Source organism: Lissotriton vulgaris, chromosome 2_1, assembly GCF_964263255.1.
Source record: "Lissotriton vulgaris chromosome 2_1, aLisVul1.2, whole genome shotgun sequence".
Classification (NCBI taxonomy): Eukaryota; Metazoa; Chordata; class Amphibia; order Caudata; family Salamandridae; genus Lissotriton; species Lissotriton vulgaris.
Window position 1 is genome coordinate 686274199 of NC_141687.1, and position 287369 is coordinate 686561567.

Below are 287369 nucleotides of genomic sequence, written 5' to 3' on the forward strand. Positions count from 1 at the left end.
TTTTAAAATGATGGTCCTACCCCGTTTGTTATACATTCTACAGAATATCACCCTTCATCTCCCAGGGAGTTGGTTCCGAGAAATAGACAGTGCCCTTACCCGGTCTTTGTGGGGTGGCGGGAGGTCACGATTGTCTCTGGTGCAGTGCTGCATACCTCCCTAAGATGGAGGTAAACAATCTTCACATTTACTACCTGGCCACGAAGCTCATTGTGATTCATGACTGGTTCGCGGGCGACTGGTCCGACCCGGCGTACCGGGTGGAACTCCAGTCAATGGATTTCCCACCGCTCCAAGCCTACCTTTTGGGACACCCGTGCCACAAGCCCTCCCCCCCATCACCCAAACGGTACTTATGGCCTGGCGGACGGCCTTACGCCACACGAAATGGGACCGGAAGCTCATCAGGCAGACGCCTCTGTGGAGTGGTGTTTGGCTGGAGGAGGTCTTGTCACTCCGAGACTTCCGCTGATGGGACCACATCGGGATTTTGTTGCTGGGAGATGTCTGGCGAGGGGACTACATTAGATTGTTTGCAGAATTACAACACCGCCACACCCTCCACTCCTCCCAATTTTACAAATATTTACAGCTAAGGCATGCCCTCCAAACATGCATTCCATCTCCCACCTCCCTCCTGGAATGGCCCTGCATCCCTGGACCTGATGCGTGCCCGCTGGGATGGATGGCTGGGCCCCCTAGAGGAAGTGGACTGGAAGGAGGCCCTTATGGCTCTTAAGACACTGAAGACCTCCTCCAAGCTGCGTCTAGTCCAACTTTACTACCTCCACACGGCATACCTCACCCCAGCGCGCCTATACAGCGCCCGTACTCGGCCATCCCCATCCTGCGCGCGATGCAACCACGCTCCTGCGGACTTCTACCACATGACATGGCAATGCCCCGCTCTTGCACCATTATGGGCGGCAGGGGTAGCGCTAGAGCTTACACAGACCTTGGGATGGGAGGTTCTCCATGACCCCTACGCCTCATCCTGAGTTTGTTAGAGGGTCTCTATGGTGTTCGTACAGATAAGCGCATCCTCGGAACGGCAGTGGCGGTGGCAAAATGCGATATAGCGGCGCTTTGGTCTCAGGCCAAGCCACCTACTATGCGGACATGGAGACAAGGAGTGGATTGGTGCGGAACTCAGCAGGAACCACTCTTTGAGGCCTGGGGCCGTCCCAAGCTTTTTGGTAAGATATGGGGCAAGTGGTTCAACTTGGTGCCCTGAGGGGCGCAAATGCGTCTTGTATAAGATTGTTTACATGCAAGTGCTTTATTCATTCCCAAAGTGTAGTACGAGTATCAGTCGTCCTTCTTCCCAATGTAATTTATCTCTACGTCGTGTCTGATTGTGCTGCCATTATTTTTTGTGATTTGTTCTCAAAAACACTAATAAACTTGAATATCCCAAAAAAACCTTATGTGGACAAAAAGTTACAGGGGCCTAAGTGCAAACTACCACAAATAAACAAAATAAAGCTGAGCAAGGGGGTGCGGGAAAGGCCCGAGCAGCAAAGGCATTAAAATACAAATGCTACAATCTGTACATAGTGCTTCACGCTAGACTTATAAGTGCTTTAAAAAAAAATTCAAATGATCAAATGAATGGCAGTCTAGTTTATTAAATTAGCACCGTTGATTAAAACGAATGCAATAAAATGTCATCATAGCGCTGTTACAACGTTAAAAAGCATAAACAAAGCAAACCATCAATATTTAAATTGATGCACATATTAGTGACTAAGCAGTATTGTGGTTACTATTGTAATCTTGTAACTGGTTTCCAAAACCAAGGATAAAATAGTTTGGTACAGAGACGCTATGGCAAAGTGCAAATATAGTTGGTGATGAGTTTTTGGGGAGAGGAGGGGAAATGATAGGGTGCGGACAGAAGAGGGTGAAAGCAGACTGTCCAGGAGTCTCACATATTTTCCAGACCATGCAAGCACTTGAATATCTGGGGAAGTAAAGCAGAGAGCAGATGCCTCCCAATATGTACTGATGCCCCCTTTTAAATATAAGGGTTTTAAAATAAGTCTTCTGGCAGCGTCAAGGGCGGGATAACAAAAAAGAAGATGCAACCATGATTCAGACATGTAGTTGCATAGTTTGAAAGCCCCCTCCTTAGGTTTTTGGAGCAAATAGGTTGAAGGCAGTGGAGCGCAAAAGTAGGAGTACACAATTTATCAACAAATAGCATATTAATTGTACTTTGCTGGATTCATCTTTCTCATTGTTATAAGTATTGTGATATATATGTAGGTATAAATATATGTATAAAACATTTTGGTATTCTAACAAAAAATACTACATTGTCAAAATCTAAAAATTCTTCAGAAACCAAAGAATTGGTGAAAACAAAAATGTTCTTTTACCGTATGCATATGCTACATACGAAAATATATTCACAATTATTGTCTTCTAATTCTCTTGACCTTTCTGCAGCTTTTGACACTGTCAATCACAACACTCTCCTCATCACTCTTCAACAGAGAATGGGCTTGGAGGGCACTGTGCTTAAATGGTTTGCTTCCTTCCTCTCTGATAGATGCCAAATGATCAAAATAGCCAACAGTCTATCATCTCCTTTGGCTTTAGGTCAAGGTGTTCCTCAAGGCTCTATACTTGCACCCACACTGTTCAATCTCTATTTAGAACCACTGGGAGATCTCCTAAGCAAATCCGGGGTCCACTATCATCTCTACGCAGACGACACTGAAATCTACCACAAGGTTGCCTCCACTCACGTTCTCTCCGTCCTAAGCTCTACTCTGGACTCCATTCAAAACTGGATGTGAACACATCAACTGATTCTGAATACCCCCAAAACTGAATTCCCCCTCCTCTCCTCCCCACTCTCTTCTCCCCCGGTTCAATCATGGATGGATCAGATGAATCTACTTAACAATACACTCATCATTGTCGACAGCGCAAATCCCTGGGTGTCATACTTGACAAAAACTCAATCTAATCTCCCACATCAACTCCATTGCAAAGTCTGCTCGATACCAACTGCGCTTTCTTTGAGGAATTTGTCGCTTATTCACGGAGCAAGACCTCAAAACCCTGGTCGAGTCGCTGGTCCGCTCCAGACTGGACTACTGCAATTCTCTTCTCACTGGCCTCCCCAAATCCCACCTGTCCCCCCTTAAATCTGTTCTCCATTCAGCAGCTCGCTTCATTTATGGGGCCAAAAGAAGCGACCACATCACTCTCATGCTATCCACCCTCTGCTGGCTTCCCATCGAGGGATGATCTATCTACAAGACAGCCTGTATCACACACAAAGCCTTGAACTCCTCCTCTCCTCGCTAGCTGGCGAATAAACTGAAACTCTCTGGAGGCTCTAGACCATCATGTAATGTAGAAAATGTACTGCTTGATCCTCCCATTTTCAAAGAAGGAAAGATCGATGGCCCAATCCTTTTCAGGCAACGCAGTGAGAATCTGGAACTCACTTCCGCCGCAGCTTCGGACCACCACCTCCCCCCAGGCCTTCAAAACTGCCCTCAAAGTTCTCCTCCTTCAAAGACACTTCCAAATGTAATTCACACCCTCTATATTATCTGAAGGAAGACCCTCCATTATAGAGAATCCTTTTCTCCATGACATTGGAAGTGCCTTCCCAGTGTGTTCTTGTGGTTGGAGTGTCTGCCATTCATTGCAGTATTATCCTTCTTACCTGTGTTTGGTACTCTTTTTTAACAAGCATACGTCACTTTTCTCTTGTAACACAGTTTGCTACCTCATACATTTTGTTTGCTTTAGATACTTGCACAAGTGCCACCATTGCCTACGTAACGTTTGTTCTTGTGTTTGCCATATATTGCAGTATTATACCAAAACTTGTACTTAGTACGCTTTTGTAACCAGCACACGTCACTTTTTCCTCATGTAATGCACCTTTTGCTTCCTCTTGTATTTTGTTTGCTCACAATTGTCACTTTTGCCTCATGAAACTTAACGTCTGCTTTTGTAATTTGTTCACTCTAATGTTCTCCTCATGTATCAGATCTGTTCCTTTTGTGAAGCCCTCTGACACCTTCGGGTAAAGTCCCCGCTATAAAAAAAAAAACGCATAAAATAAATAAATTAATAAATATATGCCAACTTTACACATGCCATAAGAGGCATGGACATAGGACCAGGCAAAAAAAAGCAGCTTATAGCTGTATTTGTGAGCCCCGTAGGGGGAGACCAAAACTACAGGAGCGGAGCTAGTTAGCTTAATGCTGTAATTGTAATCTCCCCTCTGACAGGGGGAGATCAAACCGATGGGGAAGAGGAGACAGTTAGCTTCGAGCTGTATGTTTAATCTCCCCTCTGACGTAGGGGCAGATCAAACCGACGGGGGAGATCATCTAGTTAGAACACCGGTGATTTAGTGAGTTTTGAATTTTGACTCGTTAGTGCTGGGCTTGGCGCGCTCCTGAGATGCGGCTGGCGGTGTGGTATTTTTTCCCCAGTTGGCCATTGAGGATTGAGGTTTTGGCTACAGAAGTGCCATACTGAAGAGCGGCAGGAGGTAGAGCCGGACGACAACTGACCAGCAAATAACTGCCTCTTTCATCGTTTCTCTGTTTCATCACTTCTACCTGTTTCTTTTGGAGCAGCTGGCAGCTCCTCTCTCACGGCAACATCTTTACCTCAAATTTGGAGATTTTGGAGGATTCTTCAGGCTTCCTAGGTATGTGAGCCCACTACTGATTTATCATCAGGTTAGAGAGAGCAGCAGCAGATCATATTTCTTGGTTTCTGGTTCTCCCTTTTCTTTTTCAAGACTTTCTAGACCAGACCGGACCACCGCCACCGAGAGAGTATGGGGGTGGCTAGCTGGATAGGGGAGTGGACGTGGAGCCGGCCTAGCTAGGCCTAGGTGCGGCTTGCGTCCCTCCTTTTAGACAATTCTCACCCATGTGTTTTGTAAAAAGTCATGAAAAGAATCTCCCGGGATAGTACTGTTAAACCCCGATTATTAGCCAATTCCACACAGGCTGCAAAAAATCGTAATAGGATCTCATCTACAAAGGAGATGGATTCCGGGCTGCTAAGTGGGATATCTAAAGGTGTCTCTCCTAAAGAGGATCTGTTCTTTAGGACATCTATTGAGCAGGAGGCTCGCAACCCAGCTGCGCCTTGGAGTTCAACATCTGCCAAAGGCTCCCTCGATGGTAACACTCCACGTGCAGCAAACCAGGTCTCCTCCTCAAGACTAGAAGCTAGTGCATTGGTACCGGATGTAATACACCTTCAACGAAATTGCTCCCAGAAGAGATGCAACAGGGAACTTATTCATTATTTGCAGGTATTGGCATGAAAATCCATCCAAAACAGCCAACCCTACAGTATGGAAGCAAGGCCTCAATTCTGACAACCATGAGGCATGCTTCTCGGGGGAAGAGTCGACAGTTGAGCCACCCGGTACTTCCCTACACACTACTGCTATCGAAGTTCCAGGTGAAACTCCATCTGTGGAGATTCCCTTAAGTCCAGTGATTGTTCAATCTAAGACTATGGAAACTCCGGGAGCATCGGAGGCTATGTCACATGCTCTACTACAGCAGATATTGACAGAACTTCCAAATATGCAACTCTCACAGGTGGAAGCACAAAAATTGATTCTCAGCTGGGTTCGATACACTCCAATATCCAGGGACTTGCATCACGTATTACGGACACAGAACAACGGGTGTCAGATCTCGAAGACAAATTGCCTGAACAGACAAGTCATGTGCAAAAATTGCAATCTGAACTCATCAGCCTCAAAATCAAAGTGGACGATGCACAAAATCTATCACGAAGATGTAATCTTCGCTTTATAGGAGTTCCAGAGGGCAGTGAGAATGGCCAAACTGTAGTGGAAGTTGTTTCTGAACTTATCTCTAAATATATGTGTCCTGAAATTGGAACTCAGGGAACTGATCTCACTATCACTAGAGCCCATTGTGTCCCAGCTGTCCAGTATCCCAATGCTAAATATCCAAGAACTATTATTGCTAATTTTGGCAGCTTCAGAATTAGGGATAAGATTCTGGTGCGTGCCATCCAAGACAAAGGATTTCAGACCTCTGATAACTTTTCATTTAAAGTCTTTTCAGATATGTCTCCCTTCTCGGCATGGAGGAGTAAAGAGTTTCAAGGCATGATTAGCTCCTTCAGCAGCTAGGGGCCCCAGCGGGTATAATCCAACAATCTAAACTGTTGTCACAATTTATAGCTATTCACGACTAGATTTGCCACTGCTGCCAAAGGCATCTTTTATTGCGTCTACCTCCTGAATTTGGTTCCAGCTGAAAGCCTGGCACATTCAAAGCCACAAACTCCCCTTTCACACACCACAGATTTACACCTAGGAAAGAGCGTATTTTGCACAGGTTTTCTTAATTTTCTTGTATAAACGGTTGCCCATTTATTTTCTCATGCTTTCACATTTCCTCTCAAAATTTTCCCATCTTTGTACAATCTTTTTTGAAAATGATGTCTTATTACATTGTTTTCATATTTTTACTATATTATCTTGGGCTGGCCTTTAAGGGTTTTTTTTTTTTCAAATATTGTTGTTTTGTTATACAATTACATATTTTCTATATGTATTGCCTTGCTGATCTGGCCTAACTGCTAAACGTGTGGTAAGTAACCGATGCGGAATTCCAGTTATCTCTGGGGACTGGATTGTGGGACTTGGGCAGAAAGGCATTTTCACAAAACAGCTCTGTTCAACGTCGAAAATGATGAACTACCCCTAACCACCTCCATCACACCTGATGCATCAAATCTAAAAATAATCTTACTCTTTGACCCTCCCTTCATTACCACAGCAACATCCTTTATCTTGGCATCCATTATTTTCTCAAAACCCAACTAAAATGTACATGTGGGGCTTTCGCCTTTGCCCTGATTACAATACTTAAATGTAACTCAGCAGTCCAACATGGAATATATGTTTACAACCTGAACCTCAATGGTTAAGCAAAAGGATTATAACATGAAAGAGAGTAACCCACACACCTATCCCCCCTTACTGAAGCCTCCACTAGATCATTACAGCTGTCACAGTGCAACGCCACCCCCTTATGTATAATGCCACATCGAGCCAAATATTATTCATCTTCTAACAAATAAACAGCCCACCGCTGTCTAAGTAAGGCCAAGTTAAAACCCAAAAGAGGCAGATACATCAGTGAATGACTTCAACACACAAGTGGTATAGGGGAGCTGTAGAGAAAGTAATTTAACCAGCTGCGGTAATAGTTTATCAGTACAATGGCATACTTACTTCCGGTTCTAGGCAAAACCTGAAAAACATCATAAAATAAGCCACAAAAAGCTTTCACCAATAGCATTGCCTGTAAACATCCCAGGTCCAAGATGCTTACCCTTTCCTTCCCCCTTGAAACCTTATTTAGCTATGCAAGGAGACTCTGCAGCATGCAGTCAAGAAACACATGACCAACTGAACTTGCTAAATTTCACTTGAAGAAAATCCAAGTTTGCAAAACCTGCTCTGGAACAGCTACTGAGTTTTCGCTGAGGTGCCTGGTGGCCTTCATCAAGGTAATCTCTGATGTTTGTCAGCCCCGATTGTATTCCTCAAAAAACCCTGACTAGAAACAGACAATCATTCAGGGGGGAGTGCTGCTCCATGCAATCTTGCAGTTGCCTGGCGAGTTCTCTCTAGGATTCTGCTTGGATATAGCAGGTTATGAAAATGGTTGGTAGTTAAACAGCAAATGTCGAGTACATGTAGGTTTTAATAAGGAGGAAGGGTAATTATTGTGTTGCTCAAAGAATTAGAAACAATTCTCCTAAAAATAGAGTTGTTAATCATGCTCATAACATCATACGTGGTAGATGGGAGAACTTGCTTCATGAATGTAGCTCGACATGGTTCCACTAGAAGTTGGACACTGGATTTGTGGCTAAGTTGCAAAGTGAGACTGAAGGACAAAAATGACAAAGGAAGATGTTGTGAATAAAAGATTAGGAAGATGATTGTATTGAGCTGCAAGTGATACACTAACAGTCATTCAATATCTGAGAAAGAAAGGAGACCATCAGATCTTCAAAATGTTTCTTGGAGAGGTCTTCAGCACTTTTAGTATGGACAAATATTGAAGTGAAATTTGTATGTGTAGGGTCACTTTTTATTAGTCGATAATGTGGACATTTTATGCATGCTTTATTGCGTTATGGTATACCCACCTCATGATATTGTAGATGATCAAAGAAGGACGTATTTTGCTTTTCTGAGTCCCACATTTTCTTTTCAATTCAGCCAGATCACTCTTTTATCACTTGTCATTCACTTTGATCTTAGGTGTTTGGTTTTTGAGCAGGTGGAGTGTTTATTGGAAACAGATTCTAAGCATTATAACAGAATATGAAATATATGAGCTTTAGAAAAGGGGCAGTTAAGCCCAACAAAAGACCTGTGACAGCTGGTAATAGTAATTTGGAGCATGTTGATGTCTTTGAATATTTGGGCATCCATCTGACCTCTACAATAAATTGGGCCCCATATATAGAAAAGGTGAAGATGCAACTAATACATCAGACTGCAAATATTACCAAAATACACAGGACAACATTATCAAGGCAGCTCTCACCCGCCCTGGAAATCTATAACTTAAAAGTACTAGGGGGTGTCTTCTATGGGGCAGAACAGTGGGCAAAATGTATAATAAACTGTTTGTCAGAAATAGAAAATCGTTTCATTAGATCCCTGGTAGATCTACTTGCTAGCACCTCTCTTGTGCCTCTGTATCTGGATCTTGCACCAAGGTAGTTGGCACACAAAGTTTTCTACAAACTCCTGATGTTCTGGCACAGGCTATGGACTGTGGACGAACTCCTGCCATATCGGGGGCTCCTCTCCGAGCTACTAAAGTCACCATCAATTATTTCGATTCCCTGGTTCAGAGCATTAAAAGAGCAATTGGGGAGGCTTGGGATGGATGGGTACTGGTCTGACCCAGACAGCATGGTAAATGTATCCAGACTAAAGCTGAAGGAAAGCTTTTGGGAAGCAATACTAATACAAGCACCAGCAAAAGCAGAGGGCCGCTTGTCTATCGAATGTTGTAAATTTAAATACGTCCCTTGTTTTGAGGACACAATGGATGAAATTGTCCTCACTGTGGCCCGGAAACAATTTTTCCAGTTCCGGGATAATACCCTTCCTACAAAAATCTTTTGTAAAAAATGGAGCAAGGATGTTGTAAGTGAAGATTTAGGCCCTGCTTGTAATGTAAGACCTGAATCTATCGTGTACCTCTTATTCTTTTGCCCTAATTATAAATCTCTTAGGGAAAATGGATAATACCACTCTGTATATTAGTGGGTCCTGGTCACTATTTAGATGTATTACGAACTTTAAGCACGGACACACGTAGAGTTGTGGTTTTTGACTTGTCCAGATATTGGCGTGCACTGTGGATAAAACAAGCAAAATGCATTTTGTGATGGGTCCCTACTTGATCAAAAACTGATATGTATTGTAAATTAATTGCACTGAAAGCACCTTATGATAGATCCTTGTATAAACTTTCTGTGTTTTTAGACAAAATTTTTTTATAGATTATTTGCTCTTATGTCTCTCCATCTCTATTTCACTTGATTATTTCTTTTTTATTGTATTTGTCTGTACTGTTTACTTGTATGATCTTTTATGATCAAAATAAAGTGATGATGCAATGTATGTTCTTTTATTTTCCACAGCTTTCCCAACATATTTTATGTTTAGACCTCAAGCTATTTATTAAGGAATTAAGCCATTATCTCACGCAGGGTCACAGCTCATACTAAGATATTGATCTCTATTTCCCTATCCCTGCCAGTTGAATTACCTAGATCCTTTTCATAGTTTTAAGGGCTTGGCATGTGGGAAGTATTTCTTTTTTTAGTAAGGCTATAATGCACTCAAGTTGAGCAGTTGTGTGAAAATTGTACATATTTTAAAACACTGCCTCACTAACTTGGCCCACACATGTATTTACATACTGCCCATGAGATGGGGATTGTAGTCAAAAACAAAGTTGTGCCATTAAATAATTTATTTCAGTGGTTTGTCAAGTGCTGATAGTCTTCCCCAAAAATTGTAAACCGCTGAGATGTTAATAAAGATAAATAGAAAAAGCAAAAATAGTTAAGAAGGTAATATCAGGGCATTGGTGTCAAGTCAGATGAGATAAGAACTCTACTCAACATTCTCTGAATAATGCAGGTGTAAGGCCTATAAATCTTATTGTGGTCTTCTCCCAAACATGTTGCCACTCCCCCTCCTGATTTCTGAATTTAGTTTTTGTTGGCTCTAGTACTCTGTGCACTATACCACTGCTACCCAGTGCTAAAGTGCTTGTGCTCACTTCTTCAAACATGGTAAAATTGGCTTACATCTGATTGGCATATTTAATTTACTTATAAGTCCATAGTAAAGTGGTATCTCATATACCTAGGGCCGGTAAATTAATTGCTGCTAGTGGGCCTGCAGCACTTAATGTGCTACCCACTTCAGTAGCCTCCTAATACATGGTCTGCAATTGTAGCCTGTGTGCAGTTTTGAACTGCCGATTCAACTTGGCAAACAAGCCTTTTGCCATACCCAAAACTCCCTTTATATTACATATGTCTCCCCTAGGGTAGACCCTAAGCAGCCAATAGGGCAGGTTGCATTTTATTTAAAAACATGGACATATATGTTTCAGTTTTACATGTCCTGGTGATGAAAAACTCACAAATTAGTTTTTCACTACTGTGAGGCCTACCTCTCCCATAGAATAACACTGGGTTACCTTATTACATTTATTATGTAATAACCTTTGTTTGGGAGCAGGTAGAAATATTATGTTTGGTGTCAAAGGAACCGTAACTTAAAATCCTCTGCAATGGCGGAGTCAGATTTAAGTCACAATTCTGAAAATGACACTTTTAGAAACTTGACTTTTTTTTGTCCGAATAGTTTGGCTCTTGCAGCTAAGGTTCAGGGTCACATGACTAGGTGTAGTTGGCCTTCATGTATTCCTTACAGGCAGCCACACACTAGGGGGGCTGAGTGTTGGCAGAATAGACCATCCTGGCAGGAGGAGAAGGCGGAGCTGTCAACACACCCGTACTTTTAGTTCAAAGCAGCTGCTATAGCACACAAACAAAACTTCACACTAGCCTTTTGTGCCCCAGTCCCAGTGTAGCCTGAGCAGGGAGGCAGGAAATTCCAATGCCATCTGTGGGGGTAAAACTCTAGAATGTTCTTCCACTTCCAAGCTGGTACCAGGTATAACATTGGGACCCTTATAACCATTCTTAAGTTCACTTTTGGACCTGCGGGGGACTCTCAGAGACTGCCCTAATGCCTGTGGCCTGCTATGTACTTCAGAGAACTACCCTGCTGCACCAAGAGGAATGTCCTGCTGCCTGAAGCCTGCCCTGTTCTCTCAGAGAACTACCCTGTTGCTTGGGACCTGACTTTCAGCTTGAACCCAGGACTTCCAGATTGACTCCAAGGGCTAGTTGGCTGGCCTTCTGATCAGAGCCTCAGGGATTGAAAAGACGCCAACCATCTTGAATTCACACCTAGACCCAGCCTGAGTGAGTCCTCCCCTTCAAGTTGTGCCCTTCCAATCGTGGACCACTGGAAGTAGTGCTAAAGGTGTCCATACAGCCCAAATCCAAAACTTGGGACTTCAGAAATGTTCAGCCACAAAGTGCCCTGAGAACCGAGAGGAGACCAGGACCTACCTGCTTGCTAGTCAACTTGACTTTGCGGTAGGTCCTGCTACGTTCTTCTTCACAGCATCAAATACTGCTCAGTGGCTCCTCACAAAAAGAGTATCCAGCCCGCGAAGCCATAAAGAGAGCTGAATATGATTACCAATTGCATATTTATTTGAAATACACTTTCTTTCATGCTCAAGAGATTCCTTCTGGTGCTTACATTGTTCTACCTGCTTGCTGGTCAACCTGACTTTGCGGTAGGTCCTGCTACGTTCTTCTCCACAGCATCAAATACTGCTCAGCGGCTCCTCACAAAAAGAGTATCCAGCCCGCGAAGCCATAAAGAGAGCTGAATATGATTACCAATTGCATATTTATTTGAAATACACTTTCTTTCATGCTCAAGAGATTCCCTCTGGTGCTTCCATTGTTGCTAATTCTACAGACACTGCTATTGACTCTTCTACAACCTTAATTTCTGTGCCTCATTCTGCTACAGTTATAGAACTAAGCACTGGTATAAGTCCTGTTTTGGTTCATAAATATAAGTTTTGGTTCATGGAAATAGGGTCCAGATCTAATCCAGAGCCACATTCCAATTCCAATGCAAACGACTCACTCATTATAGTCTTAAAAAGCTATCCCTAGACCTGTCCGAGCCAGAGAATCTTAGACCCATATTTCTATTACCATTCTTCACTAAAATTGCAGTAAAACATGTCAATCAGCAGTTGACGAGATATATCGAGGAGGAGTTTCTGCAGGAGACTCAGTATGGATTCAGAGCACATTACAGTACTGAATCCACACTTTTGTTGGCTTCAGAGTCTTTGAAACTCATTGCCAATCAGGACAAGACAAATGCCTTGGTAATGTTAGATCAGAGTGCGGCCTTTAACACCATGTCCCATGGGCTTCTATTGGAACAGCTGTGGCAATACAGTGGTAGGGGCAGGGCCCTTGAGTGGTTGGTGGATTTTCTTGAGTATCACACCTTTCAGGTGCTTCAGCAGCCATGCACTTCTGAGATCCTCCCTCTGCAGCAGGGAGTGCCACAAGGCTCTACCCTTAGTCCGACCTTATTCAACATATATGTGCGCCCCTTGCTGATCTGGTGAGGCCGCATGGCATTAAGATAGTGTCATATGATGATGACACTCAGCTAATCATCACACTTTTGCAGGAGGAATGCACTGCAGTGGCTTGTTCTAAATTATGTGTGCTGGACTTAGCCGAATGGATGAATCTCATTTACCAGAGACTTAACACTGAAAGTGGGGAAACAACCCTCAATCTGGTCCTCTGCCTGGTTGCCAGACGATTCAGGCCCAACACCTACTCTAAAACTGAGAGTTGAAAATCTTGGATTATTGTTTGACTGTAACCTGTCCTTTGATAACCAGATAATTACTGTTGCCAGGGCTTGTTTTGGAATCCTAAAAATGCTCTGTAAGGTCCTGGGGCTTCTTCAAGAAAGACAGTAGTCCAGTCTCTCTTGGTGTCTAGGCTGGATTATTGTAAAGTACTCTGACTTGGGGATACCCAGGGCAGGTTGAGAATGCTCCATAGGGTGCAAAATGCTGCTGCACGGATGCTCCTGAACGTCTCCTGATACTCTCTCAGCTTGTTATAAGCTCTACTGGCTCACTACCAAGGAAAGAGTCTTCTTAAAAGCAATTTGTTTTTGTCACAAAATTCAAAATCTGAAAGGTTCTCTCTGTTTATTTTTCCTATTAAATTCTACCGTCAATACAGATGTCTTAGATCCTCGGGCACAGCACTGAGTATGGTCCCTAAGGTAAATAGATCACGTTTGGGACGTAGCTCTTTCAGCTACCTAGCCGCCAAACACTTGAATTCACTCCCTCCCATCTTGAAAATGGAGTGCTCAGAAGTCACTTTCTGGAAAAAACTCAAGACCTGGTTTTTCAGACACATTTTAGTGAACACTGCACCGTGTTGTGGGACTCGTGTGGCCTCTTCGAATCTTAGCACAGGGACTCTCCGAATGGAGTCACCAGACACTATATACATTTTTTAACATATTATAGACACCCAACTAGAAGAGACAGATGAAACATACTCTCATATGAAAAACCTTGGCTCTTGCAAAGGATGACAGTACTTTTGATCCTGTGTTTCAAAAACCCATGGTTCTTAGTATCATGCTGTTCGATGCTGTACATAAATAAACTGAGATACAAGTACTTCCTGTCCATGACCATAGGTTTTGCACTGACTATAGTATAACCTGTTCCTACTAATGTACTCCCAGTCCTTAACATTGACCTTGTTACTGTTGAAGATGTGCATATAAATCATTCTGCTGTAATCCTGGGACCTGCTTATTCTGCTACAGAAGAAAGTTCTGTTCATGCCACAGAGATTATTTTTTCTAACACCCAATCTTTGAGTGATTTCATGCCTGTACTTTCAAAAGTCTCTGCTCATCACACTGGCAGACTGGAAGATCATATGAACTATGTGCCGGCTCCACAACTGAATCTGTTTTAGAAATCTGCAAAGTCCATAGAAGAGACGAGACTACTGTTCAGATAAACCTGTTGTTGAATCCTTTTGCTTTACTACGTATTTTTAAAGCCTTATGCCTGATTATGTTGTTGCTGCACCATCTTAAAGTACTTTCACAGTTTGATGGATATTGTTCTGCTTTTGGTCGAGATAAGACCCTTGCGGGGGTACAGTATTGCAGTGACCCTTCGTTTATGGTGGAACTCACCGACTTCATCAGCGACCAATACTCGCAAAGTGGCAATCACACCTTTGTGGGTGACTTCAATTTCCACTGGGGCTTACCGCAAGACTCTTCTGCGAACTCGCTGGCCACCTTCCTCTCTGCAGACGATCTTATCCAACACTGCACAGAATCAACACACTCTATGGGTTCAATCCTGGGCCTTGTTATTTCTAAAGCAGGCATGCTTTCTATCACTACCCCAATTTATGCAGACTGGTCTGACCACCTCCTCATCCCTTTCTCTCTTCACCTATCACACTCTTGGCCAACCTAAGAGGGCTACCTCCTGGTTCCGTGATTTTAAAAATATTGATGTCGGTCCCCTCTGTGAATCAGCTTTGTTATCACTTCAAAGGCTAGACCTGAACCTAGATTTTGATGAACTCAACTCCCAATGCCTCACAGTCCTTGCAGTTGAAATCAATAACGTCGCTCCAATTAAAAGCAAAAAGATAAGGCCCACTCCCTCAGCTCCTTGGTTCAACAAATCCTTCTATGAAGAAAGGAAGCAGCTAAGATTCCTGGAGAAACAATGGAGGCAAGTGCCCTCCACTGATAACTTGGCCACGCTTCGTTCAGCAAGATCCAAGTACCACAAGCACATCTTCCTTGGGAATGCGTCGCACTTCAAAACCCTCCTTGACTCAGCCAAAAATAGACCCAAAAAACTATTCGATCTCATCAAGATTCCTAACTGCTCTCCCCCAACCTCCAAGTTGGAGGATTCGACAAAGAAAGCAGCGGATTTCGCTATATTCTTCGACGAAAAAGTGAATTCCCTTGTGGATCAGGTCGCCCATCCTACCCCTCCAGAGGAGGGCAAATCCTTAGCCATTTGGCAGAACTTTTACCCCATCTCTGAAGATGCCCTTCTCAATTGCATCCTCGAAACAAAGCCCTCCAACCATTCTCTGGACCCCATCCCCAGTGCCATTGACTTCTATACCCATTCCCTTTCCTATTGGACCACTCTGGTCAACCTCTCCCTCTTTCAAGGCTCCCTTCCTGTCTCCTTCAAAACTGAGCAGGTCACGCCTCTGCTTAAAAACCCACTGCTGATGCGAATGACCTCAACAACTTCCGCCCCATCACTAACCTACCCTTTCTTGCGAAGATCACAGAAAGATGTGTAGCGAAACAACTCTCTCGTCATATCAAGGACAATGATCTTCTTGACAATTGTCAGTCCCGCTTCATCCAAAACTGCAGCACTGAAACAGCCCTACTGCAAGTGGTTGATGACGCGCTGAGTATACTCGTTTGGGGGGGGTCCTGTCTTCTAATTCTCCTTGACCTTTCTGCAGCCTTTGACACTGCCAATCACAACACTCTCCTCAACACTCTGCAACAGAGAAGGGGCATGGAGGGCACTATGCTTAAATTGTTTGCTTCCTTTCTCTCTGATAGATCCCAAATGATTAAAATAGCGAACAGTCTTTCATCTCCTTTGGCGGTAGGTCAAGGTGTTCCTCAAGGCTCTATACTTGCACCCACATTGTTCAATCTCTATTTAGAACCACTGGGAAATCTCCTAAGTAAATCCGGGATCCACTATCATCTCTATGCAGATGACACTCAAATCTACCTCAAGGTTGCCTCCACTCACGATCTCGCCATCCTAAGCTCTACTCTCGACTCCATTCAAAACTGGATGTCAACTCATCAACTGATTCTGAATCCCTCCAAAACTGAATTCCTGCTCTCCTCCTCACTTTCTCCTCCCCCGGTTTAATCATGGATGGATCAGATGAATCTACTTAACAATAAACCCATCATTGTCGACAGAGCAAAATCCCTTGATGTCATACTCGACAAAAAACGTAATCTAATCTCCCACATCAATTCCATTGCAAAGTCTGCTCGATACCAACTGCGCCTTCTTTGGGGAATTTGCCGCTTTTTCCCTGAGCAAGACCTTAAAACCCTGGTGCAATCGCTAGTCCTCTCCAGACTGGACTACTGCAATTCTCTTCTTACTGGCCTCCCCAAATCCCACCTGTCCCCCCTTAAATCTGTTCTCCATTCAGCAGCTCGTTTCATTTATGGGGCCAAAAGAAGCGACCACATCACACCAATGTTATCCACCCTCCACTGGCTTCCAATCGAGGCACACCTCCTCTCCTCGCTACCTGGCAAATAAATTGGAGGCTCTAGACCATCTCGTAATGCGGAAAATGTACTACTGGAACCTCCCACTTTCAAGAAGGAAAGATCGATGGCCCAATCCTTTTCAGGCAACTTAGTGAGAATCTGGAACTCTCTTCCGCCTCAGCTCCGGACCACCACCTCCTCCCAGGCCTTCAAAACGGACCTCAAAGTTCTCCTCCTCCAAATTTAATTCACGCCCTCTCTATTATCTGAAGGAAGACCTCCCATTACTGAAAATTCTATTCTCCATGACTATGGAAGTGCCTTCCCAGTGTGTTCTTATGGTTGGAGTGTTTGCCATTTATTGCAGTATTATCCTTGTACCTATGTTTGGTACTCTTTTGTAACATGCATACACCACTTTTCTCTTGTGACACATTGTTTGCTACATCTCACATTTTGTTTGCTTTTGATACTTGCACAAGTGCCACCATTGCCTACGTAACATTTGTTCTTGTGCTTGAGTGTCTGCCATACATTGCAGTATTATACCTCTAATTGTACTTTTTTTTTCTCTTGTAACCTGCACACATGTCACTTTTCCTCATGTAATGCACCGTATGCTACCTCATGTATTTTGTTTGCTCACAATTGTCACTTTTGCCTCATGTAACTTAGCGTTTGCTTTTGTAATTTGTTCACTTGTAATTTTCTCCTCATGTATCATTACTGTTCCGATTGTGAAGCGCTCTGACGCCTTCGAGTAAAGTCTGCGCTATATAAAAACGCATAAATAAATAATAAATAAATAGTGTCAGGGTCCTCCTACCCTGCCATTGGGTGGCACTACTTGAAGAACGTCTGTGAGCCTGCTTCCTTTTTTAACACTAATTTGGAACCTGTACTGTACTTTATTGTTCATTCACAGACTTTACAAATACTCTTCGAAATCAGATCCAGTCCAGGATTTACTTATCAACTCCTAATGCATTAAGATACATGTAGGTCTTATTAGAGTCCGAGAGCTTGAAAGAAGCTTTTTGGTGAATCCTATTATATTTCGAACTCTGTGTTAGCACATCCAACATGCCCAGGTACTTACTTGTATGCCTGCCATGTTCCAAAACAAGATCCAATCCATGTTCTACTCCAGAGTTTCGTCCTCCCAACGAGTTGCTTACTCAAACCTCTATGCACTCCATCAGGCAGAGAGCTGGATGCGGGACTTGAACTGCATACCTGCACTGTACTGAAACTAGCTCACACTGTTCTGTGTTCCAATCCCCCTGTATGGGTGTGAGCTGGAAGGAGGGATTTAAGACTGGCTTTTACATTCAGAATTCGTGCTTGAACTGCCATTACTAGGGCCTCCTGCTTTCTACTCTAGTTGCATGCATTTGTGAGTCGTTGAGAGCCTGAGGCAAATCCTGTTTCTTGGTACTTGCATTTTGCAGTGTTCTCATTTCCTATGGCTGCCACATGTGGCATTGTGCATTGTGTTTCTTCCGTGTTTAACTCTTTCCCCTTGTTTCTTGTTTTCCTTTCTACCCTGTTATCTGTGTTTTCCCTGTTCGGCTTCTGACCATAAAATTGCTGAGTTGGCAGCATTTCCATTTGTTTTCTTATTATGATTTACTGTTCTGACTTTGTTCGGAATTCCTGTGTTTAGTCCATGTATCAGCGGAGCATTGTGTCTTCCAGTGCCTACTGGGTACCTTCTTGAATTTCATGTTCTGAATACTTGTTTAACTTTCCCTATCCCAAAAGGGTATTACTTGTCCCAGTGCCTGCTGAGTACAGCCTGTTATTGATCCCAGATTTCCTCTCCTTGACTTCTGAAACCCTGATCATAATTCCTTGCCCTCGTTTTCTTCTTATGTTCTTGCTTTCTATTTTATTCCCTGAGCTAGCACCAGTGTTGTGTGTCTTTGGACTCAGTTTCTTGTTCCCTTGCATTGTTTCCTGCTCTTGATCTCCTGTATTCTGGTTATCCTTTTCACTCTTATTTTCTGTTTCATTCAAAATTTGGCCTGCTATCTATGGCAATCCATATACATTTACAGAGTGACCTCTGGCTTAGTCTCTGTCCTGCTTAGGAAAGGAAAAGACGAGTACCCAGAACCTTTAGAGTCTTACCTCTATGTGTTGCTGTCAGTCTCGGTCCACCTTGCACTGCATTCAACAGTCTCCATTAACAGCAGGCTGCATTATGACTTAGCCGTATGACTGTTTTTCAGAGCAATCGGTTACTGGCAATCCAATAGTGTTTCCTTAAGCTATCAAGAGACCAATTGTGATATACCAGTATATCCATCACTTTGATTAAACCTTGTTGTTGTCTGTCTCCCATATCACTCCTTGTAGGAAAGTAAATAGGAAAGTGTCTCTTTTTGTAAGATCACCCCATAAGGTTTCAACCAATACTGCTGTTTTTTTTACTCTGAAGTGTACTGGGACCTGCTGATCAGGCCCAAGTGCATGTGCGCTGACCCCTCAAAGTATGTGCACAGTTGGATAAAACCTAATTGGCAATTTATCTTACCTATAAGACCCTAGTATATAGCACAAGAGGTACACAGGCTAAATGTCATTAGTGGACTGCAACACCGAATTTTGCCTACACGACATTGACAAGATGAAAACGTGACTTCAGGCCTACCAAAGCAGCCTAGTCTGGTTGCTCCCAAACTACCAACTCGGCATGGGACAATAAACATTCTCACCTTTAGGGAAGGCCTTGGTAGCCCATAAGGTAGGGTGATAGATAAAAAAAAAATGGCCATTTTCTTCTTGTGTTTAGCATGCCCTGACAGTGAAAGCACAAAATTATGGATTTCACTGAAGTAAGGCTGGTAGCTCGATTGGCTAACATGGAATTACACTAACCACCACTCTAAGTTCTAACTTCCATTTGGGACTACCTACAATAGTACTCCAAAGTATCAAAATAATTATTATATTAAACTCATCTGACTGCTGAGATCAGATTTAAGACAACTTTTAAATCTGCCACCACCTTCATCCTGGTCAGCCGCCCTCGCAGGAGATTGATTCCCGCAGGGTCGCGCTGTTTGGCCGCCATATTGGGTGAGGACGCTGAGGAGGCGAGCGGTGCAGCGCTCGGCCACTCACGACCTCAGCCCATAAAAGACATCGGGTTGCCTCCACGACTGGTTGGAAGCCACGAGACGGTCAGTGGGACCTAGCCACTTGCCGGACTTGTATTGGACGCGCTTTTACTCGCGCTGCCTTTCGCGCTATTCGCGCATGTTTAACTCTTTATTTTAAAAAACCACTTTTAATTGCGCCGCCAGCCAACTAACCCCCTTTTTGTTGTGCAGGTTCTGCCACCACCTTCATCCTGGTCAGTCGCCCTCGCAGGAGATTGATTCCCGCAGGGTCGCGCTGTTTGGCCGCCATATTGGGTGAGGACACTGAGGAGGCGAGCGGTGCAGCGCTCGGCCACTCACGACCTCAGCCCATAAAATGGCGCCTCCCTACAGGGAGCGCAGCGGACGGGCGCAGCGGGCACGCCGTCAGCGCGCCGAAGTCGCGCCTAAGTCCAGCCCATCTGCGCCCAGGGGCCAGTAATGCTGCAACTCCTGTATCTTACTCGCCTTCCGCCCTTAGGTGCTTACATGCCTCCGCCAGTCCTCTCTCCCCCAACACCTGGACTCGCATTACATCTCTTGGCATTGCAGGCATTCCAACCCCTAACCTTGCGCCGATACCATCACTTATCGCTCCGGCTCCTATCGAGTCGTCCATTCGGGTCCTATACCTAAATACCCGCTCAATGGTTAAGCACCAAGTCGACATCCTACATCTACTCATGTCTGAAAGTCCCGATGTCTTATTGCTATCAGAGACTTGGCTTACCGACGACTCTCTCCCAGACATCTTGGCCACGCTACCCCCCGACTATTTTTTGCTGAACACCAACCGATCAGGGGGTCGCATTGGGGGAGGGGTGGCGGCGGTAATCCGTAAGGATCTTAAGATCATTGCCTCTGCGGCCATGACCCTACCGGAAGTAGATACCCTGGTTCTTAGCCTGGGGACTGAGGTAGGTACAGTCACTCTCGTGCTACTATACCGTCCCCCCCACTCCATGCCATCTTTCCCTTCATCCTTTATCGACCAGCTGACCAATATTGCTACCTGCTCCCCCCGTATTGTCATCATCGGTGACTTTAATTACTGGTTCCAGCACGAGGACGCCGGCCCACATGCCTCCGAACTGTTCGAGGGTCTCTCGAGCCTGAATTTCATCCAACTAGTCAGGTCTGCCACCCATAAGGGTGGCCATATCCTCGACCATATTTGGACTCATGGAGTCACGTCCTCTTGCCCACTTATAACACCTTGTGTGTGGTCAGACCACTGTCTGATCGACACCACATTCTCGGCGGCTGGCCAGATTAAGGTCCCCCCACGGGAGGGTGGCATGGCTCGCAAGTGGAAGGCTGTCGATCCCTCTAAACTATTGGCTCATCTGTCCCAAACGTATCCCATGCCACCCAACGACACAGGTACCGACGAGCTTTGTGGGCTTGTGGCAGACTGGCTCACCACAGCCAGTGACATTTTTGCCCCCCCCACTAAGTTTCCCCAATCCCGGCACAGTTATTCCCACAAATGGTTTACCCCCCACTTAAAAGCTCTCCATTTAGAACTTCGCCAGTTTGAGCGCAAGTGGAGGAGGGACTACTGCTCTTCAAGCAGAGATGCCTATGTGGCTGCACGCAATAGGTATAAACTCGCCATCTTGGCTGCCAAAAAAATCTATGCCTCAGGCAAAATTTTATCTGCCCCCTGCCAGTCTAAGGAAATCTTTAAGGTGCTTAATGAATTCACTTCCGACCCCAGGACGCTCCCTACTCAGGCCCCCACACAGGAAGCATGTAATACCCTTAGCACCTTTTTTATCAAAAAAATCGTATTAATTAAGGACACCATCCCCGTCACGTCTCCTGGCGCTGGATCTGTTTCCCTTCCTCACAACACTTCTTCTTTCACACAATTTCCCCTTCTAGACTCTACATCTCTGGCCACTCTTGCTACCCGCATCAAGTCGGGATCTCCAGATGACTGTTGCCCCCCCTCCATACTCCGGGACATCTGCCACTCTCTACCCGACTGCATTCTCCCCCTGCTAAACTCCTCTCTTTCTTCCGGTATGGTGCCGGGCTCCTTCAAGGAGGCCGTGCTGGTGCCCCTCCTGAAGAAGCCGGGGGCCGACCCAGCTGTCCCGGCAAACTACCGCCCTATCTCTCTCTTACCTTTTTTCTCAAAAATCCTGGAAGCCCACGTCACCACCTGTCTCTCACAGTTTATCGAGAGTTCCAACTTTCTCGAGGCCAACCAGGCAGGCTTCAGACCCGGCCACTCTACGGAGACAGTGATCTTGGCCGTGCTGGTCGCCCTGAGAGACGGTGTTGACAAGGCTGTTCCCCAGGCCCTGGTATTACTAGATCTGTCAGCCGCCTTCGACACGGTGGACCACAACATCCTTCTCCACCGTGTCGAACAGGCTGGCATCCAGGGCCTGGGTCAGATCTTTTCTGACCGGCAGGTCTCAGACCCTCAGCCTGGGGGCCTTCGGGGCTCCTAGAGAGCACTCGCTCTGCGGGGTCCCCCAGGGTTCCTCTCTGTCCCCTCTTCTTTTCAATCTTTATCTTCGTCCCCTTCTTTTTTCTTTGAGGCAGTGGGACGTCACCGTGTTTAATTATGCGGACGACCTGCAACTCATCTTCTCTCTCAACTCCCCCTCTGCTATCCCCAACTTTCAGGCAGTTATGTCCCACATTCTCCAGTGGATGGGCCACAATCAGTTAAAGCTGAACCCCGGAAAGACGGAGCTCCTCCTTCCCGGTAGGAGCGCCACCTTCTGGGGGCCTCAATTCTGGCCGGCGGATCTGGGCCCCTCTCCCACTCCCGTAGCCTCGGTGAAGAGCCTGGGGGTCACTATCGATTCCGCCTTATCCCTAGGGCCGCAGGTAGGGACCGTGGTCTCGTCCTGTATCTACCAACTGCGCAGGATCAGGAAAGTGGCATACCTCTTTACACCCGATGCCCTCCTGCAGGTTATCATGGCCCTCGTCCTCTCCCGCCTAGATTTTTCTAACTCGATCTACCATGGTCTGCCCAAAACATCGACGGCTAGACTGCAAGTGGTTCAAAATCAGGCGGCGAGATTGGCCTTGGGGATTCCGAAGTGGCAATCCGCCAGTCCCCTTCTTGTCAAACTCCACTGGCTCCTGTCATCTCTAGGGCAGCCTTCAAGATCGGCTGCCTTATTTTTAAGTCATTAGCTGGCCCCTGTCCTGTTTTCATAAAATCCCTCATCAGACCCTATTGCCCATCCCGCAACCTGAGATCCTCTCACCTCCATTTCTTGACTGTTCCTTCCTACAAGCTTTGTAGATCTGGAGGCCGGAGATTTGCTTACCTGGCCCCCAAGCTTTGGAATTCTTTCCCCCTCTCTCTCAAAACTTCTAACTCTCTGACCCTTTTCCGTAAGTCTTTAAAAACTTGGCTCTTTCCCCAATCTGGTTAGTCTTTCTGTCCCCTCTACTTCCAACCAGCGCCAGGAAACCCATGGTGTCAGTGCGTTCTACAAGCACCCCTTACAATACGATACGATACAAAAAGGTGATTTAGAAAGTCACCACTTTGTTGCCCAAACCGCTGGTGCCCTTTTTGCTGTCTATCTACAACAGTTGTCACCTGAGACAACAGGCTGCTCGCAGGTGTGCAGCACATCCACTAGCAGAGGACAAAGAGAACTGCTGGTGGGAGGAGGTATGACCTCCAACAGCAGGATGGCTACCGGGCGGTGGCCAGAGATGGCCCAGCTTCAAAGAGGTTTCCACATTAGTGAATGCTACACGTTTCCTTTTTTTGTTCCTGTGGTGCAGGTTAGATTCTGGCATCACCTTGTGCTCCTGTGATGAAAGCTCCAGCTTTTTGCAAATCCTTTACTAGTTCCCCATTGAACTTGAGGCTTTTTCCTTCACAATTGTTGGATCCAGTGTCCAACCCCTCAGTGGATGCTGTGGGATGTGCAGGTTTTAATTTTTTTATTTATATAGTTTTATAGAGCGCGAAGCAGACCCAAGCTAGGGTATCAGAGCGCTTTACATAAGGCGTACGGTAAACACATTAAAAGGGGAACATTGCATACAAAGAAACATAATCTGAAAGTAACAAGGAGTAGCAGCATTGAGAAAACTTGTTCTGAGCAGTAAAAGACCATTCAAGTAATTCAAGTTTGTGTAGGTCTTCACTTCCCGGTCAGGTAACCCGAGAGTAGAGGTAGTTAGGGAGTTGTAGATCTGGTGTTGTGGTTGTGCGGATTTATGCATGGAGTCAGTTGTTTGTCCCCCTTTTCCCTGGGGTGCTGGGTGGACTTTGCACCATTCTATGTGTTGCATTTTGGGCTTAGGGATTATGCAGTTTGCACCCAGTCTCTGACTCTGAACAGCGAGCTCATTTGGTCTTTTCTCCCCCCTTTGTTCATGGATGTACGGGTTGATGCCACATGTGCCCTGCTGGGCTTATATGTCACTTGTTTTGCATGAATTTCAGGGCAGCCTTGTGCTTGTGGCTAATTTTTTGCCTGCCATCTGCAATCTTTCCCCCTCTTTTACCACTTCCCCCCTTTTCATGTTTCTTGGAGGTGTTTCTGAGAACTGTCCGGTGTGTTTCTGGTATGCCTGAGAATACGATGAGACTGCTCTGTGTACCTTTGATTAGGGTTCTCGATGTTTTTACAAAAAAATGTTTTTTTAACGTATGGTGGATGCGGAGCATGGTCCTCCAGCTGTGCACTCTTCTGTCATTTGCCTTTTGTGATGAGGGGCTTTGAACTTCTGTTCTGTATCATCTATCCCCCAATCCCCTTTTTCTTTGGTGGGAAGGTAGTTGGTGCCGGTGGGCTGTCCGGTGTGTGCTGTTGTATGTTGGGCTCGGGTTGAGCCTGATATGGATATGTCACATGTCTGCACTGTTGGATATATTTGTTTTATGTCTCCTTTGTACCCAAGTTTAACATGCACATTGGTTCCTCAGGGGACGCTAAAAAGCCTTTGCTTCCTAGGCTAAAGAAATACAACCAGTCTTAAGGAGCGACCGAGTCCAGCGCTGATGCATATCGAAACAATTTAGCTTACATACTTGACAGCGAATCGGTATGTGTGGTAAATGTCCTCTCCACTGCTCTCCTTGGATAGACTGTACTATGACATCATAGAATGCCTGGGTGTCCCTCTGGCTCTCAGTGGCTCTCTATAACTTACTTGGCAGTTGGTCATCTGAGGCTGAGCTGCTAACAGCTGGCTCCTGGTGGGGTTCTACTTATCTACTCCTGTACTTTATTATCTTGGAAAGAACTTACTAATAAAGAATCCTACATACACAGTGGACTGTGCATCTTTGTTTACTACAGTTTGGCGACATTTTGAAGTGGATTAACTACGCGTGCAGTTAAGATTAAGGAACCTAGCAACTACAAGCTAAAGAACCCAAAGCATCAAGAATTGTGGAAAAAATCGATTTTATACCAAGATGGTAATGCCCAGCTGACCCCACCAGTGTCGTGTTCTACCTAGACAGCCTACACCCTGGGCGTGTGTCTTTACTTTGGTCTATATTTGTGTGTGAACAGCCTGCAACCTGCGTTTGTTTGTCAAGAAGCTAACTGCTGTGAAGGAACAAACTGTTTTCTGCTGTCATCTGGACTGCTTCCAGCCACAAAAGCGTCGGAGCCCCAGCTGGCCTGATCACCCTGCTGCCTCTCTACGTCTTTTGAACCTTCACAGTCTTCTTCTCCCTCTACAACCACTGCGTCACTCTTACACTGTGGGCGCGTTTTCTCTCGCCTTCTCAACTGCCAACATCGATGGTTCATCAAGTAAGTCAGGTTTCCCCTGCTCTCCTTGCGACTGTTACAAACTTTAACATGTCGCTCTGGGTGTGTATTCACTCTTGTCTTTCTGGAAACCGGTCTGTGTTTTACCGGTGAGTTGGGAACATTTGTGTTTGTTTTTGTGCACTCATGACATTGTGCTAGTAATGGCAGTTGAACCGCCGCAGTTTTAAATAAATCTCTAACCCTTGTGCGCACACATCCTTCACGCTCTCAACCTTACCGGTCTCGTTGTGCCGGCATCTTTCCTCTGTGACGTTTGTGCTGTTACTGCTATGCAACGTCCGTCAGCACGCCTTTGCTGCTGTGAACCATCCGGCATGAACGTGACGGCGTGCCGCCATTTTGATTGGATTCTCTGCGCAAGTCTGGGAGCGTATACAAGTGCGTTTGGTGTAATCTTCACTTCTTGTCAAACCGGTCCGCTTCATCGCTGCCAGTCAAATAGCTTTTTCGAGCTGGAAACATTCTGTACTGCAAACGAAAGTCCAGTTATGTGTCTCAATGAAGTATGGATGTTTAACAAGGATTACGTGACTTTTCAGTCGCATCGTTTTTTTCATCAAATGAACACTGCAAGGTTTCGGCTTTTCACAAGTCTTATCTACTTCGCGTTGAACATTCGATGCTTGTCACTTCCTGGTGCAGTCTATGAGGATCCCGGGTGAGAAATCGCTCACCGGAGCTGATTTTATCTGTTATTTACGCTTGTATCTCTTACCTTGCTGCATACTTTGAGGTTGAGTTGAGTCGAGTCTTTTAGTTTGTCTTTGTCTGTAATGCCTTCTTTCTTTTGTTTTGTGTATACCGTGTATGGGCATCCATTGAAAGGAAGTTTGAGATGAACTTTACTGATGCCTGTTTGACCTCGTTTGTCAGTTAGGTGTGGGGGCACTCAGTGTTTGTTGTTGACTCTTGTGTGGGCGCTTTGTGTAACAGTTCTTTGAAGTAGTCAATGCCCATGTTTGTGTCCTAGGGTCATGTAGAATCTTATGGTGTACTCTTTCTAGGGGATGTTGTTGTTTTGAGTTCCAAGGGTGTGTATTTTTAGTTGTGCTCTTATTGGGTGTGGTTGTGTATTTGTGGGTAGTCAACGCCCCATTTTACTTCCCTGGTTTACTATCCTGCGGTGTTTGGGGAAGTTGTGTATTAGGTAGGTGGTGTATTTGTGGGTAGTCAATGCCCATTTCCCAAGTTTACTACCCTGCGGTGTACCCTACTTAGGGGAAGTTGTGTTTTAGGTAGGTGGTGTATTTGTGGGTAGTCAATGCCCATTTCCCAGGTTTTCTACCCTGCGGTGTACCCTACTTAGGGGAAGTTGTGTTTTAGGTAGGTGGTGTATTTGTGGGTGGTCAATGCCCATTTCCCAGGTTCACTACCCTGTGGTTTACCCTACTTAGGGGAAGTTGTGTTTTTGGTAGGTGGTGTATTTGTGGGTAGTCAATGTCCACTTCCAAGATTCACTACCCTGCGGTGTACCCTACTTAGGGGAAGTTGTGTATTAGGTAGGTGATGTGTTTGTGGGTAGTCAGTGCCCAGTTCCCAGGTTTACTACCCTGCGGGGAAGTTGTTCTTTTGTGGGTAGTCAATGCCCCGTTCCACTTCCTTGGTTAGCTATACTCTGTGGTAGTACCCTACTTTGAGGTGGTTGTGATTTTAAAGGGTTAGTACCCTGTGTTTTTCTTTTGGGTGTAGATTGTTAAACATCTTTTATTTTTGACACTCTGCTTCTATCTAAGTCTACCTGCCTGAGATTCGTGGCCAAGGGTTTCATTTCGGTGCGACTTTGTATGAAGTTTTACCATTTTCTTCACTGTCACCTTGTTTTGTAAAGGGTTTGTGTCTACGCTTGCCTTTGTTTATCAGGGTGTTTACTCCCTTTTGTGAGCATAACCACCTTTCTTTGCTACTTTGGTTCTCTTCCATTTTGAACCATGCTTTTACTCTAAGGGAAGGGGATGTGGCATATAGTAGCATTTAGTTGTTTTTGTTTATTTATAATCTAGCATGTTTTTGTATCTGTTCATGCTAATGTTATCTCATACAGTACTCGTTGCCTTTAAAGTACTTTGCCGAATTGTTTCTTATTTTGTTCTTTCTCCTTAAGGGAAGAGGATGTGTGGTAAATGTCCTCTCCACTGCTCTCCTTGGATAGACTGTACTATGACATCATAGAATGCCTGGGTGTCCCTCTGGCTCTCAGTGGCTCTCTATAACTTACTTGGCAGTTGGTCATCTGAGGCTGAGCTGCTAACAGCTGGCTCCTGGTGGGGTTCTACTTATCTACTCCTGTACTTTAATATCTTGGAAAGAACTTACTAATAAAGAATCCTACATACACAGTGGACTGTGCATCTTTGTTTACTACAGTATGCTTATTATGTTTTATTCAGAATTGATGCACTACACCTGTATCACTAAAGAAGAGGTGTCTCTCCTATTTAATTCCTGATGAAGACTCTGTTTTATTTTGAGATTGTGGGGTCGAAATTTCAACATACATATTGCTGACTTTAATCAATATTTGCTATAGGTTGAACACTGAGTTCAGGGCTCCCCATGTTATGAATGTAAGCATTTCCAAGTCATTTGTTTTTGTGTATTTATCACTGCACACTTTTGCTCACCATTGTCACACCATCCACTAACACTGTGCTGTTTACAAGGAGCACCCACTTTGATACAGTAAATGTTTGTTGATGCATTCTTACTACACGTAAATGTTTATATCCCATGGCTGCACAGGCATGTGCATGTAAACATATGGGTATTCCTTAAACAGCTGGCCCCTTTCTATCTGCCAAGGCAGCTTGTATTTCTTCAGCCTAGGAAACAAAGGCTTATTAGTTTCCCCTGAGGGAATCATTTTTTAAGTTAAACTATATTCACCCAGATTCCCAGGGACACTAGGTTGGCCCATGTGTTGCTCCTTTGTACCTAAGGCAGATGCCCCCCAGTTCCCTCCTCGGATGTCAGGTTGCTGCTTTTAAGAAAGACCTTTGTGTGTAGCCTGGAGTTGGGCTATTCCCTGTGCTAGCTGCTGTGTGATTGTGTCCTACTTTGCACCAGGACAGTGATTTGCCTTCTGGTAGGGTCTGCACTCCCCCACTGGTAGACTTGGGTATTGTTTTCTTGGTCTTCCCCATGTGGTTTCCTATTGGGGATGGATCACTTCACTACTGGTATAAAAGGGGGTTGTGCTTTTCTGCTTGAGCTTCTCTGTAACCGTCACTGTTTTTTATGCGTGATGAGAATGCACTCACCACAGGAGACCAAGAAGATACAGTAAATCTCAACCAAAGCATGATATATGTGTCTGTCTAGAGCTCTGCTGAACCAACCCATGGGGAGAGAGGTAGCAGGGCTGGTTCTTGCGTCTTGTCTCCCTTCTCTAATGTTTCTTTCTATCTTCCTTCTTCTCTCATTGTTTGTAGATAAAAGCTGGGAACCTGAGGTTGCAGTAGCCCGAGTTGGCATGATCTTGCTAATTTCTTCTTGCCATCACATGTCTCTCACTCTTTTTTTGTCTTTTCATTCTTTTGGTGGGGAGTGGGTTTGGCTATGGGTTTTGAGGCATTGTACCATGTTGACCCATCTACTGCTCCTAAGGTGTGCTGAGGCCAGAGCCTTGTTGCCTACGGTGGTAGGCCTGCCCTTCCAACTGGGGTCGTAGCTTGGTTTTGCTCTATGGTATGGCTTCCCAACCAGAGTTTGCCCTGCTGGTCCAAAGTTGCTTTCTCCATGTGGGGGCCTTTGGTGGTTCTTTGGGTATCAACGGTCCTGTCTGCCTGACAATGTTTGAGTTGTTGAGTCTGTGTGTGCTTGGTGCACCATTTCTCCTAAAGCCTGTTTGTGTCCCTTCTCCATGTTGACATGAATAATGCTGTAAAATGCCCCATTGTTCATGGCAGGCTCTGGGCTTGGTCTGCCCCCGGCACGGTCTGCTGAAGCATGCTCTCTGCTAAGGATTTTTGCTCACTTTACACCTTGCTTCCCTGAATTTACCCTTACATTATTGGTGTTGGGGTATAGACACATGCTCCCCCTTATGGATACAGGGCAGGAGCGGTACCTGCTAGATGCATGGCTCGGACTGATTGGTTCCAATGGGCTTGTTTTCTGGGGGTCCTCTACTTGATTGGCCTTGATGGTACTCCAATGTGGGTAGATAGGCCTTGGTGCGTGGAGTATAAGTCACCATCTTGGATTATCTTTCATGACTTTTGAATTACTGCTTTTGTGTTATGGTGTGCTTTTTCCCTGTGCCATGTATTTTCCTTAAGTGCTTAGGTCCTGCTTGAGGTCTTCTATTATTCTGTTAATTTTTATTGCCTTTTGGATGACTGCTGAAATACCTAGCACAAGATTGTATGCTCTTCTTGTCTGATATTTGGTGCTGTGTGTTGCCTGTTTGTAGCTCTCCACTTGCTCTCAGCATGGTATTTGGGGTTGGGTTTTTTTGAGGCCTTGGCGTCCAGTCCAGAGTTACTGCCTAGTCTTCTCATTTGCCACTCCTGAGCTTAACGTCAACCTGCCCTCAGCATGGGATTCGCTGATGACCTCTCTCCTATGCTCTCTTTATTACATAAGCTGGTGTGTACCTGCTCTGTTACTTGGCACGGGAAGTTAGGGTGATACTTATTTATACTGATTTCTGGTGGTGTTCTCTGGCTCTCTGTCCCCAAGTCACGGACATTGAGTGATGGTTTTCTTGTCTAGTAGGCGGGTTGGCCGTGTCATTTAGAGATGTACTGTTCTTCTGGGTTTCTTACTTCCTCTTTTGAGTGAGGACGTTGATATTTGTGGTTGAATACCTTGGTAATCAATTATTGCCAGTCAAACCAGCTTTGGTGTATCCTGATGACGTAAGGGCTAGACTGAACAAGTGATGAAGAGGTAATACTATGATTATTTACTGGTCATTGCATTCTAATGTTTATCCCTCTACTCATTCCCAAAAACTCTCCTGCCTACCCTACAGTTTAAATGTCCCCTTACTCAAGCTACAGTGCCAAGTGCTTGGAAGCAGAGAGTGGTTAAAACTCTGCTCAACCCTTTGAGCATGGACAACCCAAGTAATTTCCATCTTATTTCTTTATTACAATACAAATTACAAGAACGACTAGTCCTTAATCATCAACTGTTGAAGACAACGGATTGTTTGATTTACTTGACGCATGATTTAGACTTGACCAAATTATCAAGGTTGTTGTGCTACAGTCCTGGGTCATCTTTGCGAATTGGTGGGCTACAGTGGAGTCGGGCCCAGGCCCGGACTGGCCGTTGCAGGCACCGGCAATCCCCCGGTGCACCGTAAGGGTGGGGGTCGGTTTTGGGCCCTGGGGGCCGTTTTTGGTACAGTACTAGAAACAACAACGAGCTGGCTCTAATCAGTAAGGCTGAGCACATGAAACAAAATACCAAAAGGAGATGCCAAAACTGATGTGATAATTTCAAACACTAAATGACATCCAAACAAGAAATTAAATTCAAAATTGGGAAATGCTACTTAATAGCTATTTATTCAGCTCAATTGAAAAAATACAACTTATGAGTCATTTCATTCAAAATATTACGGATGCATATAAAAAACTTAGACACAGCACAATAGAATTACAAACACACCTTCAGTACTCAGACATATCACAGTCATTCAACTCACATACACACATTCATACAAAAAACTCCTCACAATCTGGAAGGGCAAGTATCCCAGTGTGGGGAGTAAAGGGGACTGCTTTCTATTCAACACGAAATTTACAAAACAAATTCTAAAAGGTAGTACACTCCAATTGATTCAAGACAGTAACAACTATCAAAATTTTTTTGTAAAGGTTGTGTACAAGAAGTAATTACAAGTGCAGTAAAGGTCAACACTTTAATGACAAGAGCAGACCATAGGACAAAGGCCTACGCGTTTCGAATCCCTGTGAATCAAGAGGGATTCTCCTCAGGGCCAATAATGTTCTGAAACAGAAAAAACAAAACCTATATGTAAAGACTTTAAAGGAAAAAAGAATGCTGACGAGCACTAAGCCACCACCAAAACACCCAGCTTACCCTCATAGATTGTGGAAAGGAGAGGCTGGTGCAGTGTAGCGAAATCCTAAGGGGTTAGGAGAAAAGAAAAACAGGAGGAATTTGTATTCAGTGTGCGTGGGACATCATAGTCTAGGCTGAATCATTCTCGGCAAATAGGGATTAATTTACCTGCCAATGAAGGCACAAAGTCCACAGAAAAGAGAAGGACCGGACGATTGCAGGCAAAGGACAGAATACCTGGAAGCGGAAAATCTCATTCAGTGCTCAAACTATGATGGAGCGTATGAAAACAATGCAAGTTATACACCGGTTACCGAAGATCTTACCAGGGATTCCCGGTATCCGCTTCTACTTCGGGAAGCTGGTAAGTTGATCGAAAGGCTAAACAATTAGCCTTTGGCGGAGCTAGAATCAAAGGAATAGGATGATAAATTGCTAAGCAGCTCACACTTTTCGTTTGAGCAATAAGGTAACGGTATGTTTAAAAGCTTACCGAGGTCGGACGGAGTCCGGTTAGCGTTTGTTGGAGCACTGCTCCCTCGGGCATGCGCAGTCGGTGTACGCTCCCTGGCTGTCGACAGTGAACGGCCTTGGTCGGGGTCTAAATCTACACTGGAATAAAAAAATAATAAGGAATTTAGCGGGCAGCTAGGGCTTCTCGGCTGTGCATGGTAATATCAGCGATGTTAAATAGCTTACTGAAATTGAGCGAAATCTGTCCGTGTCATCGGTCGGCGTTCTAGGATCACTACTCTCTCGAGCATGCGCGGGAGGAGTCTGCTGCCCAAAGGTGTGGAAACGAGCCGCTTAAAAACAGTTTGAAGGCAAAGGGGACACGCCCCTAGGAGGAGAAGAGTTCCAAGGTCCGGACCAAAGGTGACTGGGGCATGAGAAGACGTGCAAGGTGTCTCAGTCTGTGAAAGGTCACACAGTGCAATCCATGTATATAAAAAAGACTGAGGGATCATAAATCAAAGAAGTGTAATTTGATCAACTCCTTGTTTGAATATAGAGAACGAAAATGCTTGGGGAAATTTAGAGTTTGTAGATTTCAGACAATTCATTAAGACCTGTGACGGCCGTGTCAAACTTCACGATGAGGAGTGCCTCCCTTTTAGATAATTTGGAATCCCAATCTCCTCCACGTGGATCGCGTTCCACTTTTGAGATGACGGTCCATTTCAAATCTCTAATCTGATGGTTCAGTCTAGTCCAATGGTTTACCAATGGTGCTGTCTCGACTTTGTTCTTTATTCTAGACTTATGTTGGGAGATTCTCTGACGGATCTCCTGATTTGTCTTCCCAATATATAGGAGTCCACATGGGCAAAAGATCCCATAGATCACATACTTAGACTTGCAGTTACTGAATGTATCGTGCTTCCACGAGATGCCTTTGTGTTGAAACAGTGCGTCTTCTATTGTGGTATCACAACAAAGGCATGTGCCACATTTGTGGTGTCCAATGATGGGGGTTAAGCCCATCATCTGTCGTAACGATGGTTGCGTTTCTCTTGCAGTTGTTGCTCTCACAACATAGTTAGCGATGCTGTTTTCCTTTTTGAATGCAAAAAGGGGAGGCTGGTTCAGACTTGTGTCCAAGTGTTTAACCAAATGCCAGTTTTGTCCTATAATTTTTTTCAATTTGTTGGCATTTGGACAATAGGTTGTCACACATACTTGGCGTTTTAACTGGGTCTTGTTCCGTCGCTCTAGGAGAGTTTCTCTTCCTCGAACGCCGACCGATGACACGGACAGATTTCGCTCAATTTCGGTAAGCTATTTAACATCGCTGATATTACCATGCACAGCCGAGAAGCCCTAGCTGCCCGCTAAATTCCTTATTATTTTTTTATTCCAGTGTAGATTTAGACCCCGACCAAGGCCGTTCACTGTCGACAGCCAGGGAGCGTACACCGACTGCGCATGCCCGAGGGAGCAGTGCTCCAACAAACGCTAACCGGACTCCGTCCGACCTCGGTAAGCTTTTAAACATACCGTTACCTTATTGCTCAAACGAAAAGTGTGAGCTGCTTAGCAATTTATCATCCAATTCCTTTGATTCCAGCGCCGCCAAAGGCTAATTGTTTAGCCTTTCGATCAACTTACCAGCTTCCCCAAGTAGACGCGGATACCGGGAATCCCTGGTAAGATCTTCGCTGACCGGTGTATAACTTGCATTGTTTTCATACGCTCCATCATAGTTTGAGCACTGAATGAGATTTTCCGCTTTCAGGTATTCTGTCCTTTGCCTGCAATCGTCCGGTCCTTCTCTTTTCTGTGGACTTTGTGCCTTCATTGGCAGGTAAATTAATCCCTATTTGCCGAGAATAATTCAGCCTAGACTATGATGTCCCACGCACACTGAATACAAATTTCTCCCGTTTTTCTTTTCTCCTAACCCCTTAGGATTTCTCTACACTGCACCAGCCTCTCCTTTCCACAATCTATGAGGGTAAGCTGGGTGTTTTGTTGGTGGCTTAGTGCTCGTCAGCATTCTTTTTTCCTTTAAAGTCTTTACATATAGGTTTTGTTTTTTCTGTTTCAGAACATTATTGGCCCTGAGGAGAATCCCTCTTGATTCACAAGGATTCGAAACGCGTAGGCCTTTGTCCTATGGTCTGCTCTGGTCATTAAAGTGTTGACATGTACTGCACTTGTAATTACTTCTAGTACACAACCTTTACAACATTTTTTTGATAGTTGTTACTGTCTTGAATCAATTGGAGATTACTATCTTTTAAGAATTTGTTTTGTAAATTTCGTGTTGAATAGAAAGCCCCCTTTACTCCCCACACTGGGATACTTGCCCTTCCAGATTGTGAGGAGTTTTTTGTATGAATGTGTGTATGTGAGTTAAATGACTGTGATATGTCTGAGTACTGAAGGTGTGTTTGTAATTCTATTGTGCTGTGTCTAAGTTTTTTTATATGCATCCGTAATATTTTGAATGAAATGACTCATAAGTAGTATTTTTTCAATTGAGCTGAATAAATAGCTATTAAGTAGCATTTCCCAATTTTGAATTTAATTTCTTCTTTGGATGTTATTTAGTGTTTGAAATTATCACATCAGTTTTGGCATCTCCTTTTGTTATTTTGTTTTTGTTACAGGGCCGTTTTTGCAGCATAGCTGCAAAATCGGCCCTGCAACAATATCGGCCGAAAACCGGCCCACCAAAGAGCTCGGTCGCACCCCCAGGGGGCCGGCTGAGTACTTTGCCAGGGCCGGTTTTGGTTCTCAGTCCGGCCCTGGTCGGGCCCCGATACTTTTAGATCTGTTAGGATTGAACATCAACACCATTGAACACAACATATTCATTACAATTCTTGGAGAACTGTGGTGTCCAAAAGGAATTATACACTCTCACTACTTTTAAAACACTTGCACATGTATCCACTTGCAAAAATAAACAGGATATGATTCTACATATATGCTAATGACATAAGACGATTTCACTGCCTTTTGCAAATAAAAAAAAAACGACTTTGTTACAACCACCAGAACTTGAATAACTGTCTTGCAGTCACCTATTTGTGGATGTCTGCCATTTTTAAGCTCACCCCTTTCAAACATCTCACACCCTCACTAGTGGAACATCTCCTGGCCAGCAGTTGTGAGTCTGCACTCCAATCATGCACACAGTGCGAAATTTGGGGATTTCTTTAGAATCCTCTCTCTCTGTGAACATTGAGTTATTCAAAGAGCCCAGTAACTGTTTTCCTCAGCTCAAGGTTTTGAAAATAATTCTTCCTTTCCTCATTTCCCGTAGTCCAGCTTCAGTGGTGAATGCTCTAATGTAGTCAAGACTGGACTACACAAAATCCAGCCAAGATGGTCTAACGGATCTATTGAGTCCAAATGTAGCTGCCCATGTAATTTCACCCTGATCCTTCTGCAGACATATTATGCTGCTTCTCAATTCCCACCATTGTTTACCTGTTGATAAAAGAGTACATTTTGAGAGTATGACTAAATTGCACAAGGCTGTCAATCAGAAAACACTAGACTTTCTAGCTTCTAAATTTTACCAAGTATAGTCCTATCAGAAATCTATGCTCTGTTGACCACTTCCTACTATACTTTCACTGTCACTACTAAGTCACAGTCTGTCCATAATGGCGGCAAGACCTTTTTCAATGCACCACCCAAGTTTTGGAATGCCATGCATGAATAAGTATGCTCAGAAACTCAACTGTTCTTTTTTTAGAAGAATTAGTATGTATACCGTGGTGCTTTTTCCAATATGGTTAATTAGGTTGTGTTAATTCTCCCACACTGTTTTTCTGCATACGTTCACTCTAGAAATAAAGGTAATATAAAATACACTGCTGTGTGTCTGCTGTCAATCACAATCTGTTGGGTTGCTTTGGTAAGTGAATCTAAATACATGCTCCTTTTATGTGCACACCAAGGGGAGAGGTTTGAACTGTTTTCATTTGGGTAGCCAGCAGGGTATCGGTCGTTATGATGGTCGAAAAAGAATCATTTTAATGATATTACTGATGTGTAATGGAAGCAAACTAACTAAAACTAACCATAACCTTTTACTGATGTTTTCCAAGAGTCGTGTAATTTCACTAGTCATACCGGCAGTGGAAATGACACCACATATCCTTTAACCATCAATTATATTACACAGAAAAGGCCTGATGTGAACTTTGACCTAGATAAGGGGCTGTGGAAGGCAGAAAAATCAAAGTTTCAGGCTTTTCAATTCTACACACCCAGGATGTGGAACAACATCCTGTGCGCTTCAGTACTGCCGAAATACTGCATTTAATAAGCAAAGAAGATAGCTTCGAATGACAAGAAAGACAGATAAAGGGATCGTAACATTTCGCCCACCGGATGGGCCCAAAGGATAGCTCAGGTAGCCCGGAGAGCGGAGTTTTGCCACGATTATACTAAGGGGAAAGAAGGACGCGAAGCGGATCCAAAATGGCGCTACCCGGAAAAGCGAAATCGGAATTAAGTCAGACGCAGAAAGGAGGTACCCAGAGATACAGACAGACCCGGAACAGAGACAGAGCTGGAGTAAGCGGATCAACAAGGAGAGAGGGCATTTGCGGGAGTCAGAACGAGAGACACCCGGCAAACCAAGGCACGGTGCGAGTGAAACCTGAAAAATAGCGAGCCCCCCGAAGAGCAAGGTATCGAGCGCCGCAACTAACGAAGGGAAGAGGGCGCTTTTGTGGGAGAACCAGGGTGGAGCGAGGGACACCCGGTAAGAAGCCGGCATAGAGGAAGGCAGCGAGGAAGAGAGGCGTGGCGGGGCGTGGAGACGAGGCAAAGCAGATCCAAAATGGCGCCCACCTTAGAGAAATATTGCAAGTCCGCTGAAGCAAGGTACTAAACACTTCAACTAGAAAAGAGAGGACGTCCCTGCAGAGAAAGAAAGACAGAGACCCCCGGCAAGAAACCGAGGCAACGAGTAAGCGAAGCGAGGTTCGGAGAGGGCGTGAAGTGGGTTCAAAACGGATCCAAAATGCCGCTTCCCTGAGTAAGAAGAAAAATAACCCCCCCGCAGAACAAGGTACAGAGCGCTGCGTTTTTCTTAGACACCAACCAGCAAACAGAAAGAGAGAGGCAGCTTGGGAAAAGGAAAAAAATGAGACAGAGCTGGGACGGAGCGGGGTGCAGCAGAGGGAAGCCGGCAAAAAACGGAGGCAAGGGAGAAGGCAGCGGAGAAAGCAGGTGTGGTGCAGGAGAAATTGAAACTCGGAGGGAGGTCTCACACCTCAGCACCCGCTGATCCACCGCACTGGCCCAGCGGCTTACAGGGAGCGGTACAATCAACAGAGCCCTCTCCAGCAGAGTCAGCGTCCAAAAAGGCAACGTAGAGACAGAAAGTGGTTGATAAGCATTTGAGAAACGAAAGTGAAACTGATAAACTCCAAAATGGTGCAAGCCCGGATTAGCAATCAGCCTTAAACACCAACCCTCCTTGAGTGAAACGAAGAGACCAAGGAGCACGAGGGAGAGAGAGAGAGGAAGAACGGGAGAACAGAACACAAAATCAAAAAAGAGCCTCCAAAGTCCAGCAAGCGAGTATAGTGCGCAGCAATCAGCAATATTTTTTTGGGTGGCTTACCAACAATAAGAAAGCGAACAAGGCAGGCAGAGAGATAGGAGTGAGACGCTAACAAATTGGAACGCCAGGCAGACTGCTATGACTCTACTGCCTGCCGCACATCGCCAGCGCCAGCGGAAAGCGACGATGGATCATAAGACTGCTGGATACAGCGGGAAACATGGCAGAAAGGAAATCCAGACTGCAGGCGCAGCTACAGAAGAAAAACAAGGGCGAACCTCTAACATCTGATTCACCTATAAAGCATAAGCCGGACATAAACGCCACGCTAGACACCATCCTAAAGAAACTGGCAGAGGTGCACAACCTCGCGAAATCCACTAAACACCCCACCGAGTCCATCCAACTTGAGCTAGCCACCGTCAGAGCTGACCTGAACTCAGTAAATACCAGGCCCGCAGCAGTAGAGCAACGCATCAGCGACACAGAAGATGACACCCAACGCACCAAGAAAGAAATGACTGGCCTAAGCTCAATAACAGACTCTTTGCAAAGGCAAACAGCAGAACTGGAAGACAAGAGCCACAGAGGGAACATACAGATACTAGGTATCCCAGAAGGTGCAGAAGATGAGGCGGGGTCTTGTGCGAAATTCCTAGAAGATCTCATCCCGAAGATCACAAACCTAAGATTTGAACGCCAATTTGAAATAGATAAGGCCTTCAGAGTCCCAGCCTCAAAACAACTGCCGACAAAATTCACCAGACCAATCATCTGCTAGCCGCTGATAGCTCAGCATGCGGAAGAGATTTTTGTTGTTGTTGTAAAACTTTATTTCGGCCGATTAGGCCATAAAAGTGCATAATAAACATTTCCTGGATATGTACACAATTTATACAATAAAACATTATCATAGTATATACATGATTAAGAAAGATGACACATGGTGCACAACACAGATCTCTAAAGAGAGAAGATGACTTGAACAAACATTAAAGTGCACTATGCAATAATAAAAAATTAATTAAAAAAAATCAGCAGACAGGGTATCACAAGTTAATCCTGCCCTACGCAAATGTTAAAAGACTTCTTCTAATATTCCACATAGCATTTAAAAACCGTGATACTGCGAATACAATTGGAGGTTCAGTATCGTATTTTAAAACTCTAATGCCCACATGCATCAAAGTCAATTGCATTCGCAAACGGTACGAATCGCAATTTTTGGCCGTTTGCGAATGCAATTGACTAATTTGGAATGCCTCATGCATTTCGCAATTTTAGGAATCGCAACCATGTTGCGAATTCTAAAATTGCGATTGCATTTAAGAAATCGCAATTTCAGATTACTAAAATGCAATGCATGATCATTTTGAACTTCATGCTAATTTACCGAAAACTTTCAAATATGCACAAATTGCATTTTTTTTTTAAAATGCCTTGGGGCATGTGTGTGTGTAAACTGCATTTAAAGTTACATTTCAGGGGTGCAGGGAGGGGTTCTTTGGACCCCCCCTGCACCCTTGAAATTGCATTCACATTTTGCGAATCGCAATTTCAAATTCGCAAAATGTGAATGCTTTCCCATTCATTCCTATGGGCCTTTTGGCCCATAGTAATCAATGGGAAAGGTTTTCCTTAATTGCGATTCGCAAATTGTGAATCGCAATTAAGGAAAAATACCGAATCCCAAAAATAAATGCGAATTATTCATGCATTGCAGTTTGCGATTTCTAAATTGCGATTCCTTAATTTTCGCAATTTAGGAATCGCAAACGGGTGCAATGATGCATGTGGCCGTAAATGCCTCGGCACAGCGGGTAAACCCTAAATTTTTACATAATTGGATTACCCAGCGTTTGCGGGGTAGCGCGTATGCCGGGCAAAAAAATAGAACGTGCAACTCTGATTCAACCATTGATTTGCAGCTAGGACACACACTCGAATTCTCCGGTGCCTATGAACTGGTATACTCTGCCAGAGGTAAGTTTCCCCATCTAAATTGCGCGTACACTTCCTCGCCACAGGTGGCTGGATTACGTCCAGAAAGGATTCCTTTATGTACGTCTCCTTTACTTCTAAAAACAACCTGGTCAACCTGCCCTCTTTAGAGCTCTCCTGTAAAAGCAGCAGATTAGATTGCCAATATTGTTTCACAAGATCCGCCCTGGATATCGTGGGGCAGAATGACCCAGGAGCTAGCCAATGGTCCGGTAGCCCGATCCTGATGGCAAGGCTTCTAATGTGGGCCAACCATAAAGTTTTGCTGTGCTTAAGTCTGGGGAGGAGCTCTTTCAGCTCTTCTTTAAACACACTCAACTCTGGAGTTACCCATAGCCTCCTCCAAAATGTCAGGGGCCGAAGGGCGATCTCTTGATCAATTGGCTTCATGCCCAAGTCCATGCGGAGGGGCACCAGTGGGGTGCTACGTGGTAAACCAATGAGCTGTCTCATGAAGTTATTTTCTATCTTCATAAGTTCTATGGTGGAACTATGCCCCCAGAGCTCTGCCCCATACATAGTAGCCCCTCTAGCTTGAGCCTTATATATCTCTACCACAAGGGCAGCTGGCTTGAAGGTTAGATCTGAGCATTTTCATTATCCCCCCTGATGTCTGGGTTAGCCTAATCCGTGCTTTGGTAATCTGTGGCCCAGACCCGAATTGTTCGGACAATGTTATGCCCAGATAGTCAAATATCCTTATTTTATCAAGGGGAATACCGTTTAGTGAGGGGTTTGGGCGCATGCTCTTTGGGGGGGTTAAAAACCATAGATTTTGTCTTGGGAAGGGATTTTTAACTACGCCAGAAAGAACAACCAGATCATCTGGAAAGGGCAAAAAATCATACTGACGCAAGACTATTCCAAGTCGACAGTAGACATCAGGAAAGGCTTCCTCGCCCAACTCCAGACACTCAAAAGCAGACAAATCCTATTCACCTTCGTAGCACCAACAAAGTTCAAAAGTAACGGACAGGGGAAAAACCCTTTTCTTCACTGACCCACAAGACCTACACCAGTACCTGAAGGGCCGCCAACCACACAGATGGAATTGTCAACGCATGGAACCGCCAAAAGAGGCCCCTCTCCGGACCCCACGAGTGAATAAATGGCAAGGAAACTGACCGTCGTCGGCGAAGATAACTCTTAAAAAAAATGCTACCTCAAGAAGATGACCCCAAAAGACCAGCTCTACCTCTCAGAATGGAGAAAAACCTTTCAAACCTTACCTACACTATCTACCTCAAGTGAAAATCGACTTCGTCAAATACGCTATCCCAAACATCCAATATTCTTTTTATACTTTTTGACCGTTTTTTAAACGTCTTAATGTATCCAAGACTACAGTTTCATATTTTCGTGGCTACATGCCGCAACGCACACTGGCGAATACTGCTATGCGGCACGAGCCGATACAAAGCTAATATCAGGGGAAAGTTTACTGTTTACATTGTTTACGAATGAAATTGGCTCCGGAAGGTGTAATGGCGATCCTACTGTCGCACTCTCCAGATCCTGGATGCGGGGTGGAGGGAGGGAGGGGTGGGGAGGGCAGGGGGGTTGGGGGGGTAAAGGGGGAGATGGGAGGGGGAGGCACCAAAAACAGGAGGGGGGAATGGGGAAATAGTACTCTTTTCTAATCTTACTTTCGCACTATCTACACTTCACTTATTCAATCTACACCACCGCAGTATACAGCTACTGTTTCAGTCTCGAATTGTAACAAATTCGCCAATGAGAGTCGGGCATAGAGAGCAATACCCGCACCACATAGATAATGGCTAACAACACCCCCGTCGCGCTAGCGACCGATCTCAAAATAACCTCTCTAAACGTCAAAGGCCTGAACCACCCCATTAAGCGCAGGAAAATACTCGATTACCTGGCCAAATCCAAGAGCGATATAGTCCTGCTACAGGAAACTAAATTAGACGAGGAGAGCTACAAACTAGTTAAAGCGAAATGGATTACCCACTCTGTCTGCTCCCCAGCCATTCGGAAAAAAGGGGGTGTCATGACGCTCATCTCCAAGAACTCAAAACTCACGATTAACTCACACACACATGACAGCAGAGGCAGGATATTGATAACTAACATCTCAAGAGGGAATGATCAAATCTATGTAGCGAATCTCTATGGCGCTAACTCAGACGACCTCCAATTCTGGGAGGAAGTGGCTATCACCCTTGACAAAATCATGCATAATGAACTACTGATAGTTGCAGGAGATATCAACATGCCCCCTAGACCCACTGTTAGACAGACAATCCCACTGCTACTACCACCCCAACAGCTCCCACAAGGCACTCCTCAACATATGCACCAGATTCAACCTCGGAGATACATGGCGACTCACACACCCAACCCTGAGAGACTATACTCTTTACTCTAACCCACACAAATCACACACAAGAATAGACTACATCCTAATATCAGGGACACACATGCACATGATAGAAGAAGCACTAATAGAGCCAAGGCTAGTATCAGACCACTCAGCCATTAGCCTTAAACTAACTGACCAACACAACGAGGCAAGAGCACGTAGATGGACAAGAAATCACTAACGCCCTCATCAAATACATTGCCACAAATGACAATGAGGAGGTTAGCACAGATACACTATGGGACGCCATGAAAGCCACTATCAGAGGAAAACGAATCAGCATTTCTGCCAGGATCAGAAAGAAGGCAAATCTAAGACTGACAGAGCTAGAGGCTGAAATCAAAAGACTAGAACTGGAATTCATATGGGACAATCAGGCAGACCACACCCTCCACCGTTTAACGTCTACCAGATATGAATACAACAAAATCATTAGCGAAAGAGCCGGCCTCTAGTTCAACAGAGGCAAGGCCCTGAATCTATGCGAAGCTAACAAAGCAGGAAAGCTGCTCGCCTTATATCTGAAATACAAAAGCAATCAGAGGGCAGTCACGTCAATCACCGACACTGATAACAAGACACACACCAAACACAGAGACATTCTCAGAATATTCAGGCAATTCTATTCAGACCTGTACAAAAACGAGAAAAAACTAGACAAAGACACGTGCAAGAAATACCTAGATAAATTAGAGCTACCAAAGCTAGACGACGCAGACAGCTCAACACTAGGGGCTGAATTCTTCACAGCAGAGATAGGAAAGCCAGTCAAGTCCCTAAAAAGAACAAAGCCCCTGGCCCAGACGGGTTCACAGGAGACTTTTTCATGTCCTTCCTTCCGCAACTCGCACCGCTCATGAAAAAAGTGTTCGACCACCAGCGCACACAGAGAAATTACCAGCAACCATGACGGGGGCGACCATAACAGTTATCCCAAAAGAGGACAAAGACCATTGACTACACAAAAACTACAGACCAATCTCTCTGATCAACGTAGACTGCAAGATCTACGCAATGATCCTAGCCGCAAGATTAAAGAAGATACTACCCAAACTAATAAGTAACACCCAAGTGGGGTACATGAAAGGCAGAATGGCAAGCGAAAACACACGCCTTCTATGCCATATACTCCAACACGCCTCAAAGAGCCCCGCCCAAGCCTTCGCCATAGCGCTTGATGCTGAAAAAGCCTTTGACAAAGTTTCCTGGGCCTTCCTAGAACAATGCCTCGTAAACTTCAACCTAGGGAAAGATTGCATAAGAAAGATAATGGCCCTGTATCAAACACCCACGGCATGCGTCACAATAAACGGTGGGCTATCAGAACCACTGACCCTCGAACAAGGGACGAGACAGGGCTGCCCACTCTCACCCTTTTCCTACTAGTCTTAGGGCCCCTAATCCAAAGTATCAAAATAAATGAACATATTCGAGGTATATGCATAGGTGACACCTCATAAAAATAGCAGCCTACGCCGATGATATACTAATAATGACAGAAGAACCAAAAACGTCAATAGAAGCCCTCATGTCCTCTATTAACGAATATGCCACCCTTGCGGGATACAATTTGAACAATGACAATCCTGAATGCTTACCGCTAAACATCCACTGCAACAGAGGAGCTATAGGATCATCGGGAATCAAGTGGCAGACGGGTTATGTCAGATACCTTGGTATCCACTTCGATAACGACCTGCTGGCCACCCTTAGACACAATGAGAAACTAGTGCTAGACAAGATAAAGAAGCAACTGGATGCATGGTCCCCCAAATTCATGTCCTGGTGGGGACGAATAGAAACTTTAAAAATGATGATCACCCCATTAGTAAATCACCTTGCAAGCCTGCTCCCAATATTCCTCTCAGAAGACTTCCACCTAAAACTAAATAAAATGTGCTCCAGTTTCCTGTGGCGTGGAAAAAAGCCAGAATAATTATGAAGAAACTGAGAAGACCAAAAAACCAAGGGGGCATCAACCTGGCAGACTTTAAGACCTTCCAAATTGCTTTCCTAGCCAGGCAAGGCACACACTGGATAGAGCAAGCGAAGGAGTACACACCAACCTGGGTGCAACTGGAGAGAGCAATACTAAATAACCTCAATCCACTTGCCCTTCTCACAGCCCCCACACACCCACTCGCAAGCAACCCGATATTGAAAAACACCAGGATAGCACTGCTGAAATTAGACAGCAAACTGGAGGTAGGCATCAAGGGCTCAAAGGCTCAATCCCTATGGTCGAATGGCGCCATTAAATACAAGGGCAAAAAGCTCTATTTCCAAAACTGGATAATGAAAGGCATTTCACACCCATATCCACTCGAGGCCAACTCCACACCACTAACGTTTAACAACCTTAAGTCGTCCCATCAACTACAAGACCCGGACCTGTACAAGTTCTTAAAGATCAAAACAGCCCTCACGAAGTCCAAAATATCAGACTCGAAGCCCTCCATATTCCAATACGTCACAAACATAAACAGACTAGGACACCAGCTCTCCCACATATACAAAACTCCCACAAAAAAAAATAACACCAATGAAAAGATAGAGAAATACTGGAACTCAAACATACATCCTCCACTAGAGGACAAGGAGTGGGACAAGCTATGGGCATCAGCCACGCAAACCAAAATCACCCCTGTACTTGCGCAGACCAAGCTGTGGCTCCTACATAATTTACATAGATACATGCATGCAAACTTCTGAATGATGAGTAGGCAGACTGGCTACACAACAGGTAGTGTTGGAAAGCAGTTGTCTTAAAGCAACTACATAGATTAAGTGATTTCAGACTATAAACAAGCATTTGCAATGCAATCGGTCTCACCTTATATGTATTTAGCTATTCAGCACATTAGCCTGGGTGCTGAAACATCTACTGTTCTTTAACATGGAGGGAAAGTAGAGAAGTGTGGCTCAATGGTTAGAGCGGCAGACCCTGATGCAGAAGTCTGGCCCGGGACCAGGGTTCAATTCCCGCCTCGGTGGGTCTTGGGCTCAATTTCCTCGGACCTGATAGTTCTCGCCTCGGTGCCTATTTTAATCATGAGTCCCACTCTGCAACTCTGGGCAATAGCTTGCTTAATCTCCACAAGGGCCCCAACAACGCTAGGATGCCTGGCTACATCTTGGGCGTGCCCAGGAGTGGGCACTTCACAGAGAAAGGCCAGGAAGGGTTCCTCAGCGGTATTCGTACAAGCGCCGAGAGTCCTCCGGGTAGTCGTGCGCTATACAAGTACCTCTACATTTACATTTACATTAACAAAGTAAGCACCAAACTGCATGGCACGCCAGATAGGGGAACACATGGAGAGAAATATTGTCATTCAGCAGGAAAAGGTATAGTCCAAAGCGATAATGGGCTTGATAATATGTCCTTGTGAATTCCCATAGCAGCCCAGGTTCTGGTGTTAACCTGGGCTGCTATGAGAATTTACAAAAGCATATTATCAAGCCCATTATCGCCGCTTTAGCAGCAGTTTCCTGCCGATAAAGCAGTGATAATTTTATCGCCTGTTCTTGATAATATGCCCCTCTGAGATTACCTTTGACCATGTACAATGCACCACTGCTTTTTGGCTAGATTCATGCAATAGAAATGCCATTTACATAGATACATGCATGCAAACTTCTGATTGATGAGTAGGCAGACTGGCTACACAACAGGTAGTGTTGCAAAGCAGTTGTCTTCAAGCAACTACATAGATTAAGTAATTGCAGACTATAAACAAGCATTTGCAATGCAATCGGTCTCACTTTTGGGACCTTAGCATTTAGCTTTTCAGCACATTAGCCTGGGTGCTGAAACATTTACTGTTCTTTAACATGGAGGGAAAGTAAGCACCAAACTGCATGGCATGCCAGATATGGGAACACATGGAGAGAAATATTGTCATTCAGCAGGAAAAGGTATGGTCCAAAGCTCTGTTTTTAATATAAAAGCAGGGCCTTCGGTGGTCATATCACTGAAAAAAACAAGATTTGAAAAAACTATTATTGTCTACGGGTGCTCGTGGAAGACAATTTCTATGGACTGGAATCTAGAGAATGCTAAAGTGATTCTGATATTTCAGTGACCTCTGCTGGTCGTTTTCTATCAAGAAAGTTAAAGAGAGGCAGTTGCCAGAAAAATAAAACAAAAGAAAGTCCCTCAGCAGAAAGCAATTCTGATATTTTACTGACTTCTGCTAGCAAGACAGTTAAATAGAGGCAGTTGAACAGAAAAAAAAGCCCCTAAGCGGAAGCAGACAAGTCCTAAGGCTGATCTCCAGAGCCCACAAAGTACATACACATATAGGTATATACTAATATGCAAGAGGTCTCGAATGCTCGATATCTAATGATATTTGGTGCTTGCAAATGTGGCTGCTAGGGTTGTTGTTGCATCCTCTATGCTGCTGATATTCGCACCTTTAAGATCAAACATTTCTAAGAACCCCTGCATCAGAGATTCGGGTGCTTCAGAGAAGACAACCTCACAGGAAATCAGACACACAAATGTTGTGGCACAGTGGGTGAGGACATCCATGTGGGGTCAGCAGTAATTGAATGTGAGCACCATGTTTCCCTTTGTTGCTCCAATGTCTGTCTTTAACCCGTTACGTGCTAATGACAAGCTCAGCTCGTCATAAAGGCACGGTTGACCTGCACTCATGACGAGCTGAGCTAGTCACGGCCGTTGGAACGTTCGTACGCGGGGATAATTTCCCCGCTGTGATGAGCGTTCGAAAAATGGGTGTGGCCGTGACGAGCTCAGCTCGTCATGAGTGCAGCTCCGCTGTGCCTCATGACGAGCTGAGCTTGTCACCAGCACGGTGGCGCAGCGCACCTCCTCCCCACACAGGTGAAAAACCTCGCAGGGAAGGGGTTAATCTACTTATATAGCTTATTGAAGTTATTTTTAAGTGTACTATTGGAGGATTACCACATTCATTGTAAACGATTTCTCCAGAGTCAAAGCAGTGCTACTTTCAGTGAAGTGATGGTGGGGATCACACGTCACGTGCTACTCCCAACCTTGACATCATCATAGCTGGGGAAAGGATATGTGAAGAACCTTCTGTCTCCGCTATCATTCCCGTTATCAGAGCCTGGCTGAGCAGAGAGTGCAGAACGAAAAGGACATAATATCAACAAGTAGCGAAAGATGACTGCATGGAATTAGCGTTCATGATGTCGACCAAGTTAAATCTTGGGGGGCTTTAAACGAATACATTACCTGTATCACAATGCAAAGTATGTTTTACATTTCTTCATTAATATTCACAAATGTAATATTCAGATTATGTTCTTATTTTCAGAATATGCTTAGCAAAGACGAAATGCTAAATAACTATCGGTTTTTATCAAACACATACGAAGACTGGAGATAAACATTACACATGATGGAGAACTCACCTTTAATACCTCAAACATGTCTCCAAATCAGAGACATTGACACAGCAGGAAGCTTTTGGTGGTCTGGAGACAAAGTACATGGAAACGATAAAATATCAATGTATCTCTATTGACATTTTACAATGGTAAATGCTCGGTGCTCTCTTTGGCAGATGCAAACAAGTTGCGTACGCAAAGCTATGCGAAATGGTGAGGAATGCCAAAGAAAAAGAAAGCATGTGTTGTGCCACTGGACACTACGATATTTTATATTATGTAGATGTTTTGACAAGATTATAGCTGTACATGGCTAAATGAAAATTATTGTACATTTTACTTTTATCAAACAACTGCAGTGATCAAAAATACTTTTCGATATTGCAAAATGCCAATTAATGGTAATATTTTAATTGTTTACTGCCGGTGCAAAAAGTATAACCAGTGAGACTGCTCAAATGTGTTTCTCTTATCCTTTGTTCAAAAGGCCAGACAGATTAGGCGCAAGAGCAGAGAAATGACGCCAAACTCATCCAGTGAAAGCATCACACAAAAGCATGGAGCATGAGAATAACAACCGTTAACAGGCTGTTAACAACTCCTCGACGTCAAGCACTAGATAAGGCTTACCAACAAAGTCTGGTAGGAGTTCAAAGAGCGGTATTTATGCGCTCAGCTGGATTCTAACCAGTGACTACCAGACAATAGCCTCTCAAGGGCGTATGATGTCAACATATTCAATACATACAAAAGGTGATCAGTCTGCCGACACCTTGAACAACTTTCTGGTGTAGTTTCTCCAACTAGTGCCTGAAGATGGATTGCAAGGCTATTCCATCTTATGCAGATAACACAGATGCCGCTAAAACGCTGCATTTTAAAATGTTCAATGAGCAGTATATAAATGATCACTTCCACCTTAGGACAATAAGTCAATCACTGTAGATGCATTTGACTATGTCAATTAAAAAAATCTGAGATTCTAATAAATCGGTTCTGTGCTCTGTTGACATACCTAATGGGCAGCGCTTGTATCTATAAAATATCCCTTTGAATATAGGGTCTAGTAATGCCAGCAGGTTCTTATTCAATACTAGGTTGATGCACCATGGAAAACTTGATGGAAATCTGTGTCCTCTGCCCACATGTCCTTTCTGTCAAATCTAAGTTGTAGAACAGGAGTTTGTTTACTTGTCGCTGAGCAGGTACCTGGTGGCCATCTTTCTTTAATTATAGTCAGACTTAGTAACAGAACACATTATCATCTGTTTGACAAAATCAGAATACACTTGATACGCTTCTTAGGGTGTGCTTGAACTTATTTGCGACTATGGCATATGTTGCTGACTCAAGGCGGGTGTGAAGAATAATTTTGAAGGCATTCTGTAAATATAGCCTTCAACTTTATTTTAAATATGACCACATTGGTTTGTTCTACCTATTTGTTAAACACCATACACTTTCAAAATTGACAGTTAAGTTAATTAATTTCCCACTATTTATGATGCTCCTGGATAGGAAATTAATTAAGCATGTGAAATGAATTCAACAAATATTGTTTGAGATTTAATGTGGTCTTTAATTTTAACACTAGAGAAAAATATATGTGTTGCAAAAAAAAAGTATGTTTTCGATTTAGTCTCATACCAAAACTACGATAGAAAGCGGACAGCATGTGTTGCTATTTATACAAACAGCACAAAAGAGATGGACTGAGTGCTTAAATTAATTTTATGCAATGGTGATCACTCCAGACCCCATTCCAGTTAATCATTTTCATTATGTCTGTGGGAACAGCCCAATGCAAACTGCTTGGCCCTGTCCAATATGAACAGGAACAAACGCAACCCACAAAATTAAGGAGCACAATATATAGCAATATGCTAGACTTATTATCAGGCATGATTACTGTTGCAACTCGTAGTATCTTATCAACGGGTAATGATATGTCAAATGGTGCTATTGCTTTGCTCTATGTACATTTTTACAGGAATGTTGCTGTAGACAACTTGATGCAAATATGTGGTTTTCATTAATAACCCACGGCCAAAAAGTCCGGATTCTTTTTATTCCTAATATCTTTCCATCCCATCACATTAGGAAAGAAATGGGGTTCACCATGTGGATCTTCAGGGTACAAGACAAGAGAGGAGTCGTCAAAAAACATGAAACATAGTGAAACCCAATGTAAAACAAGAGAAAAGGCGCACAAAAAATGAGTAAATGAAATTAAGTAGCATCTCTATGCAGCACCTGTATTGTCACTTAAATAACGATTGGGTAAAGGTATGAAAGATTATGTATAATATCCTCTTTTACTACTGCTCTGTAATTCTTCCCACACCTTTTTCTCTTGTGATGAATGGGAATAGCATATCTATTTTATGAAAATGTAGGTCAAAGGTTTAGCACAGGATTAAAGAAATATTAACCTTGGTTAGCCTTCATGAAACGATCAGGAACTTCACTCTGACATGGCTTTATTTTTGTTAAAGTCACTTTGTTTCAGGATACATAAGATGTTAGAAATATACATTCAATTGCATAGATTCTGCAATAAAATGGAGAAAAGAAGAGACAAATGCATTCTGCTGAAGAAATCATACCTGCCAAATTTAGAACATGGATATACTGCAAAAAAGTTGTAAATAAAGGGGTATGCAGTCATCCATATTGCAACTTTTGGAGTAATGAGTGTATTGCACAATTTGTGTAGTCCCCCGAATAAACTGATCACAACTTGTACACCACTTATTATCAAATGACACAACTCCAAATAGCTGGTCTTTTCAACCATCCAAATACAGAACGTTTCTGCGGTGTATGATGTCAAGCATAACTTTTTGATTTACAAATCCTAGCCAGTTGAACAACAAACAAATCAATCTGTAGACTGAATTATAAATGTAAATGACCCGCAGAAATTGGACAAGACCACGATGAAGAAAATTGGGACAAGGTGGAGCATGTGCATCAGGAGGTTCAGTAGACTTTTTCTGCACCTTTACTGCACTCTACAGAAGAAGTTGTGGCATATTCCTAGGAGTTACCTATATACGAGATGAACATAATTCAGTTTCTTTTCTCAAACTTAACAAATGGGTGTACTGAATCAGGAGCCTGCATTTTCTCCAATTAGGATTCAAATAATAGAATCCAAATAAATGTTATAATTAAAATGTTAACATTTGAATTGATGAATTATTGAACTCTGTCATATAACAGCACTACTCAGTCCTGGCAGCATTCTGAAGAACTAATAATTACGCTGTAGAAGCACTGCTAACTTTCAGCAATTAAAGAAAGTATAACAAAAAATCTATGTTTTATTTTGAAAGCACACCTCAATGTAGACTTCTCATCCATTTACTTGGCTAGTTTATTTCCTTTATACCTGGAATCATGTATGAAGAATTGTCTAATGGAATTATGATTATTTCTTCTGGTGCTGCAATGATTCTGGGTAAAATTCTCGAATTGTAAAAATACAAGTCACTTTGCATCATTGTGTCTCAATGTTGAAATTATATTTGTTAATTATACGTCAGATTGCTTGTATACCAAAGTGTATGAGCAACTCAAGAACATGTTTGCCTCTATGAAGCTTTTTCAACATGTACAAACAGTATTATCATGTAATTATGCAAATATACTCATTTTTGTAAAGCCTGGTCTGTGTGAGATCTATATGACCTTAGCACTGTTGAATATGACCCAGTACTGTCTTCCATGGTTTCAGTAAAACAAATGACTTTGATTATCAATTAGACAGTAGGTGAAGACTGCCACAGATTTATAGTAAATCATAATGTGCACAAACAAGTACTGGACTTATAAATGGTGATGTAGGTTGCCAACAGACCATTGGTTCTTATGGTAGCATTTGATTGTGCTGGGTGGATCTTTTTTACAGGGCAAATGCACAGAAAATAAACATAGAGGAAATGTGTGAAAATACAAGAATACATTTAGCAAAATACAGAAAAGACTGTTTAGGATGGTTGTCCACGCCTTTCATTATTTGGTTGGATTAAACACGTACCAAATTATATTGGTACCAAAAAGTCTGTTCATTAAACAATTAGTAACTAAAAATACAATTAACAAAAAGTAAAATCATTCATTGCTAAAACTCGCAAATTAACACAATTGTCTATAATGTACGAACAGTGATTTCACACGCATCCAACTTAAACGTCAGTGCTCATTGCAAGAGAACTATTTCCATCCTCTTACTCTGGGAACTATGTGCAGCTTTCAACACAGTCCTCCTATCATGTCTAAGTTAATCAATTTTACTAGCCTGGCCATCAACGGAGTTACTATATACATCTCCAATTATTTATTCTGGTCCTCAACAACGCCAACTTCCATTCTGCTACCAGTAGGTGTCTTCCCAAGACTGAGGAAAAAGGTTGAACAAGACCAGGAAGGGGCTAAAGATTCAGTCATCTCATCTTATGTGGCTTCTCATCTTATTTCAATGACAAAATCGGTACAATTATTTTCTCCTTTCCTCCTTGTACACCCTCGTCTCCAGTCGCACATCACTGATTGCCTTTTTGTGCTCAGACACTGGATGGCACTAAGGTCACTCATGCTAAACTCCTCAAACCACGAACCCATACTTTCCCTCTTCAACTGCACCATCAGAAGTTCTGGCTCTTTCCACTGTCACACTTAAAATTTGCGACCTCAACCAGAACCCTCGGATTTCTTTTCTGTCCAGCCAAGAAAGTGGAAACCTTTATTACAAACAGTGCTACTGCAGAACACTATCAAAGTATTGCAAGATACACACACATGGCATTTAATACAGCCAAATCACTATCTAACTCATTAGTATTCAGGATACTAGATAATTGCATTAATACTTTAGTGGGCCTTCACAATAATCCTTTTCTCCACTAGACAAGGTCCTAAATTTGCTACCCAAACTCATCATAATTTAATTAAACTTACTCCCCACTCTAGCTTACCACTACTAAACCAATTGGCTCACCACAAAAGGACAGGATTTGTAGATGTATTTTCCACTTGGACTGCATTATGATGCATCACTTGGAATCTTTTCAAAACTAGTCATGCCTTCTCGGACAATCTGTGTTTATTGGTATGGTATCATAATTTGTAATGAAATAAAACAAAATATTGAAAATTCCAGAATCTCCAACTGGTGTATGCAACTGCCACAAACTACCAATGAGAGATTGAATTATTTTAGATATGAAAGTTTCACATTTAGTTCACAATTCTAAAACTTAGGAGAAGAGCCAGAAAAGAAAGACAGCGTATCCATATAGTCATTCATGTGATTCATTTACTCAGTCACCGATTAGAACTACAGCAAATATAAGTTAGCTTTGTAATAAAAATAGTCAATTGTATGTCATTATGAAACCTTATTATGAAAACTAGTATGTTGCATAATTGAGTCAAATTCCTATTTTCCCATACAGTCTTAAATTATTTAAACTGAATCATCCCTTTAACTAATCATTGTATAAAAACACTTACAATGACCAGGGAGACGATAAATTTTCTCACTAACTCATCTGAAGTAGTTCTGTGACAAATTTACAGAGCTGGAAAAAAATGCTTTGCAGAGGTCACATGAGATTTTACCATCCACTAGACGTCCTGTCAGGGACTCATTTACTACCCTATTTAAAGCTTTGAGATCCAAGGATTTGAATAAATGCACGGTTAAACACAATTTAAATCCCAGGGTAATACCATATGCACATTTTAACTTTAGAAGTTATTTTAAAGGTGTTGAATTTTAACATTCATTTATGCTCAGATGATTCATTTGTAGGTATGGCCTAAACATTTTTAGCAGTCTAGCCAACGTCATGTATGAAAAAATGTTTACAAAAAACAAACATATATTAAAGAAATATAGGTTCTGACCTCTTCACCGGCCTGTTAAACTGAGATTTCCATTATGCTTCTACCCACCACAACATTTGCAGCTTAGGGAACTGGGTCAACTCCCTTCAGCCATTCTCTTGTACCGAGGTGCATATTTACAAGCCTGTAGTGCCACTGGAGTGTCACCTTTTTTAATGTTCTAATGTCACTCTATGTAAGCCCATATGTACAAGGCCGCACTAAGCCACTTTGCGTAGCTTAACACAGCCTTGTAAATATGGCCCTCTGCAACACAGTTTTCTGCGGCAAAGGGGGGTACTGTGGGCGTTCCAGCAACACCCACAGCTTTTTGGCACTGCTCCAGATTTACAGGATCTGTAAATCTGAGGCTGCGCCAAAAACTTATGCCTTTCAAAACGAGGCAGTAATGTTGTGCAACAAGAAGAAATACTTTTATTTGTCTATGTTTTTTGCTCTTTATGTGCTGCATCATGAAGTAAAAAGCCATTAATTCATGTTTTGTGCAAGAAGGTGTTCATTCTTCCACAAATACAATCATCCCTTCAACGCAGGCACCCTTGCACCATGGTGCAAGGGTGCCTGTGTTGGCATTAGGCAGCTTTGTTAGCACCGGCACCGGGGCAAGCACAGGGATACACAGTATTCTTGTTAATATGGTGTGTCCCTGCGTTTTGAAAATGATGCAGCTCGGCGCAGCACAATGGCTTGGGGCACCACGCTTCGCCATTTTCATGTAAATATGCTCCTGAGTGTGGTAGCATTTTTCCTGATCACTTGTGCCTGTCCACCTAAAAGACACACACTTTAACGGCAAGGCTCATAGGCCAATAAGTTACTTTTCCAATGCACTTTCTTAGTCATTTGTGTGTGTTACACAGGTTTCAGTAACTCACAGCCAACCATTCCTTTTTTCCACCAATATGAATCACATTCTGTTATGAGCATAAAATTAAAAAATAAATAGCTTCTACACCTATCCAAAAGTATACCACCCTGCTAGGAAGCAATAGTTCTTCTATTAAAATTATACGCAATGTTTCTTTTTAATTTAACATTTTTATTGCAAGCATATGACCAACCCATTTAGAAAGTGGCATGTTTCTTTTCTTTTTGTGTCATATGCTAGCAATAAAAAAATCAAAACAATTTAACCATCACACCAGCTTACCACGATCCAACCTATTGGCTATGCCAAATTTAGTTTTTTTACTTTTATTAGTAATTATATTTCCCTATTAATTACTTCCTTTTAAGCAAACAGCTTTAAGAAATATTTATATCTTTATACTCATCACATATTTTGTAGGATTCATACAGGCTGCCCATCAGGTGTGATAATGGTAAATCAAATGTACATTTCGATTCAATGTGAACGTGTGGGCCTGGCTATATGTAATTTCTTCCAAGTATGAAAATTATTGGATCTGTCAGTAATAAACTGAGTTTTCCTCAAAAGCAGAAAGTAGTGCAGCAGACATAAGACAAACTTCAACCTGATGAAAAATATGAAAGAACTGATGGTACTTGCAGTAAATTGATGCGCACAATGAAGAAATTCATGCAAACGATAGACTAACTCACATATATATCAAGTGGCACTAGAACTTAACAGGTATTCAGAGATATTGTATCACCCTGCAAGAAGAGTTCTTCATAATATATTTAAAGTTAAAAGATAGGATCAGTAAAGAAACAGTCAGGTGAATAATAATTTCACAGGATTATAATAGGTCTTAATTCAGACTAGGGCAAAAGAAGTACAGGGTATATACATTTCTTTTAAAATTTTATTTTGGGGAATGCTATTGTATTGTTTTTTTAACCAGGGTCAACGAGAAACATCTTGAAGCACATTATATTTATATTGTAACTTTTTTTACTTATGAACATTTTTGTAACTATTTAAACTATACTATACATAGCTACACTGTATTGCCTTCATGTGTTTTATACTAATTGTCAACCGTGAAATGTTTAAATAAAGAAATATCAGGGAAGAAAGTGACTCATTTGAATGCAGTTATTATTGTGATTAGCATATTTAGAAATAAATTCTCAAAAAACTGAAGAAAGACCCGAAATTCACTTTGCTCTGCTTATTGGGTCACTTCAAAGAGGAGGAAACTGGACATATTCATATTTACATATATAGAAAGTCATGTCAAAAATTACATTTTTGGACCAATGCTAAAAATGTTTAACCGCTAATTACAGAATTGTTGACAATTTGACGCCAATATATTCACAGAAAATGCCATAATACTAACATTTGTGTCATTGTATGTTTTCGCATACTTGATTGGAGTGGTCAGTGGAGCCCACCTCTGGCATTTATTCTTGGGACTGCAAAACATTGTCTGCAACTGATAGGTAATTGGGATGGCATAACCTTTAATCATCTATTTGTCATACCAGCATAGCAGTGAAGCTGCCACTTAGTCCGATAGGTTTGCCCTGTATCGTCAGTCACACATCCCACCCAGGGAGATTGCCCAGCCACAGCAGCATCCCATTGGTTAGTGACAGTTTTCAGCAGGGCCGGTTCATCTTGTACGGACCATACATGTTCTCCTACTCCTGTCACGCACGGGTGTGTGCCGTTCTCAAGCAGGGCATTACAAACCAAAGACGCGCTACCAACGATGAATCTCCTTATGAACGAATAGTTTCAAATGTTCTGACTGTACCTACCGGTCGTTCCAGCATAAACATCTCCAACTTTCTTTTTAACAGTTCTACTTATGCAAATGCGTGTTCGTATGGATTAAAAGAGAAAGTAGCTTGATGACCAAATAAAGTTAAATGACAAACAAGCTGCTAGTCTCAGAATTGAGCCAAGATTTAATTTTCACAAACAGATTTTCCATGAGAGGTAAGAATGCCCATTGAAATCCTCACCACTATGAACATTTCTCAAGCTATCATATTAAAAAAATATTCAACGGGGCATTAGACTGATATTCCAGCCACGGAGAAAATAACATGCATAAATATGTTTTGTTGCCTGAGAATCTTGGGTCCTACCCTTTCATGGTCTAAAAAGAAATGCTTTCTTCTGCCTTTGTTTGATCTTACGAAGAGTTGCTTCATGGATGTATTGGGATGCTAGACAAAGATGCAGCAATCACCACACAAACGCTTTTACATAAAGGCTGACGATGGTTCCAAGTAAATTTTGTTGCAAAGGGGAATATGTGCCACAGACAATGAAGGAGAGAGGAAAGACCGCACAAATACAACTAATAGAGCCAATATGGCATCCAATCACCCAGAAAACAAAATTGTGTGAAGTGATTTGCCGGTGTATAATAAGCACATGGATTGAAGTTTGCCAGAGGAGTGGGTTACATACGGAAGATAAATTAACCAGCAGTAAGTCATATTTGTCAGTGTTTACAGTAGGTGCTGAGAGGACCACGTATGCTAATTATCAATGTTTTATTATTGTCAAGCTGCATAAACCACTTCAAATCCTCTTTACCAGTGACAAGCAATTTCCTACATGTTAGGGACCAAATGCCTCACAGATGTCAGAAAACATGCAAAAATCAAGTTTGCACATATAATTTGTGCTTTCGATCAGCCATAGCTTACTGTGATAGCATGGAATACCCTAAACCTGACCGTAAAAGCTTATATACCTCATGAAACAGTGCTATTTTTGTCAATGGTATAGGTGCATTCAACCAATATTTCAGTTTGTGTTATGAATTGCAAGATTAAGAACAGATATACATGTTTTCGGGTTTAGCAAAGGGCTCTACAAAGGGAACAATCATATTTTCTGTTTACTACAGTGGACTTCACTTCTGAGTGTACGAAGCAGCATATTTTCCTGAATGGCTGCCTGTACTGTAAATGCTCTGCCCCAGCCTTTAGCAGTGTCTAAGAAACACCCAATTTAACTGAGTAGGTGATCTCAGAGTGTTTGCTTTTGTTCATGCCATTAAACCTTGGTATCTAACATGCATGGCGTATGAAATATGCAGGTTGATTTGAACGAAATTGTTTTAAAACTGTCAGAAATGCAATGTACATATACACATAGCATCATAGAGCTCTTTGGGCCAGCTGCAAACAAGACACTTGACTGAATGCCAGATCTAAAAACTAGAAATCTGTAATCTATTGATACTATCTAGACATACAGTAGAGCAAAGTTACAATGCTGCAGCATAGCATACAAAGGCATCATATGTTCATCTCATTATCACTCTAAAAAAGGCTGTATATAAGAATCTGACTGCCTTTGCGGTGGTGGGAGGAAGAGTTAAGACTTACCACACACCTAAACTGTCAACTACCTGGTCAGAGTAGTTTATCTGTAATTGTAACTGTGAATATTAAGCTACAGAGAAACAAGTAGCAGAACGGATAAACAGGGAATTAGGCTTGGTTGGAATGTAGGAGATGAGCAGTTGGAGGCTGGGGCAGAAAAGGAGTGACTTCCAGAGTCATACTTGTTACACAGCCAATCACAGACTGCTGCATCGCTCTCTATGTTCTAGGTTAGATCCTTCCTCTGCAAGATAAGTAGCAGCAGCAACATGAAACAGATGCTGTGCACCATCTTCAGATGTAGAGCACTATTGCCAGTGTTGCATGTCCTTCCATTTTTGTTGTTTTCCCCTTCCTAGTTTTGTATTCTTTAAAGGTTTATCCTCATTGCATGCCTTCTGAAAACCTTATGGATGCCTACAAACTCTGATGCTCTGAAGCCACAAATCCTGCCAATGACCACAAATCTGAGAGGAATATCCCTGGGCCCGGTCACCGTTCGCCTATGGGAACCCTGGGGTAAGAAACCCACTGTATTTTAAGGATATCAGTATTGCAAATATTTACTTACCTGATACATTCTCTGTTTACTTAACGTTTTACTTATATTAGGTTCATGAGGTCATGGCTTAGCTGTTACTTGCGTCTCCTGCATCATCCTGTAGTTTTCAGTAACCGTACTCACCCGGAAACACCAGTACACTTCTGAAGACGAGGCCATCTTGTGTTGAGTTTTTTTACTTCGATTTTCTCCCTGGGAGAGGGATTCCTGCTAGTTTTCTGGGATTCTGGTTTCACAAAATGGGAGGTTGATGGACTATCATCGGAATATTTATTTCTTCCAAACCAACGCTATAATAAAGTTTTGACTGTAGCTCTTAAATTAAGAACGAGAGGTGCAGGATTATTCTGCACAGCATAAAACAATTCACTTGAGCTCAAGAAATAAAGATAATCAGTCATCAAATGAAATTATGAAGGTAAAAATCTAAATCTACCCCATCCAACTTATAACATTCAGGTGCCTGATGGGAAACTTGGTGAACTCCTTCCTAGGGTCCCTTAATAATTTTATTCAGAAATATTTGGCGAAGAAAAATCTAACAATTTGCCTGAGGAAAACTTGTCACAAAGAGGTAATGCATGCAACAACTGGATTAGCAAACTCAGATACCACAGATTCAATTTCAAAGTGATAGGCTAATACTGCACACAGTAAATAATGCATCCTGGCCTACCGACATCTACTAAACGTGCTAGTTGTCCACAAAATAATGAGGAACTTATAATGAGGCTCTTAGTGTCTCTTTTACTGTCTAAAACACACATGAAGACACATTATATGGTCGCAGCAAACATGATTGTATGGCCAATGCTTTACAGACAATGCACTCACGTTGTGTTATCTACTAAAAAGATAAAATAACTGTACTAGTAAAATGTTCTTAAAGATCTTTTTAATAATATCGAAAACTCTTTATAAAGTTATACATTGGAAAATTAAAGAACTTTTCACAGATTTCCAAATCAAATTTGATGTTACAAAAAGTTGTGCACATCAAAATTAATAATACACATATTCATGACTAGCATTTACACTACTAGACGTGCAAAACATCTTGAAAGCCTACTGAAAAAAGTTAAAATGTCAAATCATTCAAAATATGAATTCCGGACTACTTACCACAACATCAACTTAAGTGTTGAACATGCCAGTGATGATGAGTATGCAGCTATTCTGCCTCTGACAATGACGTGCAGCGGGATTCCCCATAGGGAATATGCCATGGGTACATCTGTCGCAGGAGTAATGACAATAGGGAACGGCGTCCACATGAGAGCTCACTGATGTCATGTGGGCAGTGGCTACCAAGTATGGTACAAGGGAGGAGGGGGCAGAATTACTTGATCATCACTTTCTCTGTCATTTGCTGCAATGACATCGATGCCCAATGACAGGTGGAAAAGTTGAGTGTGAGGAAAAATGTTAGATGCTATGTGCATATATAAAAACTCAAAAAAAGAACTAAAACCTAGGGATGAATTGTTATATATATCGCTCTGAGAGAACATTGTACTGGGCATCTAGGCATCTCCCTGTGCTGAACTGACCTAGAACCCATGAAATATATGACTCTATGAACACTTCAGAAATGGCACAGATGGACATGCAGAAAGAACATAGTTGACAAGAAACAACATTCACATAAAAAATCTTGTTATTGGCTCAAGGGAATGAACGCACCAAAAATGATCATTTACATGTTGCCATTTTATTTAAGAAATACATGATGTTTTCTGCTGTCTTCAAGAACTCTTGTCTAAACGACCTGTAGCTCTCAGTTTGTAGTGACACCTATTGCACTAAAGAGAATAGTATGTCAACAATCGTCCCCATTCCTCCAATTTTAAAATGACATTTTCGCGGTTAAGGGTATCACTTCTTTTAGACCGAAATTATATGTGACAGACAAAGATAGTAGTGCCAACAATGAGGACTACACGGCTTGACTTTTAAGGGGACAGTTACTAAATAACATATTTTATAAAGGTGAACGTTCACAAGGTAAATGCAAGTGGTAAAGATCACGCATTTAGTTGAAAGACTGAGGCCGTTTACGAGCTCCTAGGAATGAAGGTGCTATTTATTATACCTGATAATTGCGATAAGCAACACCCGTCATGAGTGTTGGAGAAATAAAGCAAGTTTTGGTGCTTACCTCCCTAGACTCCGCATGGTATGATAAGTCCCATACACTTTACACATTAAATTCCGGGCGGTTTGACCGTCCCAAAATTAACAAAGAGTGTCTTATTTAATGCACCGGATAATTATCAGTTGCAGTAAATACGACCCAATTCCTGGGTCAGAATATTCTGACTAACTTGTAATCAAGACCTGGGAGTCGAGTATGTCTATACCTCATTGACTATTTCGGCAGTTAGCATAGTCAGACAAGGTCAGGCCTAGGCTCCACATATGAGGTGGGCAACATCCATATTTTCCCAAATTAAGATGAATGTCTAGTGTAAACAGATGATGTTTGTAGCATCTCATTGAATTTAAAGTACAGTCGTTGAGAGGTCACTGAAAAAAGCAGAGCACCCAACAGCCTGACATATGCAGCAGGGAAGGCCCTTCCACCAGCATGAATAACCAGTAACATTTTAAGCTCTGAATAAAGCACGCCTACTGAAACACAATGACGAAGCTCGTCTTACAGACACTGACTTTCTTGGTCTTACAAGGCGTCAGGTACGTTTTTCATGCCGCATCTAAATATTCCACTAGAGTGGTAATTGTATATGATCCTTGCATATGTGCCCCACATGCTTGTAAGCGCCGGAAATTCAAAATGCAATTCAAGGCTCCAATGGTGTTGGCTACATACATTTGGTCTAAGTTTTGTCAGGTCCCAAACGGGAGACATTGAAATAAACCATGCTCTAGTCTTACTATTGAATGTGACCTCAATACTACAAAAAAAAATATTAAGAAATAATGGCCAGTTTGGAATTATAATCAGGGAGAATAAGGTATCTTATGCAGTGATACCACTGAGTATTTCAGCATACATTACATCTGATGGAAAGTGTATGTCAACGTCCTCAATCAGAGTACACCCTAGTATACTTTGTTAGAATATTAATTTACCATTTACATTACAAAGGTTTGGCAATATTTTGTTTACTCATGTGAGCATTTAATTAAATAACTACAAAAACTGTACCTAAATCATTGTTCAACTTCACTAACCAAAACAAGAACTTTCTTGCCTTTCCTTCATAAAAATCAAGGGCCATGCTCTCCATTACTTAAACATATTAAATACTCTGCAATCTATTGTTTTCCTGTGTTACATTGTATTGTGTATTCAGGATTTAACACTATTTTCCTGATTACCTTCATGCTACATCTTCTGGATTTGTAAAACTGCTGTTTCAAAGTTGCTTCACAACAACGAATTGGAAATTCACCTTAAGTTCTATTATCCGATGGATATAAAATATACAAAACAGACTTCAAATGTTCTGAATAGAAGAATACCCAACTGTGAGATGCAAAATATTATGTGCAATAACTCTGTATAAAATCTCACTGCAGTAAGGCTACCAATTTTAAAACATACGAAAATAGTAGTTTAATGCACATGTGAAAAACCTCAGTGCAGACTTCACTTGGAGACAAAAGACGTCAGTAAGCAAATCGTTTGTCGGTGGGGTAGCCCAGCTTGGTCAAGTTGTCCTGACATGCGAACTGGATCATGGGAGGGGGCCCACACATGAGGATAATAACTTCGTCGGTTGGAGGAGGCAGGTGCTTTTTTATCATCTCTGCTGTGACGAAGCCCGAGTCATACTTCCAATCTAGAATCAGAAATATCAACATGCTAGATTATACGACTGAAATCAGCATTACTGCAAATTACAACAGCCCACATGTAATCCCTTTTCACTACCAAATTGTTCACTTATTAAGTAATATAAATTCACAGAGAATGATGGTAAGTAGCAGGAGGGTATGTGACAATGTCCCACTTGGGAACTCATTTCTACAATTTATATTTACTGTACTCATTATGCAGTAAGAACCAGACAGCAGTACACTGTTATTTTGTATACTAGCATGACTATGATCATGTAAAAAACCTCCAATTATGTACACATATGTATACATTGGGCAACACTGAAGATAAAGATGCAATGAGACTGGGGCTAACAGAGAAACTGAGATACATTTTCAAGGCATGTATGTTAAGACAAATAGGCAAACTAACACATTACTTCCCTTTGGTAATGCTCTTACTGGTAGAGATGCTCTCTAATTGCAAATACCACACCTTAGAACATGGGTACTTGCAAACATTTTCCAAGGGCCAAAAAGTTAGGTATGTGATGTGAATGAGGGCCACTCTCCTGCCACCATGATGGCAGTGGGGGCTCAGAAGTATAGGGATGGTGGTAAGGAATGGAACCATATACATCTAGTGGTTGAATTGCACAATCTGAAACCAGAAAACATGGGTTAATCCCAGCTTCCCCCCTTTAGAAAATTGGGAAAGATCAGAAAATTTGGTTATGTCACTTTCCCTGATTTTTCTTCATTATCACATATAAGAGGACATCGAAATACATGAATTTGGGATGTGAGCTGTACAATACCTCCTCCTGTGTTTGATTTAATAAACTATAATGTTGTTCAAGCATTAAAGGAACCCAGGCAACCGACAGAGTTCCCATAATAACCAACATATGTCTTAGTTTACAATTGGCATTGTTGTCAGGGTTCGAGGGTTCGAGGTAAAATGTATGTTTCTAAATTCATGTTTGAAAACAATCCCTTTTTCATAAAAATACTCAATGCACTGACAATCCGATGTACTAAGGTAAAACGATTTTGCATGTTAATGAAATACACTTTTTGAATTCTGAGGAGACTTGATCATATTTTTACACTTATCCTGCAAGAAGTTTCTTAAAATGGTGATCCTAAAATTAAGGGGTGCAGGACAGCCTAGTTACTTACTTATTCAACCGTTAAACAAGTGACTGCCTTTTTATTTAACACGTCTTAATAATAGTGCTGAGTCAAGTAAACAGCAGCCCAGTGCTGCTGCTTTCCAAGGGGCTGCTTGTTAAGGTCGGAAGGGCCGCATGCGGCCCTGAGCCATACTTTGAGTATCAGTGCCTTAGAGTATCCTCCAGGTGCCAGACTGCACTTGATATTTTTCATGGCATTTCTCCGCCATGCCACTATGTGGCATCATGCTACTCCATGCTGCCCATGTAGAAATGCAGCAGAGATACATATAAGTGCCACCCCTTTCCGCGCCCTTAAAAATGGAGCTCAAATATTTACAGGTAAAAATGGGATAGGGACTGTTAGACCTGGCATGTTTGGCGTGGTTTCCCCTGTCATTTTGCCTGTACCTCCTGCATTTTTGACGCTGTGCTGAATTTCGTTTTTGCTGGTTTAGATGCTTTGGGCACTTTGCCACTGCTGATCAGTGTCAAAGTGCAAGTGCTCCCTGAGTAAATTGTTATTGTGATTGGTTATCCATGATTGGCATATTTTTATTACCAGGAAGTCCCTAGTAAAGTGCACCGAGTGTGCCAGGGCAGGTGTTTCAAATACTATTAGTGGGCCTGCAGCACTGTTTGTGCCACCCACATGAGTAGCCCTAAAATGGTGTCTCAGGCCTGCCACCGCAGTGCCTGTATGCAGTTGCTAACTGCCACACTGCCCTGGCCAGTGCCCACACTGGCCAGGCCTAACCCTTCCCTTTCTGTACACATTGGACACACCTATAGAAGATCCTAGGTACCCCCCTGGGCAAGGTGCAGTGTGTATGTAAGGTAGAGCATGTACTAGTGTGTGTGACATGCTCTGGTAGTGAATTACAGTCATCTTCGTTTTTCACTATTGAAAGGGCTATCTTGCCCATAGGCTATAATGGGGAATGGTATGTATAAGGTTTAGCCGCATATCTTCCCATAGGAGCAAGATAGAAAATTAAAGTCTGGTATCCCTGAACTCAGAAATTAATAACACATCTTTTAGGAAGGATGGTTTTTAAATCTTGTGTTTGAGAACAGCACTTTTGGAAAGTGGCTCTTCTCTTGTCTAACCTTTCTGTGTGCCTTGGCCTTTTCGTGAATTGACTGTCTGGTTTGTGAGTGACAGGGGCTTGGGAGCCCACAGGAGGCTGGCTGAGTCCGCCCTATGCTGAATAGCTGCACCTGCATCTTGAGTGGTGGGAGGGGATAGTACTTGGGCCTGAAAAGGGCTGTGCCTACCTTCCACAATGCTGGCTCAATCTCCTGCTGGGCGGCTGACGACCCTGCCCCTCTCTCTGAAAGGAAAGAAGAAGTCAGGAAAACAAAGTGCTCCAGGACTGATCAGAACTGGTTCTGACTAAGGCAAGGCCTCTCTGCCTCCAGAGAACAAAGAAAAGACTGGTATAAAAAGGGCTACCCAAACTACAGAAAGTTAGATCATCCTGGAATCAAAAAGGAACCTCTGCCAAGGAGAAAACTGGAAGAATGAAGAGGAAGGACTGTCCTGCTATGTGTTTGTGGGCTGACCTGCAGTTGCTTTGCTGCCAAGGAGAGGGGAAGGACTTTGCTGTTGCTTTGCCCCCTTGCTTGAAGAGATCTCTAAGGGCCTGAGAAGAACTGGCTCCCTGTTAAGAAGTCCCAGGAAAAAAAGGACTTCACCCCCAGCTTTCCCCTAAACTCTGCTGTATGAGTTCTGCTCTTCCTAGAGTGCTCAATCCAATTGTGGGGTCTCTGGAAGTTGTGCCTGCTGTTTGGGAAACTGGACAAGGAGAAAAGAAGAAGCTCTGCAATTTTCACGCATCGCTCGCTTGTGGAGCGCATCCCCGACAGTGCGAGGGAATTCACGTTGCCGCGAAGATCGAGATCGTGCAGCGCCTGTTGCCGCTGCAAGAACCGATGCATCGTTCACGTGCGGAACGCATCGCCCCAGTGCGGGAAGATTGCTGTCTCTGTGAATATCGTTGCAGAGCCTGTCGTCGCTGGGTGAGATCGCCGACCCGCTTGCTTGCGGATTGCATCACGTCGCTGCAAACATCGTCGCAGAGCCATCGCATCAAGGGGCCGAGAGAGGAGAAGATCGACGCTGCGCATCACTGCCGCACATGAGATCGTCGCCGTCCTGAAGATCGTCGCACCGTGCCTGTGCAAGACGCTTCCTACCGAACCTGCGCACTGGAATCCATACAAGGTATCGCATTCCTCCCCATACAGACCGGTTTCGTCGCAACACGCCCGCTACGTCCAGCGGGGCTGTCGCATCGCCTCCCCAGGGTCTCAGGAGTGACGCATCGCTTGTTTTTCAACACTGCAGCTTCCATTTGGAACTTTTGTCGCATCTACAGGTACTTTGGGCTAAACGTGAAGCAACTGTGGATTAATTTAACGCAAACCCTAGAACTCTTTGAAAATCATATTCTTGAACTGTGTATGTTGTATTTTTGTCGTTTTGGTCTTGTGTAGTTTAGATAAAGATACTTTATTTTTCTAAACTGGTGTGGAGTCCATTTGTGGTGTTTTCACTGTGTTACTGTGAGTGTTGGTACAAATATTTTGCACATTGCCTTTGATAAGCCTGTCTGCTCGTGCCAAGCTACCAAGGGGTGAGCAGGGGTTACCTAAAGAGTGTATCCCCCTTGCCCTGACTAGAAGCAAGGGTCCCTATTTGGACATTGGTGCCTACCTCTGCCAACTAGAGACCCCCAGATCTAACATTGGTGGTCAGAGATGAGGATTTGAACTTGTATTTGTACTTGACCCACAGTAATTGGTGTACATCACTAGTCTAGTGCAGACCACTACGCAGCCGCATTCTGTGTTCTGATTTTTTGGTTCTATTTTTGAGTAACTCTTCAAAGCATCATGTCTAACCATGGGAAGGCAACAAGTGAGCCAGCAGATTTGGAGTTTTGCATTGAGGATCTGTATTCTTACAAAGTTGAACAGCTCAAACAATTCTGCAAAGATCTTGGTTGCCCTGTGAAAAGCAGCGCTAGAAAGGAGGAGCTGCAGAAAACCTTGAAGGCCTGGTGGGAGGCCCAAGAGGGAAATGATGCAAGAGGACAATTTGACTTTGAGCAACCCAGGCTCAAGGCCTGGCAGCACTCATTCCAGTAGGGGTTTTACTCCAGAAGAGTTAGTGGAGAATTAAAGAGTGAGAAACCATGAATTGGAAATCATGAGGCTGAAAACGAACCAATTGGAAGTAGAGACAGAAAAGGCGGCAGAGGAGAGCAAGAATGCTTGCGCCTTGTAGGAAAAGAAATTGCTTTTGGCTCATGAGTTGAGCATGAGAGAACTGGACATCAAGGCTAAGCAGGTGGAGTCCGGTTCAAATGGTGGCAGCGCACAGCCAGTGCAGGGGGGTGTAAAGTATATATTCCCAAGGATTTGGTACAGAATTACAATAGGAGTGAGGATATCTATGCCTGGTTTACCTCGTATGAGATTGCTCTGAGAATGAATGGTGTGCCTGGACAGCATTGGGGGCAGGCCTCGGAAATATTTTGAGGCTTCTGGGAGGAGTGCTCTAAAGCCCTTGGAATTAGCAGGTACCATGACCTATCCCAATATGAAGGAGGCCCTGGTCTCAGGTATGGACTTACTCCAGAGCAGTATACACTGCAGTTTAGGAACTCCAAGAAGAAAGAGTCTGAGACTTGGATGGAGTGTGTGAATCTGTACTCGCGTGCACTAGAAGGTTGGATGAAGGGCAGCGAAGTAACTGATTATAAGGGGTTGTTGCATTTAATTACTTGGGAGCACTTGAGTAGTCTTTGTGTTCCAGAGCAGCACCAGCATCTTTTAGACAGCAAGCTGACAGACCCCATTGAGCTTGCTAAGGAGGCGGACAGCTGGACCAGTACCAGGATCCACAGAGGAATTATTGGTACCACAGCCAAAGGTGGGCAGGGTCCCCAGCAGAAGCGTGGGGGGGACAAAGGTAACCAAAAGGAGTTCTCTCAAGGGTCCCAAAACAGTTCCCAGGGAAAGGAGTCTCAACCCCTCAGACCTAGACAACCCTGGCCCCCTAGGGGCAGACGGGACAACAGGGGTTCCCCTACCTGCTTTCACTGCAATGAGGTGGGACATATTGCCCCTAAATGCCCCAAGAAACCTCCAGCACTCACTGGTGCTCCAACGCCGGGTTTAGTGACTGTAGCTTTGGGAGAGGATTTAATTTCTAGTGAAGGGATGGGACCAGCAGTAATGGCCCTTGTCTCCTTAGGAGACCAAGAGATGGTTCAGGAAACCTACCTGCCCTGAACACTAAGAAATACGGGCAGAAGGTGACCATCAATGGGAGGGAGATAGAGGCTTTGAGAGACACAGGAGCCAGTGTGACATCTGTAAGGTGTCAGTTGGTGTCTGAAGAGCAGGTCATTCCCAATGTACTTCACCCAGTAGTTGCAGCTGACAACTCGGTGCGCCTCTACAAAGTGGCGCAGGTTCCATTTGAGTGGAGGGGGTTCTCAGGTCTCTTGAAGGTTGTTGCGAGTCCATCCATGCCTGTAGACTGTCTGCTAGGAAATGACCTGGAAAGTTCCCCATGGAAGCAGGTAGAACACCAGGCTCATATGAAGTTGTTGGGTCTGCCTGAGTGGCTCTATGTGACCACTCGGTCTATGGCAGCCAGTAGGGGTGATTCAGCAAACCTGGAGCCTGAAACAGTGGCCCAGGTACCTGCCAGGAAGAAGCAGAACCTGAGGGGGATGCCCTGGAGCCTCCTGGGGAACAGGTGGCTGAACTGGGGGACCTACCTGAGTTGATCCATTGGCAGCAAGAAGGTGGCCCCTCCAGGGAGGAGTTCTGCAAGGCGCAGATGGAATGCCCTTCTCTCATTGTTGTGCGTTAGCAGGCTGCAGGCCAGGCAGCAGGTGGAGAGTCCAAGGATCATCTCATTTACTGGGAAGATGGGTTACTTTATAGTGAGCCTAAGTTCGCTGAGCCCGGTGCAGCCCGTGTGCTTGTCGTACCCGAGCGCTTCAGGGACTTCCTAATGGTTCTGGCTCAGGACGTGCCTCTCGTAGGACATCTGGGGCAAGACAAGACCTTCCAAAAACTTGTCACCCACTTCTTCTGGCCCCAGATGAAGAAGCACGTCGGTACATTCTGTAGGACTTGCCAGACATGTCAGGCGTGGTGGGCCGTGCATTGATGGGGATCTTTTCCCGAGTGGGGTTCCCCAGAGATGTGGTCTCCGACCGGGGAACCAACTTCATCTCTATGTAAATGAAGTCTCTGTGGGAGTAGTGTGGGGTAACTTATAACTTCACCACTCCTTACCACCCTCAAGGAAATGGGTTGGTTGAAAGGTTCAACCAAACTCTAAAAGTTATGATTATGGGCCTGGCGGAGCCCATGAGATGGAAGTGGGACGTCTTTTTACCATGCCTTTTTGCCTACAGGGAGGTGCCTCAGAAGTCCTTAGGTTGCAGCCCCTTTGAACTACTGTGTGGCCACCTTGTTAGAGGACCTCTCAATCTGGTGAAGGAGGGGTGGGAGAAATCCCGTGGGAAAATCCCCCAGGATGTGTTCAGCTACATGCTGGCCTTTCGTGACCAGACACAACGCTTCAGGAAGCTCACTCAGGAGAACATAGAAGCTAGCCAGGAAGAAATGAAAAGATGGTATGACCAGAATGCCACTCTGGTCGAATTTCAATCTGGGCAAAAAGTGTGGGTGATGGCGCCAGTGGAGTCTTGCGCACTCTAAGACAAGTGGACTGGGCCAAATGAGGTGGTGGAGTGCAAGAGCGAAGGAACCTACCTGGTTAACATGCAGACTCCCAGGCAGCCTCTGAGGGTCTTACATGTGAACTGCCTCAAACGCCACTTTAAGAGGTCTTATTTGACAATGCTCCTGGCTACAGATGCTGGAATGGAAGAGGAAAGTGACCCTCTTCCTGACCTCCTGGCAGCCAAGGAGCAATACGGGTCAGTGGATGGTGTGGTCCTCTCACCCACTCTGACCCCAGAACAGCAGAGGGACTGTTGCCAGGTGTTGGTCAGTTTGCCTCCCTGTTCTCCCAGACCCCAGGTGTCACCAATTGGTGCGTCCATGATGTGGACACTGGAGATAGTATACCTGTGAAACAGAAATGTTACAGGGTAGCTGACAAGGTCAGGGCCAGCATCAAGGAAGAGGTTTCCAAGATGGTGGCACTAGGGGTAATTGAGCCCTCCAGCAGCCCCTGGGATAGCCCAGTGGTCTTAGTACTAAAAGCTGCTGTGCTCGGTGCCACTCAAGAACTCCGGTTTTGTGTGGACTACTGTGGGCTCAATGCAGTCACCAAGATTGATGCACTCCCCATCCCCAGAGCTGATGAGCTTGTGGATTGGTTGGGCGCTGCCCAGTATCTCAGTACGTTTGACTTAACATCTGGGTACTGGCAGATTGCCTTAACTGAAGGGGCCAAAGAGAGGTCTGCGTTCTCAACGCCAGAGGGGCACTTCCAGTTCTGTGTCATGCCCTTTGGGTTGAAGAGCACCCCTGCCACATTCCAGAGATTGGACAACCAGGTACTGTCCGGGCTGGAGGAATTCAGCGCTGCATACCTGTATGACATTGCTGTGTTCAGCTCCACATGGGAAGAACACTTGCAACACCTCTGTGAAGCCTTGAAGGCTCTGCAAAGGGCAGGCCTCACTATGAAGGCCAGTTAGTGCCAGATAGGGCAGGGATCTGTGGTGTACTTGGGACACCAGGTAGGGAGCAGCCAGGTGGCGCCCCTACAGGCAAAGATTGATACCAACAACATCGGAATCCAAGAGAAGGCACTGGAGTGGATCATCTCGTTCCTCGCCGGAAGACTCCAGAGAGTCCGCCTCCCCCGTTCAGATCCGAGACCACCGAAGTCATCTGCGGCGTACCACAAGGATCATCACTCAGCCCAACCCTCTTCAACGTCTACATGAGCCCTCTCGCAGCCATCGCACGCAAACACAACCTCAACATCATCTCCTACGCCGACGACACCCAGCTGATCATCTACCTCACCAACGACCCCGCCACCGCCAGAACCAGCCTACACGAAGGGATGAAAGACTTCGCCGAATGGATGAAGAACAGCCGCCTGAAACTGAACTCAGACAAGATGGAAATCCTCATCCTGGGATCATCGCCCTCCGCCTGGGACGACTCCTGGTGGCCCCCTGCCCTGGGCACCACTCCCAAACTAGCGGACTCCTCCCTCTCGAAGACCAGACAAGTCAACGCCGTCTCATCATGCTTCAACACCCTGCGCATGCTCCGCAAGATCTTCCGATGGATCCCCACCGAAACCAGGAAGACGATCACCCAGACACTCATCACCAGCCAGCTGGACTACGGAAACACCCTCTACGCCGGAACCACAGCCAAACTTCAGAAAAGACTCCAGCGCATCCAGAACGCCTCCGCACGACTCGTCCTGGACATCCCCCAACACAGCCACATCTCCGGCCACCTGAGAGACCTGCACTGGCTCCCCGTCAGCAAGAGGATCATGTTCAGACTCCTCACCCATGCACACAAGGCCCTCGACGACCTGGGCCCCAAGTACCTCAATAACCGCCTGACCTTGTACGCGCCCACCCGCCAGCTACGATCGTCCAGCCTCGCCCTCGCCGCCGTACCATGCATCCGCAAAGCCACAGCCGGGGGGAGATCCTTTTCCTACCTGGCAGCCAAGACATGGAACTCCCTCCCGATCCACCTCCGGCTGACCCAGAATCATCTCTCCTTCAGGAAGCTCCTCAAGACTTGGCTCTTCGAGCAGTAACGGACCCCTCCCCCCCAGCGCCTTGAGACCCTCCGGGGTGAGTAGCGCGCTATACAAATGCCAATGATTGATTGATTGATTCTGGCTTGGGAACCCCCCAAGACCCAGAGAGAGATGAGAGCCTTTTAAGGTCTCACTGGGTATTAACGATGGTTTTGTCAAGGGATGTGGCACCATTGTTGCCCCCTTGACAGAGCTGACTTCAAGGGATTGGAACGATGCCTGTCAAACTGTTTTTGATGCTCTGAAGACTGCCATGTGCACAGCGCCTGTGCTCAAGGCACCTGATTTCTCCAGGGAGTTTGTAGTGCAGACAGACCCTTCAGAGCATGGTGTGGGAGCAGTACTCTCACAGATCAACAACGAGGGCTTGGACCAACCTGTAGCCTTCATTAGTAGGAGGTTACTTCCCAGGGAACCGAGGTGGAGTGTGATTGAAAGGGAAGCTTTTGCTGTGGTCTGGGCTCTGAAGAAGCTGAGGCCCTCCCTGTTTGGGACTCACTTCCGGGTTCAAACAGACCACAGGCCCCTCAGATGGTTCATGCAGATGAGGGGTGAGAACCCAAAACTGTTGAGGTAGTCCATCTCCCTACAGGGAATGGACTTTATGGTGGAACACCGCCTGGAGGACCGTCCCCTGCTTCTGCGACAGAAGGTCCACCTGAAGAGGCAGATGAATCGGGGGATCGACTGACATGCTTAGTAGCTCGGAGTACCAGTATCTTCGTGCCCAGTCCGGAGCCACGAGGATGACTCGGGCCCGGTCGCGCCTGATCTTCTGCAGCACTCTGGGCAGAAGTGGTAGAGACGGAAAGGCGTACAACAGACCGCAACTCCACCCGCGATGAAAAGCGTCGCCGAGCGAGTGCTGCCTTGAAAATTCCAGCGTGCAGAACTGATGACATTGTGCGTTTTCTTCTGTGGCGAATAGATCTAACCAAGGCTCTCCCCACTGCTGAAAGAGACCTTGCGCCACATCTGAGTTCAGACGCTATTCGTGATCCATCATGCACCGACGGCTGAGTTTGTCCGCCCTGGCGTTCAGGGAACCTGCCAGGTGTTGAACCACCAGGGTCACGCCCTGATGTTCCAGCCACTGCAAAGGCGCAGAGCCTCCTGACATAGGGTTCACGACCCCACCCCGCCCTGTTTGTTGGAGCACCACATGGTGGTGGTGGTGTCCGTTAACACCTGCACTACACTTGCCCGGACAGAGGGGAGGAATGCCTTCAGTGCAAGCCGGATCGCCCACAGCTCCAGAAGGTTGATATGGAGCAGGGACTCCACCGGTGACCAGAGGCCTCTGATCTCTGCCTCTCCCATGTGGCCCCCCCCCGTCCTGGAGGAACGCGTCCGTCAAAAAGTACGTGCTCCGGTTGGGGTAGGGAGAGGGATCTGCCGCTGACCCAATCGCGGTCCGTGAGCCACCGCTGCAACTGTCTTGCAGTTTCCTCCGAGATCAATACATGGTCGGACAAGTTGCCCTGATGCTGGGCCCACTGAAACTTTAGGTCCCACTGCAGAGCCCACATCCGCCTCCGGGCGTGATGCACCAGAAGGATGCAGGAGACCATCAGCCCAGAAGCCGCAGCGTCAACCTGACCGAGACCCGGGATAACGGCTGAAAGATCGGAATCAAAGCCTGAATATCCCAAACCCACTGTTCGGGAGGATAAACCCGAAACTGCGCTGAGTCTAGAACCGCACCGATGAAGAGGAGCTTCTGAGAGGGACACAGGTGCGACTTTGGCACATTGATGGAGAACCCCAGCAGGTGCAGGAGGTCAGCCGTAGTCTGGAGGTGGCTGATGACTGTCTGGTTCAGAAAAGGGGGTGGTGATGAACAGAGTGTCTGAATTAAGCAGACCACTCTTACCCAGTCCAAAGATCAGGGCTTGATCCATCACCGTTTTTCAGCTCACTGCACCATCCCAGCTCAGAACTTGGCTATAAGCAAATTAGTCTGACCCTGGCCCAGTGCATCATGGGAACAGGGCAGACCAAACTACCAAGCCAATTCTTATACTGGGAAGGAAACAAGCTACCGGGGACGGGTTTCTGGCATTTCAGCCGTTTTCGGCCCGGCTTGCTTGAATCCTGATGGTGCAATGAGCTAGGGACTCACATCTGAGTATACCCTTCCACGCTTGTGGTGGACAAAAATTATTCAGAAAAGGGGGTGGTGATGAACAGAGTGTCTGAATTAAGCAGACCACTCTCACCCAGTCCAAAGATCAGGGCTTGATCCATCACCGTTTTTCAGCTCACTGTACCATCCCAGCTCAGAACTTGGCTATATGCAAATTAGTCTGACCCTGGCCCAGTGCATCATGGGAACAGGGCAGACCAAACTACCAAGCCAATTCTTATACTGGGAAGGAAACAAGCTACCGGGGACCGGTTTCTGGCATTTCAGCCGTCTTCGGCCCGGCTTGCTTGAATCCTGATGGTGCAATGAGCTAGGGACTCACATCTGAGTATACCCTTCCACGCTTGTGGTGGACAAAAATGATTCAGAAAAGGGGGTGGTGATGAACAGAGTGTCTGAATTAAGCAGACCACTCTTACCCAGTCCAAAGATCAGGCTTGATCCATCACCGTTTTTCAGCTCACTGCACCATCCCAGCTCAGAACTTGGCTATATGCAAATTAGTCTGACCCTGGCCCAGTGCATCATGGGAACAGGGCAGACCAAACTACCAAGCCAATTCTTATACTGGGAAGGAAACAAGCTACCGGGGACCGGTTTCTGGCATTTCAGCCGTCTTCGGCCCGGCTTGCTTGAATCCTGATGGTGCAATGAGCTAGGGACTCACATCTGAGTATACCCTTCCATGCTTGTGGTGGACAAAAATGATTCAGAAAAGGGGTGGTGATGAACAGAGTGTCTGAATTAAGCAGACCACTCTTACCCAGTCCAAAGATCAGGGCTTGATCCATCACCGTTTTTCAGCTCACTGCACCATCCCAGCTCAGAACTTGGCTATATGCAAATTAGTCTGACCCTGGCCCAGTGCATCATGGGAACAGGGCAGACCAAACTACCAAGCCAATTCTTATACTGGGAAGGAAACAAGCTACCGGGGACCGGTTTCTGGCATTTCAGCCGTCTTCGGCCCGGCTTGCTTGAATCCTGATGGTGCAATGAGCTAGGGACTCACATCTGAGTATACCCTTCCACGCTTGTGGTGGACAAAAATGATTCAGAAAAGGGGGTGGTGATGAACAGAGTGTCTGAATTAAGCAGACCACTCTTACCCAGTCCAAAGATCAGGGCTTGATCCATCACCGTTTTTCAGCTCACTGCACCATCCCAGCTCAGAACTTGGCTATATGCAAATTAGTCTGACCCTGGCCCAGTGCATCATGGGAACAGGGCAGACCAAACTACCAAGCCAATTCTTATACTGGGAAGGAAACAAGCTACCGGGGACCGGTTTCTGGCATTTCAGCCGTCTTCGGCCCGGCTTGCTTGAATCCTGATGGTGCAATGAGCTAGGGACTCACATCTGAGTATACCCTTCCACGCTTGTGGTGGACAAAAATGATTCAGAAAAGGGGGTGGTGATGAACAGAGTGTCTGAATTAAGCAGACCACTCTTACCCAGTACAAAGATCAGGGCTTGATCCATCACCGTTTTTCAGCTCACTGCACCATCCCAGCTCAGAACTTGGCTATATGCAAATTAGTCTGACCCTGGCCCAGTGCATCATGGGAACAGGGCAGACCAAACTACCAAGCCAATTCTTATACTGGGAAGGAAACAAGCTACCGGGGACCGGTTTCTGGCATTTCAGCCGTCTTCGGCCCGGCTTGCTTGAATACTGATGGTGCAATGAGCTAGGTACTCACATCTGAGTATACCCTTCCACGCTTGTGGTGGACAAAAATTATTCAGAAAAGGGGGTGGTGATGAACAGAGTATCTGAATTAAGCAGACCACTCTTACCCAGTCCAAAGATCAGGGCTTGATCCATCACCGTTTTTCAGCTCACTGTACCATCCCAGCTCAGAACTTGGCTATATGCAAATTAGTCTGACCCTGGCCCAGTGCATCATGGGAACAGGGCAGACCAAACTACCAAGCCAATTCTTATACTGGGAAGGAAACAAGCTACCGGGGACCGGTTTCTGGCATTTCAGCCGTCTTCGGCCCGGCTTGCTTGAATCCTGATGGTGCAATGAGCTAGGGATTCACATCTGAGTATACCCTTCCACGCTTGTGGTGGACAAAAATGATTCAGAAAAGGGGGTGGTGATGAACAGAGTGTCTGAATTAAGCAGACCACTCTTACCCAGTCCAAAGATCAGGGCTTGATCCATCACCGTTTTTCAGCTCACTGCACCATCCCAGCTCAGAACTTGGCTATATGCAAATTAGTCTGACCCTGGCCCAGTGCATCATGGGAACAGGGCAGACCAAACTACCAAGCCAATTCTTATACTGGGAAGGAAACAAGCTACCGGGGACCGGTTTCTGGCATTTCAGCCGTCTTCGGCCCGGCTTGCTTGAATCCTGATGGTGCAATGAGCTAGGGACTCACATCTGAGTATACCCTTCCACGCTTGTGGTGGACAAAAATGATTCAGAAAAGGGGGTGGTGATGAACAGTGTCTGAATTAAGCAGACCACTCTTACCCAGTCCAAAGATCAGGGCTTGATCCATCACCGTTTTTCAGCTCACTGCACAATCCCAGCTCAGAACTTGGCTATATGCAAATTAGTCTGACCCTGGCCCAGTGCATCATGGGAACAGGGCAGACCAAACTACCAAGCCAATTCTTATACTGGGAAGGAAACAAGCTACCGGGGACCGGTTTCTGGCATTTCAGCCGTCTTCGGCCCGGCTTGCTTGAATCCTGATGGTGCAATGAGCTAGGGACTCACATCTGAGTATACCCTTCCACGCTTGTGGTGGACAAAAATGACTCAGAAAAGGGGGTGGTGATGAACAGAGTGTCTGAATTAAGCAGACCACTCTTACCCAGTCCAAAGATCAGGGCTTGATCCATCACCGTTTTTCAGCTCACTGCACCATCCCAGCTCAGAACTTGGCGATATGCAAATTAGTCTGACCCTGGCCCAGTGCATCATGGGAACAGGGCAGACCAAACTACCAAGCCAATTCTTATACTGGGAAGGAAACAAGCTAATGGGGACCGGTTTCTGGCATTTCAGCCGTCTTCGGCCCGGCTTGCTTGAATCCTGATGGTGCAATGAGCTAGGGACTCACATCTGAGTATACCCTTCCACGCTTGTGGTGGACAAAAATGATTCAGAAAAGGGGGTGGTGATGAACAGAGTGTCTGAATTAAGCAGACCACTCTTATCCAGTCCAAAGATCAGGGCTTGATCCATCACCGTTTTTCAGCTCACTGCCCCATCCCAGCTCAGAACTTGGCTATATGCAAATTAGTCTGACCCTGGCCCAGTGCATCATGGAAACAGGGCAGACCAAACTACCAAGCCAATTCTTATACTGGGAAGGAAACAAGCTACCGGGGACCGGTTTCTGGCATTTCAGCCGTCTTCGGCCCGGCTTGCTTGAATCCTGATGGTGCAATGAGCTAGGGACTCACATCTGAGTATACCCTTCTACGTTTGTGGTGGACAAAAATGATTCAGAAAAGGGGGTGGTGATGAACAGAGTGTCTGAATTAAGCAGACCACTCTTTCCCAGTCCAAAGATCAGGGCTTGATCCATCACCGTTTTTCAGCTCACTGCACCATCCCAGCTCAGAACTTGGATATATGCAAATTAGTCTGACCCTGGCCCAGTGCATCATGGGAACAGGGCAGACCAAACTACCAAGCCAATTCTTATACTGGGAAGGAAACAAGCTACCGGGGACCGGTTTCTGGCATTTCAGCCGTCTTCGGCCCGGCTTGCTTGAATACTGATGGTGCAATGAGCTAGGTACTCACATCTGAGTATACCCTTCCACGCTTGTGGTGGACAAAAATTATTCAGAAAAGGGGGTGGTGATGAACAGAGTATCTGAATTAAGCAGACCACTCTTACCCAGTCCAAAGATCAGGGCTTGATCCATCACCGTTTTTCAGCTCACTGTACCATCCCAGCTCAGAACTTGGCTATATGCAAATTAGTCTGACCCTGGCCCAGTGCATCATGGGAACAGGGCAGACCAAACTACCAAGCCAATTCTTATACTGGGAAGGAAACAAGCTACCGGGGACCGGTTTCTGGCATTTCAGCCGTCTTCGGCCCGGCTTGCTTGAATCCTGATGGTGCAATGAGCTAGGGATTCACATCTGAGTATACCCTTCCACGCTTGTGGTGGACAAAAATGATTCAGAAAAGGGGGTGGTGATGAACAGAGTGTCTTAATTAAGCAGACCACTCTTACCCACTCCAAAGATCAGGGCTTGATCCATCACCGTTTTTCAGCTCACTGCACCATCCCAGCTCAGAACTTGGCTATATGCAAATTAGTCTGGCCCTGGCCCAGTGCATCATGGGAACAGGGCAGACCAAACTACCAAGCCAATTCTTATACTGGGAAGGAAACAAGCTACCGGGGACCGGTTTCTGGCATTTCAGCCGTCTTCGGCCCGGCTTGCTTGAATCCTGATGGTGCAATGAGCTAGGGACTCACATCTGAGTATACCCTTCCACGCTTGTGGTGGACAAAAATGATTCAGAAAAGGGGGTGGTGATGAACAGTGTCTGAATTAAGCAGACCACTCTTACCCAGTCCAAAGATCAGGGCTTGATCCATCACCGTTTTTCAGCTCACTGCACAATCCCAGCTCAGAACTTGGCTATATGCAAATTAGTCTAACCCTGGCCCAGTGCATCATGGGAACAGGGCAGACCAAACTACCAAGCCAATTCTTATACTGGGAAGGAAACAAGCTACCGGGGACCGGTTTCTGGCATTTCAGCCGTCTTCGGCCCGGCTTGCTTGAATCCTGATGGTGCAATGAGCTAGGGACTCCCATCTGAGTATACCCTTCCACGCTTGTGGTGGACAAAAATGATTCAGAAAAGGGGGTGGTGATGAACAGAGTGTCTGAATTAAGCAGACCACTCTTACCCAGTCCAAAGATCAGGGCTTGATCCATCACCGTTTTTCAGCTCACTGCACCATCCCAGCTCAGAACTTGGCGATATGCAAATTAGTCTGACCCTGGCCCAGTGCATCATGGGAACAGGGCAGACCAAACTACCAAGCCAATTCTTATACTGGGAAGGAAACAAGCTAATGGGGACCGGTTTCTGGCATTTCAGCCGTCTTCGGCCCGGCTTGCTTGAATCCTGATGGTGCAATGAGCTAGGGACTCACATCTGAGTATACCCTTCCACGCTTGTGGTGGACAAAAATGATTCAGAAAAGGGGGTGGTGATGAACAGAGTGTCTGAATTAAGCAGACCACTCTTATCCAGTCCAAAGATCAGGGCTTGATCCATCACCGTTTTTCAGCTCACTGCCCCATCCCAGCTCAGAACTTGGCTATATGCAAATTAGTCTGACCCTGGCCCAGTGCATCATGGGAACAGGGCAGACCAAACTACCAAGCCAATTCTTATACTGGGAAGGAAACAAGCTACCGGGGACCGGTTTCTGGCATTTTAGCCGTCTTCGGCCCGGCTTGCTTGAATCCTGATGGTGCAATGAGCTAGGGACTCACATCTGAGTATACCCTTCTACGTTTGTGGTGGACAAAAATGATTCAGAAAAGGGGGTGGTGATGAACAGAGTGTCTGAATTAAGCAGACCACTCTTTCCCAGTCCAAAGATCAGGGCTTGATCCATCACCGTTTTTCAGCTCACTGCACCATCCCAGCTCAGAACTTGGATATATGCAAATTAGTCTGACCCTGGCCCAGTGCATCATGGGAACAGGGCAGACCAAACTACCAAGCCAATTCTTATACTGGGAAGGAAACAAGCTACCGGGGACCTGTTTCTGGCATTTCAGCCGTCTTCGGCCCGGCTTGCTTGAATCCTGATGGTGCAATGAGCTAGGGACTCACATCTGAGTATACCCTTCCACGCTTGTGGTGGACAAAAATGATTCAGAAAAGGGGGTGGTGATGAACAGAGTGTCTGAATTAAGCAGACCACTCTTACCCAGTCCAAAGATCAGGGCTTGATCCATCACCGTTTTTCAGCTCACTGCACCATCCCAGCTCAGAACTTGGCGATATGCAAATTAGTCTGACCCTGGCCCAGTGCATCATGGGAACAGGGCAGACCAAACTACCAAGCCAATTCTTATACTGGGAAGGAAACAAGCTAATGGGGACCGGTTTCTGGCATTTCAGCCGTCTTCGGCCCGGCTTGCTTGAATCCTGATGGTGCAATGAGCTAGGGACTCACATCTGAGTATACCCTTCTACGTTTGTGGTGGACAAAAATGATTCAGAAAAGGGGGTGGTGATGAACAGAGTGTCTGAATTAAGCAGACCACTCTTTCCCAGTCCAAAGATCAGGGCTTGATCCATCACCGTTTTTCAGCTCACTGCACCATCCCAGCTCAGAACTTGGCTATATGCAAATTAGTCTGACCCTGGCCCAGTGCATCATGGGAACAGGGCAGACCAAACTACCAAGCCAATTCTTATACTGGGAAGGAAACAAGCTACCGGGGACCGGTTTCTGGCATTTCAGCCGTCTTCGGCCCGGCTTGCTTGAATCCTGATGGTGCAATGAGCTAGGGACTCACATCTGAGTATACCCTTCCACGCTTGTGGTGGACAAAAATGATTCAGAAAAGGGGGTGGTGATGAACAGAGTGTCTGAATTAAGCAGACCACTCTTATCCAGTCCAAAGATCAGGGCTTGATCCATCACCGTTTTTCAGCTCACTGCACCATCCCAGCTCAGAACTTGGCTATATGCAAATTAGTCTGACCCTTGCCCAGTGCATCATCGGAACAGGGCAGACCAAACTACCAAGCCAATTCTTATACTGGGAAGGAAACAAGCTACCGGGGACCGGTTTCTGGCATTTCAGCCGTCTTCGGCCCGGCTTGCTTGAATCCTGATGGTGCAATGAGCTAGGGATTCACATCTGAGTATACCCTTCCACGCTTGTGGTGGACAAAAATGATTCAGAAAAGGGGGTGGTGATGAACAGAGTGTCTGAATTAAGCAGACCACTCTTACCCAGTCCAAAGATCAGGGCTTGATCCATCACCGTTTTTCAGCTCACTGCACCATCCCAGCTCAGAACTTGGCTATATGCAAATTAGTCTGACCCTGGCCCAGTGCATCATGGGAACAGGGCAGACCAAACTACCAAGCCAATTCTTATACTGGGAAGGAAACAAGCTACCGGGGACCGGTTTCTGGCATTTCAGCCGTCTTCGGCCCGGCTTGCTTGAATCCTGATGGTGCAATGAGCTAGGGACTCACATCTGAGTATACCCTTCCACGCTTGTGGTGGACAAAAATGATTCAGAAAAGGGGGTGGTGATGAACAGTGTCTGAATTAAGCAGACCACTCTTACCCAGTCCAAAGATCAGGGCTTGATCCATCACCGTTTTTCAGCTCACTGCACAATCCCAGCTCAGAACTTGGCTATATGCAAATTAGTCTGACCCTGGCCCAGTGCATCATGGGAACAGGGCAGACCAAACTACCAAGCCAATTCTTATACTGGGAAGGAAACAAGCTACCGGGGACCGGTTTCTGGCATTTCAGCCGTCTTCGGCCCGGCTTGCTTGAATCCTGATGGTGCAATGAGCTAGGGACTCACATCTGAGTATACCCTTCCACGCTTGTGGTGGACAAAAATGATTCAGAAAAGGCGGTGGTGATGAACAGAGTGTCTGAATTAAGCAGACCACTCTTATCCAGTCCAAAGATCAGGGCTTGATCCATCACCGTTTTTCAGCTCACTGCCCCATCCCAGCTCAGAACTTGGCTATATGCAAATTAGTCTGACCCTGGCCCAGTGCATCATGGGAACAGGGCAGACCAAACTACCAAGCCAATTCTTATACTGGGATGGAAACAAGCTACCGGGGACCGGTTTCTGGCATTTCAGCCGTCTTCGGCCCGGCTTGCTTGAATCCTGATGGTGCAATGAGCTAGGGACTCACATCTGAGTATACCCTTCTACGTTTGTGGTGGACAAAAATGATTCAGAAAAGGGGGTGGTGATGAACAGAGTGTCTGAATTAAGCAGACCACTCTTTCCCAGTCCAAAGATCAGGGCTTGATCCATCACCGTTTTTCAGCTCACTGCACCATCCCAGCTCAGAACTTGGATATATGCAAATTAGTCTGACCCTGGCCCAGTGCATCATGGGAACAGGGCAGACCAAACTACCAAGCCAATTCTTATACTGGGAAGGAAACAAGCTACCGGGGACCTGTTTCTGGCATTTCAGCCGTCTTCGGCCCGGCTTGCTTGAATCCTGATGGTGCAATGAGCTAGGGACTCACATCTGAGTATACCCTTCCACGCTTGTGGTGGACAAAAATGATTCAGAAAAGGGGGTGGTGATGAACAGAGTGTCTGAATTAAGCAGACCACTCTTACCCAGTCCAAAGATCAGGGCTTGATCCATCACCGTTTTTCAGCTCACTGCACCATCCCAGCTCAGAACTTGGCGATATGCAAATTAGTCTGACCCTGGCCCAGTGCATCATGGGAACAGGGCAGACCAAACTACCAAGCCAATTCTTATACTGGGAAGGAAACAAGCTAATGGGGACCGGTTTCTGGCATTTCAGCCGTCTTCGGCCCGGCTTGCTTGAATCCTGATGGTGCAATGAGCTAGGGACTCACATCTGAGTATACCCTTCCACGCTTGTGGTGGACAAAAATGATTCAGAAAAGGGGGTGGTGATGAACAGAGTGTCTGAATTAAGCAGACCACTCTTATCCAGTCCAAAGATCAGGGCTTGATCCATCACCGTTTTTCAGCTCACTGCCCCATCCCAGCTCAGAACTTGGCTATATGCAAATTAGTCTGACCCTGGCCCAGTGCATCATGGGAACAGGGCAGACCAAACTACCAAGCCAATTCTTATACTGGGAAGGAAACAAGCTACCGGGGACCGGTTTCTGGCATTTCAGCCGTCTTTGGCCCGGCTTGCTTGAATCCTGATGGTGCAATGAGCTAGGGACTCACATCTGAGTATACCCTTCTACGTTTGTGGTGGACAAAAATGATTCAGAAAAGGGGGTGGTGATGAACAGAGTGTCTGAATTAAGCAGACCACTCTTTCCCAGTCCAAAGATCAGGGCTTGATCCATCACCGTTTTTCAGCTCACTGCACCATCCCAGCTCAGAACTTGGCTATATGCAAATTAGTCTGACCCTGGCCCAGTGCATCATGGGAACAGGGCAGACCAAACTACCAAGCCAATTCTTATACTGGGAAGGAAACAAGCTACCGGGGACCGGTTTCTGGCATTTCAGCCGTCTTCGGCCCGGCTTGCTTGAATCCTGATGGTGCAATGAGCTAGGGACTCACATCTGAGTATACCCTTCCACGCTTGTGGTGGACAAAAATGATTCAGAAAAGGGGGTGGTGATGAACAGAGTGTCTGAATTAAGCAGACCACTCTTATCCAGTCCAAAGATCAGGGCTTGATCCATCACCGTTTTTCAGCTCACTGCACCATCCCAGCTCAGAACTTGGCTATATGCAAATTAGTCTGACCCTGGCCCAGTGCATCATGGGAACAGGGCAGACCAAACTACCAAGCCAATTCTTATACTGGGAAGGAAACAAGCTACCGGGGACCGGTTTCTGGCATTTCATTTCCCCGGTAGCTTGTCTCCTTTCTGGTGAAGAATTGGCTTGGTAGTTTAGTCTGCCCTGTTCCCATGATGCACTGGGCCAGGGACAGACTGATTTGCATATAGCCAGGTTCTGAGCCGGGATGGTGCAGTGAGATAAATAACGATGATGGATCAAGCCCTGATCTTTGGACTGGGTAAGAGTGGTCTGCTTAATTCAGACACTCTGTTCATCACCACCCCCTTTTCTGAATCGTTTTTGGCCACTATAGGTGTGGCAGGGTATACTCAGACATGAGTCCCTTTCTCACTGCACCATCAGGATTCAAGCAAGCCGGGCCGAAGAAGGCTGAAATGCCAGAAACCGGTCCCCGGTAGCTTGTCTCCTTTCTGGTGAAGAATTGGCTTGGTAGTTTAGTCTGCCCTGTTCCCATGATGCACTGGGCCAGGGACAGACTGGTTTGCATATAGCCAGGTTCTGAGCTGGGATGGTGCAGTGAGATAAATAACGGTGATGGATCAAGCCCTGATCTTTGGACTGGGTAAGAGTGGTCTGCTTAATTCAGACACTCTGTTTATCACCACCCCATTTTCTGAATCGTTTTTGGCCACTATAGGTGTGGCAGGGTATACTCAGACATGAGTCCCTTTCTCACTGCACCATCAGGATTCAAGCAAGCCGGGCCGAAGAAGGCTGAAATGCCAGAAACCGGTCCCCGGTAGCTTGTCTCCTTTCTGGTGAAGAATTGGCTTGGTAGTTTAGTCTGCCCTGTTCCCAAGATGCACTGGGCCAGGGACAGACTGATTTGCATATAGCCAGGTTCTGAGCTGGGATGGTGCAGTGAGATAAATAACGGTGATGGATCAAGCCCTGATCTTTGGACTGGGTAAGAGTGGTCTGCTTAATTCAGACACTCTGTTCATAACCACCCCCTTTTCTGAATCGTTTTTGGCCACTATAGGTGTGGCAGGGTATACTCAGACATGAGTCCCTTCCTCACGGCACCATCAGGATTCAAGCAAGCCGGGCCGAAGAAGGCTGAAATGCCAGAAACCGGTCCCCGGTAGCTTGTCTCCTTTCTGGTGAAGAATTGGCTTGGTAGTTTAGTCTGCCCTGTTCCCATAATGCACTGGGCCAGGGACAGACTGATTTGCATATAGCCAGGTTCTGAGCTGGGATGGTGCAGTGAGATAAATAACGGTGATGGATCAAGCCCTGATCTTTGGACTGGGTAAGAGTGGTCTGCTTAATTCAGACACTCTGTTCATCACCACCCCCTTTTCTGAATCGTTTTTGGCCACTATAGATGTGGCAGGGTATACTCAGACATGAGTCCCTTTCTCACTGCACCATCAGGATTCAAGCAAGCCGGGCCGAAGAAGGCTGAAATGCCAGAAACGGGTCCCCGGTAGCTTGTCTCCTTTCTGGTGAAGAATTGGCTTGGTAGTTTAGTCTGCCCTGTTCCCATGATGCACTGGGCCAGGGACAGACTGATTTGCATATAGCCAGGTTCTGAGCTGGGATGGTGCAGTGAGATAAATAACGGTGATGGATCAAGCCCTGATCTTTGGACTGGGTAAGAGTGGTCTGCTTAATTCAGACACTCTGTTCATCACCACCCCCTTTTCTGAATCGTTTTTGGCCACTATAGGTGTGGCAGGGTATACTCAGACATGAGTTCCTTTCTCACTGCACCATCAGGATTCAAGCAAGCCAGGCCGAAGAAGGCTGTAATGCCAGAAACCGGTCCCCGGTAGCTTGTCTCCTTTCTGGTGAAGAATTGGCTTGGTAGTTTAGTCTGCCCTGTTCCCATGATGCACTGGGCCAGGGACAGACTGATTTGCATATAGCCATTTTCTGAGCTGGGATGGTGCAGTGAGATAAATAACGGTGATGGATCAAGCCCTGATCTTTGGACTGGGTAAGAGTGGTCTGCTTAATTCAGACACTCTGTTCATCACCACCCCCTTTTCTGAATCGTTTTTGGCCACTATAGGTGTGGCAGGGTATACTCAGACATGAATCCCTTTCTCACTGCACCATCAGGATTCAAGCAAGCCGGGCCGAAGAAGGCTGAAATGCCAGAAACCGGTCCCCGGTAGCTTGTCTCCTTTCTGGTGAAGAATTGGCTTGGTAGTTTAGTCTGCCCTGTTCCCATGATGCACTGGGCCAGGGACAGACTGATTTGCATATAGCCAGGTTCTGAGCTGGGATGGTGCAGTGAGATAAATAACGGTGATGGATCAAGCCCTGATCTTTGGACTGGGTAATAGTGGTCTGCTTAATTCAGACACTCTGTTCATCACCACCCCCTTTTCTGAATCGTTTTTGGCCACTATAGGTGTGGCAGGGTATACTCAGACATGAGTCCCTTTCTCACTGCACCATCAGGATTCAAGCAAGCCATGCCGAAGAAGGCTGAAATGCCAGAAACCGGTCCCCGGTAGCTTGTCTCCTTTCTGGTGAAGAATTGACTTGGTAGTTTAGTCTGCCCTGTTCCCATGATGCACTGGGCCAGGGACAGACTGATTTGCATATAGCCAGGTTCTGAGCTGGGATGGTGCAGTGAGATAAATAACGGTGATGGATCAAGCCCTGATCTTTGGACTGGGTAAGAGTGGTCTGCTTAATTCAGACACTCTGTTCATCACCACCCCCTTTTCTGAATCGTTTTTGGCCACTATAGGTGTGGCAGGGTATACTCAGACATGAGTCCCTTTCTCACGGCACCATCAGGATTCAAGCAAGCCGGGCCGAAGAAGGCTGAAATGCCAGAAACCGGTCCCCGGTAGCTTGTCTCCTTTCTGTTGAAGAATTGGCTTGGTAGTTTAGTCTGCCCTGTTCCCATGATGCACTGGGCCAGGGACAGACTGATTTGCATATAGCCAGGTTCTGAGCTGGGATGGTGCAGTGAGATAAATAACGGTGATGGATCAAGCCCTGATCTTTGGACTGGGTAAGAGTGGTCTGCTTAATTCAGACACTCTGTTCATCACCACCCCCTTTTCTGAATCGTTTTTGGCCACTATAGGTGTGGCAGGGTATACTCAGACATGAGTCCCTTTCTCACTGCACCATCAGGATTCAAGCAAGCCATGCCGAAGAAGGCTGAAATGCCAGAAACCGGTCCCCGGTAGCTTGTCTTCTTTCTGGTGAAGAATTGGCTTGGTAGTTTAGCCTGCCCTGTTCCCATGATGCACTGGGCCAGGGACAGACTGATTTGCATATAGCCAGGTTCTGAGCTGGGATGGTGCAGTGAGATAAATAACGGTGATGGATCAAGCCCTGATCTTTGGACTGGGTAAGAGTGGTCTGCTTAATTCAGACACTCTGTTCATCACCACCCCCTTTTCTGAATCGTTTTTGGCCACTATAGGTGTGGCAGGGTATACTCAGACATGAGTCCCTTTCTCACTGCACCATCAGGATTCAAGCAAGCCGGGCCGAAGAAGGCTGAAATGCCAGAAACCGGTCCCCGGTAGCTTGTCTCCTTTCTGGTGAAGAATTGGCTTGGTAGTTTAGTCTGCCCTGTTCCCATGATGCACTGGGCCAGGGACAGACTGGTTTGCATATAGCCAGGTTCTGAGCTGGGATGGTGCAGTGAGATAAATAACGGTGATGGATCAAGCCCTGATCTTTGGACTGGGTAAGAGTGGTCTGCTTAATTCAGACACTCTGTTTATCACCACCCCATTTTCTGAATCGTTTTTGGCCACTATAGGTGTGGCAGGGTATACTCAGACATGAGTCCCTTTCTCACTGCACCATCAGGATTCAAGCAAGCCGGGCCGAAGAAGGCTGAAATGCCAGAAACCGGTCCCCGGTAGCTTGTCTCCTTTCTGGTGAAGAATTGGCTTGGTAGTTTAGTCTGCCCTGTTCCCAAGATGCACTGGGCCAGGGACAGACTGATTTGCATATAGCCAGGTTCTGAGCTGGGATGGTGCAGTGAGATAAATAACGGTGATGGATCAAGCCCTGATCTTTGGACTGGGTAAGAGTGGTCTGCTTAATTCAGACACTCTGTTCATCACCACCCCCTTTTCTGAATCGTTTTTGGCCACTATAGGTGTGGCAGGGTATACTCAGACATGAGTCCCTTCCTCACGGCACCATCAGGATTCAAGCAAGCCGGGCCGAAGAAGGCTGAAATGCCAGAAACCGGTCCCCGGTAGCTTGTCTCCTTTCTGGTGAAGAATTGGCTTGGTAGTTTAGTCTGCCCTGTTCCCATAATGCACTGGGCCAGGGACAGACTGATTTGCATATAGCCAGGTTCTGAGCTGGGATGGTGCAGTGAGATAAATAACGGTGATGGATCAAGCCCTGATCTTTGGACTGGGTAAGAGTGGTCTGCTTAATTCAGACACTCTGTTCATCACCACCCCCTTTTCTGAATCGTTTTTGGCCACTATAGATGTGGCAGGGTATACTCAGACATGAGTCCCTTTCTCACTGCACCATCAGGATTCAAGCAAGCCGGGCCGAAGAAGGCTGAAATGCCAGAAACGGGTCCCCGGTAGCTTGTCTCCTTTCTGGTGAAGAATTGGCTTGGTAGTTTAGTCTGCCCTGTTCCCATGATGCACTGGGCCAGGGACAGACTGATTTGCATATAGCCAGGTTCTGAGCTGGGATGGTGCAGTGAGATAAATAACGGTGATGGATCAAGCCCTGAACTTTGGACTGGGTAAGAGTGGTCTGCTTAATTCAGACACTCTGTTCATCACCACCCCCTTTTCTGAATCGTTTTTGGCCACTATAGGTGTGGCAGGGTATACTCAGACATGAGTTCCTTTCTCACTGCACCATCAGGATTCAAGCAAGCCAGGCCGAAGAAGGCTGTAATGCCAGAAACCGGTCCCCGGTAGCTTGTCTCCTTTCTGGTGAAGAATTGGCTTGGTAGTTTAGTCTGCCCTGTTCCCATGATGCACTGGGCCAGGGACAGACTGATTTGCATATAGCCATTTTCTGAGCTGGGATGGTGCAGTGAGATAAATAACGGTGATGGATCAAGCCCTGATCTTTGGACTGGGTAAGAGTGGTCTGCTTAATTCAGACACTCTGTTCATCACCACCCCCTTTTCTGAATCGTTTTTGGCCACTATAGGTGTGGCAGGGTATACTCAGACATGAATCCCTTTCTCACTGCACCATCAGGATTCAAGCAAGCCGGGCCGAAGAAGGCTGAAATGCCAGAAACCGGTCCCCGGTAGCTTGTCTCCTTTCTGGTGAAGAATTGGCTTGGTAGTTTAGTCTGCCCTGTTCCCATGATGCACTGGGCCAGGGACAGACTGATTTGCATATAGCCAGGTTCTGAGCTGGGATGGTGCAGTGAGATAAATAACGGTGATGGATCAAGCCCTGATCTTTGGACTGGGTAATAGTGGTCTGCTTAATTCAGACACTCTGTTCATCACCACCCCCTTTTCTGAATCGTTTTTGGCCACTATAGGTGTGGCAGGGTATACTCAGACATGAGTCCCTTTCTCACGGCACCATCAGGATTCAAGCAAGCCGGGCCGAAGAAGGCTGAAATGCCAGAAACCGGTCCCCGGTAGCTTGTCTCCTTTCTGTTGAAGAATTGGCTTGGTAGTTTAGTCTGCCCTGTTCCCATGATGCACTGGGCCAGGGACAGACTGATTTGCATATAGCCAGGTTCTGAGCTGGGATGGTGCAGTGAGATAAATAATGGTGATGGATCAAGCCCTGATCTTTGGACTGGGTAAGAGTGGTCTGCTTAATTCAGACACTCTGTTCATCACCACCCCCTTTTCTGAATCGTTTTTGGCCACTATAGGTGTGGCAGGGTATACTCAGACATGAGTCCCTTTCTCACTGCACCATCAGGATTCAAGCAAGCCATGCCGAAGAAGGCTGAAATGCCAGAAACCGGTCCCCGGTAGCTTGTCTCCTTTCTGGTGAAGAATTGACTTGGTAGTTTAGTCTGCCCTGTTCCCATGATGCACTGGGCCAGGGACAGACTGATTTGCATATAACCAGGTTCTGAGCTGGGATGGTGCAGTGAGATAAATAACGGTGATGGATCAAGCCCTGATCTTTGGACTGGGTAAGAGTGGTCTGCTTAATTCAGACACTCTGTTCATCACCACCCCCTTTTCTGAATCGTTTTTGGCCACTATAGGTGTGGCAGGGTATACTCAGACATGAGTCCCTTTCTCACGGCACCATCAGGATTCAAGCAAGCCGGGCCGAAGAAGGCTGAAATGCCAGAAACCGGTCCCCGGTAGCTTGTCTCCTTTCTGTTGAAGAATTGGCTTGGTAGTTTAGTCTGCCCTGTTCCCATGATGCACTGGGCCAGGGACAGACTGATTTGCATATAGCCAGGTTCTGAGCTGGGATGGTGCAGTGAGATAAATAACGGTGATGGATCAAGCCCTGATCTTTGGACTGGGTAAGAGTGGTCTGCTTAATTCAGACACTCTGTTCATCACCACCCCCTTTTCTGAATCGTTTTTGGCCACTATAGGTGTGGCAGGGTATACTCAGACATGAGTCCCTTTCTCACTGCACCATCAGGATTCAAGCAAGCCATGCCGAAGAAGGCTGAAATGCCAGAAACCGGTCCCCGGTAGCTTGTCTTCTTTCTGGTGAAGAATTGGCTTGGTAGTTTAGCCTGCCCTGTTCCCATGATGCACTGGGCCAGGGACAGACTGATTTGCATATAGCCAGGTTCTGAGCTGGGATGGTGCAGTGAGATAAATAACGGTGATGGATCAAGCCCTGATCTTTGGACTGGGAAAGAGTGGTCTGCTTAATTCAGACACTCTGTTCATCACCACCCCCTTTTCTGAATCGTTTTTGGCCACTATAAGTGTGGCAGGGTATACTCAGACATGAGTCCCTTTCTCACTGCACCATCAGGATTCAAGCAAGCCGGGCCGAAGAAGGCTGAAATGCCAGAAACCGGTCCCCGGTAGCTTGTCTCCTTTCTGGTGAAGAATTGGCTTGGTAGTTTAGTCTGCCCTGTTCCCATGATGCACTGGGCCAGGGACAGACTGATTTGCATATAGCCAGGTTCTGAGCTGGGATGGTGCAGTGAGATAAATAACGGTGATGGATCAAGCCCTGATCTTTGGACTGGGTAAGAGTGGTCTGCTTAATTCAGACACTCTCTTCATCACCACCCCCTTTTCTGATGACTGTCTGGGGCGAGCCCGCCTTGAACAACCAGTCGTCAAGGTAGGGGAAGACTGGAAACCCCTAACCTGCGCAGATGAGCTGCGACCACCGCCATCACTTTCGTGAACACCCGTGGGGCGCTGGTAAGGCCGAAGGGGAGCACGGTAAACTGAAAGTGCTCAGGGCCTACCATGAACCGCAAGTAACGCCGGTGGGCCGGCAGGACGGGGACGTGAAAATAAGTGTCCTGCAAGTCCAACGCTACCATCCAGTCTCCCGGGTCCAGGGCAGCTAAGACCTGAGCGAGAGTCAGCATCTTGAACTTCTCCTTCCGGAGGAAGCCGTTGATGTTCCGGAGGCCCAAGATAGGGCGTAGGCCCCCTTTGTCCTTCTTGGGAACCAGAAAGTAGTGGGAGTAACAACCACACCCTAATCCAGGCCCAGGAATGCGCTCTATAGCCCCCTTGGCCAAGAGGGCCATAACTTCCTCTTGCAGAAGCTTCAAGCGATCCCCCGACACGCGGTGGTTCTGCGGTGGCATGGCTGAAGGGGTCGCCTCAAAGGGGAGGTAGTAGCTCCTTTGGACGATTTGCAGCACCCACCTGTCCGATGTGATGGAGTGCCAGTGGAAGAGGTGATGGCGAACCTAGCCCCCCACTGGTGTCAAATGGGCCTGAAAGCTCGGACTAGGAAGACTTTGAGGCAGATGCTGCAGGGGTGGATGTGGACTGGCCATGCCGTTGTCCTCTGTTACCGCCTGCCGCCGCGCTGAATGGTAGTCTGGGCCCCGTAGCTGGCAGGACGTGTGGGGGCACCCCTTTCGTGGCCACGAAAGGAAAGCTGGGCAGAAGATGGCTGACGCGGGGCCGACAGGCCCAAGGACTTGGCCGTAGCCCTGGAGTCCTTAAAGCGTTCCAACGCATGATCTGCCTTGCCATCGAAGAGGTGGCTGCCATCGAACGGCATGTCCATAAGGGTGCTCTGGACATCGGCCGAGAAGTTGGCAGACCTCAACCAGGCATGGCGGCGAACCGCCACAGATGTGGAAATCGCTCTACCCAGCGAGTCCGTGGTGTCCAGTCCACACAGTATGGAGTACCGCGCTGGGTCTCGTACCTCCGCGAGGGCTTGAGCGAGCTTCAACCGGGCTCCCTCCAGGCACTCAGGCAGCACAGGCGCAACCGTATCCCACAGAGAGTGGGTGTAACGGCCCAAGAGGCACGCGGTGTTGACCGACCGCAAACCCAAACTAATGGAGGAGAACATCTTCTAGCCGAATTACTCCTACCTCTTGGATTCCCAATCCAGAGGTGTGGTCGGGAATGCGGATTGGGAAGTAGAGGCCTGGATAACCAGGCTCTTGGGGGTGGGGTGGGTGGACAAGAAACTAGGGTGGCGATGGCGCCTAGCGGACCTGTAGTGGCCCTGGACCACGTGCCCAACAGGACCTCCGTGAGAGCCTCGGTAGTAGAGGCTCTGGTGAGCTTACCTGCGGTTTAAGGACCTCTGTGAGGATGTTAGACCTCACCGTTGCGACGGGGAGATCAAGAGCCAAGGCCTTGGCTGCCCTCATCAGCACCACAGCATAAGTAGCCCCTCCTCCATAGCCACGGTAGGAGGGGAGACAAAACCAGTGTCTGGGAGGTATCCAGGCCACTGGCCTCCCCTAGTTCCTGTGTCCAGTCCTGAAATGACTGGCACTCACGTGCCAGAGTGTCCTCAGACCCCTCCCAGCCTCCCTCGTTGTCCATCTCCTTATATTCAGGGGTAAACAATGGACCCAGATCTTCGAAGACCTCCTCTTCGACCGGCGATGAATGTGGCGTCGAGTGACGCTGCTCCGGCGTCGGATCCGGACCGAGGGTTGAACCAGGGACGGCGTCGTACGAGGATGGCGCCGGGGGTGATACCCTAGTGGTCGAAGCCGGCGGGGTCGTAAGGTCGACCAGCGGTGACCCGGATTCGGAACAGGATCCAGTAGGGCCTTGCGGCATCGGGACCGAAATCGCTGACGGCGCCTGGCCGAAGCACCCGACGGCGCCGGGGCCGAAGCACCCAGCCTGCTAGGGCTCCCAGTCGGGGCCACGTGGCCCGAAGACGCCACAAAACCCGACGGAGGAGTGAGTGACTGCCCAGGGACCGGCGGGTATGAAGCAGGCCATGACGCCTGCTTCATACGGCAGAGCTGTGTGGGCGGTGTCACCCGAACCCCCTGCCGCGTCGCGCAAGCGTCGGGGGGAGTCAGAAGAGCGATGTCACCTCTTCAACTTCTTGTGCCTCTTAGCTGAGGACTTGGAGCTCGACGAGTGGTGTCGACTTGCCGAGCTGTGATGACTCCGGCCCCGCGACCAGTCCTTCAACCTCCTTCCGGGCCGGGACCTTGAACGGCACGGGGCTGACTGCCGGAGCTGGAGGCGCTTGTGGGACCGCTCCCGCCTAGCCTTCGACGTCAAGGCCCGGCAGTCAAGGCACGACTTGTCATCGTGGTCGGGTCCAGGCAATGTAGGCACCGGCGGTTGCAGTGGCACAGGGCTTGAACCAGGGCATCCCTACCGGCACCGATGGAGTCGTAGACTCGAAACGGATCCAAAAAGGATCGAAAAGCTTAGTCAAAAAGTGACTAAAGGGTACCACTTTCTCCGGACCTGGGCTTGCTGGCGCGGAAAAAAGAAGAACTGACGTCAGCGCGCGAGGGCGGCGTCCAAGTACTCCGGCGACGTCATCCCGGCGCCAACGGCGGACGCGGAGCCACTGGCGACGCCTACCGACGCGCAGGGGTACTGATACGCAAAGTTTTCCGGATCCAGTCTGACGCTTGGGGATATTCTAAGTTAAGGAATCTAATACTAACCTGTTTCTTTCAGATAAGACATGTAAAACGCACCAGCACACATGGGGCTGCCTTGGGCCGACCATGAGAGTCACTTAAATGTAGCAAAAGGGAAGGTTTGGGCCTGGCAAGTGGGTGCACTTGCCAGGTCAAAATGGCAGCTTAAAACTACACACACACATACACTGCACTGGCAGGTCTGAGACATGTTTGGAGGGCTACACATGTGGGTGACACAATCAGTGCTGTCGCCCATTAGTAGCATTTGATTTACAGGCCCTGGGCACACCTGGTGCACTTTAATGGGGACTTACTAGTAAATCAAATATGCCAATCATGGATAAACCAATCACCAATACAGTTTACACAGGGAGCACTTGCACTTTAGCACTGGTCAACAGTGGTAAAGCGCCCAGAGTCCTAAAACCAGCAAAAACAAAATGCAGCACACAGTCACAAAAAAGGAAGTTCAGAAGCAAAAAAACAGGGGAATTCACACCAAAAGATGAAAGGTATAACACATACTTATTAATTCACAATGAATATCAGTAATGAAAACAACAGTGCTCGCTACCCTGCATGGATTTAAATGTTAAATATACATCATAATATTACCTATTAATATTACCTACCTCTCCGCCTGTGTGTCTACTGTCATTAGTAGTGCATTTCTCCTAATACAGAGAACAGATGCACACAGATGGTGCGTTGAAGTAAGACTTCTGCCTAATTTAACACTTGGATAGTCATCATAGTATTGTCATAAAAGCAACTATGCAGGACCTGCTCCTGGATGTAATAGGCGTAATACTGTATTGGGTTTCCACAACACATTTTGCTCGTGCAAAGTACACCATGCTTGACAGTGCCCGGCCTTCTACATTAAGTCTGCTATTATTTTTTGGTGACATGTGCATCAGCTGCACAATGTTAAGTGCTCTCAAATATAATATCTCTTACAATTGAAAGCCTGGATGGATTTCCCGGTATAAGAACAAGAGCAGCATTGAAGGCGTTAGCTATGGTGTGATATGTTTAACATTAGGTTGAGTCTTCAGAGCGTGCCTCTGCAATGTAAAGTTAATTTAATTTTAATCAGTATAAACTTCGCTTTTATATTTAATAATTTTATGTTCGTGAGATGCTTGGATGAAACGTCATTAGAATGTTACTTTTTACATTGTAAAACAAAGTGTCGCACAACAACAAATGTAACCAACAGTAAAACATCCTCTCAGTAGGGCAGCAATAAATACACTGCATTGCAGCCTGCACTTTCTTGAAAGAGATAATATCTGATGTGGAAGCATATCTTGAGTAGTAATAAATGAGAGGTGCAGCCCTAAATATGCAAATAACTCAATTAGACAGCCACAGATTCAAACCGTTTCTAGCATCTTGTGATTTCACACTCTATTCACAATCACTATCAAGGGATAGCTTTGCGGTGTTGTGTTTTTTGTGAGGCCACAGATGGCAGCTGTTCAAACAAGTGGTGATTTATATTGGATATTTTCAAATGCATTTTAAAAAGCACTATTTAGCTCTATTAAAATAAATAAAACAATGAGGTGGATTTCTTGTGACCCTTAATTCCAATAGGTAATTCTATTATTAGGTCAAGCTTGCATGAGCTTCCACTAGTGTAGGAGCTCTTGTAAGACTTTTGTGTTGAGTATGGGCTTGGAGCCTGCCCACTGCTTGCCATGCGCTGGCTTCATGGTCACTCTCATTTGATGCCTTCTAATTGGGCAATGCATACAAGGCATCACTTCCTTTTCTTTCGGTGGAGCACGGACCAAATACTGATTGCTTCAAATGGCGCTGCAATTGTTCTTCCCCTTTCTCAATATTGGCACCTATAAGTACTATTGTGCTTGTTACTTCTTAGCCTCCAACCCTTAGTCTCATCCCAACCTGGCTTGTGTTACTTATTCTTTTCCCACCCACCCCATCCCTGTTTCTTCTTCGATTTTTGTGCCTTGTCCATGTTGTTCCTTCTCCTCCCACCCACACCGGTTACGGTTTCATCTCCCTAACACACCCCCTACTCTGTTTCCTCTAAACCCCACCAACCCCTGTCCCTGTTTCTTCGCTCCCTCTTTCAACAGTGGAGAAGTGTGGCTCAAATGGTTAGAGCGGCAGACCCTGATGCAGAGGTCTGGTCCGGGACCAGGGTTCAAAACCCACCTCAGTGGGTCTTCGGCTAAATTTCCTTGGACCTGATAATTCTCGCCTCGGTGCCTATTCTAATCATAGAACTCTGCAACTCTGGGCAATAGCTTGCTTAATCTCCACAACGGACCCAACAGCGCTGGGATGCCTGGCTTCACCTTGGGGGTGCCCAGGAGTGGACATCCACAGGAAAAACCATTAAGGGTTTCTAAGCGGTATACGGACAGTGCCGGGACACCTCCGTTGGAGGTAGCTGTGCGCTTTACAAATGGCATTTACATTTACAGACAGAAGGAAAAAATAGGTGCCTGTTGCGGCTAGCACTGGTTGCTTAATAGCACTTTTTTAAACCTGCGCTTGACCCCCACTCGCCTCCCGTTCACCACCCCATCACATTGCCAAAGCCATTATCTTGCTAATCAGCAAGACATGTTGACTTTGCCTGTGCTTGTTTAACATAGTGACACATTAAAAAGGTTTTGGTTTTATTAGTGATTCTAAATTTAGAATATTTCAGTAGATATACCCACATGTGTTTCTTACCCTTACAAATATTCTCTAAGGGAACGCTCCCTCTCTATAGGAAAAATGTTCCAAACAGGGGTCTGTCTAAATAAAATATCTTCTTTTCAGCCAAGTTGAAACATTAGAATACCAACATCCATTTTCATTCGGATAGCAAGGTCGTTAGACTTACCTCTGACTTAGGCTTTTAGCTTTACTTTGGGTGGGAATAACTAGAAATGCAATGGTACAAAGGACATAATGAGTCTGTTGAGGTTAAGTCTTACCTTTTGGAGGCCGATCTAGAGTGTACCACAGTTTAAACTGATCTGGGTGATTATTAGCCACTTCTTCCAACTCTGCTCTCAGGAGTATGTCTTCCTCAGTCTAGAATTTAAGCACATTTTGAATTACCAAACTTCTCACGTTTTACAGAAAACAGTCAAAACATTTTATTCAAGCTTTGCTTGACCTCATAATATTTTAGCACTTGTGGATGATGTACAATCCGACCAGTGTTACGCATGCACTGATATCTGAAGATGGATTATCTTATCAATAATCCTAGGTATTAGGTTATCAAGGCTGTCCAAACCCTGTTCAGATGGGCATGGGGCAAGCAGGCGCTACTGGGCCCAACCGTGGGGGTTGTGTCCTTTTACTCTTGATGTACCAGGGCCCAACCTACTATGAGTCCTGAGTAACTAGGCCAAGGTCAAAGGCCCTTCAGTGGGAGGAAAGAGCAATCTATGCAAGGGCTAATAACTCAATGTACCCACTGTGGCCCAATAAAACGACTGACTAGTCCAATGCTTACCTTTTGGGTAAAAAGCAGTACTTATTACACACGATAAACACAGCACACTAAGTAAGACTAGGGCACTCACGCCTGCGAGTCCTCTTGTTCCCCCAACTTCTCCTCCACACTATACTAGGCTAGTAGATTTTGGGATGTGACCCAAGGTGCTGCCCACACTAGTTTTGCACAACCAAATCTATCTTGGGCCTTGAAAGTTTTAAGCTCTCCAGGGGGTACATCCCCGAACTCTAACAAGTCTCAGGTAAGCCTGCGGCCCTGCTTCCACCTTACATCCAATTGTACCCTTCAGAAGAGTTCAGGAGCTGGAGTGCTTTTCTTGTCCATGCTCCACAACAAGCAGCTGCACCAAGGCCTTCCTGTGGTTGGTGTGTGAAGTCGGTTGCAAATGGTGACGATTTACGGGTGCAGTGGCTCCTCTTTATTCGTGGTTCTTGTTGGTAAGTCATTGAAGCAACTACGATCCTGCAGGAGGCGTCTGGACCTGTTCCTAAGTCTCTCCGCTGGTCACAGGCCCTCCACCGACATGATGATGGCTCCAACATTCTTAGTGGCCCCCTCCTTGCATACAGGGCTCACAAATACGGCTGACAATCCCAATCGGATCGGGTCCTATGTTCAACATCCCCGACAGGTGACTGCCCACAGTCTTAGTTTTATTTCAATAGGCGACCCCCCATATAATTCTCAGTGGCAATGGAAGACAGGTCCCAACAGTCCCAATGCCCCCTCCAGGCACACAGGAGTCACAGACACTGGCAACAGCCCCAATGAGATCCACAACATTGGGTGATGGCCTGCAAATATACAGCAGCCTTGACAGAGATTGACAACTTCTACAAGAGAGCAGCCATCTCTCTTGCAATATTGACCCGACTGGACCAAGCTACTTACACTCTGATCACCAGGACCCACTCACCAGGATTCCTGCTTGGCAAAGTTCCCTCCAGGCACTCTCCTCCTCCTCATAGGGGACACAGGTCTTTGCAGACGGGCAGAAGGCTGGTGGGCCAGGCACAGTACAAGTGTCCTTCACTCCTGATGATGGCCCCTCACCCAGATGTGACTGATAGGATTTGGTAGCATGTCCTGGTTCCAGTAGCAAAAAGTCTAGATGATCTTCCTTCTGATGAGACGGTTCTGTTCTCCCACATTTATCGTCCAAATCTAGACACATCTGCAATTTAATGTCAGGCCTTTGAAAGACGTATTGTGGGTGTCAGCACCTTTGAAGTGCTCTCTCCTCTCCATTGATCTTTGTCAAAAGACAGACTGCCACAGCAGGAATTAATCCAACTCAGTGACCAACAACAGAGTCCAAGAGTGTAACTGGAGATCACACCTGGCTGTCAGCCTCCACTGAAATATGCCCCATAAAGGTTCAATGGACTACGCCTTTCTGTCTCTCAAAATTGCCTAGTAGCGCCAACCTTAGTAGTCCCATTGTTTCTCTGACAATGAGCCCTGGCCCCAATGATACGTAATTCTTGTTAGAATAAAAAAAAACAGCCTTTCCAGGCCCTGGGCTTCCAAAACGGAATCCAAAGGCCTTTATGCAACAGATCATGCACACATAAGTATCATGCACTGTCTGGTGCTACACACAGTCCATGCAGGCCAATTGTGAATTAAGTACACCACTACTGAAAGATGTGCAAGTGGCCTAGTAGGCCCTACTCCAGTGACACAGGCAAAAATGCCTGTTCACTACACTGATTATACTGAACACGAAACAGGTATGCTGTCTCCCCTATGTTCATGTCACTTAACTCCAGGCAAGGGCAGCAACCCTCTACCCCCACGAGTGTAGCACTTGGTGCTCCTAGATCATGGAGCCAATACAATGTGTTTCCCCATGAACGGAAAATCATTACCAGCGATTCAGATATCAATGCAGCTGGGGCATACAGTGGCATGTCCATCACCATGCAAGAGAGCTCTCCATCCCAACAATGAAAATGGCAAAAACCTAAACTAATGAGTACAAACTGAACAATGGAAATTATTAGGTAGAGAAGCTAGATTCACTTAAGATATGTAAATCTTCTGCAGACGATGCCTACATTTGATGTCAAAATCAACTAACATAGCAAACAATCTGCCCATTCACCTGATTTGCAAAAATAAGGTAACATTTGGTATCATCCTTTGGATCCTTTGTGATGTGCCGGATCAACTGAAGCATCGGAGTTATTCCTGAGAAAGAACAGAAACAAGTTGGATCCACACATAAGGGAACATGATAGCACAAGTCTTCAGACTACTGTCTAATAAAAATACATTATTACAGTTTAATTTTTTCAGATAATTAGGTTTTCCTATTTCCTTACTTCACAAATGCAGGAATTGCAATGATACTGTCAACTGAGATGAAAGTAAGTATAACTGTAACATAGGCATCTTTTTTGAGAGTATAACGAAGAAACAAATCAAGACATAAATTCATAGGATATGTTATTGGTTTCATTTGTATGGAGCTCAAATATTACAAATCCAGGTGTACCTTTCAAATACACACACTGTATTAAAAAGGCAAATAAATGTGTGTCAAGTGGAGACGAACATAATTCATAATGTCAGCAGTCAGCACCAGACCTGTTATACAATATACTGAGGGTTCATAACTATTTAACTATCCACTTGGTAGGTGTCAGTACCTCTGATTTGCCCTTAAATAAGATTTAACTCCTTGTTTTGTCTAAAGCCACCGTTCATTTATAGTTAAATAAAAAAAGATATAATAAGAAGCTCTGCAGATGTGGGAAAATACTGTCAGACTGTGATTATTTATTACTTGAGCCATATTTATATGCGTCCTCACAACATAGTTCCTACCTCTTTGACGGGAAAAGTAACAGATAATTAGTGTTTTTCAAAATACCTTTTTTACATTCTATCAAGGAGCTCGCTAGTAGTTAATCATGGACTCAGAAATATACCATAATCCGATTTGCTCGTCTACATCACCTATTATAAGCAAACCATCATTGGATGCCGCGAGCTGCCTCAAAAGCATCTTACCATAAATGTCTTGGAAAAGATTTCTTCCTTAAGTTGATAGCTATCTTTCAATCCAATATTTAGTTTGTTCTGATGACATTCTTTCTCATACTGAACATTGCCCTAGCAATATTTCTTAAAAACACCCATCTCATAAACAATACAACACCGAAATTGCAATCCCTGTCTCACACCCTGTAAGCTTACTGGACAATCTGGCCTCCTAACAGGTACTCTTTGAAGTCATAAAATCTTACACCTTAGAAAGTGAAAGTCTAGGCACTACTAACAGTGGATCTAACTCAACCATGGAAGTACCAGCATTTTTAAAGAAACCGCTGTCATCTCTTTCACAAGGGCATTTCAGACAAGGACATCAAGTGCTTGAAAAGTGTCATTCTATGCAGAGACCCATTTCCTTCTATGGCAATTGAATCGCCTAAATCGTCAACAGCTTGCTCTACGATCGGGCAGTGGATGAGTGATTCAAAACTAGCAGAAAAACACAGCATACAATCAGTGTGCAGATGTTATTATAACAGTTATTCCCAAACTGGAAAGTAGGAGAAAGCTCAAATGTAGGCCTTTATAGTTTGCAGCTGTCATGAGAACCTTGAGATGGGCTGAAGTACATCTTCATTTAATCTAAAGTATATTTCATCCATGTCCTTTCTTCCTAACCAATGTGTTTCTGCAACGCTGGTGACAACTTTGCTGAAGTCTTACAATGTTCATGTTGGAGACTTGTACTGGTTCCTCTTCTATGTCTTTAGCTAACATGTAAATTACATATTGGTTTCAATGTAGTAGAAACGTTTCTGCACATGTATTTTATGTATAATACACACACACACACCTCTGCTCCCAAACTCCCCTCCTCCAGTTTGCAATTTAAAATGGCAACACCCCACAATTTGCCATTTTGATTGACTCAGAAGGAGAACTGATAAAATGAGTCACATATTGTGAGTTTCCCTACATTGAAATGTAGATTTCCTGAAATCGCATGGCGCCTCAGGAATCCCTTTCAGTTCATCAGTAAGCCATGCAGCCCTTCTAAAAATGTTTCACCGTAAAACATACAGACCTAAGCACACGTCTCTTTTATTAATTAATAATTTCGTTTATTTTCATACAATACTAGTTAAAGCTTCTTTGAAGCACTTGTGCTCTTAAGATAATGGCTTGAGCTAATATCTGCAATCTTAGGTTGATACATGCATGTTTTTGCACGCTTCACACTAGACTGTCTCTCAGAGCAAACATTATGACATTAAAAGAGCTCCACTTTGCATAGATAACACCTATATTGGAGGAAGTTATGCCAGTTTTGTTGATTTCTGTGAACATAAAGAATATTGGTACTTGTTCCCTGGTCTAGCGAGAGAGTAGGTTTGAAATGTACTCATTAAATGTTGAGCCAGTGTTGAGAAGGGTTTCACTGGTTGTGAAACCAGAGAGCTGGTACTACTCCCTCCATTTTAACAAAATTAGTGACAAGTCCTATCGAAGGTGCACCTTTGCTCCAAAGGTTTTAAAAGACCCATTTGATCAACTTCAGGTTGCTGAGTAGGGAGACCCCCAGAACGTGCAACATTATTGTTAAAAAATACCTGAGGGCCTGAATAGAGTTAATAATGGCATTCCACCATTGAAGTAGCGCCCCTGAGCGCAGTTGTGGATATAAATAAATAAATTCAAATATACACAATCTCATCCTCATCCTCTGATGCATTACCTGTTAAAGCAACCCAATACCGGGAAATGGTAGATGAGGGCAACTTAAAGTAGAGTAGTCCCAGAGCCAAGGAGCAAATGTAATACTGTGCCAATGGGAGGTGACGCTCCACAGAGTATCGTTTACCTTATTAGGGTTGGCCACAAGGAAATGACACATGGTAATATGCAACTTAATAATTGAGCTCTGTTAAGAAATTAGCATAATCACAAGATAACCACAAAGAGTAAAACAAAATAACCTTTGACAGGACATCCATAAATGGAAGTGGGAATGCAGAAGATATCAGGATACCCACCAGCCAAGTACCCTTTCTCCTTTCCTCCTCTAAAGGTGAGAGCTAGACGCTGAGACTTTCATCAGGCAACACATGTTTTAGGTGACACAAAACGTAAGGGCGTTGTTTGTTTAGAACCTTGAAGAGATCATAATCTTAGCTTGGTGTCTTGCTTTCTCTCAACATTACTTTATTTTGTTCAGTTTCTTTGCGCCTATATTGGTTATTTCACCAGTGTAGGACATAGTGGAAGTGAACCACACCTATTTTCTTCAGGGATCATGCATTAAATGGAGCAATCTGGGGGTGACACAAAACTAGACACCTATGTAGGCACACCATTCAGTACAGTAAAACCCCAGTCAATAGGGACAGAGAAGGACATGTACACGGGGAGATCCCCCACCTAGCAGAGCAGTGCCATGCTGGGAGGATGTAGCCCACATACAAGAAATCAAGCAAGTAGGAACTACTCTCACTTCTGAATGAACACCCTAAAAAGAGGTAAATGTACAGGTCACGGGCAATTCGAGTCTCCGCAACTGATGCCAGACGGTACTCGAGATATCGAGAGTGAGCAGCGCTACCCTCTCGTTTCTACTTGAATTTGTGATTGACCTGCTGGCAATCCAGACCAGGGTGTGATTTACTTGCCTCCTGTGAATTCAAAATACCCCACCGTGTCGCCCCCCTCCCCTGTCTTGATAAAGACCCGCCGTGACCACCAACTGGGGCACATTAGGGTCGAAACGTCGACGCATAACACTGGTCAAGATACCTCCAGGAACGGGCACAATAATCAACTGTCTCCTTGGAGCTTTAACTAAGATCTCTGACCGCTAACTCAAAATTGTTCCTTCCCCCGACCTTTTTCATGTGTAATATTGTATATAACTGTATATAAGTGTCACTCTATTTTTGCACTAGTCACTTCATTCACCTACAGTCACTTTTCACCTGTTCTTAGAATTTGTATAAAATGGAATGAAGTAATTCCGGTGTTTTACATACGTAACGTTGTTTCCTATATAAATTTCTTGAACTATATTTTGTTTTCAGAGAGGTTTCATTCAATTTAACTGCACTTGAGTTATTACACTGTGCTTTGAGCTAACCTAGCCTTTCTTAAAAGCAATATATTCGGTTACCCGACAGAACCAATTTTGTCTTTAACCACGGGCAATGATGGAGGCACACGTTTTGAAACTCCTTCCACTGCAGTCACCTTGGCAGTGCCCATGTGTTCCACAACAATGAGGGCTCAGAATAATAAACTAGTGCTCTGTTGCGGACAGACCAACAGAAAACAGAAATTGGGGAGCATTCCAGAAACCAAAAAAATATACAAGAAACTCATATAAAAAATAAAATGCAGGGCATCACAGATTATTCTTGCTTCCATGGAGGGCACTGGGATAGGTAACTTACCATTACTCCTTCACATGCTGTTTTTTAAACACAGACTAGGAAGTGTGTTGCAACGAAAGGGAACCAATCGAGAGAACCCCCTCAACTACACCAGGCAGGAAGTAGGCCTGTAGCCGCGGCCATGATGCTTCAGCCGCTCTAGGGCTGCTGATAAAAATGCACTGCTAAAAACACTCTCTGGTTCTATTTCCAGCTGAAAGCGCGACCCTGGACCCACTGGCCTCGTCGCCAAGCTCATAGAAGGGGAAACACACTGAAGGCATAGTGCAAAGTAGAGGCAGCAAGAAACAGAAGCAGGCAAGTGGGCACTCACACATAGGTGCTCAGCACTCACTTCTGCCAATGACTTCTAGCACCACTGCAGCGGAGTTTGTGAGATGCAGGGGTGGAAACCGAGAACGGAGTCAGTTGTGTACTTTCATAATACCTACATAAAGCTGGTGTGGATTCTACCGAAATTTCCCTTTTCTTCTATAATCTTGTCTGTAAAGAGACATCATGGCATACACAAGAATACTGTGCAGGGCCCTCGCGACACCTTAAACCCACCTCACATGCTGGTCATTCGTATGAGGTTAAATATTCTCACCTGTTCCTCCAGCAATCATCCCAATGTGTTTTACAAACTTCTTCTGCGGCTCAGACTTTTTGTCGGCTCTGATAGCAAGTTTTCCTGAGAAAAGGGCATAAACAAAATAAACATATTCACAAATAATGAAATATGTTATACTCTGAGTACGTGCACGTTTGAACGCTTCCCTGACCTATGGTCGTGATTCCAGGATGCTGACTTTCAAGTTAATAAATAACCAAGTTGCTCAAGAGCACCAGAGGTTCAAACTAACTGGGAGGCGTGAGAAGATTAAAAGAGTTACATCAATGCAGCAGTTTTATGCATTTGTTTCTAAAACATTCATAGTACTGTCGTTTTCAGTGAATCACAAGGAGGCTCTGGGTTTTTAACACGAAATGTAATGTTTAGCAGGATGTACAAAGACCAACAGACACATTACTGGCCATGTAGAACTACTTGTGGAAATAGTACAAGTGTGGCTTGCTCCTCTTGCAACACATAACATGATCATTGTGTAGGCAGCTGCAGAAGGTTAGAGCAACAGGAAGCCAGTAAATAAAAACAAGCATTAGCAAAGCCAATAGGTTTCGTTTTTGAGACCTACTGATTCTGCCAATGCCTTTTGGCAATGGTGAATATCATCGGTAAGATGAAATGCAGTATGTCTAAAAGTTACAAAAGTAAACAAAAAAGTGCGATAACGTGGCTGGCAACGGCATTTTGTAGGCACGCATATGCATCACCACACATGAACGCCTATGAAATGACATGTACACAACTTGTTTTAAAAACCAAAGTGAAATGAATTGGTATTATAAAAAAATTTAAGTAGGGCAATACTGCTGTTTTATAGCAGGGAGGCAGGTAGAAATTTGCTACCTAGCCCTCCTAGAAAAATAAATATACAAACATATATATTATTTTAAAGGACCTAATCGAGAGAGACAGGAAGTGGGTGAGGGTGGGATGCAACATGGAATGGGTGGGTAGGAGGGGAAAAGCATGAAACAAGTGAGAAGCTACATGGAAGGTAGGGGGGAAAGCAGCATGGGGGATTTTGGCAAATGGAAGAAGCACACAGGACAGAGCATGCAGCACATGAAGGAGACATCAACACAGGAGGCAGGTATTTTGGGGTGCAGAATCAGAACAGAGACTTAGTAAACCCATACACCCCCATGTAGTGCCAAGTTAAGAGGAAATAAGTCGGTCTTTAAAAGGTGAGCAGTTGAAGGCTAAAAGCCAACCAATTAGAGAGATGGTAAAAAGGCTATGTTTGAGGAGCAAAAGAAAAAAATTGAATAAGAAGCAAGCAAATAAGTGACCAAGCCAATCAATGGTAAGCAATGGACTGGCTTTGCATATTTTACAATAGTCACTTATTCCATGGGTAATTGTTTCCCGACAATTAGTTTACCTTGCATTTATTTTTTATTTAAGGTGTGTGTTATATTTTATGTGTAAATACACAAAGGTGGGTCCCTTGCTCACTTTGCCACTAAATTCAAGCGAATGCAAGAGTTCTTGAAATCCTTAGGCTGAATCCTTACTCATGTAGTCAAAATCAAGAGTCCATATTGTGTAGAAAAGTTGCTCTTTATTAATTTAGATAAAAACATGAACAGCCGAAACGTGTTTCGCCCCCTGTGGCGATTCGCGCCGGGGCTTTTTCAAGGCTATTACAATATATAGTTTGTTCTTTACAGTTTCTTCATAATTTGTGCTCCTTTCAAAACCAAAATCCGGCTTTTTTTCAATACGTGAATTTGTAAGGGTATAAATCCCTGAGTTACATCGTCGGCAGCCTGCTGGATGTATCTTCTGCTTTCGCAGGCTGCCGACGATGTAACTCAGGGATTTATACCCTTACAAATTCACGTATTGAAAAAAAGCCGGATTTTGGTTTTGAAAGGAGCACAAATTATGAAGAAACTGTAAAGAACAAACTATATATTGTAATAGCCTTGAAAAAGCCCCGGCGCGAATCGCCACAGGGGGCGAAACACGTGTCGGCTGTTCATGTTTTATCTAAATTAATAAAGAGCAACTTTTCTACACAATATGGACTCTTGATTTTGATTACATGAGTAAGGATTCAGCCTAAGGATTTCAAGAACTCTTGCTAAACACACTCATTACCCCCTTCAAAACTTTATTGTTCAAAAACTCAAGAGGTCCAGAGTTTTTTTGGGTGTGTTCTCTTTACAAAAAAATACGTGAAAACTGATATGGACTTGGATTCTCCTGTGGACCACTCTCTCTTCCTAGAAACTACATTCAAGCGAGCCTGGCTGATGACGGCTGATTAACCACAAACCGGTCCCAGGATGCTTGTATCCGATCCAGGGAAGACATGGCTTGGCAGTTCGGGCTGGATTGTTCCCATGAGGCACAGGGTCAGACTGATTTGCATATGGCCATGTCTGAACTGGGGTGGCAGAGTGAGAATGATGATGGATTAAACCCAGATCAATTAACTGGGGGTGAGTTCTTGCAATATTCAACACTCCGTCCATCATCCCCTTTGGTTTTGCTTTATTAGAAAGAATTAAACATAAAGGCCAAGAGAAGGAATCAGATGCCTTTGTTTAAAGCAGCCAAAACTTTGGAAGACTATCCAGGATAATTAAACAGAACACGATCTTCTTATCTTCTGATGTTGGCTGAAAACCTTCCTGTTGTGGCTTTTCTGGCTCTGTCCTTAACTCAAGCACTTGGTCGCCTTCATAGGCTTCTTTAAAAATAGACTAGATCTATGTGACAATGGTACATAGTTAATAAACTGGCAGGAGCGTGCTGAGCATCAAAACTAACAAAAGAGTGAATGAATAAATTAGAGGTTGTTTGTAGAAGGCAGTGCAAATAAAATAATTTCCAGGCACTCCACTGTGAGGTTCTGTGAAATCTGACTTGTCTCGTGAGGTCATGGTTCCGTCACGATTTTGGTGATGTCAAACCGTATTTAGTGAGTGCCGCTAATATGGAGTGAATTCGTCACGTTAACTAGCGAGTTCATTACGTATTCAGAGACTTTGTTTTCGAACATGGGTTCCATTTTGTTTGTGACTCCATTTTGTGTTGCCATCACGTAGGCCTGTGGGCCCGTGGAGGTAACCGAACGAACGAAGTTGCATGAGCTTCGCTGTTCATACACTTATTAACTAGGCCTTTTCTTGACTTTAAGGTGCATTGTAAGAAACTGACCTGGTTAACCCAATTTCCTTGGCTGATTGTAGTCTGAGATTACGAACCAAGGTTCAGGACATCATTAACTTTTAGGTTCCTTACACATGCTTTATTTTGCTCGTTATCTGTCATTGTTTCGTTTCCTATGCTCTTTTATTACATGCATTGTGCTTTCAATTATGGGTTTGTCCGGCTTGTGGAGATTGGATTTGATACATTCCTAATAATTAACTTGGGGCAATGTAAACTGAGAGTTTCTGCTATGTGATACTTTGTTTGAGAATGTACCTTATTGGTTAGAATTTTGCGCAATGGATGTGTACTCGTATTGTGAATTTTGGAATAAAAAGGAATGTCTTGCCTTACAAAAATTGAACAGTTTCTTGAGTTGTACACCGTGTTGTATTGCTGAGATTACTGTTACTAGCTGCAGCTAATAAATTTGGTCTCTGACGCCACGCAGAAGTATTCCGTGTCTCTGTATACCAAGACAGGGGAATCCGAAGACTTTGGGCGTGTCCCTGGCGCCGCTGGGTTTAGAAACCCGGTTCTTCTACTGGAAGGAGCTAAATCCCTAATCCTATGAAGCTAATATAAAAAAGTGAGCCTTGATCCTTGCAGTGTACATAATGTGGTGCTGACAACATCTAAAATTAAGGTTGCTTTTAATCCACAAGCATGTAACAAAATATATTTGATCGCCTTTTGAAAGGAGCAGGAAAAGCCCATGAGCTTAGAATCTCTTTAGGTTTCTTCATGCACTTGTTGTGCATGAATTCTTTGCATCTACGTCCAAAATTCATTTATTGACTTGGAGAGCATGGAAATGTAGCATGTGAAGTCTTAGACTGCCAATCATAATCTCTATGCATTAAGCAAGTGGACATCCAAAAACTCGATAACCATAGATTAAAGACTGTCAACTTTAGACGAACCCTGAGCACAAGCGTCAATCTATAGTAGTTTTGGATTTGACCACAGTTATAACCTCTCCTTTTCTGTCCTGAAGTGAGATTACTGGCAAGAATCTGTCAAGTTGATAGTTACAGGATTTGATTTCAGGCAACATTTGTCAGCAGCCATAGGTACTGGAGCCAAGCAAAGAAGTGACTCCTGCGGTCTAATTAAATGAAAATGGAATTTTTCTTTTACCTGCTGAAACCAACAGGATAAGACCCAAACCTGGCTATATGACAAAGTCCCTGAAGGCTTTGCCCCATAACTGACCAACTGGTCTGTCACTCAATGATGCTAAGAGCAATAAGCACTGGTAAAACCAATAAGTCTGGCTTCCATTTCCAGTCCTCATTAAAACATTTTAAAAACCTTTCTGCAGTGAAAACATAGTTAAATTATTGTTTTCTATATTTAATGCATTTATGAGATAAGAACTTAATGCATGAGGATTTGGTGTATTTTTAAGGATGTAAAATAGTCTCTCATGCACTGCAATCAAAGCACCCTGACGCAAATTCTATTTCACACACCCAATACCCTGATGTGTAACTATAGTACTTCAAAAACATGACCAGCTGACTCTTCCATACAATATCCCCTTTAAGAAGTATTATGTCATTTGTAAATGTGGGTGTACTTGTAAAGCGCACTGTGACTCCAAGGAGTATCCTGGCGCTGAAGACCACTGGGGAACCCGTCCTGGTTTTCCTTGTGAGATGGTCCCTTTCTGGGTATCTCCAATGTGAAACCAGGCATCCCCGGCGTCTGTGGGTGCCATTGTAGAGATGAGGCAAGCCTAATGCCCAGAGTTGCAGAGTGTGTTCCCTGGTTACAGTAGGCAGCGAGGTGAGAATTATCGAGTCCGTTTGACCCTGGTCCACGACCCTGCCGCGTCGGGGATTGAACCCTGGTCCCGGGCCGTTCTCTGCTTACGGGTCTGCCGCCTCTAACCAGTGAGCCACACCACTCCACCTATCATTCCTAAAAGCAAGACTTCCTCCTAAATAAACTATTGAACTCAAGTCAACAAATATCAAGTTGTAGGCACAAAACTGAAGTACTAAATGCCTAACAAGGAAAGGTACTATCAAGAAGCATTTACCTTTTAATGTTCACCATGTCTGCAATGGCGTCTCCACAACAGGTAAACTTCCTCCAGTGAAAAACACTTTCCACGTCAGAAGACATTTTAAGCATTACCAGTTGCCTATTGTTCATAGCCCCACTGACCACCACCCATGTGCTGCTCCTGTCAATCTTGTATTGTAACATTTCCTCTTTATAAATATTACTCTGGTAATCACCAATAATGCAGTAAAACTCATTATCTATTGTAACCATTTTCCCATTACTATGTGCAACCCTAAATAAGGCTTCCACTCCCCAAAAACCATGAATAGAATATGTGGCACATACTCACTTATTAATGCTTGTCTATGCGTACTTTACATTTAGGCAATACCAAGAATATATTTTTCGAATGTCTTTACAAAATATGAACAAAACAATGTATCTTTTTAGAATGGCTTCATTTAGGTGAGACGGAGGGTGCTTTGCCTCTTTCTATGGCACCTTTAATGTGCACAAACTAGTTTAAAGTTGGTGTAAATTAAGAGTTTGAGTAAAAGATAACAGGTGTTTATTTCTTTCTATGCTGGGAATAAAAACACAAGTGTTGTTCATGTAAACAATTTGGAATCACAGACTTGTTAGGGTGGGGTGTAAGTTTTTTCCATCTTCTATAACGAAATGAAGGTGGCAAATCTACAGATTGTTTTTTTATTAAAACATAAAACCAACTCTATTTGTACTAATTACATAATCTATTTTCACACTGTCTTCAAGTTTGGTAAAGGACATTGACTGCATAAATTATCTTCCTTTAGAAAGCACCAAAGAAAGATTTCAGGCTTTTCAGCATAATGATGTGTAAGAGATGGCAATATCTAACTGGAAGGTGTAAGAAAAAATATTTTTTTAAATAAGTATGTATTGTATTTTCACTGTTTTTAATTAACACTTTTAAATAAACATGTGTGTCCGTTCATTCCTCTCCCAGTAACTATGTCTCACCAATTTTGCATTCATTCCCCACTCATTACCCCGCCCCAAGTTCAGATAAATATGAATAAGGCATTCAAAACGTATCTTCAACTTCGAAAGATATTGAGAAGCTATAGTAATGTTCCAGATGGGAGGGGGGAGGGGCCTCTGTTAAAAAACGTCTTTCACTACTTCATACTATTTGTTTTTAGCCCTGTGACCCTCTTCACCAGACTCCATCCCCAATTCCTTCATTCTCTTCAACCGTTCCCATACCACAACACCCATCACACTGCTCATATGCAACCGGAATGTCCTTGCACTGACACTTCCCAACTTCTGTTTTTGGTAGGTTGCAGTCAGAAAATGTTTTGTTAGAACCTTTTGTTCTTCATTTTACCTCTGCCATTGTAGACCAGGAGTCCATTAGGGCCGCGGAAATCAATTGTTTCTCCAATCTTCAAGCTGTCTAAGTACTGTGACATTTTCCCTCCTTCTGGAAATTTAGGGTGTTTGTTCTTGTAGTATACCTGTAAAATAAGATGTTTTGACCACTGAGACAATGTATCGGCAATCATTACAATATAACATGGACAAAAGGTTTACAATACACATAGCATGCATTAAAAATTACATTTACTACTTTAGACAAAGAGTGACTTAGAACAAGTGCAAATGACATTTTGTTTGGGAGAGGACATAGACCTGTGCTGGTATGATCAGGCAGCATGGACGAAGAACAGGGGAAAGCGGTCTAACAAGCATTTGCAATGCAATCGGTCTCGCCTTTCGTACCTTATATGTATTTAGCTATGCAGCAAATTACCCCGGGTGCTGAAACATCTATTATTCTTTAACATGGAGGGAAAGTAAGCACCAAACTGCATGACACTCCAGACATGGAAACACATGGAGAGAAATATTGCCTTTCAGCAGGAAATTGTATTGTCCAAAGCTCTGTTTATAATATAAAAGCAGGGCCTTCGGTTGTCATATCACTGAAACTACAAGGTTGAAAAAAATATTATTGTCTACGGGTGCTCGTGGAAGACAATTTCTATGGACTGGAATCTAGAGAATACTAAATTGATTCCAGTATTTTACTGACCTTTGCTGATCGTTTTCTACCAAGACAGTTAAATAGAGGCAGGTAAACAGAAGAAAAAAGTCCCTAAGTGGAAGCAGACAAGTCCTAGGGCTGATCTCCAGAGCCCACAAAGTACATACATGTATAAGTATATAATAAATATATACTAAAGTATATACAAGAAGTCTTGAATGCTTGACCTAAAAAAGGAGCAGGGGAAATGTGAGGGTGTGGATTTATAAAAAGACAATAGTGCCCTAAATGAAGATTTTACATCAGTCATAATTTATTGTTCATCTTCCACCATAGCAATCACATAGGCCTGCCATTTTACAGTCTGTATGAGATGCTGTTACTTGGTAAATTGAGAGATCAATTGAGTGACTTGTGAGTTCCTAGATGACTTGAGTCTTCTAAGTGAATTGTGTATTATGTGTGATTTAAATATCAGGGAATGGAACAGCAGCGTTACTGCATACTGGAATGACTGATGATTGATCCTGACAGAGGCTAATGTGTATCCCTGGGCACACAAATCCACTGACTTAGAGGCACTGACTCGTGCACTTCCCAGAAGCTTTCAGTAGCTGAGTCACAGGCAGACATTATAAGCAGAGGACAGGGAATGAGAGGCGTGTGAAGAATGAATAAAAATAGATGTTGTGCATATTTCTGAAAAAGTTAAATGAAGTTACTTTGTAAATGAGCAGGCCGATTGATTTAAAAACGGTTGTATCAAGGCAAAGAAAATGTTGTAATCGAGGGCTGTAGCACTTTAAACAGAACACAACTTGGGCATGGTAAAAACTGTCATAGTAATCTGAAAAGGATAAGTGTGCGAGATAAAAAAAGATTCATATTGCATGACAAACACTGACCATAGTTAATCATCATTGCCAATAAGGCCTCACAAAAGAAACTTATGTCAATACATATTAGCGTTTTACAAGTCCTCATTTACAGTGCTAGGTTACGCTTCAGTCACCTCCGCATTGTCAGACACACCTCCCTAGAAGAGAATTCAACACTTTAAACACTTAACAGAGGAAAGATGCATTTCCTCTGACAATAAACATGAATCAAGGTTCTCTTATTGCTCATTTTTGAGGAACGTATACCCAAACTCAAGGTTGAGGTGGGTATGCACATGTCCCCTTGGGAATGGCCTCTTTTTAGGCAAAAGCTCAGAATAGTATTTTGCATGAAATGGACGTCACAGCCATCACTTAGAGTTTGCCTCTTGTACAATAACTGGGTGGAAACATGTTTTGTATGAGTTGAACGCAAATTGCGCTTGCTTACGTTTAGCACTCTTATTTACCAACAGCAGTAAAAACACAACACAGAAGCTGATCCGTCTGTGCACATTAGGCTCCAGTATCATCATAAACAATAGTATCATCATAAACAATATCGCTGACTTTTCAGCAAAATTCATGCATTGCGGCGATACATTTTTGTCTCTAACCAAGCAATAGCGATTATTATCGCTATTGCTTGGTAATATACCCCTCTAAGACTTAAATTAGTTTCTGGAACATAGAGAAGTGGGCCTCTGGTGTTTTTTACTTTTGTTTTTAACTTCATCATTGTCTACTATTAACATTACAAAAAAAAAGAAGCATTTGGTAATGCATCGGTATTGCGTTAATAATGAATAAAGAGCTGTTTTCCTCCAGGAGAAGGAAAGAGCTTCCTGACAGATAACAGGAGTGGAGAGGATTTGGTGCAGTGGACATAGCTGCTGACTCAAGAGCTGGGGATCCAGGTTCGAGCCTCAGCAGCGCTGTGCAACATCCTGTGATTCTATGCAAATCACTTAATATCTCTCTGAGTGATAAAGTGTTATATGAATATGCTGCAATAGTAAAAGGCAACACTTTATGAAAATATAGGTCCACCAACGCAGATGTTCACAGTATTTCGGTGGCGGGAAACTGATAAGACAAGCAGATGAGGAACAAACATTGGTAAATGCAGGAAAATATGCTACACCCAATAGAAATGGAGTCATGCCCAGGAACCAATGAGAAGCCAGGAAAGAGAGGAGGCGGGATGTAAGTCCCTTTTAAGTTTATATATAAAACAATAGATTTCTCAAGCACAGCGCAAGCCCTGTGCAGGCGAAACCTAAAAATGAAAACATTTTCAGAGTGTCTGTAAAAGTAAAGCTATGTAGATACTTTATAGCCTTGTCTGCTTTTTGTACGGAGATGGCCAATGAAAAATGAATAATAATAATGCAATAATTAAAGGTTTAAAAACTAGAAATGAATAAAAACAAGTTAGATCACAGAAAAAAAACACTTTTAACCATTAGCTTGGTATTTTTCTGTGCCACAGTAGGGGCTGAATATGATGATCTATGGGTACCCTGCACACCAGCTCTAAAGGTCTATGACTGTGTGACATTGTAGTGCTACAACACGCGCAGTAGGGTCAAGAAGGCCACAGGAAGAACTTGCATCTAGCTCACTAAACTGCTGCCACCTGGCAACAATGGTGCCCTGTTTAGAGTTGTGCTCCTTTCTCAATTAAATGTTATTTTCTTGTAATATTGACTACAGCATTTGTGGCTCAATCTGTGCAAACTGTTGCTACATCAGAGTGTTGAAGCAACGTTGCTGCTCTATGGTCTACATGAAGCAGCTTCATATGGAACATAAGGTTGTTCCCAGTACGAGAGCTGGGATGGAGTAGTGCTTTCCTAATTTAAACATCTTGTGGCACCAGACTCTTAAAGATATCAAGTCAAAAACGGAGTTGTGGATTAGGCTTAAATGTTCTGCAGTCTTCACCAAAGAAACACCTACATAGAAAGGCATGCATTGAGCTTACTGTATCTTAAATGCATAATTGTACTAGCAGTTCATTGGTCCAATGGCCTGACTCAATGTTCCTCAGAGTTGGATTAAAGAGTTTTATAAGTGAGCATCCACAGTGTATAGAACTGTCAATGATTATAGATGGATTTGAAGATTATGCCAAGGCTAAAGCATGGTTCCATTTCCTTTGTCCTTTACTGCTGTAATCTCTGTGCTCCTTGTTAGGCCTGACCATTTTCAGTGACCTTTGCCCTCTTTAAAAAGCCCACATTCATAGTCTGTGCACCTCTTGCTTCCCAAACAACCTCAGTGCCCTCGCTAGCCCATCTGTCTGTTCGCTATCCTTCTATTACCACTCTCAGCAGTCTCCCTCCTCCACTGTCTCTCTGGCTTCATTCGAACGAGCCTCCACCCCATGTCACCTTGGTCTGTGTCCCTTCTGAGTTAACTCTGGTGACAAGTTACAGCACATTAAAAAGAATATAATAAATGCTGACGTCAACCTATGCAAACGCCGAATTTACCAGAACACATTAAGGTGTACAGTAGATGTTACCTTCACAACCAAATCCACGTAGCCTTTCACTTCATCACTGGAAACAGGAGTGTACGCGCGGATCACAAGATTGCCATTGACTTTTGCCGTGAGGAAAATATGCTGTCCTGCCAAGAAACAAAATATATTTGCTTGTAATAATTTTACATTTATTCCATTATATATATATATATATATATATATATATTTCTGATACGATATTATCAAATCTCTCAAATGCAAATATAATAAAAAACTTGTTTTTCTAAAGTCAGGTGTTCTGTTCTGATCATGGACGATCACTGCCCTTATGCACAATAGATCACACAGGCCCACATGCATCAAGCATTTTTGGAGTCGCAAACGGTGCGATTCCTTAAATCGGCCATTTGCGATTCCAAAAATGCTTTTCTGGATGCATCAAGCAATTTTAGAAATCGCAACATTTTTGCGATTTCTAAAATTGCGATTGCTTTTAAGAAATCGCAAATTTGCGATTTCTTAAAAGCAATGCATGATTACTTTTTAAATTGCGAATTCGCAATTAGAGGGATAAATTTACCGAGTAGTTGAACCACTCGGTAAATTTGCAAAAAGTGTAAATAACGCAGAAAATGCATTTTTAAAACATTCATGTTACGGACACACATGTCCTTAGGACATGTGTGTGTGCAACATGATGCGAAAAATACATTTCAGGGGTACATGGGGGGGTCATTTAGACCCCCCTCTCCACCCTTGAAATGGATTGATGAATTGCGATTTTCAAATTGCGAATTCGCAATTCCCATTCATTCCTATGGGCATTTTGGCCCATAGGAATGAATGGGAATTGTGAATTCGCAATGTGAAAATCGAATTTTTTATGCGATTCGGTAAAAATAGCGATTTTTACCGAATTGCATAAAAAAGGAAAAATAATCATGCATAGGCTTTTGCGATTTCTAAATTGCGAATCGCTATTTTTCGCAATTTAGAAATCGCAAAAGCCGATATTGATGCATGTGGGCCATAGTCTATAGACCACAAAGGCATTGGAGCCTCGGCTGCTGATGCACAACTGACTGTCACTTGCTGATGGCACTGCTTGCGGAACATGCCTGTAGAATCTCTCTCACGTGTACACAATACATTCCATTCAGTCTGTTTTGTAATTTCATGGGATACTTTGTACATAATACAGATCGTGCATTCTTCTTGCTGGGAGAAGTAAAGTGTGTTTTCCATGTTAACTCTAATAAGAATCTTTTCTACGAAGTACAGCAAAAAACACGAATTTTATACAGCTTGTAAGGAAATAAGAACTTCGCTCAAAGAAGTACCTTTTTAGATTTGACTTATTTCATTATACATCCTGAATTCTGTAGGACTTCCCGCGCTACAGCTCATAATTCCCCGTGTCCTATGCATGAAGGTTTTAAAAAAAAAATCTGATTTGAGGTAGTCTTTTGAAATTTTGATGTTGTGGTAAATTGGTACTCCACTAACTGTTTATGGGTTGACAAGATTGCATGTCAGCCCAAAATGGCTGTTTTTCCCACTATGCATGAAGTTACCAAGGCTTAAACCGACATCATCATAATCTAACACATTCAACATTATAGCTTTACAAAACCAAAATTAAAACGAAATACCATCAAACACATACAGGGGCATATTCACAATGAAGTAACGAAGAGCGGTGTTAGCCTTGTTGGCTTAACGCCAGGTTCCGCCTCTTCAGAAATGCAGGGCTGCACTGTATTTACAAGAATACGGTGCAGCCTTGCCATTCACCATGCGCTTGGTTACAGAATGGGGGGTCAACCCACAGGGTCAGAGGGACCTGGGTAGTTATGTGATATAGAGTGGTCCCTGACAAGATTAGAATTAATACAAAACTTCTAAAGAACAATCAATGACAAAAAGTATTTAACAAAACACTATTGTTTATTCACATAGTGTTCCTACGTATTTCATTGTATTTTTTCTTTGTAATTTTTACATTATTGTACCCATAAATAACCTTTTGCAGTGCCCACTATACAGGGAAAGGGGGAAGGGTTTTGTGCAGTGATCGGGATAGGTGCAGGTGAGTGAAGTGACAAGTCAATTGTAAATTTCTTTTAACAATAGACAATGGCTTCTCAAAAGAGCCATACAGGAGTACATCCAGAGATCTGTTGGCATTATTATAATGATAACATCACATTGTAACCGGTGTTCAAAATCACACTCTGGTTATGTGTTCCAGTATGAAAGTCAACGTTTCGACCCTCATTGTAGGGATGTTGCCTCTTACATGGCGGGTCTTCTTCAGGACAAGGGGGAAAGGGTGGGCATGTCCTTATGTTCAAATGGAGGAGCTGCCTCAAAATCACGTTTCCTTACTGGTGATCAGTAGGTCCTCATTATTGTTGGACACCTGTTTATGGGCGCGTGTGCGTGAGCCAGGGTCCGTGTTACTTCTTGACTCAGCGACTGAAGGAATCGGGTCATGGATTTGCGTCCCCGGCAGTCTCCTGGATGACCGGAAGCCGCAAATTGTAGCTGCCTGGAGCAAATGCAGGCACTCTTGCACCATTGTGCAAGGGTGTCCAAGTTGCAGGGAAAGATTGTTCATCTGCAGGAAGGTCTCCCTAGACTAGTAGCGGAGGAAGTAGACAAACCCTTTTTGGTATTTCTTACACTTCTGTCACAACTTGTCCCTCAACTTCATTTGGACTTACTGGAGGATGGAGACAGAGACTGAGATAACTAACAAACCTCAGGACTTTGAGAGGGAGCAACTTTGAAGCCCTTCAGGTGCATCCGGGAGCATTTATCTCACACATTTGAATTGTGTTTGGTGCTGATACACCAAAGAAAGATGTCAAGTAGGTCTGTCACCAACATCTGCTTACAGTAGTCATTGCACAGTTTGAAGACTGTCATCTTCAGTTTCACTTCCTTGGCACATTGCTCTGAGAAATGTTTGACATGTGTTAGCTTTACCAAAAATGTTGAAGGCGGACCTCAAGATCATTGTCAAAGAGCTTGGAAAAACAGGAAATTAAGTCAGTGTGCAGGGGTGGCTTTGCGTCATCACATCCAGAGCTGATGCTCAGACCTTCAACGCCGTCTACAGGTGCATGGGAGCTACTGCAGATTTCTGCACCTAGTCTGGCGCCTTGTAAAATTCATACGGTGAGGAATCTCCAGTTAAAAGTATTTATCACAGATAAAAAAATATTCAGCAAATGGTCTATTCCCCACCACAGATGTCAAAATATGGAATATGCAACGTGTACTCCATCATTTAAAAGTATACTAAGTAAAACAGTCCTCACTGCAATGGAACCTACATCTTACAATGCTCTTAAAGTGGAAACACTGTCACATAAATTACAAGTAGATGTGACCTGCATCTCATGGTGTTCTTTAAAAAAACAATAGAGCGGCTAGGGGCGTACTCTGTAAGAGCGCGATTCAGAACACATTGAGCTACTTTGCACTGTTTGTGACTGTGCGACAGCAATATTAGGACTATCTTATATCCCTCCTTATCCTAACCCACCATTGTAATGCGTTGGGTGGACCTTTTACATGCTGTCACGTTTATTTTACAGGCTTTTTCCCAGTATAATGACCTAAAGGAAACCATTTTACAACTGCACTACTGCTACCCAAGCCCTGACGTGCTCCCTGCAGAGTGCTGGATTTGGATTTTCTTAAACAGAAACAATCTGACTGACAATCATGAGGTGAGAACAGTCTTGAACAGGTAAGAAAGCAGCCTGACGTAAGCAGTTTTGTTTCTATTCATTCTTGAAAATTTACCCAGGGAGCCTTCAGTATGGATTCCGGGTGTGTCACAGTTTTTGACCAATCAGTCATATGTGAGCTCAGCCTTGCTAGACAAGGAACTAGATCATCTTAGGAACCTGGGCAGTAATTCACCATAACAAGTAAACTTTATTTTTTTTAACTGACTTATGAGAACAAGTAGAAAAGATATTAGAATTCTTCTTATGTAACGTTGTTAAAAAAAATATATCCACTAATTACCTATAGGCAATCCCAAAATATGGTCTGGTGATGGAAGTCCGAATCTGAATCTTTTGGTGTCATGGCTGATTTCCTAATTGAGAAAATGAAAAACAGAATGTTAGTACAGATGATACATTTCGCCAAAGCCCCCACAAACTGCTGCCATGTGCCAGGGCAGGCACCCTATGCCTGCATCACGGGGGGATGGAAATGTGTCTTGTTCCATGAGAGTTGCGTGGGAACACCCACAGCAACACCCATGGAACGCCCCTTTCACGCAAGTGCTGCGTGTAAAGGGGCCATATTTACAAGGAGAGTAAAAGCCACGCAGGGTGGCTTTTCCTGTCCTTGTAAATATGGAGCAGTAACATGCGCCACCAGTACCTCACAAAACGTGACGTACTGGAGGTGCAGCAGGCTTCTAAATCTGCCTCTGAGTCCCAGGTAAGGACTGATTTAACTGGAAATTCCAGCAGGTAAAATCACTTTAGGCTTAGACTGCAAGTGAGTCTGCCCCTGCTTCCTGACCCCACTGTCACATAACATCCTCCTTTGCCCACATGCTTCGCACCCCACTCCGCCCCAGACCAGCATCCTAGTTTCCATTTATTACCTACTTATGACAAATGGTAAATGGGATCATCAATCCGTATACAATAGGGAATACTGTGTGTAATTGGACTGACAACAAGCATTTGCAATGCAATAGGTCTCGCATTAGGAAAGTTTGAGCTATTGGTCTTGTAAATGACAACATTTTTATTAATGTGTTGGTTTTGAAAATAGCGAAATTAATAGCTTTGCCATTTACAATGCCAATACTTTTATCTTTTGCAAATGTGACACCTATAGCATTTGTAATGCAACATGTTTTGTATTTACGTGACTTAGATGTATTGATATTACAAATAACAAAGGCTTTTAATTTTTTTAAATAATTAATACTTAAATAAAAGTTATTGTAATTTATAATGGCAATAGCTTAAACTTTTGTAAATAACTTTTGTGAAGATTATGTTCAGTGTATTTTATTGTGATGAAAATCCAAGAACAGAAGTGAAATATTAACATCTTTTTATGACATTTGTAATAAAGCTTGAAACATTGAGAGAAAATATTTGAACCAGTTATTGTTGAATAGTTGCACAGATTGATACTGTGGTGGCACTGAGTGATGTTGTGGTGGCGACGAGTGATGCTGTGGCGTTCAGTGATGCTGTGGTAGCGCATAGTGATGTTGTGGTGCCCCTGAGTGATGCTGTGGTACTCCTGAGTGATGCTGTGGTGGTGCGATAGATAGAGTGAGGGCGATAGATAGCTAGAGGGAGGGCGAAAGATAGCTAGAGGGAGGGCGATAGATGTAATGTAATGTAAAAATCACTTATATAGCGCAAACACTGTCATCCTACGGGTATCCTGGCGCTTTTAGAAATGGTGATGGTCCGCACATTACCAGTCCGTAATAGGCAGTGAAAGAACTAGTTTTCCATCTTAGGAAACAACCAGGTTTTCAGATTCTTTCTGAAACAGGTCCATGAACTGGCCTGTCTGATGGTCTGGGGCAGCTAGAGGGAGGGCGAAAGATAGATGGAGTGAGGGCGAAAGATAGATAGATAGAGTGAGGGCGAAAGTTAGATAGATAGAGTAAGGGCGAAAGTTAGATAGATAGAGTAAGGGCGATAGATAGATAGCGTGAGGGCGATAGATAGCGTGAGGGCGATAGATAGATAGCGTGAGGGCGATAGATAGATAGCGTGAGGGCGATAGATAGATAGCGTGAGGGCGATAGATAGATAGCGTGAGGGCGATAGATAGATAGCGTTAGGGCGATAGATAGCGTGAGGGTGATAGATAGATAGCGTGAGGGCGATAGATAGATGTGTGTGGTTGTGTGTGTGTGGTTGTGTGTGTGGTTGTGTGTGTGTTTGTGTGTGTGTTTGTGTGTGTGGTTGTGTGTGTGGTTTTGTGTGTGTGTGGTGTGTGGCTGAGCGTGTGGCTGAGCGTGTGGCTGAGCGTGGGGTGATGTTTGTGTGTGGGGTGATGTTTGTGTGTGGGGTGATGTTTGTGTGTGGGGTGATGTTTGTGTGGTGTGATGTTTGTGTGTGGGGTGATGCTTTTGTGTGTGGTTACAGAAGGATGTATGTGGAAGAGAGCTGCAGATCAGCATCAGCACAGCAGAAGAGAACAGGGAGTTAAAGAAGGAGGCGGGTGGTAGAGAACAGCAGATCAGTACAGAAGAAGAGAACAGGTAGTTAAAGAAGGAGGTGGGGTGGAAGAGAGCAGCAGATCAGCACAAGAGAAGAGAACAGGGAGTTAAAGAAGGAGGCGGGTGGAAGAGAGCAGCAGATCAGCACAGGAGAAAAGAATAGAGTTAAAGAAGGAGGCGGGGTGGAAGAGAGCAGCAGATCAGCACAGGTGAAGAGAACATGGATATAAAGAAGGACGTGGGGCGATAGAGTGAGGTCGATAGAGTGAGGGCGATAGAGTGAGGGCGATAGATAAGATAGAGGTAGGGCGGTAGAGTGGGTGAGGGCGGTAGAGTGGGTGAGGGCGGTAGAGTGGGTGAGGGCGGTAGAGTGAGTGAGGGCGGTAGAGTGAGTGAGGGCGGTAGAGTGAGTGAGGGCGGTAGAGTGAGGGTGGTAGAGTGAGGGCGGTAGAGTGGTGATGGTGTGTGATTGGGTGTGTGAGGGTGAGGGTGCGAGTGAGGGTGAGTGGGGGGTGTGTGGGGGTGCGGGTTTGTGAGTGAGGGCATGTAAGGGTGAGGGGGTGTGAGGGAGAGGGAGGATGAGGGCGAAGGTGTGTGCGGGGGAGGGTGGGTGTGTGAGGGTGAGAGGGTGTGTGAGGGTGAGTGAGAGGGTGTGTGAGGGGGTGTGAGGGTCAGGGGGTCAGGGGTGGTGAGAGGGTGGGTGAGAGGATGAGGGGTGTGTGAGGATGAGGGGGTTGTGAGGGTGAGGAGGTGGGGTGAGGGGGTGTGAGGGTGAGGGGGTGTGTGAGGGTGAAGGGGTGGGTGAGAAGGTGTGTGGGTGAGGGTGAGAGGGTGGGTGAGGGTGTGCGTGAGGGGGGGTGAGGGTGAGATGGGGTGTGAGGATGAGGTGGTGTGAGGGTGAGGTGGTGTGAGGGTGAGGGGGCGTGAGGGTGAGGGGGTGTAGGGTGTGAGGGTGAGTGAGGGTTGTGAGCGTGAGGGGGTGAGTGAGGGTGAGGGAGGTGAGGGTGTGTGAGGGAGTGTCGGGGTGTGTGAGGGTGAGGGGTGTGAGAGTGAGGGGGTGTGAGGGAGGGTGAGGGGGTATGAGGGGGTATGAGGGTGAGGATGAGGGGGTGCGAGGGTGAGGGGGTGCGAGGGTGAGGGGGTGAGAGGGTGTGTGAGGGTGAGAGGGGGTGAGAGGGTGTGTGAGGGTGAGGGTGTGTGAGGGTGAGAGGGTAAGTGATGGTGTGTGTGAGGGTGAGAGGGGGTGTGAGGGTGAGAGGGGGTGTGAAGGTGAGAGGGGGTGTGAGGGTGAGAGGGGGTGTGAGGGTGAGAGGGGGTGAGGGTGGGGTTGTGTGAGGGTGAGAGTGTGAGTGAGGGTGGGTGAGGGTGAGGGGGTGTGAGGGTGAGGGGGTGTGAGGTTGAGGGAGTGTGTGGGTGAGGGTATGCGAGGGTGAGGGGGTGTGAGGGTGAGGGGGTGTGTGAGGGTGAGATGTGTGAGGGTGTGTGAGGGTGAGAGAGGGTGAGAGGGTGTGTGAGGGTGAGAGGGTGTGTGAGGGTGGGTGAGAGGGTGGGTGAGGGTGTGTGTGAGGGTGAGGGGCGTGAGGGTGAGAGGGGGTAAACCAAATGAAAGAGGAACACAAATAAAAGGAAACGCTTGAAGCTAGAAGTCAATGGAAGATCAAAGAGAGAAAACAGGCACATACTGAACCGAACGGGAATACAAATAAAATGAAACACCTAAAGCAGGTGGGCCACGGAATATCAAAAAGAGAGAGCAGGCACATATAAAATGAAACAGGAATAAAAATAAAAGTAAACACCTGAAGCACGTGGCAATGAAAGATCAAAGAGAGCGAGCATGCACATACCGAATAAATCAGGAATACAAATAAAAGGAAACACTTGAAGCCAGGAGGCCATAGAAGAACAAAGATAGAAAACAGGCACATAGGGAATGAAACAGGAATACAAATAAGAGGAAACAGCTGAACCAGGTGGGCCACGGAAGATGAAAGAGAAGGAGCAGGCACATATAAAAAGAAACACGAATACAAATAAAAGGAAACACCTGAAGCAGGTGAGCCACGGGCAATCAAAGAGAAAACAGGCACATATAGAATAAAACAGGAATACAGATAAAAAGAAACACCTTATGCAGATGTCCCATGGAAAATGAGAGAGAGAGAGAGCAGGCCCATACTGAATGAATGGGAATACAAATAAAAGGAAACACCTGAAGCAGGTGGGTCACGGAAGAACAAAGAGAGAGCAGGCACATAGTAATGAAACGGGATTTCAAAAAAATCCTTTTACCAGTAACCCTTGCAGGCAAATATATGGTGAACTGCATGTGCTGAAAGATAAGACACGTTTTGGCGAACTCAGTCGCCTTGCTCACTCATCGTCAGTGCTTTGGAACCCAACCATATTTTAAAACATCACTAAACCAGTCATGTGCTAAGGTGTCACCTGACCGGTAGAGAACATGGTGAAAAGACTTTCTAAATACCAAAATCATTCTACCTTAGGCACTGGCGTCTTGCAGATTATATCACAATAAATCATATTATGATTTTTTTTTAAAATATATATATATGCACATTTATACAATTTACACTTGCTTAGCGCATAATATACCTTTGGTATGGCATCGCAACATCTTTTGCTCGTGATGTGTGTGGGGATCAGAGAATACTGGGGGGCTATGGGGATTAAACTCCTGGTAGTGCTGATGGTATGTGGTAGGACCATAGAGGTTTGGCAGCAGGCGGAGGCTCTGAGGAAGAGGAATAGCTGATAGAAAGGCTGCAAGACTTCACGGATTCACTTTTTAGCTTGTCATCATGGCGTGTCCATTCTAATTACTGGGGGCATTGATCAGAAGGAGGGCCTTACCGGAGTAATAGCAGGAAAAGGAGTCCTCATTAGCAATCGGCTGGAATTATCTCCATAACAATGTTTGCTTTGACTGCAAGACTTCCAGTTAATTGCAATTATCGCGGATTGGCTATGAAGGGACGACAGCATGTGCTCGGTTTCTCTGGTCATGTGATGGCTTCTTTGCAGAAGTACTTCAGGCATGATTACTTGCGTGTGTGCGTGCAAGTGTGCTAATGGAGACAACCCCCCCCCCCATATACTCTCTCCGCTGGGCCTCCCGTCTCCGCATGAGACACTATGCACTGTCTTCTTCTTTGTGAATCTCCAGCTCCATTACTCTGTGTTTCTGCAACGTCACAAGGCCGGGCTACTATACAGATACTTAGGTTTGCGCGCTGTTTCGCAGCTACCTATATCATGACGTGACAGGTTTATGATCTCATAATAAAACACACTCACGTTTGCAAATATGTTTAAAAGGAAATAAATCACGTCTAAGCTCTGTAGACTAATATATCCACTGTAGGGAATATGTGTTTGACCCAGGGGTTGGATTCCAGCCAATACCATTCAGCCTTTCATACTTCTGAGGTCGATAAAATGACTACCATTATGCGGGGGTACATTTAGGAAGTGATATTCCATCCCAAGATGTCATTCGGAGTGAATGTGGGCTTTATTTTACACACACACGTCACTCACTGTACGTTAAGGTTTCGAAATCGGGTTTACCTATCTGTTTCTGATGTCTGCATTTGTTGAATGGATTTTTGTTGGATGGTGTATATCTTTTTTTTGCGACCCGTAACGGTGTGATTAACAGATACAAATTGCTCTACAGTAGGACCCTGCAAGCAAGTGTAATAAAGAGTGCAAAGGGCGAAGTGCACGAGCCATATTCATAAGGGTCAGAGTGTTGTGCCTCGGTGACTGGACCGCTGGGCGAGGTGGATTGAGCATGTAATTGTCACTGTGAGAGGAGCGATGACGTTGATGGTGGTGGGAGGGCCGGAGTTAGACTGTGAGTGGGGCATCAGGGATGGTCAGTACTGTCAGTAGCAGCGGCTACTTTGCTGGCTGAGGGGGCTGCGGGTACACAGAAATATCACAATGTTTCCCAGGTCCACGAGTGATTTGCTAATCCAGTACACGTGTTTGATTTGCGCTCTGCTATTTATCCGGTTTACCTCATAAAAACGGGAATTCAAGTTCTAAATTGTACATTAAAAACATTGGCCTAGAGAATACACGTGTATGCAGACTCAAGAGCCTGAACGGACATGCCCGGGGCTCACAGTCACACTCACACTAATGGACGTGTAAATCTATTTACATATATAAGTGGGTGAACATGAATTAGACGGGAACAGGCAAAAGAAAGGTCCAGGCAGACACGGAAGTGCATGGAGTGCAAACAAAAATCTCACAATTTTCTCACATTAGATCTACGTCACTGTTGCCCGCAGGATGCCGCAGACAAATTAAAAACACAACCGGAAAACTAATCTGTTGCTTTTGTGTGTAATGATCAGCTGTGTAATTGAACTCTTCTCATAATTCGGCGAGACAGCCTCTGTGCCCCTTGGCGCGCGCTACAAACCATTAAACTGGTGCAGTGGGAGGCGGTGGCAGACGGGGACAAAGTCTCGGAGGGAACCCTGTCGGAGCTGCACTGGAACGTGCCGACCTTAAGTAAAAGCAGCGTTTGCCTCGGTTCTTCAGAGGTTTTACTTGAGCATTAAATACCCAAATAAGAAACCAGATCTTGAGCGCGAACCCCGATCCAAGGCAGGAGGTCGGAGAGGAGGCTCCCCGCCTCTCAAGGCCCCCTTCTGCAAACAACCCCCTTATATCAGGAAAAATCTCTTTACCGTAAATGGCTTTTTCCCCTGGATGACGACAACGGTAATAAGCAGTGACGAGCAAGGCCGTACATTAGAACAAGCATCGCGGCACCTGTGCTCCACATCCGGGCCGGGGAGGAAACAGGGGGGGATAGGAGCGTGAGGGCTGCTTGCGCGTGCGCTGTTACTGGATCTGCGGCTCGTGCACAGTGGCGGCGATGCAAACTTGAGGGGGCTCCTGTGATCCAGACGGAGTATGCGGATGAAGACAAGAGACCAGCGCAAAGTCACCACAATTGCTGGTAAGTGGGATATATCTACATTTAAAATATTTAAAGACTTGCATGTTGAATACTGTGTTGTTTACGTGTACGCGAAAGTGAAACTGCATGCTTTTGCCTCGGGACAGGAGATGTGCACGTTGCTGGACGTGCGCGTTCACAAGCCACAATCTGCTCGTGGCCCGGTCTGTGGTCGCTTGGCAGCCATCACGATGACAATAGTTCTCGCTTGCGAGACCTAAAAAGGAGGTCTGTGTGGTTATTTCTGGGGGGAATAGGCAAATTTAGGTGCGGGAAAAACATTTGGAATAGTTCTTCCAAGCAACCCAGTGGCTCCTCACCGAAATCTGCCTAAATCGTAATCAGGACCTCAGTGCCAGGCGAAATTCTCAGTTGTAGAAACACATACATTAGGACACTTGGGAAATCTGCACAGTACTCTATGGACAGTAACCACCACTAATAAAATCTCGAGCTAGATTAGAGATCTTTTCCCTAGAAATATCTTCAAGATCCAAACATGCCACAATATAAAAGGCCTCCCGTACAGCGAAAAGCTGTGTCCCTATTGGTGCAATTTCTAATGTTAAAGTGCAAATTCCTAAGCTTCACCTAAACTAAAATATTTCTCACATGTGTTCTTGTCCAATGGAAGCCCATTCGCAAAAGCTGACTGATCACCCTTGGGATGCGTGTTGCTGTATTTGTTTGTTAAACTAGTACTACTGAATGTAAATATTTGCCCAGACAGTGTTATTATGAATGCAAATGGCAAAATAATGTGTAAATACCATCGCAAAATGGGCCGCAATATGCCGCATAACTGCCCTTTTCTTTCATTATTCAACCCTGACGCATAATTCTAGTGGCCCTGGATACGGCTTTGGTCCTAGCCAGAGCTCTCCGTCTCTTCACTTTTCTCCTACTCACAAAGGCTGCCCAGAGATGAGGAAGATCATAAGTTGGGCCCCGCTTGCCACTAATGAAGCAAGGGTACTTCTATGTTTACAACAAAAACAAAGGGCTCATTACTACGCTAAAGAATCTTCCAGTGTAGGGCAAAATTACAACATTTCAGGCAGGTCTTTTCCAGAGAGTTTCCATTCCTATTCAAATATTTTTTGAGGTCTATATTTACCGGGAGTGCACTGTATTTAAGGAACACTTTATGCCTTCTTCTGAAAAGGATTATCTAAAAACACAGTTTCTCGTCGTTAGAAACGGGGGTCTCTAGTTGGCAGAGGTAGGTACCATTGTGCAAAAAGGGAGCCTTGCTTCTAATCAGGGTAAGGGGGATATACACTTTAGATAACCCCTGCTCAACCCCTTGGTAGCTTGGCACTAGTAGACAGGCTTATCCCAAAGGCAATGTATAAAGTATTTGTACCAACACTCACAGTAACACAGTGAAAACACCACACCAGTTTCGAAAAATAAAATATTTTATCTAAACTTAACAAGACCAAAAAGACAAAAATCCAACATACACAATTAAAAAATACTACTTTCAAAAGGTTTCAAGAACTTGCACCATAGAAAACTATGGATGTGTGACTTTTCACACAGTGCCTGTAGTTGCGTCAAAATTCCAAAGGCCAACGAGCCGCAGAGTCGGAAACAAAGAGATGCGTCACTCCTGAGAACTTGGGGAGGTGATGCGACAGTCCCGCTTTTGCCTGTATGTGGAGTGATGCGTCGATTCTTCGTGACGGTTCCTGTCCGCAGGTGATGCGACGGGAAAACCTGCTGCACAGAGATGATGCGTGGAAATCTGGGATGCATCGGTGATGGATGCAGCGGCATTGAGCGGCACTGCATCGTTTCTTTCAGCCGCGATTACTTGATGCGTTCAATTCATGCAGATGCGACAGGCGCAGCGGCAGTTTTCACAGCGGCACAACGATGCGTGGAAATTCTTCTCGCACAGTGGAGATGCATCCAAAAAACAGCCGCAAAAAGATTGAGGTGTCAATTTTTGCAGTTCAAGTTTCTTCTTTCTTCTAGCTCCCAAACTGCAATACCAACCTCCACGTGCTCAAAACTGACACAGGCACCTTCTGGCAGGTCGGAACTCACAACAGCAGAGTTTAGGGGAGCTGGGGGTGAAGGCTTTGTGTCTCTGAGACTTCAGAACAGGAAGCCAGCATACACAGGCCCTTGGAGATCTCCTTCAAGCAGGGGATACAGCACACAGCAAAGTCCCTCTCCTTTCCTTGGCAGAAACAGCAACTGCAGGCCAACCCAACACAGCACACAGCAAAGCGGCAGTACTTCTCCTCATTCTCTCCAGCTCTTCTCCTTGGCAAAGGGTTCTCTTGAATTCAAGGGATGATCTAAAGTTCGGGGGTCTGGGCCCCTCTTTTTATACAGTAAATCTCTTTGTTCTCTGAAGGCACAGGGCGGGGTCTCATACACCTGAGTGTTCAGCGGGTGAGGTGAGGCCAATACCACATATAGGACAGGTGAGTGAACCTGTCTGCTCTATACATATTCTAGATATTTATTAAGCCGTTGAAATCAGCATGTTCAAGAAAGAGAGTAAGCAATCTATTGATTTGATATATCCTCACAATTATGTTGTATTTGTGTAATTTTGTCTTTCAAGTATGACAATCACTCTGACTATATGGAGGTAATATGATAAATACACAATTATAGTTTTTCACGCACGCAGTAGCTCATTGTCAACAAAGGTCCTGAAGAAAGCCTGGGCTATAGGTCCTTTGGGCTGAAACTAGTCGACCACTTTTCACGAGCAGCGGCATATTTGTTTTAAGTCGCATCTGCAATAATTTTAGTAGGTCTGGGACAGATATTAGAATAATAGGTTTTTCTCTTCCACATCCTTTTAAAATCATTACTTCACTTGCACTGCACTTAATTCTTTTCCATCACAGACTTAGTGGATATCCTTTAGAGACACCGGATGATCAAGGAATACAACTGGTCATTGGTCTTTAATTACCACTTTATGTAAAGGTCACAAAGATCTATACAATATTTATACCACATCAGCTCCTTTTGTATCAGAAGGCCTGAGTGGTAAAGAACGAAGGATATCCATATGATGACACTGGCCATGGCTGGCAGTTGATGGAAATCTGACTGTTTCGTAATGGTCTCTGTTTTTGTTTTTGTTATTAGTCCCGATTATGGAATATAACATTCCTTTTGGAATTCCACTTAATAGCAGGGGGCTATATGGTTGATGGTTGCTGTTTCTCTCTTTCTTTATTTCTCTTTGACCGCCAGATTTCTATGTATTTAAGTGGATGAACTTGCCAGGTCGGCTTTACTAGACTGCACACAGGCACTGCATTGGCAGACCTGAGTTACATTTACAAGCTGTTTATGTGGGTGGCACAATCAGTGTTGCAGGCCCACAAGCAGCATTAGATTGACAGGCCTTGGCACTCTTCAGCCCACTTTACTAGGGCATTACCAGTAAATCAAATATGCCAATCATGGAGAACCAATTATACAACAATTTACACAGGGAGCACTTGCACTTTGACACTGAACAGCAGTGGCAAAGTGCCCAAAGCCTCCATGCCAGCAAAAACTAAATCTAGCACAGCATCAAAAATACAGGAAATGGATGCAAAAAGTCAGGGGAAACCAAGCCAAGGATGCCACCAGGTCTAACACTCATCAAAAGTGAGATTCTGACAGACATCACATACACACTTCAATATAATCATTGCATACCTCTGTATGTGTACAGGAAGCTCCACAAACCGGAGGCCAAAGACTGAATGAACAGAAGTGGTGTAACTTCACCCAATGAGCTGTCAACTTCACATACATGTAAAATATTCTCAAAAATACGAAAAAAACCACTTAATGGAGTTCTAATTTTTTGTCTATGCTGATCCACTTTACTGTGATCTTGTACAGCGAAGTAAACGTGTCCAATATCTGAATGTATTCCTTCGTGGACATCAGCACATAAATAAGGCGGTTCCTAAATTTTTGTAGAGTGCAAAAATAAATGACCCTATTCACATTTAAATGTTGTTGCAGCTCGTTTTCAAGAAGGAAAACAGAAACATGTCAGAATGAATCGTACGAGTGAAATTGCACACGGCTCTTGCGAATTATTAGGAATCCAGAGAGGGAAGCCAGCCGAATCTCTTTTGCCTGTATTTCTGCAAACCATCGGCACAAGCAAGCGACCCTTGTAGGGCCACACAAGACACGGGGCGCCATTTAGGAGAAATCCCAGGAACACACGAGCAGCACCAGGCGATTGCCGTCAAAGGCCATAAATCTCCGAAATCTGAACATGCCTGTGGCAAAATCGTAAATGTTCTTTGACAAAATGTTGTAACTAGAACCCTTTTATCTGTTGAAGCACCTCATATCGTGCTCATTCTGCCACATGCACACTGCTGGACCACCATTGTCTTTTAATATGAAGACACCTGCGATCCCAGCTTGCCAAGACAGACATCCGTAGCCCTGTATCTCCCACACTGCAGCTCTCAAGCTCCGAGCAAGTTTAGATTACAATAATAATTGCCTTAGGAACCTGCACCCTGATTCTGTTTTCCCAGTCTCACATGTCACAATCTTTCTCCCCTTGTCTAAATCTATTCTATGGCCCTCATTTATGGGTCCCTCGGCTCCCCAACACTTTCTGCATCAGGTTCTGTCACATTCACTCATTGATTTATCCTCCGTCTGGCTCTCCCTATGTCAGTTTCCTCTGCTTGCTCTTTCAGTTTCTCTCACATCACGCTCCTATCTGAACAGCTCGAGTCCTGCTTTCCAGAATTGTCCTGTCAATGTCTCCATCGGGTCCCCTTCGCATATTGAAGTCTCTCCTGCTTCAGAACAATCCTGCATTGGGGAAGAGGGGAGCAGCACAGACCACTGACACAAGGTTTGTGTGGAAAAGGCCGCTTTATGAAACAGGTGCACATCACAAAACAACCCTGTCCTTTGCCTTACAAAACTACAACCCCACTATACAAAATTAATCACCTACGTTACGCTACCCACCACCCCTAAACTGCACCCCCCCCCCCCCCCCCCCCCCCCCACCACCACAACTTAATTCAGTACAATCATACATGCTCCAGCTGGTCAACTGAGACCTTTAAACTCCCTTCCCTCTTTATTACATTTATTAACCTCTTAACCAATGAAACTTCCTACAGGACCTTAAACTTCCTGACTCGTTCAGGCATGAACTTGCCTACCTGTTCCCTTTCTGCCTGAATTGCTGCTGACAACAACAATAAACTTCAGTAAACCTTGGCAACTTCTCTGCCAAACACCTAAGAACCTGCTGTAAGCAATAACCTTTACAACATAACCCCTTTTGCACACCTGTTACAACAAAACTTGCACAATGAGGATGCTGCATGGGAAAAGGGGGGAACCCCCCACACAAAAAGCCAAAGTATAGTGACGGAAGGGTGGGAAAACAATGCTCCCTACCAGGTACCAGCTACCGTGTCAGCAAATTAAAATGGTGGCTGGTACCGTAAAATGGGCCCATATATACCCCATGGCAACGTTAGTAGCCCAAAAAATGCCCAAACCCCAGGCAGTCCTCCGACTGCTCCACTTCCCCAAAATCCCCGGAGGGGAGGGGCAGACCTCCCTGTGGTCGGCTGTCCCCCAAATCTCCATTGGGGAGCTGGCGAGAGGCACATAATATTTGGTTTGCCACGTTGGAGTGTCCAGAACCTGTTGCATCAAAGGTGTAAAAACTACTTTGGTAACTGCGATTGATCGTTGGTCACCTTTGCTCAGTAAAACGTTACACATTAAAGTGTAAAGCGTTTGTGACAATTTAGCGACATATGTAAAGGTCCTCTCACTGCAGTACGCGTTGCAGAGTTATAAATGTGACGGTATAGGCTCTGAAGCATTGATAAACACTGATTACCAACAAGATATCATTCATTGCTGCCTACATATCTGTGCAAATAGTAGCAAAGCTAAACCCTTTTTCTCTGCAGTTTCCACGTGATACTGCTTGTGAAACTCGCGTTGTAGGCAGTACTTTATGTAGGCAGGTTCTGTCCGGTACTAAGTACCTGTACTTCTTTCATTTGAAAGCAAGAATTCCTGCACCTTTTAGCACTGCTTCAATATATTTAATGGGAGAGTGGCAGCACTTCCCAGGAGCAGATTAAAATATACAATAACTGTACCACGAAAAAGGAGAATGAACACCGCTAGCATTCAGCAGCGACCAAAAAAGCTCCCAATTTTCTATTTGCAAGTCTCAGAATTTCTAGCACATTACTATACAATGCTCAACAAATTATTGCATTTTTCAGTGGTGTCATCGAACCCTACATCTAATACCAAACGCCTGTCCTATCAAAAATACTGAAACAATTGCCAGGAAAAATACTGCTCCGGAGCTTCAAAACGTGAGCACTTTCACATTCTCCAAATTGCTTACCAAGTCTTCAGCAAAAGGTAGAAAAAGTTGTTATAAAACAGGGTTAGCGCCCTTAAAACAAGAGTTATGAGTATAATAAAGTTTTCAAATAGAGAAAGTCCAAGTGTCCACTATCTATTGGAAGCTAAATAAAACCGCCGAAAAGAAATCTTAAAGTAATACAGCATTTCACATTGTGTAAAACAAAGGACAAAAGCTGCAGATATGAAATGATACATATCTCATCCCCTGAGTAATCTCCTCTCCCATAGGCACTCGAGTCTTTCACCAAGGAGCAGCTGCATCATTTGAACACAATCATACTGCTTGCAGATATACCACTACAGGAACCTCTGACTTCAGTTTCATCAATGACATCACATGATCTTTGACCCTTATGGTGAGTCATTTCAGATTTTCATTCAGCAATCTTTATAGGAAATATATGGCTTCTGAACTTTAAAATGCATTGTCCGATACTAAGCACAAAAGGTAAATACATTAAAATCTGAACTCATACCTACTTCTAAAATGCCAGTAGCCAGTCTGGTTACGTAATAGCCATCCTTGTATCATCGGTTTGGTTTGCCAGTGGTTGTACAATCTGCTTTCCAGCTTCATCTCCCTTGACCTCTAGTATAAGTGATGTGACTCTGTGCTTAACTGATAGCAATGGCATTCTGAAAGCATTGCTCACATGAATATAAACATGATTGAGCAATCTGTGAAGGACAAACCCTCTCGACTCATTAGTACATGACGAGCTTCTTATCAGATCAGCTGTATTTTCAAAAAAATGTTCTTGTGTTATGAAATAGTAGTCAGGAGTAGTTATGACATGATCAATGAAGAAGGACATACGTACCTCTTTGTCTATCAAAGGTAGGGGATATTTGACATTCGTATCCAACAACGTGGTGGGGGCTTTCTTTGGCCTTGAACCAACAGCTTTACACAGAAGCAATACACTTGTTGTTGCAATGACGACCAGTGCAAACAATATGGTGGAATCCTAAAGAGAGAAAACAGAAACGCTTATTGCTACGGGCCCAATAACACACATAGCAACCATCAGTAGGATCACGTGTTTTACATAAAAAGATCAAATCGAAGTTAAGTTGCCTGTAGTTATGCAGAGTTTCCTAAAATGTGACTTGTTTTCAACAGCTCTAATTGCCCCCTGCGGTAATAGGAAGATTGAACAGTAAGTACCTAGGACTGGGCAGCTGATTACAGACAGGGATATTTGTTACTCCCAATGTAATCTATAGTTTTTATATGTTATAAAATGCCTACTAAAATGGCCGCAGCATAATGATAATACTAACTTGTTTTTACATAACACTGTTTCCTTTCGTTTCTAAACAGCAAGAATCTGACTAAGCATCACTAGGATTCAGATCTGTAACTTGTAGTTTACACAGAGTTCTCTGCACCCATAGCTTAACTATCAGTAAGATACCCACTATTTATTTGTCTTCCCGAAAGCTGTGATTAGTTCCCAAAATGTACAAACAATAAGACCAACAGAAATAAATAGTTTAACTTTCCTCACCTTTGGTACCAACAACAATTATCTAAAGTTTTGAACCAGCCAAAGTTTTGAACCAGCCACCCATCCTCTATTATCAGCTCCCTCCTGACCACTCCTCCCTATCCATCTTGCCCTTTACCATCTTCTTCCTTATAGCAGAGGTCCTAACAGTTTTGTGCCTCAGCCCCTAAACCTTCTTCACCCCTCCCCCTCAACTGGATTTGCCTGTCCAGTAACAATACTCCCAAGGACTATCCACCATTGGTTACTCTCCTCCATCTAACAGACTTTCCTACAGTGACATGCAATTACTAACGACAAACCCCGGAAGCCCTGTCCCATGAAAACTTTATTGAAACAGTACCTCACAGCTGCGATATCACATACCCAATTGACTCCCCTCCATGCAACCAGAACAAAATGGAGGTGGTGGGTGCTCCAGAAGCACCTGAACTACAACCACAGGTTGTGGAGACATGGCAAAATAAAGGCCATCCATACCCCAACACATTACCCTTAACTGGCTCTAACCCTCACCCACCTCCCTCTGCTGACTTATTAACTATATTAATGGGCTCAATAAAATGCATACGAGTTAATGTTTACAAAAATAACATTCTGATTCGTGTCATCTCCAGACAGCACAATAGGATTAGCAGAGCCAATTTTTATCTGCGCTTATTCCTTTTGAATTGGAACTGAGTTTTATTTGGATTATTGAAACTAATAAATCCTGGAAACTGTGCCGACTGAACCCACAATTGAAGAAAGACTTTTTTTCACTGATATTGTATTGTTCACTGTTGAGTGCGCGGAAGGACTTTATTGAGCACCTCATCCTGTTTTTTCTGCTTTGAACAGGCACTTTCACTTTGTGAGCGAGACCTATTGTCAGCATGCCGCTTTTACTGAGCATCTGCACTCGGGTGCCATCTGCTTACGGCAAGATTCTAGCCTATCAACTATCCCGTGTCCTACCCAGCCCGGGCACTCGCCAATGACAACACCACACACAGAGAGTAGTTATACACGTCTTTATTCTTCAGCGTGTAAGCAAAAACTTAACGTTCTAACCTTGAATTCAATTCATTCCCTCCAATGCCTACGTCACAGGTCTATGGAGTCCATCGGGAACCTAAAGAGTTCCGTCATTCTTTATTTACACAATGCTAAATCTCCCCTTTTGTTAAATAAAAAGTTACCATTTTTTTTTATAAATGAATAAATACATACATAATTAAAAATACATATACAGTTAAAACTGAACAATAAGCCTTTGTGGTGCTTGGATCACAATGCCTGATCTGGTCATCGGAAACCGAGAGTTGGCAGTCAAAGTGTCAGTGATTTGCAGAGGTGAGGTGGAGACATCAGTGGTCACAGGATCATCAACTGTCTGTCCAGAACCAGTCTCTACAGTGACATCAATGTATAGTAAGTAATAAGCCATATGTCTGAAGTGAAAATAATCTCTTGTAAGGGACTTCCAAGGACATTGGGCAGTCATCATGTGTCCTCTGTTGGTTGTGACAGTAAAGGGCTCAACTTCAAAAGGGGCATCAGATTTCCGCTTTCTGGATTTTCAAACTAATAATCGATCTCCTCTCGTGAAAGTGATATCTTCCAAATGATGTCGCTTGTCAGTTTAGATTTTTTTTTGTTTTTTTTTAATCAAATATGCAAACAAGCAAGGCATGAAACATGTTATACAAAATGCCAGTTCGGTTGAGGGAGGAAAAATACATTTGAACAGCAGTCGATAGAAAGAAAGGGGATGGGGGACAAGGGTCAAATATAATAACAATACAGTAGAATGGTCAAAATGTATGGGTCAGGGGGAAGGTGGAGCATCAGTGTCATCAACCGCAGGCAGTATACGTATGTTTCCACGATAATTATTCCAAGGTCCCCATACCCTGCACCACTTCCGGGGACGGCCCCTGGCTAGGTATACAGTCTTTTCCCTGAACATGCACCAGTCCATGTTTTCCTTCCATAAGTCCACTGTAGGAGGCCTCTGGGACCCCCACAACTGAGCAATATCTCGCTTGGCGATCATGGCCCCCAGGGATGCCCACTGAATCTGAGCTACATTATAATCCGTAGGTTCCCAGACATTCAACAAGCAGCGTCTGGCCTTCGGCAGAAGAGCAACACCAGTCACTTCCTTCATGACCTCATGGACCCCTCTCCAAAAAGCAACAATCTCGCGACATTCCCAAATAATATGAAGAAAGGTAGCAACCTGCCCACATCCTTGCTTACATAATCCCTCCTCAGAAAAGCCCATATGGACCAAACGGGGGCCCGTGACGTAGATTCTGTGGAGGATCTTAAGCTGTACCAGTCGGAGTCCAGCTGGAATCGCGACCTCCTTGGGAGAGGAGACCGCAGATTGCCAGTCCTCGTCGTCCAATTCCAGGCCGTCACGAGTCCACTGATCCCGGAGATGCAACAGGAGATCAGGCCTATTATTAATTAATTTCTTGTAAACAAGGGAGATGGTGCTGTCTGTGACATAGCCATCCAACAGCCTATCCTCAAGAGGGGACGACTCCGGAATTACCTCACCCCAAGGGAAGACCGACGTTAAAGCATGGTGAACCTGGACGTAGCTAAAGTATTCTGTGTCACCCTGTTCAAACTCTGTCTTTAACACCTCAAATGATTTCACCTTGCCCTTCACCCAGAGGTCGCCCACCTTACTAATACCGATAAGGTCCCATCTGTCGAACCCCTTGGTTTTCCATAACTTCCCAAGCCTGTCAGTTTAGATTTTCATTTTTCGTTTTGTAACTATAATCCTCTGTGAAAATGTCTTTCTCAATCTGTGATCTGAGATCTGTCCATCAGGATAACTTGGTTGTCATGGCTCTCCTAAACATTAAAGTAGTAGGGCTTTCCCCTGTAGTTGAGTGAGGGGTTGATCGGTAAGCTGGAAAAGTAGTATTCAAAACAACCTTGGGAACAAGCATATCTCTAATGCAGCACACTGCACAGATTTCTTTAGAGTACTCAGCCAAAGAAGAGTACTTTTCTGATGCTTTACATTGACGAGGCTGAGAAAATCTCTGAACTATCGACCATTGAAGTGTGAGCCATTGTCAGATTTCATGATCACAGGGACATCCCACGTCACAAAGATGCCATCTAATCTTTCCATTACTTTTTCATGAGTGATAAATGAAAGATCTTCTACCAATGGAAAACTGGAGCTTTCATCAACAATGACTATTAGATGATGTCCATTCTCAAGAGGACCAAAGAAATCAACAGCAACTCTCTCCCAAGCATGGTTAGTCAATTCTGACATGTCTAAATGGTGCTGAATACTGTGGGATGAAAGACAGCTGCATACATAACAGGCCCTTAGATCTCTTTATACCATTTCAATGAGATGAGGAAACCAGACTCTGTCAGCGCTCTCTATGTGGCCATTATTCCTCGATGTCCCTCATGAGAGACTTCAATTATTTGCTGTTGTAGGCTCTCCGGAATGACAATATGTGTCCCTCGCAAGATAAGGTCTTCGGGCCCGATTCACAGAACTAACTGACTACAAAATCCCAAACGTACTACCATTTTGGTATTCACAGAAGGCACTTACTCATTTTGGTATTCACAGAATGCACTTACTCATTTTGGTATTCACAGAATATAGTTCTCCGGAATAACAATATGTGTCCCTCGCAAGATAAGGTCTTGGGTCCCGATTCACAGAACTAACTTACTACAAAATCCTAAACTTACTACCATTTTGATATTCACAGAAGGCACTTACTCATTTTGGTATTCCAGAAGGTACTTACTCATTTTGGTATTCACAGAATGCACTTACTCATTTTGGTATTCACAGAATGTAGTTACTCATACTAAGTTTATGTCTGCACTCGGGCCGGAGATTCCAGGCCGGTGGTGGAGATTCCAGCCCGTGGTGGAGATTCCGCCACCGGCCGAAATCTCCACCTCTGGGCCGGAATCTCCACAATCTGGCCAGAATCCCCAACACTGGGCCGGAATCTCCACCACTAACTTTATGTCCGCATTCGAGTGCGGACATAAAGTTAGTATGAGTAAGTGCATTCTGTGAATACCAAAATGAGTAGGTAACTTCTATGAATACCACAATGAGTAAGTGCCTTCTGTGAATACCAAAATGGTAGTAAGTTTAGGATTTTGTAGTAAATTAGTTCTGTGATTTGGGCCCTCCCTGAGTTAGAGACGGTTCATCGCTGACATTTCTGAATTTAAAGTGCTTGTTGTCACAGGTGAGAGTGCTAGTTCAAGGATTGCTGAGCAATAATGTCTTTCAACTTCAGCATGTCACTATCTTGGCTTGTGGCCGTGACAATTTGTTCTAATGACATGGCAGCTGGTGTGTTCGATTTTACAATGAAATTTATGTAGGCTTCAGCTCACTTAGATCGGGGTACCAGGGCATTGGATGGGCACTCTTGAAAAATAATCAGCAGGATTTTGACCCTTCCCTGGACGGCGAGCGATAATGTAGTTGTATTCCATTAATCTCAAACCCAAACATTCAATATGAGGCGGCATCTTAGCCAAATATTGTCAAAAATGCTTAATGATCCTAATATTTTTAGTATTAACATGCACTTCAGTGCACCGCACTTTCTCCTTTGTCCCTGCCCTTGGTGCCGAGCAGAGAGCACTTTACTTCTGCTCCCTGCATCCTGTGAGGGAATAGCCAAGAGCAGCAGCACTGGAAATCCAGTGCAGGAGCGCTACTAAAGACACTGAGGAGTTCCGCAGCGCAGGACACGGGTGGGCTTGCCCGTGCTTGGTCCGGGCGAAGACTAGGCAGAGACAGACCCGTCTTAGCCAGTCATAGTCCGGATGAGGCTGGGCTGGGTCATATCTCTGATATCTGCTCTAGGGCTCACAGCTGTTGAGGGTGAGTTCCCCATACTTATTTGCAGTATATCACGAGTCGTTGCACAGCCTGCAGCCTAAACTGAACCCAATCGAACTCCAGGCCAGGGTTCGTGCAGTTCAGAAAGAGAGTTGGTAGTAGCTACAAGTAAGGGGACTGTGTAGACACCTTGTTAATCTTATTTTTATTTGACCTTGGGACTATCATAATTCACGTATTGTTACGTGTTGTTTTGGGCTGCTAATCATTTGTATGGTTATTCTGGAGTTTTTTAGTATCTGATTGCCAGAAATATCTGTGGGGTCTACATCTACAACCTACAATCTGCAGGAGGTTAAGTCTAAATTGCTCGAGTGGGAGAAATGGGTAAATGAAAAGCTGATAGCACGGTAAAGGAGGCAGGGGGTCTCAGAACTCTTTAATGAAGTATTTATCCGGTGCAATGGGAGTCATAGAAAAGCAAATACACTCAGTAGAGGAAACACTTAATCAAGGTATTAAGACGGGAGAGGTACTCATGGGATCCTCAAACTCAGAGCACTTAGCCTCACTTCCTTCACACCCAGATACCATAATCAATCAAAACACCTCGACTCACATGAATGGGTGTGTGCAGGACGTGTCTGATCATATTTATGTATTTGACCAGGAATGCGAGACACAACTACCATCAAAGCGCTCTAGGAACCCGGAGGTAACATCAGAGAGTCTGGTCAAAGAAACACCCACAACTAGGCCTAACACACTAGTTAAAAAGCGAAAGAGAACTAAAAATAAATCAAACTCTGATAATGGGGAAAAAGAGCCATCAGCTTCCATTCCACGCAAAAGTAGCTATGTCGAGTACCATGATAAAATTTGCCTCAAAATAGACGGTCTGCAAAAAACATTTACTGATGCTCTAACTAATTAAATGACAAGGGTGATAGTTACTGAAGATATTTTGAGGAGATGCATAGGAGAACATCCCAATAACCCTATGACTGATACACCGAACCTGGCAGCAGGCCCAGGCAATTATGTACCCCCCTTCCAGGCTACACATCCATCAAAGGGGGTCTATCATATTGAGACACAAACAAAGAAAGGAATACCCGAGTTTCATAATAACAACCAAATAGCCAATGGTCGATATTCTTCGAACATACATGCAAGTAATAAGAATGGCCACAGGCATACTTCTGCAGGGGTAAAGGCCTGTCCAGATACTGGGACTAATCCGTCTATTGGTTCTTCCCGCTTAATTAACCTAGGGGCTTATTACCAAGCAATAGCGATAAATTATCGCTATTGCTTGGTTAGCGTGAAAAAATTAACGCTGAGCTGCGGCGATTTTTATTGCAGATAAACCTTGGTATTACCAAGGTTTATCGCAAATGCGATAAAAATCGGCCGCAATGCATGAATATCGCTGAAAAGTCAGCGATATTCATGCATTAGCGAGCTAATGCTCTTAGCCATGTTATCCACCTCCCATTGGATAACATGGCTAAGAACTGCTCAGGGCAGGTGTTAGCTTTTGGAGATATTCGCGCTAAGCGCGAATATCTCCAAAAGTTGGTAATAGGAGATAGGGATGTAAGCGACTGTTTTCAGTCGCTAACATCTTGGCACGCCCACTTTGCATGTCATTAGTTATAAATATCACTGACATGCAAAGTGGGGCCCAAGATAGTCGCTATCTCCTACTAGCTGTCGCTAACTGGTGTTAGCGACAGCTAGGTAATAGGGAGATAATTTTATCTCCGCTTTCTTGGCTTTTAAAGCCAAAAAAGCGGAGATAAACCCCCTTGATAATATGCCCCCCAGATAATAAAGGTATCTGGTTGGATCTGCCACCAGCAGCCATCCCCTATACCATAGTCTTGGCCAACGTCCCTCGTTTATCATAGCAGGCACTGAGAAACAAGGCCTTTTTTTGGCTCAGTACTAAAACCAGGCTAACAGAGGCCCTGTTTGGAGAATTTAAGATGGCAAGAAGGGTTGGGTGGGTAGGGAGAAGGGATAAAACACTCCCATGGTAGTGTATAATCCTGACTTTTAGAACGCCGCAGTTGATGCATGAGATCCTCACTAGACTCGGCAAAGATTGTATTACGACCACGGACATTAATGTATTGCCCCTTGGTTATTTTTATCCTCCACCGAGCCGCACACTGATGAACTCCCGTCTGAGAGGTCTTTGTGGTGTCCCACCGTATACATATGGCATTACCACGCAGAATAGATTTGATATATTGCCCAAACTAGAGGACATTGGTTTACTTGATATCCCAGATATTCGTGCAAATCTAAACAAGGTCGAGGCGCTGCACAACACTACTTCTAAACTGACTCTCCATAATCCTGTGGAATTCCCTCTCGCTGACACAAATGTAATCAATGACACAAACATTTCTGTTCCTTGCCAAAATCCAAGGTTATTCGCAGATCACCACACTAGTACAGTTGCTGACAATTTTAGTACTGCGACTAGTAATCACAGACCGGGAAGGACATCATCAAGCAAAGTATTATTCCGGAATGTGGCAGGCCTGCATGCAAAACTTTCTAACCCAGCATGGCTAGACTTCGTAGGAGTTTTGTATTTTTTATGCCTACAGGAAACCTGGGTAGAAGGCACGCTGCATATTAATGGATATAAAACATTTCATATGACGGCGGTATCATCCAGACTATGTATTTATGTTTCTCATAGGGTGAATGTAAAAAAATTAGAATTTAAGGTCTCAAACACTTATTACCAGGTACTGAAACTGTATATTGACAATGTACACTGTACTGTCCTTTTGAATTTTTACTACAGCACCCCAAAATGCAGATAGAGACAAATAAAGATACATGTGTAATTTGGGGAAGGGGGGTTTAATTCTGCATTGTGTCCTCCTGCTGTTAGAGGTACATGTGGTCTAATGCCTGATGATGGGATTGATGCTACCCACTTCTCGCATTCTCCTCTTGGGGACCAACTAAATACCATCAAGTTTTCCGCCGATATGGGTTTTGCCAACAAACTATGTTTGCCCACAATACCGTTTAGTTGCACTTTCAATGGCGAGGGATGGGTTCTAATATTGATTATGTATTAGTACCAAAGTACATATGCAAGTAGAATACATAACTTTACAGCCCATACCGTTGCTTTTAGTGATCACTTCCCTATTAGTATCTCCATAGATGTTCCATCTAATGTGTTAAACATAAAAGGCCAGTCTGAACATTTAGTACAAGACATCACCCTAAATAAATGTAATGAATATATAATTAGGTGTCAGGAACGGATCCATTAGCATTCACCAAGACACTTTTAACTCACTGCAAACTCGATGAGACTGCTGCAGATTGACACCTTTTTAAAACAAATATTTTTATTTGCATTTTATCAAAAAACAACAATAGAATCACATCATCGTAGGTCATCATAACCCGCCCCACAGCCCTCCCACCCCCAGCCAATTCATTAGACATAAAACAGCAGTCTGTGGTTCATAACAGATCACTGGCGCTGTCCACATCCCAGTCGGCAGTGCCGTATCACAACAGTCTCGGGCCCTTCTTGCCATGCACATGCCCAGTCCTGACTTCTCATCTCACAGACCCTCATCCAGGCCATGATATTTCCTCCATTTATTCCAGACTCTCCCAAATTTCTTGGGGCAACCCCATGCCTTATATGTGACCCTCTCAGCTGCCATGTAGAGGTCCAGACCCCTCCTCAATTCCTATATCAGTGGTGTCGCGGCCACCCCCATTGCCCTGCTACATCCCTTTTAGCTACCACCAGGGCCAGAACCAGGAAGGTCAAAAGCGGGCGTGCGAGATCTATATCATTAGTCATTCCCAGTAGGACAAGTTTGGGGTCCACCGGCAGGGGGGCCTCTAATACCACCCCCAGCTCTCTCATAATCTCCCCCCAGTAAACCTGAATCCTTGGACAGGACCAGATTATATGATAGAAGTCCCCCCCTCCCGGCCACACCGGAGGCAATTCGTATCTCCTATCCTCCCTATTTTATGTAGTCGTACCCTATCAAAGTAGGTCCTATGTAGAACATTAAATTGTATTAGTCTTAATCTCGACTTAATAGCCACCTCCCTTGGGTGCATGAGAACTGTGTCCCAATCTACGGAGTCCATCTCTCCCACATCCTCCTCCCATTTAGTCCTGAGGGTGACCAGTCCGTCCGGCATGTTGTTCATAAGGGTCCTATACGTGAGTGAAACTGCCTTCTCAGGTATTTGCTCTTGCAGTAGTCGACCTTCCAGAGGGGAATATTCCAGGAGTGTTGTCCCCAGCATCTCCTCTGCTCGCCACGCATGCCGTACCTGAGCATATTTCAGGTATTGCGTGGGGAGGAGGCCAACTTCCGCCCTCAAGGCTGGGAATGATTTCAGCACCCCTCTTGTGGTCACGTCCCCTACTGTCGAAATCCCTATATCATCCCAAGTTCTGAACCCCTTTAGCTTATTCAGTTCTCGCAGCCATGTGCAATGCCACAAAGGAGTTTGTCTAGTGGGCCTTTTCTCCCAGCCTATAATTCTGGTCGCTCTGTACCAGATCATCAATGTTAATCTGGTGGCAGGCAGTAACCGTCCCCTCCCTTTGCCCCCATAAAGATAGTAGCTATACGGGCGTGTGCCCATTGCATGTCTTTCCAAGGCATACGTGGGGTGCATGATCGGGCATGGAACCATTCATTAATGATTACCAGGTGTTCCGCCCAGTAGTAAGCCTCGACATTGGGAAGTGAGATCCCCCCACTGTATTGGTGCCTCTGCAGAGTCGACAATGCTACTCTAGACTGTCTGCCCAGCCACAGAAAGGTACGAACTTCCGAGTTCAGCTCCCTGAACACCCTCCGGTGGAGAGGGTAGTATTCATTTTGGAATGAGTAGAGGAGTTTGGGCAACGTCATCATTTTGAACATGGCCCCCCGATCCAGCAGAGTGAGGGGTAGAAGCCTCCATCTAGCCAAGTCTTCTATAAAAGTACGCACTACCCGTCTGACATTTTTGGCATACAAGCATTTCCGATCTAGTGTCACAAACACTCCCAGATACATGAATCCCTCGACAGTCGTCTGTAGCCTAGTCGGGAGGTTTATCCACAAGTCTTGGCCGCTGGGGTCGTATAAGACGGACTTGTGCCAGTTAATCCTATAACCCGCATGCGCTCCATACCGTTCCAGCTCTGCAAAGAGCGTCGGTATCGTCGTTTCTGGATGCGTGATGTAGAGAAGAACATCATCCGCGTAGAGGGACATTTTCTCCTCTGCGACATCCAGCGGCCCTAATCCAAAATCTCTAATGTCAGAGTGTTGCCGGACCGCCGCAGCAAGAACCTCAATCATCAGCGTGAAAAGCAAAGGTGATAGGGGGCATCCCTGCCTAGTTCCCCGCCTTACCGGGAAGTCGGAGGACAATGTTCCATTTACCTTGACCCTGGCTCTAGGGTCTGTATACAGAAGCTGAATCCATTGTCTGAATTTTGTGCCAAAGCCGAACCGTACTAGGACTCCCTCCAAGAAGGGCCAGTGCACGCGTCAAATGCTTTTTCAGCGTCTAGTGAGAGAAACCAGTGGGGGTCCCGCCTCCTGCCCACTTCCTGCAACCAGTTGTGAGTCCGGCAGAGATTGAATCTAGTGGCCCTATCCGGAAGGAACCCCGTCTGATGCAGGTGGACCAATTCAGGGATTACCTTCCGTAACCTGAGTGCAAGTACCGTCGCCAGTAACTTCACCTCGATATTCAAAAGCGATATAGGTCGATCTGAGGAGCATCATCCGGCGGTTTACCTTCCTAGAATATAGGGATGATCGTAGCCATTCGAAGGTCTGAAGGGAGCTCCCCATCTTGTACCGCCCCTTCAAAAAGGCCCAGGAGGTGACTAGCCAGGAGGTTTGCCATTTTCTTAAAAAACTCTGCCGGGAACCCATTTGGGCCAGGTGACTTTCCCGCACGTAGCTTGGCTATGGCCTCCTTAACTTCCTCTAGCGTCATAGGGGTCTCTAGCTCCGCCAAGTCGGTGTCGGCCAGCACCGGAAGCTCAAGGTGTTCCATATAGTCATGGCATTTTCCTGCGTTCCCAGGTCCCTCGCCTCATAAAATAAATGGTAATGTGTAGCGAAAGCCTCCGCTATCTGGGCGTCCGACACTGTGAGGTTCCCTTGCCTGTCTCTGACTTGTTCTACCCATCGGGCATCTCTCTCCTTTCTACTCAACCACGCCAGCAATTTGCCTGATTTATCTCCTATGTCATACAGGCGGTGTAGTGACGCTAGCGCCTGTGTTTTGGCCTCGCCCGTCACCAGGTCTCTATATTGACTTTGAGTATCTGTCATTCTACGGAGAATCTTCGGGTCCCTACTACCCTGGTATTCCTTTTCTAGTTCTAGTATCCAAGCTTCCAGCGTCTCAAGCTCTCTCCGGGCCTCTCGGTTCTTTTCCGCCAACCTATTCTGGGCTCTATCCCTCATGACTGTCTTAAAAGCCTCCCACAAAACCACCTTGGAGGAGACAGAACCCACGTTCTCAGCCATATCGACTTTGACCTCAGCCCTGAGACCCTTCAATACGGCCGGGTTCTGCAGGTCCTATGCCGCCACCCTCCAAGAGCCCTCTCGTTGTAGCATCTTTCCCCCTACCTTGACCATGAGCGGAGAATGGTCCGATATCCCCCTGGCTGTGTATTCCGCTACATCACTCCTCGACACTATGTGACGGGCCAGAAATATATAGTCCAGTCTAGAATAGACCTTGTGTGCTCCAGAGAAGAAGGAATGCTTCCTGTCCTCCGGGTGTAGCCACCTCCAGACATCCGTCAAACCTATAGCATTGATTGTGGTAGATAGAGAGGTTGGGGCCTGATCCCTAGATCTATCCCCTGTTCTGTCCAGGGACGGGGCCATCACGTCATTAAAATCTCCTCCCAACACCTGTATGGTATCAGAGGTATCGAGTAGGACCTCCGTAACTCCTTTCAGTGTGTTCACCTGCAATTTAGGAGGTGCGTAAGCCGATGCTATTGTATACTCCTTCTTCCTCCAAGTGCCTCTTACCCCCACATATGTCCCTTGGGGGTCAGTCCAGGTATGGGATACCATGAAACGTTGGTTCATTCGTATTAGAATGGCGACCCCTCTTGAACCCTTTGTAAAGCCTGCATGTGCTAACACTGTATAGTGCCCCCTCGCCAGAAAGCCGCAGTTAGTGCCCATAAGGTGCGTTTCTTGTAGCAGAATGATGTCGGGGATCAGTCTTTTCACATGTGCATTTACTAGGCTCCGTTTGAGCTTACTGCCCAGGCCATTCACATTCCACGTCAGTATGGAGAAGCCCTCTAAGCCCAGTTGTGTGTTTACTCGTCTAACCGACATCCCGCCACTGACTGTAAATATGTGTGAACTGTCGTGTCTTACGTGGAATGTTCTGTACTGCGGTATATGTGACCCCGATGACATGCCTCACCCCCTCCTCCCCCAACAGCCACCCTCACCCAACCCAACCCCTCCCCAACTGTGTCCCAACCCTGTCCTGAACTGAAAACATTCACAACCCACACCCCCCCCCACCCCCCTCCCTACTTCTCCCTCCCTCCGGTCCCATCTGCCACTGAAATAGGACCTTCGGCAGAGAAGGTCTGTCGCCCTCCCGTGTAACCCCCCTCAATCTAGGCTCTCAATCTATGCAGGGGACATGCAACACTACCCTGCCAGAACAGCCCAACGAATCAACACTGTATTACGTAACAAGAAGAATACAAAAAAGTTATAAGGGGGGGTGGATCCACTTGCGTGCCCCTTGGCGACGAGCTGAGATCTCAAATGTCCAGGTTGGCCACCGTTCAGGAGTGAGAGTCCTGGGTATCAGTTCTTGGATCTTCTGCTAGGCCGGATGTGCAGATTGACATCTTTAACTCCTTTTTGAATATATCATCAAAGATAAAGAGGAATCCATTAGTAGAACACAAAAAAACCTCATACTAACAAGATTAGTTGGTTTGATACTAACTGCTCCAAAGCCCATGGGGCTTTGAAAAATTCATTACATAAACAGCTAGAGATCAGTCTGAAATCAAGATGGCCAGAAAGGCATATAGAATTGCGCTTAAAGATCGTAAGGAGGCCATTAGATCAAGAAGCCTCGGAACTTAAAGACAACACAGGCCTCTGGAAAGCTGTGAATGCCCCTTTTCTGGCTCCCAAAAACGAACCCACCATTGAGTTAAGCATCGGTGAGGATCAGTGGATGACCCACTTTTCCAAATTATATGATGATATTGTTGGTATGCCATTGCCGGGAATTGCCTATAACGATCCGGGGATTCAGACAGAGAATCTTCTCCCAATTTACATCGATTTTACAGTGGAGAACGTCATACTTGCAATTAAAGCAAGTGTGGGAGGCAAAGCTCCTGGCCCCGATGGTGTGCCTGTGGATTTGTACAAATCTAATCCTTTACTTTGGGGCCCACTACTAATGTCTGTTTTAAAAGCCTGCTGTAAGTAGGGCTTCTTACCTTCATGGTCAGAGTCACTTCTTGTCCCTAATTTCAAAAAGGGAGATCGTAATAATCCTGTATGCTACAGACCAATCTCGCTTTTGGGCTCATTTGTAAAAGTGGCCTGGCGAATCATACTAAATAGATTACAGTCGTGGGCTGAGGACACAGGTGTAATCACAGAACTGCAATATGGATTCCACCAAGAATTAGGTACCATTGAACAAGGCCTAAATTTCAATCTAATCTGTGGCAATACATGCAAGCTAAATGTGGAAATCTTTTTCCGGCATTTGTCAATTTGAGTTTGGCTTTTGACTGTGTAAGTCATCGTAAACGTTGGATCATCTTAGAGGCCCTGGGTGTGGAAATCCAACTTCTCAACTTCTTAAGGAAATTATACTAAGACACACAGACCAGTGTTCGATATGGAAGCCTAGGCGAGTGCAGTTACAAATTCCATGTCAGGAAGGGGGTAAGGCAGGGGTGCGTTCTAGCCCCCTTTCTTTTTAATCAGTATATAAACGGACTAGGCACAGTATTGTCTAGCGAATGTCAAGACTTCCCACTCATTGGCTATCAACCAATCCCAGCATTACTATACGCGGACAATGCTGTTCTACTATCTTGAACACAAATAGGACTGCAAAGAGTTGTTTCAGCTTCGTAACCTTCATGTCGAATTTAGATCTCCATAGTAAATATCACTAAAACATATGTCATAAAGTGTGGTAAAAACATGTAAATTGCTGAGGGATTGTTATCAACAAAAAAAAGGTCAAATTTGCCAACTACTTCTCATACTTGGGAATTGTCTTTGAAAAAAGGGGCTCCTGGGCAAAGTCCATAACATCAAGAAAACTGTTATTTGTAAAAGCTACGGCAGTACTGGTGAACTTCTCATGAAAACTGGGCAAACTACCTGATCTGATAAAAATCTACAAAGCTAAATTTGTCTCTACCGCCATGAATGGAGCCCGACTCTGGGGACTTGCCGATGTACAACCCTTACATCTAGTCGAGAATGTTTTCCTGAGATATTTAATAGCGGTCCCCAATAGTACAGCAACATATAGCTGCCATGCAGAGCTTGGATCGCCGTACATATTAGACTTCATTAAAATACAGCTAGTCCTACTATTGCACAAGATATGGTCTAGCACCACCATCGGCTTTAATCGTGACGTGTTAAATGACTGTCTTAAGCTGCAACGGGTGTCTCACATCCCATGGCTTAAATATGTCAAAAAGTTTATGGCCTGACCTGGGTCGCCCAGAATACTTTTCCAATCCGGTCAGCGTTACTTCAATCTCAAGGAAATCCTTAAAGATTGCTAATGTGGATCTCCCTGAAACTAGTAGACTCTCTAATGACATAATTAAACCGTGTGTTAGAGAGAACCAATTGCTACTAATACAGCCAGTGCTGCAACCCTATCTAGTAACCGTAAAGGGAGGCTATGGCAGGATGTTGTTGACCCGTTTTCATCTAGGCAACTTTAACAGATTGATTGACTGGTCCCGATTTTTATGTCTTCACTCCACTATACATATTTTGTTCTTTTGCAAATTTTATACTTTATTAAGAACAAGATGGATTTTGCTAATTTTAAAGGAGGCCTAAGACAATGTCGTCCTGCCTATTTTAAATTACAACTTTTAGAATTTGAAGTACTTATCAGTCACCGGACTAAATATTTGAAGGGAGTGATCAGTCACCGGACTAAATATTTGAAGGGAGTGATCAGAAGTAGGAAAACAATGTAATTTCTTCATTTTAACTATTTAACATGATCGTATTTACAGATTTAGGAGCACATGCATCATTGTAAATTGCATTCGCAAATGGTGCGAATCGCAAAATTCGGCCGTTTGCGGATGCAATTTCAATTTTTGGGATGCATCACCATGTTTGTCCTTTTTCGCAATTTAAGAAATCGCAAAATTCCGATTTCTTAAATTGCAATTGCATTTAAGGAATCTCAAATTGAGATTCCTTAATTGCAATGCATCAAACTTAAAAAAATTGTGAATTTGCAAATAAGGGGAGCAAATGACCATGAAGTTGACCTTCATGGTAATTTGCGAAAACTTTGAAAAATGCACTAAAGTACATTTTTCAAAGTTCCATTTTACACACACATGCCCATTTGTGGCATGTGTGTGTGCAAGATGTACTTATAGGCAGATTTCAGGGGTGCAGCAGGGTGTCCTTGAAATTGCATTCTCAATTTGCGATTCTCTAATGGAGAATCGCAAATAAAAAATGTCTTCACATTCATTCCTATGGGCCTGTAGGCCCATAGGAATGGATGGGGAGGTATTCCTTAATTGCGATTCTCAATTAGAGAATCGCAATTAAGGAATTTTAAGAAATCGCTATTTTTTTAGCAATTTCTTGATGCATTGCAGTTTGCAATTCCTTAATTGCGATTCCTTATTTTTCGCAATTAAGGAATCGCAAAAAGCAATATTGATGCTTGTGCACCTAAGTGTGATAATCGATGTGTAAAATATGATGAGTACTTTTATGTATTGTGCTTTTATGGCTTAATTGTTTACATTGATTAAAGCTTATTTTGAATTTGAATATAGTAATAACACCAATTTACAAGCTTGTAAGGTTAAGCCGTGTTTTCAGTGCTAAATCCTTGTCCTTCTCAGTGACAGTCCTTGGAACGCTGCATTAGGAGTCAAGGAGCAAAACAGACATCTCAAACCTAAATCTATCTCAGTAACAGTTTAAGTCTAGTCAATGATGAGAGTATTATTGTATTTTTAAAGCTTTATTTATCTTTATTTATCTTTAAGGGATTAGTAGGGTTCTTTTCATTATCTTTATTTCACTTAGTCCATTAATCAAACAAGGTTACAGGAATTTCAAAGAAAGAGGTTAGAATAAAGAATCAAAATATCATTTGCATTAAGCGCGTTCCATATAGGAATACGTTCTATAAGTCAGGGTCAGAGCTTCTATATTTCAAAAACCCAAGAATAGTTCTAATTGAAAGAAAAGAGTGAAATCAAAGGAACATGGAGCTTCAAAATCACATTAATGTAGCAGACATCCCCATAAAGAGTAGTTCACTCTTGAGTCCCAGTAAATCCAATCAGATCAGCATACAGTTGTAGTAGCAATCTGTCAAGTCAAATAGCATAGTAAGGCAAAGAAGGAAAACAGTAGCAGCAGTAACCACAACCATCAAGGGTCTGGGTCTGGCCGAAGGAAATGTATTTTACCTCTTACTCAAAACTCCGCAGCACAAGCCACTGTTTGTGGTAAGTAGATATATACTAGAGGGTCAGTTAATAATTTGCACTGCAGGCCTGCATCATCCACATTGTGCTTTGCCTGGCTCGAGTGCATTCCCAGTACGCAAGTCAGAAGTAAATATTCTTGCAGACTTGAAGCTCCAGCAGGGACCTTGATCGGATTACATACAGAACATCATCAACTGTGAAAGGTCTGACGTGTCCCAAGGCAAACCACCGCCTAGTAGTATTTTCAATGCTTGAAAAGAATAACATTTGAAATAACTGAACAAAATTAACATTTTATTTGGCACCGTCATGGATTATGGAGCTAGTGAGCACTTTCAGAAAAATATTTGAAATTAAGAGTTCACCGCAAAAATCCAAACAACTGAGTGTTTACTCAACGTCTATCTCAATGATACACAAGGGAGTGCAACTTGGTAGTTCTAAATTAAAAGTAGAGGAGAAATGAGAAATATATTCCTCCAATCCCTTCTGTGTTGTGTAGTAGGAATAACTTAGGTTCTAGTGCTAACCGCCAAGACAGGACTTTTTTCAGACAGGAGGATATCTTATGCCAAAATGATTGAAGTGCACCACAACTCCAAACTGTGTGTAGGAAGGTCCCCTCTGCTTCAACACATGTAAGACAGGTGGAGGATGGAATGACACCAATGTGCCAAAGGCGGGAGCGTGTATAATATGCCCTACGTATATATAATTGAATTGGACTAGGCGGTATGGTGTGGCAATGATAGCACCCGGTGACTAGCTATGGCTTCAGTCCAGTCGTCCTCTGAGAGGTCCGGGACGTCTGCCTCCAAGGCTGCTCATGTTGTGCTTAATGTAGTTTGGTTGTGAGTGATCAATGTTTGGTAGATTTGCCAGATTTTGTGGGCATCAAGGATGCTCATCAATTGGCATCCCTCAAGAGGGGGGAATTCCGGTAATCCTTCCAGAGAGTGGATTAGGAACCTCAGGGCATGTCTTAGCTGCAGGTATCTATAGAATTGTGTAAGGTGAAAGTAATGTTCTGTTTGCAGCTGCTGGAAGGACTCAAGCGTGGACCCATGCATTATATAGCCTAGAGGTATATTATTACTTTGAATAATAATCATAAACATAAAAACATATTTTGATATAGTGCTTCATTTCAAATCGTGCTTATAATCACTAAAGGAGGGAGACATATGCTCCAAAGTGATAATATATATATTGAAGCTCTGCCATTACCAGAGCTCAGGCACTTCCAAAAACAAAGACCAGGTCCCCAAAGAAAGCAAAACAGAGAAGAATTATGTGTAACAATTAGTTTTTCTGAAAAGTAAATATCACCGAAGGAACTGAAGTTGCTACAGCGTGTGAGGCTTTAGGCCCTCTGTTTAAGCCTCCAACTATCGAAAGTGTCATTCAGGACTAAAGGGACCAAGATTTCTTTGGAGTGTCATTGTTATTAGGGGAGCTATAATGGTGAGTGAGTGAAAACAATCCTACAATGTGTCCCATAGAACAACGTGCCGATCATTCCAGCTGAAACATTTAAATAATTACCCATACCTCTAGTGGCAAGGAATTCGAAGGAAAAGTAAAATGGTGACCCTGTTGTGAGAGAGGCAACGAAGATGTACAGTGTTCGATTGCTCCTACAAATAAAGTCAGAAATTACTTCTTGATATAGAAATAGATATTTTGTTGAGAAGTAGGCCATCCTAAATGTAATGTGACAATGCACAGATAACCTATGTAAGAAACAATGTCCATGATCATATTAAGATCTGTAGTATTTCTCAGTCCAAGAGGGTGGCAGGCGGGCATGCTCAGCTCATATTTAAGAAATTACTTGGCTTCAATAAACAATATTTCATCCTAAGCGTCAAATGCTGTTAATATCGGATTCAGTTGTATTGTATATACAGACCATTTTACAAAGCTGGCTAAGGGTTTGAGTCCTCAAAGGCCTAGTCCAAAGAGTCTTGAGTGCATTTTTGCTAGGGCCAGTTGATGAACATCCATTCCATGCTGAATGAGAGGTGTTTTCTCCTTAAATTACTCTTTCCTAATGCCCATGACTTACAGATAACTCTATAGTGTCTCCCAATATCCAATGTTTTCAACAGACCCCTGCCCAGCTTCATCCTTCACGCTGCACATATGAGGTACCACACTCCGAGCCTTAAGCCTTTCTTGGCCGCCTCAGAAAACCTTGGATCCTGATGAGAGATCAAAGGACTGCTTACTCTCCCCAGAATTACCTTCAGCAAGCTGACATAGAAGTGGCCTATCCACCCTCTTGTTGATGTTATGTTTGGGCCTCTGGTACCGCTAGTTGTGAGGGATCCTACCTCCTTTCACCAAATAGTGTGTGCACTTCAGGAACATGCTTCAGAGAATCCTTGTTTGGCCATCACTTGCTCATTATTTCCATTCCCTGGTAAGAGTGTCCTTCTGAAGAAACAACGGTGTCAGTCTGTCCGTGGTACAAGGCTCCAGTTCCACAGGTAGTCCTCTCAATTAGAGAGTCATACTTGTAAAGCTCTGTTTCTGATTTTCAGAAAAGTGATGCTATTGAAATCCTCTGCTTATGTTTTCTGATGGAGAATTTGTTTTGTCTGGTTTATTTCTTATAATTAAATTAAAATGCTAAGTATTTCCCTTCTTCAGGAGTCTGTTTGCAGGGTGTCTAGATGAGAACATGCCAGTAAAGCACAGATCATTAGCATCAACGAGCCTCTGACAAGAACATTCATAGTTTCTGTGACGGCCCCATATAACCTCCAGACACATTAATGACTGAAAGGCCTTGTAGTTTAATTTAAAGAAACAACCACTTGGTGGAAAAATGACATATAGTGCTAGGTATTACAACCAAAAATAAACCCAATTATTTAATAACATGGTGAAAAACCACAAGGTCGATTGTAGCATGACTAGGCGTCAAATATCCTTAGTTTTATTATGATGTGATTCTTAATTTGTTGATTTAAATATTTAAGTAACCTGTGATGCTTATACAGCCCAACTCACTCCGATAGAGATACGCGGCTAATTAGACTAGGACAATCAAAACTAGAGACTTCATATTAAATGATATGGTCATAAAGCAACTTAATCAGCCCATAATCTGCTCACATGTAAAACCTGACATGCAGAAAGATTCCTACAAAATATTAAAAATACCATTGATGCTACGGGTGGAACTCCTGTCAACCCCATTTGCTAATATACCATGAAGCAGTGCTTGAAGGAACATATTTGAAAAATATCCATACAACTAAGGGGGTCATTAGGATGGCCATCCTCACGGGGATTGGGACCGCCCGCCATAAGGGCGGGGGTCCGGTGGGTGGTATTAGGATGTGCCCGCCACAGTGGCAGGAACATCCTGCATTTTTAGCATTGTGGCGGGGGGTGCTCTCAGCACCGCCCGCCACAAGGCTAAAAACGCATTTAGGCATTTGCATAGACAAAGCGGCAGGCACCGTGCGGTGCCTGCCGCTTTGTCTATGCAATTGCAGGGGGGTACCACAGGTGCCCCCCCCCTTTGCACCCCCACCTATACTTCACTCTGGGGGCCCGCAGAGGCCCCCAGAGTGAAGACCGCATGCCTTTCCGTGGCGGCATCGCCGCCGCAGAAAGCCACCTAAATTCAACCATCATAATATGGCTGGCGGTGTCTGATAGACACCGCCACCATATTATTCCTTTTCCGCCCCGGCCGCAAGGCGACCGGGGCGGAAAATCGGCAGACGGTCCCCCCGCCATACTAATGTAGCGGGGGGAAAACGAGTGTGGATGTCGGGCGGATTGCCCCCGCTAGGCAGGCGGTGGCTACCGCCAGCCTGGCGGGGGCCATCCGCCCGACATCATAATGGGCCCCTCAGTACAGAATATCATATAACAGGTTCAGGCTAGAGGGCCCGTCCTGCAGCCCATGTCCGAGTCTCTCTCTCTCTCAAAAAAAAACACACACACACACCTTCCACCCACTAGCTCCCCTGCACTGTGCTTGTGCCCTCTCACCTCTGCTGCTTGTTAGACCATAGTTTGTCCTTCAGTGTATGCTTTCTGTTGGCTCTCGGTTGGTGTGGAAGAACCCTGTTAGTATTAGCTCTAATTCCAGCATTCACATTGGCAAATGACTGAATTAGTGGAGCAGACTGAACAGAATTATTGCGGCTTAGCCTCCAACCACTATGACCCACTGTCCCACTGCTTACTTCCCATTGTTTTGATGGTTGCAAGGGGAGGGGCACTCGCATTCAATAGCCGGTAGGGAGTTACTGTCGACCGAGCACATGATCGGTGAACGGTCAGCAGTAGCTTACACATATTTACTGCACCCTCTGTATGCTTTACACATGTTTGGGCACTGTTTGATCAGCTTTTCTTTGCAGGGCTACTCTGTGCCACTGTGCTTGCACTCCCTGGAGGGTGAAATGGGGCTGTGTGGAGGAGAGGGGACAAGGAAGCAGCACAAAGGTGCATTGTGAAGGCCCAGATGGTAGTTTGGATAGTGAGATATCTTTTGATGGTCCAGACATTTGACATATTTGTGTCATTGGAAAACTTTCCAGCAGCAAGCCCAAGATTTCCATTAAGGGGTGAGGATAATAGGGGATAAGGTGGCAGCACAGCGACACATTCATGCAAAATGCAATTGAAGGTGAGTAAGATGGGAGTTGAGGTCAGTTGCTTGTGTGTTATGTTTAGTAGTCAGTAATTAAAAGTCTTTTTGTTTCTGGTCATACCCTAATTGACTCTATCCAATATAAAAACTAGTAGCATGGACCTTCAAGTCACAACAGTAGACATTTTCACTTGGCTAAAACAAGTCTGCGGAGGGAAGTCTCACACGCAGAGATAAAATCCATTAGTTGGATAAATCTTCTGAGAGAAGTAATGCAATCATCTATAGTGCTTTCTCCCTCCGCTCACCCTCCAAGATCAGGGAAGGTTTGTGACCAGAGTTTAGTAAAAAAGAAAAAGCAAACTCAACTAAAGGGATCTAAGCAAGTAGTTAGTATCTTTCTGTCATTACCATCAACAACTGCTTGCAGACAAGATAGTGATCTCCCAACAAGCAAAATCAATAAAAACGTTTGTGAAGAAATATTTAAAGCCAAAATCATCATCAAAAAAGACTTGTGGTAGGACAAACTGTGATGTTTACACAAAGAGATGAATCAAAATAAACATGATACCTATTCCAATAGAGATGACCATAGTCGTAATAATCTGAGCAGCTCAATTATGCACCTACAAGGTCCTCATATCAGTGGAACCAGATTATCACCATCTATTGAGTATACAGAAGTTAGCCATTCTCTCTGAAGACTACTATACCTCCACCTTACAATATAGCAATCTTCATAGTGAACTATTTACATGATACCCCTTTACGGGGAGGGGGATAAAATAGAGGTGCATGAGAATCCAGACTCGTTGCCAAGAACAGCAGCTAATATGAATTTTGGTCCTTCTCAAGCAACTTCAATGATTTTATTGATGCAAGGAATACTACCATGAATACTTCAAGCATTGTTAGTAGTGAATACAAATCGGTTCTCTCAAAAGGAATACTTAAAATACATCTGCTCTTAATTACACAAAGTAATGTATTTCTTCCTACACTAGACCTGCTCCCTCCTACAATGGATTGGGGCTAGAAATAGGGATCTGGAAGGGAGCGATAGATCCAGCCCAGCCCCAATAGATGTTTTTTTATCCAAGATCTAGTACAGGCTCAGGCCCATATTCCAGCACCGTCTGTTTATATTTTGCACTGGCCTAAGTCATTTGCTCTAAGTAAAAAGTCATCTAAACTGAAGGAAAAATCACAGGTAAAAATCACCCTTACACAATTGGTAAGGTGTGAATCGGAAGCTGCAAAATGCAATTGATCTAATAAGACCTCTCGGAATACTGGTGAAGGTTCAAAACAAATGACTGCAAAAGAAAAAGGATTGAAGGAATGCTCCTAGAGGAAGGTAAACACTGGTGTACACACTAGTGTTTACATAAATACCAATGGAAAAGAGGCTTTCATCCCATCAGAAGGCATTGGGAAAATATCAAGCAATTGAGGGACCATGTCTTCAACACCTGCTGAAAGACAAACAGAAAAAAAACGTCACTGTTTAAATAGGTCAAAAACTCTCGATATTTTCAAGCAAATCCCTCAATTAGCAGATATTTTTTTCCCATGATTTGTAACCAGTTGAGTTTGAAACCATGGTGAGTGGTAGAGAAGTATCTCACGTAATATTTATTTCCCCATTCACAAACAATACAGGGGCATATTCTCAAGGATCTATGGCCTAGTTAACAGCACCTTACCGCAGCCAAAGTGGCGATAAAACTATTGCCCCATTCAGAAGCTGGTGATAACAGCCCACATCACCAGTTTACCTGCAATAGCAGCCGCAAAAAACATCGCCACAGAGGACCCCTGCAACTATTGCTAATGAGATGCAGAGTAGGCGTTCCAGTGCAAAAAGCCACAACAACACCACTCCGCAACATTCTCAACGATCAGCCAGATTGGCGATAAGATCACAAAACACACGATAAGGCGTGTTAGCAGCAGGAAATTAACACCTACCTTGACCTGGTGTAAAGTCGGACGACAGCCTGCACCAGGAAAGGGAGCACAGCCCACAGCCACACCTGAAGACAAACAGAAGCCATGGAGCTACTGATCATGCAGCTCAGAGCCCCCACAGGCCACAACACCCACCGCCACCACCCCCAGGCCCAATACCCTCCCCCGGACCAGTACTCCCTACCCCAGACAACGACAGAGGCAGCGCAGACACGGAACGCGGACCTTCAGAAAATGCACCAGCTTTACAGACTTAACACCAGCGAACAGGCTCTGCATCCTGAACATCATTGCCTACAGGCTGACGGTACCAACACAGCGGACAACTAACATCCCACCTCAGACAAAGCTGCTGGCCGTCCTCTGGTACCTTCCAACCAATAACTGTCAAAGTCGGAAGTGTCTCACAGCCAGCCCTATTAAAGTTCCTCAAATCTGTCCTGGATGCCACCATCAGCTTGTCACCCCAGTACCTATACTTTCCCCACGCTGCGCAGGAACAGCTGGAGACCAAGCAAGGCTTCTACACCGTAGCTGGATTATGGCACGTGTTGGGGGAAATCGACTGCACACATGTCCTACTTGTTCCCCCTTCCGACACTGCACACAATTACCGCAACAGAAAGCACACGTATTCCATCAATGTGCAGGCAATAGTGGACCACCTGGGACTCTTCACCAAAGTTGTCGCCAATAGCCTAGGTGGTGTGTATGATTCCTACATCTTCCGAAATGGCACCTACGGAAATGCAATGCACTACTCGTTGGTAATTTACAAATAAACACACCACACACCTCCAATCCACAATCATGCAACTCACAACTCTGGGAATGTACACGTCACAAAGTCACATACAAGATGCCAAACAACATGCCCACCCACCAGACACAACAGCACAAGTTACTGTGGGAACCTGGGCTACCCATGTACATAAGCCATCAAGGGCATGGCGTCTCAGCCACACATTAGCAGCATGTGGGGAGAGTTGGGAACCAGGCATGTGCGAAGGAGGCAAGAGACCCATGAATGAGAATGTACACAATGCCAAGTGTACCATGGATGTGATGGACCAACTGCAGTATGTCGACAACACAGATATCCATGTCGACATATACTGCTGCTGTTTGGAGTGTAGTGGACGCAACCATTTCACCGCAGCCAGTGTGGGAGATCACGGAAATGTAGCTTGTGACGTACCCCCTGTAAACGTGTGCGGAGAGGGCTGGCCCGGCGTATGCCAGGCCAGCATAGGGGTGTGAATAAAAAGCACATAACTCTGGGCGTGGTTCTCTTCCGGAATGCACTTCCCTGCCAGGGCAGCGCCTCCCACCCAGCCATGTGGCCGACGCTGTGAGCGGTGGTGCCTGATACACAACGTGCCGCTGGTCCCCGAACCCGTCTTGCCCGCCCTGCGAACTCAGGCCCCACTGCTCACCTGTCGACACCGGCGTGTGTCAAAGAGGGCCCACCACATGCCGGTGCAAGCTCCAAGCCAGAGGCCTGCAACATTGGCAGCCTCCTCAGGCCATCACGGCCTCCGAGACACAGGTCCGCAGTACTCCTTTTTCGTTGACATACTCCACCATCTGACACAGCGGACATGTAGGTCACACATTTGGTACTGAGTCTTGATTACACTATGGCAGAGGACATTTTTAGTATGGCTATGTTTAAATTACTATACTCCCTTCCAAGTGGTGCCACCAACGCAATGCATGCAAAAACCATAGTTGATGGACAGAATGCAGAACAATGTCATACATTCACCCCAGTACAGAGATCTGGGCCTAAATCCATCGTTTTTTTAGACTCCACAACACCCCAGTTCAGACATGGCCATATGCAAATCAGTCTGACCCTGTGCCTCATGGGAACAGTCCAACCCGAACTGCCAAGCCATGTCTTCCCTGGACCGGAATCAAGCATCCTAGGACCGGTTTCTGGCTATCAGCCGTCTTCAGCCAGGATAGCTTGACTCCAGTGGTGTGGAGAACATGGGACTCACGTCTGAGCATACCCATCCCACTCGGGTGACAAATGCAAAAACCATAGTTGATGGACAGAATGCAGAACAATGTCATACATTCACCCCAGTACAGAGATCTGGGCCTAAATCCATCGTTTATTTGCACTCCAACGCCATGAATAGCATTTCAACCACACATGTCTGTGGGCCCTCGCAGTCTTCGGCTACACTGCGGTCCTGCAGGTCTCACACCAATCCAAAGCAGTCCGTATCAGGCAGGACACGACATCGTCGCTGGCTGAACACCCACTCAACTCTGGTGCCACTACCTCCGTCAGGCACAAATCTTCTCCACATGCCATTCCAACGTTGTGTGTTAGAGATCAAGGAAGGAGATGACTGGACAGCGGTTGACCCGCGCTGACCGCTGCCTCTGGCCTACACTGCGGTCAACTAGGTCACACATTTGGAAATGAGTCTTGATTTTTTTATGGCAGTGTTCATGTCATTGTACAGGCCTCATCGCAGTCTACATACCCTTCCAGCTCTGGTGCCACTAAGTATGTGCCCCAAAATTCATGGGCACGCTCTGTTTGAACTTTGGTGGCATCTGAGTCCATGGGCTGGGGGTTGCCTTCATCAACATGTAGCTGATAGGGATGTGGTGGTAAAGAGGAGTCTGTAGAATTCAACTCCGCCATTTGCCTGTTTCCGCTTGCTTCTGCCCTCTGCATCATGCCCAGGAGTACACCTTCCACTGTCCCCCGCAACCCTCCGCGACATTCACCTTGGAAACCTCAGTGCAAAGCAAGTCACCGTCCCGTGGCGGTGTGCCTGTGGCTGCAGTGCATCCTGGGCCACTAACTCTGTGCAGCTCAAGCATGGACCCTTGTCGTTTGAAGCTTGTACTGCTGATTGCCTGATCACTGTTATGGTTGTTGCCAGCACCAACCAACCCCTGAGGGGTGGCTTACACTACTCAAACCCATCCAGCACAGGCATCACTGGACAGGTGACCCAGGCAATAAAAGGGGCCTGGCACACTTGCCCTTAGTCAGGTCCACAAACTCACTCAGTGTCTCCGTGTGGTCATTATGTATGCATGAGGGCCATGGGCCATTCCACATTACATTGTGCTGTTTACAGTGGGCGCAACCATGTCACCGCAGGCAGTGGGGTAGACCTGGGACATATAGCTGTGTCCTACCTCCCTGTGAGCGTAAGTGGAGTGGACAGGCGTACGGCAGTACAGTGTAGGGGTGAAACTCTTCCACACATGTATCTGGGTGTGGTTACGTTTAGGCCTTGCCAAGGAAGTGACTGATGCATGTGTCCCTGTTGTAGTGTCTGCGCCACCCGTCACGCAATGGACAATGTTGCTATGTGGCATGCACCCGGAGTGCGGGCTTGGCGGAAGGGGTACATGAGGGAGGACATGCCGCTCGGGGTAAGGGATCACACATGGCAATTGTTGTGTGTGTCGCTATCAGCTCGGTATTCGCCAAATGTCTACATACAAACGCATGCCGAGTTCAGCCAGGCAGGTGCTCTACATCTGTGTCAGTCCCGCCCTTCTAATGGGCTGCACACATGTGGCTGGCCACCTTCAGCGCACATCATCACTGTGTCATAGTCAGGCTTGGGACATGCGCAGACAGGCATGACAATGGTGTGCCATAGGGGTGCAAGTGATGCAACCGCACTGCGCACACTAGTGACTATGCTCGGGGGTAGAGAGGATCAGCAGTAAGGCTATGTAATACACATTGATGGCGCTCATTTTCAACAGGCAGTTCATGTCATATAGGAATCAGTAGATCACACATATCACACACCAATGAACCAGTGAGCCTGCCAACACATCATGCAGTGCGTAGTAAGGACTCGTGTCTCTCTACACTGTCACAGGTGACCAAGGATATGCACTCTGCGCTTGGAGGATGACACCCCTCGGAGCCCCAAACACACAAGCCCAGAGGCAGTACAATTTGGCCCACAAACGCACCAGGGGCATTTGGCGTGTTAAAGTCATGTTTCAGGTGCCTGCACATCACAGGTGGAAGGCTCCTGTACAGCCCAGACATCGTGTGCAAATTGATCATTGCATGTTGTGTGTTGCACAACATATGTGTATGCAGCAATGCCCCATGTACACGAGTGCCAGGTGCACAGGACGATGATGAGGAAGATGAGGCAGGCGGCCCACACCCCACTGCAGCCGCTGCAGCAATTGCCCGTAGGAACACCATCATTGACAATTTCTTCTCATGTTGACGTCATATTGTGACGGTCCTTGGCAATCAGTGGACAGTACGATGAATGACTACAGGCACAGCATGTGCAAATAAATGCATTTCAAAAACATTCCTGTTGTGCATGTCACTCATCTGTACAGGCCCATCACTCAGACAAGTGTGGGTGCGACATGTACTGCTTGCAATTTTAGAAATTGGTAATGGATGGTGGGTGGGTAACCTCTGTGCAGTGAGGCTGTTTAGGGTGTCACATATTAGAACTGCCAGTTCTGTGTGTCACAGTTGGAACGGTATTCCACTCTTCGGCGTTCCACATGTGTCCCAATTCATTCCATTTTGGCTGGCATTTGTGGCCTGCAAGTGACAACAGGGCTTCTTTTAGGCTTGGATATGTGCCGCCATGATTCAGGGATGCACCCTGTGACTCAAGTCCCACGACATGTGCAACATCTACGTAAGGGGGAGTCACTGCCTCTTCATTTGTCCATGCTTTCATTATTGTTTGGTCATGGACATGGCACGTCTGTGTGCAGGGGGTGTTGTTTGTTCCTCTGCAATGTGAACAGGAGATGCGGTTTCACAGTGTGTCCGACGTATGTTTCCGCATTGGCGCAGGTTACATACAGAATGCATGTCCATGTACATTGTGACTGTTTGTGAGGGGATGCCTATGATGCGGGACAATGGTGATTTGCTCTACCTCATGGATGTAATATTGTGTTCATACGGTGTCTTCTCAACAAGTCTTTTACTCTGTTTTTATGGGCATTTTCATGCATGACGTGTGGGAATTGCAGGCCTGTTGCTTGTTATCGCTGATGTTTGTATCGCGGTGGGCCTCATCGCTACTATTTTTGCATTTTTGCAACGTCACGTTGACTTTAACATGGACAGTTGACGCGTTGTCGTATGCCTATCGCATAGCACCTCTGTGTTGTGAATACTGCGTGAACAGAGCATAATTTTCCAGCGAAGGACTGCAATATGAAGAGTTGCGTTAAGCTAATTTTACAGAACTTATCACTCGTTCGAATATCCCCCACAGTTTTTTATGCCAAAGATTCCTTTAATGAAGTGGTGCTTGAAATAATTCCTGATGATACCATCCTGCATATGATTCCAAATAGTCCTCATATCCTTAAATATCACTCTAAATTGACCTAATAATGTATAAAAGGTACATCTCCATGGTACGAAAGAATCAGGAATGGGAACACCTTTGAACACAGTCTAGATAGTCCAAATGTGTGAATTTTATTGAGTAATGAAAGTAATGATACTTTTTTATTAAAATACTGCATTTGTGTTTTGTTAGCATGGTTTCAATACTTTAACCAAATATATTCCTGCTTGTTTTAAATCTTCATATTTCAATGATGCTTCATAATGTGATGGCAGGCTCTTCCAATCTAAATCTTGGAAGCTGGAAATGTACTAGTTTTAATCAATGTATAAATGCATAAACATTTACTGACCTGGAAAGGCTACTACATTTCACATATAGGAAGACCATGACAGCGTAAAACTAAAGTATCCTGGTACCCTTATGATCACTGATGAAGACGACTTTAGTAAGTTACTTATTATCAAGTGAGGAGTTTAACCTCATACTAGTCATGCAATGTTTCTCTTCATTTTACACGCATCAGCGTTCTTGTCAGTGTTCCTGTGATGGAGCATCATATTTTGGAAAAATGCTTTACAGATGTTTTGACACATTTCTATGAGTTTACGTCTATGATGTTCTAACATTGAGGTCTATTTAACAGCATGTTGTTTACACTTTGACATAATTTATTCTTAAGGAAACGATTTCTTGATTTTGTTTTGACATGCTGTTTTCTGGAGGTTATTCTTTCTGTATTGTATCTTCTGGCCACCAATGTTTTTGTTAGTGATGTTATTGTCTACATATAATATGATTTATATTGCTTTTCAATGATTTCCATGGAAATATTGCTTTAAAAAATTAGAGCTCTGCACCCATTTGTTAAGGAAACCAATCCGAGTTCAGATGAGAAGTGGTCTCTCACTGAAAAGAGGTTTCCAGTGTGGAACAAGGAGTCTGTGACATTCAGGATGACATCTGCAAAATTGCTTAGTTGGAAAAAGAGGTAGCACTTAAAAAAGCCTTCAGAGGATTTGGAGATTAGGAATAGGTGTAATAACTTACATATGTATGGCCTTCCAGGCAAAATTGAAGGCAATGATCCTGTTTCATTGTTTGCTTCCTTTTAACTTGAACTTGTGGTCTTGCCACTATCAACTATTTCTAGGATTAACAGAACTCATAAAAGTGCTTAATGTGCCTAAGGCTAAGAAATAATTGTCTTGGTCAGGCAGGAAGACTTTCCTCACACAAGATGTTAATAGAGATCACTGCAAACCGGAATAAAGAATTTCTCCATCTTCATCCATTACTTCGGTCTTATGAGGCTCGATATGGTCTCTTCAAACCCTGTGTGTTCAAGATTATCAACAAAGAGAAGACTGTAATTCATGATAATTCCGCAGATCTTAGAAAGTTTGTAAAAGATCATGCGAGTGAGGTAAGATACACATCTGGTCCTTCTCAAAGCTAACAGCTATTTCCATTATTGCAAATATTGTCGTTGAAAGTTGAATTCTTGTTACATATGATTATAGGTTCTTGTTATATTATTGTTTCACCTTAGTATCTTTATTACAAGCATGGTCAATTCATTTTTGTCTTAATCCCTTCTTCTCTGGTAACATGTTTATACATTAAGTGACATCTCTGTTTCCTACCTGCATCTAACAATCCACTTCAGCATTGACTTGTTTTTATCCCTAGTTGTGCTATCTTTATTATGTGTTGTCATCACCACTACTTTCTTTTTCATCTCAATCAAGTATGTTCTCCCAGTCATCATTCGTTTGACATTTACTGTCTCTTTTGACTATGTCTTATTTTCCTCTTCCTTTTTGTTAAAATGTTCTTCCTCTTTTCCTACTCTCTCTTTCCTCATGTTTCATCCTTGTTGTACTCTCCATTTTTGTAGTTATTGTTTATCCGTTTGTCATTACCAGAGACCATGTAGGTTGTATATGATTAAAGGTTACCATAATTGAGTGGCTAACACAAAAATTGGAGCAGTCGGATCGATGCAGGGCTTCTAGAGGCAATAACACCCTATTGCTGAAACCACCAACATTCTATAAAAAGAAAGCATATAAAAGAGCATTCTCTGGCATTGCACCAAAAATCTGGAATGCTTTACCGCCTGAAATCAGGCTGAACCCCTCAACTGCTTCATTCAAGAACAAAGTTAAAATTATACTGATTAACACATTTCTGCCATAGAATCCAGGATTTCCACTCCTAAACACAAACTAAACACAAACTACAAAATCACTTTTGGGTGTTCAGTCCTGTAAATGTGTTTTTATTAACATAAACATGCAAAGACAGTCCCTACCACCTGAATGCTCACTGCTTAGAAATCTGTTCAAATGTAGGGATGGGGAAGGAAAAGTGGAACATTAAAGGGTTACTCGCTTGTAGGACACCTGACACACTACAACCACTTTATTTACAAAACCCCACCTACACTCTCCTACTCAGCTATGGCTACTTTCTACCTGTCTATTAAACTTGAACCTTTGGAATTGCGATACACAGGTACATTAGGAACATGCCCCAAAATATTGCACTCACTTTCATGAGCTCCACTATATTTTGTGTGCATCACTGATACATATTGCCCACCAGCCCAAACCAGCTTAAGAAATGGGCAGTTCTACTATAAAGGTCGTTTTGACATGGGTAACATTTTACAATTCATCATTAATGGAGAAGGCCCAAAAAAACATTATTAATCCCCACGCCTCAAAATCCATGTGCCAGTCTTCGTACAGCCCTAACGCCTGGTTCACAATAAAGCAGTAAAAGCGTATAGTAAATTTTGGTAGGCATTATGCACCCTATTCTCTCTTTGGTAGGCATTCCGCCCACAAATATCCTATCTATATTTATGTTGTGAGTTGCATAGGGGGAAATTATCCCCATGTAAGGGTTGGGCCAACTACTCCTTCTGATTAACTAAATGTTACTGTTTAGAGTGATTATTACCCAAAATATGTTCACATTTCTTATGGCACCCCAGTGGTTTAAACTAGCAGTAGTGCATTCATAAGTAAATGAAAATGTGAAAGACGTATTAATCACAAAAGTAATTGATTGTAAATTGTGTCCATCATTCTCATTTATTTTCCATGATTCTCAGTAGAGTGTCTTGTTAATGGTTAAACAGTTTCCTGGGGTGAAGGCTTCATCAATTCATATATGGTTTGCCAATCCTTAAGGCATCCCAAGGATGTGACTTGCTGCAGGTCTTTTTTGGTATTATTTACATTGATGCAAACTAGCCGAAACGTTTCATCCCCCCATGTCTGGCAGTCATGGGGTTTTTTCAAGGCTGAAATATTGAGACACATTATGGATTTCTTAGTTCTAATATCGCCTTGCATTAGGTGCCACACTTATAGTGACTTGCATCCCTAGTGAAATATTTGTGTGTATTAATCACCGTAACGTCTGTACAGAAGAACCTATGACCCTGGATGTAATAAAACTAATAACAAGAAAACACATCCATTCAATATATACAAGATGCATCTCCACAACAAGAACATGCAGGTCTGCCATATGAACCTTCGAACTCTGTAGAAAGTTAGTCCTGTACTTCCGCAAAAATCTAGTTCCATACTAATGGTACATTGTGCATCATGCAGCTATGCACCCAAACACAGTAATGAGATTAAAGTGTAACATCTATATTAATTCTTTCTAACACATGTTATCATTATATTCTGCTCCATTTTTTTAATATTTAGGGTCTGATTTATTAGGACAAATGTCAGCATGAGCCCCATCTGCTCCGAACAGCATTCCAACGCACAGTTTTGACGTTTAAAGAGGTCTTTCCCATGGTGAAATACCATTTGGGCAATACATGCACTGTTGGAATAGTGGCATACCAAATGCCCAATTTAGGGTAGCAGGTCTGGAATCTGTAGAGGTACACTTCCAGCAACCACATCTATTTGTGAAAATTCCACCATCCACGGAGATTGTGGAATTTCACTAGGGAATTATCCCCCAACCCCATGAGGTGGTCTCCAAAGTGGAAGAAACCATCTCAAGAGAAAAGCACCTGCACCATAGCAGCTATCCTAAAATAAAGCAGGCCTTCATTTGCCAATGTGGGAGCAGCAGTATGTCTGGCACGCTTGTAGATGAAGCGTCCACCACATGAAATTATAAATGAGGCATGTAAACGCTTGCACCTGTTCAATAAATGTAGCATCCTACTGTGGAAATAGATTTACCAGTATTAGACATTTACTTTGTTCCAACAGCTGTTCTTAAACGTTTGACTTCTGTGGACAACCACTGAATCATTACTGGAATACAGGGACTCCGACTGAGTCATTATTGGGCGCCGAGGACCCCTGCCCGAGGTAATTTCTATGATTAGACCACAAAACAATACACACTATTTTAAAAAGTTTGCACCACACAGATGCTCAAATATTAAAATATTTTGTTTAAATCACACTCAATAATAGAAAAAGTTTTAAAATGTTCCCTTTTGCTTTTTATTGGTTTATACTTCATGAATTTTGATTAATTTTATTATTTAATTCTGTAAAACAATTGGGCCCCGTGAATAAGCCTCGCATACCTCCATGGGTCCTTGGACCACATGTTAAGAACCAGTTATTTTGAATTTTAATGTTGGGTAACTGGGAGCTAAATCCTTGCTCTCTTGTATCGTACACCATCACAATAATTAACATGGTACAATAACTATCTTATAGCAGTATAGTTTTGAGTAATATTGCAACAAGACCATCATATGAAAATGAGGTATAATTTTTGATACAGTTTATTTAGTTTGTTTATTTATAAAACACAAACAAATGCCAGAATCCAGTACCAAACAAGACAAGAGCAAGCATAAATAACCCACAACATAACTATCTTATAAGCTACTACTAATAAAGTAAAATTGAGATTTTTATAACCGGTTAAATCATTACCAGGTCCAATTAATGCAGGTAGGCAAGTATAACTCTGACCTTGCTAATCCTCCAAAGATTGTGAGGTCTGAGGTTTTCTAAGGAAAATCACAATGAAGTCAACAGAAGTTGGCAATTTTAGTAGGGTTGCTCAATATTTTAGTCTATGGTATTTGCTAGTTGGGAGGCTGAAGACTTGTAAACTGGAGAATACCATCCGAATGTAGGTGATTTAAATGTGTTTCCTTCTATTTTAGCAATGCTTCAGGCAAGTACTTGTTTTTACTTTAAAAAGTTATTAGAAGTGACACATGCAGGACTTGAAAAATCCTAAAAATGTTACCAGTTCTGCAGGTCTAGTAACTTGAAAAAACTCCTCGGCATAATTGTAAGTTACTTGACTTCTGTCTCTAAAAGCGAGCAAATGTGACAAGACAACAAGATTTAAAGGCAATCTTATTTTCTTGTCACATTTGCTCCGCTTTCAAAGACACACATTGTTGGAAGTGGAGGTCGTTATCCCTCACCGCTGCCACCAAATGCTTGAGGCAGGAGTCCCTGTCCCACACCGCTGTTGCCAGGTGCGAGATTTGGACCCCTTGTTTCAACATTATGCTAAGTAAGGACACTGTCTGAGATAGCCCTGCTCACCCCCTTAGTAGCTTGACATGAGCAGCCAGGCTTATATCCAAGGCACGAGTGTACAGTATGTGCAACCACACTCACAGCAACCGAATGATGCCACCAAATATAGACTCCACATAAGTTGCTATAAAACAAGTATAATCTTTATATAAGAAGATATACGAAATGAACACATAATACAAAACCACCATATAATAATGGGTAGTATTCCTTCCGGTGGATTGGTAGGTTCTAATCCCAACCACCGCTTCTAACCAACAGTTAAGCTTACTTCTAACCGTTTCCAAAAGGTTAGGCAGGTCGTATTGCTAGAATCACACATGTTGCAAAAGAAAAGAAATACTGCAATGCGTAACGATATACTCCTGTACTGTGCAATAAAGAAAAAATGCCATACGTAGCGCCACAGTCATGTACTTTGCAATAGAAGGAATAATGCAATGTGTATCACTACCAGCATGTCCTGTGCAAGGAAGAAACAAAGTAATGCGTCACGCTACAATCATGTACTGTGCAATGAAGAAATAATGCAATGTGCCATGTTACAATCATGTACTGCGCGATGAAGAAATAATCCAATGCGCCACGTTACAATCATGTACTCTGGAAGGGAAAAATAACGCAGTGCGTAGCGCACCAAGCATGTAGTTCGTCAGGCACAAATAAGGTCAGGCGTCATACGACAGTTCGATACTTCATTAGCAGCAATAATGCAATTGTAATACGACAGTTTAGGAGCTCAGTTAACAGTTGCCGCCAACATGGATCAATGAGGACACAAAAGAACCGCTTCTCACTCCGACCCCAGTACTGCCCCTCCTTTGGCCAGCATGGGTCTCGATCCAAGCCGAAGCAACAGGCTCGCGCAGCTTACAAAATCGAGAGGCCAAGAGAGTGTAGTACCGAGCCCGCACCCTACCCCAGGTTGTGATCCACGTTACCTTGAGGGGGAGCGACCCCACTCTCCTCTCCTCCTTCAGCTACTTGGGCCTTGATCCAGAACTCCGTCAATGGGCATGACAAGCTTGTCCCAGCGGCTCAGCTCCTCTGGGGCTGCCAGTCTGGGCCGCAACTGTTTCACTCCGAGGGCCCAATGACCCGCACTCAGCACTGTGGAGACTTACTTCGATTTCGGTGCACACACTACCCAGGCATTCCTCACCAGCGCCTCTGGTTGCACCTCAACACGCACTCTGCGTGGCCGAGATTCACCTGTTCTCTGGTGCACACAATGACCAGGCGCTCTTCACCAATGCCTCGGCTTGCACCTTGACATGCACCCTGCGCGTCCGAGTCTCACCTCTTCTTCTGGTGCACACGATGACCAGGCGCTCTTCACCAACGTCTTGGCTGCACCACGACATGCACCCTGCGCGTCTGAGTCTCACCTCTTCTCCCTGTGCATACGATGACCAGGCGCTCTTCACCAATGCCTTGGCTGCACCACGACAAGCACCCTGCGCGCCCAAGACTCACTTCTTCGCTGGGTGCACACAACAACCAGGCGCTCCCAACGCCTTGGCTGCACCTCGACACGCACCCTGCTCATCCCAGTTTCCTCACTTCTCCCGGTGGACACATCAACCAGACACTCTTCACCAATGCCTTAGCTTGCACCACGACATGCACCCTACTCGTTCAAGACTCAGTTTACTCCTTTGTGCCCAGGATCACAAAGCACAACTTCCGAGGGTTTCAAGCTGCAAAAGCATGTGCATACTGCGTTGCTTGGGACTTCTCAGGAAACTTTTATGTTCCTGTGTTGCCAAACAGGGAACCAGCTCACCTCGGGCCCTTGGGGTTCAGGATACAGCACGAAGCACAGTTGTGTTCAAGAAGGGGGGACCCCCCCACTGCAATGTCCCTTCAGTCTCTTTATTAGTAAAGCTACAAACTGCAGGACAGCCCCTGATCACGAAGCAAGCGTCAGTCCTCTCCAGCAGTCTCTTCAGCAGCTTCTTCCTTGGCAGAGGTTCTTCCTCACCAGGAGAGAGGTCAGAGCCTTTGAAGGCTCGACCTGTCCTTTTCCCCATTCAAAACTACACAAATTTCTAGGGGATTCAGCTCTCTTAGTTATACCCCTTCATGTCTTTGAAGTTTTTTGTGCTCAGGGGTCCCCGACCCCTGCCTAAATCAGTTCTGGGTATCTCCCTCCCAGTGTCACCCTTTTCCCTTTGATACTGGGGGTCTGGATCCTTAATCAATCAGCAGGAGATGGGTCAATTGGTTTATAGCATCAGCCCAGGCCTTTTCACCTCCTGCGCTTCTCCTCCCCCTACTTTCCAGATGCAGGGCAGCCTGGTGCCATCTCAACCCCTCCCTGGATCAAGATCTCCCAGCTCCTCTCACCTCTCAAATCCAGCCAATACACATTCAGCAGAGACACACAGAAATGCTTAAAGCATAAAACTCAGCCACTTTCTAAAAGAGTGGTTTCTGAACACACAGTGACAAAACCAACTTCACAGAAATATGTGTTATGACACCCAACCTCCTCCATTCTGTCCTATGGGCCGGATAGCCTTTCAGCAGTGAAAAATGAAATGGAGTGTTTTTCACTGTCCATAGCACACACCTCAGTATATGTTCTGCCTTTTACTTACACGGCACCCTGCCCAGGGGTTACACGGGACCTAGAATAGGGGTGCCCAATGTGCATGAAAAAGGGAAAGTAGGGCCTGGCAAGTGGTTGCACTTGTCAGACCAACATGCTAACTTAGCAAACTGCGCGAATACCCTACACTGCAGGCCTGAGTCCCTTCCCTGCGCGCCTTTGCATTACTAACCCTGGCACACACAATGCACATCACTATGGACTTTACTAGTAAGGCAAACATACCAATCATGGCCAACCAATTACCATTACACTTTACATAGGGAACCCGTGTACTTTGACACTGATCAGCAGTGGCAAAGTACCCAACGCATCTAAATTGGCAACTCTATGTCAGGAAAAAAGTCTGGGGAACAGCAAATAAATCTGGCTTGCCATTGCTAGCTGGCAAGTGGGTGTTTTGAGCCCTGACTGCCCAATGACTGGTGGCATAGGCCGATTCAGAATTCTTTTACTTAAATTAATGCTGTATTAACACGGTCCTCTTTCACTGTACAATCCAAACCCAGTAATGCGAGGTCCCTCAAACATGTAATTCCTGAAATATGTGGAATGTCTGCTCATATTAACTGTTTTAAACAGGTGATAAGCACCTTCTCTTTGAGATGTAACGGACACATTGCCACAAAGCAAAGTCAAAGACTGTCACCACAGGCATAACGGACACCCAGGCAGCCCCCGTGGTGCGGGGAGTACCCCAGTCTTCTCCAAATAAAGCGGGCCCCCTCAGCATGTCTATGCAGTGTTTCTCTCTAAAGCAGCTGCCGTGTGAGCCTGCTCTGAGCTGACCCAGGGCTGAAAAGAAACAAAAAAAAGGTATTTGTTTCTCTTTAGACCGAGCATGCCAGGCACCTTACATGAGTTGGTGGGTGGGGTCTCCTGAGAGACAGCGTGACAGAGCACTGCTCCTCTTAGAGGGGACGAGGAAGCAAAGAACTGACTGGAGCAGAGGTAGGGTTACCACCTTTCCTAGATAAAAATGCTCGCCCTCTCTCTCTCTTCAAGTTATAAGATTCTGCAAAGGTCTTCACATGATTCTTAAGTAAAACTTTATATGAAATAATCTATATTCATTTTTACATTGCCTTTCTGGCTTTGTTTACTTATGTTATCAGTCAGTGGCCATTAGAGCAACTGAAAACACATTCTAAAGTATGTTTTCTAACATTACCTGCTAAATATATGTATTGATTAGGTAACAAAATACCAGCCAGGACATTAAATACTAACAATTCCAAGTGATTTCCCAATGTTTATATTAAAGGATATGGATAGAACCCCAGAGTTCTTGTTTCTCTCTGTGATGCCTTGAATAAGGCATCAGGCAAAAGTTAAAAGCAGCATGTAATGCATATAGTTTTAAAATAATTGACAAATATATACCAATAAAAGCACAACATTGACAAACGAAAGTGTCCGGCTTTACTTAAATATTTCCAAGTGCATTGTGTATTTATTTTTTTATTGAAGTAGTTTACAACGCAAATTGCCTTTGTTACATAAAAAGATTCAGTGTATTCAATATTTAAATAATCAATTTAACCTGCAGTATTGTAAATCAGAGATCTCAACCTCTCTCCCGTCAGATCTATCTTTTTTTGCAAACTGGTTCTTATTTTGCTTTCCCCACTATAGACAGGACTACAAGTACCATATTGCAATGCATCAACTACTCACACCTGAAATGGAAAAATGCGAGGTCACTGTGTAGGGTCTAACGGATGATTTTGTGTACACATAGACAGCATGAAAGCCTTTTCCTTCAATGTTTCCACAAAGTATGTTTGTGTTTTCCTACTGGAAAAACAGGAATGTTCAGCAGCATTGCCATTTCAATTCCCAAACTTAGACATTTCTCTCATGTCTGTAGGAGAGTCGGATCTGCTTCGTATAGTTACACCCACATTTTGCTGATGTTTCACTGTTTTTCAACTTTAGTTTGGCTGGGACCCTGCTATCCAGGACCCCAACCTAGCTGCTTCCTCTCTAAAATGAATCCATGTACTTTAGGTACACTCCAGTTGGGTTACTGGGGTACCCTTATGAGTCCCTGGTATATGGTACACTAGGTACCAAGGGCATAGGTATCCCAGAGGCCTACCAGGGGCTGAAGCATGTATTATGCCACCCCTTGGCAGCCTTTCAAAATGACACCACTGCAGCCTTTGTAAGGTGGTGTATGCACCCCTTACTTAGATATAGGTTCCTATATCTAACTTAAATCACTACACATATAAACCTATCAGTCACCCCTATGGCAGGCCTTATCAATCCTGAAGGCAGGGTGCTGGGCTTTGTGTGAGAGGGTGCCCATGAATGAGCAGGGCCCCTCTGCAGCCTTCGGAATCTATTCTCCTGGGTTGTTCTGTGATGCAGCCAGATCATATACTCTTAAGTGCATTATAACCTGGCGGTAAATGCTAACTTTGGAATGGCTGCAAGGAAGCATGTTGTGTTTGGTATCAAACGCTTTGGAATCATACCCCCCCTGCCAGTTCTGGCGGCTGGGGTATGATTCCACCCTGCTAAAGCGAGAGACATGTCCACACCGGTACACCAGGTACCTGCTTAACTGAACCCTGGCATCACAAAATGGATGCCACAGACGCGAGGCTCGCCTCCTGCTGCTGGACGAAACTCTAGCAGGGGAGGCCTGGACAATAGGTTTTCTGTCACAGGGAGTTGTAACCACCTCCCAGACAGGCTTTGGTGTATTGGGGTTGGGTGGGTGCAGTCCAAGAGTGCTTTGAAGTCAGTACTGGGGGTATGTTTGGTGTCTCTATGCATAGCCCAGTTCAAACCGGTTGCAGGGGATACCAGCCCCTACTCTGGCACAAAACTGGACAAAGGAAATGGGTGTAGCCACCCCTCTTTCCAAACCCTTCCATAGGTGGGTCCCCAGAGTTTGTCCCACCCCTTCGTTGGGTATAAGATAGGAACCCCTGGCAACAGGACTTTAGGTTACACCTGGACGAAACTCTGATACTGAATCCTGGAACTTCGGCGATCTGCACGACGCTGGATGGCTGAAGAATCTCTCTGGAGTAAAGGAGTTAATCCCCTGCTTGGCAGGCACCAAAGATGCATCTGACCGGTTTGCATCTCCGAAGCTCCCGCTGGACTCCGAAGTATTTGCAACACAGGAGGTGGATTTCCTTCCCCGAGGCCGACCTGAGTCCCCAGCAAAGCTGAGACCTGCAGCCCTCGTGGGTACCGTGGAACCGGAACCCCTGGACACCGTGCATATTTGCAAGTGCATTCGCTTCTCGACAATCCTTGAGGCTGTGCATTTGGGTTGCCCAGACCCCTGAGCAGCTGGCCTACGCTCCACGGGTGTTCCTTGAGCCGGCCCTTTGTGTTTTCGCTCGAGGTACCTTCGCGATCCCTGAGAAGACAACTTTGACTTTCCTTGGGCTTCCGTGGTTGCTCAAGACGTGCTCTGACTCTCCACCTCTTGGTAAGTCCCCTGGACCTTCCTGGTCCACACCGCAGCATCTTTTCTCTTCCTGCTTGGGTTGCTGTTGCCAAGGCTTGTGGGGTCCAATCCGGGCACCGACGCTGCAGCACTCGACATCCTTTGTGGGACAGCTCAAATCCAGCCCCAGTTCACTGGCAAGTGACCGAGACTCCGCCCCCTCTGCTTTCAGGTTCTTCACATCTTTGATCCAGGCTTGGATCACACCGGACACTTTTCTTCTCCACAGCAACAGCACTTTGCAGCAGATCGCCATTGAAATCAACGACGATTCCCGACACCATTTGACACCTATGCACCCGGCTTCCCTGGGTGAGGTAACTCGAGTACTCCGGTGCTCCCGTGGGTGTTGGCCCTAGAACCCTTTAAGCATAAAGGGGTTTGCTCAGAGTCTTCTCCTAAGTGTCCTTAATCTTTAAAATTCCATCCGCGATTTTCCCCATAGAAGCTAACGGCATATCGCATCTGTGTTCACACATTGCACGTGTCCCCCGTGGGTCCCCTGTGTCACTACCTTACGTGGTTCCTTGTGGTCCCAGCGATTCTACAGGCTCTAGGCCTTGTGTCTAGCCAAGTCGTGGTTCTTATACCACTTTCTTAATATATGGTTTGGTCCCCCCCTGGGGCCCAGTGTATATTGTGCTTTTTATTGATGTTCTATTTTGCTTAAAGTGTGTACTTTGCTCTTTAATCTCATAAAGAGATTACTAGAGAATGTTTAGTAATAAATACATATGTTTTATACACATATATACTACCTTGTTTTGTATTTCAGCTATATGCGTTTTCCAATTATTAACAAAATGGTTATAATATTTGTTAGACCTGGCACCTTGGCGTGAGTCTCCCTTCTACTGTTTGTTGCTGTGCCTCATGTGTTTTGCTTGTGTTAGCTGTTCAGAGCACTGTGCCACTGCCAATCAGTGCCGCAGTGCAAGTGCTCCCTGTAGAAAATGTACATATGATTGGAGTCCATGATTGGCTTATTTGGGTTACTGCCAGTCCCTAGTACAGTGCACCAGGAGTGCCCAGGGCTTGTAACTCCAAATGCTGCCAGTGGGCTTGCAGCACTGGTTGTGCCACCCACAGAAGCGGCCTTATAAAATATGTCTAAGGTCTGACATTGCAGAACCTGCGTGCAGTCTCGTACTGTCATGCTGACTGGGCAAGTGCACCCACTTGCCAGTCCCTAAACCTTCCCTTAACTTCATATTAGTCACCCCTATGGTAGGCCCAAGGGCAGGGTGCATTGGAAGTATAAGGTAGGACAAGCTCTGATGTGTGTGGCATGTCCTAATAGTGAATTACAGCCTTTTAGTTTTTCACTATTGCAAGGCTACCTGTTCTCATAGGCCAGAATGGGCTGGTAGAATCTTACATTCTATGATCGTAACAGACTCAGGGAACATGGTAGAAATTCGAGTTTAGTATGCCTGAACTCAGAATAATAAAGTACATCTTGTAGTAAAGTTTATTTTAATATTCTCTTTTTACAAATTTAGAAAGTAGGTATTTGCTTGCCTGACCATTTCAGCCCGCCTCTGCTAGGATGTGTATCAGTTTCTGTGAGTGACAGGGTTGGGTAATTCCAGGAGACAGGCTGGGGCAGCCAGGTGGTGAATAGAGAGATTTACATCCAGGTGGGTGGGAGAAGTGCACGTGGACTCTGAATAGGGCTGTGCCTTTCCACCACAATGCTGGCTCCACCTCCTGTGGAGTGTCTGATGTCTCTGCCTGCACACTGAAAAGAAAAGCCAGAGTCATGTAAACAAATTACTCCAGAACTGGGCTGAACGAGGCAAAGGCCCCCTGGCCTAAAAGAACAAAAGAATTGTGGTATAAGTATTGGACCCTGAGCCCAAGAAATCAAATCCTGCTGAAACAAGAACCTCTGCCCGACGAGAAGGAACTGGGAAAGCTGTAAGGAGGAGTTCTGTCTCTGACTTGGGGGATTGGCCTGCAGTGGTTGCCTTGCTGCTGAAGGAGAGGAAAAAGACTGGAAAAGACTTTTGCTCAACGTGTGCTTAAAGATCTCCAAGGGCCTGTGAGTGAGCTTGCCCCCTGAACGAAGTCCCAAGACCAGTGGACTTCAACCACCTTGAGAGGAGCTGCTGAAAAACGCTGTTCTCCCCGTAGCGCTGAAGCAGAGAGAAGTGTATGCCTCGTAAGGTAGACGCATACACTGGGAAGCCCGTGCCAAGAAGCTGTCAGCCCCGAACAACGCAACTTTGAGGCCCCCCACGAGCCATAGCTCGCAACGTAAAGGAAGGACCCGTCCGGCCCAAATAACGCGACTTTGTGGCCCCCACGATCCGTAGCTCGCAACGATGAGGAAGGACCTCGCACCGCACCTCGCTTCCCCCCCCCTCCGAACCGCACTTCTCAACGCGCACCCTGCTGCTGATGTGGAAAGGCTGCAGCGCGTAGAGTGTCTGGGTACGTCTTGCACCACCGCAGCGTACAGTCTGCTTTGCACGCGCTCAAAGGATTACCGGAGCACCAACTTTCAAGGTACGGCTCGTACGCTGCACCGGAACTCAACCGCACCGCACAAGGCACGGTCACCTCGCAAACGCGACTCTGAAGTCTACGATCCGCACCCAGGAAAACGACAAGCCGGAGATTGCACCGTAAAAGGAGGACATCGCTGCCTGCAACGCTTCTGTTTTCCCACACATTGTCCGTGTCGGACACATTGATCTAAGGTACTGTGAGACTCGCACTGCATTTGTATGCACACCGGACCGGAGCGTCCGCTGCGCCTGTTTGACTCTTTCTAGGTATGTTTCATCACGGGGAGAGCCGGGCAGGCAGTGCGAAGCGCACAGAACTTTCAAATACGCATTTTGACAAGAACTCTTTTGCTAATAAGTATTGTGGATTATTTCTGACATTATTTGGTCCTGTGCTAAGCCTTTACATAGAAGATAATTATTTTTGATACAAACCTAGCATGGTGTCCATCTGTGGTGTTGTCCCTGAGTTACTGTGTGTGTCCACAAATGCTTAACCTATAACGCCTCTGAGAATAAGTCTTGTCTGCTCGCGCCAAGCTACCTAGAGGCTGAGCAGGGGTTATTTTAAGAGGGTAATCCCCTTATCTTGACTAGAGGAGAGGGTCCCTGCTTGTCACAAGTCCTTACCTGTGCCAACCAGAGACCCCCAAATCTAATAATATTGTTTTGCACTTGTTAAAACTACCATTTGTAAATGAGATTATTTAGGTGGTTGTTAATATTCTTCTCTGAGTTGCTCTGTATACGTAAAGTATATGCCCTATATATATAATTGCGCTATTATGCCGATTGTATCTGCAGGATGTTTTCTATATCCATTCTAAGTGGGTGGAGCACTGTATGAGAACGCAACAGTATTTAAACTTGTTTTTTTTTATCATGTCATGTGATCAAGACCGGGATTCCCGGTTGAAACGCGTCATGCTGCTGTCTGCGAAGGAATAAAGCACCTATTACATTGTGTGGTCCGTACCTAATTTTTGTGCTTCCAGCACGACTTCAGTATTGTTATATATATATATATATATATATATATACACGTTTGGCATTCGTGCTGAACCACACGCAAGGCGTGCAGCCCACGCAAGTGTCCAATGGGGGTCGCAAAAAGGTAGACCCTCGGACTACCCCGCATCAAGCCTGCACCGGATAATGCTGTGAATACAGTCCATACCTGCATGGAGCCACGCCCCTACTTCATTGGCGTTTCCTTGTCCAGGACAGTCGGAAGTGCGAGGAAGGGGGAGAGGAGTGTGGAGGTCATCACCTGAACCCACAACAGCCACAGCTCCTGCCAGACGACATGGCACACCGGCTGCTGACCCAACAAAGAAATTGAGCCGGTAATTGGTATCGCCGCCGGCATGCATAGAATGCTGCATGCTGGGAAATGCAGTTTACTACCCAAGGCAGAGGCGACTCCATGCCGTGTTTGTCAGGCAACCCACACTACTTTAGAAGGTGGGACGGACAATTGTACTTTACTCTGGAACTGCAAGCAAGAGACACAACTCGATCAGGGGGGGATTTGAAAAAGGAAAAACCCCCGAAACGTGTCATGCCCATGGTCTGATGAAAAATTAAAGGTGGATGCTCCACAAGCTTCGTGTGCTGCCTGTTTCTTTCTGTTGGAGGAGACATCTTGGGTAACATTTAGCGTGTTGCAAGCGTTTGGCATTCGTGCTGAACCACACGCAAGGCGTGCACCCCCCGCAAGTGTCCAATGGGGGTCGCAAAAAGGTAGACCCTCGGACTACCCCGCATCAAGCCTGCACAGGATAATGCTGTGAATACAGTCCATACCTGCATGGAGCCACGCCCCTACTTCATTGGCGTTTCCTTGTCCAGGACAGTCTGAAGTGCGAGGAAGGGGGAGAGGAGTGTGGAGGTCATCACCTGAACCCACAACAGCCACAGCTCCTGCCAGACGACATGGCACACCGGCTGCTGACCCAACAAAGAAATTGAGCCGGTAATTGGTATCGCCGCCGGCATGCATAGAATGCTGCATGCTGGGAAATGCAGTTTACTACCCAAGGCAGAGGCGACTCTATGCCGTGTTTGTCAGGCAACCGACACTACTTTAGAAGGTGGGACGGACAATTGTACTTTACTCTGGAACTGCAAGCAAGAGACACAACTCGACCAGGGGGGCATTTGAAAAAGGAAAAACCCCCGAAACGTGTCATGCCCATGGTCTGATGAAAAATTAAAGGTGGATGCTCCACAAGCCTCGTGCGCTGCCTGTCTCTTTCTGTTGGAGGAGACATCTTGGGTAATATATATATATATATGTATATATATATATATATACATACATAAAAAAACAAAAGCGGGATTGGAGGAGATATATATATATATATATATATAGATATACACCTTGTGTGGTTCTCCTTTCATTTTTGTCGATAAATTGACACATTTGTAATGTATAATATCTAACCCTTAAACCATGAGCATGTGGTCCCAAATTGTGCAAAGAGAGTCTTTTACATATGTAATCTGGCTTTAGAAACACTTACATTTGGTGCTCATGGTGTGATCTGAGGGAAGAGTCCTATGTCTGTTTCCATGATTTATTGAAACTTTATTTAACATGTTGACTGTCTGTTGCAAGTGACACACTGACGAAGGCAGTACGCCAAAACGCGTTTGTGCAGTTTGTTTGAATAAACCTTTGCGTGGTTTTCACATCCCTCCTTGAGTGCTGCGTCTTTTCTGCAAAGAGAAGAAAAGTTGGAGCGCAATATATATATATATATATATATATATATATATATATATATATATATATATATATATATATATATATATATATACACACACCTTGTGTGGTTTCATGTAGACATTCAAGAGGTTATAATCTTGTAAACCAAGCTGCTTTACACTCCTTCAAGACTTAGCCTAAAGGCTGCTCTCCATAGCTACCACTAGAATAGCTTTTAATAAAGGTTGTCTTAAACCTATCATCAATAAGGGTTGTTTGGACTGGTGCAAGGTGCCCACTATAACTAGTGGACAGCATATGTCAAGCCAACTTCTCACATTGGTGGCAGCGGTGGGATTTAAGCTTGCTACTGCTTTACCAGATAATCTCTTTGAGTGACTAACTGAAAACCACTATAGGTACGCAGGTACATATAAATCAAGTTTAGAATAATGTAAATTCTACTGAATTTAGGGTTGTGTGTCAAGGGTCTACCACACCCTTTCTACAGAGTTTAGTAGTCCCACTAGAGTAGGTAGGTGCAGACACCACACCACACTAGTATGTCTTAAAGGGCTGAAGCCAGGGGCTCCAGATTTAGTGGTCCATAAGGATGGCGGACAGATCGCCACCGCCATGCAGGCGGTGGCGATCCGTCCACCATCCTTGCCCGTCCGCCACCTTTCTTCCCCCGCCATATTGCAATGGCGGGAGGACCGTGGCAGAGGGGAATACCGTCCGCCGCTTTTCCCCCGCGGTCGCAAGGCGGAAAAGGCCTGATATGCTGGCGGTGCAAGAGAATATGGAGCCGGGAAAAGATAGGTCTAGATGGTCTTTCTAAATGCAAAGTAATTGTCAAGGCCACAAATCTACACAAGGAGCGAGTTCCAGAGGGTGGCGGCTCTAAAACGAAAAGATCGGCCACCAGCCCAGACTCTGCGGAGCCGGGGAACCACCACCAGATGCTGGCCCTGTGACCGAAGACATCGCTTGGGGGCATAGGGCAACACGAGATCAGCCAAAATGGAAGGCGTGGCCAGCTTCAAAACCTTGAAAGCAATGCACAGGGTAATGAATTCAATGCGTCTGGCCACCGGTAACCAGTGCAAACGGCGGATAGCATTAGTCACAGAGCAGAATTTGCGCAGACCTAAAAGAGTTCTAGCAGCTGCGTTCTGTGCCCTTTGCAACCTCAAGACCTCAGCCTTGTTGGACCCTAAATACAGGGAACAGGCATAATCGAGTCTTGACAGAACCGTTGCCTGAATGACGACCTGAGGGGTTGCGGCATCAAAAAACCCCAACAGGGGTTTAAGCCCCTGGAGGAGTCCAAAGCATGTCCATTTGTTTGGACTCGATAATTTGAGGAAGAGTCGAGTGTACCTAGGAGGTCTAGAACTCCTTCACTGGAGTCTGATCATGCTGGTACATCTGTAGGGACCTCTGTCTCTCAGAGGACCTCAGCCTCATACAGGAGAGAGTACTCCACTGAGAGAAATAGCAGACTGCTTGCTTTTGAGAATGGAAAACTCAGAATCAGAAGAGCACAGTTGGCTTTAGACAGGGAAGGCCTGGAGTCCCGGAGAGCTTTTAAAAAGTTGGTACTAGAGTCCCATGGTGGCAACATCAGTGTCCCTAGAGTTAGAGAACATACTCATGATAATAGGAACCTGAACAAGATTGTCCCTTCCTACCAGAGTGGGGATGACATCCACAAATGGATAACTGCACTTGAGAGGGCCTGTAAAGTACAGAGGAGCAGTGGGCAGCAATCTTTTGGCTCTCCTTTGCAGACAAAGGAAGAGACAATCTTGAAGAGTGCTCTGATTGAAGGGTTTGGCTTAACCACTGAACAATACAGGATTAAGTTCAGAGATACCCGAAAGGCACAGACTCAACACTTGGTTGACTTTGTGCATTGTGCTACTAAGGCTCTGGAGGGCTGGTTACTTGGCAGTAAGGTGTGTGATTTTAAAGGATTGTACAATTTATGAGGGAGCAGATCCTTAATAATTGTCAAAATCAGCAGTTGCATCAGTACCTGGTGGACTCTGATGTGACCTCTCCCCAAGAATTGGGTCAGAAGGCAGACAAATGGCTCAGGACCAGGGTGAGACAGAAGGTGCAGAACCAAGGTGACTCTAAAAAGCAATATTCTAAGAACTCTGATAAGGGTGGGGAAAAAAAGGTAAAGACCAGAAGTCTTCTCAAGGCCCCCAAAAATCTGCATCCTATGGGGAGTCCCAATCTAACAAAGGAAAAGGCAAAAAGAAACCATGGTGTAAAATCTGTAAACAGAAAACCCATTGGACTAGTGATTGTACAAAGTCCAAATACTCAACTCCAGCCACCATTGCCCCTAAGGCAACTGTTCCCCCTAGTTCAGCTCCAAGTGGTGGTACTCAGAATAAGGGTGTAGTAGGGTTAACCCTGGGTTCTGAGAGGGTCTCTGGCCTAGTCAGAGTTCCAACTTAGGCTGTACTGATCTCTGATGGAGGCATGGATTTGTCCTCCTTTGTCAGTCCCAGTAATCTGCACAAATACAGACAGCAGCCTTTGATTAATGGAAAAGAGGCTTTGGAATTCAGGGACACAGGAGAAAGTGTCACAGTGGTGACACAAGACCTTGTGACTCCTGAGCAGATCATACTTGGTTAAATGTACCAAGTGACCAATGCTAGCAATGTCAGGATTGACCATTCCTTGGCAGTTGTTATTTTGTCCTGGGGAGGGGTAACTGGTCTTAAGAAGGTTGAGGTAATTGCAGACCTCCTTGTTGAATGTTTGCTTGGCAATGATTTAGAGACTTCAGCTTGGGCTGAAGTGGAGCTCAGTACCCATGCAGAAATGTTAGGAATCCCTGCACATGTGTTTACTGTGACCAGGTCACAGGCCAAAATGTCTAAAACTGAACAGGCCCTGGATTCTGGAAGAATGGACCAGGTGCTTTCCAAGAGGAGGAGCAGTACGGTTAAGGCAGTGCCTTCCCCTCTGACTCAGAGTGCAGATCAGTCTCTTGAGGGAGATGATCTTAGTCCTGAAGAAGGAACTGTCCCAGATGAGCTTGATGAATGTTGGTGAAAAGTGTACTCCAATACTACACTAGTCAAGTGTTTTCATGATATGTATGCTGTGTTGGAATTATGCCTGCTTAGCATAAGTGTAAATCAATGAAAGTGGCCTGGCCCAGTGAAGGCAGCTAGGACTCCAACACGCACCAACAATTTTAAGCAATATTCATGTTTCACAAACCAATTAAATTTTTCACAAAAACAATCAGCAAATTTTCATCAAAATATAGTTTTGATAATGAATGTAATTTAAATCAAAAATACCACTACACAAATGTTCATAACAAAACATAAACATTCCAAAATGATTTCAACCCAATGCATTTCGGGACACTCGGTCCCTTCGTCAGGGGTTTTCTGTTGGAAAAGAAAAAGGAAGCGTATTCATAAGATGCACATTTCATGTAGTCTACATTGTTAGTTTTAGACGAACATGCACGTCTTCAAAAAAATGGTTATGGTGCCTTCACCACCAGTGAATCAAGTATCTCTCTTCATCAACAACACTCACGGAATTTCTTCAGGTGGTTCCCTCCCAACCATCTGAGCATGTCATCAACACACCATGAGGAATGACCTCCAAATAAATGTCTCTCGGATCTTCGCAAGGTCAACTACAGAAGAAAATCAAAAAACCTAAGTCGAGCAGAATACAGTGCATTACTTTCATTGGCAAAAAATCCGGATATTACATTCCAAAAGGCAGACAAAGGAGGAGGGCTTGTGATGATGGATACAGAATTTTACAACCAAAAAGGTACAGAAATGTCTCTAATCAAACAATATACGGTATTCTGGACAAAGACCCAACTTCAGAAATGTCAGATACTTTGAGCAAATTGTTAGATCAAGCTGAAACATTAAATTGGATTGATGCTACTACCAAACAATACCTCCTTAACCCTTTTCCTAGGAGACCAAAAATGTACCTATTGCCCAAAGTTCACAAAAATTTGGAGGATCCTCCTTTCAGACCAATTGTGTCAGGCTGCAAATCTTAATATAGACTACATGAAATGTGCATCTTATGAATACGCTTCCTTTTTCTTTTCCAACAGAAAACCCCTGACGAAGGGACCGAGTGTCCCGAAATACATTGGGTTGAAATCATTTTGGAATGTTTATTTTGTTATGAACATTTGTGTAGTGGTATTTTTGATTTAAATTACGTTCATTATCAGAACTATATTTTGATGAAAATTTGCTGATTGTTTTTGTGAAAAATTAAATTGGTTTGTGAAACATGAATATTGCTTAAAATTGTTGTTGCGTGTTGGAGTCTTAGCTGCCTTCACGGGGCCAGGTCACTTCCAGATGAGCTTGAGCCTGATCAGGTTGAGTTCTTGGGAACAGGGAGCCCTTCCAGGGCAGATCTGAGCCAGGAGCAGCTGAGCTGCCCCTCTATTGAACCCCTCAGACAGCAGCCTGCTGCTAAGGCTGCCGGGAATGCTTGTGGAACCCATAGGATCTATTGGGATGATGGACTCCTATACTCAGAGAATATAGACCCCAAGCCTGGTGCAGCCAGGAGGTTGGTTATACCTCTGAGGTTTAGGGCCTTCCTATTAACACTAGCCCATGATATTCCCTTAGCAGGTCACCTGGGCCAAAACAAGACTTGGGACAGGATTGTCCCTCACTTTCATTGGCCCCCTAGGTCTGAAGACACCAAGGAGTTTTGTCGCTCATGTGTGGTAGGTCGTATAACAAAGGCCAACCTGTCGTGGGGGTTCCCTTTGAAAGAGTGGGGATCAACAGTTCAGTTCAGTTCAAGAAGTCTTTATTCGATTAATTCATCATAAAAGACATAAATACAAATAAACACAGTAACATATGTAAAATCAGTATTAAATCATTGGCATCGAATAACTTCTTGCAGAAGTATACAAAAGTTAAAAAAGATACAGATACTGGAGAGCACAGTAATATAGGATAAAACAATCGCGGCTAAATTAGATTAAGATTAATAGACCTACTTCTGATAATCCAGGCCCAACCTAGGAACTTGGCTACCCCCACCACAATGATCGGATCCAGATTAGTTTTTAACAGTCTCAGGGCCTCAACAGACGAGCGTGTGCCAAGTTGGCTACAGACTGGTTTGAGCCACCTAGATCTGGGGGCAGAGTATTGGGGGCACACAAACAAAATGTGAGATAAACTTTCCCCAGACCCTTGACATTTTGCACAAAACCCCTGACTAGCTTTTCCCCACTTAGTGGTGAAGTCCCCAATAGGGAGTGTGCCACATCTGAATTGAAAAAAAAGTTTTCGGTCCAGGGGTTTGGTAATGATCTCCCAGTAATTTTCTAACCTGGGTAGATCTTTGTGCACCAAAAATAAACCTGTAAGACTACTTGGGCTTGTTTTTGAAAAGGTATTGAGCATCACCCAGGCCCAATAACACTTTTTGAGCTCATTTTTAGATGGAAATGTGGCTGTCTCAGGCGACAACCACAACTCAGGGAGGCCTAAAGATAGAAGAGTAGCCTTAAGATCTCTGAACCATCCTATTTTGAGGGCTCCCGGAGAGTTTTTTAACTCTAGACAGGCTTCAGCATAATGGTGTAGGTCTGGGGTTGTCCACAGACGCCGCCAAAATGAAATCGGTCGAAATCGGGCACAATCGACCACCGAGTGACACCCCAGATCGTATAGTAGAGGGATTATAGGTGTCGATTGTGGCAGACCAATTGCCATCCTTAGGAATTTGTTTTGGGCATGTTTCAGGGAGTCCAGGTTGCTACCTCCCCATAACTCAGCACCATATAGCACTGCTGACAAAACCTTCCCACCATAGATCTTCATCAGCGGGGACATGGGTTTGGTAAAGGAGCTTTTATGTTCCTTAATCAAAGCTCCACCCAACTGCTGATGTTTCAGGGTCAGGAGCTCGATCTGATGAGACCAGTTAAGTGTGTCGCTAAATGAAACACCCAAATAGGTAAAGTGCTTGGTCTGCTCTAAGGGGGTATTCCCCATAATTACCCTAGCCTTGACCTGCTTGTGTCCCCTCATGACCATGAATTTGGTCTTGGCAACGTTCACCTCCAGCTCATGCTCGCTACAGAAACTCTCAAACCTCGACAGTGCAAGCTGTAATCCCTGTCTGGTTCTCGAAATCAGGAGAGTGTCCTCAGCGAACATGAGCAGAGGGATTTTCTTGCCAGCCAAACTTGGCGCGTCTGTGGGGCAGCCCTCAAAGTACTTAGTGACTCTGTTTATGTATAGGGAGAACAGAGTTGGAGCCAAAACACATCCCTGTCTGACACCTTTCAACACAGGAAACTTTTTGGTCACCTCACCAGGTTTGCCCCATCGTACATAGGCATAGGTCTCAGCATGAAGGTTAACAATGATACGAACTAGGGAGGGAGGCATACCCATTTCCAAAAGACTGTTCCAAAGCCCAACCCTTGGTACAAGATCAAACGCAGACCTAAGGTCTACGAAGGCCGCATAGAGGTTACCTTTGCCCAGAGTGACCGTCTTCCAGTGTAGTAGCATAAACCGAAAAGCCTGATCCAGGGTGCTAACATGGGGTCTAAACCCTGCTTGGAGAGGGGTAAGAATATTATATTCCTCAATCCAAGCCTGAACCCTGGATAGGACAAGACGTGACACTATCTTTTGAACAGCGTCAATAAGGCTGATCGGCCGGTAATTAGAAGGAACCGACCGATCACCCTTCTTGAAGATGGGCAAAATCTCAGCACCCGCCCAAGAAACAGGCACCCTTACTCCACTGGCCAGCGTGTTTGCCAGGAACAGTAGATAGGGTACCCATAGATCTTGATCCTGTTGGAAAATATCCGCAGGAATACAATCCGGGCCGGGAGCTTTGCCCCTGGGGATGGAGTTCAAAACGTTTTCAACCTCTTTGGCTGAAAACACAAGGGTGTCAAAGGACAGCGGCCAACCAATGGGAGTTTCCCATTCACTGAGGCACCTGAACTGATCCTCAAAATGGGACACCCATTTTTCTTGGTCGACAGAAGCAGGGCTAGGTCGATCATCCAGGGACTTACCCCATTTAAGGAGGTGCCAAAAGTGCGTTAGATTCCTAGAGCCGCATGCCTCAACTAGGAGAGCCCAGCGTTCTTCATCCCAAGCGGCTTTGGCCCGCCTCTTGGCTATATTGTAGGCCTTCCTGGAGGATTTAATAAGAGCTGTGTTTCTAGATTTTAGAGCTTTGAACAGGTTTGAATGAGATGTACCACACTCATCATTAAACCAGTTCGCTGGCTTCCTCGGTTTTCCAATGCCCTTTTTAGCAACTATTTTAATGAATAAGGTCTTAAGGGATGTGAACAAGCTGGCATGTATATCAGAGATATTAAGAGATATTTGGTTCAGGTCATCACATTGCTCAATTAATCTTAGGGAGTCAGAGACCAGGGATCTTATTTTAGTGCGAGCATCCATGTCTACAGCAACCTTTGGCCACCGGACCCTCCTCAAGTCATTAGTTAATACCATGGCCTCTTGTACAACATTAGGGAGGTGCACAGAGGGCTTGGAAAAACTAAGATCCTTGAGTTCTGCTAGGAGAGGTTCGTGGTCACTTTCAGGCCGAGGTCTAATTTCCATATCCGAAACTAGGGGCCACATAGATACATCGAATAAAATGTAGTCGATGCGACTACTAAATCTTCCATTAAAGAATGTTGGGTTGCCCAATCTGTCCGATCTAGTACGACCGTTTAGGGCACGCAGTCCCCAATTCAGGCATAGGCCTTTAATGAAAGTGGCACTTTGGGACCATTTAGTGATCGGAGATAGCTCTAGTTGTGGGATAAACCAAGTCGAGTCCTCAGCCACCGTTAACATCCCATCATCCACACTTAGTGGTTCGAAACAGGTATTGAAATCACCCGTAACCACCACATGACCCTTTTGTTGTGCGGAGCCAAGGAATTCATCTAAGAGTGTTAGGGTAGTTGAAACACGACCACCCGGAGTTCCTCTGGCATACACATTAAACAACAGTATGACCAGTCCGCTATTAAGCTTCAGGCTAACAATGAGGATATCAGGGCAGTCAATGTGGATTTCTTTAACAGAGACTCCTGCAGATTGGCGCACCCAAACAGTAAGACCCCCCATGGCCCTGCCTCTTAGCCCTCTAACTGCGGGTTTGTTAAAACTCAGATAACCTGGGAGATATACCGGATGAGTTGACCAAGTCTCCTGAAAGGACCAGACATCACCTTGTCTGATGAAGTCAGCCCAATCAGGTATACATATACAGGAATCAATACCCGCAACATTCCAGCAACCCAGTGAGGTACCCTTAGGAGGGGCTTGAGCACCCGAAACAGTAACATCAACGGGAGAGGATCTGCAGGATTGTTGGGAACTTACAATGGAAACGGAGACCTCAACAGGAACCCCAACAATAGGCATCCTACATACCCCATCCCGTAGTGCCTGTGCTGGGAGTGGGCCTGTAGCTGAAGCCACACAGGAGGGCAGAATGTCATGAGACGGGGGGGAGGTAACCCACCCAATTGATTGGGCAGGGTTACCTTCCTCACAACCAACAACAGGAACTTTAACACTCACAGCCTTACATGGGAGGAAACACGGAACCAATCCTACAGGAGATATAAGCTGGGCGTCATTGCTATTCCCCCTAGTTTGTCAATCGTTCGACGACAGCCCAGAAAGTGGATCATATAAGTTTCTTAGTGGAATATTCCACAAATCCTTGGGATGGGGGGGCCTGTTGAGATTAGAAAAGGCTGGAAATAAGCTGGAAGGCTGCAGAGCCTGTCTAAAAACTGGTGTAGGAGGGATCATGGGATACGGAGGATTATTAAAAAAAGGCATTCCCATGGTTATAGAAGGACCAGAAGGCTGAATATATGGCTTAGCCCAGCCCGGTGTTTGTGGAGGGCAGTTGTAGGTGGATTGGGTGTATGAGCGATATAAAGCTTCCGGGTTGAAGTGGGGAACATGAAAGCTTGACGTAAAGTTGGACCATTTGGGAGGGTTTTTGGATTTACTAGCACCACCTAGCTGACTTTTGTGTGGATTAGTCAGGGTTTCGGGGTAAAAATATCCTAAATTCCTTGTGGAAATCCCACCCTCATTGTTCCCCACATACCAGTCAGTGAGGTGGGATACTACCCTATGGTCTCTAAAGTTGATAATGATAATATCCCCCTCAATGTCCTTCGGGCGCACCCCAACCCACTGACATCTTCTAACCGTAACGATGTCCCCGTTAAGGTTCGGAGGAAGGGGTCTATTTGTTTTTAACCAGAAGATGACTTTATTTTTTAAACTATCGTCATTTTCCCTGTCCCCTTCCTGTAAAGGTGGCACACCTGTCATGACAATAACAAAGTTTAAGGAATCAGGCGGCAGGTCAACAAATCTTTTCGAGGGTAGAGATTTCTTCTGTTTACAGTTTGTGTCCGCAGATTTGCCCAATCCATTCTTTTTTGCTGGTACTGCCCTCTTGGCCAATGGTTTGGTAATTGCAACACTGGGGGTAGCTGCCGCAGGAGGTTGTAATGATGTAGAGTTTGCAACCACTAACGGTGCTTTGCTAGATATGGAAACAGATTTAGTAGAGTTAGAAGTGAGTGTTTTGGTGGAAGTGGAGGAAGACAGACTAGTGGCTTTGGATGATACACCTGCAGTATGAGGTAAGCTTGCAGGGATACTGGGGGGGTTTTTGATCTTATCCAAGCCTGAGGTATGAGACGATTCAAGGGACGCCACTAGGCGGTCCAATTTTTCCCCCATAACCCTTACACGTTCCAGCAGGGGAAGCATGTATGATTTAATGAGTTTCCCCATGATGTCAACAGTCGCTTCATTCACCCCTGTAGACACTGACTCAGAAGGTACTACGACGGGGGCTGCATGCTCATCGGTAATAGTGGGGTGGGACTCAACTATGGGGGGAGGACCCAGCACACTATTTGTGGTAGGTTTCGGTGGAGGTGGGATGTGGTGACTACGTCCTTTCCTTTTTACCCCCCCTTTACGCCTCTTCTTCCTTGGAGGAGAGTGAACCACCCCTAAAACTATGTCGGGCGATCGACCTGATGATAGGCCATTCGCCTCCGGCATAGTCTCTCCTGGGACTAAACCACCCAGAGACAAGGTGGACCGCATAGGGGAAGGATCTACATCCCTACTATGTGATTCAGGGATATTTATTTCTATTATGCTGGAGTGGTTTATAGGAGTACAGATCAGCTGGCCTCCACTAGTAGCACCACTACACGGCGGAGAAATATCAGGTAACCTAAATATGCTAGGGGTGAGGTTGAGATCAGTCGTGTCAGCGTCAATAACGCTCAGACCATGGGCTGGGAGATCCTTAGTGGAATTAAGGACAGGCAGTGGAATACTCTTTAACTGCTCAATTGAGCGTCTACGCTCAGCTCTCCTTTCGGCCAAAATCAGGTCCTTATCGACCTCCTTGGCAGATTTCTTGAAGAATTTATCAAGGGGACCCAAGACAGAGACACTTACACCAGGTGGAGCGGAATGGCTCATGTTAACAATGAAATAACAGAGTTAGGGGATTAAAAAAAAAAAACAACACAAATACAATGCTAGCAATCCCAAATGTCAAAGAGCAGAGTGACAGCTTACTGCAGGTAAGATGTAAATGTCCTGCGGGCGCAGGTGCTCAATCAGTATAGATATATGTTCTCTCTGACTCCAAGTCAGACTACCTGGTGCACTCATGTAGTGGCCACTGGGGACAGTCTGCCTGTTAAAAATAAAATGTACAGTCAACCTGACCATGTCAGGGACTGTATCAGGACTGAAGTCCAGAACATGTTGGATTTGGGAGTTATTAAACCCTCAGGTAGACCTTGGGCTAGTCCAGTAGTCTTGCTGCCCAAACCTCACTCCCAGGGAGGTAAGAAAGAGATGAGGTTTTGTGTAGACTACCGGGGTCTCAATGCAGTCACTAGGACTGATGTCCATCCAATACGCAGAGCAGATGAGCTTATAGACACTGTGGCCTCAGCCTAGTTTCTGAGCACATTTGATCTGACAGCTGGCTACTGGCAGATCAGACAAGCTGATAATACAAAGCCCAAGACAGCATTTCCTACCCCTAGTGTGCATTACCAATTAGTGGTGATGCCCTTTGGTTTGAAGAATGCACCTGCCACTTTTCAAAGGTAGGTGAATAAAGTCCTAACAGGCCTGGAAGACTGTAGTGCAGCATATCTAGATGATATTGCTATCTTTAGCTCCACCTGGGAGGATCACCTGGTCCATCTGAGAAATGTTTTGGAGGCCATGCAGAAAGCAGGCCTAACTATCAAGGCTACTAAGTGTCAGATAGGGCAAAGTCAGGTTGTGTACCTGGGTCACCTTGTGGGTGGAGGCCAGGTTCAGCCATTACAGAGAAAAATCTAGACCATCATGGACAGGGTTGCTCCAACCACCCAGACTCAGGTCGGAGCTTTCTTGGACCTGACTGGGTACTACAAAAGAATTGTCAAGGGGTATGGATCCATAGTGACCCCCCTGAATGACTTAACCTCCAAAAGAATGCCAAAGAAAGTTCAGTGGACAGTTAGCTGTCAAAAGGCATTTGATGACCTGAAGGAGGCCATGTGTACTGCTCCCATTCTGCAAAGTCCTAACTACTCAAAAGAATTCATTGTCCAAACAGATGCATCTGAGTTGGGGGTAGGGTCTGTGTTATCACAATTGAATGATGAAGGTCAGGACCAGACAGTAGCTTTTATTCGCAGATGGCTGACCCCAAGAGAGAAACGTTAGTCAGCTATTGAGAGGGAGGCCTTTGCTGTGGTTTGGGCTCTGAAGAAGCTGAGGCCATACTTGTTTGGCACTCACTTCACTGTTTAGACAAGACCATAAGCCCCTGGCTAAAACAGATGAAGGGTGAAAATCCCTAAGTTTGGAGGTAGTCCATTTCCCTACAAGGGATGGACTATACAGTGGAACATAGACCTGGGAGTAACCATACCAATTCAGATGGTCTCTCCAGATATTTCCACTTAGAACATGAAAACTAAACTGGTCAAGGTTAGTTTAATGTCCCTGCGTTTGAGGGGTGGGAGGGGAGGGGCAGTGTAGGAGAGTAGGATCTGCATCTTATAGTTAGCCCCACTTTTTGCTGATGTTTCACTGTTTTTCAACTTTAGTCTGGCTGGGGTCCTGCTAGCCTGGCTGATGAAGGGTATTACCCAGAAACTGGTCCCAGGATGCTTGTTTCCAGTTCAAGGAAGACCTGGCTTGGCAGTTCGGGCTGTACTGTTCCCATTAGGCACAGGGTCAGGACTGATTTGCATATAGCTGGGTCTGAACTGAGGTGGCGAAGTGAGCTAGAGAAGGATGATGGATTCAACCCAGATCTGTGACTGGGGATGAGAGTCTGAAAACTTTCAGTGTTCTGTCTATCATCTCTTTGTGTTTGCTTTGTTCGCCCTACGTTGGCAGGGTATGCCCTGACGTGGGTCACTTGCTCACTTTGCCACTGGATTCAAGCTAGCCTGGATGATGTAGGGTGTTACCTCGAAACCGGTCCCAGAATGATTGTTTCCGGTCCAGGGAAGACATTGCTTGGCAGTTCGGGCTGGACTGTTCCCATGAAGCACAGGGTCAAGACTGATTAGCATGTAGCTGTGTCTAAACAGGGGTGGCAAAGTGAGCTAAAGAACGATGATGGATTTAACCAAGATCTGTGACTGGGGGTGAGTGTCTGAAAAGTTTCAGAACTAGGAATTTAAAGTTTTTTGGTTTTTTTTTAGGTTCTATGGGCAAGATGAATGTAGCCTAATACCGGTCGGTAACGGCCGAAATTACCGAATTTCTGCCTTACCGACCCGTATTAGGCTTTTCAGATGTAGGAGGCCAAATTGAAAGATTCGGTAATTTACCGAATTAGTAATTTAAGGAATCGGTAAATTACCGAATCCTTAAGATACTGATTCAATAATTTACCAAATCCCTAATGTAGGGAGCACTCAAGTGAATGCATTCCTCATATAAGGATTTGTTATTTACCACCAACTACAAGTTGGTGGTAAATATGGGCATGTATGTGTGCCACATGTGCACCCATGCACTATTCAGGGGTGCAACAGAGTGTCAATGTGACACCCTGCCACCCTTGTAAGTCTTCCCCTTATTACCGATACGGTATTTACCAAATCGGTAATTCCTATTCATTCCTATGGGCCTCCAGGCCCATAGGAATGAATAGGAATTACAGATCGGTAAATACCGAATCTGTAAATACCAAATATTACCGATTCGGTAATATTTACCGAATCATTAGCTACATCACATTTGCCGATTCCTAAATACTAAATCGGTAAAATTCTGTATTTAGGAATCAGTAATATGTGATTACCTACATCTGGCCCTATATTAGGTAAATAATTAATTTATATTCAAGTGGTATGTTGTGGTTAAAGATGTGATGTGTTTTAAACTGGACTATTTTTATCATTTTTCACCAAAATATTTACTTTTTTGGTTTGTGCACCTGGAACAAAATACAACTATAATAAAAAGAAGGTAGCCCTGCTGGTTTCTCTAGGGGCAATCCCTTATCTAGACTATAATTCATCCCACAAATATATGTATTTACAGGATTTATTGGAGTGGGGTGACATGTGGTGGGGGCCCCATCAGCATATCTTGCAGGGGGGCCCTCATGTTTTGTTATACCATGACTGTCCCTGTGGTTGAAGAGTAACTGCCCTTAGTCTGACATACGGCAACCAAGAGATAAAAAACAGACTGTACTTTCCATGGTAGTTGTAGGTACAGTTAGCACCAATCAGAGGCGCAACTAGAGCCAAATTTCGGGGGGGCTACTACAAATTTCGGGAGGGGGGTAATTCTTGCAGCAATAGTCAGAGAGGAGATGCAGGGGCTCTAAGAAACGGTAAAAAAAAAGCCTCGTTAACAAGTACATGGTCTATTAAATATCTTTGAAGTACTCTGGTGCGGCTGTGTATGTGCCTGGAAAGATGTCTCAATTAGAAAAAAATGGTTCTGTCGGGTAGAAAGTACGTAAGTTTAAACAGGTCAAAATGTCGTTTGAGAGGGATGGGGCAAACTCTGGAATACGCCAGTTGGGGTACAATCTCAATACTTATTTATATCTGAATTAAGTCATTCATTGTTATTCATCGAAAACAAATGTTCTGTCAAAACGAAATATTTAAAAAGATGCAAAGTGAAAAGAGTGACAATAGTACTCAGTGCTTAAATGGTGTACGAAATATACAGTGAGATCATGGTTATCTATATACAAGTTGGAGGTAGGTCAGACAATACTTTCATTACAGAAGTTCCTATCTTGCGTTGTGCGGACTTCTGGTAGTGCTGGACCTAAAGTTGGCGTCTGCCAGTAAAGGGGCTGTGTGGCGTGTTTCAGCTGTTTTGAACATGTTTTGTGCTCTTTGTATCTAGGCCTTTGTGTCTGTGCAGTGCACATGTGTTTATTGTGGCTTGGTGTTTGCACAATGCCACACTGGGCTGCCAGAACTGCTGGTGCATTCACGTTGTGTTGCCAGTGTGTGTGCAGGCTCCTGTATGCTTTTGTCTTGTCTGTTCCCGTGGCTGGTGCGAGTGTGTGTGCCGGATCTGCTGTGTTTTTGACGGTGTTTTCTTGTGGCTGGTGCGAATGTGTGTGGACGCTCAGGGGTGTTTTTGTTTGGTGTGTTCCTGTGACCTGCGTCTCCATGAATTCCCTGGCTACCACCCTCCAACAGTGCCCCTCATCTCTCCAAAGCCCTTCTCTGACATAAATTTCATGTTTTATAGCGCTACTCATAGTTCAATTACACTTCTGTTGGCGGCATGGAACCAGTTTTTACAGCAGGCACCTTAACCCTCTGTGCTATTTTGTGATGAGACAAAACGGCCACTAGAAAAAAACTCTGATATCTTTCCAGAAGGAACATTAATTACCAGAATTATCTTTACATTTTTATTGCAGCCTGAAAACTGCTGGACACACAAGGAACTCTGCAGAAGGTGCTTTAACACCATGTTATTTTTAAACACAGCACCCCCTCTCACCGGGTTCGCACCGGGTGTGGCTGCATCGGTCGCCCTGGGTGGTATAATTAATCTGGCTGCTCCTTAGCCAGCGCCATCTTGGTAGTTGGCGGGCTCGTTCTGGGCTTGCAGAGTCTTTTCATCTTTGCACAGTGGTGAAAGAGTCGCTGAGTGAGCTGTTGTAATAGGATAGGTAACATAAAAAGCCCTTTTACGTCCAATTTGGGAGTCTGTCACTTAAGCAGGGCCACTGTAATGATGTGACAGGAAAGAGCCAAAATTATGCTGCAGGGTTGAGTATATGTGGAAAGAAAAGGCAAATTATGCAGCATAATGCAGCACATTTTGTAATAGTATTTCTTTATTTCGTCATTTTTTTTAACTTGGTAAGACTGTCTGGACATTGTTTGTACCAGCTTAACCTCCAAACTTAGCAATAAGCCATGGAAAGGTGTGGAGTCGAGATGTGCAAAGGGCCTTCCACTCCACAGCAACACAAACACATTTTAGTAACTTTTGATCCGTTTGAGCTAGAAATGATTTTTTGTTGTTGATAAAATCTGTTGATTATGAGGCAGTTGATGGATTATGTGGCAGTTGCGGCATATCTATAACCCCCCCTAACGCACAATTACATATTTCCAGTGGCCCTGCTTATAAGAGGTTAAAAAAAAAGGACGTAGGAGGCGCTCAGTAGTGACTATGATGCGTTCCTCACAGGGCCGGACTGGAAACCTAAACCAGCTCTGGCCAACAGCTCGGCCGCTACCCCCTGGGGGAGAGAGGGGTGTGCAGCGGGTGTAAGGCTGGTTTCTGCCGATTTTGTTACAGGGGGCCGGTATTGCCGGCCCCACTAACAAAAATGCAATAGGTCTCGCCTTTGATTAAGTTAAAGCCATTGTTTTGCCAATAGGTATTGTATAGCAAAGCAAATTCCCCTCCAAACCCCAAAGAGGTGATGCTTTATTGGGTTATAAATTATAACGTATAATTTTATACAGTTTACGATACTTATGAAAATTTGAATAAACCTTTGCACTTTATTGTAAAGATACCCTCAAAAAACCCTCCTTGAAATGTGCGATTCTCTCACTTTATTTTAAATTAATTACATTTGTTTGTATTTCTTAGTTAAGATCCAAAATGACGAAATATATGTAGGAATGAAATCCCAAGCCCCCCCTGCAATGTTTCAGCTTACCTGTGATGTGTGAAATTTATGAATAAAATGTGTATACATATTACGGCACTCGGAGGACACCGGCTCAATTATTTTATTAATGGGGGGTTAATCATAAAACGTCTGATCGCTGTTCTGCAGTGCCCGTATCACATGTACTTGAACTTGAACACCACGCTCGCGTTTTGAAGCACACTGCAGCCTTGACCAATCATCTGAAGCTCCGCCCATCGAGAGCAGACCACATCTCTGCAGCCACTCACACACCGACAGCCGCACAGAGAGGAAACGACCAAAGTTATGCCGAGGACGATGTCAAGATGAGCATTACCTTTACCTTAATAGCTGCTGACTCAGTAAAGTTAATTATTATCAATGCAAAAAACGCAGCCCAACTGAGGCGCCGGCTGGCATGCCGTAGTAGTCCCGCTGATACGTGCAGCACGTGTATAATAACTTCCCGGCTCCAAACGAGGCAGTAAGAGGCGCCTTTCAGTAGCAAACACGGGCACAATGACAGGAAGAGACCAGAGAAACGCTTTGAAGGCACCACAAAAAGCAGCAGTACATGAGAACCGTGCATAAGCGCGCGGACAGCTGCACAAAAGAATAGCTGTAGTAGTCGTCAGGCTCCTCGCACTGACAGCAGATTGGGGCACAATGAGTGCCACCTACTTGCCCTATGTGGGAGTGTCTAAATCAGGAACACTGGATGGCGGCAACGTTTTCACATAGATATAAATTTGCTACATAATCAAATATCTGTTGCATAATTTGAAGATTTATTTAAAAAAAAACATGTTTCTCGCTTAGACGTTTCAAAAGTTATTAAAAACACAGCAGCAGGTGCTGCGCACAGTGGAGGGCCCTTTGCAATGGTTGAGTGATCGCCTTTCTGCAGCTTATCACTCTATTTGGGTGTTAAACTGGCGCAACTAATGCCCAGGCAGTGCTCACAAGTGTAAAAATAACAAAAGAATTTAGTAATTCTATCACAACATGGGGACCTTACGCCGCACAATTAGCCTTTTCTTGCCACATTGACCAACCCTGCCCCATAATTTAGCCCTCCCCTGCCGCATGATTGCAGAGGCCCTGGTTTAAGTACATTCTTCTGTGCTGCTGTCAGTATGTGTGGCTTCCAGTTCAATCGTCTAGGATCTGCTTTTGTGACCCCTGGGCGCTGCTGTCAGTGTCTGCTACATATAGTACATGCTTCCGTGCTGCTGCTCTCTCATGTCCTGTTGTCCTTGGTAGGAGCAAGACTGAATCATGAATTCATGATTTTTTTTGGAAGCAAGAATGTTTAGTGGATAAAAAACACACATGCAGCCTACTCGAGTAATCTTTGTACACCTGCTGTGCTAATTCAGCCTTTCATTCTACTGAAGTCGATGCAGTGGGTATCATTCATCTGGGTACTAGTGAGTCAGGGTTTTGAACCTGATCTTCATTGCGGGGGTCACACAATTCTTTGTGTGAACTGTGGAGGCGGCGTGAAATGATTCTACGGGCTTTCAACTCTTTTTCTTGCTTTGGTGCAAATTCGCGCCCTGAAAACCCGCCAGTTAACCTCTCAGAATAATCAGGCGTGCGTGCGTGCAGAGGAGCATGTCCCGAACCCAACATTCCTAGCATCCGCGATTACTTAAAAAAAATCCACAAGTCTCACAGTTCATTTTAATTAATTATAAGCACAAAGTTAAGACAAATTCTCTCTATGCCCTAGTGTACTTTTCTTTACACCCCTACGGAGCAATCGGCATGCCACCGGTCCCAGTTTATGCAGTCCCGTATATTTAAAAATATGCATTCTGCAGTGCTTCTCCTATGATAAATCTATCCGCGCGCCACCTCAAGCATTTCACTTGCACCTTTGAATTATTGCACAGCATTATTGCAGCATCTGAAAGACGAAGGCTCCCAAACAGTGTAAAACAATTAGCAATCTTGAAAGAATATAGTCTGCATTAATTTCAATTACTGAGCCCAGGCAGAGCGCAATGTGGAAGGAAACATTAGTTATTAAAACTGCACTTACAAAGGGAAGCTCAAGCTCCATGGCGAGCGCTCTAGGACCTCAGTCTAATCTCCTTCTCTCACTCAGACAACGGGGAAAAGGCAATGATGCCAGCACTTAGCAAGCGTTAGACCTGATGAAAAAACGAGCTTAGTCGAGTGTGAAAATAAATACAAAAGAAACCCAGCCTACTAAATGACGTGGGTAGGTTAAACAGTTAAAGTCTTTACTGTAACAGAAATAAGGAGATAGGAAGAACAATTTGACGTTTACTGTGTTTGCATATTGCCCATTATGCCTAGAAATAGGTTCAATTAAAGGTTTGTTAAAATCTGAGAACCAAAAAAAAACTATAGACTTTAAAAGTCAGAAACATGCAATCACCACTCACCCAATGTGACGTGTAAATTTGAAACCGAATACAAATGTTTTAAACATTATCATGGTGCGATTATAATGCACCAGTTACAAGATCGTGGCCTTTTCATACACATTGTAAACTAATATAGATCCCCAAAAATGTTTGTGCTTGATTCAAACTTTCTGCTCCTTGCACACTTTGCCAAAGTTGTGTGTACCCAAGGATACAGCATGGGCCCCTGCAGTTAAGGAACACTCCAATATTCAAGGTGCTCCCTGTAGCGTCTTCCCCAACCCTGGAGAATGCAAAAATACTATGCCACACATAGGAACTGCGGTTGAACATGTCTTTATTCTACAACATTCATTCATACTCTACCCATTATGTTATAACTCCCAAACCACACCCTAACACCTTCCTCACATATCACATTGTTCCTGTTCAGAGTCTGCCCACAACCACCAGGGTCCTAGTACGCATAGCATTAATAAGCTACACTCCCTCCTTATGCCAAGTCCATTGTATTCCTATGAAGTGGTCCGGCTTAGTGAAAGTAGTGAGGCACTTATATCACAGGTGGCAGCAATCTCACATACTCTGTGGCTTATTATTAATGGTACTCCCAATCACTCTTTATTATATTTATTTTATTATAGCACTGTTGGTCATGGTCCTTTTTGCAGGGTTATCCCCATACTTTTTGCCTTCTTCCTCCTATTTTATCTGATTTGTATTTGTTGGCTTTAGGACTCTGGGCACTTTATCAATGCTAATCAGTCTTAAAGTACTTATGCACTCTGTAAATTGTATTGGAGATTGGTTTATCCATGACTGACATATTTGATTTACTGGTAACACCCTCGTAAAGTGCTCTGTGTAGAGTGCACTCTTTGTGCCCAAGGCCAGTAAAGCAAATGCTACTAATGGGCTTGCAGCACTGATTGTCCAACAACACGTGTAGCCCTGCAACCATGTCTCAGACCTGCCACTGCAGTGTCTGTGAGTGCAGTTTTAAATTGCCAGGTCGACCTGGCAAGGGAACCCACTTGCCAGGCCCAAATCTTCCCTTTCTCTACATTTAAGGAACCCCCGAAGTAGGCCCAAGGTAGCCCTTTGGGCAGGGTGCAGTGTATGTGAAAGATAGGGCATATACTGTTTTGTTTTACATGTCCTGATAATGAAATACTGCTAATATCGTTTTTCATTATTGCAAGGACTATCTCCCCCATAGGTTATCACTGGAGCTGCCTTGTGACCTATTAAAGGTGTAACTTTCAATTTGGAAGAGATGGAGATTTGGAGTTTGGGTCTCTAAACTCACAATACGAAAATACATCTTTTAGTGAAGGTGGCTTTTAAATTGCATGTTTGAAAATACCACTTATAGAGAGTGGGCATTTTCTCGTTTTACCATTCTGTGTCTCTGCCCGCCTGTGGAATCCATGTCTAGTTTAGACTGACAGTTGGGCTGTTTGTACATTCACTCTAGTCAACCACAAACAGGGAGCTGAGGTGTGCCCTACATATCCTGATGGCCCATCACCAGGCTGATGGGTCTCCCTGAGCAAGAGTGATGGGACGAATTGTACTGACACCTGAATAGAGCTATGCCTGTCCTCACACAAAGCTGTCCCCACCCCCTGTAGGTGTATGGTGCCAGGTCAGGGAAAGATATGGTCTTGTCCACTACAAAGACTTTCCTTTGAAGTTTACCAGCCACAAAGGCAGAAACTGGTTTAGGTACTTGAGACGTGACACCATAACTTCAGAATACTTCTGGACTAAAAGGACATTCTGCTTGCCAAGATTCTCCAAGGGATTGTGTGTGCTTTCCTCCTGTTAATAAGTCTCAGGGCCATCAAAGACTTCATCTGCAGCCCGAACTCCTCAGCTGGGAGTTCTAACCTGCCAAGCGGTGCCAATACCGGTTCTGGGTCTTTGGAGGTGACAAAGGACTAAGAAAATCCATCTATCGATATCTAGCGCCTGTTTTTCCTGACGCAGCTCTGCCATGTGGTTGAAAAATCATTGGATTGCCACTGTACACCTGAAGATTTGACGCAGCGCCTGCCGTGCGGTTGAAAGATTGCTGCAGGCCGAGTCCTGAGCATCCTGTCTCTGACGACCGAGGCACCCACTCCGACTCTGACACAGGTCCTGCTGTGAGGCTGAAGAAATCGATGCATCACCTTCTTCATGGCTGGGGAATCAAAGAAGCGCCTGCTTCGCTGACACCGCATCAACACAGCGCGTCTGAATTTTCCATGCATCGCACCTGTGTGGCAAGTTCTTCATCGATGTTGCCTAGCAGTAAGGAACGAGGCAGCATGTCCGGAGATCATTGCATCACCTCCCCTCACAGTAAGGAATCAACGCAGCACCTCCTCCTCTGGCAATAAAGAACTGACACATCACCTCCTCAGCGCTGCAGAATGGAATCAACGCATCACCTCTCTTGGCAGTAGGGAATCAACACATTGCTTGGCTTTTCTGGCACCTCATCTCACCTGCGCCTGTTTTCATCTTTGATTTTGACGCATCCCAAGTGTTTTGTAATAAAAGTGATGCATTCGTAGTTTCCTATGGACTGACCTACTTTGAACCTTTTAAAAGTGATATCTTTACTTGTGTATGTTGGATTTTTGTCATTTTGATCTTGTTTGATTCAGATAAATATCGGTCATTTTTTGAAACTGGCATGGGGTCCTTTTGTAGTTACTGTGTCTGTTGGTACAAATGCTTTACACAACCCTCTGAGAGTGCTCATGCCAAGCTACCAAGGAGGTGAGCATGGGTTTTCTTGGGTGTGTAACTCACATACCCTATGCTATTTCATGAAACTTTAACATTGATTTTCCTCTGCCTGTGTCTGGCTCATTTTCACCTGTTAGTTTGTGGGCTTTGTAGTTTAAAATCTGCTGAATACCTGCCTGTGACTGCCTCAATTTGCCTGTTGCATTGTTGGCTTTGTAGTTCAAAATCTGCTGTTTACACCTGCCCATGACCACTCAATGTTCCCTCCTAGTTTCCCCCTAATCTGTACTCAGACCTGTATGTAAGCAATCCACCCCAGCTCCCTTTTGTCTTAACAAGTGAGTAAAACAAGATAAAAAAAAGAAAAATGACATATTACTCCTCAGAGGCTAAGCAGAGTGTGCTCAGAGACTGCAGTAATCTGCTCTTAGTGTTTCAACTGTGTTTGCAGACTGTATGTAGTACTAATTTTTTTGCTAGGAGAATGAGTTGATTAAGTGTGGGAAAATCATAATTGTTAGAGGTCTAGTTTAGGCCTTACCTGCATGAGTGTGGATTGAGACTGTCCATTTCCAAGGAGATTCTGAATTGAGGAGCAGCTCCTAGTCCCCTACCCCGCAGCCTGAGCTTCCTGATTGGCTCTCTAGCTCCCAAGCAACCGCGAGCGCTCTCTCACACCTGTCCAGGCTCCTTAAAGTTTGTTGGGTGAACCCTAAGGCAGCCACCTCCATCTTTTTAGCTACAGCTTTCCTGGTCCCAACATCCAAGTGAGCCAAGGACCAGGAGGTGGTAAGAAGACAGACTTTGTGCTGTCTATTTCCTGAAACTTTAAAAGTGATTTTCCTGTACTGTGACTGCCTTGATTTCACCTGTCAGTTTGTGGGCATTGTAATTTAAAATCTGCTATTTTACCTATCTGTGACTGTCTCAATTTACCTTTTGCATTGTGGGCTTTTGGAGTTCAAAGTCTGCTGTTTCACCTGCCCATGACTGCCTCAATCTCACTTCTTTGTTTGAGGGCTTTCTAGTACAAAATCTGCTGTTTTTACCTGCCTGTGACCGCTTATTTTTCTCTCCTAGTTTCTCCCCTGATCTGTGCTCGGACTCGTGTTTAAGCAATCCACTTCCAGCTCCGCTTTGTCTTAGTAAATGAGTAAAACAAGGTTTAAAAAAAGAAAACATAAATATTACACCTCAGAGGCTAAGCAGAGTGTGCTCTGAGTCTGCAGTAATATGCTCTTACTGGTAGATGCATCAACGTAGCCTTTTGCTATTCCTAAATAGCGATTTTTAAGGAATCGCTATTTAGGAATAGCAAAAGCCTATGCATGTGGGAATCGCTATTACAATAGCGATTCCTAAACATTCCTTAATTGCTACTCGCAAATTGCTAGTCGCAATTAAGGAATGCTGTCCCATTCATTCCTTTGGGCCTCAGGCCCATAGGAATGAATTGGAGATTGCATTAGCAATTTGCGAGTACCAGTATGTACTCTCAAATTGCTCATGCAATTTCAAGGGTGCAAGGTTGTCAAAATGACACCCTGTTGCACCCCTGAAATTGATCTCTGCACACATGTTGTACACACACATGCCCTAATGGCATGTGTGTGCGCAACATGAAACTTTGAAAAATGCACAAAAGGGCTTTTTTCAAAGTTTTAGCAAATTACATGAAGTTGAACTTCATGGTAATTTGCTACTCCTATTAGCGAAATCACAATTTTTTTTACTTTCATGAGTTACATTTAAGGAATCTCAATTTGGGATTCCTTAAATGCAATCGCAATTTAAGGAATCTCAATTTAGAGATTCCTTAAATTGCGATTTTTGCATTTGGAATGATGCATCCCAAATGCAAAAATACTGGGAGCAAAGGGGCAGATTCTGAGAATCTGCCCGTTTGCGACCGGTATTTACTTTGATGCATATGCCTGTTAGTGTTTATAACTGCATTTGGAAAGTGTATGTAGCACTCAATGTTGGCTAGGAGGGTGAGTATGGGAAAAGCAGTATTGTTAGAGGCCTAGTGTAGGCCCTTACCTACAGAACTCTAGAGTATGGATTGAGCCTGCCTGTCTCTAAAGAGATTCTGAATTGAGGGGCAGCTCCCATCCCCCATGCCCAGCAGCCTGACCTTGAGGTATCACGTCACTTATATAAGCTACTATTGGACGTTACATCTGAGCTCTGATTGTCTGTTGTATCTGGTGTTTCTATTGGGCTTACAGTTAGTGTACTGATTGGCTGATAGGTCTATGGTTCTGATTGGTGCCTGTGTTAGTGATTCTATTGGATGTATGGCGTAGGGTTAGTGTTTTGATTGGCTGATACGTATGGGGTTTTTGATTGTTACCTGGGGCTAGGGTTTCTATTGGACATAGGGCTTAGAGATTCATAACTGACTGGATGCTAGACCTTTGGCTGTGAATGGTTGTAAGGGCCTGGTCTCCTATTTGTCTTAGGGCTTAGGGCCAGTGGTGTGATTGGCCGGGGTTGGGGCTAGGGTTCCCATTAGCAGAAGGGGTCACCTGACCACTCGGGCTATTTAGGGTCAGGGTTCAGGATATCTTAGCCTGGGTGTCAGGCTAAGGGCGGAGAGAACAAGGGCAGCTATCTGTTTGGGCCTGTTCTGGACTGCTCGGACCTAGGGCCAGAGATGCTGCCCATTTTCACCTTCACCAGGACCCACCCTACCTCATCCACACCCACAACCAGATGAACACATTCACAGCAAATGTATACAACTCATTCACAACAAAGAAACCCTAAACACACTTCAATGACTTAGCACCCCTCTCAAAACCCCACAACCCACACATTTACTGCCTTCTACTTCAACAACCACACATTTGCACCTTTACTCACATGCAAAACACCACTCTATCCTATACCACTAACCAATCCACTAATCACTAACACAACCCAAATCCAGACCATACGTAACTATATCCCATCCAGATGCACACTCCCTTCTCTAATTACTCATTACTTTCTGTCACCAACAATCCTATACTCAACCTTCATTCTTTTCATCTACCAACACCCTCCTCCTCTTTGTACTAAAAAAACGCAATCACACAGCCCTTACACCCCACTCCACCACACTTATTTCCTCGTTTAGCAATCAAACATAACATAAACACTCTTAACTCTTGTTCATCCCCTCCACACACCAAATACACTCTTTTCCAAAACACATCACCATCCACTTTACCATGCAGCTTCTACTCACCAACATTAGTTTATATACAAATACTTCTCAGAAAGCAAACACATCATCACTGCCTCTTACTAGTCCTCAAAAACAAAACAAAACATAACACACACACCAGCACAGCAAAATCACACACACCACACCTCATAGCACTTTCCGTCACAAACTAGAAACACACACCCACTCCCACCTTCCTGACTATACAAATAATACACACCCTAAACCAACTCCACTGCCAAGCTTTCTCTCTTCCCCCACAACTAACACATGTACGGCAACACAATAACTATCTTTTAACCGCCTCTTATCCATTGGACAATTGAGAACCTTGCGATATGATTCACACGCTGCACCTAAACAGCCTACTAATAAATGCTCGATCACTCTTAAAAATCCAGAATCACATCTACGACCTTCTCACTGACACAGAACATGACTTACTCTTCATAACTAAATCATGGTTTGGAGATGACATGGCTCCAGTGTTGCACGAAGCTGTTCCTATAGGCTATCAAACTATCACACAAAATTGTCTTGGCAAAAGAGGATATGGCCTAGCTGTTATATTCAAACAAACATTAAATAGCACTAAAGCTGACAATATATCCATACAAGGTTGTGAGGCCCTCTTCACCAGATGTAACTCCACACCATCTGCCGCATATAACTTCCTGTTACTTTAAAGACCTCCACCTAGCAATGCAACATTCCCAGACACACTTCTAGACACAGTTTCAAACCTTATAACACTACACACTAACCTATGCATTCTTGGTGACCTAAACATTTAGTTTGACAAACCCAATATGCTCTAGCCAAAAACAATCATCACTGGCCTAGACGCACTGACCCTACATCAGATCATCCACAAGCCCACACAAATCACAGGACACATCCTAAATGTCATTTTTGCAAATACAGAACTAGGGGGCAGATTTACCAGCCCCCTGCACCACCAGTACATCACTTTTTGTGACGTGCTGGAGGCGCATTTCACTTCTCCATATTTACAAGGAGAGGAAAAGCCATGCAGGGTGGCTTTTCCTCTCCTTCCTCTCCTTGTAAATATAGCCCCTTCACCCGCAGCACTTTGCGTGGAAGGGGCGTTCCATGAGTTGTGTACCACCGACACCCATGGAACCAGATACATTTCCAGATTTACAAGGAATCGTAAATCTGGAAATGTGTGTCAATGCTACGCCTCCCAAGGTGAGGCGTAGCGAGGCACAACGAGGAGAAATGTTTTGATTTCTCCTTGTTTTTTCCTCTTTCAATGGGTGCTGCATTCTACAGCATGAATTGAACAATAAAAATGCCCATAGTGATTGTTTTAGTGTAGGAATGTGCCCCTTCATGCATAAAACAATCTCCCCATGACGCAGGTATTCTTGCACCATAATGCAAGGGTGTCTGCGCTTGTGCATGGCTGCAGTTTGTGTGCCAGCGCAGGGGAGAGCACAGGAATGCAGCATATTATTGTAAATATGTTGCATTCCTGTGCTTTGGAAGTGCTGCAGTATAGCACAGCCAAAGGGCTTGCTGTGCCACGCTGCAGCACTTCCTTGTAGAACTGCCCCTAGGTATTTTTCAAACAATTACAATTACTCCAGTCACATGATCAGACTACCATTTGATTGCTTTCCAACATAAAACAACACAAAGCAACACACCTAAAACCGCCTTACATGCATCCACCTATCAACCGTGGACAAACTCAATTTGAACACTAAAGAAACACAACTTAAATCCAGTACAGATGTAGACACAATAAATTCAGATCACAAACTATATGAGTGGCTACAGGAAACTTTTGATACCCTATTACCACTAAGAACAATGCAGCAGAACAAAAGAAAGCAGGCACCCTGAAGAAATACAGAGCTAAAAGAGATAAAACAGCAAATTAGAAAGCTTCATCGTACCCGGCTCAAAACAAACACCAATCAAGAAAAAGAATTCTATAAAATTCTCACATAAGGAGATCATCCCATTACGGAAGATTTCACAGACAAACTAGCTAATCATTAAACGACGAAGCAGACATGTTGGACTCCTATTTAAAACAAAGGAAAAAAGGAAAAAAAAGCACCAGCACTACCCCCTTTCACAAAAAAAAAATCCTAGAGGAGGCTAACCCAGCCCACCTCTGCATTCCTTCCCAAAAAATCACACAATGGATTTATAGACGTGGTCAAAGCAAGCATGCCTGCTGACAGACCTTCTGGCCGTTATCACCACAAACCTTTTTTTTTGTGGAATTATTTTTATTGACCACATTGCTTCACATTGCATCATGTACCATTACCAAAGAAACTCCCTAGCACACGTCAAAATCAAGTTCTTTTCAGTTTTTTTAAAAATTATGCATTCAACATTCTTGCATTCAGAAATGAATTTCGTTCGTATAATCCGATTGTTTCTTGTGAAGTTTTATTCTTGGACTCTCACGTGTTTCGTCGTATTGGGAATGTAACCCACGACTTTTTCAAGACTCTTTGTGGTAAAGCGGTCGTATATATTTTGCGGTGATACTTCCAACCCGCAGTGGGTTTCTGTAGGGGACAATCTCGGCGTCTCAGTAAAATTCAGTGAAAGAAGTCAAGGAGTGTAGCTTCCAGTTCCTGGAAGCTTACGGAAGGACCGGGGACACATTATCACATCATTGGAATGGCCAAAGCCCTACATACGAATAAACAGAGTTAGGAAGCTACACTCCTTGACTTCTATTGCAATGAATGCAATTTTGGCATTTTAACATTCCTTTCCAATTCACAAATTCTTTTTTGGATGTGTTTAATTGTTCTTTCAAATTTTTCGATCTTTGGAATGCAAATGTAACTTTTTTGCATTCCAAAGATCGAAAAAAGAAAAAAGAATTTGTGAACTGGAAAGGAATGTTAAAATGCCAAAATTGCATTCATTGCAATAATGTGATAACAGGGAAAATTTTCACACATTCCAATAAAGGCAATCCCATTGAACTACATCATACCAGCACTTGTGATACCACTAACTGTATCTACGCAATCAAATGCCCCTGTGGTAAAGTATACGTGGGTCAAACCGAACGTAAAATCAGTTCACATCACCGAACAAAAGAGTAATATTCGACTCGCGAACATGAAATCCACTATAGCAAGCCATTGGAAAGAAGCTGGGCATCAGATAGCACAATTAAGATTCATGGTTCTGGAGACTATCCCACAACGCCAAGACATGGACCCTTTGAAACAAAGACTAAGGGCTGAGTTCTATTGGATTAAAACATTAAATTCTGCTCATCCGAATGATCGAATAGAACACTCATGTTTCCTATGACTCATCATCTAAGTATCTCACATTGACTTTTGAACTTTACTGGTCCCCCTAAGAAATTCATTGATCTGGTTGTTATGTGTTGTTTGTTACGAAACGCTTCGAATATTGTTTTGACTCATGATGCTCGTCGATATTCAGGAAGTTTTATGTTCCACATTTCACACGTTACTTTTCAATGTTTTGCATGTAACTTCATCATTCACGGCCGAACACACTGGCACTTCCTTATTTTGAAGCGTTCACACTCATATCACGAGGTGGGAGCGATAGAGAACGTCTTTCTTCTTATTGGTTAGTCATAGCCGATCACATGACCCCCGGTCCACATAATAAATTCTAGTTTGTTAGACTTTCTAACTCCACAGAGCTTGTTGAGACGCGGTCCTTTCCGGTCCTTTCGCAAGTGCTTTCCATATTTATTTTTGAACTGTGCTTTCCGTTTTCCACTCTGTTTTGTGAAACTCGTAATGCATCTGATATATCACTCTCTTACTTCTCGATCTTTTAACTACTTAAATCACTATTTGATTTCTTACTGTTTCACGTTATGGCATCTTATTCATGCACCAGATTTGCGATCTTTATATTACACTGCGGTTGGGTTTCCAAAGGAACACGTTTATTTTGAGCATCACATACGTGTGTTAAATATTGTGAACACATTGATGGAGTAACTGATTTGGTCCTGTTTTCCCCTTGTTTCAGACCCCTGACGAAGGGACTTGGTTTTCAGACCCGAAATGCATTGGGTGGATTTAAAATGATGTTAAGCTTGAACATTGCGTCATAAGATGGACATTATGTATGCAAGAAGCCATTGTTTAACACTTTGATTTCGCTAATCAGTTGAAAAATTCACAAAGTGTGAATTAAATAAATCGAACTTTGAGAAGAAACCACGTTGTTTCATCGTTTACTGAGCGCACAGTCTGCGGGCAGGTCATCCAACCCACAACAATTTTCTTTGTACTTTTAAGGCACGGTCAGACTACGTGGGACGACCGTAGCGCCATTTTGATTAAACTACTAACATAGAATAACAACTTCAAATAAATTGAGTGCACAGGGATAATAATCTTTCTTATAACTATGCAGATGACACATAAATACTCCTTAAACTGGAAAGCCCCAAAAGACATTGGAAACTCACAAATTGTCAGCTGTCTCAGAGCCGTAGATCAGTGGATGACATGGAGCCATCTCAAATTGAATGCTTCCAAAATGGACATTCTCACTACTCTCTCCAATGTACTAGCATATTTCTCACCCTATACCTCTCTCAATATATCCTCTACCTCCACTTTCGGACTCATCCCAAACCCCATTCTACTACTATGATCCACAAAATAACCCTTTCTAGACTCGTTCTTCCTCTACCCCACCTTGCTTCATCTCATACCTCTTTTACTATGCAGATGTACCAAACAAGCTTTTCTAAACTCTTCCCTCTAACTCTTCGCTCCTCCACCCCCTTTACTCATCCCAAAACTCCTCCTACTGCTGTGAGCACTAAAACAAATCTCTTTCTAGACCCTTCTCCCTTCCCTTTTCTATCACTTCACTATCCTTTTCAATCCCACTAACAGACTAACATGTCCACCACTCAAATTAATGTAATGTTTCCCTATACTAATTACCCACTAATCCTGTTTGAGTTCAGGAGTAGCATTCTACTCACCGAAAAGTGCTGCGACACCTTATCAGCGGTAGCAAGAGCTATATAAATGCAAACCATTCTCTCCTCTATCACTCCACTATGCTTTTTCAATCCAAATAACAAACTCCCATGTCCACCAGTCAAATAAATGTCATATCTCCATATACTTATTCACCACTAATCCTCTTTGGGTTCCAGAGTAGAGTGCTACTTTGTAAAAAAGCGCTTCAACACCTCATCAGGGGTAATAAGAGTTAAATAAATACAATTATAATTACAACTAGAGACCCCCCATTTCTAGCATTGGTGGTCAGCGGTGAGGATAGGACATGTGTTTGTACTTTACATACAGTGATTGGTGTACACTACTACCAGATCGCTGACCACTATGCAACCACATACTGTTTTTCTCTTTATGTTTTTGCAACTCTTGAGTTTGATCCACAATCATGTCTCTGTCTGGTGAGCCATCAGCAGTTCTGATAGAGTCAGTGTTTGAGTGGGAGCCAGTGAAGCTGGTGGGCACACAGAAGATGGGAGTGATATTGTGGAGGAGGAGGAGTAAAATCTGATTCTCATAAAGCTAAAAGGAGCCAGCATCGCCTCTGGGGCACGGGGCCAGCCAGAACGGTGGAAGAGCTCCCTTCAGAGGTGGCAGCAGTTTTTCTTCTTCAGGCCTGTCCCCAGAGGGGCTGAAGCTTAAGCGGAAAGCCAGGAGCTCGAGTTGCAGCTTGAAGAACACAGATTGAAGCAGAAAAGAGAGAGAATTTTCAAAATGAAAAGAAAGAAATTGGAGATAGAGAAGTAAAACAAAAAGTTTTTTGCTCATGAACTGAGCTTTGGAGAACTGGAGCTGAAAGCCAAGAGGGCTGAGTCCAATTCAGATGGTGGCAGCGAAAATGTACTGTTCAGTACTGCAGAGAAGGTTCACATACCCATAGACCTGGTGCTTGACTTCAAGGAGGAAGATGACATTCACCAGGAGGTTTACGTTTATGAGTTAGCTCCAGAGGTGCGCAGGGTCCCTGAGTTGGATTGGGGGAACTAGCACAGGTATTCATATTCCTAGTGATGGGAAGGACACTCTACTGACTCTATAAGAGAGTGACAGGGAGAGGGGTACCCCCATGATAGAAACCCTGGTAAGGACATATGGAGACACCCCAGAAAAGTGTGGGTTGAGTTGCAGGGACAGTCAGATACCAGTCTTGTGGGGGTCATGTGGGGTGCTTTTTTAAGGCACTGGATGGTTGTGTGAAGGGTAGTTTAGTTAACACATGTGTGGTGCTGTATAATTTGAGTGCTGGAGAGAATATGCTCAGTTACACTTTTCCAGGGATATGCCAACACCCGGTGTAGTGTGAGTTCTCTGACCACAGGGTGCTTGTACTGGAGGCAGACCTTTTGGTGGATGCCAGAGGGTCTGAAGAGGCTTTTGGGAGTGATCTTGGAGGAAGTTGCTCAGGAGTTCCCCAACAAAGGGAGGTGTGGGAAGTTCACAGTAGCCCAGATAGGCACCAGTGTAGTGGGATAGGTAGAGGGTCTCATGTCCCTTCTCAGGGTAGGAGGAGAGGTGGAGGTGGGCAGAAGCCCAGGTTGCCCGAAATCCAGTCCCAGGGCCTGAATGGTTCCCATAGGGAGCACCAAGAGGGAGGCCTAACCTGTGCAGGAAGGCCATCCACTGAGGGGGAACCCCCAGTGTCAGGAGAACTTGGGGCACAGCTGTCACAAGTGTCCCACCAGTTCCGCTGTCTGGCATCCCCATTCCAGAGAGGAGGGTGCAGAAGTCCCAATGGAGGGGTGAGAGGGGGAGTCAGTCCCCAGTGAGAGAACCAGTGTGCCAGGAGTTGCCAGCTCTGAGGTCAGAGCACACCAGGACTGGCCCTGGTGACACCAAGTCTGGCTTAGGAGGGCTCCATTCACTGGTAGATAGACAGGGGGCAGGAGACCTGTGTCAAGCAGACGTCTGCACAACACTTACAATAGTGTTTCCCTTGGGTGGGGTGGGTGTGCTCCCTGGAAGTCTTGGCTTGCCAGGCACCTGCCCAGCCTAGGGATACATACCCTGGGTTGGGGAAAAGTTGTAGGATAGCAACTCTGAACTGGTGGGAGAATTGTGCAGCACAGATGATACCAGCGCCCTGACAATTCTGGAGTCTGGAGGTGCCTTCTCCACAGTAGAAGGTACAGGACCCAGAGGGGAGGACAGGGTTTTAGACAGCCCATCCCAGTCTCCTGGTCAGCCTCAGGGTACAGACCCTGGGCTGGAGGACCAGTCTCAGGATACCACCCATGAACTGGTGGGAGAGAGTGTGGTCAAAGAATGGCAGTCACATGGGGCTACACCCCCACTCTGAGAAACCACAGAGGTTAGAAATCCCTGGACAGCATTAGGCCTGGCTCTTGTCACTATTAATTGTGGGTTGCTGTACAGGTGAACATAATTGCCCTTAGTTCTGAGGACAGGAATCACACCCCAGGAGTGGAATGGTCCACACCACTGCGTTGGCCATGTTGGTACTGTCTGCGTACTGGGATACATCTGTAAGTAGAGTACGGTTAGGTGCTGCTCAGATGGGATCCACAGGTGAGGAGAAGGATTCTCCATGGGTTAGCGTAGTTGGCCTGAGAGTATGGACAGAGGGATCCAACTGGGTTCAAAGAGGCTAGAACTGGAATGCGCCCCTGCTGTTGTGGATCAGGGTCCATGTTCTATAGCCTCCAGCAGGGAAGTTAATCAAGGTATTGAGTAGTCTACAATGGCTTTAGGCTGGAAGGGGGTTCTGTTGGACCGGGGCCTTTTTGCGGGGTTTTCCCCAAGCATTTTACCTTCTTCCTCCTATTTTTTCTGACCTGTTTTTGTTGGCTATAGTATCTGGGCAGTTAGCCACTGCTAATCAGTGCTAAAGTGCATATGCTCTCTGTGTAAATTGAATTGGTGATTGGGTTATTCATGATTAACATGTTTGATTTAAAGGTAAGACCCTAGTAAAGTGCACAGTGTCACTATCTGTAACTTTTGTATTCTCTCTATGGCAATGTGCTAAAAGTATTTAGTTGTGCAAAGTAAATCACGAAAGGTGAAGCATATTTTTATTAGAAGGACTTTGTTCCATTGGTAAACAATTTACAGTGTAACTAGTACTCGGTCTCCGTGACACAAAATCCATCAGAAATTACTATAAAAATTACTTTAATCCACTACAATATGGATGACGGCTTCCTACAATTCAGAAGTGGCCTGGAGAGGAACATTTTCCATTCTACACCCATTCTTGACTACTTTACAGACTTCAGTTACATTCAATGTTAAGCTTTCTGTTCAACTCTCGCACACTTGCCCTTATTTGCCTGTCAGTCTGGCCCATTGAGTATACCTCTGAAGTTAAAGGCATTTTTTTGTCAATGGAGACATTCTCTAGACTTTACCTTACAGTAATTGTCCTGCTGGATGTATGACGTTACAACGCATGCTTTCACCACGCATGCCTTTACAACGCGGGTTTTACAACGCATGCCTTTACAACGCATATTGCTTTGGGGCGCTGGATAGTGAATAGTTTAATTTACTATTCCAACTCCAGTCCCTGTGGATAGTAGGGAAGGTGTTGGATAGTACATTAAACCTATTCCCTATCCTAGAGCGCCCCCCAGCGCAATGCGTTGTAATGGTTTGCGTTGTAAAAGTTGCGTCGTAATGGTAGTGCGTTGTAAAAGTTTTGTTGTAAAGGTTGTTTACCGTCCTGCTAATTTTCAATCTGTACCGGCTCGACAACCCTAGATGACAGTTGGAAAGGCAATGGCATGCCACTGGAATATAATCAGGCTGGTGTGAAAAGAGAAATTAGAGTGACCAGCCGAGTGAAGCAAAGCCACCAGAAAGGGGGTGGAGGTTCAGCTGTCCTCCTCTACCGAGGCAGTGCCATCAGATTACGACCATGGTTATTCCCCTACTGTGCAGGGACAGGTAGATAGTGTTGCGGTTAGTGTGATGTGCTCAGATCGATGGAGCAGCAGAGCAAGGCCCCTTGTGACATCACATTTGTATTAATAGGTAGAATAGATATCCAGAAGCTTCTAAATCAATAAGAGCCAGGAGTGAGAGTTGATCAGAGGGAGTAATGGTGCGATTTACTGCTAATGAGATCGCATCTTAACCATTGATAGAAGACAGCAACTGCTTCCTCAAGTGTTCATTTTGAGACAATTTTTAAAAAATGACTGTTATAGGTAACCAGATTTCTAGACCTTTGACTCAGAGTGAGGAATTTCACATGTTCATCTTGTTTTGATAATTTTCCTAATGCCCCCCTGAAGTGTTTCAAGAAGAAGGGGACATTATTTAGTCGTGGGCTATTGTTATTGATTAATGGGGTTGCTCAAGCCCATTCTGACCTAGTTAAGATAGAACAAAGTAACTTTGAATTGATATGTCTGGGATAACTGGGGTTGGGCACAAAAAGGCTTGAAATAATCAGGGGGGGTCACATATAAATCTTTTAGTGGTTGCCTTTATCATATTGGAGCAATAGGAGGTAAAACAATAGCTTGGGATTCCCCCAAAATTGTAATCTCAGTGAAGGAGAGGAGGTACCAGAAATCGCTCCTCCAGAACTCCCAGCTGTGGGGGGATGGAGATGTGGCATAAAGCCCCTGTATCTGATTGACCCTCTCTTCTCCTTTTCCTCCGTTTCAGCATCATCATGTTATATGTTATTTCTGGCCTGGGATACGGCTGTTAAAGAGTTAACATCAGAATCCATGGTAGAGGATATCTGGAGTCTGATGTTAACCATGGTCTTTCCCCTCCATGTCAACTACAAGCCACACCAACCCCCTGATTCTGATAGACTGCATGGGGAACTAAGGGAAGGGATGAGACTAAGACACATCCCACTGCCAATGTCTGGGAGATGTTATCTCTTCAGGAGGCGATGGTGGAATGGATGCTTCAGTGAACCCCTGGTATTAGCAGTTTGGCTGATAAACACCTGAGACATATAAGATAAGGCATAGTCAGATCAAGCATGTAAATGAGGGCATTAAGGCAAGGTGAAAGAATACCACAATTGATGGCATAGTACTGTAACTAGCCCCCGGACAATCAGGATATTGCCTGAAAGCCAAACGTCAGAGACCATTCCTGTTGTTGGTCATCAAAAAGTTGGCTGTAGTTTGGGGACCTCGGAAGGAGGCTAGGAAAGCAGGACATTAGTGACATATGGTTCAGTGTCTGTGGAAGAGAAACCAAAGGAGAAGAAGCGTGGAAAAGTTAAAATAAAAAAGAAGTGCATGAAACATTAATAGTGCAGACTAATTGTATCAGAGCAGAGAACAAACCAACTGCGGCAGCCAGTTCTTAGTTTTTGCCTTTGTTCAGGAATTCACATCCCCGTCAGCACCACAACCATCACCTCCTCACATGCATCCATCCACCGCAACCTACCCGGATTCCTGAAAACACACAAAATTACCATCTTACCTCTCCTCAAATAAATATCATCTGATCCCTACACCATGGTCAACTATGTGCCCATATTCTTCCTTCCCTGTCTAGCCAAAGTCCTGTAGAAACTCATCAATACTCACATGGTCATCACAAAGTACCTCCTGAACCCTTTATATTCAGATTTCAGACCTAACTAAGGCACCCAGACAGCCTCATCGCAGCCCCCGATGACGCTCGCCTCACTACGCACAAATGAAACACAGCAGTTCTCATTCTTTGAGACACCTCAGCAGCTTTTGACACAGTTTTTCACCCCATCCTCATCCACTGTTTCCATGAGGCAGAAATCTGTGGCCTGACTCTATGATGGCCATGCTCATTGCTCTTCAGAGACACCATGTCAGTCATCTTATCCCCATACCTGACCAACACCATCAAGCTCATCTGCGGAATACCGCTGGTGTCTTCCTTGAACCCCACCTGTTCAGCATCTACATGCCCGCTCTCCAGCATGATCTACTCCCGCAGTTTTAGCATCATCTCCAACATAGACAACACCCAGCTGACCCTCTCCCTCTGAAAAGACACATCCACCACCCAAGCCACCTTCAATAGGTGCATGTCCTCAGCAGCAGACTGGATAAGCAGGAACTGCCTCAAACTCAACAGCAACAAAACCAAAGCATTTCTTTTCAGCATTGACACCTCATGCTGGTCCCCAGCCTTATGGCCCAGCAAGTTAGGACGGGACCCTACTTCTCCTTCAATGCTGTCAGGGACTTGGGCATCGTGATTGACAACCAATTATCTATGAACCAAGTCAATGTGATTCCATCAAACTGGTTCCTCACCATCAAACTGTTCAGTAAAATCTTCAAATGGCTCCAACTAGACACATGCAAGTCAGCGACGCAAACGCAAATTGCCAGCAGCCTCAACTATGACAATGTCCTTCTACATGGAATTTTGCAAAGCTTTGAATTGAAAAGAAGCCTTCAAGAATAGAGCTGGACAAGCCACTGAAAGCTCGAGCCAGGCTCAAGCCTGAAGCCTGGTTCCTTTTGGAACCTTAAACCCCTAATGAGCGAAGCTTTCAACTTGTTTCTGCCAGACCCCTTTGCCTTACCCATGGTGTGGCATTATAACCAGAGCTGCCACCTTTGAACTGGGGAACCAAGTTCAAGTCTCTGAGTATGCGTAGTATCCTGTGATCCTGGAAAATCACGTAATCTCCCCAGTGCCTAAAACAATGAATGTGACCTTGTGTAATGTAACTGGTGCTCGTGAAAAAAACTGTTTCTCAACAAAAACAAGGTGTATAAACTACCCTAAAAGTGAATGGTCAATTAAATTATATAAAAGGAAAAGGGGGAAAATAAATTATTTCCTAAAAGAACCCTCACTCACCCTAGAGGTGACATGCTTCATCATTGAGTTTGTTCACAGGGGGGCTGACTATCCCCACCTGTGTGCTACCACGCCTGCAAGTGCAGCGGAGCAGGTATGTGAGAAAGTGGTGATCAGTGCAAAAAGTGTGTGATTAAAAGATCACAACCGTGCCTTAACAGACTTTATTAGAGGCCAGTTGTTCACATTAAAATTGGTGTGGTCACTGGATATTTTAATTTTTGTCCAGGGATACCAAAAGGTGACTGGTCAACATGTTTCTGCTGTAAAAGCTAAAGTCAGCTCAGCTTTCTTCAGGACCAAATTTAAAACAAACATAAAAAACCTATCCTACGGGGGTCCAAGCACGCTAAGGCCTGCCCACACCGTTAGGAAAGGAAAAGTGAGGTTAAATAACAATTTGTACTCTCCTCAGGATAACTCACGGTTTACCCATCCAACTCCTGTTATTCATCAGGCGTTGTATCTGTAAGTAAATTGACATTTCAAATCTTATTACATACATCCTTCTAAATTGTTTGATCATTACTCAACATGTATGAACATACTCACTCTTATTCATATGTTGACCATTAGTTATCCCCTTAGTTAATCGCCCGGGAAACTGTGTTGGTAGTGTATACCTTGTTACACAACACCACCAAAAGGTTTAGGTCTATCCTCCTTACATTTATTAATGGGGGATATATTCTATTATGCCAAACAAACGTTTTTTCTTTTTGAAAAAAACTTTATAAGTACTTCATATCCATAGTAAGTGTAAAGATCAGACAAGGGGGTTTATTTTGAAAAATTATCAGTAGTCACTATCTGGTGCAAAAAAGATTTCAGCATTAACCAGGAGATGTAGTAAACTTACAGTGTTAGTGTATATGAACCGCTACATGGGCTCAAAAGGATAGGCAGATCTTCACTCGCTGTCAGTATCTGTTAAACCCAAAGGAGAACTATTTAGTTTGGCGTAGATTAGTTTCTTTGTGCAAAGAGCCAAACGTGTACAGATATACAACTTTATCACTCCCTCGAGTGACCCATTCAATATTAGAGTTTACTCACTTCAAACAGCGAGACTCGCCGCCTCTCAACCTACTCGGTTTCTCCTAATGGCCCGGAACGCGATGTTTTCGGCGTTTCCCATCCATTTGTTATGATTCCGTGTGGCGCGCGTCTGACGTCACGCGTAGCGGAACGTCAACACCCCACCTGACCGGTAGTGATTGCCAGGGATGATGTTTGACGATATGTTTTTTAAGAAAATCGATTATAAACATTTGTTAGTTATTTATTTCTTTTCTTTTGGATTACTTTCAATGGCGATTCGATGTATTTCACCGTTAACCCGATGATTACAGCGCGAGATTGGCATAGATCGAAATTAACTACCCAATCACGCCTGATTAGACATCTAGACCGCTAACCTTCATGCAGTTGGAGACTGGAACACAAGGCTTAATTTGTACCTTGGGCTAGGATTTGATAATAATGCTATATATACAATGGGCATGGAGTTTCCATGTATCACAACAATGAATATTTCCCTTAGGGTAATACGTATGCATTAATCAGTGTTTCAGAAGTACTTGGCAACACTGGATACTTCTCTTTGGGTGAAAGCCAGAGGGGTACCTATCAAGTCTGTTACTACATTATTTTAGATGTTCCGATGTGAACACTGTGACTGAATCACCGTAATATGTTACCCCATGGAATCTCATCGTTCAATCCCACGCGGTGGGTGGACAATCGGTGTATCCACCTTTGCTCCAGTTCGAATAGCCTTTGTTCATTGGCCCCTATCAGATGTTCTATGATGGTCCAATGAAAACTATCCTGTGAATGTTTATGCTCTAGGAAGTGTGATGTCAATTTGGTGTTGGTTTTTCCACATCGTATGCTGCTTCTATGCTCACACATACGCAGTTTCACCATCCTCTTCGTCATTCCCACATACTTCAGGTCACATGGGCAAGTTATTAAATACACCACATTAGCAGTATTACAGTTTGTGTGGGTTCTTTGTTCCCAAACTTTGTTGGGTTCGAGACTCAGAGTCTTGGAAGGGCTTGTAAGTGGGCAGACACTGCAATTACCACAAGGGTAATGGCCGGTCACAGGTGGTAACCCCCACATATTCAGAACACTTTGATTGGGCTCCTGTCTTTTCTTGGGCTGAGTATGAACTAGGGAGTCCTTTAAGCTCCTTGTCCTTTTATAGGAGAACAAAGGTTTCTCCCAAATACATGAATTCGATGTCAATATCCTCCAGTGTTTTGAAATACTGCGTGCTACCATATTCGAAGCTGTATTATATGTTGTCACACAGGTGAGTGGTACATCCTCATTTTCTGTCCGGGATTTATCCTCCAAAAGAGCATCAGGATTTTGATTTCGAGCCCTCTTGTTGCTATTTATCAAGAGCTGCGTGGGGTAACCTCTCATTTGCATTTTGCTTGTTAGCTCCTTAGCCTGAATTTTGTAGTCTTGTATGTCCGAGCAGTTTCTCCGAATTCGAAGAAACTGCCCGAAAGGCAGATTCTCCCTGAGTGGGCGTGGGTGGAAGCTGGTATAGTGTAACAAATTGTTCTTGCTGGTAGGTTTGTGGTGTGTTCTAGTTCTTAATTCATTTCCCACCTTCTGAATGGTCACATCAAGGAAAACTACAGTTGAGTCACTGTGTTCATGAGTGAATTTTAAATTCACATCCAGCTCATTGACCCATCTGAAGAATGAGCACAGACGTGCCTCATCTCCTCTCCAAATTAACAGCACATCGTCTATGTACCTTTGCCATAGGACGATGTTTTCTTGAAAGGGGTTCTCAGGTGGCAAGATATGTGTCTTTTCAAAGTTATAAACATATAGCCCCGCTACGCTAGGAGCGAAGGTGCTCCCCATTGAAGTTCCGGTAGCCTGTAAATAAAGCCGGTCTTCATATTGGAAAAAGTTCCTTTTTAGAGCCAAAGAGGCACATTCCACCACAAAGGATTTAGATGTACTGTAATCCCAGGAGCTGTTATTAAGTGTTTGGGCAATTACCTCTATGGTCGCATCTTGCGGAATGCAAGTATAAAGGCTTTCTATGTCCAGTGTGGCTAGGAAGCATTGTCCTTCTGGTAAAGTTATTGAACTCAACATCATCAATAGACTCTTTGTATCCTTGATGTAGGTACTGGTTGATTCCACTATTGGTCTTAAAAAGAAATCACAGTACTTGGATAGGGGTTCCAACAGGGTACCCAAACCAGAGTCAATAGGTCTTCCTGGGGGTGGAAGAATCCCTTTGTGTGTTTTGGGGAGGGTATAGAAGTAGGGAATTTTACCTTCCGATGTTGTAAGGAAATCAGCTTCTAGGCTAATTCAATGATTTCCGATCTGAGGCTTTCAGTAGGATCTTCCTGCAGTAAGATATAGTTTGTTTCATTGTCTAGCAGACGTCTGCACTCCAGGTCATAGGCTTTTTTGTCTTGGATGACTATCCCGCCGCCCTTATCTGCACTCTTTATGACTATTTCGGTGTTATTTTGCAGTGATCTTATCGCCTTGAACTCTCCCGCAGTTAGATTTTTATAGGGATTCGGTGGTGCTAAGGACTCAATCTCTTTAACCACTGTTAGTATTAACTTGCGAAAAAACTCAGTCAACTCACACCGTAATTTGAAAATATCCAGGGTGGAAGTCGGAACAAAACCAAGACCTTTTTCAAGGACACTTTTTTCATCCTCAGTTAACGCAATATCAGTGAGGTTAGTTATCAAACTCGCTGGTTGCTTGGACCCGCCCTCTGATCTGCAGTTTTGCTTCTCGTATGATCGCCCACTGAGTCTGTCTGTTCCCAGTGTACCTGATTCTGTCCCTTCCGTTTGCCCCTGGAGCCCCGGCCTCTCCCTAAAAAATCATACGAGAAGCAAAACTGCAGATCAGAGGGCGGGTCCTTGAAAAAGGTCTTGGTTTTGTTCCGACTCCCACCCTGGATATTTTCAAATTACGGTGTGAGTTGACTGAGTTTTTTCGCAAGTTAAGACTCAAGAGTTTCTTTGAGAAACAGACCAATGACAACAGCCAGAGAGAACAAAGTGATACTGGTTTCAGAATAAAATCCACCTTTCAACCACCACCATATAGTGTACCGCCAGAAATACTGGCTTTCGAACAAGCAGTGGTTAAAGAGATTGAGTCCTTAGCACCACCGAATCCCTATAAAAATCTAACTGCGGGAGAGTTCAAGGCGATAAGATCACTGCAAAATAACACCGAAATAGTCATAAAGAGTGCAGATAAGGGTGGCGGGATAGTCATCCAAGACAAAAAAGCCTATGACCTGGAGTGCAGACGTCTGCTAGACAATGAAACAAACTATATCTTACTGCGGGAAGATCCTACTGAAAGCCTCAGATCGGAAATCATTGAATTAGCCTCTTCAGCTGAATTGGAAGGGCTGATAACGAAACAAGAAGCTGATTTCCTTACAACATCGGAAGGTAAAATTCCCTACTTCTATACCCTCCACAAAACACACAAAGGGATTCTTCCACCCCCAGGAAGACCTATTGTCTCTGGTTTGGGTTCCCTGTTGGAACCCCTATCCAAGTACTGTGATTTCTTTTTAAGACCAATAGTGGAATCAACCAGTACCTACATCAAGGATACAAAGAGTCTATTGATGATGTTGAGTTCAATAACTTTACCAGAAGGACAATGCTTCCTAGCCACACTGGACATAGAAAGCCTTTATACTTGCATTCCGCAAGATGCGACCATAGAGGTAATTGCCCACACACTTAATAACAGCTTCTGGGATTACAGTACATCTAAATCCTTTGTGGTGGAATGTGCCTCTTTGGCTCTAAAAAGGAACTTTTTCCAATATGTAGACCGGCTTTATTTACACGCTACCGGAACTTCAATGGGGAGCACCTTCGCTCCTAGCGTAGCGGGGCTATATGTTTATAACTTTGAAAAGACACATATCTTGCCACCTGAAAACCCCTTTCAAGAAAACATCGTCCTATGGCAAAGGTACATAGACGATGTGCTGTTAATTTGGAGAGGAGATGAGGCACGTCTGTGCTCATTCTTCAGATGGGTCAATGAGCTGGATGTGAATTTAAAATTCACTCATGAACACAGTGACTCGACTGTAGTTTTCCTTGATGTGACCATTTAGAAGGCGGGAAATGAATTAAGAACTAGAACACACCACAAACCTACCAGCAAGAACAATTTGTTACACTATACCAGCTTCCACCCACGCCCACTCAGGGAGAATCTGCCTTTCGGGCAGTTTCTTCGAATTCGGAGAAACTGCTCGGACATACAAGACTACAAAATTCAGGCTAAGGAGCTAACAAGCAAAATGCAAATGAGAGGTTACCCCACGCAGCTCTTGATAAATAGCAACAAGAGGGCTCGAAATCAAAATCCTGATGCTCTTTTGGAGGATAAATCCCGGACAGAAAATGAGGATGTACCACTCACCTGTGTGACAACATATAATACAGCTTCGAATATGGACGCACGCAGTATTTCAAAACACTGGAGGATATTGACATCGAATTCATGTAATTGGGAGAAACCTTTGTTCTCCTATAAAAGGGCAAGGAGCTTAAAGGACTCCCTAGTTCATACTCGGCCCAAGAAAAGACAGGAGCCCAATCAAAGTGTTCTGTTCTGAATATGTGGGGGTTACCACCTGTGACCGGCCATTACCCTTGTGGTAATTGCAGTGTCTGCCCACTTACAAGCCCTTCCAAGACTCTGAGTCTCGAACCCAACAAAGTTTGGGAACAAAGAACCCACACAAACTGTAATACTGCTAATGTGGTGTATTTAATAACTTGCCCATGTGACCTGAAGTATGTGGGAATGACGAAGAGGATGGTGAAACTGCGTATGTGTGAGCATAGAAGCAGCATACGATGTGGAAAAACCAACACCAAATTGACATCACTCTTCCTAGAGCATAAACATTCACAGGATAGTTTTCATTGGACCATCATAGAACATCTGATAGGGGCCAATGAACAAAGGCTGTTCGAACTGGAGCAAAGGTGGATACACCGATTGTCCACCCACCACGTGGGATTGAACGATGAGATTCCATGGGTAACATATTACGGTGATTCAGTCACAGTGTTCACATCGGAACATCTAAAATAATGTAGTAACAGACTTGATAGGTACCCCTCTGGCTTTCACCCAAAGAGAAGTATCCAGTGTTGCCAAGTACTTCTGAAACACTGATTAATGCATACATATTACCCTAAGGGAAATATTCATTGTTGTGATACATGGAAACTCCATGCCCATTGTATATATAGCATTATTATCAAATCCTAGCCCAAGGTACAAATTAAGCCTTGTGTTCCAGTCTCCAACTGCATGAAGGTTAGCGGTCTAGATGTCTAATCAGGCGTGATTGGGTAGTTAATTTCGATCTATCCCAATCTCGCGCTGTAATCATCGGGTTAACGGTGAAATACATCGAATCGCCATTGAAAGTAATCCAAAATAAAAGAAATAAATAACTAACAAATGTTTATAATCGATTTTCTTAAAAAACATATTGTCAAACATCATCCCTGGCAATCACTACCGGTCAGGTGGGGTGTTGACGTTCCGCTACGCGTGATGTCAGACGCGCGCCACACGGAATCATAACAAATGGATGGGAAACGCCGAAAACATCGCGTTCCGGGCCATTAGGAGAAACCGAGTAGGTTGAGAGGCGGCGAGTCTCGCTGTTTGAAGTGAGTAAACTCTAATATTGAATGGGTCACTCGAGGGAGTGATAAAGTTGTATATCTGTACACGTTTGGCTCTTTGCACAAAGAAACTAATCTACGCCAAACTAAATAGTTCTCCTTTGGGTTTAACAGATACTGACAGCGAGTGAAGATCTGCCTATCCTTTTGAGCCCATGTAGCGGTTCATATACACTAACACTGTAAGTTTACTACATCTCCTGGTTAATGCTGAAATCTTTTTTGCACTCGATAGTGACTACTGATAATTTTTCAAAATAAACCCCCTTGTCTGATCTTTACACTTACTATGGATATGAAGCACTTATAAAGTTTTTTTCAAAAAGAAAAAACGTTTGTTTGGCATAATAGAATATATCCCCCATTAATAAATGTAAGGAGGATAGACCTAAACCTTTTGGTGGTGTTGTGTAACAAGGTATACACTACCAACACAGTTTCCCGGGTGATTAACTAAGGGGATAACTAATGGTCAACATATGAATAAGAGTGAGTATGTTCATACATGTTGAGTAATGGTCAAACAATTTAGAAGGATGTATGTAATAAGATTTGAAATGTCAATTTACTTACAGATACAACGCCTGATGAATAACAGAAGTTGGATGGGTAAACCGTGAGTTATCCTGAGGAGAGTACAAATTGTTATTTAACCTCACTTTTCATTTCCTAACGGTGTGGGCAGGCCTTAGCGTGCTTGGACCCCCGTAGGATAGGTTTTTTATGTTTGTTTTAAATTTGGTCCTGAAGAAAGCTGAGCTGACTTTAGCTTTTACAGCAGAAACATGTTGACCAGTCACCTTTTGGTATCCCTGGACAAAAATTAAAATATCCAGTGACCACACCAATTTTAATGTGAACAATTGGCCTCTAATAAAGTCTGTTAAGGCACGGTTGTGATCTTTTAATCACACACTTTTTGCACTGATCACCACTTTCTCACATACCTGCTCCGCTGCACTTGCAGGCGTGGTAGCACACAGGTGGGGATAGTCAGCCCCCCTGTGAACAAACCCAATGATGAAGCATGTCACCTCTAGGGTGAGTGAGGGTTCTTTTAGGAAATAATTTATTTTCCCCCTTTTCCTTTTATATAATTTAATTGACCATTCACTTTTAGGGTAGTTTATACACCTTGTTTTTGTTGAGAAACAGTTTTTTTCACGGGTGTTCTTATGGCGCTCTTTTGTTGATAACAGTCATTTAAATAAGGGGTACGAGAGTAGCCGCCTTTCCCTTCCTCTCTTGTTGTATATATATGTAACTGGTGCTTGCATATGTAAAGCACTCCAATACCTTCTGGCCGAGTTTGCTCTACATAAAATCTGTAGAACAATGCAGAAAGAGGTAAAAACAAATCATTAACATAAAAAGGAGAGACAAATAGATACCCATTTAGTGGCTTATTTGTACAAAGTGAACCCAGAAAATCTTGATAAAATCACAGCTTCCCAACTTAAATTTGCTTGATCTTAGGCAAATATTTTATTTAACTAAAACTCCTTTTACTTTATAATCGTGTATAAAAGCACTTTCAAATGTGTGAGTTCAGAATACCAGGTGTACAAAACCTATTGTGTTTGATTTAATAGACCAAAATGTTGCTCGATAATAATCTGGACCACATACAGAGTTCACATGAAAACTGTCTTGCCTCTTGGTTCACTAATGGCACTTTTGGCAGATTGGATCTGGAGGGAGGAAGGGTTTTAAGTTTATGTGTAAAAAGCTATCACTTTTAAAAACTACTTCTCAGTGCATTGCTATAATGTGATATATTGATGTCAAATATTACACATGATAAAAATGTGGCTTGGCTCTCCCTTTTAATCTGTTGGCTCAGTCACCTCCATGCAAGAAGCACTAAACAGTTTATGTGCAGTGTGGATTTCTTCCTGGACCATCCTTCTCCGGTGTACTAAGTGTCACATCGTGCACCCCAGCTCCCCAGACTTGCATCTGATTATATAACAAGGTATGGGGCGATAGACAAAATAGCTCGTCCATTCCATGCATCTAATTGGCTTAGCCACTAATGTATCTCCTCTCTTGACTCCTGATCTAAAGATACAGCTTGTGAGTATTCTAGACCTCTTTAAAATTGTCTTATATTGAGGCGGTGGAGAGCCATGTCATTAAGGAGTCCTGAATTACCTGAATTGATGATGAGAGCAGGGCCACATACTGACAGAGTTACATTTGATTTTCTGACAACATCACCATCAACTCCTTCTTTATCACCCTGTATTTTGCTTCTGGCCACAGAAGAATCTCCTTTTGAGAATCCACCAGAAAGCCGAAGAATTCCATCCTTCTTGAGGGCACTAACTCTACATTCCACATTGATCGAAAAATTCAATGACTGAATCAACTGTATAATATGATATCTTCCTGTACGCCACCATCCTCAGTACCTGCGTTCTAAGGTCCTTCACCAGAGGACTCATCAACCTGGTGCAGCACCAAGGAGCAGAGGATAGCCCTAGTGGAAGGGGCTTATATCTGAACACCTGTCATTGCCACATACACTGCAAACACTTTCTATGCTCATGACATATTGGCACTGTCAGATAATATCTTATACATGTAGACACACCATCCAGTACCCTAGAAGAAAGATGTCCCTCAGGCATCTGTTAGTCTCCATTTCGAAATTGTGGTACAGAATAAATTGATTTAGCTCCTTCAAATGTTTTACTGTAAGATATTTTTTGTTCATGTTCTGCACTACAAAGATGTTGCTCACGTAACTCTTGCGGTGTAAGCGATATGGTTCTATAACACCTTATGCAGCATCCCCGGTACCTCCATGGTGACCGGATCCCAACCTTCTTGAGATAAATATATTGGCAAAGGCCACCTGCTCTGTATGGGGGTTGCATATAATTCTATTTGAAACCCTGTCATCGTGTGTAATACCAATGGCCCTTTTAGTATTAAACACCACTGTTGAACAAAAAGGGCCAACATGCTTCTCACTGTCACACGGGGAGAGACACTACACTTAGCTTGATTTCACTCTCCCCTTTCTTGGCCTCTGCTCACGACAAATTGTCCTTCCCTTCTTCTTATAGGAAGAATATTGGCTTTGATTTTCCATACTGCAGGCAGTAGAAAGGTCTGCTAACGGTCCTCCAGCTGGTTAAATGACCCCCATACCGATGAGCCTTAGAAGAGACCCATACAATAACACCAGGAAAGGCTTGTCCAGAGAGGCACAGGTCTGAACATACTGCTCAATTTTTTAAATACATTAATTCTCAAACAGAGACCCTTGAAAATTGACACCTATATCTCAGCCTGGTTGCTCGCCATGTTTGATATGAATATACAACAACAGTTCCTTGTGTCTCTTAAGCGAAAACCCTGCATTTGTATTTCCAAGAAAGCAGATAGCTCTTTGGCCCAAACCAGAAATAGTTTTTGGGTCTACTTGATTCCCGGACATCTTTGCCTCTTCAGCAGCATAGAAAATATTCAAAACATGACACAGGGTATCCAGTAGTTCAATTTGTCACAAAGACCATGCCGATCCACATCTTTGTGAAGGTCCTTCCCACCTTTGCTTAAAAATGTTACAATTTTAACATCCAATCCCTGAATTATGGGCACTTTCCCAGATAATTTTGCGCTTAGGCATACCGCCTCATTTTGGATCTAACACTCCTGTCCACTGAGCTTTTTTTTTTGGACCTAATGTATTCATCACTAAACATCAGTGGAGCCAAATCTTCTGAATCGGGATGCTAAACTAGCCTAGGCTTAAACACAGGAGTATTCCCTCTTCCAAAATATGAGGCTTGCCCCAGATTTTCATCGTTTCAGCACATCTTTGTCATCATCAACATCATTGTAATAATTTTCATTGTCATAAAATTCATCAAAACCATCTCCAGGCCCCTTACTTGGGCCTCCCATATTACGTGCAATAGGTTTTTGCTTTAATGACAGCAAGTCATTGTCTCCTTTCGGAATTGAACCGCCATCAAATACATCTCTCTTATGCCCATAAGTATAAACATGATTTTTCGTCATTCTTTTGCCACCATGGCAACATAATTTCATTTTGCTGGGATTTTAACCTGCCATCCGCAGGAACTGAAGTGCTTGTAATAGCATGCTGCACAGAATTTCCTCTATCAGAGACCAACCTTCTAATGATGAAGTGACTGCTTTATGAAGAGAATTAGAAACAGAAGTGTCCAAAAATTCACTAAGGTTTTTCTTTAAAAAACTAACCTTTCTCATTGCTAACACTGTAGTCAACCATTTTAATCATCAAACAATAGCCAGAAAAGTGTACCCCTACAATACCATCAAGTTATATCAAATATATTAACACAAACCACCCAAAAAAGAGGTTGTGCCTTCAAATGGCATTCGCATAAATTCAGTCGGCAGCTTGCATTAACAATTCCCCAGGCAAGCTTCTGCCTTGCAACAAATAATACAACGTATCTGACCCTGAAATAAATGTAGGCAACACTAGATTAGTAGGGTGTCTCGTGGAGACCTGCCAGCTAATTGCGGAGAAGTCCCAATATATTTCTGGGGGTGTGCACTTTTAAATAATGATAGTGAAACAGAAGCAAGTTAGCATCAGAGACAAGACATAGTCAGGGCTTCCTCCTGTTTGAACATAAATTCACAGGAATAGCTAAGTAAAATGGATAGTTTTATGTATATTGTAATCAGTTTTTAACTAAAAATATACTGCCAGTGGTAGCTAATAAAATGAAAAATGATATGCATGAAAAGGACTTCATCTACTGCGGAATGTAGCCTAACTTTCAGAGTCTCAGTTGTATTAGGGTTCCTTACCTGACCTTACTTTTTGGACAATAATATAGACCTGAAGCATCATGGGACCGGTTTCGGATTCATAATCCTCATCAGCCAGGCTATTTTGAATCCAGTGGTAGAGTGAGCAAGGGACCGACGTCTGGGCATACCTTGCCAACTAAGGGCAAACAAAGTGATACCAAAGGGGATGATGGACGGAGCGTTTGAGCAAATCAAACACTCACCCCCAGTCAACTGATCTGGGTTTAATCCATCACCATTCTTTAGCTCACTCCACCACCCCAATTCAGACATGTCCATATGCAAATCAGTCTGACCCTGTGCCTCGTGGAAACAGTCCTAGGATGTGTGATTCTGATCCAGTTAAGACATGGCTTGGCAGTTCGGGCTGGACTGTTCCCATGAGGCACAGGGTCAAGACTGATTTGCATTTGGCCATGTCTCAACTGGGGTGGCTTTGTGAGCAAAATAACGATGGAATAAACCCAGATCTTTGACTGGGGGTGAATGTTTTGCCATTGTGCAACATTCTGTCCATCATCTTGTGTGTTTTGCTGTTCACCCTATGTGGGAAGGGTATGCCCAGACGTGGGTCCCGTGCTCACTACACTACTGGAGTCAAGCTATCCTGGCTGAAGACGGCTGATAGACAGAACCGGTCCTAGGATGCCTGATTCCGGTCCAGGGAAGACATGGCTTGGCAGTTTGGGCTGGACTGTTCCCACGAGGCACAGGGTCAGACTGATTTGCATATGGCCATGTCTGAACTGGGGTGGTAGAGTGAACTAAAGAATGGTGATGGATTAAACCAATATTAGTTGACTGTGGGTGAGTGTTTGATTTGCTCAAACCCCCCTGTCCATCATCCCCTTTGGTATCGCTTAGCTTATTTTATAGACACTCAAACCTGCTTGTACTGTTTTTTAAAACTTGGTTATCTATTTATGTCATGTATAGATTTGTGAAGCATCGGAGCCCTTGTTTTATTACGGTGATGTTATTTCTTAGTGTCTTTTATGAAGAAATAAAGACTGAATTAATTGACTTGTAAGTCCCTAGTAAAGTGGTACTACATGTGCCCAGATAAATACTTTGCCTGTGGTACTTATTGTGCCACCCACGTATGTAGCCCTTTTAAACATGTCTCAGTCTGTGTGTGCAGTTTAAAAGGGCCATATTTTCATGGAAAGATAAACCTTTTGCCAAGCCTAAACCTTCCTTTTTGTCATATATGTCACACCTAGGCCCATAGGGGAAGGTGCAGTAGATTAAAAAAACTTTAAGCTTTACAAGGCCTAGTAGTGAAAAACTCTCAAAGTTGTTTTCACTACTGCAAGGCCTACTTCTCCCATAAGATCATTTTGGGATTCCTTATTACATTTAATAGGAGGTAGCTTTCAATTGGGAGCAGGCCTCAGGGTTGAGTTTGGTGTCTAAAGAATTGTAATTAAAAGCCCTCTTTAATGGTGAAGTTGGGTTTTGCACTTTTAGAAAGTTTACATTTTCTTAATCTTACCATTTGGTGCCTGCAGCCTGTGCCCTGGATCCCATAACTAGGTGTAGATAGCAGTTGTCTTTTGTGTATTGCTCCGTGACAATGGGGGGACCAAAGTGAGATAGGTGTTGGCAGGATGGGCCACTCTGAGTTGATGAGGGGGAGGAATTGTTACCTACCACAAAGGGTTTGACACTGGTCTTTTGTGACCCCAGACAATCTGGGGCCAGTGCAGAGAGGAAGTGGATGCCTGACATCTCAGGGCAGTGGTACATCCAGAACCATCTCCTAATTCAAAGTGGGCACCAGGTATACATATTGGACACCTGGACCCAGCTCTTCAGTACCTATCTGTACCTATGGGGAAACTCAGAAGAAGGACTGCTGTGCTGTTCTGCAAGAAGGACTGGCACTCTGCTGCTGTGCTGCTTTGCTGCTTGAGTAAAGGACTGGACATGTTTCTTGGACCCATGACCACCAGAGTGACTCCCAGGGCTAGTTAGCTGGCCTCCTGACCAGAGCTTCAGGGACAGAAGGCTCCAAACTCCTTGAATCCACCATCAAAACTATGCCAGCTGTGAGTCCTGCCCTTCCATCCGGTGTCACCCAAGTCCTAGGCCCTTGGAATTAAGCCTGAAAAGTGCTCTGCCAGCCTAGCTATGGTCCCAGCAGAACGGATGCATCAGAGCCACAGCACTCTACATTGATGACCAGAAACTTTGCATCGGAGGAGCTGCACGATGCGTCGCCTCATTAAGTCTGCATCGGGACGGCTCTGTGGTTTGTATTTGGTAGATGCCTTTGCATTACCGCTGCTGCGCAATGCATCTTGACACAGGACTTCACATAGCAAGCCCTTCATTTACGGCATCCTTGCACTGCAGCTTCGCAGCTCATAGGTATCGCTGCTGCATGACGCATCCTCAATGCAGGATCTCGCAATGCTCCACAACCAGGATTTAACCACCTTGCACCTGCAACTGGACTCTGCCGTCTCGTAGCTTACCTGCAAAGTGGTCCCATCCCAGTCCTGGACCTAGGAAGTGGACCTAAGGTGCTTGGCAGTGGAACCGAAGCATCTCCTCGGGGTACGGCACATCCTCAAGCCGAAGCAACTCCTCATCACTGCTGCATGGATGGAACCAGTCGCCAATACCTGCATCGCCCACCGCAGTCCTTGGAACCGACGCATCACACCGATGGCACGGAGCATCCACAGCCCAGGTTCTAGCATCTCTCATCTATGGCAGCCTCAGCGGTTATATCAGACTCTGCATTTTAGCCTCACGGCTCCTCGGATCTGAAGCATTGCCATCTGCACATCACACCTTCAATACCCGGGTTTGCATTGCAAGCTCCGTCAATGGAATCCTTGACCACAACACATTACTGCATCGTGGAACCGGTGCATCCCTGCAGCTGGACAGCGAATCTTTGATGCGGATCCATGAAACACTTCGCAACCAGGATTTATGGCACTCTGTTCGGTGGGCCTAACTGGGCCCTGTAGCTGGCTCACACTCTATCATGGTTGGCCTAAACTTGTGACTTTGTCCTGGTCCGGCGTGACCAGGTGGCCACTGCTGGCGCTTTGTGCTTTTTGTCGCTATCTTCATTTAAAACTTCTCCGGTTCTACTGATTGGGTTTTTGTTGTTTTGGTCTTAAATTATGTGTTACGTTTTACTCTTTTTTTCTAAATTGGTGTAGGATATTTCTTATGTTATGTTTAACTTTATTACTGTTAGAAGTGCTGCATAAATACTTTACACATTGCCTTTAAGTCAAGCCTGACTGCGTTTGTACCAAGCTACCAGAGGGTTAAGAAAAAGTTAATTTGGGGTTTGATTGCGACTTCACCCTGACAAGGACTGTGGTGGTTGCTGCTTGAGTAGGGTTTCACCCACCTGAAGAGGATGTGGCTTAACGGCTAACATGGTCGACCTTGAAGCTGAGAAACTGGGTTTGAGTCTCGGCAGGGACGGTCAACATCCTGTGATTCTGGGCAAAGCACTTAATATCCCTGTACCTATCAAAATGAATGTGTCTGTAACATAACTGGTTCTCATGTAAAGCGTTCTGATACCTTCGGGTCTAGTGCCCACTATATAAACCAAACAAAAAAAGAAAAGCGGAACCCTATTGCTTACATTGATCTTCTAAGATCCAGACTGTTTTTACTTCTCGTCATCTGTGTGGCAAACAAAATGCATTCATAGACTTTAATGACATTTTAACCTAAATCAACATTCAAAAAGTGTTGTCAGACCTTAATTAGATTGGGAGGACATCTTGCAATGGTTTGAATCATTCCAAGATGTGCGCATGTACGGCAACACACTGTAAGCCATTTTGGCTTGTTTGCATTACTGTTCCAACATCATCAACTACAATTTCAGTATAGTAAAGTAAAAATATTAAATAAAGTGTGCCAGACTATCAAATACAGATTTTAGTTGCCTGGCAGCCTTTTGCAGCTGCCTCACCCTTAGAAATAAATTTTAAAAACGGATAGTTGGATAGGGAAGAGTGAGGAGCACCAAGAAGATATGGAGAAGCGATGGGTGGATGAAGGTGAGTTGATATAGAATGGGCTGGCTTGTGACCCTTAGGGGAAAGAGGAACTAGGAAAAATAAAAAACAGAAAACAGGAAGCGGAATGGTGAACAATGGATGAGCGAAGTTGCAAGCAAAAAGATAAAGCAGGAGGGTTCTGATAGTAGGAAGACGAAGCTGGTGGTGTACAGACAGTAAGGAAAGACACCTTCTTACCCATAAAGTGCTGAATTAAAAAGAAAAAGGTCCCCTCAAGTCAGCAGTGGAAGGATACCATTTATTGAATCAGAAGCAGTATAAAGAAGAAATGCTCTCGGGGTGGGACAAACACAAGAATAGAGAGGAAAGTCATGTAATAGGAGCAGGGAACAGACAGAGATAAGAAAGCCATCTGATTATGAAGAATATTCCTGAATAGTACCTTGTAACTAACTTCTAAGGTTTGCTGTAACTCCTTGTTGTGACTTTGAAACTTGAATTCTTGAGCAGCAAATAAAGAGAAATCCCTCAATTGTAAGTGGTTTACTCAAGTAATGAAAAAATAAACAACATATAATATAGAAAAGTGAAATTAGCTAGAGAAAAAAAACGAGGATGGTAAGAAGAATTTCTCTCTTAAGAAAATCAAAAAAGAACTACTGTTTCTCGCAGATTTTAATGGCTCTTAACACCTTGTGTGAGCTGTTCCAAATTTGTTTCCAAAAGGAATGTGCTTGTTTCTCCTTAATTATTATAGTTTCTTTTGCAGTACTTCTCCAATATGGTTCAAAAGAGCACTGTTAATATTGTGTATGAAAATATGGTAAGACCCTAATTTTGATGGAACTCTGGTGAGAAACACCAAGAAATTTTTTGACAAGTTTTTTAATCTATTGTTTGTTATGAGTGTGATAACTGCCCGGACAGCAGTTTGCTCCTTCTGCTAAAATCATTGAAAGCTTTCTTTGCATCAGAAAGGTACCAGCAGATTTAAAAATGTTAATTATTTTTCCCTTACTACAAAAAAAACAAAACCTTCCTTGCATAATAGAGGTCTTTTGATCTTTCATCCTATGACTTAATTACCAGCTCCCGAATAAACTGAGGAGGATATTCCCAAGAACGTGCGATAATCATCGCCAAAATCGGTTGACGCAATCTTTCATATCGCCGTCTACCGTGGGAAAATAACTCAGTGTCAACTTCATATTCTCAACATGGCGGTAACATGCGATAGTCTCCCGCCAACGCGTCAAATGTCCGCGATAAAAAGCCCTGGATGGCGATAAAAATCTAAACCCTAACGTAAAAAAACGTGCGATGGGCACCACTGTGATAAAAAATCTAGCGAGAAGCCGCACCAGCCTGCAAGTCCCACAAGTCAGGCGGCCAGAATCACTATAAAAGCGGCAACCAAAAACACAAACAAGACCCAAAAAACTGCGAAGCACCATGGAGGTAGCCGGAGAAAGTACAGAGGACAACCAGAACCCCACAAGCCCTACGGAGGACCAGTCTGGGACCATCATTGGGGATTCGGTGGCAGGAGATTGGGGATTGGGCACTGCACAACATGACCTGCACCAACAGCAACTGGGTGAGTAACGAACAGGGACTGGGGGGAGATGGGCACCATGGCACGCATGCACAAGTAAGTATAGCACATCTGGGGAAAACCATGCCCAAGAGTCACAATTCTGACCAAGAGCCCAATTCACGCAAGTCTGCAACATCGCAGCACTATATAAGCACAGAAGTGAAAGGCACACTGCCTGAAGGGGATAAGGGCCAGCCAAATCTGAGCCAAAGGGGCAACTCACCCACAATGCAGCGCACACACATAAGATGCAGAGCACCCCAACATTGACAACAATGTGGTAAAAACTGCAACACTTTCATAACAGAACAGAGGGCACAACTGCTGCCGCTTGTGTGTAGAAAATGGCCATTCACATTTGGCATTGCAAGAGACTGTGACATGACAATGTACAAGTACAACCTCACATCCCTGATGATGTAAAAATGCCAACTGTCCCGCTTCAAATAGGCGTCTCCTCATAAAGAGTCACAATGTACATTGCCATGCAGTCTAACAGTAAACTTGTGCAATGCGTGAACATACATGCGAACACAATGTCAATCTGCATTTCCCCTTCACGTTGCAGAGGGAGAATCAACACCTACTGCAGAGCAGACCCAACAACACAACACTTATGATGAAGAGGACCTCCCCAACATCTACACCGACGCACTCCAACAGCTCCACCTCCCGGAGCAGGGCAGCCCAGCTGCATCCATGAGACCCTACCCCCTGCACAGACCACACAGCAGGAAGCACCCACCATCACAGCTATCTCCCAGGACCCCCACCACCAACACATGGCCTTCCAATGCCATGTGTTAGGGTGCCAGGAGGAGATGTCTGACCAGCTGCGGGTGGGGTTTGCCCTCATGGAAGCCAATCTAGATGCCATACGTGGGTGCTAAGTCCCATCAGGGACCACTCACAGTCCCTAATGTACACCCACTGTCTGCTCCTTGCTCTACAACAAGCCATGGCTGACATTGCTGGAGTCATGACTCTGTGCCAAGAACAACTTTCTAGTCAGAGTGGCTCCAGCGATGTCAGCTGGGAGTTGGGACACATGCAGAGGATCATGGAGAACATGGAGCATATGCAGGCAGAAAGAATGTTTGCCATGACTGCACACCAGTGAGATGTAGCTGTGATCTTACATGATCTGCAGATCCACGTCAAGGCATTGCCACCACAAGGCCTGGCGCAGATGGATGCTGGTGCTACTACTACATGCACATCTCCTCCCCCTGAAGTGTCAGTGCCACACAATGCGGCAGATATTCCACCTCCGGCCCCTGATGTGTTAGTGCCACGCAGTGATGCAGACAAAACACCACCACCCACATGTGAGGGACCTGACATATCAGAGGACGAAGATGATGATGAAACTAGCTTTGTGGCAAGAATGAAGTGGTAGGATTTATCTCCGCCATATGGCCAGGTTCAGCTTGGTTTTCCCCTCTGCCTCATGACCTAGAATAACACCTCCCACTATCCCCCTATACACTGAGCGACAGTCACCTTGGACCTTGACATGGACTACCGTATTTGGTTTGGTTACCAATGACAAAGCAAACACACTGCGGACTGTAGTCTTCCACTCCCTATGAACTTGTCAATCCCGAAAGGACTCTGACTGCCCCTCCACATGCATGGCCCTGTACTGCTCCAGCTTTAACACTCCACTGAATGTGAATAAAACATTCCAATTCACACACATGTGTCATGGCCATGATCAATCAAGAATGAAAGTGTGGATGAATGTAGGGACCGTGATTCCACAAAAAGGTACTCCCTGGGTAATGCTATCAATGCGCATGTATGGCCGTGACCCAGATAGGCATTGAGACACACATTGTCATTCAAATCAACACTCATCACAGTTGAATACAAGTGAAGGTGCGTAGACTTTCTTAGCATATGCGTGTCTGTACGGGCAAGATAAGTGCCACAACTTGCAGACCAATGCAGGAGCATGTCAGAATGAGGAACGTTGCCAAGCGCCGCTATCCACTCCGGCGGAGTGACTCACCTTTCACAGGTGTGTGTTAAGCCACGTTGTTGTCCGCTCATGTATTCGGAGTCCAGGAAAATGTGGCCATGCCCACTGTAGTCGTGGGATATGTGACCAGATCTCCAAGATGCAACAAGGTGTCGGGACATGTGAAATGAATTCCAATCTGTTGTGGCTGCAGGTACGTAGTTACTCGTCCATGATAGCGATTGTAGCTTCGTAGGCTAATATTTCCAACATGAGGTCGTTGTCGACTTCATCAAACAGGACGGCGAGTCCATCCATTAGCTGGTAATGACAGATGTGCTGCCTCCACCCCCTTTCACCAATTTGCACTACAGCCCAATAGGGGAGCGGTTCAATGTGGTCACTGCACACGAGGATGTGTGCCATCTCCCAGGTCCAGCTGCCAGCATGTATGCCAAGTATCAAGGTATCCCATAAGCGAGTATCAGGGTGACACTCCTGGTCGTGGGCCCAACAGGGGGAGCACACATGTCAAAATCCAGGTCAACTACGCTCTTGTTGGACAGGCAGACATCCATGCACCACTTGAATATGCACGATCAACAATGCAACACAGGCTGAATGCAGGGGACGTAGGCAAGGCAGAAGCTTAGCCGGTAACTGATCCGCATCACTGCCAATGGCAGTGCCCCCAGTAAATGCAGCATACGTGCACGGTACAGTTCCACGTGACAGGGGTTGTGCATGTGTCTGGGATGTTCGTCAGTGGCTCTGGTTGAAGTGACACTGTTCTGACCTGCACCAGTTTTGTGGATGAAATGCCACAGCATGGATCAATGAGTTGTTTTAGTGTGCAATGGTTGTACGCCTGGGATGGTGCGGGAGTAAGTGTGAAGGCCATTCTATGCACAATAACGTCGAGCAAGGATGGTGTGTTAATTCGTTGTTCATTCGTTGGGCTATACGATTGCATAACATGAACTCCTACGGCACAGTATTGTCATGCCTTTCTACGCATGTCCACAAGCCCGACAACAACATTGTGATGTTGCCCGTTGAAGGTGGTGGGTCACGTGAGTGTAGGCCTATGGGAAGGATTGGGCGGACACAGATGTAGAGTACATGCCTGGCTAAAATGGTGCTGCTAATGTGGCTAGGCATTTGGCTCATTCTGCGGCAATACAGATACACACAACACTTGGCATGTATGATCCTGGACCCAGAGCAATCTTGAGCTCCTTCATTACTCCGTTTGTGCGATCCCGCCCTCCGGGTACATGCTACATTACAACATTGTTGCTTACTGGGGGGGGGAACTTAGCTGCATGTCCAAGCTCTTACCCACTACCTGAGGTGAGATGGTTGCGTCCGCTGTTCACAGCACAATGTAATGTGGTAGGGCCCGGGTTATCATTCATACATAATGACAACACGGACACACTTGGATAGGTAGTGGAACTGGCTAAGGGCATGTGTGCCCGGCCCCTTTTTATTACTAGGGTCACATATCCAGTGACGCCTGTGCTGGATGGGTGTGTGGTGAGTGTGAGCCAGCCCTCAGGGAGTGGTTGGTGCTGGCAACAGATTGAACAGTGATCACTAATAAAGCGGAAACAGAAAATATCAACATAACACAAACAACTGCAGAGCATCATGGAGGTAGCCGGAGCAAGTACAGAGGTCATCCAATATTCAATCAGAAGGGGCCATGACTTGTGGTGCACTGAGGTAGGGGCACCAGAGCTGACCGTGTGCATGTGAAGAAATTGTCAATGATTGTGTCCCTTCGAGATATTCCTACTGCAGCTGCAGTGGGGTGTGTTACACCTGCCTCATCTTCATCAACATCGTCCCAGGTCTTCCACACTGCCTGAAGTGACATTGTTGCGCCCGCAGTACGTAAATCATAAAGGGTCCATGGGTTGTGGTGCACAGAGTTAGTGGCACCTGTGGCGCTCAGTGGTGCATAGCCTGCGATGATACATCGTCCATGAAGGTCAGGAATGGATTGGATGTGTGTGAGCCCTGCTGACTGCAGTGTTGGCCGGAGGCAGAGGTCAGCAGGGGGCACAGCCACATACCGTTGACTTGTGGTGCACAGAGTTAGTGGCACCTGAAGCGTTCAGAGGGTGCGCAGCCAGCGATGATGTGTCATCTGTAAAGGTCGGGAATGGATTGGATGTGTGTGAGCCCTGCTGACTGCAGTGTAGGCCGGAGACAGAGGTCAGCAGGGGCTCACAGCCATGTGGCATTGACTTGTAGTGCACAGAGTTAGTGGCACCTGAAGTGCTCAGGGGGTGCACAGTCAGCGAAGATGCGTCGTCCATGAAGGTCAAGAATGGATTGGGTGTGTGTGAGCCCTGCTGACCACAGTGTAGGCCAGAGGCAGAGGTCAGCAGGGGGCCACAGGCATGTTGCAATGACCTGTGGTGCACGGAGTTAGCAGCACCTGCAGCACTCAGGGGATGCGCAGCCAGCGATGATGCGTCATCCGGGCCTGCCGCACTGGGAGCAATGTACACATGAACAGCCCTCAGAACCGGGTCTCGCCGAGACCCGGTTCTGAGGGCTGTTCTGAGGGCTGTTCAGGTGTACATTCGGGAGACTGGCGTCGTGGGCGATGTGCCAAATACGACGTCCCCTCCCTCCCGCGGTCTATGGGGTGAAAGTTCATCCCTTGTGAAGTGTTTTATTTTCTGTCTCTGAATCAGAGACTCAGAGGCTGTGTGCGTCCCACCTTTTGGTTGGTGAAGCCCCCTCGTTTTTTTGCACTTCACAGACACTTTTTTACTTTCAAGTCATTTGGTAGGGTGGGCCTTAGTGTGCCCATACCGCCGGGGTTTATTCACTCTAGGTCCTGACGAATGCCAGGTTAATTACACCATTCCGGCTGAAACATGTTGACCGATCACCTCTTCACTTCTTCACCTAATGCTATTGGAAGCACACCATCCAATTAGTTGGCCATGCTTACCAACACATTTTTAACCTTGTCCTTGATGATCATTTATTAAAACCATTTTTTTGATACATACAAGGCAATTTTAACTCACCACCTCACTCTGTTCACATAACTCACCACATAGCCCTCACCTCTTCACATTACCAGCTCCGCAGCAAATCTGGCATTGCAGCACACTGGGGTGACATTCGGTCACACCCAGTGGGGTCCGATGATGAAGCAAGTCACCGACCAGGTCGGTGAGGGAGGGCTTTCATAACAAACCTAATGGGCTTTGTTGGTTTCTTGTGCTCCGTTTATATCTATACCTAACTAATACAGGAAAACTCTTTTGTTGTTGTTTTCTAGTCCTTTGCCCAAACCCACAACACAGTTCCTTTGCCGTGGTACTTTACTCCTCCCATCTTGTTCAGCATCTGTATGTCATTGCTGGCTTGTCTGCTACATGGCATTGTATTGCTCTTCCTAATGTATGTTTAAAACACACGGGCTGTGATGGAGAGTGATGGGGTGGACTCAGCAGCATAACATTTTTCTGATGCGCTGGACTCTGTACAATGTAAAAATACTAACTGCCCTATGATGCAACACTGGTTACTCTCTGAACAGTTGGGTTGTAACTCTGTGAACCAGTACTATGGTCATAGTACCCATTCCCTCAAAGGGGCGAGCAACTGGCAAGTCCTCATTGATTGATTCCAATCTGTCTTTGGTCAATGAAAGACTCTAGTCGTTGAGTTTTCTATATATTTAGTTTTTCATTTTCATAGTTCTCGCAGAAAATATTGTTGCTGAAGGCCTTCATAAATTTCTTCAGAGATTTCCGCTGTTCCATTAATGTGGTATTACTGATAAGGACTCTGGACAGATAAAAGCATGTTCAGAATGCTGCTGCCAGAGTTTGGTTTTGCCTAAAGTAAATAGACTTTGTCTTTGACAGATGCATTGGCTTCAAGCGAAGAAGACAGCTAGTTTCAAAACTCGGTGCATTATGCATCACATTCTCTGTAACTCTAGTCATAGTTTCTTTATCTAAAAAGATGCACTTGCACAGTTCAGTTGGTATGCAATATTCGCGCATCCTCCTCCCTTTTCTACTCTGCTGCCAAATTTCAGTTGGTATGGAATAGGAGCTTTCAGGGCACAAGGAATCATACTTTCATACTGCCTCACCCATTTGTTGAAAGCAAGATATGAAAAAAAGAATGGGGGTGAGGACATCTGCTGTCAAAAAAATGAGTAAGTTATGTTATGTTATGTTATTATTCATTTATAAAGCGCTATATCACCCCGAGGTATCTAAGCGCTCACAATGGACACATAACACTGGTAAGAACACACAACCTCCCACTACGATGAACCCCAAGCTTCCAAGAAGAGCAGCGTCTTCAGGTGCTTTCTAAAAATGAGGAGATTAGTTTCTTTCCTCAATCTGACTGGGAGCAAATTCCATACTCGGGGGGCCATGCTGGAATAGGCTCTGCCACCCTTGGATACTAAACTGAACTTCGGGCATGTCAAATTACATGCGTCAGCAGACCGAAGGGTCCTATTTGGCACATATTTAGTCAGTCGATCCCTGATATAGATGGGGGCTGAGCCATGGACCGCTTTATGAGCGATGCATAGACTCTTGAATTTCACTCTCTGAGCTATTGGCAGCCAGTGTAGATCCTGAAGTAAAGGCGTTGCCCTAGTGCGCCGAGGCTTATTAAAAATCAGCCTGGCCGCATCGTTCATCACTACTTGGAGTCTGGCTAAAAGATTGTTAGGCAGGCCCAGATACAAGGAGTTACCGTAATCCAGCCGTGCCAAAATTAAGGCAGAAACAGCCAGCCTAAGAGTGGGGACGGACAGCAGTAAGGAGAATTTCCGAAGCTGGCGCAGTAGACCGACACAAGTGCCCACCATTGCCGACACCTGCTGTGTCAAGGTCAGCAGAGCATCAATTTTGATTCCCAGACTTTTTACTGCTACCGCAGGTTCTGGACATGGCCCCAATTCAACTGGCCAGAACCGATCATTCCATGGATCGGTAGCAGTATTGACTGCCAAAACTTCGGTTTTGTCTGGGTTAATTTTCAACCAATTATCCGACATCCAGTTAATCGTAAATTTGAGAATGTCTTGCATTCTCAAATATGCGTTCGAAGAGTGTTCAGTCTGGATCAGAATTTGTGTGTCATCCGCGTAATTATAAACCCTACAGTTCAACTTATTTAGGGCTGCAATCAGTGGCTGTAGGTATATATTAAAAAGCAGGGGCGACAGAGCTGAACCCTGAGGCACCCCACATGTCAATTTGGCTGGGCTTGACACGAGGTCAGATAGTTGGACTCGCTGTGAGCGATTTTCTAGAAAAGAAGTCAACCAGGCCAGGGCCGTACCCTAGATCCCACAGTCCTCAACCCGCGACAATAGTTGACAATGGTTTACGGTATCAAATGCCGCGGATAAGTCCAGAAGGACCAGGGCACATGGATTTCTTTTGTCCGCCTTCAATCTCAAATCATCCAACACCGAAAGCATCACCAATTCGGTGCTGTGATGAGCTCTGAACCCTGCCTGATTGGGCTCCAGAAGAAGGTTGCTTTCTACAAAATGAGTGAGGGAGTGCAGGACATGTTGCTCTAAAATTTTAGAGAGAAAGGGTAGTTGCGAGATTGGCCTAAAGTTCTTGAAAACTTTTGGGTCGGCACCAGGTTTCTTTAGAAGGGGGATCACCCGTGCTTCCTTAAAGTTGTGGGGAACCCGTCCCTCTGCCAAGGAGCGATTCAGCAGGTTGAGAATTTTATCCTCCATGCCAGGCCAGCCCAGTTTAAAAATTTTGGGCGGGCAAGGGTCGGCTGGGGATCCTGATTTCACCCGGTTCATTATGGTGAATAGCGACTCCGTTGTGAGAGCTGGAAGGTCTGTTAACGTACCCAGTGTTGATCTTGGGGATATGAGGGGAGGCTCAATAGAACAGGGAAAATGGGAGGTTTGGCTAATCTCTACCATCAGATCCTTTATTTTATTCAGAAAAAAGGCCTGAAAATCTTGACAATCCTTCAAATTGAAGGTCGGGGTTGGGCCTTTCACTGTCCGCAGATCATTCAGGACTTTAAATATTTCTTTCTGCAGATTAGCCGCCTCTGCAATAGCCGTTTCGTAGAAATCGGCTTTCCTCAGGCGGATAGCCTTTTTATAGTCTGCCAACTGTGTAGTATAGGCATCGTGGGCAGCAGGCAGACGGGATTTGCGCCAAGCTCTCTCGAACTTACGAAGAGCTTGCTTTTTTTCTCTAAGAGCATTGTTAAACCATAGTGCTCTTTTGCCCTTATCCCTCAATTTGATTTTATGGGCAGGGGCGACTACCTCCATAGCCTCCTTGATTACCGACACCAAGGCAATGCTTTCACTTTCCAGATTTTCCCCGCATGACGGGGGGAGGTCCGACTGTGATAGTAAGTGCCTTCTGTGAATACCAAAATGGTAGTAAGTTTAGGGTTTTGTCTTAAGTTAGTTCTGTGAATCAGGCCCATTGTATTTGTTTGCTTTAGCACAGGGTCTTCATCACAGTTTTTTTTGCTCCCATCTATTTGGGACAGAATCTCATATTTATCCTCTGCTAAAGCTTCTGGGAATACAAGGTGCTAGTCACCTGCACCCATATTTTCCCACTTTGGGATATTATTGGGCCTCCTCTCTCTGGTGTTGTATGGGGTGGCTGGAACTGCACACTCTCACTTTCGCTCCTTTCAATCCTTGAAATCTGAGTCTGTGCTATTACCCCTTGACCTACTCTATCAGTGAGATTGCTCATCACTTCTCTTTTTACTTCATGAAAGAATAAAGGAACGGGTGATTTTTTGTATATTCTATTTTTCTAGGTTTTTTGCAAACATGGAGTTTCCTGGGGCCTTAGTAAACTGCTGTTTTGTCCACCCTCGTATACTGAGTTCTGCAGGTAGTTTCCAGGCCTGGGTTTGATTACAGAAGAGGATTTTGTTATGCTCCGATTTGGATTTGGATTATCTCCGGCATTTGGATTTGGTATTATGCACACTTCACTATTTACTCTTGTCTCTCTCTTCTTTTATTAGATCATTGTAACCAATTATGTCCTGATTTAGAGTTTGGCAGAGAGCTTGCTCATCATAAGGGCAAGTGAATACCATCTCCACCAAGCTGAAGGTCTGCTGCCCTCATTTAAAGTCGGGTGGCCCTTTAGTATGTTGACGGTAGAGATTATGCTGTTTCTGCTTCTGACATACACCTCTGACGGCCCGACAGAGTAAGGGTCATTGGCGCTTTTGCCATTTATTGAAGATATTGTAAGTATTGACTGTTTGGATATACCCATCAATACGGGGGACTTACCACTTTTTCGACTGGCGCCATCATCCACCTTCAGCTAGACCTACCTTACCATAGAGAAACCATAATAACATGCAATTAGATCAGGAGCTCAGGATTCACTGGTTAGTATTGGTTACATAAGTGCTATTAGGGGTAGGAGGCAGTGAAATATGCAAAGTGACCACTGCGCAATGTAAGAAAACTGGCATCGCAAGGTAGTTGTTTTTTTTTTAAAACAAAATCCTGCTTTGGGACTTTTTTATTTTTGAAAATAAATGTTGTAAATTTGACATAAGGCTCCGTCATGTACACAGAGCTATTTGTTAAACTTTCAGTGCATTTACAGGAACCCCCATGACTGCGGTTCCTGGAAATGCCAGAAATGTCCACTGACCTGCCAAGCATCTCTAAATATAGCAGGCGGAGTACCCTTGACACAGATGGAGTAAAGTACTCCACCATGGCAACAATACATGCTGTGTCTGCCAAAGTTTAAGTCAAGCCCTAAATTACCCTTTTATTTGCAGCACTGTGCTTTTGTCATTTTGCAAGGTCTTACTTGATTCCTCTCCTCTGTATAGCCACACCGACCACCATATTTTGCGCTACACTTTGTTTCGGTCCTAGAAGGTCAGTTTATATTTTCCTTCACTATTTTACTTCTCTGGGGCCACCAGGCATGTTAACATCAGGGGAAGGGTAACACAACCCTAGAAGAATCTAGCAAACAGCATGGCTTGTGTTTTAGGTTCCCGATATTGTCAAGTGTACCTTTGATGCCACCTGTAGAATCCATTGGCTTGCTTCCTGGTCTTGACGGAGCTCATGAACAACGCAGACCCAGCAGTACAATGGGACTTGCCACTTCTTTGACTGGTGCCATAATCCACCCTTACCTGGAGCTACCTATCACAGCAGAACAATGTCAAGGTGCAATAAGATTGGGAGATTAGGAGATTATTGGTTAGTATCGCCTACCTCAGGGTTTTTAGGGGTAAGAGGCAGTGAAAATTGCAAAGCGAGCCCCACACAATTGGAGAAAACTGCCACAGGGAGGTACTCATTCTTTTTCATTTTTGAGAACAAAATCCCACTTTGGGATTTTGTTTTTAAAAATGTTTTTTTGTTGAAAGTTTGACATATGGCTCCGTCAGGTTAACTGAGCCATTCGTCAAACTTTCAGTGCATTTACAGGAACCTCTGTGCTGCCAGAGATGTCCGCTCGGCTGGCAGACATCTCTAAATTTGATGGGTGGAGTACCCTTGCCATGGTGCAAGTAAAATACTTCAATAAAAGGTAGAATTCTACCATGGTGCTAAAAAAGTGAATATATGCAGACATATAGATACATGATGGTAATCAAGCATACTCCTACGATGCAACCCTACGTAATTTGTACCTAAGTGTACCTAGAATGTATGGGGGTGTAAAGCGAAGAATCCTCTAGGAAAGAGTCAACTCCATTACCTGATGGGAGAGAACGAAGGACCCTGTCTAGGTCTCATATATGACATCCCGCAAGGGATGTAAACCTACTGTGTGCTGGAGCTTCTGTTTGCAGGGACCTCAGCATCTTTTGTCAGCATGGGAAGTTTATCCTCTGCCTAACTAGTTCTGGTATGGTTCCTTTATACCAAAAAGATAGCCTTGGGGTTCCTTATACAATACATATGTTGTGAGTATAATTATGTAAATGAGCCTAAATTAATACCTCCTATTATGCAAAGTAGTTCTTTCGCCCTAGGATGAAGATGACCATGACTTTTATACAGAGATTCTTAATCCTGTTATGTACGTCATGTGAGGGGAGTTTTCTAAGAATCCTCATGCATAATAAAAGAGGCTAGTTTGAAGTAAATCAACATTTATTCAGCACATAACTGGGTAAAAGATCAGTGCTAGAACCGTTATGCAGAGCACGGTAGGACAAATGTAGGTAAAAGGTTGTGTAGCTACCAAGGCCTACATTGGGGTAAATTAGATACATAACATTGCTAGTCAAGCAGACTGAAGTCTTAATTACCATATGCAAAAGGCACTTGTGAGAGGAAGGAAGTGTGTTTTGGTGAAATAGACCACACATTGTAGTAAGTTAAAGTTAAGTATAGTTGAGATGGTTCCAAAGAGGTTCCATAACCATCTTGTTCATATATGTCACTCTGGACGATCATCAATTTCACACCCTCTTCCATGGATATACATCCAAAGCTTTCCTGTCTGCTTTTGGGTACCCCAACAAAATGGGCCTTCATTGAAGTTTTCTGTTGAGACTAACAGGGCGAAGGGAGGAAAGTAGAATCAGGAATACTATCACCCCTGACCTTTCCAAACCTCTAACTGTTTAAATAGTAAACACTTGAGTGACAGTAGGTTGCAGCAAACAGATGTTTTCTACCTATCTCTTCGGCAATACACCCAAAGGGTCTTATTTATGCGTCAATTTTGCACCATGTAGAGTGGTACTTGAGTGACGCAGGGCTCTGAATCAGATATATGAAGCCACACAAAGCCACCCTGTGTGGCACTGAGTGGCCTCATCCATCTTGAGTAAGGCAACACAGGGCAAATAGCTGCCTTGCCTTACTCTGTGTTCGGGAGGGACTCCATGGGCATTAAGGTGGGTGTTTCCACGCAACACCATGGATTTTGATGCTCCCCAGATTGACAAAATCATGTAAACCTGGGGAAGCGCCAAATCCTTACGCCTCCAGAGGTGAGGCATAACGAGGAGAAATACGTTTATTTCTCCTAGTTTTTTCCTCTCTACAGGAAGATGCCCCTTCCACCACAATAACAATTGTGCATGCAACGGAGGCACCCTTGCACCATTGTGTGAGGGTTTCTAAATTGACACTAGGCTGCTGAAATGGTACCAGCACAGGAAGAAAGGACAGTAATGCACTGTATTGCATAAATGCAGTGCATTCCTGCCCTTTCATTTTGGCGTAGGGTAGCGCAGCAACGTGATCTGGTGGCCTGCTGCACTGCCCTGTGCCAACATCCTGATAATGAGGGCCCAAGTTCATAGCGACATGAGGTGAACCTGCATTACCTCTACCAAAAACTGAACTAACCTATTAGCATGTTTAAGACAGACCTTTAATTTACCAGCCACTATATTTAAGGAAACTGACAATTCTGTATGCCTAAATGCAGTCCAGATCTCAGCATGTGGATCAACAGCCTAGCTCGCCATAGCCCCAGGATCTATCCTTGGCATATAGGCAAAGAACTACATGAAGCAAAATGCAAATATGATCAAACACAATTGAGTTGATGTGTAGTGTCTACAAAAGGCAAACAAAAATAGTAATGTATTATGACAATAGAGCGCTAGTTGGAGGGATGAGGCCTGTAAGCAGCCGAGGACGTATTTTGGGTGGTGGACTCACTTCATTGAAAGCACATTTTCGGAAGAAGGGTTTACCCACAAACCATATACATACAGGAAGGCACTGCTGATGCCCTGGCCACCCTTGCAGCCCGCATCATGGAGCCTGCTGCTGTGCTTCATCCAGCATGGAAGCCGGCAGTAGGAAGTGTACTAGTCTCTGGCGGTAAGTAGGGTGGGGTGCCAAACTGTGTGTGAGTGTCTTGCCATGTATGGCAGTACCAGTGTGACTTGCAATGGTTGGTTTGGGATGATATAGCTTTGTCACAGTCGTCCTAAAGTCCTGAAGCACCACTACTGCTGTACCAATGTTGTCTCTGAGCCCCAGACTTTAAATCAGAAAGCCACTCGTTGTTAGCCTGACTATTAGGCTTGGAGCTCATAATAAAGAACGCCTGCGACTCAAGGCATTCAAAGCATTGCACTACATCTTATTATTTATTATTATTATAGGCTTTTGTAGCGCGCTCTGTTACTAAAACAATAGTATCCTGGCGCGAGAGAAAGGGGAGACAGATCAGAGTAAATCCAGAGTAGAGAGACAGCCATTAAGCAGTGATGTTAAAGAGATGGGTTTTTAGGCCTTTCCTAAACACCATGATGGATGAGGATGTTCTCAACTGGAGAGGAAGGGTATTCCAAGCTCTTGACGCTCTGACAGAGATGGATTGGCCACCGAGCCTGCTGTATTTAAACTTTGGAACATTCATTTGGTGAAGATTGGTTGACCTGAGAGGGCGATTAGAAACATAAAGGGAAAATCTTTTCCTTAGATAAACTGGGCCAGTTTGATGGACTGCTCGGTATGCCAGAACAAGGATTTTAAATAAAATCCTTTGAGCAACTGGAAGCCAGTGAAGAGTTCTAAGAGGTTGACGAACACTAGAGCTTCTGGGTATATTAAACAACAGCCGGACCGCAACATTTTGAATGACTTGGAGGCGATGAATCAAATAGGCCGGAAGTCCGCAGAAGAGGCCATTCGCATAATCCAATCTGGATAATATAAGAGCGCGAATGACCGTCTCCTTGGCCTCTCTAGGGAGCAAAGGAAGAAATCTGCGTAATGTTTTGAGTGTAGAAAAGCAAATCCCAGTAAGTTTTTTTAGATGATCCTCAAATCTGAGGTTATTATTAAACCAAACTCCTAAGTTTTTTGCAGGTCCACCGATGGATTTGGGGCATGGAAGATCGGTGGGCCAGAGAGAGTCACTAAAGTTATCTGGAAAGGCGCCATACAGCAGTATTTCAGATTTGCTCTCATTACATTTGAGTTGGGCACAGGCTAGCCAGCGAAAGACCGATGATAGACAAAATTGAACTCTCGACGTGTCCAAGTTGTTTTTTGGCCATGTGAACAGAAGTTGTGTGTCATCGGCGTAGGCCATAATTTTTGCTCCCAGCTGTTCCGCAAGATAAATGAGAGGGGTCATATATATATTAAAAAGCAGGGGGCTGAGGGTGGAGCCCTGTGGAACACCAGTTGTAAGTTTTTTGGGAGAGGAGGCAAAGGGCGGCATCCACACTTGCTGAGACCTATTATCTAAAAAAGATGCCAGCCAGGCAAGAGCGGAGCCAGTTATGCCTATGTCTGCTAATCTGGTAAGTAAAAGGGAGTGAGGAACCGTATCGAAGGCGGCAGAGAGGTCCAATAAAATCAGAGCCGCTCTGCCACCTCCGTCCAAACATTCCCGGATAGCCTCAGAAACTTCAACTAAAGCCGTCTCTGTGCTGAAGGCAGCTCTAAAGCCTGATTGCGCTGGGTGAAGAGCCTGAGAGCTTTCAACAAATTTATCCAGCTGTGTAAAAGCAGCCTTTTCGCATATCTTTGCCAGGGCCGGCAACAATGATATGGGCCGGAAGTTAGCGGGGACCGTAGGGTCTAAGCCATTTTTTTTTAAAAGTGGTAGCAGTTTGGCCTGCTTCCAACATGCCGGAACAGTGGCAGTGGAAAGAGAGAGGTTGATAATGTGTGTCACCTCATGTCCGACTGTATTAGCCAGGCCCGCAAGAACTCTGGCAGGGCAAGGGTCAGAGGGGGATCCTGATTGTAGAGTAGCAAGAATTTTAACAACGTCTGTTTTATCAACTGGAGTAAAATGGACAAACTGATCCATAGGGACAGGCATAATGGGGGGTGGGATAATCATTGAGGATGGAAAATTATTACAAACAGTGAGTAAATCGTCTTGAATTTTGGCGATTTTGTCCACGAAGAACACAGAGAGTTCTTCACACCATTTGGCTGAAGAGGTTAGAAGGGGTTGAGCAGCACATGGTGAAACAAAGCTTTTAACAATAGCAAAGATTTCCCTGCTATTGTTATTAGCCTTGGTTATTCGCCCATCGTAGTATAGACTTTTTGCCGATTTAATCGCTGCGTAGTACCTCTTTTGTGCCGTCCTCAGTTCTTTCTTAGCCTCAGGGAGATAGGCTTGTCTCCAACGTCTTTCAAGTTTTTTGCAGCCTGACTTAAGATCGCGGAGAGTGTTAGAAAACCAAGGTTTGGAAGGGGTAGAGCGCACTCTACAAACAAGACCTGTTATAATTGAAGCAGCAGCTCCACATTCAATCCATGAGTTGAAAGAACTAACGGCTGACTCAATTTCAGAGGGAAGTGTAAGGCGAGAGGTATCTAGTTGATCACAAAGAGTATCTATATTAATTTTCTGTGTATGAGCAGCTGAATGATTGGTCTCAGCGGGGCGAGATAAGGGCCAAGTGAACCTAATCAGCATATGGTCAGACCAGGTCACTATTTCAGGGTGAGTCATATTTATATCAAAGTTAGTGCATACTAGGTCAAGGACATGTCCCCATGAATGAGTGGGAGCCTTAACCCACTGTTTTAGCTGGGCCATCGCAAAAGCATCATTTAACCGAACTGTATCAGGTAGATCAAGATGATCCACATGAATATTAAAATCCCCCAAAAAGAGATATCTAGAGTGTTTCAAGGCCCGTGGGACTATCATGTCCTCTAGTGCCCCTAGAAATGTACCTGCATGGCCTGGTGGCCGATACACCAAAGTTCCCCCTAAGGTAAAATGTGCCCCCAAAGATAGAGAAAAGTGGAGCAACTCAGCATCAGCTGGGGGGCCCAGAGGATCAAGAGAAAGAATCCACTTTTCTCTAAAAATGGCTGCTATGCCACCTCCTCTGCCTAAGGGGCGATCTTGTCTAGTGATTTTAAAACCACGTGGAATAGCAAATTCGACAGCTGGGTTGCATGTCTCATTGAGCCACGTTTCTGTGACAAAGAGAAGATCAAACTCATTATCACTTAGCAGTTCAAAAATGTCATTGGAGTGCTTGACCAATGATCTAGCATTGATCAAGCCAGCCCGAATACATGACGTATCGATGGGAAGCTGGATAGGACCAGTTAGAGTAGGCTGAAAGCGAAATTTGCATACTTGGCAAATCCGCCGAGAGTTATCAGCCAGCTCCCATCGATCCCTGCAGGGGCAGGAATTCGCACTGAGTGCCATGAGATACTCACGGGAGTAGCGAACTCTGGACCTGTCAGTGGATGGGAAAGCACCAGCAGGGGGGCTGGCGCTGGCCGCGTCCGGGACACGGACGGGCACAGACGGGCCCTCCTTTGGCGCTCCATCTCAAGGGGCCTAGTTCCAATTTTGAGTATCCTGTGGCTTTGTAACTCTAGGAGTAGCACCTACAATTGATACTCATAAATGCCTAACACCAGCTACCCAACTCGCTGGCTCACAGCGAGCATTGAGAAGAAGAAAGCAGAAGGTTCTTAATCCATTATTCCTGAACCAATATGCAGGTTTTTTTAGCATAAACTTGTTCCTGAATAAATCCTGCTGTGGAAACAAATGTAATCATTGCAACCTCCTGATGGAGTAGCTGGCAAATCAAACCCATGCTCCACCTTCATTGATGGAGAGCAAATGAATGACCAAAGGGACCCCGGGATCCTAAGTGTTCAAGGACATTACTACTATTGGGAGCCCAGTGATCATTCGTGAAAGCTCCCAAGGCCCAAGTGCAGAAGTTACACACAAAATACAGTAAGTGCTCTCCCTAAAATTGATGAAACCACTTTCACAGACAGTGACTGTACTTACATCCAACCTAACAAAATAAAAAAACTACTATGCATTGAATCCAATACTCAACCAAATTGACCACAAAAAATGTTCAGAAAAGCATGATCAACATAAACTAAAGCTCAGCTGCCACCATTAAACCAACAGGCTCACCAGAACACCTTACCTCAGGAAGCACAACTTCAAAATTAAGCAAGATGAACAATGTAAAAATATTGGAGATTCATGAGGAACCTGATGATCTCAATGCAGCAACACACCAGCCATATGGCCTAGCAAGTAGCTCAGAGAAATCATATAATCATAGCTTCCTCAATTCTTTTCCACAAAATATTCCTAAACGACTCTGAGCTGAATGAAGCAATGCTAAGAAACCAGTCAGAATTTTTCCCGTGGGTGAAGATGATATAAGGGGTATGGACACGAGGCAAAAACCAAGTGAGATTTCGCCAATCCTTGTTAATGATTCAGTCTATTAATAAGCCCCATCATTTTAAACCTGTTCCCTGACGTCTATGAATCCAGAAATCCAACTACAGAAGCATTTGGCACTCCCCCTGCACAACTAATATTGACAATCATGAAAGCAATGTGCAAAACTCTTAATAAAATAACCTAGAAATGTCTGCTCAATCAGCCAAACTAAACCACCAAACTCCAGTGTTGCTGGTATCTCCCTTTCCATCAAAGATGTGGTAAGAGCCACATCAAGCTCTTAACCAGCCCAATATTACTTGACATATATATCTACCTGCATGAAAGGGTACCATATTTACAAAGCAGCATTTAACTACAAAAAGTGGCTTAAGGCCACTTTGTAAATATGTAGCAGGGCACTGCACCACCGAAACATCGGTAAGAGTGAAATTCCGGTGGCTCAATCCCCTCATACATATGTCCCTCAATGGCTTGTCTGAAACATGAGTGACTGAAGACTGGGATGGTAGCATGCTCATTTTCAGTTGTTTGTTGTATAATCTGGGAACAACATTATGTTTGAGCCCTCAATTAATAGATCTCCTTTTCTTCTACCCACTTGCAGCAGTACATATTGGCTATAGCTAAGTAAACGGAAAATTGTAGTTCAAGGGGGTGGGGAACACCAGCATCCTTTGTGCCTTTTCAATTGAAAATAAGTGACTGTCCTTTAGACTTCAATGTTACTGTAATGCAGTCGTTCAGATAGAGCTCTAGGCATTTTCCTTCCATTTTCTCCAGAAGGCTTACCAAACTCATATTATTCTGGTGCAACCTCGCTTCTACATCCTTGGCAGTGCTTCCCATATTTCAGTTCTCTGCAGCAGACGGCCCAACACTTTCTGTGTCATAGCTAATGTAGCCAATGTATTTTCTGTGCTTTCCACTTGTTGCTCACTGTGCACTGTCTCTGAAACAGTGTATTGAGGACATCCGCTAGTGTCAGCTCTGGTTCTTCCTGTGCTGTTGTTGTTTGACCACTGTCCCTACCCAACACATGCATTGTGTACTTATCGTTGTTAGTTTGTGTGGTGGGAGCCTTAGAGACCTTGGGGCAAATGCATCAAGCCTTTTTGCCTTCGCAAACGGGCTGTTTCGATCTGTGAAGGCAAAAGATGCTTTTCAGATGCAGGAAACTCTATTTTGCGATTTGGTAGCCTGTTACCGAATCGCAAAATGAGTTTCCAATTCACTATGAGGAAGGGGCGTGTTTAGGCGTCCCTTCCTAATACCGAATTGCATTGGTATGTATGAATGTTTTGTGACTGAAATGTGATCGCAAAACATTCACATTTTACCACCTACTTTAAGTAGGTGGTAGCCTATTTGAAAATGGAAAGGCGTTCCCAAGGGACCCCTTCCCCTTCGTGAATGTTTGCTACAGCATTATTTAAGAGCACGCAGTGGTCCCAATGGACCAAGAAAACTTTCCATTTTTGTTTTTGAAACTCATCCCGTTTTCCTTTAAGGAAAACAGGCTGCATTAAAACAAGTGCTTTATTTAAAAGCAATCACAGACATGGTGGTCTGCTGAACCCAGCAGGCCACCATCCCTGTGATTTTTGTAATTCCTAAGGGGTCACAAATTGTGACCTACCTCATTAAGGATTTGCAATTAGGGAATAGCAAAACGATTTCTTCATGCATCTTGTCTTTTACCATGTTCAACTCATGTCATACAGTTGTAGGTGTAGTAAGCATAACTACCTTTTGGTGTCTATCTAGAAGGTTGTGGACACTTTCCAATACCTCTTCTAGATAAACTGAATGCCATAAGAGGGGCCAGTAGTTGCCTGAAGTAGTGGCCTTTGTCGAGAAGGCCAGCTTAAATTATCCTGGACCAGGGGAGGTAGCGTGATGGTTCATCCATTGCATAGCATGCCTCTCCTGTATGGTGCAAAACTCCTGCAAGTTACTTGAGGGGGGCATTAGGTGGTACACAGCCCTGTAGCCACAGTCATTCGGGACATCTCATCAACTTTCAGATGCCTCTGCATCGTTGCCTGCACAGTTGAAACCAAAGGCGCTATAACCCACCCACATAACAATCCCTTCACACACACTCTTCTCCGTTTTCGTTCCTCCTTATAGTACTTTGGTACAGGCACACAACGTAAAGTTCAAGTGCTGATACTGCACTATTGCAACAATGAGCCACAGTCACCCACCACACTTTGAAATCTAGTCCCATGTATGTAGGCCTCACAGCCCTATCAGCCGAACTCTTCTGTGCTGCATCGAGTCCTGCCTTACCTTCCTTCAGTTGCCCTGGTTCCCGCTGTCTGACACTAAGCTGTTCTCTGTCTGCCCGACACAGCCAGCCCTTGCCTCGTGGCACAAAGGCACCCACCTCAGACTCTTATTTGCATCTCAGCTGCATCATACTATGGCGTCTCCTTACCGTCAATACCATCTGTGCATGAAAGGAAAGGCTCCCAATGCAAATTCACTGCTGGCTCTGTGTATTGTATGTATAGGAAAATGGGTTTTTGATTGAAGGGGTGTGAGCCCTTCTCAAGCAACAACCACAATCCCTTTCAGGGTGAATCACAAAAAGTCACCAAATTAACCTGTGCTTAATCTCCTGGTAGCTTGGCATAAACACAGTCAGGATTAATTTATATGCAATGTGTTCAGTATTCAAACAGAACAAAACTGAAATAAAGTGAAAATACAACACAAAAAAAATTCGTGCACCAATTTAGAACAATTGAGAAAAATGTAATACATATTTTGACACCAAAACAAATTAAATACAATCAGTACAACCGGCGTTATGAATTAAAAAATGTTTTAAAATAAAAAATAGTGCCTAGACGATTGAAGCAGAAACAAGAGTATCTAGTCGGGCAAGACCATGGGCAAAGTAAAAAGTTATGGCCAGCCATGAAGGAGCGCAGTTTGGATAAACAAGGTAGATTGGGCCTGGTTTCGGCTTATCTTTGGATTTAGAAGAATTTCTTTTAAAAAATGGCTGGGAAGGTAAATTTCAATGGGGTAAGGCAGCCAGTGGTGTCCGAGGAGGACATGTCTTCTTTGAGAAGCTGCTGGACGAAGTCGCAGTGAAGATTTCTAAATTTGGACTTAGTCCGTTTTTTGGAAGTCGAACATTTCCAATGGGACAAAGCTGCAGCCTGTAGCCATTGAGATTTCTAAGAGGCTGGATACCCGTTCAAAGAGGAGCCAGTGAACAGGATCTGCTGCTGCGGAAAACAAAGTAGCAGGAGCTACCACAAAGTCAGGTCAACCAGTGATGTACCTTGGATAGGATCCTGGTCTCTGTTTGGTTCTCAGGCCATTTTTTGTTGGGAGATTTTCCAAGTCCCAAGTTTCAGTTTTTTGTCTGTTTGGGCACACTTAGCACCACTTCTAAGAGTCTAGGACAGATGGGGAACCACTTGGAGGCAGGACTCACTTTAGGCAGGGTCCGAATGCAGGTTCAAGGTTGTTAGAGCTTTTGTGTCTCTGTAGCTCAGAGAAGGAGGTGAGCCAACCAGCCATTGGAGTCGCTTTGGCAGTTCTGGGTTTAAGCAGCAAGGCCGGCCCCAAGCATCAATGCAGCCCTCTGATGGTACAAAGCGATACAAAAGGGGATGATGGACGGAGCATTTGAGCAAATCAAACACTCACCCCCAGTCAACTGATCTGGGTTTAATCCATCACCATTCTTTAGCTCACTTAGCCACCCCAGTTCAGACATTGCCATATGCAAATCAGTCTGACCCTGTGCCTCATGGGAACAGTCCAGCCCGAACTACCAAGCCATGTCTTCCCTGGACCGTAAACAAGCATCCTGGGACTAGTTTCGGATTCAAAATCCTCATCAGCCAGGCTATCTTGAATCCAGTGGCCAAGTGAGCAAGGGACTCACGTCTGAGCATACCCTGCCAACTTAGGGCGAACAAAGCGATACAAAAGGGGATGATGGACGGAGCGTTTGAGCAAATCAAACACTCACTCCCAGTCAACTGATCTGGGTTTAATCCATCACCATTCTTTAGCTCACTTAGCCACCCCAGTTCAGACATGGCCATATGCAAATCAGTCTGACCCTGTGCCTCATGGGAACAGTCCAGCCCGAACTGCCAAGCCATGTCACATTATGTGTGAGCCCTCAATTAATAGATCTCCTTTTCTTCTACCCACTTGCAGCAGTACATATTGGCTATAGCTAAGTAAACGGAAAATTGTAGTTCAAGGGGGTGGGGAACACCAGCATCCTTTGTGCCTTTTCAATTGAAAAGAAGTGACTGTCCTTTAGACTTCAATGTTACTGTAATGCAGTCGTTCAGATAGAGCTCTAGGCATTTTCCTTCCATTTTCTCCAGAAGGCTTACCAAACTCATATTATTCTGGTGCAACCTCGCTTCTACATCCTTGGCAGTGCTTCCCATATTTCAGTTCTCTGCAGCAGACGGCCCAACACTTTCTGTGTCATAGCTAATGTAGCCAATGTATTTTCTGTGCTTTCCACTTGTTGCTCACTGTGCACTGTCTCTGAAACAGTGTATTGAGGACATCCGCTAGTGTATGTATGTATGTATGTATGTATGTATGTATAGGCATTTATATAGCGCACTACTTACCCGGAGGGTCCCAAGGCGCTTCGACCGCTGCGAAACCCTTCCTGGCTTCCCTGAGAGATGGTCCCTTAATGGGTATCTCCAGGGTGAGGCCAGGCATCCCCGGCGGTCTGGTGGGGCCGTTAGTGAGGATGAGGCAAGCTAATGCCCAGAGTTGCCGAGTGTGATCGCTGATCAGAGTGGGCACCGAGGCGAGAGAATTATCGAGTCCGCTGACCCTGGTCCAGAAACCTGCCACGCCGGGAATCGAACCCTGGTCCCGGGCCGTCCTCTGCTCTCGGGTCTGCCGCCTCTAACCAGTGAGCCACACTGTCAGCTCTGGTTCTTCCTGTGCTGTTGTTGTTTGACCACTGTCCCTACCCAACACATGCATTGTGTACTTATCGTTGTTAGTTTGTGTGGTGGGAGCCTTAGAGACCTTGGGGCAAATGCATCAAGCCTTTTTGCCTTCGCAAACGGGCTGTTTCGATCTGTGAAGGCAAAAGATGCTTTTCAGATGCAGGAAACTCTATTTTGCGATTTGGTAGCCTGTTACCGAATCGCAAAATGAGTTTCCAATTCACTATGAGGAAGGGGCGTGTTTAGGCGTCCCTTCCTAATACCGAATTGCATTGGTATGTATGAATGTTTTGTGACTGAAATGTGATCGCAAAACATTCACATTTTACCACCTACTTTAAGTAGGTGGTAGCCTATTTGAAAATGGAAAGGCGTTCCCAAGGGACCCCTTCCCCTTCGTGAATGTTTGCTACAGCATTATTTAAGAGCACGCAGTGGTCCCAATGGACCAAGAAAACTTTCCATTTTTGTTTTTGAAACTCATCCCGTTTTCCTTTAAGGAAAACAGGCTGCATTAAAACAAGTGCTTTATTTAAAAGCAATCACAGACATGGTGGTCTGCTGAACCCAGCAGGCCACCATCCCTGTGATTTTTGTAATTCCTAAGGGGTCACAAATTGTGACCTACCTCATTAAGGATTTACAATTAGGGAATAGCAAAACGATTTCTTCATGCATCTTGTCTTTTACCATGTTCAACTCATGTCATACAGTTGTAGGTGTAGTAAGCATAACTACCTTTTGGTGTCTATCTAGAAGGTTGTGGACACTTTCCAATACCTCTTCTAGATAAACTGAATGCCATAAGAGGGGCCAGTAGTTGCCTGAAGTAGTGGCCTTTGTCGAGAAGGCCAGCTTAAATTATCCTGGACCAGGGGAGGTAGCGTGATGGTTCATCCATTGCATAGCATGCCTCTCCTGTATGGTGCAAAACTCCGGCAAGTCACTTGAGGGGGGCATTAGGTGGTACACAGCCCTGTAGCCACAGTCATTCGGGACATCTCATCAACTTTCAGATGCCTCTGCATCGTTGCCTGCACAGTTGAAACCAAAGGCGCTATAACCCACCCACATAACAATCCCTTCACACACACTCTTCTCCGTTTTCGTTCCTCCTTATAGTACTTTGGTACAGGCACACAACGTAAAGTTCAAGTGCTGATACTGCACTATTGCAACAATGAGCCACAGTCACCCACCACACTTTGAAATCTAGTCCCATGTATGTAGGCCTCACAGCCCTATCAGCCGAACTCTTCTGTGCTGCATCGAGTCCTGCCTTACCTTCCTTCAGTTGCCCTGGTTCCCGCTGTCTGACACTAAGCTGTTCTCTGTCTGCCCGACACAGCCAGCCCTTGCCTCGTGGCACAAAGGCACCCACCTCAGGCTCTTATTTGCATCTCAGCTGCATCATACTATGGCGTCTCCTTACCGTCAATACCAGCTGTGCATGAAAGGAAAGGCTCCCAATGCAAATTCACTGCTGGCTCTGTGTATTGTATGTATAGGAAAATGGGTTTTTGATTGAAGGGGTGTGAGCCCTTCTCAAGCAACAACCACAATCCCTTTCAGGGTGAATCACAAAAAGTCACCAAATTAACCTGTGCTTAATCGCCTGGTAGCTTGGCATAAACACAGTCAGGATTAATTTATATGCAATGTGTTCAGTATTCAAACAGAACAAAACTGAAATAAAGTGAAAATACAACACAAAAAAAATTCCTGCACCAATTTAGAACAATTGAGAAAAATGTAATACATATTTTGACACCAAAACAAATTAAATACAATCAGTACAACCGGCGTTATGAATTGAAAAATGTTTTAAAATACAAAATAGTGCCTAGACGATTGAAGCAGAAACATGAGTATCTAGTCGGGCAAGACCATGGGCAAAGTAAAAAGTTATGGCCAGCCATGAAGGAGCGCAGTTTGGATAAACAAGGTAGATTGGGCCTGGTTTCGGCTTATCTTTGGATTTAGAAGAATTTCTTTGAAAAAATGGCTGGGAAGGTAAATTTCAATGGGGTAAGGCAGCCAGTGGTGTCCGAGGAGGACGTGTCTTCTTTGAGAAGCTGCTGGACGAAGTCGCAGTGAAGATTTCTAAATTTGGACTTAGTCCGTTTTTTGGAAGTCGAACATTTCCAATGGGACAAAGCTGCAGCCTGTAGCCATTGAGATTTCTAAGAGGCTGGATACCCGTTCAAAGAGGAGCCAGTGAACAGGATCTGCTGCTGCGGAAAACAAAGTAGCAGGAGCTACCACAAAGTCAGGTCAACCAGTGATGTACCTTGGATAGGATCCTGGTCTCTGTTTGGTTCTCAGGCCATTTTTTGTTGGGAGATTTTCCAAGTCCCAAGTTTCCGTTTTTTGTCTGTTTGGGCACACTTAGCACCACTTCTAAGAGTCTAGGACAGATGGGGAACCACTTGGAGGCAGGACTCACTTTAGGCAGGGTCCGAATGCAGGTTCAAGGTTGTTAGAGCTTTTGTGTCTCTGTAGCTCAGAGAAGGAGGTGAGCCAACCAGCCATTGGAGTCGCTTTGGCAGTTCTGGGTTTAAGCAGCAAGGCCGGCCCCAAGCATCAATGCAGCCCTCTGAGGGTACAAAGCGATACAAAAGGGGATGATGGACGGAGCATTTGAGCAAATCAAACACTCACCCCCAGTCAACTGATCTGGGTTTAATCCATCACCATTCTTTAGCTCACTTAGCCACCCCAGTTCAGACATTGCCATATGCAAATCAGTCTGACCCTGTGCCTCATGGGAACAGTCCAGCCCGAACTACCAAGCCATGTCTTCCCTGGACCGTAAACAAGCATCCTGGGACTAGTTTCGGATTCAAAATCCTCATCAGCCAGGCTATCTTGAATCCAGTGGCCAAGTGAGCAAGGGACTCACGTCTGAGCATACCCTGCCAACTTAGGGCGAACAAAGCGATACAAAAGGGGATGATGGACGGAGCGTTTGAGCAAATCAAACACTCACTCCCAGTCAACTGATCTGGGTTTAATCCATCACCATTCTTTAGCTCACTTAGCCACCCCAGTTCAGACATGGCCATATGCAAATCAGTCTGACCCTGTGCCTCATGGGAACAGTCCAGCCCGAACTGCCAAGCCATGTCTTCCCTGAACCGGAAACAAGCATCCTGGGACCGGTTTCGGATTCATAATCCTCATCAGCCAGGCTATCGTTAATCCAGTGGCCAAGTGAGCAAGGGACTCACGTCTGAGCATACCCTGCCAATTTAGGGCGAATAAAGCGATACAAAAGGGGATGATGGACGGAGCGTTTGAGCAAATCAAACACTCACCCCCAGTCAACTGATCTGGGTTTAATCCATCACCATTCTTTAGCTCACTTAGCCACCCCAATTCAGACATGGCCATATGCAAATCGGTCTGACCCTGTGCCTCATGGGAACAGTCCAGCCCGAACTGCCAAGCCATGTCTTCCCTGGACCGGAAACAAGCATCCTGGGACCGGTTTTGGATTCATAATCCTCATCAGCCAGGCTATCGTTAATCCAGTGGCCAAGTGAGCAAGGGACTCACGTCTGAGCATACCCTGCCAACTTAGGGCGAATAAAGCGATACAAAAGGGGATGATGGACGGAGCGTTTGAGCAAATCAAACACTCACCCCCAGTCAACTGATCTGGGTTTAATCCATCACCATTGTTTAGCTCACTTAGCCACCCCAGTTCAGACATGGCCATATGCAAATCGGTCTGACCCTGTGCCTCATGGGAACAGTCCAGCCCGAACTGCCAAGCCATGTCTTCCCTGGACCGGAAACAAGCATCCTGGGACCGGTTTCGGATTCATAATCCTCATCAGCCAGGCTATCGTTAATCCAGTGGCCAAGTGAGCAAGGGACTCACGTCTGAGCATACCCTGCCAATTCAGGGCGAACAAAGCGATACAAAAGGGGATGATGGACAGAGTGTTTGAGCAAATCAAACACTCACCCCCAGTCAACTGATCTGGGTTTAATCCATCACCATTCTTTAGCTCACTTAGCCACCCCAGTTCAGACATGGCCATATGCAAATCCGTCTGACCCTGTGCCTCACGGGAACAGTCCAGCCCGAACTACCAAGCCATGTCTTCCCTGGACCGTAAACAAGCATCCTGGGACTAGTTTCGGATTCATAATCCTCATCAGCCAGGCTATCCTGAATCCAGTGGCCAAGTGAGCAAGGGACTCACGTCTGAGCATACCCTGCCAACTTAGGGCAAGCAAAGCGATACAAAAGGGGATGATGGACGGAGCGTTTGAGCAAATCAAACACTCACCCCCAGTCAACTGATCTGGGTTTAATCCATCACCATTCTTTAGCTCACTTAGCCACCCCAGTTCAGACATGGCCATATGCAAATCAGTCTGACCCTGTGCCTCATGGGAACAGTCCAGCCCGAACTGCCAAGCCATGTCTTCCCTGGACAGGAAACAAGCATCCTGGGACCGGTTTCAGATTCATAATCCTCATCATCTGAGGGTACAAGGCAGACTTCAAGCAGCAGGGCAGTCCTCTTATAGCAGCAGGGAAATCCTCTGAGGTACAATGCAGAGTCAAACAGCAGGGACAGTCCTCTGAAGTACAAAACAGTCCTTCTTGGGGTTGGCCGTAGGTCAGAGGATCCATTATTTATACCCAGCACCAGCCTTTGAAGTGGGAGAAATTTGTCCCCCTTCCCCTGTCCAGGCTCCAAGAGTGTCTAGGGTAGCAATAGACAGGTGTGAAGTTCTTTCTGCGTGTGCTGTAGGCAGCTCCTTTGAAATGTAATTGGGGCACGGAACAGCTCTACCCACAGATCCTAGCAGGATGACCCATCCTACCAACATCCAGCCCTCTATGTCACACTGTCTGGGAGGAATATCCAAAGGCCAATTGCCATGCTAATCATAGTCCTGTGACCCAGGACACAGGCTACAGGCACCAAATGGTTAGGACAAGAAAATGACAACTTTCAAAAAGTGGCATTTCGATGATTGTGACTTAAAATACGACTTTACCATTAAAGAGGGTTGTTAGAACTGGGGGTCTCTAGTTGGCAGAGGTAGGTACCACTGTCCAAATAGGGACCCTTGGTTCTACTCAGGGTAAGGAGGAAACTCTCTAAGATAACCCCTGCTCACCCTCTAGGTAGCTTGGCACGAGCAGTCAAGGCTATTCAGGAGGCAATGTGTAAAGTATTTGTACCAACACTCACAGTAACACAGTGAAAACACCACAAACTGACTCCACAACAGTTTAGAAAAATAAAGGTATTTATTCTAAACCACACAAGACCAAAACGACAAAAATCCAACATACACAGTTCAAGAATATGGTTTCAAAAGAGTTCTTAAGGTTGTAATAAGAAGTTCCACAGTTGCGTCACGTTTTAGAAACAGTACCTTTAGTTGCGACAAAGTTCCAAAAGCAGAAGCTGGTGCAGTGGAAAACAAGAAATGCGTTGCTCCTGAGACCCTGGGGAGGCGATGCCACAGCCCCGCTGCAGCTGCGGGCGTGTTGCGACAAATCCGGTCTGTATGGGGAGGAAGGCCACTTGTATGGGTTCTGGTGCGTAGGTTCCGTAGGAAGTTTGTTCTCGCAAAGGCACGATGCGGCGATCTCTGGAGTTGCGACGATGCGCGAACCAGCGGTGATCTTCTCTTCTCTCTCTCCCAGCTCTTCGATGCGATGGCTTCTGCGACGACACTCGCAGCGACGTGAGGCGGTCCGCAAGCAAGCAGTGCGGTCGCTCCACACGCTGCTCCACGCCTTCACCTGGTACCGTAGCGATCTCGCACTGCACTGCTTGAGCCTGCACAATTTATTTGATGTAAATCGATTGCCTGCATAATAATCTCATCTAAATTGATAGCCTGCATAATTATTTTGTTTTTGCTGAGGTATACTTGATAGCAGCGCTTATTGCCAAGGTGCGCTAGTCCAACTTTTAAATTGTGCTGCCTGCTGATTGAATTTGCCTGATTGTGCCGACGCCACTGCCATTTGCCTCGTGCATTTGCCTATCGTGCCCCAGTCCGGTTTCATTTTTGGATTGCAGCCATTTTCTTTGTTGTTGTTTGAGCCTCCCTGCCCTGATCTCCACCCCGCTCCCGCCTCCCAGCTGACCCTCCCTCACCCCTCCCCTCCAACTATCCACTTATGACAGATGCTATTGCGCGCAGCGGATGCCCGCCGAAGGTGCGCCAAAGGTAAGCCCGTCTACGCCCGTCCGCGCCTGAACCGCGCCCAGCGCCAGACCCCCTGGTCCTCGCAATACCCACCCCACTCGCTTAACGTATGACGCCGCTACTCTCCTCACCCTTAACCCCGGACGCACCCCACAATGCTGCGTAGCTACCCCAGGACACACCCACGGACCATTTGCATGCCACTCATGCAAGTTCGCCTGCATCAGGACCCACACCAAATCATCCTCCTCCAAACACAGCTCCGACCCTACCCACCTGAAGTGCATCCTGCTCAACACCCGCTCGGTCCACAAACATGCCACTGAACTCTGAGACCTACTCGACACCACATCACCGGACATCGCCTTCCTTACAGAAACCTGGATGAATGCATCATCAGCGCCCGACATCGCCATAGCCATCCCGGACGCTTACAAGATCATCCGGAAAGACCGCACCTACCAAACAGGAGGAGGCATCGCCATCGCCCATAAGAACACCATCCGAATCACGACCAGCTCCGACGATAACCTCGCGACTGCTGAACACCTTCACTTCCAGATCCACACCGACCCCAGGACCACGCTTAGAGGCACCCTCATCTACAGACCACCAGGAACCCGCACACAATTTAATGAAGACATCACTGACTTCATCAGCCCACATGCCCTAACCTCCAATAACTACATTTTACTGGGAGACCTCAACTTCCACCTGGAAAAGAATAACGATAACAACACCACCACCCTTCTGGACAACCTGGCTAATCTCGGACTCAAACAACTTGTTGACACCCTCACCCACCTTGCCGGACACACGCTTGACCCTATCTTCACCTCCAGCAAACACATCTCCTTCGATCACACCACGGCTCTCCATTGGACGGACCACAGCTGCGTTCACTTCAGCTACAAAAAGACCACAACCCACATCCCACCACAACCTATTCCTCGAAGAAACTGGAACAAAATAACCACCGACCAACTCTTCACTTCGCTTAACCAAAACCCCCCCACCATATCATTGGACCCAAACCAAGCTGCCACCAAACTCACACAATGGATCACCCACAGCGCTGACGAATTAGCACCCATGAAAAACCACCAGATCAAACAAGGTAGCAAAAAGGCCCCTTGGTTCAACGATGACCTTAAGAAATCCAAGAAGCTATGTCGTACCCTCGAGAAAACCTGGAGAAAAAAACCAACCTCTAACAACCTGACCACCTTCAAGGGCACCACCCGCAAACACCACCAACTGATCCAATCCACCAAGAAATCAGCATTCAAGGATCAACTCGACAACAACACCCACAACAGCAAAGAATTATTCAACATCGTCAGAGAATTTATCAACCCCACCGCCGGCACCAACGACATCACTCCCTCCCAAGACCTCTGCGACTCCCTATCCTCTTTCTTCCACAACAAAATCGCCGACATTCATAACAGCTTTGGAAACCAGTCCGAAGAACAACCCACTCCACCCACCGCCGAACCAAAACAACACTCCCACAACCTTTGCGCCTGGAACCCAATCACGACTGAGGTGTGGCGCCGCGGCTAGGGCGACTGACTCTGGAATCTGGGGATCACGGTTCGATCCCTGGCACCGGCGGCAGGTTAGCCCAGTACCATGTGACTCTGGGCAATAGCTTGCTCAATCTTCCCGACGGCCCCCAGCGCCTAGAGACCCTTGCGGGTGATTGTGCGCTTTACAAATGTGGATTTATTATTTATTTAAGACACCATACGCCTGATGAACTCCATCCACTCAGGATCGCCAACCGACCTATGTCCCCACCACATTTTCAACAAAGCAGACTCCATCATCGCACCCCATCTTTGCGATGTCATCAACTGCTCCTTCAACTCCGCTACCTTCCCAGAAAGCTGGAAACATGCCGAACTCAGCGCCCTTCTGAAGAAACCCACAGCGGACCCCTCTGAACTTAAGAACTACCGCCCCATCTCACTCCTCCCCTTTCCGGCCAAAGTCATCGAGAAAGCCGTCAATAGTCAGCTCGCCGCATTCCTTGAATCCAACAATTCACTTGACCCCTCACAGTCCGGCTTCCGAGCCAAACACAGCACCGAAACCGCCCTCATCGCTGCTACAGACGACATCCGAACGCTACTGGACAACGGAGAAACAGTTGCCCTCATCCTACTTGACCTCTCCGCCGCCTTCGACACAGTCAGTCATAGCACCCTCATACAACGCCCCAGAAACATCGGAATACAAGGAAAAGCATTGGACTGGATCATCTCGTTCCTCGCCGGAAGAACCCAGAGAGTCCGCCTGCCCCCATTTAAATCCGAGGCAACCGAAGTCATCTGCGGCGTACCACAAGGATCATCACTCAGTCCCACCCTCTTCAATGTGTACATGAGTCCTCTCGCATCCATCGCACGACAACACAACCTCAACATCATCTCCTATGCTGACAACACCCAGTTAATCCTCTCCCTCACCAAAGATCCTAACACCGCCAAAACCAATCTACACGAAGGAATGAAAGAAGTAGCCGAATGGATGAAGAACAGTCATTTAAAACTAAACTCGGACAAAACGGAAGTCCTCATCTTAGGATCATCCCCCTCTGCATGGGACGACTCATGGTGGCCACCGGCTCTGGGCACAGCACCCATACCTACAGATCACGCACGTAACCTGGGCTTCATCCTAGACTCCTCCCTATCGATGAGCAGACAAGTCAACGCCGTCTCTTCATCATGCTTCAACATCCTACGCATGCTCAAAAAAATCTTCAGCTGGATCCCCACCGAAACAAGAAAGACAGTCACCCACGCACTAGTCACCAGCCGACTAGATTATGGAAACACCCTCTACGTCGGAACCACAGCCAAACTACAGAAAAACTCCAGCGCATCCAAAACGCCTCAGCCAGACTCATACTGGACATCCCCCGTCAAGCTCACATTTCCGGTCATCTGAAAGATCTCCACTGGCTTCCCGTCAACAAAAGAATAACGTTCCGTCTCCTCACCCACGCACACAAGGCCCTCTACGTCCTAGGACCCGAATGCCTCAACAAACGACTATCCTTCTACACACCCACCCACCAACCACGTTCATCCAATCAAGCCCTCGCCACAATCCCGCGCATCAATAGATCCACCATGGGAGGAAGATCTTTCTCCTATTTAGCGGCCAAAACCTGGAATTCCCTCCCCACTCACCTCTGCCTCACACAGAACCACCTCTCCTTCAGAAAGCAGCTAAAAACCTGGCTATTCGATAAATGATGCACCCACCCTCACTCAAGCGCCTTGAGACCCTCTGGGTGAGTAGCGCGCTATACAAATTACTGAACTTGAACTTGAACCCAGCGACGACAGGCTCTGCGACGACACTCGCAGCGATGTTAGGCTTCCCACAACGATCAGGTGCATCCCGCAAACGAAGGATGCGACGGCTCTGACAGCGATAACAGGCGCTGCGACGATCTCGACCTCGTAGCGGCGGGAAACTTCTCGCACTGTCGGGGATGGGCTCCGCAGCGAGCGATGCAATAACTTTTCAATTGCAGAAAGTCTCTCAAGCTTAGTTTCAAGCTTCCCAGCACAAGTACAACTTCCAGAGGCCCCACAACTGGATCAAGCACTCTAGGAACGACAGAACTCTCTCAGCAGAGTTCAGGGAAGTTGGGGGTGAAGGCCCTTTGTTCCTGGGACTTCAGAACAGGGAGCCAGCACTTCTCAGGCCCTTGGAGATTCCTTCAAGACAGGATACACAGCACAACAGCAAAGTCCATCCCCTATCCTTGGCAGCAAAGCAACAGGTCAGTCCAGCAGAGCAACAGCAGGACAGTCTTCCTTCTTCAGATTCAGCTTTCTCCTTGGCAGAGGTTCCTTCTTGATTCCAGGATGATCTCATTTTCTGTTGTCAGGGGTCCTGTACTTATACCCCTAAACGTCTTTGTTCTCTTTGTGCAAGTGGGCCCTGAGCCCGGTCTGAACCAGTTCTGGGTGTTTCTTGAGTACTTTCTTTTACTGGCTTCTCCTTTCCTTTCAGAGTGAGGGGCAGGGTCGTCAGACACCCAGCAGGAGGTGGAGCCAACATTGTGGCAGGCAGGCCCAGTTCTATTCAGGCCCAGGTGCTAACTCCTCCCACCACTCAGGTTGCAGTCATTCAGCCTAGGGCTGACTCAGCCAGCCTCCCGGGGAATCCCCAGCTCCTGTCACTCTCAAACCAGACAGTCAATACACAAACAGGCCAAGGCACACAGAAGGGTCAGACAAGAGAACAGCAACTTTCTAAAAGTGCTGTTCTCAAACACAGGATTTAAAAACCACCTTTCCTAAAAGATGTGTTATTAAATTCTGAGTTCAGGGATACTAGACTCTTATGTCCTATCTTGTTCCTATGAGAAGAAATGCTGGTAGCCACTGTAGCCAGCATCCCCCATGTTAATCTATGGAGCAAGATAGCCTTACAATAGTGAAATAGTGAAAAACGAAAATGGCTGTAATTCACTACCAGAGCATGTCACCTGCACCAGTACATGCTCTACCTTTCACATACACTGCACCCTGCCCAGGGGGGTACCTTGGGCCTTCCATATGGGTGACTAATGTGCACAAAAAGGGAAGGGTTAGTCCTTGTCAGTGGGGACACTGACCAGGAGGACATGGCAGTTCCTAGACTGCACACAGGCACTGCAGTGGCAGACCCGAGACACCATTTTAGGGCTACTCATGTGGGTGGCACAATCAGTGCTGCAGGCCCACTAGTAGCATTTGTCATCACCAGCCCTGGCACGCCCAGTGCACTTTACAAGGGACTTCTTAATGATACAAATATGCCAATCATGTATATCCAATCCCAATAACAATTTACACAGAGAGCATATGCACTTTAGCACTGATCAGCAGTCACAATTTTTGACACTAAGCCCTGGAACCTTCTACGAGCCATACCTAGACCAGATTCACTGTGTATGAAATTCAGAACAGGACCTTATGACGTCCTCTCCTATCCCAAGGCCTAGAACTGATCCCCAAGTTATTCTGATTAGTGTCAATTTTCTTTCGGAGGAACTGACACAGTTATGCATATTATGCTTTTATGCAGAATGTCGCTACACGTTTGGAGAACTTTCCTGTGGTCACTGCTCTCGAGTCATAATATCAGATGTTCGAGGGATTCACTACTATTAAGGGAATTTTTTTTCCGACTGTAGTATCATACATACATATAGCGTGGAAAGTGACGAGATCAATGATGGCCTGTACTAGGTAAAAAAAAACACTAATGCTACCCTATAAACTGTTGACATTGGGCACAAATTGCACTTAGGCCATGAGCCAGGCCCCTAAATTTAGGCCTACGCTGATGACACACAATTGGTGGTAGCGCTAAAGCAGCCAAAGAGTCTACCAGTTAATCTGGAAGCATGTATGGAAGCGGTAGCAACCTGGATGAATCAGTCTTGTCTCAAACTCAACAGAGACAAAACGGAGCTTATGATCCTGAATAACTATCCAGGCCCCATAAGGGATAAAGCAGGACTAAGCTGGCCAAAATGCTTGGGTCCAGCCCCAACCCCGAAAGAGAGTTTAGGTGTCTGGCTAGATAAATCCCTCAATTTCAAGAGCCAGGCTATTAAGGTGGCAGCAGGCTGCTTTGGAATTATCAGAATGCGACGAAAAATCCTACCACTACTACTGAGTCATGCACGAAGGGTCATAGTATAGGCACTGGTGCTCTCACGACTAGAATATGGAAATGCCTTATATTTATGAACTACAGAGGCAACTATAAGGAAGTTGCAGTTTGTGCAGAATTGTGCAGCTAGGCTACTCCACCACACTCCCCACCGCCACTCTGTGAAACCTACACTAAGGAAACGACATTGGCGGCCAATCACAGAATGAATTAACTGTAAGGCTTAATGTATAGCACACAAAACCTTTTGGGAGACAGGCCCCAAGATAAATCAGCCTCTTATAAAATTCTACGGCCATCAAGATGCCGCCGATCAGCGAACCAGTTCCGTGCATCAAGCCCCAAAATAAAGAGAGCCCGATCACGGGGACGGATGTTCTCTTTCAATGCAGCTAGGCTATGAAACTCCCTTCCAGATCAACTAAGAGCAACTGTCAACCATCTATCCTTCCGGAAACCGTTGAAAACGTGGCTTTTCCAAAATCTTCCTCAATAAGGTTGTTCGTAGGCTTGGTCCTTACGGATGCCTAAGGGTAGCCAGGCGCTCTACAAATGTAAAAAGAAAACAACAAAAAAAGGAAATATTGGTACCATTCGGGGGTATGGGTTCTAACATGATTGCTTTGCAATGTATGGATGCCTGGAAATGGAAGCACGTGATTGCAAGTCATCACTCTTTGCCTTTTGTCTAATAATATTGGATGAGCAACGATAGCCAGAAAAAAATGATGGTTTTCATCATTTTTATAAATATTATATTAATTTTATCATATATGGAAAAATAAATCGAATTCCACCAGATTGCGTAAATTCAATATTATTTAATAATAATTACAATTATTAATTATAATAATAACAATATACTTGTTAAAATAACAATAAAACTCCATTGTATTCCTCATATAATGATATGGATTATATCCATAATTTCCACTGAATATCCCAAATAATATTAGTTGTTACATTTTACATTGGTAATGTATGTCATGAGTGAACATAAACACAATTTTATCATTCACATTCATCGCCATTATCTTCTTCTTCTGAATAGGTGTCATTATTCTCTGCGTCTGTTTGATTTTCACCGATGGGAAGTCTGCACATGTTAGTGCACTTGAGGTCATTTAGACATCAGACACATGTTGGCAGTTTTCAGTTCCCAATGCAGTTGCAAGCTAGTAGATTTAACACATTCTATGGTGCTGGTTGACCCTCCATCCAGTCCACTGCCAGTTGATCTGCTCCCTCTTGTTTTTCAAACTTCCACCCTCTCACAGTTGGACTAGAGGGTTTATTTACAAGCCCCTTGCACTGCCATTCATCACTTTCTCCACTATTAAAAGCAACGCAACAATGGCGCAAGGGGCTTGTAAATAAGCTCCTAGGAGCCAGTGTATCATTCAGAAGACAATTCTTGCTTATATAAGCTTGATAATTCGTACGTTTGGCATGCCTTTTCAGGCAGTCCATGCAAGGTGGTAGTTTATGACTGTCTATCTCATCTTTCTGTCTGATGGAGGATAGGCCATGGTGTTGATGCCAAGTTTACTTTAATCATTGTTCTTTTGTGCGATGACATTTGATCAATGATCTTCTTCATGTCTGTTGACTTGGCCTTTAAAACTGATAAGTCTTTTTTCAGACTCTGGTTTTCTCTTACAATGTCCTGTAGCCTGACCCTTCCAGGTTAGGCCAATAATTTTCCCTGGTTGACTGGGAATATATGGAGGTTGTCACCGAACTCAGAGTCCAATTTTCTTCTAATATGCTTCTCGGTTGATTTGTCTATTCCCTATATTCATCTGCATGTCATGTGGGGTTCAAGCCTTTCAGTAAGAGTCATTGTTGAACTTGGCCCTTTTTGCAGGGTCATCCCTGAACTTTTTGCCTTCCTCCTATATTTTTTCTGACTTGTTGTTGGCTATTTTATGACTCCCAGTGCTTAAGTGCATATGCTCTCCCTATTGTAAATGAATATATGTCCATGATTGACTATTTGGTTTACTTGTCAGACCCTAGTACAGTGCACTGAGTGTACCCAGGGCGTGTAATTTGAAATGCTGCTAGTGCCAGAAACCGGTCCCCGGTAGCTTGTCTCCTTTCTGGTGAAGAATTGGCTTGGTAGTTTAGTCTGCCCTGTTCCCATGATGCACTGGGCCAGGGACAGACTGATTTGCATATAGCCAGGTTCTGAGCTGGGATGGTGCAGTGAGATAAATAACGGTGATGGATCAAGCCCTGATCTTTGGACTGGGTATGAGTGGTCTGCTTAATTCAGACACTCTGTTCATCACCACCCCCTTTTCTGAATCGCTAGTGGGCTGGCAGCACTCGTTGTGCCACCCACAGAAGCGGCCTTGTAAAACGTGTCTAAGGTCTGCCATTGCAGAGCCTGCGTGCAGTCTGGTATTGTCATGCTGACTGGGCAAGTGCACCCACTTGCCAGTCCCTAAACCTTCCCTTGTCTTCATATTAGTCACCCCTATGGTAGGCCCACAGGCAGGGTGCATTGTAGGTATAAGGTAGGACAAGCCCTGATGTGTGTGGCATGTCCTAATAGTGAAATACAGCCATTTTAGTTTTTCACTATTGCAAGGCTACCTGTTCTCCATAGGCCAGAATGGGCTGCTGGATTATTACATGTTTATAATCCTAACAGACTCAGAGAACATAGTAGAAATTCGAGTTTAGTATGCCTGGACTCAGAATAATAAATTACATCTTTTAGTGAAGTTTATTTTAATATTCTGTGTTTGCAAATACCACTTTTATAAAGTAGGTATTTGCTTGCCTAACCATTTAAGCCTGCCTCTGATTGGTTGTGTATTCCTTGTCTGGAGTTTGAGGGACAGGGCTGGGGGATTCCAGGAGACAGAATGAGTCAGCCCAGTGGTGAATAGAGAGATCTGCATCTAGATGGGAGGGAGGAGTTGCACCTGGGACCTGAATAGGACTGTGCTTGCCCCCCACAGTGCTGGCTCCACCCCCTGTGGTGCGTCTGATGTCTCTGCCCTGCACCCTGAAAGAAGAGAAGGAAGACTGTCAACAAAGTGCTCCAGGACTGTACTTGCCTTCCACAATGCTGGCTCCACCTCCTGTGGGGCGTCTGATTTGCCTGCCCTGTGCTGTTAAAGGAAAGGAGAAGTCTGGTAAACAGAGTGCTCCAGAAATGATTTTGGCTGGGCACAGACCCCTCTCCCCTCAGAGAACAAAGGATTTAGGGTATAAATATTGGGACCCTGATCCCATGAAATTAGATCACTTCTGGACTTACAAGACGAAACCTCTGCTGAGGAGAGGAACCTGAGGAAACTGAGGAGAGGCTAATCCCAGGCTGAAGTGCTGCTTGGGGGATTGGCCTGCAGTGGTTGCCTGACTGCCAAAGAGAAGAGAAAGAACTTTGTGTACTTTACTTTCAACTTGTGGAAAGATCTCCAAGGGCTTGGAAGAGAGCTTGCCCCCTGACCGAAGTCTCATGATGGATTTAGGCCCAGATCTAGTAGACTTCACCAGCCTTTGTGAATCGCTGCTAGAAACGCTGTTTCAGTGGCTACGGAGGCAGGGAGCTGTGACCGACTCTCATGACCGGCCCGGTGTCCTGTAGGCACCGCATCAAGCAACGTACGCCTTGAACAACGCAACCTCTGAGCTCACCAACTCCGTCCTGATGCCATCACTGAGCCGTTGCCTGCACCGCGACTGGTGGAGACCACTATGTGCAACGCCGCGCTACACCGACTCGTACTCATCTGACCGACGCGGTCAGTGCTGCTGACTTCGAGTCCTGTGAAGGCACCGGAGTTGGGCACCACCTCGCACTCTTCACGACACACACCCGACCCGCACCGCTGTCCGGACTGACCAACGCCAGCTCCCGTACTCCGGCTCTGTCGCCGCACCGCAAGCTGCAAGCACCGCATCAAAGTACTGTCTCGCCCTGCAAGGCACGCCTTGGATCCACTGACTCTGTCAATGGGCCGCTGCCTGCACTGCATCGAGGAACAACGCGTCCTGCAACTCTTTCTTTTCTGCACTGAGACGAACACCGGAACCGGCTCACACATCAGTGCCGGCCCCTCAAGAAAAGGTACCGTGACTGAGTCTGTCAACATTTGAGTGGGCCCATACCGACGCGGTCCGCTGGATTTGCTAGACTCTGTGTTACTTTCAACAACGCTGTAGCCAGACCGGGCTACCGACTCGCACAGAACATTGAACTAGGCCTTTTAACCAGAACTCTGGAAACCTAATAGTACTGTGGATTCTTTTTGTCGTTTATTGGTCTTGTGGTAACTCTATATAAAATATACTTATTTTTGATATACAACCTTGTGTGGTGTCCATTAATTTCGTTGACACTGGGTTATTGTATGTGGTCACACATGCTTAACTGCAAAACACACAAGATGATGGAAGGAATGTTGCACAATGGCAAAACATTCATCCCCAGTCACAGATCTGGGTTTAATCCATCGTTTTTTTGCTCACCAAGCCAGCTCAGTTCAGAAATGGCCATATGCAAATCAGTCTTGGTCCTGTGCCTCATGGGAACAGTCCAGCCCGAACTGCCAAGCCATGTCTTCCCTGGACTGGAATCAAGCATCCTAGGACCGGTTTCTGGCTATCAGCCGTCTTCAGCCAGGATAGCTTGACTCCAGTGGTGAGGAGAGCATAGGACTCACGTCTGAGCATACCCATCCCACTCGGGGTGACAAATGCAAAAACCACAGTTGATAGACAGAATGCAGAACAATGTCATACTTTCACCCCAGTACAGAGATCTGGGCCTAAATCCATCGTTTATTTGCACTCCACACCAGCCCAGTTCAGACATGGCCATATGCAAATCAGCCTTGACCCTGTGCCTCAGGGGCACAGTCCAGCCCGAACTGCCAAGCCATGTCTTTCCTGGACCGGAATCAAGCTTACTAGGACCGGTTTATGGCTATCAGCCGTCTTCAGCCAGGATAGCTTGACTCCAGTGGTGCGGAGAGCATGGGACTCACGTCTGAGCATACCCATCCCACTCGGGGTGACAAATGCAAAAACCACAGTTGATGGACAGAATGCAGAACAATGTCATACATTCACCCCAGTAAAGAGATCTGGGCCTAAATCCATCGTTTTTTTGCACTCTACACCACCCCAGTTCAGACATGGCATATGCAAATCAGCCTTGACCCTGTGCCTCATGGGAACAGTCCAGCCCGAACTGCCAAGCCATGTCTTTCCTGGACCAGAATCAAGCATCCTAGGACCGGTTTCTGGCTATCAGCCGCCTTCAGCCAGGATTGCTTGACTCCAGTGGTGTGGAGAGCATGGGACTCCCGTCTGAGCATACTCATCCCACTCGGGGTGACAAATGCAAAAACCATAGTTGATGGACAGAATGCAGAACAATGTCATACCTTCACCCCAGTACAGAGATCTGGGCCTAAATACATCCTTTTTTTTGCACTCCACACCACCCCAGTTCAGACATGGCCATATGCAAATCAGCAATGTCTGAACTGTGGTGGCTTGGTGAGCAAAGAAACGATGGATTAAACCCAGATCTGTGACTGGGGGTGAATGTTATGCCATTGTGCAATATTCTGTCCATCATCTTGTGTGTTTTGCTGTTCACCCTATGTGGGAAGGGTATGCCCAGACGTGGGTCCCGTGCTCACTACGCCACTGGAGTCAAGCTATCCTGGCTGAAGACGGCTGATAGCCGAAAACCGGTCCTAGGATGCTTGATTCCGGTCCAGGAAAGACATAGCTTGGCAGTTCGGGCTGGACTGTTCCCATGAGGCACAGGGTCTAGGCTGCTTTGCATATGGCCATGTCTGAACTGGGGTGGTGTGGAGTGTAAAAAAACGATGGATTTATGCCCAGATCTCAGTACTGGGGTGAATGTATGATATTATTCTGCATTCTGTCCATCAACTGTGGTTTTTGCATTTGTCACCCCGAGTGGAATGGTTATGCTCAGACGTGAGTCCCATGCTCTCCACACCACTGGAGTCAAGCTATCCTGGCTGAAGACGGCTGATAACCAGAAACCGGTCCTAGTATGCTTGATTCCGGTCCAGGAAAGACATGGCTTGGCAGTTCGGGCTGGACTTTTCCCATGAGGCACAGGGTCAAGGCTGATTTGCATATGGCCATGTCTGAACTGGGGTGGTGTGGAGTACAAAAAATTATGGATTTAGGCCCAGATCTCTGTACTGGGGTGAATGTATGACATTGTTCTGCATTTTGTCCATCCACTGTGGTTTTTGCATTTGTCACCCCGAGTGGGATGGGTATGCTCAGACATGAGTCCCATGCTCTCCACACCACTGGAGTCAAGTTATCCTGGCTGAAGACGGCTGATAGCCAGAAACCGGTCCTAGGATGCTTGATTCCGGTCCAGGAAAGACATGGCTTGACAAGTCGGGTTGGCCTGTTCCCATGAGGCACAGGGTCAAGGCTGATTTGCATATGGTCATGTCTGAACTGGGGTGGTGTGGAGTGCAAATAAACGATGGATTTAGGCCCAGATCTCTGTACTAGGGTGAATGTATGACATTGTTCTGCATTCTGTCCATCAACTGTGGTTTTTGCACAAATGCTTAACTTACAACACCTCTGAGATAAAGCCTTGCTGCTTGTGCCAAGCTACCAAAGGGTTATTTTAGGAGTGTAATCCCCTTATCCGGACTAGAGGAGAGGGTCCCTATTTGTCACAAGTACCTACCCGTGCCAACTAGAGACCCCCAATTCTAACAGTCATCAGATGTATTACTTCTTTTTAAGGAATTAATCACAGTTCTAATGTATTGAAGTAGTTAATATTATGCTTCATCTCCCATATTGTTGTAGTGATGATCGGTTTGAATGCTAGATGCATAATCTTCCTCCTTTGCTTTAACCCTTGTATAGTTCCTACAACAGGATGGGTGATAATGGGCTTCTGCAGTCACCATGTCCCTACTACAAACTGCTAAGATCTTTGAATGATAACGAATGGTTACACACTCTTAAAGCCTTTTGTCAACTCTAAGCTCTGTGGCGTTGATTCATTTCTAACGCGTTGATGTTCTCTGTAGCATTTTATCTTTCCACAAAATATACATTTTCCAGCATACACGTTTGACTTTAATTATGTTTTTCTGTTTAAGCTTTCACTCACACATTACAACATCATCACTGACACTTGCTTTAGCTTTTTGCTTAATAGTCTGTAAATCTCTCTCCATAGTAAACAGGCTCCTGTACATCCTGTGGTAAAATACTTTGGGAACAGTGTTGCTTTCCACATTTCTCGCAATGTCTAACAGTGGAATGTGATTCCTCTCTAGAGCTGCCTCTAACAAAGTTTTCCATGATAAGTAGGCCTGCGGTTTGTCAACATAACTCCATGTTGGACATTTGGCCATAGATGAATTATACACTGGGGCTCAGAGGGAGAGGATGAGCTTGTTTTAGTCTTCTTTATGATGATGCACGGTCATTCATCACCAGCTCTGGAAAAATAAATTAACTAAAACATTTATAAATGTTACCTGGTGTACTTAATATAATCATTATTACTAATGTAATTATTATCAATTTATATATTCACAATTACTGTCATTGTAGTTTTTAATAATAGAATTCACAATAATATAAATCATGAAACAATTTCCATTTATATCAAGGTATCTTGGTAGTGGAGTGGTAACACATAAAAGACAGAATTATGACTTACTATCAGGTATTTTCCATTTCTACGCATCCATACCTTGCCAATAAATCATATCAGAACCCACCCCCCTGATAACATGGTTGGCTCAAGTCCAAACTTAAAAGAGATATGTTTTGTTGTAGCTGTCAGACATGAATATGTCTAAAGTTTAAACGTTTATGTTCATTGCCAATTTTTTATTTATTTTATTTTTATATTTATTGTTTTATATAGCACGAACATGACCCTGATTAGGGTACCAAAGCGCTTTACATTTGCATTTCCAAAAACAGTTATGTTACCAAGTCATCAGTTGTTGCACAATGATTTAGAGCAAAACATTAAGCTTATTACACATATAGTCAAGACCACAAAAAGGTTAGTGTTTGAAGAGAGGCAGCATGCATATGATCATGAAGGATTCAGGATGATGGCGAGTCTGTTGAGATTATGGGGGTTATTTACTCATATAATAAGATTTTGCTTCACTTTTGAATGCAGAGATGGACGGGATTCTTCTAATGTTAGGAGGGAGAGCCTTCCAAATTCTATGAGCTGCACCAGGAAACGCTCGGTCATAAGTTCTTTTCTTACGAAAATGGTCTGGTTTCGGTAGTAGATCTCCAAGGCTCCTGGAGACACGGCATCCTCCTGATAGTGTGATTTTGTGGGCTAGGTACACTGGTCTTTTGTAATGTATCTCTTTGTGAGTGATACATGCCAACTTAAAATTGTACTCTTGCTTCGTAAGGCAACCAGTTGAGCTTTCAAATGAGGGATGATGTGGTTGAATTTTTAGGATCCAGTTATAAGTCATGTGACCGCATTAAGAAAAGCTTTCAGTGGGGGTGTTGAGATCTTGGGGGGACCGGCCAGAGTTGTGCAACAGTACCCGATCTTTTATAATACAAGTGCCTGGACTGCTGTTTTGAGGTTCTGACTTATTTAAGAATGGTTTCAGTTTTCTGAGGTAGCTTAAATGGAACCGGGCGTTTTTTGCCATTGTGTTATTATGTGATAGCATGTTCAAATTTTTGTCAAGAATAATTCCCAAGGATTTGGTGGAATCAACAATCTCCGGAGTACAGTTTAAGGCCGTGATCAGATTGGTCCACTCTAGGAAGTTAGCTTTGCTTTTCTGGGGGGAGATCAACAGGAATTCGGTTTTATGTGGGTTAAACTTCAGGTGGGTGCTGGCTAGCCAATGAATCGTTCTCTTTACTGCCTGGTTCATACTACCTATCTCTTCTGTCGATGTGACTTTGATGTACAGCTTTGTGCAGCTGTATGTGATCTGCGTACATGTGAAAAAAAAATATTTTTGCTCATTGTAATGTTCTACGTACAGATTGAATAATGCCAGGGATAGTGTTGAGCCCTGAGGAACTCGGATTGTATTTCTGGAAGAAGCTGATAATGCTTGGTTGACTATGAATTTTTGCGATCAGTTCTCTAGGAAAGAGTTAAACCATTTTAGGTCTGTACCCTCTAATTTTTATGCGATCTAGTACTTTAGCATGGTTTACCGTGTCGAAAGCCAACGATAGGTCAAGCAGGATTATGAGACATGTTTTGCTGTAGTCGAGGGCAAGAAGAGCGTCATCCATAGTGTGCAGAATTGCTGTTTCCATTCTATGGTTTGGTCTACATCCTGATTGGAAGTCATTTAACAGATTGAATCCAGAGATATGATGGCTCAATTGTTGTTGTAGGACTTTGGCTAGCATGGGAATGTTTATTACTGGTCTGAAATTGTTAGGGTCAGAAGGGTTCTCTGTTGTTGTTTTTTAGAATTGGATTAACTGTAGTCATTGGAGTCAAATCTGTTTAATGGTTGCAATATAACACTTTTTTATCAAGCTGACATACTGACGATTGATTGGTTGAATAAGAATTTATTGGCTTGAATACTGAATGATATTTCATGAGACCAAAAATGTTTGAAAAGTTGAGTGATTATCACTTCTTAAATAATATATGCCATACTACTCCAAGCTCATTGAATCATTAGGCCTTTTTTTTATCTATCTGATAGTGGAACAGACAGACCAAAAGACACGTTTTTAAAGGATATTTAACTCTCATAATTCTCTGCAGTATATCTTATAGAGTAAAAAGTAAAAAAAATTGTAAAACCAAAACATACTTTCATTAGCATTATTGCACTGAAGAGGCACTCAAAATTACAAGTAATTTTATGCTTATAGCCATTTATGCCCCTCTGAATATTAACCTCACTACATATCTTCATCTATTTGTCTTCTGTGTCTTACTACACTTTTCCACCACTGACCTTTTAACATCTAAAAGTGGTTATATTACGTTAAGAACATGAAAATCATTGTGAGTGTTATGCATTGTGAGTATATTTTTTTAATATTATACACAGTAAATGCTTACCAGTAATGTGAACCTACCAGACATGAGGATTAGGGATTTTTTTGGATCAAGGTCATGTTTTATTTTATGGCTGTCAAATCTTCTTTTAGAGGTCAATGCAGCACGTGGTGGCTATTGGGCCCAATATGGTGGTTGAGGCCTTTTACTCCTGATGTCCCCGGGCCCGATCTATGGAACCTGAGCAAATGGACCAAGTACCCCTTCTGCACCTGACTCTCAGTGGTAGCTGTGGACGAGCAGTCAAAGGATCCCCCGGGGAAGAAAAAGTGTAGATACAGGTGATTGAACACAGTACTATCAATAAATCAATGTCCAGTCAAATGCTGACTTTTATGTGAAAAATAATTATTTTATAGCTAACTCTACACATTCATAAGCAATAAAAAAATCCCCTCGAGTTCAGGACTTTAGTGTTTCTCCCACCCTTTTCCTGGTAATGCGGTTGTGGTTATTCCCCATTCACCAGTGGCTGGATCCAGGGAATGCTCAAATGTAAGCCGTACTCAAGACCTCCTTGACTCTTTAAAAATTAGTCAAAAGCGTATATGGTGGGGGAGGAGCTTCGCTGCCAACCAAGATGGCCGCGTGAGCTCGGAGCTCCGAAGACCTCCCGATCCTCCGCAATAATCCTGTGAACCATCCTGTCCCACGATTGTGGAAATTGGTTGCTAAGCCGGTCCTGAGGCGGCACCCGCTTTCGGAATGAAAATTGGACATTCCTAGACTCAGTTAGCTCGACGGTTCCCGGAGGCTCCGCCCGCATCGCTGGCGACCGTGGTGGGGTGCAACAGTGTCTCCACATGGTATCTCCCTGCCTACGCTTCGTCCTCCCGAAAGGTGCGTCTGATCCTGGAGCGCCTTGCTGCGCGGCCTCAACACAGGACTTTGGAGCTATCGTCGTGTGCATTGGGCATACTATACTGGGCCCTCTCGCCCCTGTTGTCCCCCTGTCCCGAGTGTGCCAATATGGCGGGCAAGGGTGGCTCGGACGCAGGCAAATCTCAGCGGCTCAACAGGAAACCGTCCCAGTCCCAGTCCACCATTCCGGAGCGATTCTCCCAGTCTAAGGGATCACCGGTACTGGCGGGTCGTACTAAAGACTCGGGAAGGGATGAATCACCGGACGACTCCGAGATAACACTTCGGGACGTCATGGGAGCGATAACGGGGGTGAAGACGGAGATGCACACACTCCGCGAGGAACTGTCCAGCAAGGTTGACTCCCTGAAGATTGAGTTAAACCTCATCAGGACCGACCTCGGGAAAACGAATGACCGGGTGAAATCGCTGGACCTCAAGACTTCCAGTCTGGTCACTGATGTGTCTGATATACAGTTGGAGGTGCGCGACCTGAAAATGGCTAATGGAATGTTGGCGCGACGACTGGACGAATTCGAGGGTCGCGCGCGGCGCCAAAACGTTCGCATCACCGGAGTACCGGAAAAGGCCGAGGAGGACTCGACAGAGCTCTTTGTGGAAGAACTGGTGGTTAAGAACTTGGCACCGGGGGGCCTGAGTAAGTTCTTTTCGGTGGAACGGGCCCACAGAATCCCGGGTGGGCCGCCGAAATCGGGTGCCTCCCCTCGCCCCATCATCGCGAGGCTGTTCAACTACAGGGACAGAGACGCTATCCTGCAAGCATCGAGGACCGCGGGCCCTCTCCGCTTCCAGAACTCTGATGTGAACTTCTTCCCGGATTTTACTCAGGCTGTTCAGAAAAAGCGCCAGAGCTTTACGGGGGTGAAGCGGAGACTGAGGGAAATGGGCCTGCGTTACTCCATGCTCTATCCTGCCAAGCTTCGCATCGAGCGTGACCACCGGACCTTCTTCTTTGACTTCCCGGATGAGGTGGGTCACTGGCTTGATACCCTGCCCCAGGAGCGACACGAGCCGACCGACCAGACGGAGGAGACCACCGGAGGCGCGGAAGCACAGGAATGATTGTTTGGTTCTTTGCCTCCCGAGAGCTGGGTCGCCGTGAGGGGCTTCGGCTTTTGACATTGCTGCAGTTATTTTGACTCGTTTTGTACTTAATATGGGGGATGACGGGGGGGGGATAGGATGCCTTCTTTCTCCTCTGTGGGCTTCTTGTAGGTTAGTTAAGGGGCGACAGGCACACTGCTAGTTGGGGTGGATTATAGTCTAATGCAGGGGTGCAGGGTGGTGGGTAGTTGGGGTGTGTTTTTTCGTACTCTTTCTTTGTTTTACTCTCTGTTCCGGCTGAGGAACTACTGGACTGAAATGTTATTACTGCGGGCGCCGTTGTGGGTGGGGGAGGGGGCGCGGATCGTCCTTGATGATGGGGGGTAAATCTCTTAATTTGTTGAGCTGGAATGTGAACGGGTTGGGGGACCGTATTAAGAGGGGTGTTGTGTTGCAGATGCTCAAGCGCTGCTCGCCTGATGTGGTTTTTCTACAAGAGACCCACTTGGTGGGGCATGCCTGTAAGGCCTTGAATAGACGTGGATACAAAATGGTGGCACATTCAGGGTTCTCCTCGGGTTCCAGAGGGGTGGGCATCATGGTGCGCACGTCCCTCCCGTTGGAGGTGGAGTCTGTACTTGCTGACGACAGAGGCAGATACGTGGCGTTGGTGGGCAAGTGGGAGGGCCGTACGCTAGTTTTGGTTTCGGTTTATGTTCCCCCGGGGCTGCAAGAGACTACTTTCAGGGACTTGGGAGGCGCCATTTTAGGTCTCCCCGAGGGCTTGTTGCTGGTGGGCAGGGACTTCAACTCTGTAGTCGCCGGGGACTTGGACCGCTTTCCATCCAGGGATCTCCGCCCTTCCCAGTCTTGGCTGCCCGATTTTTTGAGCTCCATGGGGATGGTAGATTGCTGGCGATTGCTACATCCTACCCAACGGCAGTACACTTTCCTCTCGGGTGCCCACGGTAGCCTCTCTAGAATAGACTACGTCCTCACCCCGGCTGCCCAGGCGCAGTCTGTGTCCACCGCGCGTCTCTTAGCTAGGGGCATTTCAGATCACTCCCCGGTCTGGGTCTCTTTTGATTTCCAAATACCCGCGTCTTCGCGAGTGGCTCCCATTAACCCGTGGTACTTTCGCGATCCGAAGACCAGGGCCCTCCTGACTAAAGCTATGGACCGGTACTTCGCCGAAAATACTGGTTCCGTTGACTCCGCTGTCTCCCTTTGGGAGGCCTTTAAAACTGTGCTTCGTGGCGAGGCCTTCTCCTTGATTGCGGAGGCTCGCCGCCGCCGGGATGCGGACGTGATGCGGCTGGAATCCGATCTCGCTGACCTGAGCGCCCAACTGGAGCTGGACCCGTCTCCCGATTTGATTCACGCTCTCTCCCTTAAACAATCCGAACTCCGGGCGACCACCATTGACGCAGCGAAGGCCTTGAGCAGGGAACAGCAGGGCAGGATATACGACTCGGGTGATAAGGCGGGCAAGCTCTTGGCGTGGCTGGATAGACGGGAGCTGGCGTCCCGGGTGGTCCCAGAGCTGTGGGTGAGGATGGTTTATCTCTGACGGACCCGGCGGCTATAGTTGGGTCCTTCGCTGAGTACTTCGAAGGGGTATATACCTCCGCGACTCCTCTCCCAGAGTCTGTCTCTGCCTCCTTTCTGGAGGACATCGACCTTCCCTGCCTCTCGGATCTTGACCGAGAAGACATGGATCGAGCCCTGTCTGTGGACGAGGTGGCCCTGGCGATCCGCTCACTGCGCTCCGGCAAAGCGCCGGGGCCCAACGGTATCCCGGTCGAGCTTTATAAACTCAAGGCCGACGCGCTGGCTACACCATTGCTCAATATGTTCCTTGAAGCCCGCGAGACGGGGGAACTCCCCCTCGACCAGAGACTCGCCACTATTGTGGTGATCCACAAGGAAGGAAAACCGCGTGATCTGTGCCGGTCCTATAGACCCATCTCACTTCTGAACGCCGAACCCAAGATCCTGGCCAAATTGTTGGCCAACCGGCTGGTGGGTGTGATTGCGGACTTGGTTCACCCGGACCAGTCCGGCTTCATACCGCACCGGAACACGGCGCTCAACTTGAGGCGGCTTCACGCGGTCATGGCACGTGCTCACCTGCTTCGTGAACCTGCAGTTCTCGCCTCTCTCGACGCCACTATGGCTTTCGACTCGCTGGAGTGGAATTACCTGTGGGCAGTCCTAGCCAAGTTGGGGTTCGGGCCCGCTTACATCGGATGGGTCCAGCTGCTGTATTCCGCACCGTTGGCTAACGTGGCCGTCAATGGTCGGCTGTCGGCCTCCTTTGCACTGCACAGGGGCACTAGGCAAGGTTGTCCGCTCTCGCCGCTCCTGTTCGCCCTGGCACTGGAACCCCTGGCGGCCTGGATCAGGACACACCCTGGTGTTTCCGGGATTACGTGGTCACCTGGCTTTGAGGACCGAGTGTCGCTTTACGCGGACGACATCCTCTTGTATCTCACCTCTCCTTGCCGCTCGCTTATTGTGGTTTTTGACCTACTGGGTACCTTCGGGACGCATTCCGGCTTGGTGATCAACTGGTCTAAATCCTCACTGTACACGTTGTGTGGGGACACTCCGCGCCTCCCCCGTGGGTGCTCAATACAGATAGCCCAGCAGGGCTTTCGATACCTGGGCATTTACGTGTCGCGCGACCCCCGAGCCCGATACTCACACAACCTTCTACCACCGCTAGCGCGTTTACGCAGGGACGTTGAGGGATGGAAGAAACTACCGATCTCCCTAATGGGCAGAGCCGCTTTATTCAAAATGATGGCGCTACCTCGCTTCCTCTACGCTTTGCAAAACACCCAGGATCCGGTCCCGGCCAAATACTTTGGAGAGATCGAATCCCTGCAGCGAGCACTGTTGTGGGATGGGAGGCCACGAATCTCGTTGCTCAAGCTGACCATCCCGTGCTACGACGGGGGTATCGCCCTGCCGGATATGCGACGCTACTACTGGGCGTCCCAGCTTGTGGCCATCAACCACGGCCTCTATGGCCCAGCGGCCAGCCCGGGCTACGCCATGGATCGGTGGCTCGTGAACGACGGGAACTATTATACAGCCTTATACTCCAGGTCCTTGGACCGGAAGCTGACGTGCCCCACAAGAACTATGGTGCATATATGGCGCGCGGTCACTGACACCCTGGGCTGGAAAGATAGGATTACCTTGGCCACCCCCCTATATGACTCGGACATGCTGGGACAGCTGTGGAAAACTAAGGGTTTTGACCGGTGGGACACCATTGGTATATCTAAGGTCGGGGACATGATAGCGAGGGGGAGGATCAAGTCGTTTGCAATGCTACAGTCTGAGTTCCAGCTGGCGTCGACGGAATACTTCCGACACGCCCAGCTTAGTCATGCCCTCTCCTCTCACATATCGGATGGAGATGCGATCCCTGAGTCATCACCCCTGGAGGATTGGGTGCTGGACGGCTACATGCCGGACAGCGCTATCTCCCTGACGTACAAAAAACTCATCAATGTGAGAGTGGATTTGCTTGAACGATTGAGGTTGCACTGGGTGAATGATGGTATAGAGATGGACGACGAGGAGTGGCAATCAGCGGTCTCCTCCCCTAGGGAGGTGGCCATATCAGCACGACTCCGCCTCGTTCAGTTGAAAATACTACACAGGGTGTATGTCACTGGCCCTAGACTCATACATATGGGACTTTCCACGGACGGCCTATGTCGTAGGGGTTGTGGTATGCTTGCTACTTTCCTGCACATCATATGGGAGTGTCCTGGGGTTGCCCGGTATTGGACGCGAGTGCATGAGGTGATGGAAGAAGTGACTGGAGTGGCCCTACCGGCTGAGGCCCGGCGATGCCTCCTCAATGTTTGGTGTCCGAATGACTACAGTGTAGCCCAGACCCGTTGGGTCACCCTGGGTAATATGGTGGCCAAGAGGGACATCGCCCAGAAATGGGGTGCGCCTGCTCCTCCCTCCCTCAGTTTATGGGAAACCAACATGGACTGGTGCATGCTGCGTGAAAAGACGGTGTACGTGGCCAGGGGCAAGCCTAAAATGTGGAGGTCTGTGTGGGGAGCTTGGAACTCCTATAGAGGTGACATTTGTGACCCCCCAATAGAAATTGACTCTGAAGTCCAACTTTCCCCGCAGAACCCCCTCCCGCAATTCCAGATGGGTTATCCTGGTGTGTTACCCCCCCACATGCCTTATTGTTGTTACTGTTCCTGTGTGCTGTCTTGGGTGTGCGGCCCTCGACCCCCTCCCGCTGCGCGACTCCGCTACCTCTGTACTGTCCTCAGCCACTCATTTCTCTCTTTGACTCTCTTTCGTGCCTAGCGCACACCTCTTTCTCTTAGCCTTTTTTGAGGCTCTTTTATTCTTGGTTTATTTATTCTAAGTTTGATGCTGTTGGAAATTAAACCTGATTGCTTCTGTGTACAATATTGTACACGACCTTACCTGCTACCTCAATGCTGCCTGGCCTCCGGGATGTATGGCTGAATAGCGGTGTACTTTTTCCTACAAATAAAGGTTTTCCAAAAAAAAAAAAAAAAAAAAAAAGCGTATATGGTGTTGAAGCACTGGCATCAGCAAGTCTCTGGTGGTACACAGGCCCAGTTCAAGTCTTACCTGCTCCTGCAGTATGGAAGTGTTCAGTGGTGCAGTGAGTGCCCTCTCCACGGATTTGGAGAATTTGGGCAGCTTGCTGTGAGCAAGCATCACCTGACTGGTGCAGCCTCTCTCACTTGACTGGTGCTGTCAGCTTTTCCCAGTGATAGGAGCTGCTCTAAATCTGTGAAGACGAGGTAAAACTCTTCCCCACATGGTGGTATTCGATTCTCCAGCTCTTGACTAGAGCCAGCAAGAGTGCAACGTCTCCTCATGCAGATCTTGATGTACAGGCTCAACCTGCCCGTCACATCTACAGCCTTCTTTCCAGGCAAAAGACTCAAACCTCTGGCAATGTCGGTATAGCAGCCCCTTTGGGCATACAGTGTTGCTGTGGTACTTTCTGGCCAAGGCACGGACTACTCCGTTGCAATCACCCACCCCATTGCAGCCCCAACCGTGCATACAGGGATGCCGATTAAGGCGGACACAATTTTAGATGCTCTGGCAACAATAAGTTCAATAGTGCCCCCTCTAGCATACTCGATCACCTCAGCAAGGACATGCAGGCATGGCACTACCCGCATCGCTAAGTTCATGGCATCCCTCTACTGGCATGCAGGGGTTGCCAGATCGCTCCTCCACACAGGCAATGACCCGATCAGTGAACATCCGTTTCCTCACACCTCACTCAGGGAATCCTCTCAGTAGGGTTCCCAACTGGACCTCTCTCCCTCAAACACTCTTCTCTTCCTCAAAGCGCACACTGTCTTCTCAAACTAGAGATCACTGGTGCTCCCGGTTCTAGGGTATGTGATCTTGGTTTCCCTGGCTGATATCCTCTCATGGAACAGGAAGACTAGCAGGCCTTTCCCCCAGTCCTGGTCACAGGAAGAAGTCTTGAAACACTTGTCCTTCTCACACAACCTGTCTGGCTGCTTGGCAGATGACGAAGTTTGCGGTCTCAACCTCCACGTCTTAAAGTCCTTTTCCGGACACCAAATGTGATGTTGGATCTGATTCTTTAAAATTTTATGTTGAGGTTCTTCTTCTTTTGAAGTATACACTTTTCAAATTCCTATTTGCTCTTGAAATGCTGTCTGTCAAAGCAGGAAAGACCCAAAAGCTTATTGTCCCACAATACAGGCCAAGAAGGTGACCGATTCACGCCTGGATGTCAGCCACAGTAATATGTGCATCAAAAGCAGCCATGGCCCATGCAGGTAAGCGGTGAGACGGTGGGGCCGGATGGGGGGATTTTGACTGACAATGTTGAGGGAAAGTTATATATTTATTTAATTTTCCTTTGCGGTCGTCTATCGAAATCCTCCCCACCCAGCCCCATCGCTTTTACTTGCGATGGCCGTGACTGATCAAAAGGTTAATCCCGGCCTCCCAGCTCTGCTCTTTATGATTCCTGTCACAGTCCCGTCTCCTCCCTGAGATGTGTCCAGGCCCTTTTATTGTGATATATCACTGAATCAAAGAGCTTCCTTTTGAAGTGTAAAGAGTGAATCTCTTTCTCCCTTCCTCCAATGTATGTCCCACCTAGCTAACAGGAATGCAGCAATACACTCATCTTTCTACATGTGCTGTACAGCACTACTCTATCCCTGTACTCCACCCTTCCCAGACACACATACATCAAGCACAGAGTCACTACTCCTGCGCTACCAGCACTCTACATCTACCTGATTTAGGCAAGGGTGAGTTAAGCACAGAGCAGCAGAACATTAGAAAGGTGACTGAACCCTTAGGCCTCACTCCAGTGATACAGGGTAAAAAGGACCTGTTCACTCCCACTGATCACAATATAGTATGTCTCCACCACTGCTCTTGTGCTGCCTAACTTCTGCTGAAGGTGGTAGCTTTCCACCACTATGAGGGTAGTGCTATGAGTGCCCCACCTGGTCCAACAAGATTTCAATTCATGAGACAGGCCTTTGTCATGGCGCACATACATGATCTGTCTTTGCCTATGAGAAAAGAATCTGTATGAAGGTTCCAGCCAAATGTATAGATAGGCATTCAAGGCACAGGTGCACGTCTCTCTCCATGCACAGGCTATTTCCATCCCAACACTGGCACAGATTATAAATTCCCAGAGAAAAGACCTTTGGAGCTAGACTGTATGAATCGAGGGGTGCAAATTATACAGTGGATGAATTAGTTTGCTGATAAAGAAAATTTGGTATATAAAATCTATTCTGTGTTCCTGGAAGTGAGTGACGATGTGCTTTCCTGTGCATGATGATGGTTGGTTAAAAGATTTCTAATGTATCTTCTATAATTCTTTACAGCTGCATGTTACAATAATAACACTTTTTGTGTTTTGTCATTTACATTTCATAAGATGTACGGAATCTTCACGGATCCACAGAAGTTTGTGGGTTCAAGCCGTGTTTGGAAAATTGCCTTTGACTCACATGCTGGTGAAGTGAAGGACTTTCGGTGGAACACGGTGAGTTTAAGTCTGAATTTGGCAAGAAGAGTTGAAGTAAGTCTGACTGCAATCAGTTTTGGTTTGTGGAAATAGGCATACAGAAGAAACATCTCTACTATTTTACGTTGTTTTCATCGCTTCTATGCAATGAATGAAATTATGGAGACAGCAGGGTAGACATGAATGAAGGCATGGTGAAGAATGAGGAGGACACTGCAAAAAGATGACCTGGACATCAGGTACCCATTAAAGGAAATTTAGTTGCATCCTCACTAGATAGATTTGACAAAAAAGTCATATGATTTCAACACCTCAGAAGGGGTGAGCCTGTATGCCTTTTCTGTTAACAATACTACTTAAAGGCTCTTGAGGCCCTGTAATGTCTATCTTATCTAGCAATCAGGACAGAGAAGGAGAGTGAGGAGCTACTTTCTTAAGTGAAAGGGCATATCAGTCGGGGTATTTATATAAGATAGACATGTCGCAGGAGTAGAGTGGAGTACTTTTTAAAAAACACCCAGGGCATGCTAGAGAAAGATTACAGGGGCATATTACCAAGGGGGGCGATAGGCAATTATCGCCGGTTTTGCGGCCGTTTTCGGCAGCTAAGCGGCGATAATTCTATCGCTTTATTAGCAAGCTGTCGCTAACAGCAGTTAGCGACAGCTTTTAGGCGATAGCGAGCGGTTTGGGGCCCGCTTTGCATGTCAGCGATATTTAACGCTAATGACATGCAAAGTGGGTGTACCCAACTTGTTAGAGACTGAAAGCAGTCGCTAACGTCGCTATCGCCTATTAGCAAGGCGGGCGTAGCGATGGAAATATTCCAGCTATCGCCAAAAACTAACGCCTGCTCAGACCAGTTCTTAGCCATGTTATCCAATGGGAGGTGTATAGCATGGCTAAGAGCATTTTGTCACTAATGCGTGAATATCGCTGTATTCTCAGCGATATTCACCCTATCGCCGGAAAATTTATCGCTTTGGAGATAAACGTTGCTAATAGCAAGTTATCTCAGCGATAATTTCCGGCGATGCTTAGCGATAAAAAAATCGTTGCAAAGCCTAGTTAGCGATAAATATCGCTACTCTTTGGTAATATGCCCCACAGTTCCTAAAGGGGACAAGGGAAGTACAGGTCTTTCTTTGTGATGTCATGTCTAGAGCAGTCCTGTTCAGAAATAATTTTAATGATTCAGGTAGTTACAGCTTAGTTAAAAAATATGTGGACGCCCTACGTGGATGCAATGTTCCTAGAGGCCTATCACTATGTGATGGGTGGACATGTTTCGTGCCCTTATTGCTCCTAACGAGTCGTGTGGCACTTCATCAGGACCTAAGTGAGTGGATGGTGCACTACTAGAAGTCTGGCTCCCTTAGTGTAGTATGCTAACCAGACACAATAGAGTGGAACCCTAGTAGACCTATACTGGGCAGTTGTAGACCCCCAGTATAGAAGTCTACGGCCTGACGGGGGAATACAGAGCACGTTGTAGCTCTGATGGGTTGGGAGGGCAGCAACTAGCGGTGATCCTACCCTTGCTCTGGGCCAAGTGGAACTACCTGAACCATTAAAATCATTTCTGTACAGGACTGCTCCAGATTTATTTTAATACCCACCACCTGCACACTACACTATCTTTGCCCTCTTACCTGCACACACCCCACGGCTTCTTCAAAAGATCTCCGCCAAAGAGCCCCGTTTACAGGAGCCCATTGGGTATTGCAGCGCCGGCCCGACGAGGAGCAGAGCCCATTGATGAAGCATGACATCTTTCGGGATGTGTGAAGGCATCACGAAGAAAGACCTACCCTTCCCTTGTCCCCTTTAGGAACTGCATACCAGTTTGTAGCTCAGGTAAATAGGAGCCTCGTGTGCAGGACCTGTTTAAATAACGGCTCCTGGTCGCCCCCCACTTCTTTTTGACATAAAAAGATTACATCAGTGACTTTTACATCATGAAGGATGCTTAAATGAAGGGGGATATTTGAGAGTTCTAGTACGTAGATTTTCTCTTGTTTTCATATTCTTCACTTTATGATTCTTACGAAAGAGAAATGCTACTCCTGATGTAAACCCCGCCGAGGATATGAGTCTTTTCTTCCAATGAATCTGTTTTTCTTGGGTTGATTGCATTTTATATTATGTATTATGAGTTACAGTTGATGTTAGAGTACAGCAGCAAAATGCCTCTATTTCATATGATTGATTTTGCAATGACTGGTAAACCAGCAGTGGGCCCTGAACTTTGGGCATCTTTCATAAGGTTACATGCAGGAGACTGACATCTTAATTACAGGCTACAATGAAATATTAAATCGTTGATTCATTAAAAGTACTTAACTTGCAA

General features: G+C 45.0%; 1 protein-coding gene across 1 annotated transcript; it reads right to left on the reverse strand.

The window, feature by feature from the left end:
• Nucleotides 1–58945: 58945 nt before the first annotated feature.
• Nucleotides 58946–196698, reverse strand: CYB5R2 (cytochrome b5 reductase 2). The gene is made up of 9 exons (XM_086955908.1): nucleotides 196591–196698; nucleotides 132129–132275; nucleotides 117689–117761; nucleotides 113684–113790; nucleotides 109616–109745; nucleotides 103045–103128; nucleotides 98123–98208; nucleotides 95483–95582; nucleotides 58946–61873 (listed from the first exon to the last, which is right to left on the reverse strand). The coding sequence occupies exons 1-9, from the start codon at nucleotides 196609–196611 to the stop codon at nucleotides 61701–61703; spliced, it is 921 nt and encodes a 306-aa protein (XP_086812034.1). The 5' UTR covers nucleotides 196612–196698; the 3' UTR covers nucleotides 58946–61700.
• Nucleotides 196699–287369: the final 90671 nt, after the last annotated feature.

Coding starts and splice junctions, on each gene's coding strand:
- CYB5R2 (XM_086955908.1), bottom strand. CDS start 196,611: ATGGAGCTTGAGCTTCCCTTT. Junction 132,276..196,590: donor TGGAGCTTGAGCTTCCCTTT/GTAAGTGCAGTT, acceptor TTCTCTCTTTAG/GATTCCACCATATTGTTTGC. Junction 117,762..132,128: donor TACCTTTGATAGACAAAGAG/GTACGTATGTCC, acceptor TTTCTCAATTAG/GAAATCAGCCATGACACCAA.